The following is a 275,415-nucleotide window of genomic DNA, read 5'->3' on the forward strand; positions in this document are numbered from 1 at the left end:
TTTATACGTAGTTGCGATATCATATATGAACCAAATTTTGAGCTTTCCCTATACTGATAGTTTGCCTATTTGCCGCCAGGTTTGCTCAACGACAAAGTGAATGATAAGCTATTGTGAAATAAAATGGGATTGATGTTTTCAAAAAAATAATATTAGTTAACATTATAATGGGTTGTTCCATATCTTTAAAACCTTAATATATAGATAATGACCTTCGATTAAACACAAAGTTCGCAACAAATAAGACAGGCTCCTCTTTAATATGAAACCGAGGCTTCCGTCATGGCCGTGTCGAGTTGGTAAATAATCACACAAAAATATCTGTTTAGTATGGACGAAGAAGAAAGAAAAAGAAAATTGCAAGCGGGAAAAGAGAAGGTTTGTATTTTGGTTACAATGCAAACAAGTAGCATGGATATATGCACAGTCTTCATGGCCCTTGACTGCGTCGGTTCTTGGTGAAAATCCGGCGTCGCATTCCAAGCGCGCCAACTCGACTCGCTATCGTCACAAGAGGCGATCGAGAACGATATCCTTTAGAAAATTGCTAAAAAACTCAACAGTGTTGAAGATATGATGTTTCTTAATGAGAAATTCGGACTCAACGGGTGATCTTCGAACTCGAGTTTTACGCCATTAAAATCACATGAGCCGAGGCGGAATTTGAATAAATAGGATTTATTATCAGAATTGATTGATAATAAATCGTAGATAATGAATCGGAATAATGACCACTACACGAGATAAGTGAATGTTGAAGAGATTAGAACGTTGAACAGGTTGAAGGTTTACAAAGAAAAGGAAACCTGTATACCTTTGTATGTTTTATTATTGTTCTAGTTCATTCTTCCTTCTTCTAATAAAACTTCTAATCCACATTTTTAATTCATTATTCAAGTTGCGTGTGGTTTCAGTTATAAACTACTGTTTTTTTTACAGCTTGCAGCTTTTCAAAAGAGAAAAGCAAAAAAGAAAAAGAAGAGAAAAGATGTTGCAGAAGCAGATGGAGAAAGCGAATCTTCCACTGATCCTTGTGATCTCTCACTGTCAAGTGACCAGCATTCCTTTTCCTATGAAGATGTAGGTATTCAAGATCTTGGACAGTAATGTGTGGGTTTTTTATATGTTAGGCCCCATTCTCACAAACACTTTCAGTTTACATGGATTGACCTAATTCCACAGGGACTCTTGGTAAATGCAATCAGTTTAACAGATTCTCATACCTCCTCTGAAGTAAAACACAGAAAAGCTGGAGTTTATATGAGAATTTGGAAACAAGGGGAAACAAGAGGAAGTGTGTCATGCAATTAAGCTGATTGTGCTCAGTGAGAGTTTCCGTAGAGTAGAGTCAATTCACGTAGTAGGCTGTTGGTGTTTGTAGGAATGGGATCTAATAAAACTTACTCCAGGCATTGGTTGGTCGAAATGTTAAATTAAGTTGGAGGTGGGTGGGTGGGTGGAGTATGTTATCCCTCAGGAAAATCTCGTATGTGAAATGTTTTAAGGCTTACTCCAGACTTATTTAAAATGTTTTGTCTATCTGAGTTAAATTTGGGAGGAGGGAGACTATGAAATCCCTCAGTAAACCAACCACTTACTCTTTATTTCATTCTCCCCCTCAGGGGTAACATAGCGCTTATAAATGCTACCCAGAACATACGAGTAGGTTTTTACTCTCCTATTGCAACACGATCATTGTGATAAATGTCACATAGCAATTGCCATTTGATGATCCAGAATTGCATATTGAAATATTTATATTGGTATTGTTTCCACTGATACTTGAGTGGTATGAATTATTTATCAATATTGGGTGTTGTTCACTGATGTTTGAATTACCCAATCAAATGCCTGATAATATGAATGCAAGTCTTATTATAAAAGAATACAAATTACAGTGCATTCTCTTGTTTGCTTTATTTTACAGAGCGACCAAAGATCTATGACTAGTGGAGATGAACTTTCTGCAGCTGTAAGTGACAAGCCATTTTGTTTTCATTAATGTTCTTCTTTCGTAAGACAGTGGCAGCTAATTAGAAAGATAGGTATATTCTTATTTCAGTCAATTTTCATTATATCTTCTAGTCCCAAAGCAAACCCTTATACACATCATTTTAAGGCTCATACCCCATGAAACTAACATTCTAGCTAAATTGATACATCTCTGAGGGGACTCTTGCTGAATGCATTCAGATTTATAAACAGATTAACACGTCTCCTGTTGGTGTTCATTGGAATACAGAAAAGTTGCTGATTATACAAATACTTTGGAAACAAGAGGCGTGGTAAACTGATTACATTCAGCAAAAGGCCCTGTTGAGTTGGATGGATTTTCCTAGACTGATGTTGTCTATGGGAATAGAATACAATAAATTCGTTGGAAATTAGACCTTAGAATCAGCCATTGAGTTGTTGAGTAGAAAAAATTGCTTTATTGTTGATTGAAAATTACATTTGTTGCAAAAATACTACTCAGAATCCTTTTAATGAATTTCTAAAAAAAAAGTTACAAAATCTAATTATTTTTCACTCAAGGATGATGAAGTAGGGAGGGAATTTGAGGCTCAAGCTTCTGAACTGAGAAATGCTGCACTGCGGATAACAGAATTAGAAGAGACAGTTCTTGGGAAGCAGCTAGCCATAGACAGCTTGACCAAAGAAAATGAAGCACTGAAAGCTCAGGTAATTTTTTGAAGCACTGAAAGCTCAGGTAATTTTTTTTATTGATGATATTAGATATGTTGAACATTGTATTTCATGTAGTATATGGAGTAATTCTTACATTTTGCTGTGAAAGATAGTTGGACATAAAAGCTCAAACCACAGGCTAGTATCCAGGCTAGTCTTTAATCTTTAATGTTAGAGTATGTAGTTTCAGTTTGACCTGATGTGAACTTGCCTGTACTCTCTTCCACAGGTTCCAGAAGCTGTCGGTGCTTCAGCAGGTGCCAAAGAAGATGAATACAAGATAACAGTAGAGCAGTACAATCACAGGGTAGGATTACTGGCATCACTGGCATATAAAACTTAACACATATCATGAAATAATTAAAACAGAAATTGAGTAGTTATATTTATTTGTCCAGTTCAATACCTCTTTAGCTCAAAAGTTGTGTAATTTACCTTAATGTCTTTGAGCAGTACAATCACAGGGTATGGTTCCTTATGACACTCATGTTGGCATAAAACTTAACACACACCATTAAATAACTGAATTTGGACAAAGAGAATTTGAGTGGTGAATATCTTTGAGCAGTACATGGTATGATAACTGGGAATATTTCTGTTTCAACCAAATTAAAAAATATGTACTCTGTAAAATTTCATCACGATTAAGCAATTGATTTGTTCTTAAAATAAATTGTGACAATGCAAGAAACTGATTAAAAATATCAAGTAACATTCTGAAAGTCTGATACATATTATTATTATTTTTTTTTTTGGTGACTAGATACAAGAGTTCCAGGCAGCAATAGCTCACAGAGACGAGCTGATCTCTAAGCTTCACACAACTCTGCAGGCCAAGTCCCAGCAAGAGCAAGACTCGTCCCAAGGAGATTACTCCAACGAGACGTCCCAGTTAGCCAACCAAGTTCACGCACTTCAGAAACAACTTCAGGAGGTAATTTGTTTGAATAATAAACAATATTTTGATAACTTTCTTTTGCTATTGATTTTGAAAAGTATGCTGACAGTGAAACTGTCCTTATTTTTATTTTTATTTTTTTTTTCTGGTGTTCATGTGTCCAAGTATCCAGGATAGAAATTCTAAAGTAGGTAGTTCAGATTCTGCGAGTGTTGGCTTAGTAGCACTTTTACTAGATGTTTGAAGTTAGTAACACTGCGTTACGCTTTTGCTTTAATATATAAAATTTTCAAGAGGCAAGGTTCTTATTTCACATATATATATATATATATATATTTATATATATATATATGTTGTAGAAGCAATTTAATAAAAGCCTTACCTTTTGGAAAATTCCTGCTTTTCCCACATTTGTTGTGATACACGTTGTCCTCTTTTCATAATGGTAGTCAAAGGACTGACCCATGCTGATCTTTGTACATGTAGTGTTATTTCATATACTTTGTATTGAAGAGATTTAGCACCCTGGCATGTGTATTAAGCACTTGGATGTTCTCTGAACACAAGCAGTGAAAATATCCCCCTACATGTTCTTTCTGTAGCTTGACCTTTGATTTGTGTTTGTCTCCTGTTTTCTCAGGCTGATGAAGCCCTGAGGAATCAAAAAGGAGGATTTGAGCTCTCGTCCCAGGCATTACAGGAGGCTAAGAATCAGGTTCTGACTCTGCAGAAGGCGTTAAAAGAGAAGGAAGACGCCCTGTCGGAGCTAACTCAAAAGTTTTCTCAAGCCTCACAGGAGAATCTGATGTTGGGAGAGCAGGTGGAGGCTTTAAAGAAGAAAGAGAAGGATTCCAATGCTGTGGTGCGTCAGTTGATGACTGACGTCGAAGATATGCAGAAACAGGGCAAACGGTCAAGCAGTCGGCCAGACAGTCCCAGCATCTCTCAGACTGACCTCCAGCAGAAAATGGCTGAGATGGAGGAACAGCACGGGATGCAGATTACTCAGATTAAGGAGCAGTTGAGAGAACAACAGCGGGAGGAAAATGAGAAACTGAATCAGGAACTAAAGCAGCTGACTGAGCAGAACGAAACTCTAACGAAGCAGGCATCTGAGTGGCAGACTTGGTACCACAGCGTAGTGGAGCAGCTTGGCCATATACAGGAATATCCGAAACGGCTGAAATTATTGGAGGAGGAAAATTTGTCCTACAAGGCACAGGTTGACGAAGCCAACACAAAGCTTAAGGAGGCTTTGAAAGTTAGGGAAGATCTGAGCTGCAAGTTGCAAGAGTCAGAAAAAACTATAGAGAATCTATCGAAAACCCTGGAAAATGCAGGGACCCAAGTGGCAGGATACGAGCATAGACTTAAAGAGCAGGATGCAGAGATTCAAAGTCTTCAAGTAAACCACCAGCAAACAGTAGAGGAATTGAAGCACCAGCTTGCTCAAACTGAACATGAATTCAAACAAAATAAAGACTTACATGAAAGTGAAATGCAGCAAATGAAGCTAAAACTTTTGGAGCAAGAAAACCATCAGAAAGCTGGCATTGAAGCAAAAATTGTTAACAGTGTGGACACTTCTAAAGTTGAAGCATCTCTGCATGGTGGTGATGTTGAAAAAGAGTTGCAGAGTAAAATACAGGCTCTTACTGAGGACTTCGAGGCAAAGTTGCGTAGACAGGAGCAAAATCTAAATGAGGTTCATGAGATACACCTAGAAAGAGCTCGGGTCGAATGGGAGTATGACAACAAGAAGGAAAAAGAACAGTTCATGAAAGACCAGGAAATTCTTCTCAAACAGAAAATAGATGGCATTCGATCTGAAAGTGAGCGCAGGTAAGTCAGTTCAGCAAGAAAAAGATTGCTTGGTAATTGGAATGATCCCAAAAGAAACAGCTCATAAGTTAAAAATTTTTTTCTCCCTTTCCGAAAACTATATGTAATGATTTTAAGACTGTAAACAAACCTCTAAAGCAAGGATGACATTACCATTACTGCCAAAAATACCCCCAAGTTCAAAATAAATTTTACATTTCCAGTCATTATGGTAAAAAGAGGGTATTAAAGATTATTCATTTGCCTGACTGTAACCAAACAACAAATATAGCTAAGGATATAAAGACTTTAAACAAATATTTTAAACAAAGGTGATGGTCCCATTACTGCTAAAAATGCCCTTTTTACTCTAAATGATAAGATAATACTAGTATGTGCTTTCTTACAGCCAGGCAAGAATAGTTTTAGGCTTGAGTTTTTCTGCGGAATTGCAGAATTATGAATTTTTTACTTGACATTCAAGCATAGAAAACCCAAAAAATTTAGGTTATGAGTTTGATCACATGATAAATGTTCAGAGTTTTTTTTTTTAATATATATAAACATGACTCGTGTCTGGAGCTTACTTGGCGTGGTCTGTATTCCAGATTTGTCCAAGAGCTACAGAAGGCTCGCCTGGAGCTGGAGCGGGTTCAGACGGAGAAGCTGGAGCAGCAGCGACTAGCGTATCTCCAGCAGCAGTTGCACCAGACCACGGCGGGCTCCTGTGAAGTGGACCACCATGAGCTGGCCAAAGTGGTGGACAGGCTGCAGAAAGAAAATAGGGTAAGTGGTAGAGTTTTATGGTGGTGAGTGGCAAAAGATTTTTAAAATATAATAACGTCAGTTTTTAGGTGAGGTTGAGATTGCCAAAGTGGTAGACAGGCTAAATTAAGAAATTGGGTAAATGCTACAGTTTAATGGTAGTTAGTGGCAGAAATGAGAAAAAAAAAACAATTTGATGTTCTGTTTCAAAAAAAAAAAAAAAAAAGGACTTCAGTTTTTAAGTGGTAGGCAGGCTACAGAAAGAAAGCTAGGTGTTTGCCAGAGTGAAAAACTACTCTGGGGTAGCGCTAACACTTGCCAATTTAGCCAAATGCTAAAACTGACTGAAATTGGCTAAACAAAATGGGGTTGATATGACTTATTTTAGTCAAATTTAAACCATTTGGACAAAAAAGCAATGAAAAAGTGGTAATTTGGCTAAACGAAAAAAATTGTTTGCGCCACCCCAGGTACTCTGTTTTAGGGTGCTGAATGGCAGAATGGAATACATTTGGGGCCTGTTTTAGATTTAAGGAAGTTTGTTAAACTTGGATAGCTTACTATGTGCAGATAACTTTTTGCTATTATCTTAAGAGTTCAATTTTACCATTAAAAAAAAGAAAAAAATGGTCTGCAAGAAATGTGGTAAATATGAAAATTCTCAGACACAAGCCTAAAATTTTCCGTACCGTTAGCTTACGGCCAACCTGGTCGAAGGCCTTCATCAGACTGACGTGAGTAGTTGTTCACACTCACTGACCGCTAGATGGTATAGCGGCCAGGACCCTCTTATAAATGTCAGGTAGATCAACCCCCCCGTCCCTATTCATGGGTGGCTGGTGTCGGCTGATGTGGATAGCCTCTCGTATTTTTCGCGGGATGTCGGATGATTCAGATTCAAGAATCTTAGTTGAATTCCAATCTATACTGTGGCCGGTGTCTATTACATGTTCAGAAATGGCAGAGCTGGTATTGCCTACAGTCACTGATTTCCTGTGTTCACTCACCCTGATCTTCAACTGTCTACCTGTCTCACCAATGTAAAAGGAATTACAGTCATGGCAATTGATCCTGTATATTGTCCCACAACGGTGATCTTGGGGGGTTTTGTCCTTTGGTGCCACTAGGTGTTGTTTCAATGTGCACTGAGGTCTAAAAGCTGTGTTGACACTGTGCTTCTTGTAGATCCTGCACACTTTCTCTGAAATTCCTTTACAATAAGGGAGGATCACTAGCTGTTTTTTTCCGACTGTATCTGTTGGCTCACAGTTAGTTACTGCTGTCTTATCCTGGCGAAGTTTGGTCTTTAGAGCCCAAGGTGGGTAACCACACATCAAGAGAGCCTCATCTAGTGTCTTGTTCTCCAAGGTCTTGTCTTCCTCATTAGTCACGATCGTGTTGCACCTGTGTTTTAGAGTTCTTACTACCCCCAGTTTCTGATGTAATGGGTGGTGCGACTGGAAGTTTAGGTATTGGTTGGTATGAGTGGCCTTCCTGTAGACTTTCAGACTCAGGTGGCCGTCGTTTTCACGTGTGATCAATGAATCCAGGAAAGCAATAGAATTGTTTTCCTCTAGCTCTCTAGTGAACTTGATGTTACGGTCTTGGCTGTTGATAAAATCGGTGATAGCAGTTATGTGGTCTCTGTGGCAGATGGTGAACGTGTCGTCTACATATCTCAACCAAAGACGTGGAGGATTGGGCATGGATCCCAGTGCGGCTTCCTCAAAGTTCTCCATATACAGATTAGCCACGATCGGACTGATTGGACTGCCCATGGCTGCTCCATGTTTCTGTTTATGGAATTCACCCTTATAGATAAAATATGTGGTGTTCAATACAATGTCTAATAGCTCTGTGATGTCCTCTACTGATAGATTAGTACGTCCATTGAGGGTGGGATCTAGCGTAAGTCTGGAACTAATCACTTTAAGAGCATCATCCACCGGTACACTAGTAAAAAGTGCACTCACATCATATGAAACTAGTGCTTCATTTTCATATTTATCCAACAACCAAGCTAATGAACCTTTTTGCTCAAGAAATGTGGTAGCTACCCGTTGCACCATCTGCTTGGAGTTTTGAGGAATTTAAAATGCAGACATTTATATTCTTTTGTGTGACTTTTGTTTAGAATGATTTAGTTCAATTTGATAAGGGAAAATACACCCAATGAAATATGAACAGCCTAGATTTGCTCAGAAAAGAACTTTTTCAATTTTATGGTTTTACTTAACGTTAGGACTTGGCCGAGGCACGAGACGCTCTGCTAAGACAAGTAGACGAGGTCCACCACATACAGGAAGACCTGCAGGAAGAGGTGCTCACTTTATCCCAGCAGAGTCAGCATCTAGGGGAAGAGAATATGCAGGTATGTAGATAAAATGATGAAATTGTTCTAAAATCTTTACTGGGGTCATATTGGCATGCATGGACTTTGGCAGTAGAAAATTGCCAATTTTTTTGGGTAATTATTTGTTCTTTTTGCATTGATTTGGCATTTGTTTTATTTTGCTGAAATTTTGCTGAAATTAAAATGTGCCAATGTGACCCTAGCGCCATCTGTTGTGAAGTTTACTCGGTGTACTTAAAAGTCCCGTGTTGTGTACCAGCAAAGGAAACAGAATTAAGCTGGAGAGGTAAAACCCAGATAACAATAGGGGTGTGAACATGCCTGTTTTCCATTCAAAATAATGCTAGGTAAAGAACAGTTCAAAGCAAATTGCTATTTCATCAAAAATATTTTACTTTTATTATTATTATCAATCAATCAGTAATCAAATATGGTATCCAGTGTCAATCATGAGCTGTGGTGTAAAATTTCCATTCTTCAGTTAAAAAAAAGAAAAAAAAATCGCACCTGCCTTGTAGCCATTTTTGAAATAGTTGACCTGACTTGGTCATGGTAAAATAAGTCCACTTGAAAACCACCAGATGGCAGCATTGTGGTCATGTGACCCACTAGGGTCGGGAACTGGTCACATCAGGAGAAATGACCATCTTGAGTACAGTGACAAGGAGAGATTTATGATGGACAAAGTGCAAGCTAGACTCCTGGGCAAATATCATGCCACAAGGAGATGGGGTCAGGGAGAAAGTGTTTTTGAAGACTTTCCCATATTTTTGGCATAACTTTGCTTTTCAATCCATTAATAAAATGTACTCTGAATCAGACATTTAATATTGAATAGGAATTAAAAAAAAACTGATGGATTCAAGACATGTGTCTACTGGAGTTTTTAGTATATTGATATGTCATATCAGAACAGGGTTTGACCGAAGGATTGATGGCCCACAGGTGAAACAGTTAAGTTAAAGGGGGGGGGGGGGTTATATGGACCAGTACAGCCTGTGCCCACACCAAATTTATGTTAGCTACTCCTGCATTTATAACATGATAAAATGAAAAAATTCAATTTTCAGCTGACATTGACCATTTCTTTTCAACATTTTAAGATCATTTAATGATTTTTTTTCCTACCTTTTTGATGTACTTGTCTCTTAATTTGTCCACTTTCCTCAACAACATTTTTTTGAAGTGTTTATTTATTTATTTGTTTTTGTTTTTGGCATGTGCTCTTGCCATTTTGCATGCAAGATATTATGCATGAAAGTGTATTATAATTGCTTTTTTCAAAAGTATGAAATGGAATTTAACAGGTTATATGCTTCAGTTTTATGGGGGTATTTCTACCACCTTATTGTTATTGAAAGCTTTTGCATGGTTCTAGTCCATTTTTACTTGTATCATGAAATAACCTGCCACTTATTTATATATAACCAAAGTGTTTATCTTTCACATGCATCTTCACATTTTTTTGAGGGGCTATTCAGTATAACAAGAATACGTCATAATACTTTAGTTTCAGTGGCAGAAAGTGAAATAGATGTGGCAGGGGTGCAAAAAGAAATAATACACTTAGTCTCTAGATTCTGGTTTTCTTGTGATTGACCTTTTCTACCTTTTCTTTTCAGTTTTGGTGTTGGTTATGTGTAAGACTGTACTTTGTGTTCTTCCAGCTGTCTCAAGAAATAGAACGCTTTGGAATAGAAGCGAGCGTAGAGTCTGCCTCGGAACATGGCGTGGAAGAATGGCGGGTAAAATATAACTCCCTTATTGAAGAAAATGCTTATCTGCGTGCAAACCTGCAGAGGCAGGCCTCAAGAGACAGTAATGGTGACGACGGGCATGACTTGATCGATTTGAAAGTGAAATACGAAGCCTTGCTGTTGGAAAAGGAGAAACTTCAACAACGTTTGCAAGTTCAAGGTCATTCCAGGTCAAGGTCAGGTAGCCCTGCAAGCGTTGGTTCCCACAGTGAGGCTGTTGCAGCAGACTGGAATCATCGCTATGAAGAACTGCAACACCAGATGGAGCTGCAGTCACAGGAGTGGGAGACGCGGTGCCAACAGCTGCAGGAGGAGAACCAGGCCCTGGCAACCGAGATCGAAGTGCACAAAAACACTTACACTTTTGCTGAGAAGAACTTTGAGGATAATTACTCCAGACTGGAAGAGGAGAATAACCGTCTGCATCAACGATGTCGAGAGTTAGATGAGCGCATGGCTGGTGATGTCAGTTATGGTGGCTTTGCCGAGGAGGACGGCTTGCAGGGTGAATTGGAAGTACTGCGAAAACAGAATGTTCACCTGGAAGAGAGCATCATGAATCTTAGAAACACACTTGACCAAGAAAAGTGCGACATGGAACAGGAACTACTGACTGCAAATATGAAATATGAGAACTGTGCGCTGGAGAACGAGAGCCTTAAACAGGAAGTGAATAGCTTAAGAGCTACCAGCGGGTCTGTCGATGAGATCTCATCTTTACAGAAGTACATCATGGACTTGGAAAATAGGTTGCTGTTGGCCGAAAGAGAGAAATTGGACATAGAATCGCACCAGCAAAGCCAGCTGATGATTCAAGATGCATCTGGCAGTGGAGTAGATGCTGCTGCTGCAATACAGGAAAAGTTGCAGTATGAGGCACGGATGAGGGAGTTGACTGCTAACTGTGAGTGTTACAAGTCCAAGGTAGACGAGTTAGAAGACGAAGTTCTCGCCTCTAACATAAAATGTGATGAGTTGATCAGAGAACTGCAGGACACCAAGGAACAAATTGAGTCCGTGCAGGGTGTAGATATTTCTTTGAAAAATGAAATGGCTGAGATGCAAGAGAAATGGCTGCAAGTCTCGGAAAAGTTAGAAGCCACTGAGAAGGATCTGCAAGAAGAAAGGAACAAATATCAACAACTTGAAGAGGAACACCGGAAAAAACCCACAGAAAGCAATGCAATGGAGTCTGGTAACATTTCACAACAATTAGCAGAATTGAGAGAAATTAATTTGAAACTAGAGAAGGAAAAGGAAGACTTGGCAACTAAATTGAACCATGAGGTTAAAACTGTGGCTGTGTTGCGGGAGCAGCTCTCCACTGCAGATTCTGTTTCAGCCGAAGTCCAGGGCGTATTTGGGCAGCAGTTGTCTGAATTGCAGTCGCAGAAAGACGAACTTTCACGTAAATTGGAGGAACATAAGCTTAGAGACCAAAGAATGACAGAAATAATTAAGGAAAGGGATGCACTTGAGCAAAACTTACAGAAAGAGAAGCATGCTCTGGCTTTGAAACTGCAAGAAAAAGAGAACTTGGAGATTGAACTTTTACGGGAAAAGACGCATCTTGAGCAAAAGATCAGAGAGCAGCAACGTTTGGAAGAATTTATAGGCGAAAAAGATGTCTCAGAAAGAGAGCTTCTGGAGCAGAAACAACTTCTAGAGGGAGACTTGGTCAGAGTAGAACAGGAACTGAAAGAAAAGGAAAAGCTCCTGGCAAATGAAAAAGCTCAATTATTGAAGGAAATCCAACTTAAAGATGACACAGTCCAAAAATGGGAGTCAAAATATCACGAGTTAGAAAAGGTGACAGTCGCTAATGAGAAGGTTCTCAAATCCAATTTTTCTCAAGAACTTAAAGCAGTTCAGAGCGACCTGGAGGAGAAAAATCTGAAGACTCTGCAGGCAGTGAAGTTACAAGTCGAGATGGAATACAGGGAGGCCATGACAAGGCTGCGACAAGAACTCGCTGAGGACGCCGCGGCAAGAGAAGCCAAGCTGCTGCAAGAACATGTGGCTAAGCTGTCCTCCGTTGAAGCAAAGCATAGCAAAAAGGTGCGATGGTATAATCTGTAGTTTTTTTTTTTATATGATTATCTTTGAAATTTATATAATCATCTTGGTTGGAATTTTGTTTCAAACATATGGGAAATGCTTATGTGGTATTGTGTTTAGATATGTTCACACAAGAACTAACTTAATCTGAAAATAGACCAACTGATGTCACTGGATAACCAGATTACACAGTGTCTCACTCTTTGTGCTTCGTAAATATGTTGTTAAACAATCCTGCTGTATGATGATGTCAGCTAGTCTGTTTCTGGTCAATGTTAATCTCGATGTGAACATGTCTTGTGTTGGAACAAAGGGGAAGATATCTTCACATTTAACATTGCTTGGTGGTGGTGTTGGCTCACCCTAGCATACAGAATTTCAGTAACTGCTCGATATTGTGTCGTTTGGCTAGAAAATTTAAAAATGTTTCTCTTTGACCATTTTGAAACTTTTTGGCTCTATGAATTTGGCTTGGACGTGTTGCTGGAAGAAAATTGTGGAAGAGTAAGTTAAGATGGTGTAAGAAGTTATTACTGTGACTAGGCTGCCACTTGTATTACTAACTATGCTTAGTGTGTGAATGGCGCATTTTCACTCAAGTTGTGATGGCTTAACTTAAAAGGTGCTGTCTCAGCAGACCAAGTTATAAAGCTTTCTAATAGTAGGAAACCTGATAAACAGCATGTCCGAGATAGCCTTAAATGTGTTGCGTCATTTGAGACTTGAAAAATTTCTTAGAATTTGTGCGAGGTGGGATCAAATTTTTATTAATAAAGGTGAAACAATACAACATTGACACAAAAAAAATTAGTTAATTTCTGCAATTGTGCAATAGACTATAATTTGGCAGAAAGCAACCAGAAAAGAAAAATCTGTGGATAATTTTTGTCTTCCAAGTCTGCCATTAATCTTTATAGACATATAAAATCTGTGAAGTTTTGATAGTTTGAGCTATCTAGGATTAGCCCTGTAATAATGGTGGGTGGTGGGATAACAGAGGGACTAGGTAGCACATATTATGTTAAGCCATTACAATTTGCTGGAAATGCACCCGTTACCCGAGAGAGGTCACATACCGTCCCATAATCTCCCCCTTCATGATGTGCCTTAAAATTATAAAAAAAAAAAAATAATTGACCAATATTTGTTATTGATTTGGGTGAATGTTACACCAGGTTTGCCCTTATACTTTTATAGTTTATATTTTATTTTTTTTTTCAGTTTCAAGTTTTCATAAATATGTGAGATTTATCTTTATTGAAGACCATTTATATAATGAAAGTATGTTGAAAGATCTGAATTGTTTTGAGATTTTAGTGTCAGATATTTCAAGTGTGATATTAGAGTTTATATAGTTTAGAAAAATGTTTCGAAGTATGATATAGTGAAAAGTCTGTTATATTTAACCATCAATATTATATGTCCTATGAGTATTATAACCATATGATAGTGTTAAAGCTAGCATAAGAGATTAATAAAGCATTAGTCATTGTCTTTTCAAAGCATACAGTTCAGTAGATTTTTAGCATTGTACTTCAGGAAGTGAATAGAAATATGTCTATTTTAGGAGTTTCACATTTATATTTTAACACATAATCATGTGTCGTTGATTTGGACTCTTATTTAACATTTTGTTTATACAGTGATTGGGGGTAAAATTTGAAATGATCTTTTTTTGTTGATGTTTAGTATAATTCCCCAATAACACCAGCATAAAATCAAATAGAAACCATGGTCTCTGTATTATAAGTTTGATATGCTGTGGCCTTTGGTTTCTGTATGTAAATATCACAGAAGACAACAAAGAGGTGTTAAACTGATTATATATTTTTGTATAATGTAGTTAAGTGCAGGTCTGGGTCAGGAAAAGCGGTAGATGGTTGGAAAAAATTTTTCTTGTGAAGAAACTTGAAATTGTTTACGTTTTTCCCACAGTTGTTCACTGTTGGGAATTTTTGATCAATAGTACCAGTTTATCAGCCTATCATAACTCTTAACAATTAAGTCTTTTTAGAGGGACGCTCACTTGCAATAACCATAATTTTCCTTTTTGTGTAATCATGATTCTTGTTGGTTAAATTAAATAAATTTATGATGAGGATTGAAAATTAAAGACAAGATCTTACTTAAGTCCATTATTCTGGACACTTTATTTGTATGGGGTATTTTCTATTGTGAGACTTGATTAAATAATAATGAAATTATATCTGAATATGACATCGTTTCATTGGTGTTTTCATTCTATGCTTTTGTAATGACCCAGACCTTCACATCCCTGCACTATTTTATCGTTTTGCACTCGACTTCACACTGGTTTTAGTTGTGTTGTAGATTTATGACTAACTTTTTCTATATCTAATTTGTGTGGATTTTAACGTTAGATCTCTGTTTGGTTATATGTGTTGCACCATTCTTCACAGCAGCTTTTGTTGTACTTTTGATATGTTAACATTTGATGCTATTTTTATTGTGTGTTTAAACTAACCAAGTAATTATGTAATTCTCTCTCTCTCTTCTCTCTCTCTCTCACACACATACAAGTTATGTTCAGTTTTCACAATATTTAAGTTGAAGAAAATAGTCTGATGTCTGATATTACAAAAGCCCATATACTATTTTGCCTTATTCTAAGGTAGAAAGAAATCCTTAAACAAGTGGGTATCTTTTGAAGTTGGTTACTTAGTAGACTATCCACCGATGAGGTTTTTCTACCTGAGCACCTGCAGTAAGAGAAAATTCTGTAATGTCGCCTCATTAATTTGTTGCACAGCAGGATACCTCTACCTTATTCACCTTTCCAATATTGTGTTGACATGTCCTTGAAATGTGATCTATTATTTATTATCTGCAGGTAAAACCAAAACAGTTCCCCTTCCCCCTTTGTTCTCTGGAAAATTTAAGATATTTTTAAAGTTCATTTTCTTGGATTAGAGACAAAAAAAAAAACAGATTTTCGATCAGTAGATTTTCCTGTTGACTTAAACAGTTTTTTTTAATATTCTCATAGTTTTTACTTAAAATTTATGCGAGTCCTTGAGGAACAAACTACCAGTTCTTTGGATAGGATTTAGATAGTAGAAAACAAAACGCCTATTCCACGTCCCAAGTAATGAAGTGTATTTGGAAAATTCTGTTGAAAATCCCATCGCCACCACCACCCCCTTTATTTTACATGTTATTAATGAATTATTTAGAAATTGGCCACCTCTTATTGGCTATTTGTGACTGCACATAATATTCCTGAGAAAACATTTTATGGGTGGTGATAAAACCATTCAGAAATTTCTCCCCAGGTCTCTGCCTCCAATATATCCACTTTTATATGGTGATTGAATAATTTAAAAGTTGTGTTCCTTCCTGACCATTCCTTAAAATAGATATTTCTTATATCACAATTGAATTATTTAGGAAGTGTTCTGATTAATCCCCTCTGATTATATCATTCTACCATTGGAAGAAAGCAATAATAAGAATGGAGAAACAGCTTGGGTGGTGAATTATTTAGAGGGATTGTGAAGAGAAAATAATCTGAAGTTACTCTGAAAGGAAGAGCTGCTGGGACGGTGTGTAGGGTGTTGGAGTGTCTGGAAAAGGGGCTTGAGGCTTTTCTTTATATTTTAAAGATCTTTTCTTTAAAATACATTTGGACATTTGGCTCTACTGTATGGAGGTGCTTGATGAAAGAAGAGGATAAGGAGAGTGATTTTTAAATCTTCTCAAAATTTCATCTGAATTGATGATGTGCACATGAAGAAGTGTTGTACAACAAACATGGATGTGTAGCTGATGTTTGCTGAACCATTTTTCTTTTCGACGAATGTTCAACTTCCCCATCTGAAATCATTGTCAGTCTCATTGACTTTACTACTTTCTTTAGAATTTCTTGTCGAAAAAGAAAAAGAAACTTAGTCCAGTTGCTCCAACAGTTTTGATCGTCATTGACTGATCTGATATTGTGACTAAGGCAATAAGTTGATGAAGTCTGTGGGCTACATACCTATATAAAGAGCAGAATGTTTCAAATCAATTCTATGAAGTTAGTTGGCCCAGAGAGCCAGGATGGGATAGTGGTAGGGTGGCTGCCAGAAGGTATTCATCTCCAGTCAGCCAGGTCAAGGGTGAGTCCAGAATCACAGTTCAGGGGCAGAGTTGATGTTTTTGTTTGCAAATTGAGTTACTTTTGTTAATTGTTGTTTTATTTATTTGTTGTCAGATTTGTTAATGTGATTATAAACTTTAGGCAGGTTCTTGTAAAAAAGATTTTATTGACATTTCTATTGTGAAATGGTTAAGATTAGTCAATTTTCAAACACTGTGCCCAATTTTAGATTGTTTTACCAATACAACTGATGTAAAGGATTTATTGACTTAAACCAAAATTGTTGTTTGAATTGTGCCATCAAATACTTACTTAAGATATGAAACCATTATTAGCTTCTTCATTTTTAAATCACCATATTGTCGAGGCACTGAAAATATTTAAAAGTTGACCTGCATTGCATCAGGTGATAAGATGTTTGTGTTGTTTAGGTTGGAGTCCCTGAAGTTGATTCCATTTAGACTATATCGGATTGAAGTTAGTTCTTTGTTTAAATGAGTGTTCAGGTTCTTGTGTAAGATTATATAGTATTGTATATTTTGTATGAGTACATGAGTTATTTCTGGTGTTGATAAGATTCTTATATGAGATAATACAGTATTATATGTATGTTATATTTGTACATGAGGTATTTCTGGTGTTTTAGTTAGAGATCCTAAAGTTCATGAAATTGAGACTATTTCTCACTCAAGTTCAGCTGTTTTCTGTTATGTAATTACTTCTTAAAAATTCTATTTAAGATAATATATTTATTATATCTATACAAGTAGACGAGATATTTCTGATGTTTCAGTTGGAGGCCCTGAAGCAGCAGTATGAAGAGCAGTTGGAGAATGTTAAGATGCAACTGGAACAGCAGCGTCTTGAACAGCTGGGGACCGTGAAGGAGGTGCATGAGCGGCAACGAGAGCGAGAACTGTCTGAGCTGCAACAGAAGCATTCTGAGGTAGGCGTGGCAGACACAGTAAACAAGGACACAGTAAACAAAGACAGTAAAAAAGAGATAGGATTTGGATGTTGATATTGATATTGAAGGTGACATTCAGTAAGTCACTAGGTCAGCTCTGTCCAAGTAAAAAGACAAGAAATATAAAGATTAAAATCAGAAACAAATGCAATAGAAATGAATCATATTTTTTGTTTATTGAACAATGCATAGCTAATGAAACTTCATTGTTACAGTCGTCCTATTTCATAAATAAATTCTAATTTATGTCTTAAAGAAAAAAATATGGAGGGGGAAATACTGAGGCATAGCCCTTCAATAAATTGTGAGTAACACATGAGTGATCTTTAATTATAAACATTCTGTCTCTCTTGTCACTGCAGGAAATTGGTGCTATGGCGGGTCAGCTGGACGCCACTCATCAGGAGATCTTTGAGAAGATGAGGAGAAAGATGGAAGAGAACCACCAGCAGGATGTGGAAGAAATAAAGAAGGACCACCAGGTAGGATCACTGCCTTCACTGTAATACATATTTCTCTGAAATTTATATGTCACCTAGGGTGCTTTCCCAGAGATTTAGATCGATCTAAAGATTAAGATCGACCTAACTCCCTGGGGGTTCACGCTAAATTGCAGTCAGCCGAGCGGGCACCATAGTTAATTACCACCTTACAGCTTTTAGTAGGCGGGACAGGTGCTTAAGCCGGCCAATCTGACAGTAATCTAGTGAGACTCCCCACAGGGATAGATCGATCTAAAAATCTATGGAAATGGGGTGCTAGTGTTTAGCAGTATGTCAATAAGTCAGGTGACCAGTCCATCCAGGTCATTTATCCAGTGAAAGGTCTCAAGTTGAGACAGAAATATTGGTCAGTTGCTAATATAAGTTTCAGTATCAGAGTTATTCATATTTTATACTGCTGAAGTATTTGTTAAAGTACAACGCAGTTATTTATCTGCCCAAGATGCTTGAAACACTGCCATAGTATTTGTTAAAATACAATATACTTAATTGTCAAAGCTGCTCATATTATAACTCTCCCGTGTTATTTGTTGTAATGCAGTACACTTAATTGTCAAAGATTCTCATATTATAACACTGCTATGATAATTGTTTAAGTACAATATAGTTATCATAGATGCTCTTATTATAACCCTGCTGTAATATTTCCCCAGGCTGAGATGAAGCTCCAGCTGGAGGCCCTAAAGTTCACCACTGAGCAGATCTACAGCAGCCACCTGCAGCTGGTCAAGGCAGAGAAGGAGGCCGAGATGACCAGGGCACTGGACAGTCTGAGGGACACACTGACCAAAGAACACAAGGAACACATCAACAGCTTGCAGTCGTCATGGGAACAGAAGTTAGAGGAGATGGACAGGCAGCATCAGCAGGATCTGGCAGCTAAAATGGGTAATTTTTAAAGTCACTCCTGCATTGGTTGTGTTTCTCTTTCTTTTAGCCAAATGGATGATTTTTTCAGTTAATCAGTAATGAAAATATGTTTCTGTGTGTTTTGTTTCAGAGAAATTTGTCATTAATGTTTGAACAAAATGTGATTGTTGCATATATTTAGTGCTTAATATGCAAATGGTTATTTTTATTGTTATTTTATTTTATTTAAGCATCTTTAGAAGAGGAGTCAAAAGCAATGTTAGAAAGGCTGAATACCGAGCACCAGCAAGCCATGGAGGTAAGACACTGATGGGATGTTTTGTGGATTTATTGACTGTCACATTCCTGAATGATCTGAAATGCACACAAGCGCATGCACGTATACACACACAGACACCAAAATTCTAAATGTTGCTAAGCCTTACAGATACATTGCAAAAGTAAATTTCTCCAGTGTATAAGGAGCCAACTTTATTAAAGATACATACAAAGTCAATTTTTTGTCACAAAAACCAACCAAAAGCCAGCATATAGTTTCAAGTAGTATAACTAAGAGAATTACCAAAAGGCATTGTTTAATTTTACCCGAAAGTGATGTTTGAACAGATTTTTCTGCTGGCATTCTAAGCTGTATGTCAATGGGGCAGGAAAGTAGGTCACGGAAGTAGGTTAAATTTACAACCATAAATTTAAAGAAAGGAGCAGTCTAAAGGTATTTTATGGCTGATTGAGTGATCTATTCAGTTTATCCCTTGGCATGTCAAATTTATTTGAGTCATATTAGAACCTAGTAGAAGTGGTTTACATGTGTTACTGGGAATCCACGCTCCACCGATGCTCGGTTCGTATGTACCTTTAAAGTCTGTTGCTGGACTGTAGGTGATGCCGACTTCTTCAAGTACATTTTGAGACATATTTTACAGAACCTGAAATCAGAGTACCAGCAGGGCTACAGCAAGGAAGTGGAGCGGATGCAGCAACAGCAACTCCAGGACCGAGGCTCTGTGGAGGAGTACCAGGCAGACATGAACACATTACTACAAGAGAAGGAGATGCTGGTGAAACAAGCTGAAGGTATCTTCATTGTACAGAGGCACCCAGTTGCAAGAATGTGACTAAATACAAAATACTGATAACATAAATACTTGGGATTTATTCATATGGGCAGTTTTGATGTCCTAAAAGCTATTGCATTAAGAAAATTTGAATATCACTTTCATGCACAGTTATTTACCCATAGTTTAGCAGTTTGTCTACTAATTGCCCCCCCCCCCAAATTCTAAATTAGTTGAAAACTTTGGTGTCAGCAACCCCATACAAAGGTAAATGTGTACATTTTTCAACTATAAAACTGAAGCATATGCTAACATACATAATTAAAGAAAATATTGACAATAAACAAACATTTCCCTTTTAGAAATGAGGCAAAATCTCCAGAGAATCCACGAAGAAGAAATGTCTTCCCTCAAGAGTGCCATGGAGGCAGAGTACAACAAGCTGTGGGAGGCCAAGGAGGAGCTAGAGCGCCATCTGGTGACTAAAGAAGAAGAACATCAACAAAATATGATCCAGCTTCAGGCACAGCTACAGCAAGCCACAGGTGTGGACAAAACTTGATGTGATATAGAGTGGAAGTGGATTTGAATATACTATTTTAAATAATAAAACTCCATAATTTTGGTCTTTACTGTAGACAGTTTTGTTACTAAAAATGTGTGATGAATTTTATGTGTGTGTGTGTTTTTATGTATAAAGGTTAGTCTTATACTTATGTTTACTAAATTGTGTAAAACAAATAATTTTTGTCGGAATCTGTGATTGATTGAAAACATTTATTTCATCTATATTACAGAAGCAGTTAAAAAAGAAGAAGAGAAAGCCAAAGAAGAACTGATGGAGAACCACAATAAAGAAATGGCAGAGTTGAGAGCCTATTTTGAAAAGCATGTCAATGACATAGAGGCAGGCTATGTGGAAGAGATCACACAGGTCAAGTCAAAATATGAAGACAGCATTGCAGACCTCAAAAGTCAGTTGGAAGTCAAATCGCGCCCCAGCTCGGCAAGCATCGAACGTCAGGACTCGGCTGACAAATCCAGTGAGGCGGAGATCCGTTTGGCGCGGGAACGAGACTATTTCAAACAGAGCACTATGTTGACTGTGTTGTCTGATGTTGACAGCACTCCTCCCACCTCCCCACGTGGCGAGACCGAAGACCAAACCAAGGTCGCTGACCTCGAGAGACAAATTGAGCTCTTGAAGGAACAGCTAGACACTGAAAAGAGGACGCTCGAAAACCAACATATTTCTGAGATGGAAAATCTCAAATCTCAGTTTGAATTTAAAGCGGAATTGGACCTTAAAAATGCAAAGGATGAGGCAGAAGCGAAATATGCCAAAGAATTGGAGGCTGTTAACCTGCAGCATATACAGGCCCTGGAAGAAATGAAGGCTAAATACAGTGAAGACCTGACCAAAGAGGTGACGAAAATCAGACTGGAGGCTGTTGCTGAGGCAGAGAAACAGCTGCAGCAGGAGAAGGAAGACATCCAGTCTGAACTAGAGCACAATCACAAGGAATCTCTCGAGGCCTTGAGACAGGAATTGGAACACGAGAGAAAGGTGGAGGTCGAAACTCTGCAATCCGACTTTGCTGCGCAGCAGCTGGTGGAACTGAAACGGTGTCAGGCAGAAATGACGGAGAAGTTTGATAAAGAGAAGGAAGATCTTGTTGCTGAGCTTGATGAAAGGTTGAAAAATAAAATAAACGAGGGTGATGTAAAATTGAAGGAGGTTGTTGAGAAACTGGAAAAAGAACATAAAAATGAACTGGAACAGTTGTCTGCCAAGTATAGTCAGTTAGAAAAAGAATATGGTGAAACGGTGGAACAACTGAAGTCGGCACAAGATATGTTGAACTCTGAAAAGGTCTCAGTTGAGGAGCTTAACAAACAGCTGCAGGATGTACAGACTGAAATGAAAACCTTCAGAGAAGGTAAGTCTGGAATTCCATTTTGAAAATTCAAGGGTCACTGTTCTCAATAATGTTTAATTTATTTAACATTAAAAGTACAGTATTGGCACTATAATTAAAATGAAATATGGACTGTTCATATAATCCTAAAATAGTTTAATATGGCACACTTTTGTTTACATGTAGATGTTCATGTTAATACAGCGAATCACAAATGCTGGTGCTCATGTTATTATCAATTTTAATTAGCAGTCAAGAAGAGCAACTGTTTTGCCTGTATAATACTGTTAATGGTGAATTCATGCTTATCTACATGTTAGAAGAGAGAAAAATACACTTCAGTAAATCTGTGCATGACTTTCTCATAGTGAAATATAATACAACTGATAGTACACCTCAGTGACTGCCCAAACATATGGTAATCATTAATGACAGGATTTTTTCATTGGGCATAAATTATCAAATTTTCAGATACATTTATAATTTTATGATTACACAAATTATATTTCTTTATAGCATCTGTAGTCCAAGAGTAGCCTGCTTTTTAATTTTGTTTCTACCACAACAGGAATGTTCTAATTTTAAGAATTTACTATTTAGAAAAACAGTACCTGTAAAATTTACCATGTTACCCCATTGCAAACGATTAGTAATTACCATATTTAATACTTCTAGGAGTGGAGAAGGGTGAGTGTCCCGAGGTGGAGGAGAGGTTCCAGAGGGAGCTAGAGCTGACCAAGACCACGTTACAGCAGGAGTTTGACCAGCTGACCAGTACCTTACAGGCCCAGACAGCCAAGGAGCTGCAACAGGAACAGGTCTGCTTGTGAAATACAGTTTGATGTGTTGAGAATACTGATAAAACTGCAATCAGAACTTGTACTACTTAGACATAAAATGATGTTGCTGGTTTACTCACTTCACTTCTAAAATAAAAATTATAAGGCATGATTTGGGGTCTGCTGTTTTCTGGTAGTCTGTGTTCCTTTGGAGTCTCTTCAGCTGTGTCTTTAATTGTTCAGATATCATACATAACTCATACAGGAGTCAATTTTGGTTACTGTTTTGAAATGTTGATTTCAATAAGTACACCTTTTTATTTTGGTCTGCGCAAAATTGGCAGAATAATGCTGTGTTTTAAACCTGCTTGATGATGACTTTAATTTAAATGTCTCCAAAAATCACCATTCAGGCCAATATCTGCTATAAAATGGCCATAAATGTTTGTCTTCAAAATGACCATCTAATTACTGCTTGTTTTTATTTTGATAAAAATAGGAAAAATTCATGAGCCAGCATCAGAACATGATGGACCAGTTCATTCAGGAGAGGGAAAAAGAAGTGGAAGAAATCAAAGAACAACATTCCAGAGAACTGCAAGATACCAATGCAGACCACCAGAGGGTGCTGGAAGTTCTGAAATCTGAACACCAGATGGAGCTACAAAAGATGCAAGAGGAGCATGCTGCAGAGATTGGACAACTGAAAGAAAAGAAGTCAGAAAGGGATTCTGAAGAGGTTGATAGGTTACAGGAGTTGCAGGCCTTGAAAGAAGAGTTTGACCAGATGCAGAAGAAGCACAGTGACATTATTAGCACCCTGGAACAGCAGCACCTTGAGGCAATGGAACAGTTGAAAATCCAAATAAAAGTAAGAAAATTTTCATTGTGAGCATTTTGTGTAGCATCTATTACTGATACAACATTCAGACTTTTTGGTCTTAGAATTTAGAATTTATTGGTTAAAAATACTTTCTCAGTGAAACTGGCCCCTAATTCTCATATAAGTTGCTGTGAGTTCTAAATGGTTCCTATGTTTTCTCTGTTGCAGGAAGAGCTGATCTCAGACCACATGAAGAAGTTTGAAGAGATGACAGCAGAGTTAGAGCAGAGCCACCAGACTGAGGTGGATGAAGTGAGAGAGAAGTTAACACAGGAATATCAAGGCATGGACTACTATTAATGATATTTTATGACTGTAAAATTTTTACATGTATGTTTATTTGAAAATTACAGTATTGATGATAATGAGTTATGTTAGCAGTATTGCGCTTAGTGTGTTTAAATTAATTCAAGAAGGGCAGAGAGAGAGAGAGAGAGAGAGAGAGATAGAGAGTGAATTGCCACAGTCTTGTTTTTGCTGATAGTTACATTCATGGATTGCGAATATATAGCGAGCAAAATGCTTCCATATTTCAGAACGCATAGAAGAATTGACAGCTCAGCAGACAGAGCTACAGAGACAACATCAAGATGAGTTGAATGCACTCAGGGAACAGATTCAGCAGCACACAGCAGCCACTGGTAAATTAAAAACCATTAAAAATACTATGTAACTGAGTTGCAAATGCTTGTAGTCTTTGCAACAATGTTTCATAGCATTTCATTTCTATCCTTTTATGAACCAGATCATTGTAAAAAAAAAACCATATTTCAATTTAGTAAAAGTATGTTTGATGCTGAAAACATGAAGACCAAGAAAAATGGAACATGGATTTTAATTTAAAAATCATATTTGCATCTCTTAATTGCCGAACTTGAATATAGTCCAGCGTGTTTGAAGTTTTAATTTCATTGTGTTCTAGACCTGCAGCCAGAGGAGCAGGGTACTGTCAGGGAGGAGACAGAGCTGAAGGAGGCACACAGCAAACAGTTACAAGAAATGGAAGAGAAATACCAGAGTCAATTGGCAACGATGGAAGAGCAGTCAAGAACTCAGCTACAAGACAAGGAGGTAATGGGTGTAATGGAGAGAGGGACATTTGGCAGTAATCTCCCTTCTGTTTCATTTTCTTTTTTCCTACATCTTATTTTTTTACTCTTCAGCACCTCATTTTTCTCTTTGCAATATATTTGATAATAATGATAATAGTTAAATGTTCGGTCCTAATTCAGAGTGTAAATATTTTGTGTATGCACCATTGAGTTGAATAGACAATAATAATAATAATAATAATAATAATAATAATAATAATAATAATGACAACAGCTGCATTTTTTTATCAGTCTTGCTTTTGCCTTATGCAACTATAATAATTATTGTTATTGTTATAAATGTTATTGATAGTAATGTAGTTGTGAATTTTGGACTTGCTATCTTGTTTTATCATTGCTGTTAACAGGCAGAGGTGGAGGTCATGAAGGGTCAACATGAGGAAGAGATGGAGAAACTGAAACAGGAGTTTGAGTCCATACTGAAGGAAACCATCGATGAATTGAAAGCCGAAAAAGAAAAACAAAAGCAGGTACTGGCTGTGTATGATTGTAGCCCATTCATTAATCTAGATGAAATCAGTATTATAGTGCTCAAAATTGTGTGTAAATTTGTTTTAAGTTTTAAAGAACGGGTACTCAATAACATTGGGAGTAATGGGAATCAATATTGAAATGCATATATTCTAAATGTGTTCTGTTGGCAGTTGTGTATAATAAGATACAAGTAGACCCGGTGTAACATGAAAATATGACTCCCATGAAAATGTGACTCCCCAGTCAGATTTTCATTATGAAAATGTGACTCCCCAGTCAGATTTTCATCATGAAAATCTGACTCCCCCCATGAAAATTTGACTCCCCCTCCACAAAACTTCATACATCTTATTTCATTTGAGTATATGACTGTGATCTTGTAGTATGTAAAATGGATGATACGTTGGCACATTTTTTGTAGTTTGCAGTGAAAATTCAAATGAAAAAATAAAAAAGTAAAAATGAAAAGTAAAAATGAGCACATAATGAAAATCTGACTCCCCCATGAAAATTTGACTCCCCCATCATAAAACTTCATAAACCTTATTTTATTTTGGGTATATGTCTCTGATCTTGTAGTAAGTAAAATAGTTGATACATTGGCACATTTTTTGTAGCTTGCAGTGGAAATATTAATGAAAAAATAAGAAAATTAAAAAATTTGCACATAATGAAAATCTGACTCCTCCATGAAAATTTGACTCCCCCTCCACAAAACTTCATTAATCTTATTTTGAGTATATGACTGTGATCTTGTAGTATGTAAAAAGGAGGATAGATTGGCACATTATTTGTAGTTTGCAGGTGAAAAATTATGTGAAAAAAGTAAGAAAATTAAAAATGAGCAAATAATGAAAATCTGACTCCCCCATGAAAATATGACTGCCCCTCCACAAAACTTCATAAATCTTATTTTATTTTGAGTATGTGACTGTGATCTTGTAGTATGTGAAATGGAGGATACATTGGCGCTTTTTTGTAATTTGCAGGTGAAAATTTTCATGAAAAAATAACAAAATTAAAAATGCCCACTTAATCGCCTATTGTCTCCCCTATGAAAAAGTTATTTAATATTTGATGATCATTTCAACACCTTTTCTTTTAGGATACTTTATGAAAAATATATTGGAAATATTTAAAGGTTTGATGATAAAATAGTGAAAGCATGAAAAAGAAATCATGAAGATCTTTATTTTTACACCCATGAGATTTGGACTCCCATGGAGAAAAGGACCTATTTTATATTCAGTCACCATACCACTGTTTTCCACATAGTTTGCATAGAGATGGATATTTTGTCATTATTTGAAAGTTTGATGATGAAAATTTTGGTCAATATTTTTAAAACAAGTATCCATCTTTATTCTTGTAGGTTTTGCACTCCCATGTCAAAACACTACATTTTTAACACAAGAAATTGGCCCCATCGCCTTTTTATTTAATTCTTCTTATAAAGCATACCCAACAAAACACTTCCTTTTGTTTTCCCATTATTTTCCCCAAAGCTGGATGAAAGATGGGCTTAATTAAGCAAAAAGGATAATAAGTATGCATTCTTGCGCCCATAGGACTTTGACGACCCATCTTACAAATCAAATGTTTCATATTTAATATTTTTTCCTTTAATGCTACGACATATGAATAAGCTACCACCAAGCATGTCACAGTCCTATCACATTTGAAAGTTTGGTGAAAACTTTTGTCAAAATTGAGAATGTTTTCGAAAGGAGTTCATCTTACTACCTGTAGGATTACCTTGTCAAAATGTTTCATATTTCATTTTTAGCATTAGAAAATTTCAGTGCTCCTGGTCCTACCTGTGGCAGTACAAGAATGCAAATTTATTATCCATTTTTCATTTATTTTCACGCAGTATTTTACCATAAAACTTTTTAATATTTCCAATAAATTTTTTCATAAAGTATCATAAAAGAAAAGTTGTCAGAATGATCATCAAACATCAAATAAATAGCTTTTTATAGGGGAGCCATTGGGTGTTAGAAAACAAATCCTTAATTTTTATTTTCATGTGTTTTATTACTTTTTTCCCTCAATTTTTTAACCATGTGCACATTTTCAATTTTCTTATTTTTTCATTAAAATTTTCACTGCAAACTACAAAAAATGTGCCAATGCATCACCCATTTTCCATACTACAAGATCACAGTCATATACTCAAAATAAAATAAGATTTATGAAGTTTTGTGGAGGGGGAGTCATATTTTCATGGGGGAGTCAGATTTTCATTTTGTGCACATTTTAAATTTTTTCATTTTTTCATTAAAATTTTCACTGCAAACTACAAAAAATGTGCCAATGTATCAACCATTTTACATGCTACAAGATCACAGTCATATACTCAAAATAAAATAAGATTTATGAAGTTTTGTGGCGGGGGAGTCAAATTTTCATGGGGGAGTCAGATTTTCATTATGTGCACATTTTTAATTTTCTCATTTTTTCATTAAAATTTCACTGCAAACTACAAATAATGTGCTTATGTATCAACCATTTTACATGCTACAAGATCACAGTCATATACTCAAAATAAAATAAGATTTATGAAGTTTTGTGGAGGGGGAGTCAAATTTTCAGGGGGGAGTTAGATTTTCATTATGTGCTCATTTTTAATTTTCTTATTTGTTCATTAAAATTCTCACTGCAAACTACAAAAAATGTGCCAATGTATCAACCATTTTACATACTATAAGATCACAGTCATATGCTAAATTAATTAGAGATTAATGAATGTTTTTTTGTAGGGGAGTCAAATTTTCATAGGGGAACCACATTTTCATTATGTGCACATCTTTAATTTTTCTTTTTTTTTTTTGAAAATTTTCACCTGCAAACTACAAAAAAGTGCCAATGTATCATCCATTATGCATACTACAAAATCAAAGTCATTTACTCAAATAAAAAAAGATTAATGAATGTTTTTTTGGGGGGGAGTCAAAATTTCATAGGGGGAGTCAGATTTTCATTATGAAAATCTGACTGGGGAGTCAGATTTTCATAATGAAAATCTGACTGGGGAGTCACATTTTAGGGGAGTCAAATTTTCATGGTACACCGGTTTTCTTCTTGGCTGTTTTTGTCTGCCATTAAAGAATCCTTAATAGAAAATCCTTGAATATCAGCATGTAATTCATTGCTTATCAGAATCACTGAATGGCTATATTTTGGGGAATACTTTTATGTCAGATATTATTTCACCAGTGCATGAATATTGATTTTAAAGTTTAATTATTAATTGATTTTATTGTCCATACCAACACTTTATTCGTGGTTTAACATTATAAGGCATAGTCACATCAAAGTTGATGTTTTTATTTTGTTTACCTGAAATGATAGTTTTGTTTGTTTGTTACATTTGTGTGGTTGTACTTACACTTTAGACTGCTAGATATATAGTGAAAAATATTTGTCACCTTTGGTAAATGGTGTTAGCATAGAGTTTTTAGTTAATGGGCCATTCCTCAGTATTGTTCATCCTTTTAACAAATATTTTTGTCCAAACACTTCCACCTCTTCATCTAGTAGAAAGAACGCTATTTCCTCACTCTTTGATTGGTTTAGTGAGAACAGAATTGAAAGTGTTCCTGATAGGAATGACAACAGTAACTGTTGAATGGCCTTGATGTTATTTTTGAGGGGACTGTTTTTGCATGTGTTCTCATTGCTCACTCTAGGATAAAGCTTGTAACAAATTAAGTTGAATGCGGTAAATATAGTATTATAGATAAATGAAAAAGTTATTGGCATTTGGCTAGGATTTGATATGCTAGAGTGAGCCAGTATTCACCATGTTTGTCTCACAGTGGCACCCCTTATTTTGCATGGACTGTAGCAACAGCTTGGAGAGCTCAGAAAATCACTGCAGATGGATATGCAAAATTTGAAAGAGAACGTGGTCTCAATCAATATTAAGAAAGAAATGCAGTTACAGGAGGAATATGAAGAGAAAATGGACCATCTGCATCAAAGGCAAGAAGAAACCTTGACGCAAATGAAAGAAGAACATGCGAAGGAAATGGAGAGCAGACGACAGGAAGTTGAAGAACTGCAGAAAAAGATGGAGGAACTTCAGGAAGAGATGAATTTGGTATGATGCAGGGATGGGTATTTCCTCCTTATAAAGGATTTTCATTTAGTTGTTTATTTATTTGTTTGTTTGTTTGTTTATTTATTTACTTTAATAGCCAATTTTTTAGTGGGAGGAAAATATGAAATTTGCTGAAAAATCAAAAAGTGGATAAAATTCACAACATTCACAGTAGGGGAGATGTTTCTCTGTTTTTATCATCTTCATTTCCCAGCACTGGTTATTGAAAAAAAAAAATTGTCATTTCAGCAAATTTTTGTTTAGAATACGCTTATGCATGAAAATAATTTAGTGTAATGCTTTGCATGTTGTAAATGTCATTAGAAATGGGATTTTACAGATTTACAGTTTTAATAATTAGTCATTCTGAAAAACAGCATGGGCATAAAAACCAAACCCTTACCTTTAACTGACACTAACTCTCCTACCTGCGTTGTGAATGTTTTTTTTTTTTTTTTTTTTTCAAAAAATTGATTTTCATGCATCTCTCAAATCATTTTCAATGCCCCATCTAATGTTTTAGACCAGCCAAGAAAAAGCTGCCTTAGAAGAGCGTTTAAAAACTATAGGAGAAAGTCACGATGCAGTGTTGCGTAGAAGAGATCGTGAAGAAGAGGAAGGGGACAATTTGCTGTCGATGCTCAGGTCGGACTTGGACAGACTTAGTGCTGAAAGGTGATTTTCTAATAGTGCATTCCCTGTTTATGTTCTAACAGAAATAGCCTTAGTTCTAAGAGAAACAACCTCAGTTCTAAGAGCTGATTGTTACATCACTTGACAGAATTGAGAAAAATTCACAATTTCCCCCATTGAAAAGATTGAGTAATTACCATAATACAATACACTGGAATTCTTGCACATGAATTTCACTAATTTACTTCTGAAACCAGAGAAATTATAGAACTCTGATACCATTTGACCTGACTGGAATGTACTAGGTGTTTGTTAGTCAATACAAAAAAATTAATGAATTATCATTGATGCGAATCCCGCTTTATGCTACATATTATCCGAATGTGCATGTCCAGGATTGGTGGTACATACCCAGAGGCCATCTTCACCTCTCTTAATCCTCAAATTCCTCACATTTCAGAGACGCCATCCAAAAAACAAACGAAAGGCTCCTAAGTGTGTTGTCGGACACCGTGAAAACCACCCTGGCCACTGAAGACACCATCACCACCAAGATGACCAGTATGATGTCTGGGGAAAGCCCGAGTGGCGCCCTGAGTGGCGCCCAGGGTGGCGCCCAGGGGGGAGAACCACAGGGACCACGCCCCCTGTCTGGTGAAGACCCCAGCAGGAGGCGAGGGAGTGGTGTGGGAGCTGAGAGACCTGATGACAGTGACCTGGACAGGGGGGACGCTGTAGGAGAGGCTGGTGAGACTGAGAATTACCCCGAGAATATTTTTACAGAGAAAAAAGGTTTAAAGGGGCTGGATTTTGTTTAATTGTACACCAAGGCAGCTCTGTTCTTAGTATTTATTAAAAAGTAAGTGAATAAAACACTACAAAAATCTTAATGGTTCAAGGTAGTCCATTTCTGATCTGTCTTGTAAATTTCATCAAAATTCATCCATAACTTTTTTGATTGGGTAAAACACATTTGCCTTGATAGAAGAAGACAATACACAATTTGAGGTTTGTTTTATTGGGATCGATCATAATGTTAAACTGAATATCCTCACAGGTTCCGACTCTGAGCCCACGTTACTTGACACCAGCGCCATGACAGACGAAGGCTTTGAGCTGTCCCAGCACCAGATTACAGACAGCCTGTTTGTGGGACCAGAGCTGGAGCCAGAGGGAGAGGAGATGGTGGTTGGTAAGTCTGGAAAGAGATATTTGAAAAAGACATCTGACATAGACTAGAGATGAAAGTCTTTCAGATACATATACCTGGATGTTTTGATGTTCTATTTAATTGTGTTAAATTTATCCAGATATTTGGATCTTTGGGTGTCTTATTTATATCTGTCAGATTTATCCAGATTTTTTGGATATTTTGGTGTTGTATTTATATACAGCTGTGCTTCTTATTTAAAAGGTCCACTTTCATCTCTGAAAGACTAATATGCGCATCTTCTTTTAATATATAGGGTGACAGAAAAAAATTCTTCTTTGAGATAAAACTGAAAAAATTATAAATAAAACGGTACTCCTAACTTTTGCTACCCATCCATGTGGGTTCCTGAACCCAGTTCTAGAATCAAGGAAGCTATTGGATATCTTTGGCAACAAAAAAGTGGGAAAATACGACAGAAAAAAAAATAAATAATTGATATAACCATGTGAACTCCCAATCACCATCACTTCCAGAATCCTGCACCAGACTCCAGGCAGCAGTCGACCGCCTGCTCGCCATGTTGGAGCAGACGACACAGCAGCTCCATGAGGCTCACCTCACCAACCAGGAACTGGTCCAGTTGGTCCAAGAGCGTGCAGGAGACCAGGAGATAATGAGGAAGAGATGCGAGGAGACGAGCCAGATCCTGCAGGGAGAGATACAGGCCAAAGAGTACCTGGTGATTGAGCTAAATAAAGCAGAAGGTAAGCTGGCCTGTTCATGCACTAAGTCTCATTGAAAATTGTCCACTAAAAGATGTCCATGAATAATTAACACCCTTTTGGCTGTAAAAGTTCCACTCTAAAATCAAAATTTAAGTTCTTTGCCAAATTTCTCAAGCCAAATCAGCTACAGGGTGGCGGGGAGGTTAAAATGTGTAGTCTGGAAAAAGAACGCCCCTTTAAAGATAGCTGGCTTCATGCCTTAAATTTCATGTTAAATGAGCGAAAATTTATGCAGAATTTATACTGAAACTTTCAAGTGGTAACTTATCATGTCAGGTCCTTCTAACAACAGCTTAAAACTAAAGTTGTTTCCACTTCAATATTTTGTATAACCAATCATTATAATTTTAAATGCAGAACTCTGCTATGATATTCTTTAACGTTACTCAACATTGCAGGGTTGATTGAAGGCTACGAAGCAGAGAAACAACAAAGCAGCCAGCAGATCAGAGAGCTGGAGGAGAAGAAGGAGAGTTTGGTGATAGAGTTAGAAAGGACAAGGAATGAACTGAAGGGGTACAGAGAGACATACTCCGAGGTCCAGTCCCAGCAGGAAGAAATTGACCACCAGAGGGAGACACTGACTCAGAGCCTGGGGCATGAGGAACAGGGTACGCTAAGCATTTGTGTTTTTCAAATTTTGTCTTTGTGATGGCAGATCCAAGAGTGCCCCTATACTGGGGATCAGGAGCATGTGTGGTTTAATTAAATTGAGTTCTTGAGTTTGAAAATGAAATTGGCCTGGCTTTGCTTGAGAAGTCTGCCTGCAGAATTTGATACAAGAATCAGCTGTGAATAAAGCAATAATATATGAAAATTTGAATATAGTTTTATCAAAGCTGAACACGTGGCCCCCTGGATCTGCTTTTGTTGCCCCCATAGAAACTTTTCTCTAATGATTGCTTTTGCATTTGCCAATTGCCAAACAAAGTTTTTATGGCTTTGTGTGTTGTTATTTTTAGAAAAGACTAGCACTGAAGTGACATTATCTTACTAAGAATTGAAATTGATAATTTTTCCTATTATGTTTCTTCATTAATGGTTTTCAGTATAACAGAATGGTTATTTTCAAAATGGTTATTGATGTAAAATCATCAGAATGCCACATTCAGTCGGGTATTTTTGGCTTGTCAATGAGTAGGAAATGAAATGTAGCAGTTGTCCTTTTACGCTTTTAAGCATTTTGCTCAATGAAAGTCGGAGTGCTTTCAAACAAGCCAATCTTACATCTAAAGGACTTTTTAAAACACCAGAACAAACACGACTTAAGAATTACGTAGATGGAAGACATCCTTCTATTGCTATGTATATGGAAGAGAGTGCTCAGAAAGTTTTTGAATTTCTGTTGAAATATAAAATTCAGAAGAGAGGGGAAGGGTTTTCCTCCTTTTCACATTCTTTTTTTTCCATCCCCCAAGGTAAACTTAATATGTTTCACAGCGATTATATACAAGCTCAAATAATTTATACTTCATCAGATTAGTACTTGAGTTAAAACTACAAATATAAACTGGTATGCATGTCTTTTGCTTCCCTTTCTGCTTAGCTTGCTCTCAGTAATGTCAAAATGTTGTGCTCTGCTTTGTGCACGACTATGAATTAAATATAAAGTACTTCAATTGAGTTTACTCTTTTTTATGGACAGACAGTATCTGTCTGGACATAGCCATAACTTGTGTCGTGTCCTTTTTTTTTTTTTATTCTCAATCATATTCCATGCACTGCCATTTTCAAAATGGTTGTTCAACCTTTTATATGGTTTTAGTAGATATCACTGCTCCTGCCGGTTTTGTTATATATCTGTCCATTTGACAGCTTTGCTGCCTTGTTTTTATCAGTTTTCTGAAAAAAAGAAAAGAAGTGTAGCAACATTATATTTAAATTTTCTTTTCTCTCCTTTATATTTATTTCAGTTTCCATTAGTACATAATGATAGCATGAACTATATTTACTGTAACAAATGCAGCAAAAATGGCATGACATTTTGCCTGTAGTTCTTTTATTTGAAATCAGTTATAAGATACACTCAGATAAGTACTAACTTAAACTGGAACTAGTCTAAATTACATCATTGGGGGGGGGGGGGGGGGGAGGACAGATTGATGAATTTTTTTACTAGTAGTTATTTTTGTGATCTTGTCGTTTTGTGATGCTAGTAATATATTTTCCAGTTTAAGTTCGTGCATTTCTGAACCTTCTGTAAGCATTGTGGGGAGTCCTGTTATCCAGCGTACCCACAATGCTTTGTTCAAATATGGTGCCATTTGATAGTGTTTACTAAATTCCCATCTGTGAAAATAGTTTCATTGGATCTTAGTTTTGATAGTCAGAAAGATTTTTTCATTTATGCTAGATCCTGAAATTTGATTTACCTGTTGACTGTTTCGTCTGTTCAGACGAAACAGTCAACAGGTAAATCAAATTTCAGGATCTAGCATAAATGAAATCTTTCTGACTATAAATTCCCATCTGTTAACCTTTCATCTCACCATATATCTCTGCAGAAAAAAAAAAAAAAAACCTTTGGAATACTTTGAGCACATTCAGAACAGTGGACTAACAGATTTGCAGATGATATATGCCGACCCACTAAAAAGCTTGCTGCTTCACTCAGGTTTAGACTCTGAATAGATTTCCTGAGGGGATTATGCAGCAAGCTTTCAAGTGGTTCGACCATATTTGACCGGTGAATCTATTAGTCTCCTGTTCTGAATGTGGCTTTCAGAACAAAATTTTAAGGAATAGAAGTTGTAAACAATCTTACAGAGATGATAAAAATATAACAGAGGGAAAACACTATGGAATGACGCCCTACTTTTTGTGCATTGTGCTGCATTTTGACTTAGTTTTGTATTCCTTTCCTCTTTCACACTCCTGTCCTGTTGTTTGGCATGCAGAAGTTCTGGCCGTTCACTCTGACACCGCGTCACCCAGTGTAGGGGAAAACCTGCCTGTGCACCATCAAGGTTTGTTGAATTGTTCTCAGAGGCCTGTTTTGCAAAGAGTTTTTTTCTGTTTTGGATTTAGCTTAGACTGCTAAGATTAGATAGCCAGCTATGTGAGTTTGATTTTGTGATGTTGGTTCTAGAGCATTTGGGGAAAGGTTGGGACACTTTTAATGTAGTTAACAGCACTAAAGGGAAAAATCATTGCCAACAACAATTTGATTGAGGGGTTGGATTAAAAAAAAACAGAATTTTGGAACAGTCTTTGCCATTACTAGTCTTTGACTTGAGTCATTTTGTGAAGCAGGCCCCAGAATCTACAAAAACAGAAAACAGTCTTAAAACTCACTGAACAATGAAAAGCCTACTTTATGAAGTCATCATTAACATGTGAATTGTTCAGTATAAATATTGGCAGTAGGCTCATTCCCAATTTCATTGCAATATCTTTAAAATGGTTGAAGTGGTAAAACTTTGAAATTATCAGCATTTTTTTTTAGCCACCCAATATATATATTCATATACTTTATGCGGCCGCTAAGTGGGTTTTATAGAGGTGCATAAGAGCTTATTTAGCTAGTAGTTATCGCTAGTGCAGTCCAAAAGGCCTGAATTAGAAAAAGACCTTACTTGGGTATAAATTCTCTCTCAATAAAACCAGGTTTCAAAGTGCAAGGACTTGTAGGGATATAAATGTCATCTTTTTGAAAATTACCAATTCAGAGAATTTGAACTGCACTAGTGTAGGTTTTGGGTATATATTTTTGGTGTTTAATACTAATCCACAATATCTTTTCCATTAATACTGACTTTCATTCCAGCTATCTTCTCTTCTTAATTTGTTTTAAAATGTATTTAATCTGTGAATGAAAAAGAAATATTTAAGGGGTATTATTTTGAAAACAAGAAAAATTTATGGGTGTCCTTTGGCCATATTTAGAACAGTAGACTTACTAGTCAAATATGGCCGACCCACTTGAATACTTCCCCATGGGGAGTCTATTCAGTGTCTATCAGAGGACTAGATGGCAAGCTTTTTAGTGGTTCACTATATTTGACCTGAGGACTAGTTAGTTCACTGTTCTGAATGCGGCCTTTGACATTTTGTGGTTCTAAATAAAAGTGGGGAGATTTTTTATCATTCAGTTAATCCCATACTTAGGGTTTTGATGTGGTTTTGGTGTGGTGTGGATCTGATGAAAAACAAAGGGATTGTGGCTAAATGGTGTTTTATTTTTAGAGAAAAATCAAATTATGGTGGCTCAGGTGTATTTGTGTTGTAATATATAACCTCAGGGAAACTGCAATACCTCCAAATTTTGAAATCCCTTGTAAAGTAATCAGACTGATACGTATTATAATAATAATAATTATGTAGCCTGAGTTAAAGTTTGTTAAGTTTAAAAAGTCTGAAATAATAAGGTTGTCTTAGATGAGAGGAACTACTGTATGATGTCATGTGATGCTATATGTGACAAGCAAAGCTATGCCATATCATTACAGAGCTACTCAAGGAGAACGCTCGGCTGAGTCAAGAGAGGCGAGACCTGCTGAAGCATCATGGGAAGGAGAAGCAGGAGTACGAGGCGCACGTCCAGCAACTGGAGACAGCCATGGAGGAGGAGAGGCTGCGACTGGAGGACCTCCTGGAAGCCAAGAAACTGGAGATAGAAGACCTGACTAGACAGGTGGAGGCCATGGAGAAACAGATCAAGGCCAATAAACAGTTCATGGAGGTAAATATCAGGCCATATAAACGGATAAGGTGTCTATTAACACCACCTGCAGATCTTTTTTAGTCCATGAAACTGAATCACTTGCTAGTTTTTCAATGTCCATGTTATCTGTAGTACATTATGTAAGAGGGTAAGGGTGATTATGCTGTTTTAAAACATTATGTAATAGTGCATCAGAATTGGCCAAAACATTATTTGGTGCACTCTTTTCTGCGTCTGAATGTCTGAACATTTGTCAGCTTTACTGCATTGTTTCTTGTATGGTGTCTGTATATTTGTCAGCTTTACTGTCTAGCCAATAATTCATATTAAATTTAAAAAAGAAATACAGAGCATAGAAAATGGATAGACCAGGACAATAAGATGTAGGTCTAAGATCTATTTAATTCTGGCAATTTCTTATACTTTATATGTTACTGTGTTGTAGAGCCAGGCAGTGGAGAGAGAACAGGAGAGGGACGACTACCAGAGAGAGGTCCTCAAGCTGAAGGAGGCCTTGAAGGAGAAGGAGAAACACTTGACCACTGGACAGAGGCTGAAAAGAGAGGCAGGTTTATTATTTAATGATATAAATTAATAATAATCAAGTTTATTTGCAACTAACAGTAGTTGGATTGTACAATCATGGGAGGTGTATGTAAATACAGTGTGGCATAGTGCTGCATGTATAAGTAACAGTTTGATGCCTGGTCATTACATACTGGGACTGTCTTGCCTCCTAAGTTGTTTGCATATATTTCTTTGACATTTTGAGTTCAAGTCTTGCTATTTATTTTTCTTTCTGTAATTAAGGTACAACGTCAAACATGATTATCCCCTTTAAGTCAATATATTTCCACGTGTAAGTGTCAATAGGGTCAATTCAATTTCAATTGAAGTAATGTACTTAGCAGGCGGAGGTTTGGTAGTTTGGGAAGGGGGGTCAAATATTATTGCTGTCTTTATTATTATTATTATTATTATTATTATTATTATTATTATTATTCCCCCTGATCAGGTTGAGGAGTTGGAGGAGGCTCTCCAGGAGCGCAGTGAGACTCAGACAGAGGCCCGCCAGCAGCAAGACAAGCTCCAGAAGGACCTGGAGGAAAAAGACGTCAACGTTCAGGAACTGCGCTCCACCATTGACCATCTGGAGCGTGAACTGGAGGTCAAGGCCACTGCTGAACAGGAGGCGTTAGAGGTAAGTGAGGAGGAGGAGGAGGATGGAGATGGTGGGGTGGGTGGTGTTCATATTGCTTATTATAGAAATGAAAGGAGGAGAATGTAAAGAACACCTTTTAAGGCTATAGATTTCATGTCTGAAATTTAGAGAACAGAGAAAACAGAGGGCATCTTTTTCAGCATTTATTTTGTGTTTTCCAGCTCCTTAACAGACATAGGTTATTCATTTGCAACTGCCTATTAGAAAAATATTGCAGCTAACTTTTGGTGGTATCTTTATCTTTGCTGATTTAAAAGATGGTAATTTTTGTATATGAATTTATGCTATTCTCTATTAATTGCATTTTTCTAACACAGAGAGTGAATGGTCTTGAGGAGGAGCTCTCTGAGGCCCAGGCCGCCATTGAGAAGCTGACCCAGGAGTTGAAAACTCTGCCAGCAGAGGGCAGCAGTGAGCGGGTGGAGGACCTGGAGAACCAGCTAGAGATCAAGACAAGCTCAGAGCAGACTCTGAGGCAGCGGAAAGAAGAACTGGAGACAGAGTTGAAGAAACAGCGCCAGCTGGAACAGGTTTGTATAACTTTATTGGCAATCAACATATCCTTAGAATCATATCTTTTATTTGAGTAAAATAGGATGACAATATTAGGATAGAATGGCACTTACCTAGTACATTCTGTTAAAGACACTATAATAAAACGTTCAAAACCATGAAAATTTCAACTGGAAGTTAATACAGCCTAAGTAAAACCATTGAAAATAAATTGAAGATTAACTGCTACATGCGGAGTCATCTATTTTTTTTATTATTTTTACAAGTCTACAAACAGTACACTTGAGAAAGGGGTAAATGCTCTCTGTACAATTTTGAAAATAGTAAAAAAGACAAAGCAATCTCAACTAACACAATACTAATGAGAACTTCCTCCCACTCCTCTTTCTCCAGGAGCTGTGATAATGATAATAATGATAATAATAATAATAATGACGATAAAAAAATAATATTGTTTATACATTAATGACTGGATCTGTGGATCTGTTAGTCCACTGTTCTGAATGAAGCCTTAATACTTTGTCACATTCCTCTGTCTCCAGGAGCTGACCCATGACAAGGACGCCCTCCAGCAGCAGGTGTGTGACCAACTGGTCCAGATCTCCTCCCTCAAGTCTCAGCTAGAGGAGCAGAGGCACAGCGGCGTGGCTGACCCCGGGGTGGACAGGGTCCAGCTACTGACCACACAGCTGGAGGAGGGGCAGGATGCACTGGACGGGAAGAACAGACAGGTGGGTGGTAATGATGTGATGATGATAATAATGATGATGATAATGATAATAATGATAATACAAATAATAATCATAGAATGAAGGGAAGGAGGCACTGGCCGAGAAGAACAAACAATGATGATGTGGTGATGATAATAATAACAGGGGCGGATCCAGAGATATTTTCTGACAGTTTTGTAAGTTATCTTTGTTGAACCATCCTCCATTTTCGACTGTCTTCTGACAGAAAACGTTAGATGCCCATCAATGAAAACTTGAAATATCTGACCGTCTTCCAGACCCAGAAGACGGCTCAATCTGCCCCTCAATAATATTAATAATAATAATGGTAATAAAAATGATGCTTATACATAAATGACTGGATCTTTTCAATGAGCAAAAATTATCAAACTTTCATATATATGATTTTTATAAAAATTTACAATTTACTCTATTTGAAAACATTGAGTAATTACCTTAATAATAATAATAATAATAATAATAATAATAATATTAATGATAATAATAATAACTTCTTATGACACAAATTGAGTACAAATTGTTTCTATTTCAGTTGGAGGAGCTGGAGCAGGATCTGGGCAGTCTGAAGGTCCAGCTGGCTGACAGAGACGAGCAGATCAGTCTGTTGACAGCTCAGCTAGAGCTCACCAAGAATGAGATGGACCAGTCTTGTCTGGAGAAGGCGGAGAAGATGGAGGAGCTGGAGATGGAGAGAAGAAAGTTGATGGTGAGTGACTGGAGTAGTCCAGTCTTTTTTGGAATTTAAGAGGTAAAATGTGCTTTAACTAAGTGGACAGACTCAGAAAGGAGAGAAAAAAAAAGAAAAAGAGAAAAAAATAGTGCTACTCTCGGTGAGGTGTGTTATTGATATTGGTGACAGGGAGGCACAGAGTGCTCTAAAGGTAGCGTAAATATATAAGATAATAAAACTGACATCTGTATAAGAGGGTAAGAAGCAAGTAAGTTGAAAATGAGAGCTGATGGTGAGTGCCAGGAATAGTCCATTCTTGTTTGGAATTACAGAAGTGAAATGTTCTCAAAATAAATGGATGGACTCAGAAAGGGTAAAAGAATAAAAAGAAAGAAAGAAAAGAAAGAAAGAAAAAAATAGTGTAACTTTAGGTGAAGTGTGTTTTAACCCTTGGGTTACAGGAAAATGTACATCATGCTGTTAAATGTAGGATTTATATAGAAAATAAAAATATATATTACAACTGTATTAGAGGGTAAGAAGCACGGCCATCAGGAATAAAAGTTGTCTGTGCAGTAAATGTAGCATAAACAAGGCACTTAAGAGTTGTACATTCATGCAAGAGGGTAGTTTAAACAGCTAATCAGGAATGAAAGTTGTATTAAAGGGAAACATATAAAATAAGATAGTCAAGAGTGAAAGTTGCACATATGCTAGAGAGTAGCATGAGCATAGAATTTAAGAGTTGTGGGTTGCAGATTTAAAAAAAAAGTCAGTCAAGCTGCACATGTGTAATAGAGGGTAGTTAGAAGAGAGAACATTTTCAGTGAATGAAAAAATGTACTACTGGTTAGTATTGTGAAAATTGAAAGATGCAACAGTGGAAATGAAATAAGACAAGTCAAGAAGGCAGTATAAGCAGAGAGAGAGTATCAAGAGTGGAAGTTGTACTAGAGGGTATATCAAAAACAAGTGAGACAAGAGTGGAAGTTGTACTAGAGGGTATATCAAAAACAAGTGAGACAAGAGTGGAAGTTGTACTAGAGGGTATATCAAAAACAAGTGAGACAAGAGTGGAAGTTGTACTAGAGGGTATATCAAAAACAAGTGAGACAAGAGTGGAAGTTGTACTAGAGGGTATATCAAAAACAATTGAGACAAGAGTGAAAGTTGTAATAGTCTAGCAGGTAACAAATAAAACAAGATAGATGAAAGTAAAAAATGTAGATTTGTACTAAAGGTAAACATAAATTAATAGAAAATCAAAATAAAAAAATGAAAGTTATAGTAGAGTGAAATAAACAAATCAAGAGTGAAAGCTGTACAAGAGGGTATCACAAACAACAACAAAGAAAAGCATGTGTACTAATAAACAAAACAGGTGAAGGCTGCATGAAAAGAGGTCAAAGTTAACAAAAGCACCCAACAGGTAACTGTACACATTGCCTCCTTTCACTGAATGGAAACCCCAGCTGTAAGCCCCAGTCAGCGTAACACTATTGTTATTTCCACCTCTACTTCAGCGGTTATCAGATTGGAGCGAAGGATATAAGTTGTATTATGCACTGGTGTGAATGGTAGAGGGCCAGAGAGCAAAGGCAGGCCTAGGCTGGGATATTAAAATGTGATTTTTTATTTGTGTGTGTGTATGTGCTGGTATACAAGTACTAGTAGCAGGTGGTGGGATATATATACGAGGCAAGTACAAGCTACTGTGAATTCCTAATATTAAGGCACAGTTCAGGCACATCATTGATCTAGGTGATTGAGTAACTGTTGCATTTAGATATCAAACCATCAGTTTAGAGACCAAAACCATCCTACATTTGTATAATTTGTATTTCAAAAAATTCTGGCCATCTGTTATAATTCACATGAGATGGTCCAAATTTTAAATCTTAGATAAACCAAGGGGCACACAGTGGGCACGGAGACACAGTAAGGGAAATTGTTCATATTTACTAGAAGAGATAACTTGTGTCAACTGTATCACCTTAACAATGTGTACTTAATGTGATTAAGGCAAGGTGTGTATCCCTGGTAGTAAATACAGGCCTGTTATGGTATCTACAGTGTAGGTAGTCGTACTGTGAGTGTGTGTGTGTGTGTGGGGGGGGGGGGGGGGAGTGCAATTCAGATATCATATAAGTGAAATCTTTGAAAGAAAACCTTTGAAGCTTGTTGTTAGGGTCTCGTTCAAAACTGATTATAGAATTTGCTGTGGAAAGTAATCTTTCCACAATTCAAGCTGCAGTGTATTGTATTTGGAAATTGTTCACCTCGTAAAATATAATTCAAAATTATTGTGTCCTAACAGTTTTTGCTGCCATCCATTTTGGTCTTGACCAAAGAAATGGAATTCACAGCAGGTGGCAGCTTATTTTTCCTTAATAATATTATATCCACTGAAACTGTTGGATGACAAATCAAAAAATTAGACAGAGATCCTCAGTAGCATGTGTGTGTCATCACACATTGTCACTGGCCTTTCTACATGATACTTAACAGACTCTACTTGTTTTTTTCAGGCTGATATTGAGCGTCTGAGAGAGCAAGTGGACACCACCCCTATGCCCGAGTTTGCACAGGCCCTGCTGGCCGAGAAGAATGAAGAGATAGAACATCTGAACGCCCAGCTACAGCAGACACAGCAGATGGCAAGAGACAAACAGGTAAACCTCACCTGTGTATTGAAATTACAGGTGAAGCAAGATAATGGTGTCAGAGCATCTTGTCACGGTCTGTTGTGCGAGTCTGGTGTATAATGGTGAGGACATGAGTTATTCTTTATGTCAAAATGAATGAGGTGGACTCTTTACTTGCAGTTTTCTCATGTCCTACATTAGAAGACACTTAGCGGATATTTTCTATGATTTATGACCAGGAGTTAAGACATAATTTTATAATTATTGAAGCAAGCTGACGCTCAGGGGTGTGTGTGTCATAAAATTGCTCTTTTTTTTTTGTAGTGTATGTATATATCACAAATTAATGATTAGGGTTGTGGCTTAGTATATTATTTACTAAAATTGTTATAGATAATGAATTAAATACACCTGTAATTACGGTAATAATTGTAGCAGGCAGATGAGGCAAGCTACCTGACATACCTTCTCTGGTATAGAGCAGATGTCGCTACAGATAGAGAGTCTACAAGGAGAGCTGGAGAAACTGCTATTTGTAACTCAGAATAGAACTTAAAGGAGAAAACAACACAATTCTCATGTTATGCACACTGTCTTTATGATTTATGACCAAAAGTTAGGGCATAACTTTATAATAATATAATACTGTGAAGCAAGCTGACAGCCAGGGATAAGGCATAACTTTATAATAATATAATATTGTGAAGCAAGCTGACAGCCAGGGATGTGTATGTGCTGAAAGTGTTGCTGTTTTAATGTGTACACGTGTTACAAATCGATAAATCTGGTGTGGACTTTGATATATCATTGATTCAAAATTTTTATATAAATGAATATAATTATAATTATAACAATTGTAGCAGGCAGATGAGGCAAGCTACCTGACGGATCTTCTCCAGGAGAAGGAGTCCAGTATAGAGCAGATGTCGCTGCAGATAGAGAGCCTACAGGGAGAGCTGGAGAACCTGACTGATTTCCAGGTAATTCAGCACCACAGAGGTGACCTCTTGTGGTGTTTTCTGAACTATAGACTGCAGGCACAGAGCCAGTGATTTGAAAAGGGGGGGGGGGGGGGTGTTTTCTGAAAAAGTGGTCTTAACTACACAACCTTTGTGTACATTGATCAAATTTTTATTTGGGGTGATGCTTTTTCAAGCAAAAAAAAAAAGGTGGTGCATTTGAACCCCCATATCCCCCCCCTTTGGTGTTAACTTTTAGAGCAAATTTTTCTCACTTTTTCCCCAAGATAAATTGTTAGTAGTTTACATATTGCATATTTTGAACAAAGAGAAGGAAAAGGCTTATGTCTTGGGCCAATAGATTCTTTATTTTAGAATTAGCGAACATTTGACATCAACCAAAAGTAAAGTTGAAGGCTAATATGATTCATAGTTTTTGGGAATTTGTTACATATTCAATACAAATTGGACGATTGTCAAAGAACACTTCATCTTTGATGTTTAATGTAGAATGTAAATATTTAGTTTTGAAAATAATAAATTGAAATGCAATTATCGAACCTGATGTCACTCTCTTCTTGCATTTCAGAGCAAACTGCAGGAAGACTACGACACCGTTCAGACAATGTTGGAGGAGAAGCAGAAAGAGATCGAAAACCTCAGCAAAGAACTGGAGGAAGCAAGACCCATGGGAGCCACGCCTGAACTGCAGGTAGAGCAATGTGCATGGCCCTATAGTGTGAGTTCTCCCAGTGCTGGGTCACATGACCAGACCTGTTTCCTGTTGTGGGGAATTCTGGGAGTTGTTTTTGCCCTAGGATTCACTGTGTCAGGACTTTGACACCACTCCATATAGTTTAGTGTCATAGTGAAATTTTGGCCTCACAACCTTGACATTTTTTAAATAAATGATGAAATCAAGGGAAAGTTGGGCTAGCTTTATCTTATGTTGATAAAGACCTTTCAGTTTTGAACATTGAAATATTTTGTTTGAATGAACTCTACAATTCTGGATTTCTTCATATTAATTTTGATTCTTTATCTAAAACTTTCGATTCCCTTGTTACGTAAGACAAAGTTACCATGCACTATATACTCTTATTTATGTATCAATATTTTGAGAGGAGAGGGAAAAAAGGACAAATAACTTAGCCACATGAAAGTTAGATAGTTATAGGCCTAAATTAATTGACTGTAGAAACTCACTATGAAAGTGCATTCCTGGTAAAAAATGCATGTGGCAAGGATTTTATTGAGGAGTGAAGTTTCTTGTGAAAAAGTATCTATATTAATTGTTTATTTTAGTATTTATTATCTCAAAATAAACCACTATTTATTATTTTTACTGTTGCCTCGTCGTCAAAGTATTGTCGCAAGAACTTTACCAGCTGAAGGAGACTTTACAAATATAAAATACTGCACAAAGCGGATTTCTTATTTCATATTCTGATTTCTGATTTCAAATTATTTATTTTTGTGTGTCAAATGATTGAAAAGAGATTGAATCTTAAAGCATTTTCAAGAAATTTGCCCAGTTTGTGCACTTGTTATTTATTTATTTATTTATTTATTTATTTATTTACTTATTTATTTATTTATTTAATCGTTTAATGATATATTCTACTTATTTATTGCTAACTGTTTAATGCTATATGTCTCTGTCTTGGTAGCGGGTACAAATCCAACTCTACATGTTTTATTCTCTCTCTTTTCTCCTGGGGTAGCTGCAGTATGAACAACACATTATTGTCTTGGAGAAAGAGTTGAAAGAAAGACAAAATATAATAGATGAGAGAGAGGAAGAGCTGTATGTGTTGAATGAGCAATTAGAGGAGAAGGTAAAACGTAGTGCAGTTTGTCCTGTTGAAACTAACAGTGCTGTGGGATGTCTAACGTAGTGCTGTTTCCCAGCATGCAGTTGTGATTATTCAGGGGCCGATTTAGACAATCGTCTCATTTTTCTGAGAAAAGACAGTGAGAATTATCTTCAGTATCATTTTTATGTACAGGCACATCATTTATAAAATTACATAGATTTAATGTAATTTTTGCTATTAAAAATTATGTAATATTGCATCAAAATTGAAAAAATAATCTATTTTGTGCATCATTATTTTCTATTTTCCGTCTGTACATTTGACAGCTTTGCTGTCTTTTTATAATTTATGTCTAGTCAAATTTGACAAAGGCTATAAATTGAACACCCTGATTTTCAGAGTCTTATGGGCACTTGCCTTTGTAATCAGCATTCCATAGCATTCCCATTATAGCTGTAATGTATGCTGGATAGAGTCAATTTCCTGTCAGTATTCTGAACCTCAGGGTGATATTGTAAAACTGTCAGTGAGAAGTGAGAACTGTTGGCTCATATGGCTGGATCTGTCCCTGTTTTAGCTAGCTTGTCGCTTAGCTGAAGAACTGATGTCCTCCAATTGTTGATGGCTTTTGCCTCATGTGGCCTGCATGATGTGATATGATTTGCTGTGTTATAGTAATATCCCTTTATGTTTTCCTCATAGCTGTATTACCCATTGGAGGCCATTTTGAAAAAAAAAAACCTTGTGCTTTGAGCTGATAGTAATTTTGATTTTGTATTTTTTCAATTGTAAGTTTATTTCCATACAGATACTGATAAGTTTGCCATGAAGAAACTATCTGTGCATGTGTAAAATGGGCCCCTTATGTCTCCTTGTGTCTCCTGCCTTAAAATCAATTGATAAAGGAATTGATTTCTCATTTGCAAAAATATCTTTTATGAATATTTTACCATTCTCTAGCTGTACGTTCTTCAATTCTTGGTCATGTATCTTTCTTTTTCTCAAAAATTTGAACCATATTCCAGCATTGCAGATTTGTGGCTCTTTAATTTGAAATGGTGGAGTTAAACAGATTTAGGAGATACACTATCATGTTGCTGTAAATTAGTGACAGAATCGGTTGTAAATGCAGATTTTTGGAATTCAAAATTTTTAGCAAACCATGAGATATTCTTGAGTTCCTAAAACTGGTCTTTTTTCAGTAGAAAGATGGCATGGATACAGAAATGTGTCACATTAGGTTTTCATATGTGCCATTTTATCCTTCAGATTCTTCTGACATATACTAATGACCCAATTTTATTTTCAGTCATTTTGTCGTCTCATTTTGACAATTTATCTCGCTCTGCCGTACCTGGCAATTCAGCTGTCATAATTGTTCACCATGATAGTTTTAGGCTGTGGTTTTAGGTTATTTATGGTTATGGTCAAAACTTTAATATTATGGTTGTTGTCTTAGGATTTAATTAGTGGCTAAGGTTGTGGTATAAGGATTTAATTAGTGTTTATGGTCATGGTTTGTGGTCTTAGGTTGTTTCATGTTGGTCCATGTCACTATGGTGTGGTGTTTATTTCGTATTACTGTTACAGTAGTTGTGTTAATTGTTATGCTATTACTATTATGGTGATTTTTCAATGTATCCAATCTGAATTGCTTGTATTTCTTAAAACAATTTTTTTACAGTATTTGAGGAAAATGATTCCTAAATCCCGTAGTTGTAGAAATAAGAAAGCTCCATTTTCTCAATAGTGAAAAAAAAAGGTTGAATTTTTTTTTTTTTTTTTTTTTTTTTTGAATTTTTATAAACCCTTTTACCCAACCGTAAGGTGGGACGATAAAGGTTAATGGATTTGAAAATTGGAAAAAAAATTGGGTGTTTGAAACTTGAGAGAATTACCGTACTGGTGGTTATTATACTAACACATCAAGTGTTTGGTGGTTGAAGTGTGTGCTTGGTGTCACATTGTGAAGTGAAGTATAAGTATCATCGTTATGGTGTGTTCACATCAAGACTTGCTTAACCTTGGAAGATACTAACTGACTAATACAGAGTACAAGTTGTAACATTTTTGAGCTTGGATAGAACACGCCTTGTGACTTTTTGGTATAGGAGATGCAGGAGTTTTGTACATCACTTTCCATTTTCAACTTAAGTGAATGGAAATTTGAAGCCACTACCAACAAGCCTGAAACTGAAGGGTTTTTAAAGAGTAACCAATGGTGTCGGGATTTAGCAAACATATATATGGGTGATGGTGGTTCGTTACTAGTGATTTTTGTAGTGTTTGGTTTATAGGGGGCTTTGGAAGGAGAGAGTTGGCCTTTGACAAGGGAATTTGGGAGGTATAGGGAAATTTGGGGGGGGGGGCAGTCTATCCAGCCACCCTTTCATCCACAATTAACATCACAAAATAGGACTAGATCTGCACACATGCTTCAGAATAGAAAAAAATCGCCTCTAGCTCTTATTCTCGTCTCTGTCCCTTCCTTCTCTCTCCCTCCCTCCCACTCTCCATTTCCCTCTTTCTCTCTCCTCCCTCTCACCCACCCTCTCTCTCTCTCTCTCTCTCTCTCTCTCTCTCTCTCTCTCTCTCTCTCTCTCTCTCTCTCTCTCTCTCTCTCTCTCTCTCTCTCTCTCTCTCTCTCTCTCCACACAACAGTAAAGGATCAAAGGTAGAAGGGTGAACTGGGTGAAGGAAGGGGTGGCAAGACTCGTAACAGGTGTCAGTTATGGTGAAGGTAGGGTTTTGGTGACATGATGACAAAATTAATCAAGGACGGCCGTGGAATAAGAAAGCACTTCAGAACACAGTGAGTGTCTCGTTTTAGGATACAATATTTTTGCTTTATAACTGTGGCCATGGCCCATTTTCAAGGATATTTTGGTAGTATTTGTAGTTTATTTTACCTGAGAAAGGAAATTTTAAAGCTATTTTATGGTTGATTTGGTATAATAGTAGAGTGTAGAAATGCAGATAAAAGGTGCATTTTAACGTAGTGGTTTATTATAGGGAATGATATGTTGATACATTTTAACATCTTGGTGGTTACACAGTTCCATGGAAGTTGAAACATGGGAAATAAGTGTTAAACAGTATTGAATTGCTCTTAAACCATGGTTTGGGTAGAAAACAATAGGTCGGGCTCTGCTTATTTCTGTGTAGAGTCTTGGCACAGATTAGTACAGAGAACAGGCCAGGGCACACACTCTTGTTTTCTCCATAAAACTGTGATTTACGTCAGATAAAGCATTAGTGATGAAGCTTTACTGCAAATTGTGGAAATAATTGTCTCAACTTTCAACTTGCCAATTGTTTCCTCTATTTTTCATAAAGCTCTGCTACGCATGCTTTATCTTTTACATAGAATGCTTTTGCATGTTAGAAAAAACATGGACATATTTGCTGATAATCGTCCTGTGTAATAACCCCATTGGAACTGTTCACAATGGGACTAACTTAGACCAGAAATTGACCAATTGACTTCACCAATGGGTCTGGTTATTAGACACAAAAATGAAGTTTTTAGCTGCGGTGTGGATTCGCGTATAATCTGATCTTGTCAGTTAGTCTGATTCTGGTTTGATTTGGTCTTGATGTGAACTGGGCTTTTTTGTTTGGAACATTGTGAAATGCATCCTGTGGTTTTATTGTTTAACATTTAAATTTAAGTTTACTGTATTTTTTTTGCTAGTCTTTGCTTTTGTTTTTCCATTACGTTTTACTTTGTTTTGAAATGTTCTCTGTTTACTTGATTGTTATAATATTTTGAACTGCTTTTCAACATCTCTTTCAAGTTTATGTTTATAGGCTATCGAAAGTCAATTTTCTTGATCTGAATCAGTCTGATACTTGTATTTGATTTAATTTAAGTTTTAAATATCCAAATTTAGAATTAAAATGAATTCCAAAGCAAATACATCTTGACCTTTTATACACAATGCTAACATAGAGTGCATCGAATAGAGTTTTTATAAATAATTTCCTTCCCTGCTTTCATTGTAGTAAATGTACTTTTATACTGAAGTTCAACTGCTCTTTGTAATTCAGAATAAAAGTAAAAACAAGAAAATGGCATAATTCTCGCGTTACGCACACTGTTCCTGGTATTACACATAAATGAAACTTCTTGGAATTAAAACATTTTATCTTGACTGGATTTCATACAATGGCTACAAAAGTTATTGGAGAATAGTGAAAAAAAAAAAAAAAAAGAGTTTATCTGTGACTGTTTTCGACCAGCCAGCAGGCAGACTCTATTTTTTTAAATGAAATTTGAAAAATTTTGTGACAAACATTTGGAAATTTTAGATCATACAACATTCTACAGATTGCTGAAGATGTTAAATGCTGTAATACATATTCCCATTCCAAGAAGTCCTATTTTATTCTAGGTTAAAGACCTATGAAAAATTTAATCAACATGCTCTTTTTATAATGGTCATAATTGCAATTCTCCATTCCTGTATCTCCAGGAAGAAACCAAGAAGAGTATGGAAGATCTTCAGGGCAAGCTACAGCGTGCAACAGAAGAACTTGACAGGAAGAATGCAGAACTTCAACAAAGAGAACAAGATATAGAAGAGCTGCAGAAGAAGCTATCTGAGGCTGTCAGGGAAGAGGCAGTGGCACCTGGTCAGGTATGCTGTTTGAAAAAATTGCCCTTTTCACTTGATATGGTACACTTTTCTGTTTCTCACCATTTTGAGAGATTGATAACTTATCAGTGTGGCTATTAAGTAAGATACTCGTTTAAATAGATCCCCATTCATGACACAGCTAGTAGCCAGATTTATTAGTTTTGATTGGTTCAAACAGTTGGGAGTGAATATTGAAAGGGAGTGAAAAAACCTGTAGCAGAATTACATACTAGAACCAGTCAAAATGGCGCAAAACAGAAATGGTCCTTAAAGTGTGTTCATGACTGGTCTGACTTTTTGCAGAAATAGGTAGTGATGTCAACAAATGGACAGATCAAGCAATTAGAATGTCCTGTCATGTCTCTGGGTGTAAAATCTCATTTTACTCAGTCAAACTGTTTGGTATTTCTGATGGTTAAGTCGAGAAAGTTCACGATTTGAAATTTCAAAGGACAACTGAATTAGTTTCTGTTAGATTGATTAAAGATGTTGAAAAAATTTTTAGGGAAGATGTATTTCCTTCATGTTTGAGTCACTTGGACTTAAAAATTAAAAACTTATAATAATTATAGGATGAAGTTCAACAATCTGAAGCAGACTTGAAGCTGAAGGTCCAGCAGCTGGAGACTGAAAAAGATCAACTTCTTGCCCAGTGCCAAGACACACAAGACAAACTAAATAGAACTGTGTCAGATCTGGGAGAGAAAGGCCAGCACATCCAGCAGCTCCAAGCCGAGTTCCAAGAAACAAAGGACAAACTCATTGTAGAGCTAAAAGAAAACGAGGACCACATTCAACAACTCGTGTCACAAAACCAAGAGTCTAAAGACAACCTTGTTGCTGAGCTCGGAGAAAAAGAGCATCAAATTCAGGAGTACACAGCTCAGCTTGAAAAGGTGAAGAGTGAATTAGGCCTGTCGAAACAGGTGGTGGAGGATCTGAAAAGGAGCCACCAGAGGGAGCTGACATCTGCTGAGTCGAGGAGCAAAGAGGATATCCACAGCCTGCAGAAGAACCTTCTAGAAGCCAGAGCACAGCTGAGTGTCTACCAGGCGGGAGATGCAGGGACCACAGCAAGAACTATGGAACAGGTAAACAATTCTCACTATAATTGAGGCATGTTCAGACCAGTTCTAAATTAATCTAGAAGGAGACCTGACCAAATGATGTCACCATATGAGCAGAATTTGTCGTAACACTAATGTCACCATAACCACAGCACATTAAAAGTAATATACTAAGAATTGCATGAGTAATATTTTTAGATTTGAGAAGTTTGTCTGTTCATTTGGTTCTATTACAGAAGATTTATTGTACTAGCTTTGATGTTTTTCTATGGATTTGTTTGTTTGTTTTCAGCGTCTGAAGGAACTACGCCAAGAGCTGACATTGGAGCACGAGCAACAGTTAACTCACGTGAAGCTGGCAGCAGAAAAAGACACTGCTGTCAAGTTACAAGAATTAAAAGAGAAACTGGAAAGGGAAGTAGAGCAGTTACAAGAACAGCACCAGAGAGACTTGAAGAACGTTACCTCAGCGACACGTCAAGAGGTGGAGGAGGCACACGAGGACGAAATCCGTGAACTTCGCACTGAGCATGCTAGAGAGGTAGAACAGTTGCAGAAGATGCTGGGTAAGTTGGAGGACCATTTTAACCCAAATACACCTTGAACTGGTTAAATTGTTCAGTGAACAACTGTATAACTCTCTAAGCAGATTGATATCACAGCTACAGGTCTCTTTATATAATTTATGTGTCTTCAGACTGTATACTAAATTATATTTACTAGTGATACCTTGTTTATTCCATTTTATTGCCATTGTGTGCTATATTTATATTCATATTTGTACTATCAACATAGTAATATTCATATTTGTACGATCAACAAAAGTAAGCCAATTGTTAGAATGCTCAGTGACTGTATGCATACATAGCATATGTTTAATTGAATAGTATAAAAGTAAATATGTGATACCTATCAGTGATATGCATAATCTCCTCTGACTTTTTCAGCTCCAGATGCATCCGTGACGGAACTGGCAAGGCAGGTGGAGAAGGAGATTGAGAAAGGAGAACAGCTTGACCAAAATCTGCTGAGTCATCTTGAACAGCAACGACAGGCAGGTGTAGGGGGAGATGGCAGCACTGACACCAGCATGGTGGAATCCAGTCAAGAGGAGATACCTCCAAGACTAAGGGTAAGGTTCTGATTCATACACCCCCTCCGTAAGACATTTCTGCTGGTTTCGATTTTCATAAGTTACTGGAAATGATTTTGAAACTTATGTTTTTCATATTATATCTTGCAGGTATAAGATAAGATTTTACCAGAAGGATTCAAAACATGAAATCCCTTTAAAGCAGAAACATTTCTGAGACTTAGATGGCCCTTAGTCTATATTAATAAAGAGTATAAATAGACAGATTGCATAAAATATATTTAAACAGATGTTAAGAAAAAACTCTTTCAGAAGGTTTTTTTTTGGGGGGGGGGGCATTAAGAGATTTCAAACATTCATTAGAATAAAATAGTTTTCACTGTATTCATCTTGTGTTTCTCACTGTTCAGAGCCTGTTAACCAAACTCCATGGTGAGGGCATGGAGCTCCTGGCTCTGTCGGAGATCAACCCCCAGGGTCGTCACACACCACTGCAGGCGGACCTCAACACCCTGCGACTGGCATGGGAAAACGAGAGACAAAACCTGCTGTCTTCTATTCAGTCACTCAAAGATTTACTTGCTCAAACTCAAAGACCAGAATCACAAGCTGTAAGTAGCTTTATGCATTGATTTGAAAGTAAAACTACAGACAAACAAAATATTATTTTATTCAATGAGCAGCATTTTGCTCTATTTAATGTATAAAACTGATAGTTGTCTTTGTGATTTTGTGACTAAGATGAGGCAGATATGCTGAGGACTATTAAATTAAAACTGCCAGTCAGAATTGCTCTCAAATTTCCAACACATATGACATTTATCAAACATAAAGTATTTCAAGATATGTAATTGTCTGCTGGATGCAAATGTTCAAAAAAAAAAGAAAAAAATTAACTAATCACAATTTGCGATTAAGGTTTATAAATTGTAGAAAAAACCTTATACTGGATATCTTCACATTTACTGAAAATTTGGCATACCTTTATTTGATAAAACACTTTAATAAATTGATGTTATATTCCAGTCATCAGGAGCAGAGTCAGATTGGAGGGCCAGCCTTATCCAGGCCATCAACTTTGTCTTCAGTAAGGAGCGAGAGGGGTTGCTGGCCGAACTGAGGACATTCGTGGCCACGCACGGTGACCAGGGTCACTCAGAGATACAGCAAATGGAACAGAGGATTAAAGATGTGGTGAGTAGTTATACTCTGACCACGGGGTCTGCTAGTTGTCTGTTACAAAATTATTGTATCAGATCCTGTGGGATTTGCCATGATCAGTGGGAACGCGTTCCTTGCCAGACATAACCTTTCTATAAATCTGTAAAAATGAAAAATAGTATAAAGCAACTGCCAAAATTTCCATTAGACTGCTCAGATTAATAACTTTGAAAAATTCAAAATATTGACAGTTCAACCTTAAAATCTACTGATCACTTTAATACCTGAGACAAGTGTCTTAAATTGCAGACCTTGTTTATATATGTATTAAACTGCTTGTCATTTTCCAGGATGCTCGGCACAAGTCTGCCAATTCATTTTTGCCACTTCAAATTATCGGTAACTTGTCTTAGACAAGTTTCTGAAATTGCAAACCACGTTTGTGTGTGTATATATATATATATATATATGTGTGTGTGTGTGTGTGTATGTGAACGTGATATATAATAATTGAACATTTTATTTTGTCACTTCAAATCCACTGATAATTGTCTTTAATTGCAGTCCATGCTTATGTATGTAATACGTTAAGCATAATAATTAATTGCGATGTTCCAGGATGCTCGTCACAAGTCTGCCATGGACCAGATATTAAGCGCAGACAGGCAGTCCCTGCTGGCAGAGATACGAGACCTACAGGCACATGTCAGCATCATACGCCTGGGTCACCAGGAGGAGAAAGAGAGGCTGGCCGAGCAACTCCGCCATGCTGAGGGTCAGCTGACCAAGAGGGAGAGGCAGTTGAAGAGACAGCGTAGGTTTTATAGTCCTTTACCTACATAGTCGTGGGTTTTAAGATTCACTTCACAAATTAGACAGTGTTTGTTTGAAATACTTTACCTAAGCAGTCATAATTTTCTTTTTAAAATTGTCGAAATTCACTTCACAAAGTATCAGTTTTGCATCAGCGTTGCTGCAATTCATTTATTTATTCAAAGTATTCATAACAGTTTCAACTTTCTGAATTTATATAAGATTACAGTACTACTTATCTGCAGATAATCCTTTGTTCTGTTTATTTTTACAACTTGGATAAACACTCTAGTATGCTTTTGATAATTTCAGTGGAAATGTTGGAATACAAGCTGCAGCAGGAGAAGGTGATCTGCGACGACGTGCGCTCCAGCCTGGAGATGGAGAAGAACCGCACCCTGGAGCTGTCGGGACAGCTGAGCAGAGAGAAGAGTAACTGCGTGGATCTCCAACTAGAGCTGTCAGAGGCTCTGTCCCACCTCTCCAAGCTGAAAGATACGGTAGACAGTCAGCAGATCAAACACGCCTCTGTGCTGTAAGTATCTATATCCTGGCCTTATGTTGTGTTGTGTTGTGTTGTGTTGTGTTGTGTTGTGTTGATTGGTATTGTATTCTACAGGATTGTAATGCATGATTATAGTGACTTGTGTGGTCTTGCACATAAGACATTTTTATGTACAGACACAGATGTGTCTGTACATATAGCCATCATCTGCGTCTGTCGTCGCCGTCGTCGCCGTCGCCGTCGCCGTGCACTTTTACCGATAACACGATAAGTGGAAAACCATTTTGCCTTTTGATTTGAAACTTGCAGAACTGATGAATATTCATAATACGCAGGTCAAGTTCGAAAATCAGCATGATCGGGTCACTCTTAGGGAATTTATGCTGTTTTTTCACTTTTTTCAACATATATGCAGCACCGATAACACGATAAGTGGAAAACCATTGTACCTTTTGGCTTGAAACTTACAGTACTGATGAATATTCATAATACGCAGGTCGAGTTCGAAAATCAGCATGATCGGGTCACTTAAGTTATAGGGAATTTATGCTTTTTTTTTCACTTTTTTCAGCATATATGCAGCACCGATAACACGATAAGTGGAAAACCATTTGACCTTTTGGCTTGAAACTTACAGAACTGATGAATATACATAATACGCAGGTCAAGTTCGAAAATCAGCGTGATTGGGTCATTTTTAGTGAATTTAGGCTATTTTTTCTCTTTTTTCAGCATATATGCAGCACCGATAACACCATAAATGGAAAACCATTTGACCTTTTGGCTTGAAACCTACAGAACTGATGAATATTCATAATACGCAGGTCAAGTTTGAACATCAGCATGATTGGGTCATTTTTAGTGAATTTAGGCTATTTTTTCACTTTTTTTCAGCATCTTTGCAACACTGATAACACAATAAATGAAGAGCTGTTTTACCCTTTGGCTTGAAACTTACAGAACTGATAAATATTCATAATATGCAGGTCAAGTTCGAAAATCAGCACGATCGGGTCACTTATAGGGAATTTATGCTGTTTTTTTTCACTTTTTTTCAGTATATATGCAACACTGATAACACAATATAAGAAAAACAGATTGGCCAATTGTCATTATACTCACAGGAGGGGCCAATCTTACTAAAACCCAGGTTGAGTTTGAAAATCAGCATAATCAGTCCATTATTTTAAAAGGTAATGCTGTTTTTTCACATTTCCTCACATTCAATTCTTAGGCATGTTAACAGTCTCATTATTGAACTAATAAGATACGTAAATGTGTTTGTTTGGCATTTCCTGCATCTTTACAACATTGTTAGTTGATTTTGTAAAAATGATGGTAAACTTGTTATCATGTATTGTGTAATAAAGTGTCAAAAATGGAAATAAACTCATATCATTGCAGTTTGTCAGATGCATTCATCCACTATGTTCAGAATCTCAGAATGGAGGAAGTTGGGCATTTAAAACTGTTCTATTGATACTTTTCCCATCTCATCAATTTTCTTCATTGGTCATATAAAAATGGCAGTAAACTGTTTATTTTGTTTTATGTTTAAAAAGTGTTAAAAATGGAAATAAACCCATTTCAGAACAGTGCTGTATTGTTTACATTTTGGCATTTTCAATATGTGACTTTGAAGTTCCATGGGCCTGAAGGCTTTTGCTAGTCACATTTTCTGAATATCCGTGATACTAATATTTTATAATTAAAAATTGATGGTCATTATGCTGTAAAACATTATGTAATATTGCATGAAAATTTGAAGAAACCCCTGTTTTGGGCACTGCTCCCATGATGACCATTTAAGGAAAATCATGTCACTTACTGTTCTCAAACTTACAGGAAAGAAACATGGGACTAAAATACAGCTCCAGTAGGCAATGCAGTCTGTTTGGTAAATTTTTCTGGCAATTAAACAGTTTTTATGTGAAAATTTAATTTTTCACTTATTGGCATTTTCAAGGTGTGACTTTGAAGTTCCATGATCCTGAAGACCTTTGCTTGTCACATTTCCTGAATATCCGTGATACTAATATTTTATAATTAAAAATTGATGGTCATTATGCTGTAAAACATTATGTAATATTGCATGAAAATTTGAAGAAACCCCTATTTTGGGCACTGCTCCCATGATGACCATTTAAGGAAAATCATGTCACTTACTGTTCTCAAACTTACAGGAAAGAAACATGGGACTAAAATACAGCTCCAGTAGGCAATGCAGTCTGTTTGGTAAATTTTTCTGGCAATTAAACAGTTTTTATGTGAAAATTTAATTTTTCACTTATTGGCATTTTCAAGGTGTGACTTTGAAGTTCCATGATCCTGAAGACCTTTGCTTGTCACATTTCCTAAATATCCGTGATACTAATATTTTATAATTAAAAATCGATGGTCATTATGCTGTTAAACATTATGTAATGTTGCATCAAAATTTGAAGAAACCCCTATTTTGGGCACTGCTCCCATGATGACCATTTAACAAAAATCATGTCAATTACTGTTCTCAAACTTACAGGAAAGAAACATGGGTCTAAAATACAGCTTCAGTAGGCAATGCAGTCTGTTTGGTAAATTTTTCTGGCAATTAAACAGTTTTTTGTGAAAATTTAATTTTTCACATATTGGCATTTCCAAGGTGTGACTTAGAACCTCCACGGGCTTGAAGTCCCGTGCTAGTCACATTTTGTGAAAATCCATGACACTTATATTTTATTATTAAAAATCGATGGTCATTATGCTGTTAAGCATTTTGTAATGTTGCATCAAAATAGAAGAAAACACAATTTTTGGTGCTGCTGCCTTGATGACCATTATGGAAAAACCGTGTTACTTATGACTGTCAAACTTTCAAAAAAGAAACACAGGACTAAAATGCAGCTTGAGTTAGAAAAGCAGTCTAATTGGCTTCTTTTTCTGGAAGTTATACATTTTAGTGTTATATTCATTATCTTTTTTGGCATATTCATTGTGGGACTCGGAGCTCCCATGGACATGAAGCCAAATGGTAATCATATTTTCTACATGTCCATCCTATTTTTAGTCAATAAACAAAAATTGGTGATAATTATTCTCTAATTTATTATGTAATGTTACATCAAAATTGACAATCTTTTTGCACTGCTACTGCAAACATTATGAAAAGAAAACTGTGCTACTTATTATAATTTTAAACTTACAAGTACGATTTTTAGGATTGGCCTTCAGCTCATGAGAAAACCAGCTCTATTGGATTATCATGTTTATTGTATTTATGCATTTTTTGTGAAATTTTCATTTTTCTCATTCTGGCACTTTCTAAGTATAAACTTGAACTCTGATGGGCCTGAAGCCTTATGCTTTTACTTTCGTCTGTGTTACCTGTTGTGCATAAGTTGATGTTGACTGTGCAGTTAAACATAATGTATTATTGCATCAGGATTGGTAGTCTCCTATTTTGGGCATTATGGTTTTGTGCTTTTCTTAAGGTGTGACTTATGGGCCTGAAGACCTTTGAGTGGGTCAGTCTGTAAATTACCCTTGGGTATCACTAGATTAATTTCTGAGTTATAAAGTCATTTGCTTTAATAGGCCATTAAATGAGATTACGTAAAGCACACTTGTTGATATTTCCCTGTAAACTCCCAAAGGTAAAGCTCTTTGCTAGATTAATAATAAGGAAGCAGTGATAATTATGCAGGTAAATTTTGTTTAATATTGCAAATAAGTTTTAAATATATATATATATATATATATATATATATATATATATATATATATATATATATCAAACTGGAAGATTAAAAGTTTGAATAGCAGCTTCATTGGAATTATATTTACCTCAAGCTCTGCCAAGGAGGTTATATTTTCACCCCTGTTTGTCTGTCATCCACATAACACAAAAAGTTATGGACTGATTTTGCAGAAATTTTCAGGAACTGTCGGAAGTGGGCCAAAGAAGACAATGATTAATTTTTGGTGGTGGTCCGGATCAATAATCAATCAATTATCAATAATAATCAACAATTGCTGCCTTGGCAGAGGTCTGCACTCTCAAAGTACTTTTCTAGTTTTGTTGTTTTCCTCAAACACTTGCTCAAACACTTGCATTTTTTCTCAAACACTTGCATTTGTGACTTTTAGCCCCAGGCAGGCTCTCATCTGCCTGGGGCTCTGCACATTTTCTGTATTTCTATATAAGCAGTTGTATTGTTTTTTATGTCTTTAAACATTATGTAATATTATTTTATGCACTGTCATCATTTTTCAAATATTGAGACTTTCATAATGTGAATTTGAACTCTCATGGTCCTGAAACTGTAATCTTATTGAAGGGATGGATTGAGACCATCTTCTGGGTCTTCCGGAAGACAGTCAGGTTATTAAGTTTATATTGACTGGTATCTATTTTTTTCTGTTGGAAGACCATCAAAATGGAGGATGGATCAACATAGATACTTTGTAATACTGTCAGAAAATATCTCTGGGTCCGCTCCTGTTATTGACCATGTTACCTGTTGTGCAAGATTAAAATTCAGTGTTGACTGACAGTGCTATTATAAGCATTATTTATTATTGCATCAAAATTGACAAAATGACCTTTTTTGCATCTTTATTTTCTGTTTTTTGTCTGTACATTTGACAGCTTTGCTGCCTTGTTAAGACTACATCTCTGTGGAATTTAGGAAACTAGTTGTTCAGATGGAGAATATAATTTCTCTGAAACTTTTATACATATAAATATGTATCTGTATAAAGTTTAGAAAAAGCTTTGTCAGTTGTTTAGTTATTGGCTGAGATAAAATAATGACTTTTTGTTGTGAGCTAGTAATAATCAGGAGGCCTTTGGAGATTGGTCTCACTGAGTTAAATTAACCCCACCAAACTGGAAATTCACCTTTATATTTTCTAGCGCTTCTCTGGAAGAGGAGAAATCTCACAGCCGCCATTTGAAAGAAGAGCTTGAAAATGAGCGGTACAGCAAAAAACAGCTGAGTGACTCTTTGAACGAAGAAAGGAGACGGAGTCTCAATTCCAAGGAGAGAGAAACAAAGACCATAGAGGTAATGTAGAACAGAAGTGTTTATTAGAGGTATTCATATATTACATGCATATTAGGTTGTAAAAAAATATCAGTTAAAATGCAGAGTCATTCTCCTGAAAGTTTTAACTTAAAGGGATAATAACTCTTCGTTTTGGCCAAAAAATGAATTTTCCTGGAGCAAACAACAATTTTCCCGTACTTACCAATGGTTAATGAATCAATTTTTACATTCAAAGTTAGTTCCTGGTTTTTTTCTAAAAAGTTTGTTTTTTTCTTAAAATCTCTTAAGAGATTATAACTGAGTATAGCCATCAATGGAGGTCACGTGATCTGAAGACAAGCTCAGATATCAGAATAATAGCTATAACTGCTGTTTTTGTGGTAAAACAGAATATATTATATTTCTATGAGTTGTTCACAATGTTTTTTTTGTGAAATATAGATATCATACAAAGAGTTATTATCCCTTTAAAGACAGTCTCAGCGCGTTAAACCCTTAAAATAGCACGAAAATGAATTTTCCTGGAAATCTCACCAATTTCCCCATAATGACCAAGGTATATCCTATCCAAAACCGTTGAGAAAATGAACCTACCTAATACCGTTTTTAAGTTCCATTAAATAATAAAAGACGACTCGTCTTAAATACTCAGCTACCACCTCACAGTACGGCTTCAGAACGCGCAATTTCTCGCTAAGTCTCGCGGTTTACTATGAATGAAGTACTACGGCTGAGACCCGGATGTTACTATTTGGCGCCAAAACAGCAAACATGGCTCAGACGCGCGTCAAGTCTGAAGAGGAGAGCGACAAAAGGGGACGAAAGAAAATAGCCACTCCAGTTCGAAAGATACGAAAGAAAATTAGAGACAGACGAAGAAGCACTCAGACTGTGTATGTTGGGAGGGAGGTGGGGCGGTGGAGGACACTTAAAGCTGAGTTAGGACTCACATACGAGGCAATGGCGAAACTACTCCTCGACACGTGAGTATGCGCTTCACAGGTCTCAAGTGTGTCTGATTATCATATTATCCTGTTCACAATAAATGACAATATTTGTGCTCATACAAAGTTGGTTACGTGTATAAGAGCGTTTTGGGCTTTACGTTGTCTATTTTTGATCGGTACATGTACCGAAAAGATGGACAGGCGGCACTTACATGTCTGACAAGTTTCGCTGTGTAGTCGTGACGTCTATCTCATTCTGACTGAAGCCTGCTGTGATTGGTCGTAAGCGTGGGAAAATCGAGGTCGTGACCTTGAGCCGGAAGTACTTCTGGCTGTGCTCCGAAATCATGATAAATAGTTTTCGTTTTCTAATTCTTTATTCTAGTTGTCTTAACAGGACTTTTGTGACCCAGACTTATTAATATAATAATAAACAATCTCACAAAACACAAATCTGATCAAAGCTTTACATAGAACCTGCTTCTATACATTAATCTAACCCACTGAGACTGTCTTTAAAAGACTTGTCTTGCCTTGGCAGTAGAAGTCCTCTAGGTGGCAGCACAAACAAAACTTAGTTGGAACCACTTGCTACACCCCAGAATTGTCATAAAAGTCTTTAACCACCAGATGGTTGATGATCAGATTGAAACATCTGATGTCCAAACACCAAGTGGCAGCAGAATTATAGCCTAACTGCTGTTGTTCAACCACTAGATGGCAGCACAGGTATTACAAAGTTTTAAGCACTGATGATGCTGATGCTTCATTGTTACGTTTTAGCAACTTCAATATGAGCTTGATCAGGAGCGCGCCCTGCACACAGAGGTGAGGACGAGCTATGAGAAGGAAAAGCTGTGTGTGGAAAACATGCGCAGAGACCTTGAGCTGCAGGGTAACGAGGCCCGCAAGCTGGAGAACAAGTACAAGGTGAAGGTGGCGGAACTCATGACGGCCTTGGAGATGGAGAAGGCTAGGAATGAAGAATATAACACGTAGGTTATTTGCTCCACTCCATCATATCGCGTTTCTTTGATTATAATGGTGAAAAATGATGAAATATGTTGTTCAGTTTAATATTCAAGATATATATTCAAGACTTTATTTTGAAACAATTTTCTGAAAGCTGATAAATAAATTTAACAAGCCCAATTTTGTCTTTTACTTACTCTGTTTATATTTTAATGCATTTGTGTTTAATATTTATGTATTTGTATTATATTTTGTCATTATGTTTAAAATAATTATCCATTGGCAAGGCTGTTATATTGTGCTTTTTCACCAAATGCCTTCTTCGTTCAATTTAACTTTATATATGATGTCATACTCTGAAGTTCTGCAGTGATTTCTTTCACCTTTTTACTTGTGAAATAAAAATTTGAATAAGATAAACTCAAGACTCTATACATAACAAAATTGTTGTTGTAGTGCTCTACAAAGACAGCAAAGTGTCAGCAACCAGTTACAGACTGCACTGAGCGAGGAGCGGAGCAGCCTGAACGAGTCCGCGCTAAGAGAGAGGGCGCTTATAGCTGACCTGCAGGCCATGCTGGAGCTGGAGAAGAGTAAAGTTCTGGACATGCAGGCGGCCCTGGAGAGGGACAGGTATAAGGTACGTGGAGAGGACAAATAAGAAATAAAATGGGAATTGGAAGTCGACTTTCGAGTTGTATGCAGATTTATGTGAATGCCTAAGTGTGATGTTAAGCTGTGGAAGATTGCTCTTAAGGTAGTGTGATTTCCATCATTTGAGACATGTAGAAATCAATATTCAAAGAAATTTCGTAACAGTAATTATAAAAAATTCACAACAGTTATCATAAAGAGATTGTTGCCACAAATAATTATATAAGCAGTCAAGACTTTTTATAGTGATATCTCAAAAACATGCAGGCTGTTCTGGAGAGAGCCATATTCAAGATACATAGGCCACAAGGGCCAGGTTATTTGACATACTTCAAATACAGAGTTGGTCTATAAAATCTGAAATAATAACTATATAGAAAAATTATACTGCAATGAGGGAAATGTATGAAATTTGCTTTTTATTTATTTTTTATTTAAATTTATTCATTAATACCCTAGGTGACCAGTTTGAGTGCGAGCCTGGAGACCACTAAGACGGCAGCTGCAGAGGACATTGAGAGGGAGAGATCAGCCAGCAGACAGCTCAGGAAACAGATAGATACCCTACAGGTGTGTGTGTGTGTGTGTGTGTGTGTGCGCACACGTGCATACGTGCGTGCATATGTGTGTGTGAGAGAGAGAGAGAGAGAGAGAGAGAGAGAGAGAGATAAAAGTGTCAGTTTTGATTTCGTTTCATTCCTTTCATTCACATATTTTTCAGTTCTTTCGATGGAATGTCATAATGAACTTCAATATAGGGCTTATTTACTCAATTTATAAACGAAATTCATGAATTCTTAAAAGATGATCTTAAAGTTTTGAAAAGTCACATCAGAGAAAGAGTGTGAGTGAGTGAATATTGTTAATGCTGAAAACAAATTATTGAAATATTGAGGAGTTTGCAGTTTCTGAGTAGTTACTAAATTTTTTTAGCTCCAGAAGCAAGACCTTCAGAGACAGCTGGACTTTGAGCGGGAACGTTCCATCCAGCTCCAGTCTGAACACGACCGTGTCTTGGAGAACCTGCAAGCTGTCAAGGAGAAGGCGATGAAAAAGGACGAAGAACGAGATCTGGAAAGACAGCACGAAAGACAGAGACAGAGAGAAAGTGATAGAGAGAGAGAACAGGACAGGCAAAGACAGGTATGTCGTAATATACACATGGGCATGGTTTGGGTTATAGTGATTAAGATTTAGGAAGGGTTTAGGGGGGTAGGTCACAAAACAACCTGGAGAAGAAAGTTGAAAACTAAAACCAATACAGAGAGTTAATAAAACAAGTAACAAACATGAAATATGCCTGTGTGATGCAAGAAATTGTAATTTTTAAAGGTCTTTATATCATTGGATTGGCTTTCAGTTGTGAAAAAAAAATTATGATGTGATAGACAGCTATTACGACTGGACCAAAAATATAGTGCTTAACTTAACAGTTTAAAATAACCTCTCATTGAGTGTACCTAGTCTGCTTCATGCAGAGTAACAATGAAGTCCCCTCTTCCTGATTTCAGCACGAGACAGACGCCGAGGTCCAGCGTCTCCGGAGTCGTGTTAGTGACCTTGAGGGTCAGTTGTCTGAGAGTCAGCGTATTGAGCTCCAGACTGCCCAGGAGAGAGACCTGCAGAGGTTGAGGGCACTGTCCAGAGCCTCTGATGACCTGGTGGACCACATGGACAACTCTGTGGGAGGGGTGAGTTGATGAGTGATGGAAGTCTTCTGGGTGGTACTGGAGATTTGGGTGGTGTATTTGAAAATGCCCCCCTCCCCTCCCCCAAATCCCCTATGTTGCATTTTCAGGAGGTCCACTTTCATCTTAGTAAATACAGAGCATTAATATGTCATAATAAATGATAGTGGCAAAAGTGTTTTGGATTAATCCAGATATTTGGGTGTTGTAATTATGTCCACCATAATACATGTCATATTATGCATGAGCTAGTAAAATGTTCACACAATGTTAGTTTGACTAGACGTAAGAATATGAGGTTAAAGTGTCATCATATTTTTTGTTATATATAGTTGGACATTGCTATATAATGTAAGACACCTAGAGTTCACCCAAGCAGGGTATTTTGATCATTTATTCCGTAAGACCTCTTATTCCAATTGCTTGAAATTTTATTAAGGATGAAAGTACAGTCCAGAGTCCCCATGGAAGTCCTAAGAAAGATCAGCTGAACCTGTATAAGAAACAGCTGGAGAGTCTGCGGCAGAGGGTCCAGCTCCAGGTGATCAGGCTTAGAGAGGAGGTGGACAAACTGGGACGGTGAGTACTCCCAGAAATAACTTGGTACTCCTGGGAATAACCGTGTTAGCACTCCCAGGAAAAACTGATAGTACTCCTGGGAATAGCTTTGTTAATACTCCCAGAAATAATTGTTAGTAGTCCCAGAAATAACTGTTTGTACTCCAAGAAATAACTGAGTCTATTTTGAATATTTCTGCACTTGATTTAGACTGAACATTTTCGTTTTGTGCGCTCTACTGTGTTTTGACGGATTGACAATTTAGGGACCTGGCTATTGTTTAAGAGATACATGCTCAACATCACCATTTAACCAGATTGATTTTAATTAGACTGAACAGTTGGAAGCAGTTTATGAATTTCTAATATTCATATATCATAAACTGGTAAAATATTCATGTTTCTGATTAACAACCTCACTCCTGTACTATTTACAGTGAGAGTCAAGGCGTGGACAGGGGAGGCAGTGTGGAGGCCATGAAGAGGAGTGCTGCAGAGATGATTAATGAGCTAGGACAGATACAGACAGCTTTACTGCTAGACTCTCAGGTATAGTGTGGCTCTTCCCTCACAAAGAGAGGCATTCAGTAACTCGGCTCTTGTGCCATATTTAATGGGCACATTTCAGATGAAGAAAGCGAAGATGTGTACTAGTTACTCTCTGACTATTTTGTTCTATTCTGTACTATTTTAAGCATAAATATTATAATTGTTATGCATACTTAAAAAGACAAATTATCAAGACTCTCCTGCCACTAGATGGCACTTTCAGTCAACCGCCTTGTGCAATTAAAAGAAAATATTGAATATTCCATCTTTTTTTCAACTCTGCCAAGGGGGATGTGCCATCAAATATACAGTTCTCAGTAATTTACCTCTATAATTTACCCAAGTTGTGAACGTGACTCTTATGATACCTTCCAGCCTGGCAGTGTGCCAATCGGCTCTCCACCAGCTCACATCCTGAATGAGAGAATCCTCCGCCATAACTCTGAACTGACGGCATTCGTGTCCCGGCTGAGTCAGGAGAAGGCAGAGCTGAGGGACACACTGGCAAACCTGGAGGAGGAGATCTGGAGATATAGACAGAGAGAGGGGGCAGGCTCACAGGTAAGAGTTTTATTAAAGGTAAAATTTTTGGAGATACAGACAGAGAGAGAAAGGGGGGGGGGAGGGGCATGCTCACAGGTGAGAGACATGTTTAAGGTTTAATATCTGGAGATACAGACGGTGGGGGGGGGGGGGGGGGGGGGGGGGCAGGCAGGCTCACAGGTGAGAGAAAGATATATAAGGTATAATTCTTGGAGATACAGACAGAGAAAGGGGGCAGGCTCACAGGTGAGAGAGATGTTTCAGGTATATATGTTCTGCATTTGAAAATGTCCCAAAGTCACATTTTCTGTGTCTGCATATCGTGTAGAGCAACTTATCTTTGCCAAAAAAAAAAATAAATAAATAAATAAATAAATAAAAATAAATAAATAAATAAAAAATTGCCAAATATTTATCAGTTCTATTTCTCAAAAATAATATTGTTGATTTTAAGTCACAAAGATTGTTTATTTTAATTGGAATAAGAATTACTAGTGTTGAACACACATAATATTCAAATTATATAAAGTGCTCTTAGTTTATTAGTCGAATAAATTTGTTATTGTGAGTCTTTTAAAATTGTTACCGTTAGTCCTGTAAATTTGCTAGTACAAGTCCTGTAAAGTTAGAATTCTAAGTCTTGAATAAATATAATGCTCAAATTATGTGAAGTACTGAAAAATTTCTAGCGCGGGTATTTATACTATGAGGGACTTGTTGACATAAGTAATTAACCAACTGCAGCTGATATGAAGAACCTTATCTTGTTTCTGGGCAGTCAGTGGATTAGAAGATAAACTGCCATTTGATGGCAAATAGGTTTCAGCGCACAATGTAAAGTGGGTATAATACAATGAATAACCCAGGAGAAAGACTGTGAGCAAACGGGAATAAGAGGCAAGATTTACTGGTCAAAGAGATTTTAAATTTCAAACCATAATTAGGTTGGGTGTGATGAACAACAGGCAGCCACTATGGGTTCTTCAAAAGAGGAGTCCTACATTTTTTATTAGAATTTTTGACATTTTAACTCTGCTGCTCATTAGGACAAAATAATGTATATGACAGATTCGATGTTTCCTTGGATACAGGGCGGAGATCACAGAGAACGAAGGAGTTTGGACTCCGTGGAGAGTATCCTGGCCACGGAGAGAGCCAAATGGTCCCGCGAGAAGAGCTCCCTACAGATGGCGCTACGTGCTGCAGAGAAGGATTTGATCCGCAGCAAGTCGGAGGTGAACCAGCTCCAGTTCAGACTAGACAGACTGCAGAGTGGACAGATTGAAGATGGCGCCACTGATCCTGATGTCAGGGAAAAGGTACAGACTGTTGAGGAGAATGGTTTTAATGTAGATATGACAAGCAAACCAAGGCATTTCTCTCTCTCTCTCTCTCTCTCTCTCTCTCTCTCTCTCTCTCTCTCTCTGAAGAAGTTAATCCTGGAAATTGACTAGTAAGCTACATTGGGACTTCATTAATGTCCTTTGTTCAACAAAACAATAAAGTGAATCAATATCTGAATTAATGACATTGGTGAGAATGATTATAGAGACATGACATATGTGGCACATATATGTCGTTCTTACAGACAAGCTTTTAATTTGGCCTCTTTCGATAAATTATATTCCATTAATGAATTAATTATGTTTCTCTAGAATGAAGATAAGATATTGTATATAACTTTCAGATGCAGCGTCTGTATGGGAAATACCTGAGAGCCGAGAGTTTCAGGAAAGCCCTGGTCTACCAGAAGAAGTACCTGCTGCTGTTGGTGGGCGGGTTCAGAGATTGCGAGGAGGAGACGCTGGCCACAATAGCCAGGATGGGTGGTCATCCTCCTGCCCAAACCACAACGCTGACCAGCTCCCGTCACGGGCGAGCCTTGACCAAGTTCAGGAGTGCCGTCAGGCTGGTTATAGCCGTCTGCAGGTGCAGTAGTAACTCTCAGACTTTGAACACCTCATTTTGTTGTTTTAAATTTCCTATTTTAATTAGTTTTTTTTTTTTAAATTTAATTTGTACTTAACCCTTGGAGTTTGCAAATATGGTGATTACATACACGTTTTGAACACCTTATTTACTTGATTTATTCTGTATATCTTGCGGAATATGTACATTGTCCTAGCAGTCAATCAGTATGATAATTATTCAGGTCTTGAAGTCTTCATTCACCTGATTTTCTGTTATTTTTGTACTTGTGTATTCCTGCCAGTTGCATTTTTTTTCCATAATAAAAAAACTCATATCTTATTTATTATTTTTTTCACATCATCTATACTCAAATGTTTTCATGTTTCAGATGAGTTATTTAAGACATGCTCTTTTCATTTTGCAGATGGAAATTTTTGCTATATAAACATTTTGTGTTGCAGGTTAAAATTTTTAGTTAGAAAATGGAAGCGAGCTACAAAGGTGGGGTCTCCAGTGGTGACAGGAACTATTCCTAATGGTAAGTGAGAAATACTGGTTGAGATTTCAGAGTAAAGGTTGATTGACAACTGAACTTAATTTAAACCTCAATTGATTCAGATGATGATTTATAACTTTTGTTTACACACATTTTAATGCTGAAATGTAATCACTTGCATTTATATTGTGGATATATAGTTAAATAAATATATAGATTGAAACCTACAGTTCATTTGATTAATTAATAATTCAGTATTGATAATAGCCATAAAACTTATTCTGCAGGTAGAGGATATATGCCGACAGCAAACAGCTACACCCCACCCCCTGACTACAGCCCACCTACTTCAAGGTCACACCAAGGTCACAGCCCACCCACCTCAAGGTCGCATCCAGGGTACACTCAGCCCACCTCCAGGCTGTACACAGGGACCACCCCACCCACCAAGGACTCTAGTCTCAGTCGGTTTTCTCCCGTGTCAGAATTGATGACGAGTCCTGGCAGTGCAGGGCCACGCAGGTAAGACTAAGAAATTAGACTTGTGATTCCTAAAAATTGACAATGATACTCTAGGACTGACATTTGATACTCTGATATTAAAAGAAATAAAGATATAAACACTGATTTTGTAATTCTTGTATTGACATAGTTTTTTGATACTCTGGTACTAACTCGATATATTCTGATGAAAATATTTTAAACAGCTTTTAGAAAAGAATGGCATCACTGTGCCGCAGCCCTTTTTCCCAATAGAGAAGACAGGGATAAGTGCAAAAGCCATTTTCATCCTCTCCAATCCCTAGATGATGCTATTATTTGCATTATTTTTCCACCAAGTTTTTATTTATTTGATATTGATGTTATTTTCCAGGCAAATCCTGACAGCCCTGGACCCCCCACTGGAGCCCTCCCCCCCTCCCCCACCCACAGCCGAGGCCACGCCCACCTCCTCCCTGCCAGATGACCTGTCCCTCCATGATGACTATATCCAGAGACTGGAGAACTTACAACACAGGCTGGCGCGAGGTGAGGACGCCTTTTATAGACCTTTTTCATCTTTTCCGGAAATGGAAATTGCATTGTGGGTAGGGGAGCCCAGCTACGTCGAAACACTTAGAGCGGTGCTAAAAACCATGGCTGGGTTTACGTGCTTTTTGTCCCGCTGCTACAATAACAGTAAGCGAGATCGACACATGAGGTTTAATAAGTTCCCAACAAACCCGTTAGAATGAAAAATATGGTAGAAAGAAAGGAAAATATAGCAGGTTTGGATCAAAAGCAGGGGACCACGTTTGCGCTGAACACTTCGAAGGCGGGAAGAAAAACTATAATATTAGGAGATCAACGGTGCTTTAATAAAAAACAGAAATGCTTAGTTAATCAACGGATATAACGAACTATCGGCAATTAGAACTCGGGGGTAAACAATGTGAGAAAAAAAAACATTATAAAGATCTGAAGAAAAAATTGAAGAATAGGCCGGCCGGCCCTAAAAATAAAGAAAATACTTCAAGCATGAGATTATGGAAAAAGAAAGTAAAAGCTGTGAAGTTTTACACGGGGATTCTACTTACAAAAAAATCAAGAATTTTCACGACTTTTTGTGTAACAACAAAGAGGTTTGAAAAGTTTTGTATGTAATATCCTTTTTGTGTGTGTTTTATTGATAAGTGATCATTTTAAATGTAGTAAGCCTATCACAGGTTTTAGTCTCTCATAACGCTTTGTAGGGTGGGTTCTATTTTTTTAACGTGAGACGTTAATAAAATTTTTATTATTATGTATCCAGTCCCGTATACGTATTACTGATTTGTACAAACTGGGCTCATATTATCAAGATCAACAGAGACATACGAAGAAGAAATTACATCGGCTCTTGTTGAACGCGTTATCGGCAAAATAAAAAGTTATTTATTTCTGAACTCAATGATAAGAGAATTGGAAAATTCAATGGGCATATATTTCCAAAAAAAATGCAGAAAAGCCTTTCTGTAAGCTACACGTACATAATACATGTATGGTAAAGACAAAATGGATAATAAAAATAATCGTATTTGTAAAGTAATACAAATATGCTTAGTATTAAAGTAGGCCTACGTATATTTAACTGTCTTAGATAGTTGAAAAGTATGAAATGTGTGGAAAACACTTTATTTGAATGATTTTATTGTCTTTGATTGAAAACCCTGAAAATACGCACGAAAACATTTAAAAATCAAATAATTTGGCCTCTTGCTATAATTTTGTTTTTACCTGACGGTTTTGTTTCAGTTTGACAAAATTTTCATACTTGTCAGACCGAAAGTCTGACATTTTTACCTGTCGTAAATTTTGTACATATACTAGAGTAAGACACGGTAAACTTTGATTATCTTCTGGGAAAGACTCGAATATTCCTGTCTCACCTATTTAACAGTTAAAATTAGAAGGTTTTAATTACAGGGGAAAGGTCGTAGTTGTGGCCGCCCCCCTTACCGAACAATTGAACAAGTAACACCTGATGCCTTATCAGGTACCAAACGATTTAATCAGTTCACCGACGGACGATCTGCGTGTCAGTTTTACCTGTATACACAGTATACAGGTACGAGTCAAACAATGCAGGGAATCTTTTCATTTTATCACTTCAAAAATCTCTTAAGACATCCTTCAAACAAGACATAAAAATCGTAAAGAATTGACACTGCCGGTAAATGAGGTGATATCGCCACTGCTTGCATATATACATGTAATATTGTGAAGACGTAGGCCTACGCACCTGTCCACACTCTTGAAAGCTGTGTACGAGTCTACTGGCCATTTTGATTTTATATATAAAAAAATAACGAGTCTCTTTCGCATATCTTTATTATCGGAAGCATTTAAAAGAACTCTGAAGCGTTAGTTCGTCAACTCTGAAGCGTTAGTTCGTCATCACTATTGAAAGTGCAGCCAAGGCTCGGACGCTTAAGTGAAGTCTAGTTGTACAGCGCATCGTATTTAAACTGAGAAAGAAAACATTTAATTGCTAGATTCTCCGTCCAAATAGCTGTTTCTTGCCTACAGTTTACGCATTTCTGTGCTTCAGCCACCTTTTTAGTTTGACAGAAAGCAATGCACGCTTCATACGGCCTTTTTATATGCGCACCTTGTACATCATTTACACCTAGCATTGCCATGCTGGAAACAGCAGTGTACCACCATGACCCCTGTGGCGCGCGGTTCCTGTCATGCGCACTTCGTATTTCCGCAAAAGATGAAAAAGGTCTATATCGATGGTTTTTATTACTTGTTTAGGATTTAGAACATTGTATTAATATTGAGGCCACATTCAGAGCAGTAGCTAGTCCGGGGATCAAATATGGCGATGCCCACTACAAAGCTTGCCATCTAACCCACTAATAGACACTGAATATATTGGACCCTTGGACTAGTGAGTGCTCTGTTCTGAATGTAATAGTCTCTCTGCCTCTCACACGCCTCCCAGTTGAATGGTAGCAAGATTCAGTTACTGTGCCCCTGCAGAGACGATGTGTGGGGAGGCGTATGAGAGGCGAAGAGACCATTACAGGATTAAGCGGTCTTCCTTTCATGTGGGGTCTGCCATATTTGATCTTTGGATCAGTTGATACTTGGATCTTCTATCCTGAATGGCCCCTTATAGATATATAATTAAATGTAAAATATGTGCTGTTGGGTTTATGTGCTATGAATGACAAATAATTGGAATCCTTTCCGTTTTTGTTTACTTCAGGAACTCAGGGATACAGAAGTCGGAACACATTCCAGAGGAGGTAACACATCACCCTCAGTGATGGACTACAACCAAATGATTCCAGCAAGAGAAATTCACTGGCAGAAACAGGGATTTTTATTAAAGGAGAGGAGCAGGAGACAGTGACATAGGGTTAGATTATTTCTGCCATACCTCAGACCTATCTATAGGCAAAAAAAAAAGAAAATTGGGAGATATCTTCCACCTTGGACTCTTTTTGAAAACTGATACTCGGGCTTTACAAGTTCCATTGTCTCCAATAGTTTATGTGGAACAGAGAAAGAGACAAAAGCTATTTTTAAAGAATCTGATTTCATGTTTTCTTTCAAAGCAGCTGAGGAATATATTTTCTCATTTTGTGAAATATTTTAAACAGACTTTATTCCAATATTGGTGCTTGTCATATTTATTGTACATTATAAAGATGTCTTTGTATTTATTTATATATGAGCGGTCATTTTAGAAGGGCAAAGGAAAAATGATCTTGTGGAATGGAAGCAAGTAAGCAATTGATAATTATCATTTTATCATTCAAGCAGATAGCTTATAACATCATAAAATTGAACTTACATAGGAAGATGATACGGAGGTAAGTAAAAACTATCTTCAGGATTTTTTTGAAGACAGAACTTTAGTGACATTTAAGCTGATGTTACACTGAAAACTAGTGAATTGATTTAGGAAATCTATGTAGAATTATCCCTGATACAGATATAGACAACAGACTGGTAGAGTACGCAGCAAGTGGTACAACAAAGTTGATTGCAATTGTATATAGCAAAGTCTTAGGTTTAGGTTAATATTGCTGCAGCCATTAACTGTTCTGCAATGCATGTTAAACATGTATTGTCATTACTGTATTAAAGAGTGTGAATTACTAGACTAACTGAAGTCCATTCAGCAGATTTTTTGTTATTAGCCAAATAATAAGCTTTGCCAAATCTGTAAAAGATGTGAAATTCGGCAATAAATTTATAGATGCTAATGTAAACCTAGGGTAAGCCAGGGCTTCTAAGTGCTGAAGTATTAGTACTGTAGCAAAGAGGACATGTACTTGTAGAGGGGCATTCTCGGTGTTGTAAATTATCGATAGAACATTACATTACAGTGTATTAAGTTTACTTGTATAAAGTGAAAACGGCAGCTTGAATTACCCTTTTCATTCCCATTTTGTTGGTATGAGTGGAACTGTAGATTTGTTATCTTTGAGGACCCAATATGTCCAACATGGATAATTGCCAGAGCTTTGTATTAAGTTTTAGATTATTATAACAGCCTAAAATGCTTTAAGATTGGGTTTTGAAATAAATTCTGATTGGAGTTTCAACATAGCAAATACCAGGTTTCATGCAAAGTTCCAGCTAGAGTTCATCCTCTGCCACATACCAGTCAATACGATTGTTTAATCTCAGTTTCATCTGTGTCATATAGAAATTGAAAGTAAGCAATTTTTGTTTGACATCATCATACATAGCTGTACCTTGTAGGTTTTGAGCATAGATCTCGTAAACGGGCTTTTTTTTTGTTTCAGAACAGCTGAGCCTGTAGTGTCTATGCATACAGCAAGCTTATTGTGGTCAGAAAAGCCATTCCTTGTGAGAATTTGTTATATTAATTTTTATATTAGTTCTTGAAATATATTTAATATACCGTCTCACAATTATCTTGAGTCCATCCATTGAGCTTTTCTATATATTGTGATGCACAATCAGTCTGTGATTTTGCTGTAGATGTGCAGATGTTTTTATCATTCTTTTTGTCTCCTATAAATGCAGCAAGAGTTCATTTCATTGTTGAATTGAAAATAAAATTGCCATTACTGTCAACTGTTTAATATTGTTATAGCCATCAGTTGTTGAATGATGTAGTAAGTGAAGCACATCTTATTACTGCGAGTGCTTTGAATACTGGGCATGCCACATTGATTCTTGGGAATTTAAGCAGCTCAGGCAATATAAGATGCATGCAAGAGAAATTGTTATGAAGAGGTTTTAGGTTAAGCACATATCAAATTCCTTGTAAAATGGAAAGTGCTAGTGCGATTTGAATTATTATTCAATGCAAACTGCTGTTCCCATTCTGATAAGGTGGCAATATTAAGTAGAACACGGTAAAATACATATACAGCTTTTTAATTTCAAAGTCATATTAGCTTACTTAGAAAGAGTCCTCATTTCTGTTCCTAATCATAGTGTTAGCTTACCAAGTCTTCTCAATAAAACTCCCCACCATTCGATTTAAGAGTTTGTAAATTATTGTATTGTTTATGTACTTTGAATATAGTTGATGCATTGTTTACTGCTTTGAGATGTCGTTTTAAGGAACAATTAAATGTAAAATTGCAAAGTGCTATTCAGAATGAATAAATTTAAGTTGTCAATACAATTTATAGGCATTAGGTAGTTTTAAGAATCGTGTTGCTTACAGCTCCAAAGGGGTTCCAAAATTTGAAGTTTAAAAATTATTTTCATGTACTGATGCAGTTTATGAGCTGCCACTTATAATCTACTTATCAATTTTTCTTACCTTTGATGAAAAGAAAACAGTCTTTTTCAGGCATTTTTAATTTAAACTTTTATTTCTCCTCCCCCAAGTCTGTATTGTAAAAGCAACTGATAAAACAAACCATGGTACAAACTATTTGTTGCTTTAAAATATTCCTCACTGTAATGTACAATACTGGCTATATTGAAATAAATAAATGCTAATAAAGAAAAAACACGCCTGAAAAAAAAACATCTTGAATGCGTTCACATGATGACATACTACAATAATTCAGTTGTACAAGTCTTTTCAGATCTCCATAAGTTTTAATATCCATCTGCAGGCACAACAAAGTGTATCCAATCACACCAAGCCGCTAGTATACCTAGACTTAATAATAAGAGCACTGGAATTAACACAGCTGGTGGTTCAAATATTTGCCATTGCACTTTTCAAATTGAGATTAGTGTTCCATCTAAATCACTGGCGGAGAAAATATTGCACATGCACTGTAATTGACCTGAAAGTTTTTCATGAATTTCAATTTGGTATCCAATTCCTATCTTAATATACAAATGATATGAAGGATTATGCAAGTAAGATTCTCACTGATATTTTGAATATGTGAATAGTTGATATAACATTAATGGTATATGATTTACAGATGAATCAATTTCCCCTCTAATAACCTGCCTTGGTTAACCCTGTCAAATTGATATTGTGTTGTAATTTTCAAATTTTTCAGCACCAATTTTGTTTATGTGATGAAACAACCAAAATTAATTAAATATTCCTCTCTTCTGGGTAATACACTAAGAATTAATTAATAAATTGAACGTTAATTAATAAATAAATGAATGATAAGGACTGATTTCAAGTGCGAAGAGAAATTATCTTTAGCTGTATGTCTTATTTTTGCGTGGTTGTCTCCCTGTGTTGTCGCAGACACTTGGTGGTACAAAACTTGTAGTCAGAGTATTCAAAGGGCACCTTTCCTGTCAGATCTCCTCCACACTGCCAGCACCGACTGGAAAATTTCAAATAATAATAATAATAATAATAATAATAATAATAATGAGTAAAATAAAAGTTGAAAAATAATTTCAAATCTACATATTCCTAACAGCAAATTTTGATTACCTATAGTGAAACCTGCACATAAAAGACTCCTACAACTACATCTATATTACTCAGAATACATTCTTTTCAATTCACATTGTGTTTTAAAGCATGGAATAATTTTTCAGTCCTGTGATTCAATTCCCCATATCCCCACCAACCATGCATTTCACTCTTGTAGCCCCCGTAGTAAAATCACAAGCCAATCAGTGCTGTGTGTATGTTGTGCATACTGGTGTGTTTGTATCTGTTACCTTAGCACTGGTCTTTCACCACTGGTGTCCTGCACCTGCTGTACAAACCTCCTTTCTGCTGCCAGAGCTCTCTGTGGAGCAGAAATAGAGTTATTATAAATTATTATTATAAATTTTCATCGTTATTATTCTCAACTATCATACACCACTTATTTCAACATTTCATTTTTTTCCCCCAAGATGTGGTTTTTACTATCCTACAAAAATATACTTCCAGATGTGAGCCCAGACACCATTTCAGAACTTTTAAAACAACTTTTTTTAGGAATAAGTGAGAAATTTAAACAGTGGTTTTGGGAAATATAAATAATCTACTTTATCTGTATTCAGTGGCAAAAACCATAAATACTACCATCATAAATATCAAGTAAAATTTCAGACTTGAATCTTCCTTTCTTTTTTTTTTTTTTAAATAAAATCTTGTCTCACCTTTTCTCTGTCACTTAACTGTAGAAATCTCTTCTTCTCTGCCTCTTCAGCCTGTTGCTGTGTCTGTGCTGCTTTCACATCCTTAAATACCAAATTACTATCATTGTTATCATTTAAAATATTTCATAATTTATTTTTATTATATTGGTTCAAGAAGTGGGGGTGAAAGAAAATTCCAATATTTTGAACTTTCCTTGATAATTGTGAATATTAGTTTTAATTTCCTCTTTCATTTTTTCTAAACGTTTCGTCCAAAACTTTAATTTCCTCTTTCATTTTTTCTAGACTTTTTGTCCAAAACTTAAGTTCGTCCAAAACTTAACTCTTAAGTGGGTGTACTAAAAATACCTTTAATCTTTCTCTCTTTGCTTTCTTCTGTGCTTTCCTCCTCTCTGCTTCTCTTGCTTTCTTCTCTGCCTCCATCTCAGTAGTGAGAGGTCCAGGGATCTATAGCAGGGAACAAGATGCACTCAAATTTATTTACTTTTAGGTTTTTTGGCTAGTACGATTAAATGTAACATGTATACATATCTTTGGTTTATGTACAAGGATCAACATAACATACTCCCCAGATTGAGTTTATATATAAATTTTCTTTAATATTACATAATAAAGATACATATCTTAGAATATGCCGCAAGACAGGATATTAAACTATTTACTTTTATATAATTTATTATTTGACTAAGAATACACCAAACAGGATATTATTTTATTTACTTTACATTATTATTTGACTGAGAATACACCAAACATTTTTCAAATAATAAAAAGGTGAGTCAGACAAGGGACCTTTAATCTTCCCCTTACCTGTGCTAATGCATAGTCATATCTTTCAGGAAATTTGGCCAAAAATCTTCTGAACTCATTTCTCACTTCTTTCTGTGAGGACACATTGTATGGCAATTGTCCCTTGCTATTTCTGGAAATATATAATTTAATACAATAGTGAATTTATGGGAAAATTTATCCCAGTAAAATTATTTGAGGTACTACATTGACAACTAGTCTCAATATACCAACAGCATAGATTTTTTTTTTCAATCATAAAAGCACCTGAATTCAAATACTCTTTCAAGTTATTACTTTTGGTCAACCCCTCTCAGCTCAACCCATCTCACCTAATTATGCTTAGTTCACTATTGGCAAAAAAAATGGAATCCCTATGTTGCCACACCCTTATTCAATGAAATTAACTTAAGACTACAGCTAACAGAATTATGGTGAGTTTGTTATAATCATATGGACAGACAAGTTAGTATGGGCTACAATAAGTTGAAAATGGACTTGTACTGGTCACAGTTGTCCATCCTACTTACTTTACAGAGGGGTCAGCCCCAGCCTCCAGCAGTAGAGATATCACAGCGCAATGACCGCTCCTGGCTGCTACGTGAAGGAATGTCTCCTGCTGAGCACCCACTAATGTGTTCAGTACTGACGCAAGTGGCTCATCAGTGGTTTTGATTTCTTCTCCCACAATACAATCCTGCAAATGCGTTTCTTTCTCAGCACTGTTGTTAAGATCTTCCTTCATTAAAGAAGGCTGTGATTCCTGTGCTTTGTCCTCTGCTTCCCCCTCAACGGAACAATCTTTTGAGGGAGTTTCCATGGTGACAGTCTTCCCAGAATTCTCCTGGGTTAAAAATGGCTGCCCTGCTTCTAATTTTGAAAAAATGCCAGGCAGCTTTTCACTGTCCCCCATCTTGCATGCCGTGTACAGGGTGTCCTTTATCTCGGAGAATGGATCAACTTCCAAAAGGAAACAAAGAACAAAGTCAATGAGAGCTTTGTGGAATCTGTGGTTCCCAATATCAGCCCAAACAATATAACATAAAATAGAACTTTAAACATACCAATAAATTGCCAATTCAGACAAAATACAAGACTTTCTTCAACTCCATTTTATTCTTACTAATACTGGAATTATGATTTTTGGCTTCATAATGTTAAGTCTTTTGTGTTAATTACACAGTAGTAGCTCTCAAAACATACCACTACATATGGAACACTAAGATTTAACACTTAATGTGAAAAGGGCATTATACATGCTCTATGTGAAGTGTTTGTCAGTAAAAATCTTTACACACCTTGTGCATGTGGGGAAGATTTCACTGCCTCTTCATTTTTCTCTTTCTTCTTCTTTGCTCTCCTAGGTTTTCTAGTTGCTTGAAACTCCTTCAGATCTCCAGTGGTGAGTGTCTCTTCTACTAGACTCATAGGGCCTGTGGAAAATACAGGTATCATATTTCCGTTACATGTGTCCTATTATATCAATTTAACATGTAAATCATTATGATAGCACTAAGCGGCAGAATAAATAAAATATTGAGTCAAATTATTTTGGGTTAATAAAAGGGTGCTGGTGCAACTTAAAATTTTTTCAAGTTAATCTGTAATGAAGATTAAAAACTCACAAAAACTTCTGTGTGAATGTGTGTTTGTGTGAATTGTATATACGTATGCTTGACAAAAATTTTTCTGCATGTATGCATGCATTTGGTTATGTGGCATCACAGTGTGTGCATGCACAGATATACATATTAGTTTGTGCATGTACAGATAAACATGTGCATGTGCTTATATGCATGGGACGATTTTAAAATGTCACATACCTTCATCCTCAGAAGACGACGACAACAGATCTTCATCAGGGTCTCTCTGCCTCTGTTTTTGCTTCCTCTGCTTCCCTTCTCTGTTCTTCTTCAATGGTGAGCTTCCAGCATACCTTGGTAACTCTGAGCTATCAGCATTGGGTGTGGTCTCCTCTTTGCTTTCATTTGATTTAGCCTGTGGCTTCTGGGGAACATATTGGAGTATGTCTTCTACTTGTCCTGAAAGAACACATCTTAAATTCAATTTTATTAGATGGAGTTCATCACAATCAACAATATTTGTATTAGTCTAAAAGGTATTTTAGTTTTTTTTAGCAAGAGTATCTACTCACATTTTTCAAGTGTTTCTAAATCAGCTGATTGTGCGTTTTATATTTTTTAAAAATTAAGCATTTGAACTATTCACATAAACACATTTGAGGTGATAGGCCCAATTTTCTTGGCAGCTATTCATAATAACCTTTATTTCTGCAAAAATAAAACATTAATTATTAGAAATATAAATAAATTAATTATTAGAAATACAAATAAATTTTGCTTAAAGTCTAGTCGATCAGAGTACTCACCGTAAGTAGTAATACAAGCCAGCAGGTGATATACCCGCTGAAGTTCTTTAAATGTTGGCCTTCTCGTCGCAAAGGGAATAAAGCTGATCCTGGGATCATTTCGCCTAAATGGAGCAGACTTTCCTCCAAAGAAAATCATTCTATTATTACCAGGGGCCCGTAAAAATATCTTGCTGCACTCTTTCAACTGGTTATCCCATGTTGCAATCAGTGACTGGATGTCCTGGGTGAGGGCAGCTATGTTGTAGCGCCTGAGCGTGGCGCCTGCTGACTTGGGTGCATTACCTTGTGCGTCTCGCGTATCCTGAGCTGTGCCACGTTTGGCGCGGACAGTGTAGCGATGGAAAGTTTTGTGAGCTACCACTTTGCCTCTGCAATAAGAGTTTTTTATTATTAACATCTGCTTAGTATATGCAAATATGTTTGTGCAAAGGTGTGTATTGCCAATTTGGTGTATGTTTAAGTGCACCTGTGAGTACAGTTATTCTGAGAGTCACAAAACCCTTATGTTATAACATGGCACCTGGATAATATATTTACAGAACAGGTGCTAAACATATTGACACATATAGTTTCTAAGGGCGTGTTCCCAGTGAAAATTCCTTCATGTCTAAGCACCTGTGTTGTAAATCTATTATCACCCCCTGAGGAAGCGTGTCATTCAGATAATTTTATTGCAGGGGTCTCTGCGGAGTTGGTTCAATCTACAAAGAGCAATAGCTTTATTAGGAATCCACTCTTACTCATTGAAAATGGCCCCAGCAAAGTGGCCGCCCCCTGTCATAAACATTGCCCACATCTTCTGATCTCTCAGTTTCAGTGCAGAAGGAACGTACTCTGAGCTGCTGGCCACAGGAGCCTGAAACACCATGAATATGTATATATTTGCGTCAAAGTTGAAGTGTAAATTAAGGTGAATCTTAGGCTTCAAATTGACAAATATTCTGTTTGCTCAAGTGAGATATTGGTCGCACTTTTTGTTTCGGCTGGGATTATCATGATTCTCTGCTGCAATGAATTTTAATACATAAATAAATAAACAAAGTATCCAACTTTTCTTTTAAATTTTTTTGACCTGAGATCTTCTATTCCAAGTATGAAAATGACTTCAGACCTACCTGCTTTCCATGAAGCACACATCTGTACAAAGACAGCAGCTCCTGATTAGCATTCTGGAAGAAAACCTTTGGATGTCTCCTGTCTTGAATATCATCCTCTGTTTCAGCTACAGACTCTTCAGATTTTGGAGGCAGAGATATGGAGATATCCTCATCTGAGGAGTCGCCACTCGAAGCTGATAAGCTGGAAATGTCTCCTATTGGTTCAGTGAAAGAAAATACATTTAATTACACAGAGAGGGTGTGAACTTACATATTAGCCCATAATGTACTTGAGTTATCACCAGAATTTATTTACAAAATCAAAGAAAGTTCTTTGAATCAGAATAAAAAATGATGTTCTGACTAATTTTTACACTTTCCATCTATGAAAAACTCTAACATGATGTTTTCGATCAACTACCAATTAACACAATTACATACTAGAAACCAACTCGAACTTTATGAGTAAAAGAAAATTTCCAAAAACTGATCTGCTAATTGGATCAGACTAAACATCATAGAACAACAACAACAAAACAAATAAATAGAATGAGTTTATTTTTGTGTGAAAGACATATGAAACCAATTCCTACCAGTTATTTCCTCAAAGGTGTCCTCTGTAATAGCAGGCAAGTCTTTCAGTCTCTGTTTTAAGTTAAACCTGTGCCAGTCACTTTTGTAGTGTTCTTTCTGTAATAAAGTAAAAAATAAATAAATAAATAAATACAATAACAGAGAAGGAAATCTACAATAGAATACAATGTCAAAGAAATATGACCTCATATTGCCCCAAGACAAACTAACTCCATTTTTTATCAAAGTGTCACAAGGGCACACAAAAATAAAAATATCATTAATCAGAATACCTTTAATAATTAACTTTTTTGTGTTTTGACTGACAGTGTATAAGATTAAATGGGTCTAGTATTAAGTTATACCTGTTCAGATCTCCCTGCAAATGTGACCGAGCACATTGAACACTGCATTTTCTCAGAGACTGTGAAAACATTGTCAACATTAACGTCTGCATCATCTGGAATCCAAAAATGGATATTCATGATACTTAAAAATCAGTACAGCCAAAAATATGTTATACTATTTCAAGGAGAAAAATTATTTTTCCTTTAAGGATATAACTGTAAGATGTTTTATAAAGCTTAGTTTTAAATACAATTAAGTCAATTGATTGCAAGGGTGTCTGTATCCCACTCTCTGGTTCCATCCTCTGTCATTTTCAGTGGGCATGCTATTAAGAGGTGAGTTTTGAGATATTTCTTGCCTTGCTTCAACTTCCCTTTATTATTTCAAGATACTTGTATACGTACATCAGCACGTTATTAATACTGTATGTATACCATGGAATGCCCCACATACAAATATGAAAATTTTCTTCTTAAAGTACCCATTCTTTCCATTTGTGAAATACAAGTCAGTGATGTACTTCTTCACCAATCACTGATATTAGAAAAGGATTTTCAGCATGTTGTGCAACACATACCTTGTGTATTTTCCCCCTGTTCTTGTAAGTAGAATTCACCCTGCGTTCCAGCCAATCTAAGTCCTTCCAGCAGGACTTCAATCTTGGTCTGGTCCCATAGGTTAACACCGCAAGGCACTCCAGCTTCCTGAAGTGTACAATAAAATATTTAATTGTAGGGGCATACTATTCTGATTTATATCACATTCATTGAAGACAAAAGCTATATATCATGTTTTATATTTTGAAAATGCACATATGTACGATAAATGTGCAAGCAATCATTAACTAGAATATGCAACATAGGGCAATATGACCCTATTTTCTCGCGTATGACTATTTCCTGTGTTTACTTGCGACAGGACGTGTTTTTCTACTGTAGTGTATTGGACTGTGTTGCCCTGAGTTGCACATTTTAGTAGGATATGTCCCATCCACATTTTTTCATTAATAAATAAATTTTTGCCAATTTCTACCCATTTTCAGTGAATTCCCCGATCATATTTTAAACTTGCTTATAACCCTTCAAAATTTATAAATGTATTAATACAATATATAATTTCGACTACTTGACCATTAAATTTGTGCCCTACTCCCACAGAAAGATATCTGAACAGCATTTACCTGCACCGCAACGTGTTTCCCCAAAAAGTTTTTCATGGTGAAATTGTAGATTTACACATAAAACAAAATCAAAATAACCTAGCATCTGCGTAGCATGCAATCTTGTTATATACCTTATCGCAAATAAGAGTTGCACCACATCCTTGAAACATAGTGAGTCACATCAATTAACGTTAATCTTTACAAATTACAAGACGGTCAACATTAAAGAACGGATTTTGCTTAAATATAGGACTCTCTAAGGATTGGTATCTTTTTTTAAAAAAACAATAAAGTTATCTATATGAATATACAAAAGCCTTTTCTAGAAAATAAATGCCAGCAGTTAAACCACTTACCATCGTCAGGGCGCATCCATGACAAGTGCCAGGATGTAAAGTCGACTGCAAGTGAAAGGTTGGAACTGTTGAAGAGAGAATATGTTGATGAATTTCGATAATGTTGATTTGAAACAAACCAGATTTATATAAATATTACATTTTTATTTGCTCATGATTAACTTAAAGATCTTTTCTCGATCAAATAAAACATATGAGTAACCAGACACTGTCCCATTTCGGTCTACGGTCTCAAACACGCGATTATTCACATCAGCTGATGTCGTTCGATGAGAATCAACAAATCACCGGTGGCGATTGAAAAATGTAAACAAAGAAATGACCGGGGTGTTTAAAAACCTGCTAAGACGGGGCCTCTTCCAGGGAAGGTTCCAGACAGCAAGGTGATTTGTTAAAAAGTGTTGTTTTATTTTTCAATTTAAGTTTCTAAATTTAGCTAGCTAGTAATGTGAGTTTAATTTGCTTTTAAAATCGTCCTGTTGCAGACAGAAAGTGATTTGGGATGTTCCAACAATTTAAATGGGTTTTTAACAATGAGAATATCCCTTTCAGCATAATTTAACTGAAACATTGGACTTAACTCACACTGTACTATAAGTTAAATAAATATTAATACAAAAATGAATGGACATCACCTGTAAAGCCATACTCTTCATGTAATATTTTCACCACCTCTTTTCTAAGGTCTTTTTGTTATCTCTCTTTTCTAAGGTCTTTTTGTCATCTGGTATTTCAGCATGTCACAAATAACAGCAGGTCTAGACGCCACCCAAGTACAGCTCCTCCAGGAAGAGTGTATCCTCATAGATGACAATGACAAAAATATAGGTACTGCCAGCAAGAAAGACTGCCATCTACTAGAAAACATTAATAAAGGTGAGTGAAATTTGGGATCTGTATAAGCTTCACATTATTTGAGAAGCATTGGTAAGGGCTTAAACTGAGGTAAAATTCTCTACAGTTTGTAAATTGATAGCAGTATAGGCTTGAAATCCTGCAATATAAGCCAACAAGAAAGGGTACAATATCAATCTGAAAATATAAATTTAAGTGAATTGAATCAAAGATCATTATAAATACTTATAATTGGTGATAATATGACAGTTCTTACAAATACAAAAAATTAATGTCATTCACTTGGAATATTACAAGTGAAGAATTAACATTTATACAGCATATGCTATGGATTGCAATGTCTCATATATTGTATTAGAGTTTTTAACAGAAAAATTTTAATTTACAATAGGCATGCTACACAGGGCTTTCAGTGTATTCTTGTTCAACAGCAGTGGGCAACTTCTCTTACAGCAGAGGTCTGATGAGAAAATCACATTCCCAAGTAGGTAAACATGTAAACATAAATTGGAATATATACTAGTAAAGTAATATGTTGTATGCAAAAAATCACATATCAAGTTGGTCAAAATACTAGTTATCAAGAAATGAAATATTTTCTCTTGATATGGGTTTTTAGTTAGCTGCATGCATGACTTGTAGAAAAAGTACAGGGATGAGATTTTTCTGACTAATGGCAGATTTATTACTTTTTGGGTGATGTTGGTACTTACAACAGTAATGAGATTTTTCTGCCTATAATCTCATCCCTAGGCCTGTATGTGTCAGTGAATCTGCTTATAATGGCAATTAAATTAACAACATTTTCCCCCCAAGCTGTTGAAACAAATTTCTCATGTTTAAGAGGAATGCAATCATTTCAGGTCATTTCACAAACAGCTGCTGCAGCCACCCTCTGAACATTCCCGGTGAGACAGACGAGACCAGGGCATTGGGAGTAAAGAGGGCAGCACAGAGGAAGCTACAGCACGAGCTGGGCATACCACCACATCAGGTAAGATCTGACTGAAGAATGCTTGTAAGCAGATGGTTTCTATGGGTTCAATAGAAAATTGCCTTTTTGGCAGGAAAATGCCTGCTCTGAAGCAAAATTTGAACTCTGAAGGTTCTGTGCCATTTGATTTCTGAGGTTGGTTCTAGTAGGGGGTAAAAAGGACCCACTTTTTAACCCCCCCTCCTTGAGCCTGTCATGTTCACATCTGCACCTCTTATCACAAACTGAACTTAAACTGAACTGAACTAAATGTTTCAGTATTTGACCTGCATTTATGTAATATGTTTCGGGTTCCAGTGGAGGAGTTTCAGTATTTGACCCACATTCATGTAATATATTTCATGTTCCAGTGGAAGAGTTTCAGTATTTGACCCACATTCTTGTAATATATTTCATGTTCCAGTGGAAGAGTTTCAGTATTTGACCCACATTCATGTAATATGTTTCATGTTCCAGTGGAAGAGTTTCAGTATTTGACCCACATTCATGTAATATGTTTCATGTTCCAGTGCAAGAGTTTCAGTATTTGACCCACATTCATGTAATATGTTTCATGTTCCAGTGGAAGAGTTTCAGTATTTGACCCACATTCATGTAATATGTTTCATGTTCCAGTGGAAGAGTTTCAGTATTTGACCCACATTCATGTAATATGTTTCATGTTCCAGTGGAAGAGTTTCAGTATTTGACCCACATTTATGTAATATGTTTCAGGTTCCAGTGGAAGAGTTTCAGTACTTGACCCGCATTCATTACCAATCTGGAAATGTACCGAAGGACGGCAAGTGGGGCGAACATGAAATAGACTACATCCTTTTTATCCAGGCTGACGTGGATGTGGAACCCAATCAAAATGAAGTCAAAAGTTACAGATATGTGAATAAAGAACAGTTGAAAAGCTTTTTAGGTAAGGTTTAGGTCCATTAGTGACTTAAAAATTAGTTGTCTTTTTTTAGTTTTTTTTTTTTAAATTCATAAGTATATTATGTTACTTGAATCTAAAATGTATTTAAGAGTTTACTTTTTTTAATCAGTGTCAGAAAGTATTATATCAGTGCATTGGTAACTTGAACTTGGTGGTGTTTGAAAGTTACGATTATAGTTGATTTGCTGGAGAACTCAGTGCATCAGAATTTCCCATGTCCACCAAATAACTAACCACCAATCTAACACCTTTTAATCCTTGATCTTCCAGCTGGTGCTGAGAAAGAAGGGCATCTCATTACACCATGGTTCAAGCTGATTGTGGACAACTTTTTGTACAAGTGGTGGGACAACCTTACTGATCTTAGTATCTTCAAAGACCACAGCCATATTCACAGAATGATCTGAGAAAACAATTGACATTTATTAAGGTCTTTCACACAATAATTGGGATACTTGGAGCACAAAGGAAGGACAGAAACCGGTGCATTGTCATTTGCGCAGTATCCTTTATCGGAATTGGGTCTATCTAGCCATATTCAGAGAGAGTGATTTTAGAAAATTTTAATTCATTGGGTGACTCAGGACCAAGAAGTGGTTCAGGCCCGTTACCATTGACCCCCTGAATTAAGAATGTGAGAAATATGAGAAAATGATTTATTTCATAAATTATAAACATTTCGTGATTTGTGAAATATGCAGAGTCAGCTTTTAGATATTTTTATTCTTACAGTTACATAGTAACAGAGATTTCTGGAAGGATTTCTGACATATTTGGGGAGCCAAAAATATCATTAGCCCTGGTGGACCCCTGGACCCCACGCCATGTTTTCTGACTTTTTCACTAAATGACAGTCTCATCCCTATAGAAGGATGACATTTTGTTGTATACTGAATATGCATTTTGCCTTGAATATATACTGACAGTCAATAAAAATGCATCATTTATTTATCAAATAATATTTTAAGTTCCTTTAGCACATTAAGAAAATAAGTTTTCGTGTGAAATATGAATTAGTGGTCAGCCCACTCTCTTATAACCAAACAAGTGCATTTGTACTTGTTTATATGGTTGGAATCAATTCTTGGTAAAAAAAAGTACAAGAAAGTTTTCTGATGCGTTTTCATTGACTGTCAGCATACATATCTCAGCTGTGGTATGAAATATCTCTATAATGATACAACAGCTACCCCCTACCCAGGTCTTCACATTAAGGCCAACTGGACAGGAGAACCAGTAAAAACCTCTAGAATTTTACCATGACTTTTTAAATAAAATATATAATGTAAATTGCTTTTATACCAATTTTATGATGGTTTGTTATGGATTATGATGAGAAAAAGGATCCCTCAGAAGATGCTCCTAGCAGAATCTATGTTTTAACATTAAAATGGATTAAGCAAAGCCGTGTGTCCCAAAGAGTCTCAAGACTGGATTACTTTGCTTTTTCAGTCTTAGACAAAATTAAAATTACGCCAACTGCCTAATTCTTTTCTCAGAGTAATGACTTACATAAATATGAGACATTTTCTGTAAATCACTGCCAAAACCCTTTTACACAGATATTGCATAGTTGCCCGAGTTGAGCTGTTCTGGTTATGCCAAAAACTTCATCATTTTATGTAAAAGCAGGGGCAGATCTTCCAGAAGATGGTCAGATTTTTAAGTTTACATTGACGGGTATCTAATGTTTTCTGTCAGAAGACGGTCAAAACGGAGGATGGACCAACAAAGATAATTTGGAAGACTGTCAGAAAATATCTCTGGATTGGCCCCTGTAAAAGGACTCGGGTCTTGATTGCATCAAACAATATGTGTTGCATATACCTTTATTAACTGATTAAATCATGTTTGAAAATAAAGTATAACTATAACAAAATACAAAATTATACAGTTATATGTAAACAATTAGACAATGGAATGTTATGAATATTTATTTGCACTTCATTTAGAATTTATTTGAGCATTTTACCACATCCTAAGAATTCCCCTGCCCTTTTGGTACACAGAAAAAGCCACCTCCATTATAATGTAACATAACCATTATGATGTGATATATCTCTGATAGCATTTAACATTAATCACCTATAATTCAATATTGATCAATAATCATGGCAGCTTCCCATACCTCCATATGAAATTCCACAAAATAATAATTATGTCACTGAATGCCTTTCAAAGTTATATCACTATAAATTAATCATACGATTTTAGATGGCACTGAAGAAAATTCCTTTCTACAAGACCCCAAATGAAAGTCAATCTAAAAATAAATTACCATTACTACAGTGTTAATGTCTTTCCCCCAAAAAAATCTTTGGAGGAACTGTGATTTGATTTTTTTGTTTACTGGACAGCAAGCTCTCCAGTAAACAAAGGAATTTAACATCTAGTCATCTAGCTGCAAAAAGGCCTAGGGCACATTCACAACCAAGTTGATCCGTGGTCTAACTAGTCTACTGATCAAATATGGCGCAACCCACTTAAAAGCATGGCAGGATTTAATTGCCCAGCCCCTGCTGGGACGCCACGCATGGGAGGCTGGAATCCATTGTCAAGTGCACGCCATATTTGATCCACAGACTAGTTAGTCAGTGGATCAACTTGGTTGTGAATGTGGCCCTAGTCTACTGCTAAGTAGGTGTGTCACCCCAGGTTGGGCAAGGTGTCTTTTCCCAGGTTTTTGGCATCTTGTATGGCTTTCCAGTAGAGTTTCTCTTCCACCCCCTCCCAATGTTTGGAGCCTATGGTATTCATGTATCTACAAAAGATAAATAAAAAATTCCTTCAAATATTAATTTATTAAATTCAAATAATAAATGGATAAAATTATAATAATGAGAAGGAGAGTAGAGCAGTGATGAACAGTGAAGTTTTCCAAATGTGAAACAATCCAATTACGTTAACTTCAATGTGTAAAATATTTCAACTTACATAAGTGATACTTATTTTAAAACTGTTTTCAAGGAATTAAATATCCATTTCCTTGCTGTTTTTCACATTATCTGTAAATGTTGTGGTTCAAAATTTTGATATGGCAAAAATATCTAACTTCTAGTGTGCGCTTCCCTAAAAGATTGTTTTCTAAGAAAGAGTCAAGATACAGTAATAAATAGATAGAAAATGAATTTTTTTACCTGGTACAAGATATGTTGTAGCTATTTCATTTCTGTTTTGTTTTGTGGAGGGAGGGGTCCTTGTGTAATTTAATTATCATTATTATTAAGTCCTTTCAAACAGACTTTTGAATATTTGATTTATTTGGTCAAAGTTAGCTTTGTTGTGTTACCTTCCAGTGATTAGGGACCAAAAAGGTAAATGATATATTTACAGTGACAGAAGAACGTTCACAAAAAGTGAAGTTACATGTTATTATACTCAAATGTTTCTTACTGACCAGAAGCTTTCTGAATTTTCTTCCAGTACTTAGCCACCTCAACACCTTCCCAGTGTTTATTATTCAAAGGTTTCATAAACCTGAAATTAAATTAGTACCAGTTACTGTACTAGCTTACAGTATAAGCAAGGGGAGGGGGGTTGGGCACATTCACACCCTGAACTAACTGAAGACAATACTGACTAAATTACATCATCAGTCAACCAGTCTGCTTTTTACGTGAATCTGAGGTTTGAGGAATGTTTGATATCTGTCTTGTTTGTCCCTATGTTATCTGGTTGACAGGTGGCATAAGTTAGTCTTGATGTGAACACACCTCCACTGAGATGGAATGTTTCACAAAATAAATGAGTATATAAAATAATAAAAATATAATAAAATATATATAAAAATAAAAGACATTTAAAAAAACAATGAAATTTAACTCAGAATTATAAGGTTTTCTGGGAGATTCAAAAAGCCCTAAAAGTGGTCCAAACTTTCGGACCAAAAAAAAAATGAAGTCAAGACTTAATTACCAAGGTAACATGGCCACAAGGGCACATCTTACCCTATCAGAAGCAGTGTAACATCACTCTCAAAGAAATCATGGTCAACTAACCCAGGGAACTGACTTAAGTTTTTTCTTTTCATTTTTTTTTTTTTTTTTGTGAAACTGGGGCCAGGGCAGTAAACTTAAAGCCTCTCCTACCTCTCCATAACCTCCTCCATGACTTTCCTCTCCCCATCTGTCACTCCATTCCAGTATACTTCAAGGTTCTTCTGAAGGTTAACCAAACTAAAGGAAAAACACAAATTGGAGTTAATGATAATAATTAATTATTGTTTACATACACATCAATTAATAAATTGAGTATAGTCAAAATACAGCAATTATATACAATGCAATGACCATGCACCCAATAATGACAAATATACAAAACATCACGTAACAATATATACAATTTAATAAGAATGTGGTTTAGCCATCCAACTTGTATACCAGTTTGGGCCATGAACATTCTTGTCCACTGGTCAGTTAGACAACTGTGGGTCTCAGATAAATATATATTAGTAAACAACAAAATTAACTAGCCAAATATGTTTTCTTAAGACTCGACTATGAAGTAAAACAGCTGCTTAAATTTGCTTATATAAGCTTGTATCATAGTAGACAAGTTACATTGTAAACTGGATGTCCGATAATATTTCAGTAAGACATGTATATACAGAAACTAACCTGGCAGTGCTGAACATGGTAGAGTGGGGTTCTGGCTGTTCTAAAGCAAACTGCATGGCAAGTTTAGAAATGTCCACATTTTGTTCCTGGAATATTAAAAAAATACTACCATGAAGAACAAACAAGCAATTTAAATTTATTTCAATCATACTTAGGTCTTTGTCTAATATTATTATAATAAGTGGCACTGTGCCCAATGAAGGCTTGCACAACAGAAGAAACTAAGACCTGTAGTCACATATTTGGCAGTGAAACATATTGTCCCTTTGCTAGCTTTCAGGGTCTCATACAGCAGCTGGGTGTATCCTCCTCAGGGGGACAAGAACATCTATGATTAATCTGTGTCAGGATCAAATATTTCCATACATCTAATGTAAACTGCACTGAGGTCTCATTCCCATAATTATACGCCATGGCCATCAGTCTACATAGATCAATCCAACTCTGCAGATACTCTGAGTGCAAACAGCTTAAAGGTACATACGAACCGAGCATCGGTGGAGCGTGGATTCCCATTAACACATGTAAACCACTTCTACTAGTTTCTTATACGACTCAAATAAATTCACCATGTCAAGGGATAAACTGAATAGATCACTCGATCAGCCATAAAAGAGCTTGAGATTGCTCCTTTCTTTAAATTTTTGGTTGTAAATTTAACCTACTTCCCTGACCTACTTTTCTGCCCCATTGACATACAGCATAGAATGCTAGCAGCAAAATCCATTCAAACATCATTTTGCGGTAAAATTAAACAATGCCTTTTGGTAATTCTCTTAGTTATACTACTTGAAACTATATGCTGGCATTTGGCTTGTTTTTGTGACAAAAAATTGACTTTGTATGCATCTTTAACTGAATGACATGCCTCCTCTTGTTTCCAACTTATTCACATACTAGTAATCACCAGCTCTTAAGTACAGTATTCTACTCAATGCCAGGAGAAGGTGTGTCAAGGAGACAGGAAAAAGAGGAATGCACTCAGCAAGAGTCCCCTAAGAGTGCATTCAGAGCAGCTGACTAACAGATACGTGGAACGACAAAGGCAACCAACTAAAAAGCTTGCTGATTAATTATCAATAAGACACTGAATAGATTCAAAACAAGCATTTGGGTCAGCCATATTTGATCCGAGGATTTGTTAATTACGAATGAGCTCATAGAGTTGGATTGATCTACATACGCTGATGATGTCTCTGGGAAAGAGTCCAGAGTCACATGTAAAGAGCTGAACTTGACTTTTTTTTCACCCGTAACAAAAACCCTTACCTGACAATACCTCGCAGCTTCTGCACATTTCTCCCGTATCTCCTGTGTGGCTGGGTGCCAGTCTGCTGGACCTCTGTGAGTTAACAGACCCATGCCTATTGGGGAGCCATTGAGTATACCAACACCATGCTCCTAATAACAGAAACACAATGTCAAACTACTGAAAAAGGATGTTTTTATGTCTAAAAATAGTAATAATTGGTCAATTAGGATTTAAATATTTGAGGTACAGACATTTTGACTAAAAATGGAATTTTTTTCAATGTTTTATCAAGGTTTAACTTAAAAAGATAAGCAGAAAGGTAAAAAAATTCATTGAGAAATAAAATACATTTACTTTGGGAAGTTAAATGAGAGTACATTTGTGGCCCTTGCACTCATTTTTTCTTGGAACCATCTCCGTTAGTCATCATAAACTAAATACACATGCATGTGCTAACCTTCAGATAAGGATAGTACTCCCTGAGACTAGTGTCATTCATGGCACACCTGCAGTAAGTGAGAATGGTGTCTATCTTCACTGTACTTCTCTCCAGAACTGTTCTGCAATACGGGATACAAATTTAGTATCTGAGGTATTACATATTGCTCCACATATATACAGCAAATTAAAATGAATATCTAGCACAGAACACACATACTAGTATCCACCCCAAACCACATCCATATTGTCCCACAAGCTACCGGGGTAGGATCCTATACTTCTATCTGGGTCACAGACTGATTTTCACTAAATATTCACAAAATTTAATACATATCTGGCTTATCCAAGACACAAATTTCCTGTCAAAAATTGCACAAATAGAGGGTATACCAGTATGATCCCTACCTGAAGTTTTCCAGTGGATAACCTGTGATTCCAATATGCCTGACTTTACCCATGTCTTTGCACTTCTGGAGAGCTGGCAGTGTCTCGTTGATGATGACGTCAAGACTGGGGGCAAACTCCATGTCATGTACCTATAGCAAACACGATACAGATACATGTACAGTCACGCGATGTTGAGCAGAGCATGTGTCATTGCTTATATTCTGATCAATTTTCAGGCCTTAAAAACGGATTAGGCTTTTACCAACACTACCCACAGATCTTTTAGCACTAACACCCATATTAACTACATACCCCAGAAATTAACCAGCACTACCGGAGCAGATGGATGTTAGTGCTAGGCATCACTTTGATGGTGCTAAATAATTGTATGACATTGTTGAATAATTTGTGGTTTTATTAAAATACATATACCCTCTACCTGGGCCAGATGGAATTTTTCATGAGATATTCAGAGATATGTCTTTAGATAAACAGTCAGTCAATTGGTTCTCTGAGACCCTGTGGTGAAATCTCAAGGATAGTTACATGGCTGGTAATTGTTTGCATAATTAACCTGCTAGGTACTATTATCTTTATGTGAATATGACTAGAGTTCACAAGCATTTTAATGTGAACAATACTACATATACCTGTATTACATCTATATATTCCAGCCCCAGTCTTTGTAAGCTTTCATCCACGCTTCTCATGGTTCTCTCAGCAGAGAAATCAAACATCTTGGTGGCCTCTGGGAGATAGCGTCCTACCTTGGTGGCCACGTAGTAGGCCTGGCGTGGAATGGACTTCAGAGCCTGAATGTATAATATAATATGTTCTTGCGGGAAAATGTGATTCTGTATTTTTTTTATTGTATTTTAGTTTCTTAGGGATCATTCCCACTGAAACTATCTATCTACGTAGATCGATCCAACTCTGTGGGCACTCTCACTGAATGCAATCAGATTAACACGCCCCTTTCTGTTTCCAGTGTACTCATATAGTCACCAGCTTTTCTGTAATTTTGCTCAATGCCAGAGGGAGACATGTTAACCTGTTAAACTGATTGCATTCAGTAAGAGTCCCTGTGGAATTAGTTTGATTGACTGATAGTTTCTTTAGGAAGGTAATAACTAATTTAAGCAAATCACCTCAGAAGGAGTAGGTGTTTGGAAGACTCTGGCTAAGTGCAATCAGCTGAAATAAATGACATGCCTCCTCCTGTTTCCAGCCTAGCCATATTCATATAATCACCAGCTCTTCTGTATGCTACTTAATGCCAGAAGGTGGCGTGTCATTCACTTAAGCTGATTGCACTCAGCAAGAGTCCCTGCAGAGTTGGGTCAATCCACCTAGACCAATGGTGTCTATGGAAATGGGGCCTTTGACTTTTTGTGGTTTAAGTTAGACCAGTTGTGAACACGACATTTATCCTCACCTGTCCCAGTACAGTCTCAGCTTTCCCGTGTCCGTACCATGGGGCACAGTCCAAATAATTGATTCCCGACTTCAGGGCTACTTTCAGCACCTCATGGCTCTCTTTGTCATCTGTCTGACGGAAAACACTACCAAATGCGGAAGTGCCTACAAAGAAGAAAATATACATAATAGTAATTACTATACCTAACATTGTTCAATTGCCAATTATTTAAGATGCTTAACTTTTGTTTTCAGCATGCATGTGAAAGCTACTACCTAAATCTGTTAAAATGAACAAAATGACAAAAAAAAAAAAAAAATAAATAAATAAAATAAAAAAATTAAGAAAGTTATAAACATTCAAATGGGTCTGCATAGCCACCATATATAATTTGGTTAAGCATATACTAGTATACAGTCTGATTTTGTAGTTATTGAAAAGTTTGGAAGATGTGCATGTTTCAAATCAAGTTATAATTAGACAAAAGATCAAAGTGAATATAAATAAACAGTAAATAAATAAATAAATACATTAAGGCAAACTTAATGAGAGCTAATTAGCTTCCTCAATTTATACCTAAGCTGAGCCGTGACACATGCATGTCAGTACTTCCCAGCTGTACATACTGCATCTTCTTCACCAAATCCACATCATGGAAGCCCTCTACATAGGTCACTGGCAAGCTCATCTTCTCTTACTACTGCTGCATGGATTAACTAGTACACACACTATGCTGTGGCCTGCAAAATAAATAAGGGTGATTTAATATTTACAGAACAGGCTGCAAGCACTTTCCAAGGACATATCTTGCAGTTCCATTGATTCCTTGCATTGTGTACGTGTGGCATTGTGTGCAAATGTCATTATCACATAAATTCTGTTGTAAGTTACTTATATATATATATTTCTTTTCTTTGCGCATCCTTACCTTCAATGGGACAGCATCCACTATAGCCGGTGGAGATAAAGCCGGAGGCACGTTGAATAATCGTGTTTAATCTTTGAAAATTTAGGTCAGGATTTATACGTACCTCTTCACGTGAACAGGGACGAGCATTGTTGTAGTTGGGATCAAGTGTCAAACGAGGGTATCAGGAAGTAACAGCACAACAGCGATGATTGCGGTAGTTGTGACTGAAATCGAAATGTAAGTGTGGTAGTTGCGCTTCGAGTGCTCGGCTGTAGTGATTTTCTGCTGAACTGTCGTCATATAACGGCGTGGTTGGAGCATCGCCTAACAAACAGTGAAGTTATAGGGGGAAAGAAGCTTATATATACTTTATATTGATAGAGATAGTTAATCGAGAATTCGGAAGGAAAAATGCCGACAATAAAAGAAGAAGACGCAGACAGTGGGCTAGATCTTACAGGCAGTGCACCGAATGTCGGCTCCCAAGAATCGGAACCAAAGAAAGATGACGACACGGTTACTAAAAGCCCCGAGAAAAAGACTCTTGCTAGACCTCAGGATGTCGAAGCAGACGATGACGACGAGGAATTAGATGAGACTTTGACAGAAAGACTAATCGGTCTGACTGAAATGTTTCCAGAAAGTGTGCGTAATGGAGTTGGATGGATTCTGGAGAATTCCTGGGACGGAGTTAAGTCCGCGTACGGATTCAGCAGAAAAGCTTTGTGGATCGGCATGGTGACTGTTCTGATAACTGTCGTACCAGCGCAGTTAGAGTTGGAAAGGATGAACATGGCGAATCAACAAAAGCAGCAGGAGCGACAGATGTTGCTGGGCCCCCACGCCGCCTTTTCAAGCAGCAATGTCCCTCAAAATGCGATGCCAATGATGGCAATGCCTGGCGGACCTCCTCCGCCTCAGTGAACAAATATTTCACATTCAGAAGATGTAGTAACAAATACAGTTTAGACAGAAAAAACATTTGCACCTATTTAATATTTTGATTATTGATGATTTGACCAGCAAGTGTTGTTTGAAATGAGTTTCCTTACTTTCCTTCAGCACTTCTCTTAGTTAGGACAGTATTTCTTTGGCAAAAATATCCAAGAAAAAGATGTTGTATACATGGTAAACTTTCAGTTGTGTCATGGACATCAGTTCAGAGACAGGAGACTAAAGATGGAGAACAACAGTCATTTCACAATTGTTTGAATTGTCAGTGACACAACAAGTATTCAAGATTGAAACACCAGGCCTCAAGTTTCTGTAATTATGTCAGACTGTCATTTCGAGAAAGCTTTGCTCTTCAATATCACCATTTCATGAGAGTGAATTTTGCCATTAGTTTCGGGAGACAAGTCACTAAGATACTTTTGACAGTCATGTTAAAAATGTCCAGTTTAACTCAACTCTAATTCGGCCCGGATGGAAGATATTCAGATGGATTCACCTATATTTTTGGACCACGTTTTTTGCAGTTTTCTGGTAGTAGGAACTTGTTCCAAAGCATATGTTCATAATTTTTGGAAATCCATTTGTTCTTTTTCTTTTTCCAAATTTCTCTAGATTAATTGAAAAGGGTATCTTAATAAAATCTTTAAAAATTGATTTTTTAGTTTTATCATTATTTGCAGTAAGAAGGCAATTCCAGCATCATTACTTGACTTTATGAATTTTATGTAGACTTATAATGTTTGGATGCAAAACTCCTTATTTTTTAAGAACATTAAAATTAAAAATCATGGGAAAACAATTAACAAGAAGCACCATATGTTTATTGCACATTAAGCAAACCAGATGTAAGTTACAAAAATAAAGCTGACTGCATAACAAGATATTGACAAAAGGACAGATTAACGAAAGTCTTTGATTGTCGAGCAATTCAAATAGAACTTCACATGTCACTGATAATCATGCTTTCGGTCCTCAAGCACCCCGATTTAAAAAATTTGCTAGACAATGACCTCTGCTACCAGTATTCTAATAGCAATAAAAAGGTGTGGTTTTGTGTAAATGCATCTTGTAACACTGACTACATCGGTTAAACCGTAAGAACATTTTTCCAACCAGAATCTATTTCACTAAGTACGTGTAATTAGACATTGTGACCTAATACTTTGTGTTATATCAGTAAATGCATGACAAGTTTACCATTCATTATGATAATAATATTCAGGCACTGGCTCATTTCATAAGGAAAATATTACATAGTCCTTGCTTAAAAGAAATTCATATAACAAACAATGACACATATATTTACTTTAAAAAATAAATTTTTTTAAAAAGTACGAAGCATTCAATAAAATATACAATAACTTACTCGACTAGTTGTACATCATCTTACATTCGTTACATGCAATTCAAATACAAATGCACTGCACATATTGTATGTAACTATTCTACTGGATATTTTAAATATTTCTACTTTCATAATTCCTATGATTGTCCTGCATGCCCCGAGTATCAGAGTCTATTAGACACCAGAATTTCATATCAGCATATCTTAGTGTTGCCAGCAGTATTCGGATTCTCGGGGTATTCACTGCTCTAAGTAGAGGAACTACCAGGATGTTGGATGAATATTGGCCTCTTACTATGACCATAGGTTGGTTAAGTGTAAAACTCATTTTCAATATGCAACTATCGTTCCATGTACATTGCTCCAACTGACTGGGGACTCTTGCTGAATGCAATCAGATTACCAGATCAACACGCCTCATCATCTGCTTTTCTGTATTCTACTCAATGCCAGGAGGATGGGCGTTTATCTCTTAGCTTGACTGCATTCAGCATGAGTCCCCATCGGATCGATCTAGGCAGAACAGGTTTTATTGGGAATGAGACCCTAAGCATATGTCCCTACCACCCCTACCACCCCAACCCCATTCCTACACTCTTCATGCTTCAAATTGTTTATATAATACTACCATGCAAGACGTGTAAATTAATGGACCCTAGAAAATCTAATTTATACCTTTAATTCAAAGATCCTGGGTGTTGACCTTTTAGTTTTCACATGCAAAAAATTTTGTGGTTCTTTGGTTTTGAACTCTCTGACTTAAATACTGTATACATGTAAGTAATTGCACAATTTATTTACAGAGAAAGCATTACCTGTTTCTCCTCCTCTGACCCCACCCATTCAACATTATTGCAATGCTCCTCTTTTAACCCACCCCTACCCCACCCCCTACTCAACCAAATATTTGACATTAGCACGTTGAGTTTTCAAATTTAATACATGTACATTTATAGGCTGCAAAAGACTTAAGTATACAGTGTAGTATCACACTTTGCATGGCCATGCATGAAAGACTATCACATCAAAGTGACAGTACATGAGCTTTATTCTTAGACCCAATATTCCCATAACTAGATTGATCTAGTGGGAACAGTCCATCTCTGAGGGGATTCTCGCTAGATTGCACTCATCTTAAGCAGCTCTGATGTCTGGCACTCCTACTGAAGCTGTTCAAGGGTAATTAAATATCTTTTAGCAGCTGCAGTAGGCATGCCATGCAGACTGCTAAGCCACTTTAGCTAAGTGCAATTTAGCAAGAATTTCTTCGGAGATGGACCGATCCTGCTAGATCGATCTAGGTATGAGAATGGGGTCTTAGTCCATGAGCTTGTTTACTTTTAAATCCAAGCACCTGTTCTTGGAAGTTTATCAATACTCTTAGCAGTTGTCATGGTTACGCTGACCTTCTTGATATGTCAATATTAACATGAAAGCATGCGGCATAGAGATAAATGAAAACTGTGTCAAGGAAAGCAAACTCTCAGCAAACATGATTGACACTGCTTTACTGACCAATCACAACAGGTTTAACTTAAAACGTCAGCAAACAGATGAAGGATACCACTTCACTGACCAATCACAACAGGTTTAACTTAAACCCCAATTTTTTCTAAATATTCATCACACATACAGTTCAAAATGGAATCTACAAAGAGACATCCATCATATCTTAAAATCTTAAACCTCGTTTGGAAGAGTTTGAAGCAGTCAAGCTATCTGGTACCGTAAACAGGTCTAAGTTGAACCCAATGTGAACAGCTCCCATGCATTACTGGGCAAATTTGTGTGCCTGGACTGTTTACTTCCAGAGAATTAACTCTGACTCCACACAATTTTGGAAAAGATCTGTCAGCTCGCTGGACTTTTCTGGCTTATAATCTTGAAGAAATTCCTCCACACCCTCGATACATTCGTCCTGCAGTTGTTGCAGAAGTGACAGCCTGGACTCGAGATCTTTCGCGCTTTTCTTCAGACCTGACGCATGTGACGCGTACAATTTGTGGGCGCGGTCCACCGTCTCTTGGAAGCGTGGAGACTGGCGGGCAGGGTCCTTGTCACCATAGTCGGGGGATTTGGTCAACTCCCCAAGCTGAAATCACAAGTTTGGTAATACATGCATGTCATGTTTTTTAGTTAAAGGATCTCTCTAATGCCATTATTTTGTTTTTTAAAAGATTTTACCATTTTTTTAGTACCAAGAATATTACACTAATTACACTACATTGTTGCCAATGCACTTACAAACTATAAGAATCATCATCAGATTTTGCTACAAATAATTTTTTTTGGGAAAAAATTATTTCATCGATTTTTTTTCTGTAAGCTATATTTGGAGGGTCCAGAGAAGATTTTTTTATATTTGTTTAACAAATATCAGGATTTCTGGATCAATTTGGAAGCTTTTTATCTCTCTACCAGAACACCTTCACCTACCTTGATGTCTGGGCAGAATACAAAAGGCTTGAAGAAGGATTTGTCTGGGAATGGGGTGGCTGTGAACCAGTGGGTGCAGGGTATTGTGGCGCCCGGTGGTGTGAGAACGGACACCATACTGCCCGCTGTGATGATCTTCTCTCTCACAGCACAGATACCACTGTCCTCGTCTTTCAGCACTTGAAACATACTACTCAGGGAAAAGTTACCTGAAATGAAAAGTCAAAGTCAAACGTAGATCCATGTGGTGTATAGCTTACAGTGTATATGCTGGTCCCCACAAAACCAAGTATCAGGTCAGGAGAGTATTTGAAAGGGAAAAAAAAACATAAAATGACAGACAGTCCATTAAGACAATTAAATTTTAACCAAGTCTTGCAAAGATCATAAAAAAAATTTTTAAAAATTTCATAGCCTTAAATGTATAATTTAATTGCACATATCCTGTAATTAAGATATATACCTCCCTCTGCATATTTCTCCATCAATTCCTTCCCACATGTCAAGCGGCGCTGCGGCTCAGCAATGGGAGGTAGAGGGATGGTAGGCGGGATAGCATAGGCCTTGGCGAAGTCGAAGGGTCCATCTTCAGGTTTCCAGTAGCCATTTTTCTCAGCGTGTTCTTTGAGTCCTGCAGACATGGCATCTATCTCTGTGCCTATGGTCAACAGGTTGGAGATATTGTGGACACCACCTGTGAAACAACAGGAACCAAGTTTGCAACTGAGTTAAGCATGAATAACCTTTCAACCCTTATCACAATTTACATCTCGTAGTCAGGAAGTGGGACGTATTTTTTCATGAGATTGTGTCATATAACCTCCACAGCTTACCATATAGAGGCTCTGTACATGTGCTAGACAGATAAGCTGAAAAGAACTAGAGGATTAAAAATTGCTGTCTATGGGAGCAATCACATCAAGAAGAGCTGAAGTTTAATAAGGCCGCAACCTAAATATGGCGGACCTACATGAAAGGGAAACTGCTTAATCCTGTAATGGTCTCTTTGCTCACACACAGCTCCCCAGGCATCGCCCCTCGACCTGTCGAATTGAGCCAAGATTTAATTAGTGTGCCCCTGCAGGGGAGGCGTGTGAGAGGCAGAGAGACCATTAATGGATTAAGCAGTCTTCCTTTCATGTCGGTCTGCCATATAAGGTTACGGCCTTACTAGACCTCGGCTCTTCTCGATGTAAATGCTCCCTGTGGTGATCAGCTCTGCACCTTTAGATTCTTGTACATAAGTGCATACATCCATGAAACTTCCATGTGCAAATACATTTATGTAATAATATATATACTCACTGGTCACTTTCTTTGCTGCCCACAGCTGACCAGCCGTCTCCAGCACCCAGGCCTCTGTGCGGTCAACTATCAGGAAGCTGTTGTGATAGGTAAAGTTCTGGTGGTCAGGGTCCTCGAAGCACATTCCCCCTTGACCATACTGCTCCAGTAGCCCACTGACCACCTTCATGGCAGCCTCTGCATTGGCTGCCCTCTCTAGTCCCAGTCTGGAAGATTAAATGAGAATTCATGTTGGAAATGCTATGCTTTTGTTCTCCCACCCTTTACCCAGCTCACTGTTTATTATAATCATAATAGTTATCAGACAACTCAAAGAGAAGAATAATACTTTGTAGATACGGCAGTCCTAACTTTAAGACAAATGCAGCTTAAATCCCTAACAGAAATTTCCTATAGGGTCCTACAGGAAGTCATGATTGGCTGAAAACCCTATAGCATCCTACAGGACATACTGGAGGTGTATGTCCTACAATGTAGATAGGAATACTATTGAACTTCCTATAGTTTTCCGTGAGCCCAAAGATTCCTGTAGGATTAACATGGAGTCCAATAGAGTCCTATAGAGGTCCTATAGGCAGTATAGGGAATTTTTTGTTAGGGATGGCCCTTTTCATACTGAACATGATACATGTACTTCAGTGCCACTGGCTGTACTGCACTTTGAGAGCATGGACAATTTTATAGTCTAGCTGACCTCTCAGAGCTAGAGTACAGACTGTATCACTTAAGTATACCAGTCAAAGTGAAAAGGACAGTCTGGTTGTGATCAAGCTAGGTCAAAGGGATAATAACTCTTCGTATGAGATCTATATTTTAAAATAAAAACATTGCTGTAAACAACTTATAGAAGTATAACATATTCTGTTTCACCACAAAAACGGCAGATATAGCTATTGTTCTGATATCTGAGCTGGTCTTTAGACCACGTGACCTCCATAGATGGCTATACATTACTCTGTTAAAATCTCTTAAGAGATTATCACAAAAAACAAACAAACTTTTTACAAAAAAAAAAAAAAAAAAAAAAAAAAAAAAAAAAAAAAAAAAAAAAAACAGGGACTAACTTTGAATGTAGAAATGGATTCATTAACCATTGTTAAGTATGGAAAAATTGTTGTTTACTCGAGGAAAATTAGTTTTTTGGCCAAAACGAAGAGTTATTATCCCTTTAAATTTCACCTGACAAGATCCATCCCTAGCAATCTCTCTGTTGAGTCATCTGGTCCTTGCAACTTGGTGAACACTGCCTCATTCCCAATACAGACGCCATGTTCATTGGCGCCCATCTCAGCGCCCCACATCCAGGCTGGCTTACTGAGGGCCACGGCATGGGTGTGAGCAACTTGGTCTATTTCTATGTACGTGCACTGGAAATATTCAATTTTGTCTATTATCTTCAAACTTACAGAATGTTAAGATTTTTCTTTAAATTCCAATACAATTAAAGGTACTGGTATGGCAGCTACAGATATATCTAAATATTTTTCAACTTCCATTTACTTAAAACCAAAAAATTTAGTAATAGAAGCAAAAGATGCTATTCATTCCAGTCTAGAAAATCAAAATTTATTGGAGTCACACACACACACACACATTCAGAGAGAGAAGTTTACCTTCAGCTTGGTTCCTTCAGCATGGTCAGCAGCAGGGCAGTAAATGAATTCCTGGACTTCACTCCTGGGGCGGTCAGAATTCTTCCCATAAATGATCAACCCATCCCTAGTGGCTGGTGGCAAGGCAACAAAGGAATCACAAGACAAACTGGCCAGATCTTCTGCCATTCCTAGAATAATACCAGATATTCTACCCAATTATGAATAGCCAGGCCATGTTATAATATTCAATTACTGATGGTTCTGCACATGGCCAAACTCTGTAACCCATTACAAGATATCCAGTTCCCAATAGTCGGGTAGAAACCTCTTAGTTTTTTTAAAACCAATGCTTTTCCACCATCTTACACATTACAGGCCTGTAGCCAGCAATTTCAAAAGGGGGGTTCTTTTTCTGAAAAAGTGGACATTTTTCCATAAAAACTTTATGTACCTAGGTCAAATTTTACCCAGAGTGGACCTTTTCCCAGCAAAAGGGGCGGTTCTTTCGAACCCCCCGAACCCCCCCTGGCTACGGGCCTGCATTATCTAGAATTTATATGAGCAGATACATTGGGATCTATACCTGAATTACCATTTCTGTGGCATTTTAACGAGTTGGTATTTGCAATATCATGAAATATTGGTGGAAATACAACTCACCATTTCCTAATGGATTGCATGTTATTTTTCACAATCTGGGCCTTTTCTTCTGGCCATTCAGGTGGAAGCACTGAGCATATGATGCATATTAATTGCTTTAAAAGTGGCCAATTTATCCACTGCTGAAGATGTCATAAGAATCATATCTAATTTTGCTCCTTTAGCCAACACTGAAAAAGGGGGAGGGGCTTGGGCCACTAACTAAACAAAACAAATTGCAAATTCAGCCTTTATCCCTCACTACAAAGGAGAAAAAAATGATCAAAGGCCAAAGGTCATAAAGATTTCTGAAAGATGTGCCATTAGCAGTATGGTTTCCAAGTATTTTGTTACTATGGAGGAGGGTGAAAAAGGGGGTGGAACTCTTGGAAGCAGGCTTGTTCTGCCATCACACTAATTATAGACCTGTATGTACAGGGCCCAGATAGCAAGAAGACGTTGGGCCAACGTTGGCACGGTTGGCATTTGGTTGGCATTGGCCCGGGCGGATCCAGATCTTTTCTGACAGTCTTCCAAATTATCTTTGTTGATCCATCTTCCATTTTTGACTGTCTTCCGACAGAAAACATTACTTGGCTGACAATGTAAACTTGAAAATCTAACTGTCTTCCAGAAGACCCAGAAGACGGTCTAAATCCGCCCCTGCTGTACGTACTGAGTATCAATATTGCATGTACCTACAACATATATACCCACGTACTGTATTTGACTAATGTGAATTCAAGCAATGTAATCTGTATTGGTATTCAACTCCCATACTTCCTTCACAGGAAATTACTTCTATGCTCCTAATAATGTATACTCTTCTACAACCAGACGCAATTAACATCTAGATCTGATTCAGCAAAAGCACGTACGTGTGGGCGTATGTGGTTGACACAAAAACATTCCTCAATATATAATATTGATATCAACTTGAAGTAATTTGTAATTGTTGACACCCAATAATCACCTGATGTGTGTCAGAAAAACAAACAATGGCTGATAGTGATACTTCTCATTGCAGGCCAAAAATGCAGAAAGGCTAGAAAGGCTAAAAATTAGGGCACCCAATTTTTTTTACCCCCAATCTGTGCAAGTCAGCTAGACCTTATCATTACTGTTAGATTTAACTATTTTCCCATAGAACGTTTTAATGAGGATATTATCATAATTCAGAACAAATGTAGGCGTGCATATGGGCGACTGACAGCCAGTAGTGGGAATAGAAAAATTTCACCAGCAACCGGGTCATATATCACTTTCACTTTCTATGCGTGAAGCAGGGATGTAAGTTACAATGTTCGCATTTTTTCATTTTTAAAATAAAGAACGAATACGTCTCTTAATCTCACCAAATTGCTACTCACCTGCGATCTTATGACGTAATGCTGTGCTATAAATTGTCTGCAAGAATTTCTACCCACAAACAGCTAGAACTATTTCCGGGGTCTCTTGACAGCTCATGCCGACCTTTTTACATTAACCTAATTACTGGTATCACTGCGCATGCCCGAGCTTTGTCTGTCTGTGCGTCCTTTCAGCTGGTGTTGAAACGTGAGGGTCACTCGTAGCACAGGGTTCTCAGAAGTTCAAAAGTATGGCCCTCTTTCGTGTTGTTGCGAGACGATTTGGTGCGCATTCAAAGGTAGGCGATTGAGATGAAAATGCGAATGAAAATCGTGTGGATGTTGGATTGTAATGCCGCCTGTGGGAGCTACAAAGTTTTGAATGTCTTGTACTTGTTGACACCTATATTTTACCTTGGCTGTCGCCGGCCGGTTTTCCGCGACTTTCCGGTTGACTGTTTTTGTAAGATTTTGAAAGTGACATCCCCCACTACTGTTATAGAGTGAAGGAGACATGTTATTTTCCGTATCTGCCTGCATATTCGGCCTTTTTATCTCTTAGTTTTTATTGATTTTTATCTCAAACCCCAGACTAATTTGGACCCAGTCAAGGTCAAAACCACAATTTGTCATAATGGCATTATTTATGCGTTCGCATTGCCATGGAAAATTGTCAGATATGGATGAAATTCTCTATGCACTACTTATTTTTCATTTTAAGGGCTCTTTAAAAATTTAGAGAGAATGTTGTTGGAAGAGTTTTATTTGCTCTGTATCTGTAGCTCTATATGTATGACTTTGATGGTGCAGAGTCCAAAACTGGTGCTATTTCAGGGGTACAAGCTTTTAGCACCCCTTTTTTGCCTTAAAGGTATAATTGTCAGTAGATAATAAATTCACTACCTCAGTATAAGGACTATTTTTTTTTCAAATAGAAAATGTGATGAGCAATTTTATTATATTTTGCAGCAATTTCTCCCTAGTTCCTCATTTGCATCAAGACAGTTCCATGACTCCACAGTAAGTATACTAACTTTTCGTTTAATTTTTTATTTGAAAAAAGATATAAATTCATACATTTATAATGTGACGCATTTCAGTCAGTTTTAATTTTGCAGGGTCTGAAAACTTTCGGCATTATTATTGTATTTTTTACCTATCTATTATTACAACTATGAAATGTGTTTATTCTATTAAAGCAATAATAACTCTTCCTTTGAGATTCAAAATTCCGCAAGAAATACATTGTAAACAACGCCTGGAAATATATTCTATTGCATTTTCCCACTAAAACGACTGTTATTGTAGTAAATCTAAAATCTGTGCTTGTCACTTGGGCTTTCGATGCCTTTCTTCACGGTCGACAAGTGCATCCGTTGCCAATGACGTTTAGGTGTCACGCGGATTCTCGCGTTCATTCGAGACCAAAATAACATGGCGGGAAACCCTCAGACGTAAGTTGCGAGTTTTTGTACAGTGCGTTGGATAACGAAAAGCCCAGAATTGCACACATTGTAGATATAAATACATTTTGAGCAAAAAGACGAATATATCTTATGAATCTTATAATATTGTTATATAGTGTTGTTGTTGTTGTCTGCTTTTCCCGCGGTTTTAAGTAGGTCACCAGAAACTATGGCTCGATACGAGAGGGCTCCGTCAGTTAAAATCTCTTAAGAGATTTTAACAAAAAACCGTATGTTTAGGAAAAAAACCCTGGATTAACTTTGAATGCAGGAATGGGGTCGTTGACCATTGGTAAGTACGGGAAAATTGCCATTTTTTCCAGGAAAATCGTATTTTTGGCCAAAACGAAGAGTTATTATGACTTTAATGTCAGTTTGTGACTGACTAGATGTTGAAGCACTTGTCCATGATAATATGAATGTGAATAGGACAATTTTAAAAATAATATAAGCCATCTTTTGCAAAGAACACCCTACAGGGCTCAATTTCTTGTTCTTCTTTTCAGTTGCAAATGTAAATGTTGTGAAATACTTTCTAATCACATTGGCTATCAAATGATGGCTTTACCTGAACTGGCACATGGTTTACTTGTGATTTCTGATCTCATATAATTGAACTGCATAATGCATATGTCCCAGTTCTTGTCTAGAATTTCGCTAGACTCAAGTTAAGCTGTCTGCAAAGTTTAAGTGACCTGGTTACCTGTGTGTAGTCATTACCTTAACAATTACCATAACAAAACAGACTGTAATATAAGTGTCGTGTCATATGTCACGTGCCAGGGGGAAATAATCTGAAGAGACGAAAATTACATACAAATCAGTAGAACTACTCAATATTATATACATGTGACTGTATACATATGACAGAGATATATGACCCTGTCAGCATCTGTTATGTCTCTGCGTCTCTAAATGTACAGTAAGATATATGAATGTATTTGTATTGCATGTCAGAAAGTGAAAGAGGAAACCTACTCTCTGCTAGGCGACTTTTCTGTATTTTTGAAAAAAAAATACATTTGAAATATTTCTTCATCAATTTATGTTGGGTTTGGTGGCTATTTATTTACTAGTAGCTCAAAAAACATACAGCCTAGGTCAAAGTGCATTGTATTATATATGTTGCATGTTCCCAGGTATTCTTTTACTTGTGTAGTTTTCATCTAAATGAGGAAAGATATAACTCTTTGGTGTGCTTGGAAGAAGATCCGTGAAGAAATAAAAATGCTGGAACTTTTATTTAATGATTGAAATGTTAACAGGTTATTTAAGTTGAACTTATCCTAGTCAATGAATAAGACTTAATTTATCTTTCCTTGTCAGACTCTGTATTCTAATGGACAAACTGTAAGTATGAAAGGCAGTTTTGTCTTTTTTAATTACTTCAGTTGGATGGTAGCTGGCTTAATTGTATTCTTTATTCAGCACTTTCCATATCTGCCTAGATTCACTAACACTATGGAAAATGCACTTAGTTTATTTTTTGGGGTAATCTCTCTTTTGATATTCATCAGTAACCCTGTTTCATGATTGACATGGTGCGTCCCACTGGTGCTTATATAATGTGAAAATACAGGATTCCCGCTGGCTTATCATGGTTATCATTGACATTATCAGATACTGCTCACATTACTAAATCGATAAAGGGTGTCTATTGGTAAATATGCTTGGGCGTGAGAACAAGATGGTAAAACTAAACCAAGCCCCTTATAATTGTTAGATTGAAGATTTACTAATTCCCCCAGGCCTGTGTCCTTAGTAATTACTAACGCATTTTAAAAGCCCATTTTTATGACATTGTTTTGTTTTTACAGATTTTTCACATAAGATACTAGACCCCAACGTGGTCTCATATTGTAAAAAAAAAAAAATGGTGGTGTTTATTAAATTTTATTTTTGGAAATCTTCCTAATCATTTATGTCAGGATTCTGTGGCTTGCATTTACAATATTTTTCAACCACTCACTTGAGTGGCTTTGACCAATTTATCTTGGTACAAATAAACATTGAAAAATGCAAACCATTCTAAAAGGTTCCTTCTGTTTGGCAACAAAATGTATTGAAGACATGGATGAAGTGCGAAATATGAATATAATAATGAAAGCGATAATAATAATTAGAAGAGTTTATTTAGCTTAAAAGAATATAATATCATAGTAATGGTATCTTACGACAAATGATATCCTTGATAGTGTGGATATTAAGGGGAAAAAAAACATGTTTCTATGGATTGACTAAGGCGATGAGCGCTTCAAATTGGGAGGTGTACTTGCCCCTTTTAGTTTCAAAATTGTGATCACTGGTTGTCATTTTGACACTTTTTATTTTGATAAGATGTTAGGGATTTTTGACCTTATGTTACTCGTTTATATATTTTTTATGAGTTGTAGGTTCTCATTTTATTATTATGTTTTCTGTTTATTTTTTCCAAAAATATTCTTTCCAAATTTTAAATTAATTTCAGATTTTAAATTTGAGTATTCTTGCAGGTTGGCAGCACTAGATGCTTGCACTATCTAGTCTGTGCTGTATGCTCCAGCTTTTTGGCAATATTGATGTTGTACAGTTGCCTTTAACCAGAAACCTTTAAAGGTTTTTACTTAGTCCAATTCTTCTTATACAATTTTGTTTGCAGGAAATTTCTAAAGCTTCACACTTAACTACTTCAACAGTGTGTTTCCCTAATTATGTCCTTCACTCCTAGTGTCCAATTACAATGTTTTATGTGGGCTTGCTCTGATGGCATTTTGTTTGTATCGACTAAAGTATTTTTTGCCCCCCCCCCCTTCCAGTCCCAATCAAAAACATTCCCAGAACCAACCCCTCACTACCATGTGATATTTGATACACCATTTCATCAAACATCCTCATGTATCAGAGGGGTGATGGTGTTCTTTGTGATGCAGGGGCACTTTACACTGAAAACATTGCTTGCTTGGCTTTTTTGCTTCACTTTTTCTGTAGGTTTTTATTTCATTTAGTGACCCAATATTTATATTGGTAATACCTACATTCAGGAGGATTTAATAGGTATAACCATTATACCTTGCTGTATCAAAAGACTATTCACATGTTAAATTGTTTGTGTTACCTAAAATATTATCACTATATATCATAACCTGGATGATATTGTGTTTTTAATACTCTCGTTACTAAATTACCCAAAATGTCTGTTTTTCAGAACCTAAAGGAGATTCTGGCAGAAATTATCTCTTCAGAACAAGTGCGTGTGTCAGATTTCAGGAAGGCTCATGGTGGTTCAGTCATTGGACAGGTGACTGTAGATCAGGTAAGCACAGGTTTGAGATTTTTACACTCAAAGATAGTGCTATTTTGGGCCTATGAAAATATTAAAAAAGGCTTATTTTAGAAATGCAAAAGTATTTAGTTTGTCACTTGCCCATCTTGGGATTCAAAATATGGATTCCCTTAATTATATATTTCAATGCGAATGTTTTTTTTTTTTTCTTTTTTTTGTCAAAAAATTTGAATTATTTGTCCTTTTCACTCAGGCCTATGGCGGCATGAGAGGCATTAAGGGCATGGTGTACGAGACGTCGGTTTTGGACCCCGAGGAAGGGATCCGTTTCCGTGGCTACAGTATCCCAGAATGCCAAGAACTGCTCCCCAAGATCCCAGGCGGGGAGGAACCGCTACCAGAGGGGATCTTCTGGCTGTTGCTTACTGGAAAGATTCCAAACAAGCACCAGGTGGAGCACCTCTCCAGGGTGGGTACAGCTACAATTTTTCAAATTGAAAACTATTTATTTATTTATTTATTTATTTATTTTCTTAATTTTTCAGTATAGTGATGTTTAATGAATCACAAATTCTTGAACAGTTTTAAATCACCTTTTCAGATATCACCAACAAAATAGTGTAAGTAGTATTATTTTGTCTAAATGCAGTGATGCTTCAGTTGATATTGAATAATATATGATATTGAATCCTTCTTTGTTTTATCACTTTTAGAAAATTTGTAGGCCCAAGGTTTTTTTTATATGATACTTGTCTGAGAATTTTTGCCTATGTAAGATAAGAATGTTTGCATATATTTAGTATGGGTTATAGGGTAAGGTGGAGTGGCCACGTGTTGTTAATATATTTATTTATTTTTTCCTATCTGTGTGTTGTAGGAATGGGCTGAGAGAGCCGACATCCCCTCCCACGTAGTGACCATGTTGAACAACTTCCCCAGCACTCTGCACCCCATGGCACAGTTCAGTGCTGCCATCACCGCTCTCAGCAGCGAGAGCAAGTTTGCTAAGGCTTACTCTGACGGTGTTCATAAGGCAAAATACTGGGAGGTAGGTCCTCTTGTAGAATATATATTAGCATAGACTAGATTTTTTGGTGAGGAACAAAAAGTGTTGGTTGTAAGTCTCTAGTGGCAATATTTGAAAAAGATGAGCTTGCATTGTCAAGTCCTGGCAAAACAAAAGTCATTGGACGAGAATTTAAAAAAGATGTTTTATAAATTTAGCAACATTCAAAACTGTTTATAGATCACATAATTACCACAAATGAATGCCAAGTATTTTTGAGCTAAGGCTTTTTGTCCAGTGCAGTTTTCACTTAAATTTGGCCTCACTTTTCTATTTCAGTATGCATACGAAGATGCCATGGACCTAATCGCCAAACTGCCCACCGTGGCCGCCATGATCTACAGAAACCTGTATCGCGAGGGGACAAATGTTGGTGCCATTGATCCCAACAATGACTGGTCTGGCAACTTTGCCTCCATGCTAGGATATGATGATCCATACTTCACAGAACTCCTGAGATTATACCTATGTATTCACAGGTAAGGGGCACCTGTATTTCTGGGAATATGATGACCCTTATTTCACAGAACTCCTGAGATTATACCTATGTATTCACAGGTAAAGGGCAGCTGTATTACTGGGATGCCATGCTATTCTTCAATAACAAAGAATTTTTTTTGATTTTAAACGTATACATGTAGTATCTGAACTATTTGAGATGTCCCCGAAGACTAACTATACACCAAAGTTCTTAGATGGTAGACCGAATTGTCTCTTTTTAAATCTTTAGTCAAGAATAACTGACAGTTTTTTGTCACCTTCCCTTATGGCCATGAAAGACTTCTTTCCTAGTATACTTTGTTGATTCTTGCTGAAGTGTCTTGTGATATTAAACTTTGTGTTCCCAGTAATAAAGAAGTCCACCTTGTAGGCAGCGACCTCTAGAATCTCCTGATTTAATTCCCTGTCTTTCTGTGTTTCCAGTGACCATGAAGGTGGCAATGTCAGTGCTCACACAGTCCACCTTGTAGGCAGCGCCCTCTCGGACCCCTACCTCTCCTTTGCCGCAGGAATGAACGGCCTCGCGGGACCCCTACACGGACTTGCCAATCAGGTCAGTTTAACGTTCGTCTCTTGTGACCAGCGGGCAGTTCACAAATGGAAAAAAAACTTACAGGGCTCATTCCCAAATGAAACTATCATTCTACATAGATCAGTCTAACTTCTTGGGGACTCTTGCTGTATGCAGTCAGAATGACATATTAACACACCTTCTCTTGGCGTTGAGTAGAATACAGAAAAGATGGTGATTGTATGAGTACTTTGGAAATAAGAGGAGGCACTTTATATATATATATATACTAGATATATTGTTTGCCTTTGTCCCCAGTTTTGTGATTAACTTCAGTTTATTTGATCCTTTCAGGAGGTGTTAGTGTGGTTAGAGAGGTGCCAAGAGGCTCTGGGTGGAGATCTTACAGATGATAATGTCAAAAACTTTATCTGGAACACACTCAAATCAGGACAGGTGAGGAGTTGTAACAATAAATGAATAATAATGATTATATATTACATTATAGATTAAGTTGATTTTCACTAACAATCCTACTGACTTCTTGTAATGCTTTTTGTTTTTCCGGTCTGAAAAGAGAGCCAAAGAGAAAATCTAATTCTCTCAAAGAGAAAATCTTATTTAACTCAAAGAGAAAATATAATTCTCTCAAGACTGATTTCTAATCACATTGATGATAGCTGACTTTGGGTTGTAATTACTTTGAAGTAGGATAGTGAACTGATCTGAGACTGCTTTGGGAGCAGTTGGCTTTCTGAGTTTAGCAGGCTGAACTAAGCGAACCAACTGACTTTTTCTAAAGAACTGGTCTTCAAGAGTAATTATTTCTTAAAGAACCTAATTAACCATGCCCATAAAGCAAACCACTTTGCACGGGTCGCTACATTTCAGGTTGTTCCGGGCTACGGCCACGCCGTGCTGAGAAAGACTGACCCCAGGTATCAGTGTCAGCGTGAGTTTGCCCTGAAGCACCTGCCAGATGACCCTCTGTTCCAAGTGGTCAGCCAGCTCTACAAGCTGGTGCCAGACATCCTCCTGGAGCAGGGCAAGGCCAAGAACCCCTGGCCCAACGTGGATGCTCACAGTGGAGTCCTGTTGCAGGTAAACTGACACCTCCAAAAACATTTTTTGGGGGATCGTGGAATTCTGCCTTTTTTTAATTCAACTCTTATGGTTTTCAATGCATTGCTGATGGTTTCTGATTCTCGCATGATAAATGGTCTGAAGTCTTGCTGCAGGTAACTGACACTATTTTAAATTTTTCTTGTCCACTGACAAACGAAAGCTTTTTTCTGTGGGATCACAGAATTCAGCATTTTAAATGCAGTTATAATGATTTTTAATTCAGGCCTGGTCTGCATTTTTAAATTAAAATTTTTAATGATTTTTAATTTAATTCTGATGATCCCATGAAAAGTGATCAGAGTTGAATGTAGTGTCAGAAAACTCCTTAAGTCTTTTTTTATGGAGTTACCCAGTTTGTTTTTTCTACCACCCTCCAAACACTTTTTTCCCCACATATTTTAAAGAGGCAAAAACGTATTTTGTTTTGTATTTCAGCATTATGGCATGACAGAGATGAACTACTACACAGTGTTGTTTGGTGTGTCCAGAGCTCTGGGAACTCTGGCTTCTCTGGTGTGGGACCGCGCTTTAGGACTTCCACTCGAAAGACCAAAGTCCATGAGCACCGACGGCCTGATGCAGCTGGTCGGAGTTAGCTCCTCCGATTAGAAAATGGGTCGTCTGGATTATTAGTTAATTAATTAATTAACGAGTTCCTCTCTGCTGCAAATTCATAGAAAAGACACAATGCAAACTGGTCTGAAAAGAATGGATTACATAACATGACTGCAATTGTAGAAATTTTTAACTTAAATCTTCTTTGTGGGTTCCTGTATTGTTTTTGTTTGTGGAATATGAATTGGATGGCAAATTTATGTTTGACTGCATGCTGCAATGCTGAATGACAACAGAAGAAAATTGATCCTGTTTCTATTCCAATTAAAAAAAGGTAGTTTTCCTATTAATGAAAAGACCCGAAATTTTGTACCATATATTTGAAAATTAGATTCAACTGTTATATATAATGCCTTCCTGTGGAAACAGTTCCTGTAAACAGTTTATGACAGTTGTGGCAGTGTTCCTTGTAATTTATTTGTTGTCCTTTGTGATTTGAGTTGTTTAGACTGTGATGAAACCGTTTGTTTGTTGATTTGCACCCAAGACATCCTGTTGAGCCATATTTTCTTTAGTACAGCACACTCAACTCTGTTTACTTAGTGGATAACTTCACACAAGAACTTGAGCCAAACCTTAGTATACTCACTGTCAGGCATTTTGGTTTTTCTAAATGCATAGAAAGAAGCATTTTTAGGCCAGAAAAGTGGTTGGTTTTATGGTTTACTATTAATTTACCCAAGATTCACGTATAATAATCTTTTTTGATCTAAAAGAAGACCAAAATGTTTCAGTTACTCATCCTTGTGATAATATTCCCAGAAAATACTGTCTTTCATTTCACGATGGTCTCCTTGGTGTTTTCCCACGTTTGTTTTGATCTTTCTGAACCGATATTAAACTAGAACACGTCATTGCACAGAAAATGTCGATGTATTGGAACCATGCTCTGTTTGTGAATTGCTGAACATTCGTCCTTTTTTTAGCAGAAAGCATAAGCACGACAACCGCTCTTTATGACTTTGTGGAACAAAAGTACTTTTTTTGTAAGAGAAAATAAAAATGTGAAGTAACTACAGCAAACTCGCATTAGAAGTATATGTGATACAGTCTGGCATATTGCAGGTTTTCTTTGCTATATTATATTCGTAAGAGATTGGCGCTCTTCAGTTATCGGTCATGTAAGCATTTTGTCGCTGAGAGGCACTTCATATTCAACATGTAAGTTTTAAGCTGTTGACATTTGCTGTAATATTCTTAAAATGAGCTCATATTACAAAAAAATTGATATTTAGACAAAATAAACGGATTGAGCCATTGTTTATCACTCTTAATTTATTGTTACACTGCAATGCCGTGAACCCAGTAGGAGGGGGGGGGGGGGGTCATTAAAATCATTTTAAAACCTAACCTGCGTCCGTCCTTTACGTCTTGATCTTCGCTACTTTTTGACTTTGACAGTTCAATACAGTATTCAAGACACGGTTTGTTTTACGCTCTATAATTTAACTCTTATACGCGACCAGCTAAAGAAACGCTATCCCGACCTCGTTTATGGATCTTTTACATTTTGTTTTCATTTTATTACTTGTCATTATTTGTGTTATTCATTTAGCGCAATTAATATATGGCTTTTTATTAAATAAATATTATTTATCAAGAAAGCGCTTTAAAGAATGCTCCATAATTTCACCACTTTTAACATTGGTGCCTTCCCTTCCCAGCTGCATCTCTGCAACCCCCACCGTTCCCTACCGGAACATTCATACGGGTATTTTTAATATTTATCAACATGAGGCAGTTGTGAAAGTTGAAAAAAAAAAAACACGTCGAAAAACGCATTGGCAAACAGCTATATAGTAAACGCGGTTAATACTTTATTCACTTGCCAAATTTTTTACAAAGTTACAATATACACTGCACACTTTGGTTTAACCAAATATCTCTCAAAAGTCTACCAAAAATAGAAAATGCAATGTTTCCTCAAGAGTAAGCCCAATGAAACCGTCGTTCTACGTAGATGGATCCAACTCAGCTGGGCTTCTCGCTGAATGCAATCAGATTAACACGCCTCCTGGCGTCGAGAAGAATTCAGATAAGCTGGTGATGATACACCCTCTACCAGGGCGACAGATTGATTTTTTTCACAAGATATTCACATATATATCTTTAGATAAATACAGTCATTTGGTTCTCTGTCAAAAAGGCATTTGGAAAATTCGCCTATAATTTTTACCTTCTTGAAAGAGGGTAGTGATTCTACGAGAACCTTGAAAACAAAACGGGGCGTGCAACAATAGTCTCATTGGGTATGAGCCCTTAGTCAGCGCATTTAGTCAAAGCAGCATGCTTGAACTTTCCTTCTGTGCGCGCACTTGCACCAGAACGGCAGCAGAAGGCAGCACCAAGTGCACCCGGACCGTCCGTCCTCTGTCGCTCTTGACTCTTCCACCTCCAGTTTGCTTGGCGCTGCAGCCAGTAGAAAGTCTTCCTCTCTATACTGAGCGAAAGAATTCGTTTGCATTTTATCCAAGACTTGAATCAATCGCCCTGCTTCGTTTTCTGATGCTCCGTCCCTTGCCGAGTAATTATCGATAAAAATAAATCTGCCGTTGAACTTGTCTCTCACAACGCTGAACAGAGGGAGAGGTTGTTCATCAATGTAGTCGTCCGCGTTCTTCACATGTTTGCCCAGCGTGCTCAACCTGTCATTGTTTTTCGTTTGTAAATCGGCATGGGTGACTACGAGCACGGCGAAATCGTAGAATTTTGGACCGAAATAAAGGACGCAATCTTGTAGGAACTCTTCATCAAGCTCGTCAAATCTATGGCCATACCTGATCGTCCACAGAAAGGCATCCACGTCGCCTGTGGCAATCTGAAAGCAGCGCCGCAACTCCGTCCTTGCTTTGTGAATGCCGACCTTCCTCGATGGAAGATTCGGTACGTCAAAAACTTGGATTTTCCTACCCGACACTTTCCCGTGCTTCATTTGGCAGATATTGGAAAATCGCATAGTGTCCGAGGTCTCAAATGCTCTGTCATTGCAGAGCAACGTGTTCCCTGTGGCGCTTTTACCAGAGCCATCTCTGCCAACCACTAGAACTGTCAAGGGGCTGCCCTGCAGTAAGAAGTTGAGATAAAGAATTTTGAATAAAGAAATGCTGCTACAAGGGGCTTGTGCTCATCCTTCCCTCATTTTTCACTTCAGTGGTTTTTGCATGCATACAATGCGATCAGTACTCCATTTTGTCCCGATCCATCTTAAAAAGTTGAGAATCGTACATTTGTTTTTTATAATCGTTTTTATACGCACTGAACAAATAGACATATCTGCTTAAAACTACGGTAATGTGCCAAGCATTTCGACGGGCCCAGTCAATCCGACCCAAAAAATTATATTATAAAATTAATTTTTCTGGGCTCAAACATTTAGTCCATACGTCAAAATCATGCGACAGAATTTTTTTCTTGTTCCGATTGTTCGACCACATCGTCGGCAAGACTCGGTAAATTTTCAAGCCAGTGAAATAGATGCTGCATGTCTCGGCCCTTTGTCAATTGTTGTCCTTTCAATAGCTTTTGTCAATGAGGAAGAAACAATTATTTGAAGATCTAATATGGAAGCGAGACGTACCTGTCATTTCCTTTGTCCCCGATGGCAAAAATAGTGCTTATAGACATACAAATTGTGCTAATTTAGCAGACTTGCCCTCGCTGACTGATTCGTCACGCCTGTAACTGGGGGAGGGGGGATGTCTGTTCTGGATGAAACCAAATGTCGACAGTGGGTAGGATGTGTAGTAAACATCTTCATATAGACCATACATAGCGTATGCTAGCAATAAAAATTTTGGGAATAATAAGCAATTTGTTTTCAAGTTTGATTGAAAAATATTTGCAGGGGAAACGTTCTTGAAGTCAGTGCCGCGAGATCCTACATTTACTACAGTCGACTGAAAGATCAGTGAGATCGACCGCCTAGACTTCTTGGCGCCAAATACCACGCGCTGTCAAAATCTGACGAACGCGTGTAGCTATTCACCGACATGGATAACTGTTTTGTCAACAATAAAAATGACGTCTTCCTTATTAGAAAAAAACAGTAACTTAAATGGCGGTGAAAAGCGGAGCTTCACAGAGAGTTCCACTGGGTATTTACGTTACCTGTGAGTCACTTTTTATTTCCCCAGATGCATGAAACGTTGATATTATTTAGCGTAATCCGTGAAGAACTCCATTCCTGTGACCCCCCTCCCCCACAATGGGACCGTCTTCATTAACATGTGGTTTGCGCTAGGTATGCTGGAGCAGACCAGTCTCTCATTTCCAGGCCTTCCCAACTACCAGACTCGGCACCTACGGATCCAGAGTAAACCGGCATATCAGACCACACTACCCGTTTTCAAGGTGTGTGTCAGATCGCATTACAGAGTATCAGCTACCACACCGATTTTGCCTGGTGCACGATGTGATAGCAATGATCCTAAGCGGGGTTGGAAAGTAGTGCATCTCATCTATATTCATGCGCTGCTGCAATTTTCCCTGTTTATGCTAAAAATCTGACAATACCGCAATTTTAAATATAAAATTTAGGTTCGAACATAGCCAATGATGTTTTGTAAATAAGAACTTGCAAACTTATATATTAATTTAGAAAAACAGACCTAAATTTGATAGCGGAAGCATATTCTGTCGGGGGTGGAATATTTTCATGACTAGCGGGATGGACGTGATCAGGGGTAATCCTAGAGAAGGGTGAGAAACGTCCATTGTTCTCGTCAGCGAGGCTGGCTTTTTTCAGGGTATGTACGCACAGACAGAAAACTAAGTATTGTGGGAACGTTACTAATGAAGCCACTGGTAGTACTAGTAGATATCAGCCTGTAGTCTTGAACAAGCGCCTCGATGACGAGTGAACAGTTGTCAAAAAGAAAAGACCCAGGTGTGGTAGTTCAACTACTGTTCATGCGTGCCGCAACGACCAAACCAAATTGCTCCTCAAGGTCACAAAACAATATCCGGTACTGACGGCTAGGCTCGTCTTAATCATACAAGTAGCGCGTTTCCACCCCCGACAAGATTGAAGGAGTCGTCTGTCGCCATGCAATGTTGTTGTATTCATACGACTCCTACTTGACGAAAACGAGGCGCGATACCAGGATGACAGGTAGGCTTACAAAATTTGTGATGGGGTATGATACTCTGTAATGCGATCTGACACACACCTTGAAAACGGGTAGTGTGGTTTGATATACCGGTTTATTCTGGATCCGTAGGTGCCGAGTCTGGTAGTTGGGAAGGCCTGATTTCTGCGTTTGCTCAATTCTCACGTCAAATTATTAATGCATCTGTTTTGTGTAAATTATGGCAATTAAATGCTTATTTTACGTTCGGGTTGTATCAGTTGGGTTTTTAATATGCACCGTGGCTTGTGCACAGCGAGTGTATATGTGTAAGAAAATCGGAAGAGTGCCAACAAGATGTCTATCGGCACAGGTAGGCTCCGTAGATTGCCTTTTCAATATGTTTTAATATGACATGATTTTTAAATTAAATACTGAAAAGTAATTTAAAGTGACACTGAATTCCGTTTGAGTACCACTTGGTATTCTTTGATAGGGGCGATTGAATTTTCTTCGGAAATGCGTACGTCTACGCCAAGCAAGCCTTGCGAGTTGAAAACAACTGATCTCAGACTGGTAAAAAATATCTCAATTTGGTTGATTTCAGTTGACATATTAAAATTCAAATAGAGCGTAGGTAGATCACATAACTGGTTTAAGTCAACAGTCAACTAAAGCTACCGGTTTCAAATATAAGTGACCGGGCATTGTTTATAACACCTGTCTCCGGGGGAAAAAGCGTCCCACTTGTAAAGCGCGTCATGAAAGTGATCGTCGGTGAGGGAAATAAATAGATAGAAATTATGAACTGTCGCCTGTTTGAATCTCAAGTTATGTTAGCACATATTGTACACAGCAAAATAAAATTTTAAAAGGAGGATAAAACGTGCTTGAAACACGTGTTAGGTGAAAATTGCGGCTTATCTTGCGTTACACTTCCGGTAAAATGCAATAGTTCCGGTAAGATGGACGTTTTGGCAGATGCTCCTAACAATCCGACGATATCAAAGATTTCCATTGCTATATTTTAATCAATTCGACCAAACTGACATTTCCATGAAATTAATTAATTAATCTTGGTCGAATTGTTTGGCATATTACCGTACTTCTTTCAATTTGATAAATTGACGCAAATATTGCAGTAGTCCTTTTTTAAAAATGTAGTCAGAAAATCGTACATGTCAAAGAGCAATTATCAAGATGGATCTACCTCATTCGGTACAAATCACCTTTGCAGAATCTCAAATACAATATTGAGACAACAGAGATCACACGTTTCCCTGAGGTGGGCGTACCACTGTGACAGGAATGGTAGTCCGCTAGGAACCGTTGTCCGTTCCCCATTACTTTGTACAGGTGACATTCGTCCCATATAATAACCCTAATACTCCAACTAACGGTTAAACCCTAACCTGTACTATTTAATGAGACCTGGACTTCCATTCCTAGGACTACTATTCCTGTCACACCGGGTTAGGTCGGCCCAAGTTAAGTGGAAACACGACATTATAATCACAGCACGCACCTTTTCTGGGAACTCATCCTCTTGGTCAATGCTCTCACGAGACATGGCGCGTGCTATCTGGAATACAGTAAAATGAGAGATTTCGTGCTCAGAGCGTTTATAGCAAATACTTTAATATCTGAACTTCAGAAAGTAAAGGCCTGATTACTACCCCTGAGAAATATTCCCTCTGCAACATTGTTTCCCGTAATCTTACTACCTAATGCTTTGTGAAGCACTTACGTAGAATTGCAATAATAATAATATATTAAATGCAAGCTAAACGTTATCAATATTGTACAGGTATGATGGATTTTTTTTGAGTTCATTAATGTTGTAAAAGATGTGCAATACTTTCCATAAGAATGAAAACCGCTATGTTACAGAAAATGACAATCTGGCATTAGCTTAAAGGCATGGAGTCGAGGCAAAGTGAGTTAAGACATACATTTTGCACTATCTGTGACACTCTTCTCTCATCGAAATATTTCAAAAGGTCAATTTAATTAGCTATGATATTTCACTTCATTGACAGAATTTCACTAAATTGATTGAATTTGAGCGACAAAGCTTTCTGATTACGAATATGGGTGTACCTGGTCACGTGCAAAGATGGCCGCCTCCATAGCATTATGTTAAGGCTTTTCTCATAAATTATCCACACTTTTGCGATTCATAAAAAAAATATGATTCGGAGTCAATATTTATTCCCCGTATCTGCAGCTATGATAAGAACAAAATTAAAACAGTAAATCTGTGAAGGCAGTAACTCCATGACTGTCATGGACCGTAAAATTATGTGATTACCTTTAAATGTCTTATTTTTCTACCTCCTGTTTTCTAATACTTGTATATGTAAGAACGAATAGCACACGATCGAAGGGAAATATTAAAACCTCGTCGACATATCATTAACATGTCGCATATGAACACACTGACAATGTTAATTTTTGCCAAGAAGAATGTAGAAAGTTATGATTCTTTAAAATGATAGTGCGGTAACCAAAATATACAGTCTCTCTCTCTCTCTCTCTCTCTCTCTCTCTCCATCCTAAAGAACGGAGCCATCTTAATACGGGAGCCAACACCAACAATGGCGCGGAATTGAGAATATTGACAAATTTTCCTTCACTTACCTCGTTCAAGTCTACCTCTCCAGCGTTATCCTCTCAACGTAAACTATGTTTTCACTCGCATGGCTCGGCGTATCTTAATTAAAAACTGGATGTTAGTAATATTTCATATTCTCTTGAAGGAGGCTGTCTTATCTCTATGTACACAGCACTTGCGTATGCCGAAATGCTGAGGGTTGCAGCTGTAAATCTTCAAAATTTTGCTGCCATTTATTTTTCTGCCATGGGGCATATGCTCACGTAAAGTTTACGAAAGGACTGGAAACCAATGAGCAATTTTAAATATAAAATAGAGGTAGGTGTTTTAAACAACATTTGAAGACATGGATATATGATGCTTTAGTTAATGTGAAGCAACTAAATAAAATGTTTTCCTGTAACGCCGCCATTAATAATGACTTTGATAATGACGTAGGCAGAATTTTCAGCAATATAATTAACATTATGTTCAGAGAACAGAAGGACGGGACAAGGGTTGTAGAAACCTGTGAAAATCTTCCAAATATTCAAGAATACTGTATTACAAAATGAACGTAGATAAGTTATTTCAACATTTGGCAGAGAATTTGACACAATGGAATCTACACAAGCTTATCGTAGAGCTTGGTTTTCCCATGGACCACGCCACCATTGTGTGCGAGCAACGCGACCCGCGGCGCGCCATGGCACAGAAACTGAAAGACTGGTGGAAGGAACAGGAAGACACGGACGCTGCCTTTGACAATCTTACTGCAGCGTTGCGGCGAGTGGGGCAAGCCGATCTGGCAGACGATGCTCAAAGTAGGTCACGCTACTGACACATCTTGTTTGCTAAATTGGTTTCTTTTGTAAGATGAAAAAAATGCCATCAGTTTTGTTCAAAATAGATATACGGCGGTGCCCATTTTATATTAACTACTTATTCCTATAAAAGCTTGCCAAACTGTCTGAGACAAAAAAGCAACTTATCCACAGAAGGCCTTGCACTAAATTGATCTTGGCTGCGAAAAACACTAATTGTTTTAGCAGCATTTGAAGTTTTCAGAAGAAATATATCCTCATTTCTTGTTCTTTCTTATTTTTTGTGTGTGGGAAGAATGCAAAGAAAAATCTCAGTCCCAGGAAAAACGTCTTCCAACGGTGGTGTCAAAGGGAGGACCACAAGGCGCATCACCCTCACCGAGTCAATCTTCTGCCAAGGTAAATTCAGAGTATTAAATTTCAGAACTAGCAGAAAGGACAAATTATTTAATATAATAATTTAAATTATTTAATATAATTTGTCCATGCTTAAAGTCGGTCTAACATAGACACAAAAGGCGCGACGAATCAGAAACCGTTCTAATGACGTAATCAGGTTGCTTAACATGAGATTTATCATATTTTATGGCAAATTTTCTCTTGGTTCAAAGACAAGTCAAGCTATTTTTTCGTGCAGTAAGAAGTACTTTTTGGCGTTCTCTCCAATTTTTGGTACTTGCGGCTACAACTGTAGCGACAATTTTAGCTTAATTAAAAAGAAAAGCTCGATTTTAACCACATTTTTTCAGTTGTGATGAAGCCTTTCTTTAACGACAGTATATTATACAGAATTTTAATTGTTATAATTTATTCCTTTTAAGATACTGTGCACAAATGTTCAAAGGCACACTGCGTCCTTTTCTGAAAGCTGTTTTTTCATGCCTCCAGAAATCGGAAGGGATGTTCTGTTCTTATATACCGGACAAAAATATGCCACCAAGTGATGACGTAATATATGTTCATTTTTTTTTTTTTTTTGAAAAAAAATTCAGAACAGTTATAGTGCAATAACTCTCTGTGAACTTGCTAGAAGTTAATCTCTAAGTACTGGAATATTTGAGGACCTAAGTTAAATTCAACAATATCCAAAAATGTTGACATAGTTCTCAATATATAGACTTAGAGCCATTCTTTCATGTTGGACTCAGACACTGTTTCATTTTGCTTATGACAGTAACGAAATGAAATTTAGAACTTTCTAAACTAATCTTGATTATCGTACTATTCTCAGTGGTTTTGGATAGATTTGTTTTTGTGATAAAGAAAAAGCTGATAAAATTACAAGGCAAAATACATCATCATTATTATTATTATTATTATTATTATTATTATTATTATTATTATTATTATACCAAGGTCAAATGAGCATTGTATGTGTTGAATCTTCAAAATCTCCAAAATCCCCCAAAGCATGATCAAGTTTAGCTCGGAATGCCACAAATGTCTCACAAATATGTCACTCCAAAGTATGTCGATGGAACAATATGTTTCAGAAAATTAGGCTTAGGGTCAAGAAATTTCAATATCTAAGCGATTTGGGGTTAACAAAATCCAGGATGGTTATATCCTTAGCAATACTATACTGAAATATTTAATCTTCAAAATCTCCAAAATCCCCCAAAGCACGATCAGGTTTAGCTCGGAACCATGTTGATTTGCCAGTAACAAATCCGTGCACCTGATTTAGAGATCTCATTTATTATTCCAATGCTCGTTTTGTAGGAGATCGATCATTCTTATTGAACCAACCGAAAAGCTTTGAGCTTGTTTTCCCGGTAGAAAACTACAGAGCGCTGTTGTGGTTCACGATTGCTGCAATCGTATCTTATAGAAATACCTTTGATATTAAGATATCTAATGGAAATGTGAAACAAGAAGATATGTATAAATACATTATATGAAGTTTTGTTTGCACAGAAACAACATAAATAGATTTGTTTGAAGATATCTAACCCCCAAAAAAGCGGGTTCATATTTGTCAGTCTGTAATTGAATAATGAAGAGTGAATGTTTTTAAATCACACTGTTGTCTTTTAAGACATTGCTTGAGTGTAAACAGATGCGTTTTCTAACAAAGGCGAAATAAAGCAATACTCAAGTGGCAATAGGTGTGAAAACAGGTTTTCTTTCATGGGCTAACCAACTTAGGCCTACCTGGAACATTTTCTTGCAATTTGAGTTCACGTCTTCAAACCAGGTTTAGTTGCCCTAAGATGAGTTTTTTTTTTTAATGCACAGAATGCCAAGTCGTATATTAAAGCCACAGATATCTCACTCTAAAATATGTCAACGGAACAAGATGTTTCAGAAGATTAGGCTTGGAGTCAAGGTATTTTAATATCTAAGCGATTTGGGGTTAACGAAATCCAGAATGATTATATCATTCGCAATATAGGCCTATATATCTATTATTTTAAAATCACATTTTGATACCTCATATTTAATTGACTCACATAAACGGTTATTTACACAGGTACAGAACGAGCTGAAATTGGTTCTGATCGGCAAAACTGGCCACGGCAAGAGCGCTACAGGCTGCACTCTGCTGGATGACCTTGGACTATTTAGGGTGTCAGAACTCGGGGAGAGCGAAACATCTGTGTGCATTCGTAAGGTTAGGAAGGTGAATGGTAGGAAAATTTCAGTTACGGACACTCCAGGTCTGTTTGACACAAGGCGTCCCCAGGAAACCACGTTTCGCGAGCTGTCTCGCTGTCTGCTTCTGGAACCAACTGGCTTTGATGCCATATTGGTTGTGTGGAAGTACGGAACTCGTTTGACAGAGGAGGAAAGCGACTCTTTGAAGCTTATCAAACTGATCGTTGGCCCCAAAGTTTTTGACTACGTGATCGTGGTGATTTCTCATGGGGACGAATTTCAGGATAATAACGATAGGCGGCAGGCCACAGGACAAGCCTTGATGACAGAGGCGGAATATATAGAGAGGCAGCCTATGGCCTTCATGACGTTTGTCACTCAGGATATCAAGAACAGGTACGTCTTCCTTGACAACAGCATCCGGTCTCGTTCTCGTGCTGAAAAGCGGGCAGAACTTTTAGATTTGATTGATAAACTCGTGGTGACCAACAACGGTGCTAGGTACAGGGATGAGTTTTATAGCGCCGCCTCCGAGGTTCTGGAAGAGATGATTCATCACGGCGATGTCTCCGAGGGGCTGGAGAAATTGTACGATCAACTGCCCGCGGATCGAAAGAGAGACATCGAATCAAAGCTGTCTGGAAGAGTACGCGCTATCATACAGCGTCGTGGTGGAAGCAGAAAGGCGTGCTTCCCCGGTAATTCTACAGTTCTAACACCTGCGATGAAACGGAAGCCCATGAGGGATTTAAAGGTGGGGGACTCTGTACTCGTGACAACACGGACAGGTCAAATGAGATTCGAACCCGTTTTTACGTTTGGTCACGCGTGCTCTGACCACGTGGCGAACTATGTCATGCTGACCACAGAAACCGGGGCTCAAATCACCCTAGCGCCTGGTCACTATGTCCACGTGTGTAGCGAACGCGGAACTGTCCACCTTGTATCAGCCCGACGTGTCACTCTGGGGGCCATGCTGTTAATTTATGTTTCTGACAACACGCCCTGCCTGCGAGCAGATATAATTATTGACATCCAGTGCGTTCAGCGGACCGGTCAGTTCAACCCGCACACGCCCAGCGGTACCCTTGTAGTGGACAACGTGCTGGCCTCGTGCTACACAGACACCGTGCCACGGACACTGGTCAAGCTGACACCAGCTTGGACATTGTACAGATTGAGCCCAAGTCTTCTGAAAGTGCTTTATAAGAGAAAACAGCGTAAAGCTCTAACGTGGTCTGAGAATTAGTTATAACAGAAATGTAACCGTTTTTTTTTTTGTGTGACGTGTGTGTGTGCTTCCCGAAGAACCTGAGTTTTAACAGAGCTTTAATATAATGGGCATAGAATGAGTCCATAGCATGTCATGTAGTCCCGTATCTTCTACTAATTAGGTCTGTGCAAAAGTGCTGCAATACGTTATTTATAATGCACTGAGACCTGTAACCAGCAATTTCTAAGATGGAATTTTTTCCTGAAAAATTGGTCTTTTTTACACTCTTTGTTGAGCCAGCTTTAAAAATGACATTGAAGCTAGATCAAATTTTGATTCAGCGCGGACAAATTTCTGTCAAAAAGGCGATTCTTTCGAACATGGCATCATTATAATACGTTTTGTGAAGACATTTCCCCATTAAATGCGGGCCAAGAAGACCGAGAACTCATTCTCAGCAGTATGAGATTTGATTCTAACACTGGAGCTTTAGCGGAACAAGGTTAATCAAGTTTTATCGACTTTAGACGCTGGAAGTTGATTATAAGATACCCGGAGGACGGTTGTACATGTGGCCTGACTGTATTGCGAGAAGTTATCACACCGACCCTGCTCCCAGCACGTTTAAGTTAGATCAGATATTGTCTGATTGACGTAATCTGCCGAGCAAAATTGGTGTCTTCATCCGATTCAAAATGGCCATCATGTTATCTGAACGTCTGATGACGTCATACATACTTGTTCCGTTCTAAGATTGTCTGGTTGTGTGTACGGACGCAGAAAAGTGGCTGTGGAAAATCACTTCTCCTGAATTCTTGTAGTGCCAGTGGATAATAGATTGAAAAAGCATTGAGCATTTTTCAAGATAATTACAATCGATACAGAGAGATACTTTTTTCTCGTCAATTACACTTCTTAGATATGACGTCGACTCAAGAGCTCTAAATTAAATGAGGATACTACTATTATCTTTACTGATTTCTTAAAATTTCAATATATTCATGTTTCACATATTTCAAAAGGTCTGTCTTGGATTTCTGTTGCCGACAATCAGATACAGCTGTATCTGAAAAAAAATCGAATTTATTCCAAAAGATTAGCCACCTTAAATATGAGCTAGGGCGTGTTTGGAACTTAATTTCCTAACAAACACCATTATGTAGTCCCCAATTCAAAAAGTCGCCATTAGAAGTTTGAAAGTCTATGGACGGATTTGCCCCAGCTACACTGTGATATACTCAGCATAGAACCCCATCCCCACCCCTTTTTGTTCCATTTTCTGTCTGTGGGTGTCTGAGGTCTAGAAAGGGAAATATCTCACTGTACAGGGTGAGCAACTTTATCACGGAATCTGTAAAAGACACAGTTGTTAATTGTTGTCAGATAATGCTAAATGCAACGGGTTTTGTTAGAAGCTCCATACTTCTTCGTGCCTTATCGCAACTGACTTTATTTTATAATTCAAAACGTCAAGCAAACGAGCTTTCGATGTACAAGAGTAAATATATAACACTGTCTATCCCGAAATTTATCATCGTCTTTATCATTTCAATCTTTTCATAGTAAAAGACCTTTGAATACTTCAAACAAGTAGTGAGAAAATTGTTTTGCTATCTGCTATGACTTTACGGCACAATTACTTTCAATATGCGGAAAACACTACAATAAACGAACTCTTTGATCAACCCATGCACTAGTTCGAACATGATTCAAGTAGTCTGGAAGTCGTCGATCAATAAGCGTATAATGAAAGGAAAACAGATATATATCTCTTTGCCAGAAAACCCAAGTGCAGAATACGGCAACACGATAAAACGAGTTCACAGCAAGATCAACTTAAAGCGGGAGTATGTTAAATGACGTCATCACTCCAGGAGATTGGTTAACGTGGGATTTTAGAGTGGCAGAAGCGATGTGGTTCCCAACATAATTTAGTCATTCATATACGTCATTTTTGTCTTTTCCGTTTTAAGTTAGATCTGCTGGGAACACAACTCTAGTCTACAGTATCATCTAGTTTCTTGATATGCTGCGGAATGAAAAATATTGACAACGTCTCGGGGGTCTAACTCTAAATCATTTAGAATGGGCAGCTTTATACTTCAATTTAGATTGCCAGCTCCCAGGCAAGTAGTCTGATTTTCTGCCTTAATGCATCGAGATGCTGCTCAGAGGAAACTGATCTTATAAACTTATCCACAGGGGTTACAATATAATGTCTTTATTTGCTTATCTGGGCGAACAGACCAATTTATAGAATATCATCTCGGATTTAAGAGCTCTGAAAATGTTGCCAAGGTAGTACGGACCGATATATGATTCTGTTATTGGCATCTGTTGTACCAACGGGATTACTTTAAATATAAAACATGCAACTCTTTCTGTGGAACAACGACTCACTTGCTAGCACTTCTAAAATGTTTTTAAATCACTAAGTACCACAAGAATCTTTTATGTTTCCACGTACTTTGATTTCTTTGAATAGATAGTAAACTGGAATCGCTTATTGTTTGAAAATTCAAAGAAACTTTTTTAATTTGTAATTTTTAACACATTATGAAGGATACAGCGTTACAACAGGACTGTAGTAAGAAGACCATTCTAAAAACTCTAATATTTATTCAAACACTCAAAAAATATTGCCTTGTCTATTTTGAATATAATTTTTGTATGTTCATTTTTAAAACCATCACATATTAACAAAAAAAGCTGAAAAAATGTTCATATAAAATATACATCGCGTATGAAGTCAAATAGAAATCAGAAATCTTACAATAGTTATTCCTGTGAACACAAGAAACAATTTGGTGAGCTGCCACAATTTTTTGTTCAAATTTGACTTTATCACGTCCCAGGAACATGATTATACACGTTACCTATAGTTGTATGGCTTTGGCGCAATCTCAAACATTACACGCAACAAAATTTCGCCTTAACATTTTCAATAAGTTATTCTGACCTTAATGTGGTTATAACAATATACGTGCGACTTTACCCTGCATTATCGGCTAGCATTTCTATAATTCTTCAACCCCTCTTAAAAATCTACCAAAATATGTATGCTGCATGTTACAAACCGTGTAAAAACAACCTATGTTCATTTTACCATCTTTTTACAGTATTCTTTTGTATTTTATGGAGACAAAAATCACACGGGTTTCATTATTAAAACAAAACACACTTCTTTTCTGGGTTCATGGCGGACTTAGCAGGACAGTTGAAGGCCTGAGCAAACTCTGGTACATGCGCCAGATAACTGTTCACCCTGCAATGAAATGGTAAGAATCGGTAAGATTCGGGAATGTTCTCAATATTGCTTCTAAGGCAAAATTGTTAAGGCAAAATTGTTACATACATATAAAATACATCCTAACTTATGTCCCAAATAACTCAAAACCACGGATATTGATGATAGGAAAACACTAAACTTAAGTGTTTGGCGCACCTTAGTGAATTCTGAACCTTAAATCTAACATACGTCATGGCCCGATGTTTGCCGAATGGCAAGAACAAGGGAAAGATTTTTGCGCATGCTTCACGCAGATTCTGAGGAAATGATTTTCCAGGCAAAAAGTTATACATTAACAAAAAGGAGTTAAAGTCAGTTTGTTCACTTGAGTAGTTCAACTTAAATTACTGGTAAGAGGGGGTATATAGAACTTTTAAGAGGGAACTCACTTGAAACAGAAGTACAAAAAAGGAATCTGTCACATATTAGAATTTTTTGTTCCCTAACAAACTAAGAGACAATACAAATGCACTTGCGCAAATGTTTTATCCCTGTGGTGTGAGTTAACCGTTCGATTACAGCTGTTTTAATGATTGTGGTATTACCTAAAGTCCTCCGGATAAAACCCATTTATCGCATTGGCATATCCAGCGGTAGGCCTTCTGTTGAAACACTGCAGCTAAAATTGTGAAAAAATAACACTTGAAAATACATCCTAAGCCTACTTTGCATGAACGTACTGTTTATCACAATTCTTAACCCAAACACATAAAAACAACGGGAACTGAAATTTAGAAATTGGCAGAATATCACCAAAAGCAAAATGGGCAATCCAAAAACAAATTGGTCTTTTAAAATATTACGTATTTTCTTACGTTTAAGGTAATTTTTACAACGATCGATATACTTTGGCGATACTGTCAGTGCCGATTACAAAATAAATACGCTACAAGTTTTACTCCCTGCAAAAAGTTCTCTACAAGGGCACTTCCTGTTGTATAAATGAAATTAAAAAACGGCCATGTCCAGCGCGTCTATTGAGTGTACCGATACAGTCTGTTTCCGGTCTGTGTGAAAATAGCCTGGGTATATATAATGCACTTTCAATACACAAAGAAACAAATACCAACAAAATAAAAACATAACAAACTTGGGCCCCATTCTCATAAGCACCATCGGTCTACGCAGATCGATCCAACTCTGCAGGGACTGTCGCTGATTGCAATCAGCTTCACTGTATAATACGCCTTCTCCTAGTTTAAGTAGAATACTGAAAAGCCGGTGATTATGTGAATACGTTGAAAACAAGAAGAGGTATGTCATGCAAGTAAGCTGATTTCAGTCAGAATTGGATTGGTCTTCGTACACCAATAGTGTCTATGGGAATGAGGTCTTAGACTGCATTCCCACTGATTTAGATCGATCCACCTGGATCGAGCTAACTCCCTGGGGGTTCACGCTGAATTACGTGTGGGATAATACACTGTCACCCGAGCGATATATGCCATAACACCTCGAGCGTGAGCGAGAGGTGTTCATGGCATATATCGCGAGAGGGTGACAGTGTATTATTTGACATAGGCCCCTACATACCGAGAAAAAATACAGTCATTTCATCCTAAAACACCCCTAAAACCGAATAAAGTGACCCTATATCACGCTCTAGAGATGTTTTACGGAATAAACTCGTCCACGTGCGCTGGTCACCTCCCGCCAAATTCTTACATAATGTCTGACCAATTTAGTCAATTTTTTGCCAAATACTTGTCGTGGACGTTCAACTGGCTTGAGAAGTATATAATCATCCGTCGACACTGACCATGCACGTCTCAGCTGAGCCACACCTAGCTGGGACCGTTGCGGAAACAAGGCCCCGAGGCAAAACCTCTACTTTTTAGTGACATCTCTGATAAAAAAAGAGCGTCGGACCGGAATATAGTCAAACTAAATTTTCACAAGTGCAAAGGAGAAAGAAATTTACTTTTTGGTGAAATTTCTGACAACGAGGCAGTTTCGGAATATATTCAAAATCGACGGATGTTTATTACAAGTTCACGGGAGTAATAATTCTAGTTTTTTATTGTCATTTCTGACGACGAGGCGGTTACGGAATATAGTCAAAATCAAACGGATGTGTTAATTTCAAGTCCACAGGAGTAATAATTCTACGTTTTGGAATATACATGTGCTGGTTTTCAGGGCATTCATGTGCTACATGTAATTACAAGATCAAAGGGGGAATTCAATTGATTTTTACCGATATAAAGAGGAAGAATGAACAGCTTAAAAACAAAAGGTAAATAACACAACCCTCGTTTAAGAGTTACAGATTTACAAATAATTAGTATGCACGTATGGCTTAAATGTAAACTAATTCCCCTTTTCAAACCATACCCATATGATATGACTTAATGTAATAAAATGATAAATAATAATTGTTAAACGTGAAAAGTTTATGCTAATTTTTTAAGAGCGTGAGAGATTTTAGATTTGTCTACTGGTAGTTATATAACGCAAGCAACGTCACTATTCTCTTGATGCCAAGAAGGTCACATGATCACTCTGTCTTTGGCTTTCAGCATTTAAGAGACCTCGACTGATTTAACCAAGATGTAGTCGTGTAATAAAGGGAACCGGAGAAGACTGATTGTGCCCGGAAGTGACGTGTAGTGGTGTTAGAAGCGAATCTGAGTGGTCATTTTAACCTGGAGGTGAACGGGAGAGAAGACGTGTAGTCGGAGGAAAAAGAAGTTTTCTAAACAACATGGTAAGATAACTCTCTTTTTTTACGCATTTTGGGCAGAGAATACTTATAGAAATAATAAATGCATGATATGAAAACGTGACACGGAACTTGAAGGTGAAAAATCGTGCTTAATTTGCGGTCAACTTGTTTTGAAATACATGCTGCATCGACCGCCAACGCGACAAAGAGCGTAAAGGGAAAATAATTCCCGGGAGTCTATAAATCGCTGTCATGTGGAAATTTGGCATTAACATAATCTGATATGTCCATATCTAATTATTTTTTTGTGTTTTATGGTATGGGCTGCAATTATAACGATGTTATAGAGATCTTGAAGGACCTTGTGAAAACCTAGACTACATCGAGGTTAAATCCGAGTTTTCCGAGAGACGCTATGCAGAAATGTCGAGTGAAGCGAGACATTTTTGGGTAGCGGCTCGAGGTTGCCCTCGATCTTCTCTGAAGCTTGGCTCTAATGGACAGGCTTCAGTGATCATCATATCGCCACGGTCATACAACATCTCTAGGTATGTATGGAAGTTAATTACCCCCTGACAGGTTTTAGTAGGCGGGACAGACATTTAAGCCGGCTAAGCTGACAGTAATCTAGTGAGACTCCCCACGGGGATAGATCGATCTAAAGTCTGTGGGAATGCAGTCTTATATTGCATCTACCTGAGCAAAGGCGATAAAAAAGGCTTGGTCATTGCTTCTGCCGAGACCAGGCACTTGCTTCTCTGCGGTGTTATCTCCAACCCAATTCTTGTACGCCTAAACACAACACTGATATACATTAAACAACGAAATAAATAAATCACTTATTTGACCAACGAATAAATAATCTACATCAATGGAAAATGGAAAAATAGATAGCCCATATTACAAAATGTCCATCATTACATCATTTCTTAAACATAGATGAGTCTCAGGTAAGCTAATAAATTGCTGTGAAAATAGTTCCATTGGATCTCAGTTTTGATAGTCAGAAAGTTTTCATTTATGAGGATCAGATATGTGGGTCTATCATAAATGAAAACTTTCTGACTAAGTAATAGATTGCTGGAACACTGGCTAACACCAGGCCCGTAGCCCGGGGGGGGGGGGGGGGGTCGGGGGGTTCAAAAGAAACCTCCCCCCCCCTTTTTTGCTGGAAAAAGGTCCACTCTGGGTAAAATTTGACCTAGATACATGGGGATTATATGGTTAAAGGTCCACTTTTTCAGAAAAAGACCCCCCTTTGAAATTGCTGGCTACGGGCCTGCTAACACTTACGTAGTATGCCGTTCTCACGCCGCCACTAGACGCCATGCTCCGTACAGCCAAGGTTTCTCCGTTCACGGGGACTGATTTCTGAAGTATTTTAAAAAGATTTTATGAAAATATATGTATATCTGATAAATACAAGTAATTCAAAACGTAAATAGGTTAATATAAAGCGCTGATGAAGATGAGAAAGCTAAATAGTGTAAAGTCTTTACATTCAGCAGAACGGTCCATTGAATTGCTTTTGAATATGGAGTAAAAATAACGGTCTATTTAAAATCAGTTTTTCAGTTAGTTTCCTCACCACGCTGTTATCTTCTGGCAAAATAAAGCTGACAGTTTTCCCCGTGTAGTAGTCGATAATACACTGTTTTTTCTGCAAGTAGTTCCCATAAGTCGCATTGCTCCACCACTCCTGTAGGCTGCCGTCTTTCCCGGTGGATAGGCCTGAAAATAATGTGGTTCAATAGTTTTGATGATTGACTTAAGTGAAAAAATGTGTAGCCGATGACTTCAGTAAAAGCACAAGCAAAACAAAGGCGTCGAGGAGTACAATAGCAACTTAAAAGCATGCAGTGAGCGTAAGACCCAGCAGTTATGGTAAATTGATGTCCCTGAAAATTGGAACGATTTTATTGAAAACGCCAGCGTATTTTGAGAAAAAAACTACGATCTTTCAACCTACTTTCGAGTTTTAAGTTTCAAATTCTTAGTACCTCTCGTATAGTAATAGAGATGGAAACTGGTAAATTACTGGATCATTCTAAAAAAATTAAACGAAAAAAAATTTTCTCATTATGCCTATAAGTGATATCTCGAAAAAAATCCACAAATCCTTTTTTTTTTTTGCTTCTTTTTAGTAAAAAAACATATTCATATCTAAGGTCTTTCAGCGGTCTCACTTTAAAAAGAAGTCAACATGGCAGTAACTACAGAAGGCCTATTACCATACTCGTCAATGGCATGTAGCAGGTTGTGTGCGATAAGAGACCCCAAGCCGCCATATTTGCTGTGCATAGGCATTGGGTACGTATACACAGGGAACTGGAACATTCCCGCGGGGACAATGATCTCATTCCACGGGTTGAAAAACCTCACTACAGCCTGGTAAAGGGTTATGTCGTCGCTCTCCGTCTTTTGTCGGCCTTGGGTCAGGTACTTGGTCCAGGTAGCTTTCTCGAAGGCGTTCACGCTCAGAATGTTGCCGATGAAGTCGGACACGTTCACTTTCAGCTGGAAAGAAGAAAAACCGGGAAGTATGAAATCAACGTGACAAGACAATGCCGACACAGATTCGTATAAAAAAACATTCAGAAATAATGGAACTTTTGGGGAATGTTAAAATCTGAGTGTTTCTAGTCTCTAAGCATTTTGGACTTAAGCGTCAAATACAAGTTATACAACATTGGTCAAAAAGGTTGTCCCACTCCCAATTCCATGTACATGTGGTGGGACAACCTTTTTGACCAATGTTGTATAAGCTTTAATCTGTCACATTTTATTGTGTCCCTGTCGCATTAAAAAGTTTAACATCAAATAGGCAGCACATTTGCAGTCCCTCTAGACACGGCAGGCGACAACCCTACACAGAGTCATTCCTCTGTTCAAGAATATACGCTTGCAAATCTGGAGGCACACAAGCTTCAAAATGAGAACACATCAATACACCCTTCAAAATTTGTTGGAAACCATCATCCACTACATTTTAATCCCTTACCTCTAAAACATCCTTTGCCGCGCGGATATCATTGGTGTCTTTTCAATCAAATTATCGAAAATATATGTCACATGTACTTACCGCGTCGTACTTACGGTCCATGAAAAAGTGGTCCACCGCGCTCGGGTCGTAGGCTATTTTATCTACAATGGCAGCCATCTAAAGACAAACACAAGAGTACATCTGTAACAAATTTAAAGCCTCAAGTAAAGGTGTTGTAGCGTTACTTAAAGTATATATCACCCCCGCCCGCCCCCCACCCCAACAAGGACTCAAATTATTCTGGTCGGATAATAAACCATGAAAAAATTTACTCGACTTTAAAGTAGGTAGTTTAACAGTAATATTGTGATCTTTAAATGTGCTTTGTACGAGCATTAAAGAAAATAATAATGATAAAAACAATAAGCGTCTATAACATTGTTTAAAACAATTGCAATAAACTATAAAATGCAAGTATATGCCCACCTTTTCTCTGGCAAATTTCTTGGTGGGTTCGTCCATCCATGTCACCTCTTGTAGTCGACTCACTATCGTCTGCTTCAAGTTGGAGACGATGGCTTCCACCTGAAAAGAAGACAATTTGAATTATATTATATATTTGTTCGTGGGTCTGTTTCTGAATGGAATTGAAGCCAAATTTGGTGAGGGTCGAATTGATTGATCACTTTAAATAAGCCTACAATTGACCAGTTATTATTTTTTTTTGAGAAGGATATATGAACAATTACACAACTGATCCGTATACAAAGTAGTGAACGCTCGGCCAACTTCGGTTGACGTCGTATTCAGAATCGAGTTACTGAATCGCCCGAACTGTACCGAATGGAGTGAACACTTAAAAAGTGCCAAGTTACCCTATCCTTCTTGTTGTCCGTGAAATGATCCTGAACAAACAGGGCACCAAGAGCGTCCCCCATTTTTTCTGTCATGTAGCCAAAACAGAGCATAGATATGGGGTAATTGGTCCTCTGCCCCGATCTGGCCTTTCTAAATGTCCTAGTGGCGTGAATATACTCAGATGATAGATCCTCGGTGTATGTCCGCATAAGTTGCCAGTGAAGGTAGTTGTTCAACACCCTAAAGGAAAACATAACCATCAAATGTACCGGTATATAACATGTCTTTTTCCTTTTTTGCGTGTTTCAATATGAAATGCTATATAGTAGAGTATATAGGTTTCGCATCGGGGTACTATTATCTCTCACTATTCTTTTTAATCCCCTCAGGATTGTGCACTATAATGAAATTAAATATTATGTAAAATTCTCTCTGTGGCTCTAGAGGAGGGTACTAAAAGAGTATTTTTTCACCACAAAGATCTAACCTACGCGGTGAAGGCTAGGATCCAACATCTTATGTCTGTGTGTATGTTCTCTGTGTAGGATGGGGCATTTAGGGGATCGGATATGCTGCATATAATGGGTGATATGATCGCAATCAAACGCCACAACCTGGCGAGGACTTTAACCCAAGAAACCCCTGTCTTAAACAATCACATATTGTTTCCAGTCTTAAATTTCTGTTGCATTGCATTTATACGTTAAACCTTGTCATGCCAGTTTCAATATTCTACTTTGGAAATATTATCTTCTTTTCGCCACCACATGATTAATGTAATTATTAAACAGAGCGAAAAAACGTTCCTTTTTTTAAACTTTCTTCAGACTTTTTCCAGGCTTATGTCATAGAAAACGTATACGTGACTTGGTAAAACAAACCTGTCTCTAGAATTAGGGTCCATGTCGGCTAGCATAGTGCTCATTCGGCGTAAATAATTCAACTCCAGAAGGACAACGTTGGTATCACTAGTAACTGTCGTACCAAACATGTACTGAAATAATCTCAACCAGTCGATCTGAAGTAATAATAATAACAATAAAAATAATAAGAATTAGGTTAATATTTCTAATAGAGTATCGAAAGTTACCAAATATTTGGTTATAGAAAAATTGCGGCTGACATAAAACTGGATGCTGTATGCACATGCCAATCACTGTGTCCCCTTTGACACTTTAAACATTAAAACGATGGGACGACTGTAACTATGACATTATGGCAGTAATCGCATTTCACTGAATAAATGAACAATGAACAATTTCTTATTTTGAAATGTTATTCCGGCCATTTTTTAAAATCGTGTATTTGAAAATGACAGTTTAACCAGTGGTTTGTTTTCAACCATAAACTTTTCATTTGCTAAGATATCTTGACATGGCTTAGTTCAAAACCCATTTTATCCAAGATAACTTAAAATTTTAAAAACGCACAAAACAACATACAATTATAGTGGCATTGCAACATGGCATTTGAAAGAGTCGCCCATTCATTGGGAACTCATCGGCCAAATCCGTCGTATACGGAAAAAGACGACGATTGCCGAGTGCTTACCTGGCCCGCTATCTTATTCAGGTTGGATATTGTCTTCCTATTATCCATGTGATATGGATTTTTGTTAGCTCCCGTTCTCCTGGACACCTATTTAGAATGAAAATAAGATTATATTTTCGAAAAGTAGATATTATAAACCCAGTAATAGTCAGGCCATATTCTTTCATATCGCTAAGACAATGGCTTCATTCCGTTACAGTATCAACCCTGCTGTTGGGGGTTTCTTCAAACACCTATCTTGAGAATAATTTGCATGTTTATTCATTGTTGATATTATAAAGTTGATAAGGGTTCAACGCAATTTGGTTCATTCTTTGAAATCAGCAGTAAATACTCATTGCTTTGATATTCTACTAGTACTAGAAAAGACAGAATCAACGAGATACTAAATAATGTACAATCGCCACCATCATATCAGCAATAATACCTACATAGAAGAATAAATAATAATAGAAAAGTCTCACGTTTGCCAACTGCATCTCAAACTGGTAGACATCGGCAACGAACTGTTCGATACTCCTGTTTACATTGCCGTTATTGGGGTCCATTCCATTGTCTCGTACCAGTAATCTGGCCGTCTGTCGCATGTAGTCTCTGTATGCAGCCTGGACCTAGTCAGCGATGAAGTTGACCAAAACTTTATATTCTTTAATATGCTATCAAAAGAGCAGGGTATGTTTGATAAAAATACTGTAAATGAATAGGGAGCCAGAATGAGGCATTGGGCTTATGTCGGGCACAAGACGGGACTTACTACAGGGTCTTAATAAAGGTTATTCAATTCAACATCCGAAATCCGACTTATAATCTTCTTTCTCCAAAACGAATGTGATTGGAGGGGCCTTCTAACTTGTGTTCACTCTCACACTATTAAATTGAGAGAAAAAAATGTAGCTGTTTAAAGGGCACCATACTAGCGGTTTTCGAGGTAATGAATGACTATTATCTGTACTAAGGAAAATGGCGGACGAGTTCGGCGTACCAGACGAACAAAAACAGATCCGACGATGACGGTTTCTTGAAGAAATCTGAGTCAGCTTTACAAAAAATGAACGGGACGGTGTAGCCAAGAGCCTTTCATATAGGTGGACTTTATTTGAGGGTGATTTTATGTTTCTATTCCTGTTTTTTTTTTTTTTTTTTTTTTTTTTTTTTTTTTTTTTTTTTTTTTAATTTAGAACACGCGCAATCGAAAGCGTTATACTTACCATCCGGGCCCATGTACCTGTCCAAAAGTATATCCCAGGTCTCCCGTTATTCATTAAACCCATTCCATTCTGATCAATCTGAAGAAGAAAATTTCCTCCCCTCAAAACGCTGTTAATTTATTCATGGCTGTAAAAAACATCTTTGTTTCATAGAAAGTTTGGAGTGGTCTAGTTTCTGAAATTCAAAAGAATCGTCTATTACGGCTGCGGTTGTAGTTAATTTCTTACTTATTTTATCAAAATCACGAGGACCTGGCGTACTTAGTATCAGGAAAATGCACGTCACGTGTCACGGGCTTCTTGTCAACAAAAAGTAGACGACGTTTACCGTCAAAACTGCTGCTGAGATGAAAAGAGTTCACATAGAATAATCGAATTATGAGTAATACGGGCTCAAAATATGCTACGTGAAATCATCATCCGGTGTCTATCAAGCTTCATTGAATAGTGAGAAAAAAAATAGATGTTAGATGCGATTGATACCCGGTGTGGTCATAGATGGGCGTCATTTATGCTCAAACAAGGACTTCATACAAATCAGTTAAAAAAAAGATAAGACAGGTGATTCTTTTGTTTTCAAAGTTTTTTTGCGTTGATCACCTTCATGACTTTATTTTTCCAAGCTTAAGACATGTAAACATAATTAAAGTAGGGTTAAATATTGATATTCGAGGTCACTCAAAGACATTAAATGGCGGGAGGTGGCAAATATTTCAACCAGGGAAATAAGAAAGCATTAACATACAGCTAGTGCCGTGTTAACGGTAAATGTGAAGTTGGCAATGATCTCTGAGGAGAAAAACTTAAAAAAAAATAATGACACCAACTCTTCAGTTTTGTCTTCGAAAGAGCAATTTCGGGCACAATTTAAAAAAAGTAATTTTAGTCAAAATTGTTCTTATTTTTCTTTAAACACTGAAAATTTTAGCAAATTTAACTCAGAATAATCATGGCATATCCTTCATGCACTACAAGGTTTCAATCGTAAGTAATTTCTTAGTTTTTGTAAAACGGCTCTAATAGCCACATTTTCCTGGTTTACTACTGGTGCTAATTTATCATCAATGTAAGAAGGCTAAGATTTTCAGTCTTAAGACGAAGACCAACTTTCGACAAACTTATTACATTATTTTATTTAAGGCCTAAACTCATACCTCGATAACTCCCTTTTTGGTCCTTGACGTGTCCATTATGTCCGACTCCACTTTGATCGAAAACAACGCATTTGCCCAGAAGTCCACATGAATTTTCTCCAGTGCTGACTGAAAGTTCCAGTTTTGCATAGAGTTATCGAAAACGTACCAGGGTCCCAGCTGCCTGCCGTTGTCGTTGTTGTTGATCATGTTAATAAGCGGCGTCCCTTTGAGTCTCTCCGTGTTGTACTGAGAGGTGCAAGACTTGTAAAAATCCTTAACTTTTCTCTCGTAGGACCAGTCAACATTCCGCTGTATGGGACTGAACAAAATGCGCATGATTTTCCTCTGGTTGAATAAATACGCGTCCTGAATGACAGTTCTTTCGGTAGAACTAGCCCCGATTTGCATGAACTTCGGGTAGTTACCGCAGGCGAAGGTGTGGAAGTCGGTGCATGGGTCCACGCTCGCGTTCATCAGCCGTATCATGTTGGACGCCTCCCTTAGGCATCCTTTGGTAACGCACTGCTCCGGGGGCGGGCTCTGGGACGCTCGAACACCCAAGAGCACAATCATCAGTATGGTCAGAAAGATGAAGACGGCGCCCAGAACGCCCAAAATTACCTCGTTTTTATTGCACGTATTCCCTCCTGCATAGTTCTTCCCAAAATTACTACTAGGAATAACCTTTTCTATGTCTTCGACCTCTCCATTTACGCTCCCCTTTTCCATTTTTCTATTTAAATAAATAAATATATATTTAGACCTCAAGATCCGCTCATCGGGCAGTGTTTTCGCATCTGTCAGTAAGGCACAGGGTACATTACATATAGTATATATACTAGTATATATGCGTTAATGTAGATCAACTTAGGGGCGTTAATAAGGACGGCTTGGTGACAGACACGGGGTTAGGAGGGTTATCTCTGTAGTATTGGTATACACCGTTTGTACTCCAAAACCGACCCGATATAAGACCTAGAATATGCCCTCGACTTCAATCACGCACCTGGAGTTAGAGAGTTAACTGGAGACGCATCTTAAGCATCAAGATAACGGTGGATTCTCACAAATATTTCTGATACGTTCTAAATGGAGTACAGGCGGGATAAGTGGTCACAATCCAGAAAAAGATAACGCTGGCGAGGGGGGCATTAACATGAGCGTAGTTGTACATTGAGCGAGTTATTATCTTAATATAGGCCCTATCAAGTATCATTTAGTCAAAAGAAGTGGACTGGGACACTTGGCCTTTTCGATTCCCATGCTAAAGACAGAAGTGTATGTGTGTGTGTGTGTTTGCGGGCACGGATATTATTTCACACACACACACTTCAAACGACAACAAAATTTTAATTGTGTTTTCTAAATCAAATTTTCTTTTTGCTAAATAAATACGCATCAAATTTCTTTAAATGCACATACAGATTTTCTCCGAACCATGAATTGTCATCAATACAATTTCAAACTATACACTGCTTTTTATGTCATCATAAAATAACCATAGCTAGGCCTATTATTGATAAAATTGATAAAAAATGATACTTGGGTTAAACTGCACACTTAAACCAACGGGAAGACGTGGAGGAGTTATCCAGTCATTTAAACCACTATAAATATTGATAACAGATAGATACAAATTACATTATCATGACATAAAACAGCACTTCTCTAAGAATTACAGTGTATGCCCGTTTCGTTTGAAAGGAACGAAACACGAGAAATACACTACATGAGCAAGAGGGCCCTTCTGCCGGTGTAATGTAACCAGGCCCGTAGGCAGCAATTTCAATAGGGGGGTTCGTTTTCTGAAAAAGTGGACCTTTTCCCATAAAAACTTCATGTACCTAGATCGAATTTTACCCAGAGTGGACCTTTTCCCAGCAAAAGGGGCGGTTCTTTCGAACCCCCCGAACCCCCCCCCCCCCCCCCGGCTACGGGCCTGGAAACTGAGGGTCTGTGTAACAGAAAAAGTCCGCCCTCCACATGGTTATAATGGTTAGGGTTAGCCTGACCAAAGTGGGATAAAATCTAAGGCGAGAATCACCTGTACAAATGAATGGGAAGCGGACTCTCCGTTATGGGGGTCTCACTGTCACGTTACACCGGTGTGACAGGAATGGTAGTCCTAGCAATAGAAGTCCAGGGTCCCATATGATTAGTACAGGTTAAGGTTAGTTGGAGTATTGGGGTTGGTACAAAGCATACATGTCACCTGTACATGTACAAAGTAGTGGGGAACGAACTATGGATCTTAGCGGACTACCATTCCTATTACACCTAGCCCTGGAGGTGGACCCTTATAAGCATTATCTTGATACTTATTTACGCCGAAACTTACTAGGAAATAAACACAACAACACGTATAACAGGTCAAAGGTAATTTTTATTATATATACATATATAAATATATAATGGAAGATGAAACTGCTCTAGTTAATTCAGTATGATTACTATATATTCATAAATTGGAATGCAAGACATAAATGCTGAATGTCACCCATATTCCTCAAAGGATAATAACAATTGTAAAATAAAGCCTGTGTTTGATTTCGTTCAAAAATGTTTCCAAACTATTACAATATTTATCAATATCTTAAAAAGTTTGGCATTGGAACAATTAATATCAATAAAGATTTAAATCTGGACGGAGAATGTTTTCAGTAATGTTCTTAAAAAGGACGGATAATGATACCACTCACGGTATGAGATGAAGGTAGACTACAACGCGCAAAACGATGCTGATGTCGAGTGTATTATACAAAAGCGAACTATAAAAGCAAAAAAATACATCAGAAACAAACAAACTAAACAGAAAAAAAATCCATTTGTACTCGCCCTTCTCTACCACACTCACACTGCTTCTGAGTATTATGCAGTTAAAAAGGGTTGCACTCAGCCGCTTTACTTTTCTCCCAATACAGTAAAATATCAAATGGTTTCTTGAAATCACAGAGCTACACTGCATTGGTGTAATTAACTTAAAAAATATGCAAATTCAGTAGAATCACAATCACAAAATATAATTCTGAGCAATTCTAAAATTGGAAAATACAAAGTTTCCAATATGGCAGTCAAAACCAAGATGGTTACATTTCTAGCGATGACCTTCACCAACATAATGGTACATGTATGTGCATAAATGGCATAAAATATTAAGTTGTGCATCAACTTTGTCTTAGAAATTCTAAATGAAACAAAAATAACCAGACAATAACATTAGCACACTACATGATGCATATTTCTATAATACATATAAAAGGATTGGATGACATCATAGAAGGTACAACATATGAAGACATAGGGAGGCCATGAACTTAGCCTAACTAAGCCATGTCCTAATTCAGCTAACACACCCATTTCCAATAAAATAATATCATATAGAATATCAAAATTATCAGAATAAAGTCATGGTGTTTTTCTTGGTTGGTTGGCTCAGTATTCAAGAAGATGATGTCATAGAACAAAATGGAAGCCAGAGAGAAAACTGAGACTTTTAGGAGGGTAGGGCACCTGTTGTCTGCAGCCTTATAAACATTTAGATATTCAAGTCTTTGAAAGCATGCAGAATTAATTTCTTTGTACCCGTTCAGTATTTAGACTGTTAAACATTAAAACTGACTATACTTACACATGTAGGTGATATTTACATGTCAGAAAGTGAAACATAACATGAAGAATAAAGCTATACACATATAGTTGAGAGTGCATAACATGACAATGACCAAATTTACACTAGTTTGATAAAAATAATACTCTGTGTTAGAAAAATAATTTCATAAGCTTAACATTTACAAGAGGGACCCGAGTAGAGACCCCTATCATTGTGCGATAAAATTTCAAGGATTTATAAATGAAATAAAAGAAAAATTATACAAATAATGAAGAGATCCATTTTTACCATAAATACTCATAAAGGAAACAAATTCCGAATATGGATACATGAAGAGGCAACAACAAAACGGCACACATCTAGTGAATGAAATCCAAATTATAAATTGCACAAGCAATAATACTAGATAGATGTTTGTTAGAGATAGTGGTTTCACACCTTAAAAGATGAAATCAGCTCTTGACTCTAGGTTACCACTAGCTATAACGTCCAATGCTGCTACTCTGTATCAAATTAATTATGGCAAGTACATACATTATGCATTAGAGGATCCACGGTGCAGAAATTATACAAGGATTGAGAAAAAAATGTCTTTTTCTATCCACCACTTGCTTTCTTCCACCAAAATCCAGCATCTTTTGGTTTTATGCTTAATCAGCTACAAAGACAATGCTGCATCGTGTCTACTGCACTCGCCACTGCAGGACAGCCATATCCCTGCCTCCAGTAGAGAAGAGTCCACTATCATCTGTGAGGAAGCGTGTGGCCGTGACGTGGCTGCTGTGCCCTCCGTACACATGGCTTCCAGACTAGAAAACAAACAACACCAACTTAATTGCACCCCTCTATAATGATTTCATAAAAAGATATGATAAAAATTTTTATACAAAAATTTTTCATAAAAATTGACACAGAATTTACAAACATTTACACACCAGTAAATTTGCCATCTGCAAAAACTAACTGCAACTTGCCACATTTGCCATTGAGATGTTATCAAGATAATTCATTTTCATAATCATTGGTATAATGATATATTCTGGATTAAGTTCTGTGAACAAGTTGGTTAACTATACCTTCTTCTGGTTAGCTGGATACTTGAACAAGTTGACCTTCCCGTCATCATCCCCACTGGCACAGATGGCCCGCCTGGTGGCCCTGGAGCAGCCATTGACGTCTGTGCCATCTGCATCCTCTGGCCACAATCCTAATAAATGCATAAATTAATTAGTATTCTGGAATTTTGTACCTAAAACTGTCTAAAATATTCAATATCTCTGAATTTGAACCACTTTTTCAAAACAGTTTTGAACACCATATTGTAGACATTAAACTAAAACAAATCCTTCATAGATCATACAACAGTAGTGTCTTCAAGCATTGTAAGAACATTAAAGAACATCTTGCTAATGAGGAACAGTAAAAAGTGTGTCTTATTAAGCTTACCCAGAGTGTTGAAGGGCAGTGTACAGTACTGTGGGTAATTAAGCTTACCCAGAGTGTTAAAGGACAGTGTACTGTGTGTAATTAAGCTTACCCAGAGTGTTAAAGGACAGTGTACAGTACTGTGTGAAACTAAGCTTACCCAGAGTGTTAAAGGACAGTGTACAGTACTGTGTGAAACTAAGCTTACCCAGAGTGTTAAAGGACAGTGTACAGTACTGTGTGAAACTAAGCTTACCCAGAGTGTTAAAGGACAGTGTACAGTACTGTGTGAAACTAAGCTTACCCAGAGTGTTAAAGGACAGTGTACAGTACTGTGTGAAACTAAGCTTACCCAGAGTGTTAAAGGACAGTGTGCAGTACTGTGTGTAACTAAGCTTACCCAGAGTGTTAAAGGACAGTGTACAGTACTGTGTGAAACTAAGCTTACCCAGAGTGTTAAAGGACAGTGTACAGTACTGTGTGTAACTAAGCTTACCCAGAGTGTTAAAGGACAGTGTACAGTACTGTGTGAAACTAAGCTTACCCAGAGTGTTAAAGGACAGTGTACAGTACTGTGTGTAACTAAGCTTACCCAGAGTGTTAAAGGACAGTGTACAGTACTGGGTGAAACTAAGCATACCCAGAGTGTTAAAGGACAGTGTACAGTACTGTGTGAAACTAAGCTTACCCAGAGTGTTAAAGGACAGTGTACAGTACTGTGTGAAACTAAGCTTACCCAGAGTGTTAAAGGACAGTGTACAGTACTGTGTGAAACTAAGCTTACCCAGAGTGTTAAAGGACAGTGTACAGTACTGTGTGTAATTAAGCTTACCCAGAGTATTGAAGGACAGTGTACATTACTGTGTGTAATTAAGCTTACCCAGAGTGTTACAGGACAGTATACAGTACTGTGTGTAATTAAGCTTACCCAGAGTATTGAAGGACAGTGTACAGTACTGTGTGTAATTAAGCTTACCCAGAGTATTGAAGGACAGTGTACAGTACTGTGTGTAATTAAGCTTACCCAGAGTATTGAAGGACAGTCTACAGTACTGTGTGTAATTAAGCTTACCCAGAGTGTTAAAGGACAGTGTACAGTACTGTGTGAAACTAAGCTTACCTAGAGTGTTAAAGGACAGTGTACAGTACTGTGCGTAATTAAGCTTACCCAGAGTGTTAAAGGACAGTGTACAGTACTGTGCGTAATTAAGCTTACCCAGAGTGTTAAAGGACAGTGTACAGTACTGTGTGAAACTAAGCTTACCTAGAGTGTTAAAGGACAGTGTACAGTACTGTGCGTAATTAAGCTTACCTAGAGTGTTAAAGGACAGTGTACAGTACTGTGCGTAATTAAGCTTACCCAGAGTGTTAAAGGACAGTGTACAGTACTGGGTGGCCCACTCCACATCTCTCATGTGCTGTGCTGAGGGTATCTGGTCCCCTGTAGAGGCATCCCCTGGAAGGTAGTACAAAAACTGGTTATAGGGATTCTATCTAGGATTTTTTTTTCCAAACTGAATTTTCTTTGAGAAAATAATGCAATTCTACCACTCTTTAATCATTGCTGAACACGTCCCTGTGTTTGGGTTATGATGTTTTATGGGATTTCTAAATAAATAACATAGTTCTTAATATCTGACCACATGTTTACACCTTTAACAGCCTGATATCACCACTATGAATTCAACTGTCTTTACAACTTTAGGACATTATGATATCTTTTATCTAATCATTCATTTATCTGATCATCTGTTTAAGTATTCATTCACTCTCTAAGTCACATTTTGTACAATTTCAAAGCAGGAGAAGGGTGGGTCTTTTTAATGAAAATATATGGACCTCTGTTTCCCAGTACTTACAGTATAGGAGTTCATAATCTCCAGAGTTGGTCTGTATGTACTGTCCATCCATTGACCAGTCCAAGTGAGTGATACAGCTACTGTGACCCTGGCAAATAGAATTTATACACTGAAGTTGTTTATTTTATAAAATCTTTTGTTTTCTGAGTCACTTGGGTGACTGTTTTTAAGTAGGCTTTACAGAAGTTTCAAAAACGTCTTACATGCTCCCTTTGAGAATGGAATAACTATGTTTGCTCAAACACACACTTAGTACAAAAACTAATTAATAAAAGGCAAACTGCTGGAAAAAACTCCATATACTTAGTACAGATTTGGGTGGCAATCTAATATTTTTCAGCTTTGTTGTATTTTTTAAAACCAGGAAAAGGGATCTGAATTTTGATTACTATTACTGACGATGGGACAAAGTGATCTTAATGCATTATATGTAGTACATATGATCAAGGATCTTTTAAGTATTTCAATTTTGGGCAATCCATCTATCACTCCTACAAATAATCAAGTAAATCCACAAGACCTACCGTGCATCTTCCAATTCTATCAAACTGGTGTCCACTGTCAGTGACATTGTACAGATACACAGAGTTGTCTCTGGAGCCGACAGCGAGGCGGGAACCATCTGAGAAAAGACAATCATTTTCATGTAGGCCAGTACAATATTACGGCCAAATATGGGAAGAGAATTGGCCTTTTAAGCTGAATACACATTATGCTGTTTGTACTTCCAATTTAGACCAAAAGCACCAATAGACAAAGAACTGGAAGTAAGATCAACAACTTTCTAAAAGAAAAAAGATTTTTAAGCCAGCACAAGAGAGAATATACTGGTAAAGTCAACTAACTTTTGATTAATATATTGTTTAGCAATACAAAATGCAAAATATTTGAAAAAATAATCATTTGTCAGGGCATCACTGACTTTTATTAATACAAAAGCATAATTAAGCTTCAACAATAAAATTAATCAGTGGCCTATCAAAACTTACCAGGAGAGAATTCCACACACTCTATCTGCTCCTTGCCATCTGTGTCCTCAAAGATGACCTGTCCATTCTGCAGCAGGTCCAGGACCAGCCATTTGGCATCCCTGGTCCCGATGACCGCCACCTCGCCATCAGGGTGGATACAGGCACTGTGGGCCTCCTCCTGGAAATACACAATATGTACAGTAATTGCTCATAAATTCACAGAAAAAAAATAATGCCAAAAATTAAATATAAAAATTTAATAGCTGTTTCACTAATATTTTGATCTACGGTGATTAATTTGACATCAGTACATCAGTAAATAAAAAGCAAATAAAACATACCAATTAAATTAATTCTAAAATTCCCTTTTAAAATACAAAAAAAAAAAAAAAAAACCCAAAAAAACAAAATATTAGGATAATATATCTGCTGTATCAATATACCTGTAGTTGTTTGCTCCAGAGGAGTGCATGAGTCTGTGGATCCCACATGTACACGTGCTTGTCGTAGGCGCATGTCAGGATTTGCCCATTGTGAGGATGGACAGCTATGCCCCACAGCTCATCAGAGTGGCCCTGCAGGATGAAATGGAAAAAAAAATCAAAGTCAAAATGTTAAATAATTTGGTAATCCAATACAAATTCATTACTGATCCAATACTGGCCAGTGAGTTTTAAGATGAGTATAGTATATTATCTGAGAAAAAAATAAAAACTGGTTCAAATATGTATAGTTGGGTTCTAATTTTTTGCTGAGTCTAAATATTTTACTTTTTAAAGGTTGCCTTTAAATCTATAAAAAGGATCATGAATAAAACTAAGATATGTTTATCAACACGGCCAGCTTCATTCAAAATAAAAGAATCACCATCAAAAGCACAGTCATGATATTGATTTTGATATCTGTAATTTTCCAATATGTTGGCTTTATAAACCTAAATATAATTTTTACATAATGAATTATCAATCTGAAAAAAGAAAAATATACATCAAATGTCTAAAATGTCCCTGAAATATTCCAATCAAGCTGTACAGAGAAAAAGAGGATTCATGCATTTATTTTAGTGTGTGTGTGTGTTTGCTCACACCAATCACTATCTGCTGTATTTATTTTCCCTTAATTAAAAATATAGTTTTTTTTTATTCAAAAAACAGAAACATATTAAAAAATTTAAGAATGCTGCATTACATTTCTCGCATCATGTGATATCTCAATAACTGAGACAATATGACCAAAAAATATTACAATTCCTAGAAATCATAAAATACTTATAGGCAAAATGTATAAGCTATTATGCATAATTTGGCCATATACAATGCCCTTCACCTTCATGCAAATACACGTACCTGGTAGCACATTTTTACCTCTGTCTACCTGACATATTTAAATATTTTATACAGACATAAATATAAATATCTGTATAAAATACAAGGCATGCAATACATAATTACAAGACTAGATAGGTTTACAAGAAGAGAGCGATTCCCCTTTCCATACTCCAAAATGGCAAGTAGCCTTTTATGCTATCTTGCATATCTTCTATGAAAACATTTACACAGTAGAGAATAACCAAGAAGAATGACATGCATCAGCTCAAGAGGTCATAGATATCATTGTTTGTGTCTATCATATATATTGCTGCTCACAATATGTACATCACAAATTTTACGTTTTAAAATATTGTCTTCTCCTTGGACCTGACCCAAGATGTAATCAATGCAGATCATACTAAAACTGAAAATGAAGACGCCACTTAGTGGTTGAGTTTTTATATGTTTTAGCTGGTCAGGCACTTAAAGCAGTCAAAACTGAACTAAATGCTCAAATTGTCTGTTATAAGGTCTTGATTTCGTAAACTGTTTTTTTTTTTTTTTATTTTTATTTCTTAGGAGATATATGCATGTTTAAACCATTGGCAAGCAGCATAAACTTATGGCTATATTTCTAGATCTACAGAAGAAAGAATTAAAGTAACACATTTCACCTGTGTGACCATGACTACCACATCACTGGGTGAATCCTTTGGATCCAAAATAACAAATACAAAATACAAAATATAAGCTACTAGAATAAATGAAAATGTAAAACTGTAAAAAAATTTGAAAAAAAATAAATAAACACACTGATTACCTGTGTCACTAAATTGAGATGCTTAACCACAATTTCCTTTAAAACAAAACATTAAATAACGTAAAACCTTTAAAGGCACTGTTTACACCAAACACTTCAACTTGTTCAATATACAAGTACATATATACACATATGTATCACCCTTCCTATAATTACAAAATATATTCAACAAAATAACACATGATGACATTGTATTCCTGAATCAGCCAGTAAATATAATAAAATGTACCATGTTAATGCCCTTCATTAAATCATTACCCCCTGTCTATGGGAAAGTATTGCATAACAAAACCATTTACTAGTACTCACTTCACAAATCATAAATATAAATAAACACCAACTGTACACAAAATTACCTTTTATTTTAACATTAATTACTACTTAGTTTTGATTTGTTATAATTTTGACATTTCTTATTCCACCATTTTAATCAGACTAAGGCTGCATTCACAACCAAAGTTAATCCGAAGACTAACAGATCCGTGGATCAAATATGGCTGACCCACTTAAAAACTTGCTCCAAAATCCATGCAGGGAAGCTATTCAGTGTCTTTTAGGGGATTATGCTGCGACCTTTCAAGTGGGACAGCCATATTTGAACTGCAGATCTATCTGTTAGTCCATAGATCAACTGGTTGTGAATGGGGGCTAAGTCATATTCCATGACATATGAAATTATGTGAATATTTAACAGAGACAAAGGGGTGGGGGACTGCCTGTGGAACTGCCCTTTAAAAATTTCACCAAATGAGTGCATCCTTACCTGTGTGAGAGGGTCAAACTTGGCCAACTGCCCCAGGGTACCTTGGACAATGGCGTTCTCTGTGGTGCCAATGAAAATGGAACCTTCGGGCCCTGGCTCCAATATCCTGACTGGTCCAAAATCTTCTGGAACCTACACATAAAAGAAAGAAAAATATGAACATTTTGAACACATTTCTTTCTTAAGTGATGGTCATGATTTTCTAAAATTTCTTTAAAAATTATTTGATTTTACAATTAGTAAACATTTTACAATAATTGCCTCTCTCACATTTGACCATGTTTTCCAGACTGAAAGATTAAAACCTGTATAACTTTGTTTAAATTTGTTTAAACTGTCTGTCTTGAGAGCTGGGTCTGGGTTGAAAAGTTGAAATATGTCAAATTTTCTATAAACTGTGGTCAACTACAGTTTTGATGACTGGACCTTGATGGACTGAAAAATTCCTTAGACCTAAAACAAATCTCAGCTTGGTTAGGAGGCGCTACACAACCCTTACGTCCACCCAGCATAATTTATACCTGTGTTTCCAAGTCTTGCTTGTTGTACTCTGCGTCCCACTGCCATATCTTGCCATCTTTCCCACCTCCAGAGACAAAAGAACCATCTGGGAGGCGCGCCAGACCAAACACTGGTCCCTCATGGGCATCGTGTATGGCCTTGATAACTTTTCTGTCTTCTGGAATAGAGAATGTTCACAAAATAAGTCACATAAAACATTTTGTCAATACCCTTGGAATAAAAATTTAATTAAAAAGTCAGCTAGTTCTGTAATAAAAGCAGCTCCGCAGCAAGGGAAAAAGGTCCCTTCTGGGTAAAATTTTATCTAGGTACATGAAGATTTCATGGTAAATGGTGTGCTTCATCAAAATAAGAACCCCCTCTTAAAATTACTGGCTACGGGCCTGAAAGAAATATACATAAAAGGAAAGCTTTGATTTAATGGAGTTGTACTAGTATATAATCCATCATACCTTTAGACCAGACAAAAATATTTCCTTCTGTGTCTCCAGTGACAACATCTCCATTCTCGGCAAAAGTCAGGCAGACGACAAATGCAGGGCGCTCATTATCCTGAAAAGAACATGACCATGATTAGCAGAATTGACTGAGACAGACAAATAATTCCAACAGTATATACTCCATTTAAGAAGATAATAATTAACAACAACAGAGTCGTGTAATTAATGAAAATTAATTTGAAAAAAAAAAAAAAAAATTACAAGGACTTTGTTCTGTGGTCTAGAGGGTACAGAAAACAGTATTAATAATATGAAACACATGAATATAACTGTAGTGTGTCATGCTACATCATGTCCTGTCATGCCATATCATGCCACATCGTGTCATGTCATGTCATGTCATGTCATGTTGCCATGAAGTATATAGTAATATTATGTTACGCTGTAACTTGTGTCCATACCTCAAAGAGTCCCATTTTCTTGTCTGCCTGTCCGTCTTCTATCTCAAAGAAGAGCACCTGCTGCTTGCCACAGGCCACCACTGTGTTCTCCATGGGGTGGAACTCCACTTCACAGATAGGATCAGGACAACTCTGAAAGTTATATCACAATATTGTGGCATTACAGATAGGATCTGGACAACTGAAAGTTATATCAGAATATTGTGGCATAACAGATGGGATCTGGACAACTCTGACAGTTATATCACAATATTGTGGCATTACAGATAGGATCAGGACAACTGAAATTTATATCACAACATTGCAGTGTGTTACAGTGTGTCATCACATACTGACATATTTGCTCCTCCTGCATATTAATTAATTAAATTAAGTGTTGTGAAATTGTATAACTTCTCTGAAATAAATAAATATTACTTCTAATAGCATCTTTGAGAAGCATTCATTGACATAATGATAAAAACTCATGATAGTTCACACTGCTGGTGGATCCATAATTTTACTAACTAATATACTACAGGGGGGCAAGAACTTAATGCCGAACTTTAATAACTATGTTTACTGTAAAAAAAAGTATGGAAACTGAGAAACGGGTTTGGGTGAGAGTCACATGCACTCTGTGATGACAACTATAATTTGAGAAAAGCTTTGTGAAACTGACCCCATGAGAGCTGGACGACTGACCACTTTCGTGTGTGTGTATGTGTGTTTGTTATGCATGCGTGCGCATGTGAACATGCATGCATACAAGTTACCTTTTGCTGCAGCAGCTTCTTCTCATTCTTCCAGTCGTAAAGCAGCAGGGTGTGGTCGTTGTCATCATCAAACGCAGCCAGCAGCTCGCCACCATCCTGAAATTATACACACATTTTATCTACAGCTGCTGTAATTATTCTCAAATTTCAAACACATAACTTACCTCATTTTGAATATGTACAATATTTTACTTGCTGACTTAAAATCAAGTTTTATTCCATACATTTCTTTTTTTCACACTGACACTTGGAACTAAAACACTCACAAATCTCGAAAATGCCACACAGGCGACGGCAATCTCAAAGTCCTTCAGTCCAATCACATGCAGTGTCTCCAGAGTGTCCGAGCTCCAGATTCGGACATGCGGCTGACCCTGCTTCTCAGCGTGTCCCTCCACCTGGCCTGTCACTATGGTCACTTGGTCAGGATGGACAGCAAGACTGAACAAAGAAAAGAGTGATCATCACAGAGTTAAAACTTTTTTTTTCTTTTTTTGGATCTGATATTCAAAAGGAAATATTGAAAACAAATGGCAGATGCAGGTACATGGTATCTCAATTAGCTGAAAATGACACATCATTTGGACAGTTACTACTATTCATTTGTTGTTGTGTTTTGTTGCTAAGCACTTCATTCTGTGTTACATCATTTAAGATGTTAATTTCATATAAACACATGACATTGACCATGGTCAGCAAAAGGTGTATTTAACAAAATTTGCTGAAAAAAAATTTAAGTTCCTTAAATAAGGAACATTGAAAGCTAATATAGAAAGAAGAGTTGTCAACTGTAAGATGTAAAGAGAGATTTTCATATTTTGACTCTACAAAATTGCCAACCCTGAGAAAGATGTTGTTTCTTGTGATCCCATCCAATAAAAAAATCTTGAACCCTTTTTAATTTTCACATATCTCTAGGTCCACTCACCACTTGATATCATCTGTATGGTCCAGGTAGTGGCGCTGGGTCTTGGTTTGGACATTGTACAGTACGGCCACTGCCGCCATGTGGTATACCAGCTCTCCTGATGGCAGGTAAAACATGTTAGACCTGCAGTCCTTGCCGCGATAGCCATACCTGATAGCCAGTCAAGGAATGTGCTACTGTGTCATTTTGGACAGACAGAGAATGGAGGTGAAAAAGATGTTGGATAATCATAATGAAATGTTTTTATTTAGTCAGCTTGTAAGCAATGGAACCAGCAGGCCAGTGTTTATGTTCCTCTCTCTCTCTCTCTCTCTCTCTCTCTCTCTCTCTCTCTCTCTCTCTCTCTCTCTGTGACATACACAAACAAAAAACAAACACACTTTCTCTCCATAGCACATTATAACTAGCATGACCACAATCACACATCACCAGCTTCCAAATCTTTTAAAAAGGAAAACCCAGGAAAACAGAACATGAAATCAAAACAATGGTGATTTAATATACAAAAACTTAAAAAAATACAACACAAAACAAACAGTGAATTCTCTGTCAGTCAAGGATACACCCACTCCAGTTTCAAGGTCTCCTCTGGTGCAGGAAGCACCTGATCCAGCTCGTAGTTGTCACAGTTTGTGGGAGCATGCAGTGAGATGGGCCGACCACGGATGTAGAATCTAAGCATTCCAGTCTCTGAAAGCAGGCAAAGGGGCAAATATATGATGCTTGTGTGTGTTACTTATAATGATAACTTTATTTAGATATAATGATTAAGACTCAACTACATGACATAAAGACTTCTCAAATTTGTAGCACTTTGGGTGGAATTCTCACAGTGTGTAGCAATATGGTCTTTCGAAGTTCCATGCACCTAATCTCAAACCCCATCTTCTTCAACTATTATTATTATTATTATTATTATTATTATTATTATTATCAGCAGCATGTACCTGGGTTGAATGTGACAGCTCCATTCTTGCTCTTCTTGTCTTTTGCTGCCCTCTTGTGGGAAACTGGCTTTGTTGGAATGGCTGCCTCGTTCTCTTTCTCTTTCCTTTCTTTCTTTTGTTTGTGTCTGGTACGATACCTAGAAAAGAGAATTGAATTAAGCAAAGTTAACATTATCTTTCATCTAAACAAAGCTGTGCTTTAGTCTTACTTTCAAATTGCAGTCTCCACGGCTCCATAAAAATTAAAGCTGGTATAAAAAGTTATTTGTGGGCATTTTTTTTTAAATAAAACTATGGGTTAATGTAAATTGCTCTCTTAATGCTTGTGATGCAGGAAATGATACATTTTTAAACCTGGACAAAAAGTATCTGGCTAAACACATCCTAGATATATTAGAAAAATATCAATAAATAAAATGACTTTTTTCTAAATAATGAGAATAAAATAAATAAAATAAAATTAGTTGACAATTTAACTAACTTTTAACTGAAATGCCAAATTATGCCATCAGATAACCCCCAGATTATGCAGTGGCCCCAAATTCCCATGACTTTCTTAAAGCCATCATTAATTATAATAAGCTCAAGGCCATTTGGTAACATCAGTCAGTCAACTGATACTTTATTAATTGCACATGTTCCGCACATGTCTCCAATACTGGACAACATGTAATATTCATGGTCCAAGATTGGGTTCCCACAACAGGAGAACAGCTGAGATGATCATGATCTCAGACAAACAATTTTGTTTGCTTATCACCAAGTGTCTATTATTATTATGGGTCGATTTGTTTATCGCAAGGTGTATATTGTATGCATGTTTATAACAGTGTGTGTGTGACATGTGTGTGCTGGCACTAGTGTGTGTGTGTTTGTGTGTGTGTGTGTGCTGGCACTAGTGTGTGAGAGTGTGCGTGTGTGTGTGTGTGTGTGTGCTGGCACTAGCGTGTGTGTGTGTGTGTGTGTGTGTGTGTGTGTGTGTGTGTGTGTGTGTGTGCTGGCACTAGCGAGTGTGTGTGTGTGTGTGTGTGTGCGCGCGCGCTGGCACTAGCGTGTGTGTGTGTGTGTGCTGGCACTAGTGTGTGAGTGTGTGTGTGTGTGTGTGTGTGTGTTTGCCCACCTCTGCATGTAAAAACACGTTTTAATCACCAGGAATATATTTGTTTACAGGTGTGGACTTGTTTACATCTATACTGGGTCAGTATATTGCCAGGTGTGTGTTAGAAACTGTGACACCAGGTGATTGCGGAAAACACATGTGCGGGCGGAGGCGTGTGTCATCCTCGGGACACCGATCAATCACCACCGCAACCAATACTACTTCACTGAATAAAACATTCTTGGTAATGCACCATTGCTCGCCGTGTGCCCCAACTGGCATCAATCATACGACAGCCAGTAATTCAATATACATAAGACAAACACAGTATGTATCATATATCAATGACAACAGCATCTATCTAACTTTAAGATAAAATATGGTGTCATGCGTGGAATATTGAATTTGTCCATCTGTTATCTCAAAGATGACTAAATCATGTGGCATCATATAATGGATTGGTTACATCTGTAAGTAAACAACTCGGGAATGGATTTCTAGAAACAAACCTATGTGTGTTAAGGTCCCCATGCAATGTAAAAAATAAATGAATGAAAATCAAACAGATTTAAATATATTTATGTACAAGCTACAACTAAATGGTTTAGTACATGTCTTGCAAATGATCTTATCTTTTTTGTCTGAACTCAGTTATTTTTTTAGCCATCTGATATATATAGTTTGACCAGAAGAAAAAGTAGAATGTATATCTTAAAGCACTATCCTAGCTAAATGTCAAGAAACCAAAAAGCTGTTCCCAGTTTTAGATAACTTCAACTCACTCGTCCTCGCTCTTCTTGCCATCTTCTGAGCCGCTCGTGGAATTCATGCCATCTTTTTTGGATCTGGCTTTGATTGGGGGTAGCTTTCTGTGGAGAGGAAATGAAACATAAGACTGGGTTCCCATACTTAAATTGATCCATCTGGATCGACCTAACTCCCTGGGGGTTCATGCTAAATTGCTATCAGCTCAAGAGCCTTAAACGTCTGTCACGCCTACCGAATCAGCTAAAGGTAAAGATAATAACCCCCTAACAGTTTTACTAGGCGTGACAGGGCTCCCCAAGGAGATAGATTGATCCAAATATCTGTGGGAATGGTCTCAAAAGGTACTGTAATGACTGCAAACCATACTGTATTGTTACTTAATTTTGTAACCTGGGTTTCAGAGTCAAAAGGCAGCATATCTCTATAGCCAGTACTAAAACACTACTTGTCTGCAGTACTGTGAAACTCAGGGGGATATAGACTGATATGAAAGACATCATATATCTCTCTCCTACAACATAAGCTGACACACACACACATACACACACATCATGAACAGAACCCAAACACTTACTGGTGTTGGCTGTTCTCTATTTTAGTTGACAGGTTCAAAGGAGGCCTTATTTGTCCATAATTTTCTTGCTTTACAACCTTCTCATTTCCCACGGCATCTTACAACAGAAGCTGACATACACACATACGCGCATGCGCACGCACACACACACACACACACACACCATGAACAGAACCAAAAACTTACTGGTGTTTGGTGTTCTCTACTTTAGTCGACAGGTTCAAAGGAGGCGGTCTTTGTCCATAATTTCCGTGTTTTACGACCTTCTCAACTCCCACAGCCACGTATTTCTGCCCGTTTTCCAGCATGCGGGGATCTTTTACCTCCTCATACGTGTCCACAGCATACAGACTATAATACATATAATATACATTGTATATATACATATAGTGCATTATAATGAAATAACAACTTCATACAAGTTTTAAGTTTCTGGGCTAGGTCATTCATAAAGAGTTATTCTTATGATTAAATTTACCTCACTTGTGAAATAACACAAAACGTTTGATTGCTTTCTTCAAAATAAAATTTTCATAGTGTTATTTGGAAACAATTTTTTTCACTCAAACAAAAATTATGCATACTAGTAATAATAAAAAAAAAAAAGATCTAAAATGGCTGCCAAATAAAAAAATGGAGACTGACCAATCAGCATTAATAAGGTGAGGGAGTCACCTACCATTCATTAATGATGTTGAAATAATTGAATTATCAACAACCTATAAAATGTGTTTAAAAAATATTACCTAGATTCATGTAATAATGGTAATACTTCACAAATAATTAAATGACCTGTTGCACCAGAATAAATCAATTTTCAAACTTGTTTTCCTTATATGTATCTTTTAATAAGAATTAAATAAAATCAAGTCACATACTGCCTTATGGCTGCTGCTGTCGAGAGGCGGACATGCTCTGCCAGCGCATCTAGTACTCTGCCCATAGTCGGCAGATTGCTCATCTGGAGCAGCACATTACTTTCCTCGCTGAATTTACCATTGGGGTACACACTGAGGAATGAAAAAATATACATAGAAAAATATACACAGCAAAAGATGGACTTATCACATTGGAATGAACAAGGGCAGGGAGTATGTCAAAATTGCTTTAAAATTCGGCAAAGCATGGGATCATTCACAATGAAACTATCATTCTACATCTATCGTTCCAACTCCATGGATGGGGACTCTCAATGAATGTAATCAGATAAGCAATTTAACTCCTACTGTCCTAGTCTTTTTTCCAACATACAATGCTTGTATAATCACCAGCTTTTCTGTATTCTACTCAGCGCCAGGAGGAGGCACATTTATCGGCTAATCTGACTGCATTCAGCTAGAGTCCCCTTGTTGGATCAATCTACGTAGAGTGACAGTTTTATTGGGAGTGAGCCCTCTGCCTTAAATTACCCAACTTTAAATTAAATTCCTTTAAATTACCCAAAGTTACCCAACCACGAGCTTTAACTGACCACCACTTACAAGATACGACAAGTTGCCCTGGAAATCTTCCTTGCTCTGCCTGACACAATAAGCCTCTTGTTGTGATACACAGGGGGAAGCACCTGTAAGACAGGAAAATAAATGAGTCAGCATAGGTACACAACACACACACAATAACCTTTCATACTGTTGAGATGTCAGTCTATGACCCCGTTCCCCATACCTTGATCGATTGAACAAGATCAAACTACCTCTGCTTAAGCAGCTTAGATGTCTAACACACCTACCTAAGCTGCTAAACGATAGTAATCACCCCCTAACAGCTTCAGTAGCTGCTTAAACTGAGTGCAATTTAGTGAGAAACATGGGGATGGGTGGATCCTGCTAGATCGATCTAGGAATGGGGTCTATTTCATCTTCATTTCTATCACAGAATCCCTGCCATCAGAAACTATACCCTTTCAAGCAATGCCAAAAGAACTTGTGTACAAAAAGGCTATACTACAAGCAAAGATCTACATTATGCAGTATTAACAATCACAGATAAAATACATAATATAATTACAGTTTACATTTCATCTAAGAACTCAATAATTATGACAGAAGGTAACATTTATAAGCTTTTAGTTAGGCGGCTAAGCTAAAAAATTGTGCAAAAGTTGATAAAAGCATGAAACTTTCCACGATGAATGACCATTGGGTGTTTGTCAATTTTGGATCGGGGGGCAACTCCAAAATTCACAAGTACCCGGATGAGCAGCTTTCTTAAAATATGCTGACTCAGCATTTTATGTACATCCAGAATTCACGTAAACGAGCACTACCGGCGTTAATTATGATAACATGAATAAATTTGAGAAACGTACACTAACTGTAAACATCTATCACAACAATGATGACGTCATGATGACGTCACTGGGAGATATTGCACAATACAAAATGACAAATATCCACTCATTCGCATATGCCAAATAGTCGAACCCTGCTATGATATTTCCTGTAAACGTTCATTACAGAAATGCATCCTTGAGGGCTAGATAGGTTGAGTTGGCTTGGTTTCTACTTCCGAGACTTTGAGCATTTTCAATATGGCCGTCAATTTTTAGAGAAAATAGAAAAACAACCAAGAGTTGACAGATATAATTTATTTGTGGCTATTTTGAACACAATTCCCGTCATAAGAACACAGTAGGATAAATGACTGCATACTAGCATGTTTCTGTTATTGAAAAATCAAAATGGCCGCCAACGCATACAGCAGAGGATGAAGTATAGCAGTATAGTCAGTCTATAACGTGCATAATTATTCTAATTAAAACTTTTTATGCCTTCGATTTTTCTGTTCATTTAGATTTTTAATTAGCCATGATCCTTACCTATCATTATCAGCTTGTTTGACACTCAAAAATAAAAGGAATGAAATGAAAAAAAGAAAGAATAATTTTCAATGGAGGGGGGTATAAATAAAAATATCTGAAAAATAGTATTAAAATATTTCAAAAATCAATTACCGACTTATTTTGGCAATTTCCTTTTGTTGGGAGTCTGAACTGCTAGAGCACGTTTTAATGCAAAATAAACATTCAGTAGTCAGTTGTTACCATCTCAATCATGTGAATAAATTTTGCTCTTGCAGGGTTAGACATTAGCATATTTCACTCAGTTGCGAATGAACGCATCCTAACCACCGGGTCTCCCGCTGACGATCTTCCACTAATGAGGCCCTTGAACAAATATTCAAATTGCCTTCTCTTTTTGCTCGGATCAATAACTATCTCCCGCTGACGATCTTCTGCTGACAAAGTCCCTAAAACAAATTTGAAAATTACCTTCTCGTCTCGCTCGGATCGCTACCGATATTCCGCTGACGATATGAAAATTGCCTCTTCATCTCGTTTGGATCGCCAAAGTCTAAATGACATTTGCTACGGATGACGTACAATGAACTCGTACACGTTTTCCGTGGGATTTTTTATGACATCGTAAGTGGCTACGGGCAGCGGCAATTACCTCTACAGTACATGCTTGTGCCGTGTATTGTCGCTAAAGCCTATAGATCCCAACTACATTTTGGACGCACGTTATTTAGGTTCCTTGCATCCTGCTAGGACGTAGCTAGAGTGCACGTAGCAGCTAGATCATGTCGAAAAGTTTCTACGTGCTGTTTGCGCCCTCCAAAAGTCGCAAGATGGACGTGCTCCTCACGCACGAACTCCCACGTTTTGCCCATTTTTTTTTTTTTTTTTTTTTTTTGGCCGTAGACCACACGTAGCAGCCCGTACGTTCGGTTGGGACCTAGGCTTTATATGAGCTTAAGCCTGGGTCCCAACTCCACGCACGATTTTCAGGACGTACGGTATTTTAGGTTCCTCTCGTCTGGCTGGGCCGTAGCTAGATCGCAGGGAAGAAATCAAGTAACTGGTGATTGTCATTAGTGCGTAAGAAGAAAGTGCGTGGACAGTACCTGAGAAGCTCAGCCTCCGCGTGTCAGAAGTATCTCTGCGCCCGACGGGCTTTAGCACGTGTCCCGCATCGTGCACTACGTACGTTATGCGTACAAGGAGTACAGGCAACGCAAGGGTAACGCAAGTAGACGTAGGGCAGCCTTGGTTGTTGCTCGGCCTTTGCACGGGAATCTTACGTGTTGAGATGTTTTGGGGGAGGTATAAAAACAGGTGCATGTTTAAGAAGGTCATTATATCCGCAGCAGTGTTCAAAGATGGTGAGCCCAATCATACTTTGCTTGTCCCCAATCCCCCTCTCCCCTCTTGCTCTTTGCTGTCTTTTTAGGCTTTTTTACAACTTAACATCAATTTTTCGGTCGTAGACCAGACGTAGAAGCCCGTATGTTGGATTGGGACCCAGACTAAAGGATATCTTATTGTAGGGAAAATTCGCTTTGTCGGGTGAAAGTGATCATACCGAGTCCGTTCAGTCTCAGTGCAGTTGCAGCACGCCTTCCGTGTGGCTTTTCTTGGAGATAGACACGATGTCGGGACATATTCCTAGGATTTTTCGCTCTCATGTGGTTAGAATAAAGAAGCACAACTTCAAATTTGTGAATTTGGTGGCTATTTTGCTATTTCTATTAAATTGACTTGCAGATTATGGGAAAGAAAGCCCTAATAAACACCATCTCTGTATTTGTTTACATGCAAATAGACTAAAAAATGAATAATCTTCACGCACTGTATATAGTTTGATGTAAATTGCTATGAATACTTATCTAATTTTGCGTAAAAATTGGCAGAACGTTGGGTAACGAAAAGTGCCAATGTCCCAGAAGTTAGTAAAGCCAAGCTAAGTTGACTTTTCTGACCAAAAAAGGGGCATTTCTTTTTCAAACAATTACAGAAAACAACATAGTATTGTTCAACTATGGGACCAATTAGATTGGTAACCTGACTACTTGGAGGGCTTACGCCCTCACCACACATAAGTTGAATATTAAACAAGCAGATAATGGTAGTGTAGGATAAAAGCTAACGAAAAATTGCGATGAACGGAAAAATCAAAGAAGAAGATGCCATTAATTAGACTGATGATACTAGAAATATGCTAATTTTGCCGATTTACTTTACCCTCTGCCTCTACCCTATGTTTTGGCGGCCATTTTGTTTTTTATCAGTAACAACGACGTGCTAGGATGTAGTCTTGTGCCCTACTGTGTTCTTCCGACATGAAACACATTCACAACAGCCACAAATAAAGTACATCCGTCGACTTCTGGTTGTTTTTCTGTTTTTCCTCAAAAATTGACGGCCATATTGAAAATGCTCAATGTCTCGGAAGTTGCAATCAAGCTAATTTTACCTTTCTAACCCTAAAGGATGCACTTCTGTAATAAAAAATTACGGAAAAAACATTACAGAGTTCGACTATTGTTTCTCCTGTTGGAGAAAATGGATATTTGTCATTCTAAATTGTGCAATATCACCCAGTGACGTCATCGTGACGTCATCATTGCTCTCATAGATGTGCACAGTGAGCGTACGTTTTTTAAATCTATTTATGATATCATAATTAGTACTGCTAGTGCTCGTTTTGATGAAATCTAAATGTACATAAAATGCTGAGTCAGCATATTTAAGAAAGCGTATCATCCGGGTACTTGTGAATTTTGGAGTTGCCCCCCGATCCAAAATTGACAAACACCTAAGGGTCATTCATCGTGGAAAGTTTCATGCTTTTATCAACTTTTGCACAATTCTTGATATAATTTGGACTTAACCGCCTGACTATTTCTACAAATTTGTTAAAAAATATTTTTTTAAAACGAAATCTGAAAATTTATAAACATTTTGAGAATCTTATGATCTATGCAAATTTTACATGAATCCTACAACACAGCACAAAAATAATAATGACAAAACAAAAACAAAAAAGACCACAACAGACTTGACATGGAAAATAACATAAAAAAGCAGTAGATTTTTTTAAACATGCAATAAAGAGGTGGAAAAAATTCTTAGAGAGATGCAATACACTTAGAACTAAAAAAATAAATAAAGGTACATATTTTGGAATCACATCAACATAATCTATTTAATCAAACACCAAAATCAGTATTTCTAAAGAAAATGTAAGAAGTCTCAAAACTTTTCAACTCAAATTTATTACTACTCAGGCCCCTTTTTTTTAAATAAAGCTTCAATTTTTTTTACCAAACACCAAATTCAACATATCTCTAGAAAATGTAAGTTTCAAAACTTTTCCTGTCAAAATCACTACTCAGGCCAGTTTTTTCTTTTTCTTTCTTTCTTTCCTTCTTCTTCTTTTTTTTTTTTTTGGTGGGGGGGGGGGGGGGGGAGGTGTACGAATTCCAACTTCTTCATCCCATAAGAAAGAAAACAATACCAGAATCAACCCAGCAAGTCATCCCCATAAACCTATCAGTAACTTGCAAGTGGTATTCTTTAATATTTTATTCTATATTGGCATATAGGCAATCTGCTGACAGGGGTCGTCATTACTCTAACATGAGGCATTGTTTCCCAGGAGAAATAAGGACTGCTGGGGAGGCTGAGCCTGCTATATTATTCACCTGTACTCCATAACTGATTTCCAATATTAATACACTACGGGACTGGGGGGGATTGATCCGTTTGGTAAATACCATCGCTCTTTTCCAGATGTAATGTACTGGGGAGTATTTTACATCATTCTCTACTATGAGCCCTTTCAACAGGTACTTAGCATGCCACTTTTTCTTCATATGCAAATAATAAAGGCATTCTTTTTACACAGGTGCAGAGGCTGTTTCAACATCACTATTCAGAACTGAGGGACTCTTTTTTTCTGCTTTACTAAGATGTTGACATTTATAATAATTGTTGCATTTGTGCCAAATGAATAAGGGGCTCTCATAGAGGCCACCGCCAAGCCCATAAATTGTGCTACTAGTATATACAAATTGATATAATACACGATTTGCACTAGTGAGTGTCAATATTGTTGGCAAAATTTATACTACTTATGCTTATTATTGACATACTTTCTGAACAGCAACCCATCACAAATTAAACAATCTCATTCCCATACAACAGGTGGTTGCTAGGAGTCAAAGGGGGCAGATTAAGAAATAAGAAGAATACAGAAGGTATCTATTAATTTCTCTTGCTCAGAGATGCCCAAAGAGATATAAACATAAATGTAGGCAATATCTGTGGCCAATGTTACATGTGTATCTGTTACCATGGTAATCAGTTGCCACAGCAACACAGTCAATAATCTTAATACTTGCTTAACATGACATGAGCGTGACTCTCTTTTGGTTGTCACAATGCTTGTTAATAATTTATTCCAAGACCAGCAATATCTAGTTCCACAGCTGAGAATCAATACAAGATCAACATAACTGTGCGGCTGTACTTCTTGGAAATTTTCAGACATGAGATTTACCAGGAAAGAAGAGATAATGCTTCTGCAGTTTACAAATAGGATACATATTCAATTTAGAAATTTATCTTTTGAAGAATTTAGGCCATTTCCCCTAACTCCTAATAAGTATACAGAAAATGCCTCTTACATTTCAGATAAGATAAAACAAGCTTTGAAAAATTTTACATTATGCAACAACATGAAAAAAAAAATTAAATAAGCAATTCATAAATATGAGCATGGCAAAATGCTAAATTCCTTATGACAAAATTCAATAAGTTCGAACTTTTCTATATCCCAATGAATACTAAATATACAGCTAAAAACAATATTTTCAACAGGCTTATAATAAATACTCCCAGCTCAAATTTTCATTTCGATAATGTATAATATTCTTTTAAGTGTCAAAATTATTGAAACTTCGAAGTTTATATTCATGCTTCTCTAGGGTCACTGCACATTTATTTAACATGAAAGACTGCTTTGATACAAAAGAAATCATAGCAATGAACACTCTCTTTTTTTCAGCTGTGATACTGATATTCAAGCCTACCCAAACTTCAAAACCAAGTTAACCGGTTACAGGTAATGAATCAAATATATTGCATTCACATAAAAAAATTCTAAAAGAAAAAATTCAAAACCAGATTCACAGATGAAAAATGAAGGCGCTGTGACTTTTTTCTCAGTCATAAGATGTTTAGACATAAATATTTTTTCATGCATTTTCACCGACAACAAAAAATGACAACAAAATAAATTAGAATTATACTTTTCAGGCTGAAATAGTGATCACACTTAATGCATGCATAATGAAATGAAAAATGAATACTGAACCTCTCCGTCTTCTAAACTTGAAAGCTAAAAAGGTATGATTATGTATGTAACCAGTCAAACTACATCAGAACGATTTTAAATCTTAAATTTCATTCCCTTTTACACTGATTTGTATCTATCAATCAAGTTGAAAAAAGAAAAACAATCTTTCACTCTTTTAGGTAAGCTAGGTAAGGTTTTTTTTTTGGTAATTTAATCAGCCATCATTTAATTGGACTTTTTTTTTTGTATCAAAATGAAAATCTACTGGTCAGATTATAGGCATTGGACTTTCAATTTCAAACTTGCACTTAACCCTGTTCTTATCTTTCCAATTGAAATTAAATTACCATGTTACCTTCATAAACTTATACATTATACAAAAAATACTAAACCATTGCAAAGTTTTTATTCAAAATTGTACATGGTGTAAATCTTTATCTTACCCCATATTATTTTTTTCAATTGCGCATGATATGACAATTCTTTTATAACTTTTACTCAGCTATGCAAAGAGTTTAAAAACCTGGTAACTATTAAAAATGTTATATAGTATCTGAATGTTATATTAATAATATCCTCAAAAAGTCCTTAGCTCCTTACATTAAAAAGGTTTTTGGAAAACATATATATAATGACAGAGTAATACTTTACTTTGTCACAATCTCAGTCAATAAGTTTAAAAAACTGGATAATAATCAATGTTTTGATATACTTTTCACTTTTCAAGCTTTATATATGTAATACTTATCGTTTTTCATTAACAGTAACTGATATAAATATCTTAACGAAAGTACATAAATTTTTAAACTGAATACTCACCAATCCATTTTTGTTTTTGTCATCCCTTCTTGGGCTTATAATCTTACCATACCTAAAAGAAGAAACATATAAATGGTGGTGATAAAACCTTGTCTAATACTAAAGGGACTGATTGTCATGAAAAAATAAATTTCTGTACTAGTTTCAACTCTAAATGTAAGTTGCAATACAGTAACAGTAATAATGGCACAGCACTACTGTAAAATTACTCGGAGAATATGTAGAGTATAGTATATAAGTGACAGTATGTGCCACTGCCATGAAATTTTTATTTCTATGTCCTTTTCGAAAATGATCTGAACGAATTTTAATTTCAAAAGGTAGTTTTAGATGGAACTTTCAGCTACCATCTGAGGCTAATATACATGTATGTATTTATTTATTTGTACCGGTGTTGGTCTTAAAATGGGAGACAGAGACACTTATAATACGCAACTCACTGTAAACCCAGCTGCAATTTTCCAGTTGTGATCGCAATGTACTCCTCTTGTCCCTTCAACTCTTCTAAATCTGCGACTTTTTCTCCGCCTATCGTCGCAATCCGTCGCACAGGGACTGGTGTTTTTAGAGCTTTGGAACAAGCCTCCAGAAAAGTCTCAAAGTCTTTTATGTTTCTTCTGTTTACCACGACAGTTCGTCCATTTGTGGCGTCCCCGTTCTTGTATACTTTAACCCTCTTTGCCTGTATCGGCACGTAACCCGTGGCCATTGTGACAACTCAGTATTTCACAGATAAAGCAATCTTCACAAACTTTAAAGAGTGTCTTTTGACGTTGACAGCATTTATGTGTTCTCCATGTTTAACCCAAGGATGTGACGTCACGACTTGGACCAGTGGCTTCTGGGAAAATAATATTGTACGGTCTTTTAGCATAATTTATTTATTTATCATTATCACTAAAATATATCAATTGTGACTACTATATTATTAAAAAACACTATACAATGGCAAATTTAACATTTTATTTAAATGATTTTTTAAATCTTAGTTGCTATTTAAATGGTAAATATATGCCGTATAGAATAAATCATCATACTATTAAGACCCGTTACTCTTTCACCTATCGCTCCATGGTCACAGGTAAACAATAACATCAGATCGATGTAAAGGTGAAGCAAAACTCTTATTTACCCGTAAATTGTGAAAGCATTGTTAATTATAAACGACCCTACATTCAGAAATACTTCAGATAATTAGGAAACTAACAAATTATCGATCACCCTACAAATAAAGACAAGTTAAACAAGGACACGCAGTGCACATTAATTTGTCAATGTCATAAGTCGCCCATTTCCATCTCATCTTGCTTCACTGCGCGTTTTGTGCAATTTACAATAACTTCACCTGGTACATTCATTATCCTGAAAAGGTATTGACTGCGATAAAGACCTGTGTGCGAGGCTCTAAATTAAGGCATCTTTACGTTATAGATTAGATCTAAGCCTACTGATAAAATGAAGTCGCGCTCACTCCATAATAATAAACTTAGTTCTACAGATATAATAATCATGTTTCAATTGGCAATAAAAATGGGACGGTGAAGTGGTGGGAATTAGATAAAGTTCATTTATTTTTAAATTATTGTTTTTCTTTTTATAAAGAGCTTATAAAATATGTGGGTATTACCTCCGGGCCAATATTTCTGTGACTGTCAGTCACCATCATCAGGAATATTGGAGGTAATACCTACATAGTTTATAAGGAAGGCTGGACTTTTTGTAGTTACTTTTAAAACAATAACTCATTATTTTTTATCATTAATAAAAATATATTTAGTGCCATTTGAGTTTACTTAAAAATAAAAAAAACAAGTTTGATTTCATAGATATTAGCTACTGAGTAGATCACTTGTTAATAAATGTTTTTAATACATGCAAAATAATGAAGGTAGACTATCGTATACCCAGCTTACACGTCCAGAACGTTTTTAAAACAGGGTTATATATCGGTTAGACCATCAACAAGTGTTAAGAGAACGTTATTCTAACGCTCTTTACTGCCACTGTCATCATCATTGATCCGAGGAACCTTGTCAGCAAGTTCTATTAAAGGGATAATAACTCTTCGTATGAGGTCTATTTTTCACAATAAAAACATTGTGAATAACTCACAGAAATATAATATATTCTGTGTTTTGACAAAAACAGCAGTTATAGCTATTATTCTGATATCTGAGCTTGTCTTCAGACCATGTGACCTCAATTGATGGCTATACTCTGTTATAATCTCTTAAGAGATTTTAACAAAAAACCAAACTTTTTAGAAAAAAAACAGGGACTAACTTTGAATGTGAAAATGGATTCATTAACCATTGGTTAGTATGGGAAAATTGTTGTTTACTCCAGGAAAATTCATTTTTTGGCCAAAACGAAGAGTTATTATCCCTTTAACGTATATAAATTTTGATGAAAATTTACAAATGATACATTTTTGTTAATTTTGGCACAAGCACATGAACAAAGGATATCATATTTTGCATCACTACAATTTGCACAACTTTAATCATCACATCTAGTATTAAAACGTTTTTTACAATGTCATAAAAGTAAAAAGATATATTTACCAATATAGCAAGCAGGAGACGCGCCATACGCTGTCGGTATAACGTTGGGCATACGCTGTTTTAACTACGCCCAGTGGCTGATTACAAACTGGGGTTGGGGTTAGTCGGTGACGAGAGCGATGAGGATTTTAGAACCCTCCGGGAGTCGGTACCTACCCGAAATTACCGACATGCTGAAAAGCTTAAAAAAGCCTATAAAAATGGACTTCAATTATGTAATAAGATTTATCAAAATGATGAAAAAAGTGTTTTCAAGTAATCTTGCTATTTGATTGGCATTTGTGATGATTGAATGGATTGTTTTAACTTCATTTTAGAAAATTCATTCTAATATATTGCTAACACAGGAGTAGTGAAAATGTTTAGCAATAAATTCTTGAATGAAGCAATAAAGTGGAACAGTACGCCTCGGTCATCTGATAGACAAATTGGGGGAGTCCATTCAATTGGAGGGGTATGGTGGAGAAAATCCACTCAGTCTGAGGCATGTTAGGTGGGACGACTCAAATAAAAGGGTGTAAATGTTATGTGGGGCGATTCCAATCCATTAGAGGGGTGACAGGTGGGGCGAGTCCATTGCATAAAAGGGGTCGCAGGTGGGGCGAGACCATTGCATAAAAGGGGTCGCAGGTGGGGCGAGACCATTGCATAAAAGGGGTGACGGGTGGGGTGAGTCCATTGCATTAGAGGGGTGACAGGTGGGGCGGGCCCATTGCATTAGAGGGGTGGCAGGTGGGGTAGGTCCATTGCATAAAAGGGGTGACAGGTGGGGCGGGTTCATTGCATTAGAGGGGTGACAGGTGGGGCGAGACCACTGCATTAGAGGGGTGACAGGTAGGACAGGTCCATTGCATTAGAAGGGGTGCCGGGTTCGGCGAGTCCACTGCATTAGTGGGATGACAGGTGGGATGAGTTCATTGCATAAGAAGGGGTGACAGGTCGGGGGAGACTTGTAATTATTCCATATTGGTTCAGAGAACAGGAACTGAAGAAATTGTTTTACCCCGAGAAATCAATTTTTTGGTCAATTTCAGCTGTATCCATTTAAAAAACCGACTTGATTTAAGCTACATCAGAATCATCCCACCCCTTCATTATCATGTTCAAATGTCAAATTAAGTATTAATACTAAGAATAGGCCCCCAAATTAAAACAATTCACGATAGTAAAAGCCAAAACTATATCTAAAAGAATTAGTTGCATATGCTATAGAACAAAAATCTCATGTGAATTTTTTAAAAACTAGGATTGTAAATTTATATAAATTAGAACTATAAAATGTAGGTTGTTGGAAACCATTTTAGATATTTTTATTTCAGTGCGCTAAAACAGCTTGGAGGGTTTATTTAGAAAATACTGGTCATTTTACAACTATTTAAAATTTAGGTACCACAGAAAACCGTCAACCACAAAAACATTGACATTATTTACAGATCAGATTGAATTTGAAAGTCCTCAAACATTAAAAATAACTCATTTTCCATAATTACTATTATTTTTATCATAATAATTTCATAACAAAGTGAAAAGTAAAACGTCAAATTAAAAATGTTTTTATTGAGTTTTCATATAATAAATGTCCGAAGGAGCGTGGGTTCCTGTGTGTGAAGCAAAGGCTAGACTTCATAGGTTGCTTTCAGGATGATGTGCAGAATCTCGTTGAGCTCCTGAAAGGATAAAATAATGTTTACAACTTTGAACTAAACAGACAGGCTTTCTACATTCTAATAATGCATGTAATATCACAGGGCAGAGGGCACATATAAAATGGAATGGCGTGCAAGTTTATTAACTAGTCTGATGTTCAGGTTCAACTACTAGCACAAAACCAAAACTATGTTCTGGAATTAGTTAATGATACAACTATTTGAGGTCTCTTGTTAAAAAAGTAACATTGATAGCACAACCCGTTTCATTTGCAGAGTGGGCGAGGTTACTGCTACGACCGTTTATATATCCCTCTTGATATTAAATGTTATAACACGGGTTGTAGTACATGTTGACGCATTTCAGAGAAAGAGATCATTTACAAATTCTCTTCGAAAATTATAACAAAAAGGGCCTACATTGCACATATATAATAAGTTTTCATACAGTGAACCGTGTAATGGATGAACAACACACGGCACAATGGAGACGACAAGCTGTGTAAAATTTGTATCTGTCAGTCATTGTGCAATGAGCACCCGAAATCCTTAGATCAGAAGCTCAGAATGGTGTCAAGCATCATCCAATTAATTAATTTGGGTGGTAGTACTCACATTTAAACACACACTACATTTTAAATTAGATCAAAATATTCAGAATTAATTGTCAAGGCCGGGGCACACAAAATGTTCAAACAGAGGGTTACAAAGTGCAGAGGATTTCAAGCAAACTTAGATTATCACCAAAAGTCAGATGAATGCGCCGTTTATCCTGAACATTTGGAGTCCCAGTGCACTGTAGGCAATAATTTCTACCACTCTGAGTGACATACAAGTGACAATGGAAATATATTAAAATGATTTATGTCATAAATATTTGTCGTAAATATTTTTCTCATTCTTCTGCGCCTTTAGTATTTAATGGCTGTGGTTTATGAAGAAATAGTGATACTCACAAACATACATTTGCTTCCACGCCTTATAAAGCTCGACCTTCTGACTGCTCCACACATACTGTTGCATCTACACCCGACTCTGTCTAACTGCCAAGTGAGCATTCGGGAAGACAGCTCGCACTACGACTTGTTGTTATGCAAATAACAACAGGTATAGCTATATTTAGGTGAGAGGTTGTTACTAAAACTGTTCACGAATGTTCAATAAACCCGGTGGTGATACCTTCATATGCTCAAAGTCGTGCAAATATTCGATGTCACATACAATACTCTACAAGGCCAAAAGTGTCTAACTGGGCCTACTACACATGTAGCCCACCTGTTGAAAGGGGGGGGGGGGGTCCAGAACGACAAACCTCTGATGCGAAGCCGACCATCGCCCCCTTGGCGTGGTTTTGGGGCCTGCTTAAGGGCTCTGAAATTTTTTTGTGTTCTGGAGAGCAAACAGTGCCCTTTGGTACGTTTTAGAACTATGATTTAGCTTGTCAAAATTCTACTTTCAAGAGAGGAATATTGGTGTGATATATTGATGTGATATATTTTTCAGAAACCGAAGGAGGGTCGGGACCCCCCCCCCCGGTCCCCCCCTCTAAATCCGCCACTGTTGTCAGGAAGCGAGTATGATGTCTAACGTCTAAGAAAATGTCTAGGATGTTCATTTTGAATAACTCAGTGAAAAGCTTGCGGCTATTTTCGCGGTGTCGACGATTTTTTTTAAAAAATTGAAGAAACATTCTTTGTTTCTTTTGGGAGCAGGACGGTATTTTTAGTTGTTTTTGTAATATTTTAGCCATGAAATAATCTTAAATTCAGTAACATCCATGATTAACTAGACGATAATTGCGACAGGGCACAGTTTTAAAGATGTTTAACACGAAACACGGCAAAATTGCATTCTCTTTTAAATATGCATAACCATCGTTTACCAGGCATTGTGAAAAATGTACTTGATATTGAGGGAAAAATATTCCAGTAAAAAAAACTTGCATTTTGCAATGTCCCTTTAATCGCAGTCTATTTTTGTTTGAATTAATAACGTGAGAATATTATCCAAATTGGGTTAACTTTCGTTACCAAAATCTTCGTTACTGAATACGAAAATTCCCCATACTGGCAAGGCATGAATTTTTAATTTTCCACGCTTTACACAAAAAGCTAGATATATCACTTTCTATCACCATAGTCTTAGGTAAAGTAGCATTCTGGAATATATCTTGCACTACATTTTTCTCTTTTGTTTTCTTCCAGTGGACATATACACTGAGAATGAATGTTCGCGATAGATTGACAGAAGTCTTCCTGGCTACTTAATGTGCTTTATTCCTTAAAGTTATTGCAATAATAATAATAATAATAATAATAATAATAATAATAATAATGACGACGACTATGATGATGACGACGACGACAACAATAAATAAATAAATAAAATGACCGGTTTGTTATTTTCTACACATTTAATCTAAAACCTTCAGGATACAGGTATCAAAACCGTATTTATGTACAAGGCGTCTGTATGCAATGAAACGTCTTTATTCTTAAAGCCAGACAAGTAAACTTTTTGGACAAAGTGCTTTCCAAAGAACCAGACAGGCCTGTCTTTATACATAGATTAATCAATTGCAACTGAAAAATAACTGGTAGCGTAAATACAGTACGCTATTTTAACAAATTAAAGCATTACTTGAAAGACATGATATAATTGCAATTATAGGAGGAATGTTGCTTTATGTTTTCAAGGGCATGTTTGAAGAAACGGGAGTGTACACCTTCTTATAACTGCATTTTTCATTGCTAATAAGAAGTCCCTACTACTTTTTATACTATTTCAGAGACCTCCGTGATATTAGGGTGTAGCACTACTTTTTATACAACTATTCGTTTTTCGAGTGCTGCCTTTTTCACTGGTCTCACTCACCATCGATTAAACTTTTAATTAACTGGTTCAAATGGCACTTTTTGCTTGATCTTCTTTACTAGTCTTGTGCTGTAAACCATGCGCTATTGTACCGGTACTAGTATAAATAAAGATGCGTCCACAATGAAACTTCCTTGCAATGAAGGTCGATCGAACTCCGCTGCCGCTGGGAACTCTCGCTGAATGCAACCATATTGATTGAAGGACACGCCCCCTCTTGTTTCCAACATACTCGAATAATCGCAAGCTTTTCTTTATTCTACTCAACCCCAGAAAGGCGGTGTTGTGATCTTTAATTCTGATTGCATTCAGCGAGAGTCCCAGCGGAGTTGGATCGATCTACCTGAAGTACAATAGTTTCATTGTAAATGCACCCCAAAGCATCTCATACATGTTATACATACTATAACCAATTATTTAATCGCAACCTTCTGTGTACAGTTTTTTATTATAACATAATAAGGTCTATTATTTAAACTTTGAAGATTTGAAATGCATTACCAAAAATTTCACCTCAAAACTGGCTCTAATCATAAGTACACCAGAATTTCAACATTACGCTTTAGTGAAAACGATTTTCCAAATAACGGTTAGTACGTGTTGTTAATTCTAATATAACATTGTTGCCATAAGCTAGCGCGTACTAGAAAATGTGTGAAATGTATTTACATCAATAAGAACCATTCACAAGAAAGAAACTCAATAACTCGATCTCTTTACCATTTCTTGACTCCTATTTTGTCGATAATGACGCCGGTACCGACCTAACCCTAAAATGAATGGATTGTACCATGCGTATCTACTTTATTCTTATTTGAAGGTCGTATTGTAGAGGAAATAAAACGGCGACAACTACGACAGAGGCAAATGTCACAATCAGAAACAACCGGTCCAAGATGACAGCATAAAGTTGCCATTCCAAGTGAATCTTTAGCTTCTCTCGCTTTTTCTCGCTCTCGTATGACAGAGTCCTCCTGGCGCCTTTGATTTGCGCCAGAATAGCATTCAGAGTCAGGCGGCTGTGCAACTTGCCATCGTTTTTTATCAATGAATCGTTATCCGTGTTGGACTCGCCTGTAACTGGAATATCCAAAACATCCATTGATATGTCCTGAAATTGTAATGATCGGACGGTTAAAATAGAAGAATAAAAAAAAAACCTTGCAAAGTAAATGTTTTTAAAATATCGTTTTGCCTTCGAAATAATAATAATAATAATAATAAATTAAACTAGGAATACATTTATCTATCTATCTAAAAATAACATCCTCAGTGAAAAATTTACATCAGAGTGGAAATGAAAATTAACGGTGTGCATAAACTGAAAGGTAATATGCAACTTAATTAAACACAAAGGAAAAAAAATTAAAACTATACTCTGCAATAAAGCATACTAAATCAAAAATCGATGCCAACTGGTTATTACGTTTTTCTCTTCATCTGCACTAGTATCAAATATTTTCTTCGCCTCTTTTCCGAAGCCAAGTACTCTTCCAATGCAGCCCACTACCAGATGGCGCTTGCAGTACGTCAGTGAGTGCCCTGATCCTTGTTCTAGATATGCTCCATAGGACCAACATGAGAGGACAACAGACAGAACGATGCGGCAAATCACGGACACAAAGAATTGAGCTGAAATTGAAATGTGCCATTGCATTAGATGTGACTGGAAAAGGTTTTACCGAACGATGCGGCATATCACAGACACAAAGAACTGAGCTGAAATTGAAATGTGCGATTGCTTTAGATGTGACTGAAATAGCTGTATGTTAGATTGGTTGTGTCTTGTGTGAATTAATATTTGGTAGAGTAAGCTAGAGTTGTGTTGGTTGTGATGGAAATGATTGCACATCTAGTTGTATTAGTTGTGACTGATACTGTGTAACGTTGCATTAAGTGTCATGGAAGGGGTATTCACTGGCTAAATTAGCTCCGTTAAACTGGGAAGATTACTTGGTGTAAACATGTACATACATTTTATAATTATACCAGCAAAATATTGAGAGAGACTATCTACATACATGTGCATCTTATAATTTCACCAGCAAAGTTTTGAAGAGAGATAGAGAGAGAGAGAGAGATGCTTGTGTCGTACCTATGACTGGTACTTCGTTACTCCCTGTGACACCCATAGGAACAATGTCTTTGCTGTACACAGTAAACACAAAGAACCCAACTAACTGAATCAATGCGAATGTAATCCTCTGAGGGCTACTAACAGGAAGCAAAAACACACACAGTGGCAACAAGGTGAAAACGATAAACGGGAAAATCACTGTGTACCAATACGTCACAGACCGGCGTGCAAACCGGAAGGTGAAAGTTGACTTGACGTAGACGCGGTTCAAAAACGGCGTTGAGGCACTTTGTGATGACAGTGACGTCACTTCCCATTCGATGTTCGGAATCATGTCTGCAGCCGAGCTAGAAGTTTGAACTACGGGGCGGGGTTGGGCTGTGATGGCGACAGGGAAGGATAAGACCGTTATGTTGCAGTCCTGGTAATCAAAAGGAAAGAAATACAGGTCCGTCTGGCATGGAACGTCCACCGGTCGCCCCGGAGTGGTCCAAGTTATTAATCCCGTTGAGTCAATGGAAATACTGTCGTCTGCCGTCTGTTTTGCTATTTCTTTGTAATGCTGAAAGCTGGTAGATGAATGTATTTGTTAGTAATGTAAATAAATAAACAAATAAATAAATTTATAAACATCTTTTATGCAATTATCCAACATAGATTTTAATGAAGAAGTTGGACCATGTTTTATCCCATTATGCCTACTTTTTGACATCTGACCATGGGCCTTAATTTGAGTAAATGTGTTTTTGACTTTAACTTAACCCGAAAAGTGTCTAAAACCAGTATTCTGCAAATAATTTTGACTATGGGACTCGACTTAGTGTACCTAAAAAATCTCGTTGAAATAACACTAAAGCCAGAAATCAGTTCCTGTCAAACCCCGTGAACGGCCCTTTGTAATTTTTATACCATTCACGCCTGCTTTTAAAAGTTACCTTTCTAGGTAGCGGACCTCTGGGGTCCAAACGTCGTTTGGCTGAACATGTATTGTGTTCACACCGCCATATTGCTGACGGTTCCATTGGAGCCGCTCATCTAACCAACTCTAGAAAAAAGAGAGTTTTGGGGATGATAAGGAGCCAAAGAGGCGTGGCTCGTGTTAACATATAAAAATGCGTTTTTTTTTCTTCTTACCGTATTTCTTACTTGTGTTCTGTAAAAATGAAAAAAAAGAAGAAAAAACGTTAATTAAATCTTTAGGTTAAAGGGTGGTCAAAAGTTGGGGTAGGGTTCTGTGGTACTAGTGCACGTACTGCTGAATTTAGACTTAATTTGTTAGAAAATACTTACAGTCTGAATCAAAATATCCATTCCAAGCGCGGTGTGATCAATATTCTGTAATCATGATTAAAATTAGAAAAAAAATTGAGTCAGACTTCAGTGTAATATTACGAAATACGTTTCATACGATGCCCCATAAGCACCACGCTAATCGACGCTAAGGGGTGCATGCAGGCCATCGTAGTTCCAATTCTTATGCTTTACTAACAACTAAAACGGAAATAATATAAAGTATAGTAGGCTATGACCAAATAAGTCGGGGACCTCCTTGTGGGCCCCCACTTATCGTAATCCTCAGTTGAAACTATAACACTCGTGAAGTCGACGTTAGATTATTTATATTTAGTGTATATAGAAAGACGACATACTATTTTGAATCACTCATTTATACAGTCAAAAAAGCATGAAGTTAAGTGTAAATGGGTGATTCAACAAATAATAATAATAGTAATAGTAATACACTCACAATATGTCTCAATCTTTGCACGATTATTCTGATAGTACTCTTGTTTGAAGTAAAATGTTCTGCAGACGGTGGCTGTAATTGTTGGTAATCCTGAAATATCGCCTTTATTATCTCAGCCTCGTAATTGGTTGTTGGTTCCTCCGTGGTTGTCATTGCGTTAGATGTGACATTTGCACTGGTTGTTCCCGCAGTCGACATTGTGCTATTGGGTGTGCCAGTGGTATTGGTAACTTCAGAGGAGATTGCGGTAGGAGTGACGGGTGAAAGTGTGGTCTGCGAGGCGATTGTGTCCGGTGTGACAGAAGAGTTTGTCAGCATTGTGCTGGTGGACGCTTCCACGCTTGTTGAATTGGGATCCAAAACATTTTTCACCGTCGAAGAATATGTTGGGGAAACCGCGGGCGTTGTTGACGAGGAAACATTCGCCGCTCCAGTTGCTGATGGCGGTGTTGTGGTAATCTCTTGCACAGCGGGAGGTGACGTTAAATTTTGCTCAGTAGAGGGCGTTTGGGTAGTCACATTTTGAGCTTGAATATCTGAAAAAAAAATAAAGAAAATAGAGATTTAATGTACTGAGATCTACACCAAAAGTCATTAAAAGGCCTTGGACCCACCTCCGGGCAGTATCCAGAGAGAGAAAAGAGGCACTTGAATATAAGAGGGAGAAAGGTAGGCTACGGCAGAAAGACAAATGTTTAGTTGAAATTTGTAGAGATGAATGAACGAACGTTTTCAATAACGGATCAGGCCGGGGGACGGATCGACGGGCGAACAGACAGACAAACAAATATAGAGAAAGTGCGCTTTTTCGACTGTGCACTTCCTCCAGAGACAAAAAACACGACGAGTGGAATTTAACTGAACAATTCAAGAATTCCACGTAACGTAAAGTGCATGTGCTACGTGTCAATCCCAGAGCACCGCCACATGACCTTCTACTAGTATTAAAGTTTATTTTAATTTTTTTGTTCATTATTAATTGTTTTTGCGCCTGAAGATAAGTCAATCAGATCTTTGGGTCATTGAATTAATCCTCTTCTTAATCTTTATCTTCTAATAGATTGCAAACCGAGGCCAGTAGAGCCTTCTGCAGGTTCTCTTACTCGGAGGTTCATGATAAGTAACTGATGTAGATCCGTGTAACAGAGGCTGCCCTCCATTAGATTCATATAGGTTTAAGTTATCGTGACGTAAGCGGATGATAATGATAATTATAATAATTAATTGTCATATGTATACATAAAAGTATAAAATGGAAATTAATATGTTCCGTCGATAAAATAAAATACAATAGAATGATTAAAATCCATTTTGTTCATACGAAAATACATTTACGTACTGCCGATGGCATAAGGATCTACAGCTGGTCTTACCTGTACATATCAATATATCACACCAAAGGGTCTCTGACACCGGACCATTTTTGAAAAATATTTGGTTTGTTTTGTGTGCTTAACAACTTGAATGTTATATTGAAACCGTTGTTTTTTTTTTTACGTGATCGTGTGTCATTTTTACCTGGCTGCTCCAGCACCATAGCGGCACGCCTAGGACATTGACCTATAACGCGAGTGTATGAGGAGGTTAATGGCAAAACTGGACAGGTAGCCCTATTAAATTCTGATTTTATCAGTGCTGTCATTCCGCTTAGAAGTTCAATTCACCTTGAAAGCGGTTGTCTTCGTGAATTGTGCCAATCTGATATGATCTTGTTTAGAAGTAGAAATGATAACAATATTGAAAAAAACCTTTGCCAGTTGTAGTTCACGATATCTGGCCATGGTCCGTTGTTATCGATCTTCCTTTGACCTTGAAACTCCTTGAAAAGCGTTTGCTTTTTGCCTTATTAAAGAATATCAAATCATTATTAATTAGAGAGTGTTTTAAAAAGGGGAATGCTTTCTATCCCATATGCACATTAATATTCTCTAGATTAAAACCAGCAATTTCAGCCAAATGTATTGGTGTAGATATGCTAGTATAGGTGTTTTAAAATATGGTACCACTTAAGAGCAGTACTTTATCAACTAAACTATCACAGTTCATCATTGCCCGTTTTCATGCTTAACGTACATTAAATGACAGTGACCGCCCAGCTTTGGATTTCCCCGGTTGAAATTGACAAACAGTTATTGTTCTTTTACTCGACGACCTGGTTTTATAAGTCTTTTTAATTCATTCCTTTTTAATTATTCTCATTTGTCGTCCTCGGGAAATGATTTGATTTTTGTAGACCTGACAGTGCACAGTAATATGGGCTATTCGTCACTGTCAGGCTAACGCACGCACGTGCGTGCGAGCGTGTGTGTGAAATTTTGATAAATCTCAGGGTGTGTATTTTCTATTTATTTTGGTCAATATTTTGTTAAAATTTTGGAGCAAATCCAGGGCTCTTCCTTTCTATTTTTCTTGCCTGCACTGCACATCGTTGAATAGGTTTAATCGGGAGAGCGATAAAAAAGACAGCATTGTAAACGTTTTCCGTTATACTTTAGGCCTTCAAATTACTCGTATATATCATTTTTATCTGTACAACAACGAGTACCTACTTTGACAGGCTTTATCTATCCGCCGTATCTTTTGAAATTAGCTTCCAAATCATCTGCGTAAATACACTTGAACAGACGATTTTCAAAAGTTTTACATGAAGAGTGTCAAGGGGCTATTGTGGCGGAACAAAGCTGAGTATACTAGTATTGTGTTCAGAATACACCGTATTTTGTTCCATATTATCATATGACCTCAGGTTTCTTGTGGTGCCAGAATATCGCACTATTAGGCGACCGATCAGGATAAATAGTAACAGCAACGAATATCAGTTACCATTCAGAATTTTTTTGTGGCAAACAAAGTCTTTTATCTACGCGAAACATAAGAATGTCTTCTCTCCTTTTTTCACAGGGGGTGGGTATTTTAGGTGTTGGTTGAGCCGAGATATCTTAGGTGTTAGATTTGGATGATGAGAATAGGATGACTCGGTCCTAGAACCTTCAAATTTCCCGCAATTGTCCGCAGTGACACCTGGTGGACAGTGCTATGACCAATGACAGAAGGCTTGACTCACTCAGAATTATTTTACAACGTAAATGGGTTAAACTTCTGTGGGAAAACTTTTCTTATAGCATCCTATGAAACCTCAAGTTTTTGTTAGAATCCTATTTTGCTTAAAGAGAGCTTTGGGTTGCAAATATGCAGGCGAGAATAATTGGAGCAGTGGGGTGCACGTTAGAATAAAATCTGTGAATAAGAGAGATGGGGCGTATCTAGTGCTTTCTCAGGTGTAATATTACCATTTTAACATGATTCGGTCCAGGGGATTCGAGTGCGGCAAAGCATTTGTTATCATTGTTCAGTATTATACGGTGGAATTATCATGACCTGGCCCATTCGCATCTCTCTCTCTCTCCCCCTCTCTCTCTTTCTCCTTTTCTTGATGATTTTCCTTTTCAAGAGAGAGGTATACTTGCTGTATTTCTAATAGAGCCAGCAATCATGCAGGTGCAGGGCTCTTTGTGTGTGTGTGTGTGTGTGTGTGTGTGTGTGTGTGTGTGTGTAAGAGAGAGAGAGAGAGAGGAGTAGGAGGACGCGAGTTTTGAGCATCCATAAATCAAGAAAGAGTCAGCTTGCTTAGCTAAAACAATAAATTCTTACAAGACACATTAGCTGAGATAAAAAATATCCTGTTCAAACAAAAACCAATGGTGCAGTCTCAGTCTACTGGTAGGCAAACCAAACTGTTATACCTTTCATGTACGTCTTGAGCCATGTCCCCATACAAACGAGCCCAAAGATTACGCTTAGATCACCATGGGGAGCCAATCTTATCCCGAATTTTCCCACCCATGTGGTCACTTTGGGTGTGCTATTTGAACGGCTACCTACCACGATGAGCTGATCGTAACAATACAGCCAGTTCAGATGGAACATATCAAGAAAGGTTGCGCCAGTTTTAGTGGTATACTGGGCCTTATTTGTATAATCTAAAGGCCCCACCTACCAGTACACACGAACGCTCTGTCGTTTTAAAATGTGAATATATTAAACCAGGCCCGTAGCCAGCAATTTGAAAGGGGGGGGGGTTCTTTTTCTGAAAAAGTGGACCTTTTACCATATAATCCCCATGTACCTAGGTCAAATTTTACACAGAGTGGACCTTTTTCCAGCAAAAAGGGGGGTTCTTTTGACCCCCCCCCCCGAACCCCCCCTGGCTACGGGCCTGTAAACAAATGTATTTTCGTACATGTAACCCCTAGAGTAGAATCATAACCTTAAACTGAACCTTAAAGTGAGAACATTCCGTTTGGCTCCGAAGGCTGCATGAAAAATTTTAATAAATAAATAAATAAATAAATAAATAAATAAATAAATAAATAAATAAATAAATAAATAAAATATAGAGTTGCTAATGGGGTTTAGCCACCATTCTGTCTTCAAGGAAGAGAAAACAAACTAACCACATACGTTAATGAAGAAATTAACTGTCCAATTTCATAAAGATTAATACCTTGTAAATTATTCGCCTTTTGCGTGTGCTAAAACATTTACAATTAGTGACTTCTGCTTGAATAAACGATGAGGCACTCACCTACGTGCAACACAGCCAAGATAAGAATATATAGGGTTCTTTCCCACGTTGTTCTCAACATCTTTCAAACCCTTGGGATGTGGCTTGGACGACGTTCTTTTAAGTGCCCTAAACCTTATTGGCCTAAGATGGCGTATTCTTCACCGGTAGGGTACGTTTATGCTGAAACTTATAAATCCAAGACAAACGGCGTTGGGTTACAAGAAATAAATAACGCTTGTGTATATATCCTTGTAAATTCCTCTGCAGTTCAAGGATGCGGGTCCAGCGTATATTATGTCTGTTATATCGCTCGTTTGCTAACCTTGCAGAAAATCTTGCATAAAAACTTGAATATTATTGAATATTGTGCAGCCTTGTGAATCGGTTCCGTACACAAGCGATGTCAACTGAAATAATTGTTTTTTTTTTTCTTTTTGGTGTCAGAAACAATGTGTAATTTGAGTGTACATTTTCAGCAAAAATGCGGCATGTATTATCCACCGAAATAACTTGCAAGAGAACGCAGACACTCCCCTTACCTTGAGCACTCCCACAGTCTTCGCCACGCCGTCTTTCTGTACCTACCGGCTAAGGACGCTAATCAGTCACCGTCCAGCGTGAAATGTAATAAAATATCCCACACCTGTCCTTTCACTAACACCAGGACTTGTATAAATAAGGCAGAAATATTTGCATCACCGTTCAAGCGAGATGAAAAATACGAAGGCGCTTTCACAAACAAGAAGACCCCAGCACAATATTAATGTCAGTATTGCGGTCGGTTGCCTGTGTTGTGTGCGACATAGTTAACCAGATCGCGGAACGTCCTCTATATTATAGAGAGTTAATCTTGGTGCAAATTTCACGCACGTTAACCGCGTAAATGAAGCTCGTATATTTTATTAAACACTGCCTTGGTAAACTACCGAGGGCTTAATCACTATCTTCGTGTGACCATTAACGAAGGCTGACACAGGGCGAGTTAATAGGATTCGCTTAGCTCGTTCATCAGTATAAATAGCAAAACCTGAAGTTTATGCTACTGTTGCAGAATCCCCTCTCACAGGCATTTAAGTCTTTCCGTGTGCAAGCGCACGCGCACACACACACACGCACGTGTGCGCGCGAGGGCACACATACAGACAAACACGCACACTCACACGCGCGCATGCATATACACGCACATGTACACAGATATACCCTTCAATGAGAGGTCACAATACACCACAGACTGTAAGCGACCGGTTAGTTTATGCATTATTGTGGTGATTCGTCCAAGACCCATATATATATATATATATATATATATATATATATATATATATATATATATATATATATATATATATAGCAGTAGTATACGGCGTATGCATTTAAAGTCCATTTGCAGCGACAAATAGCACTATGCTGTAAAAACTCATATTGTGGTTATTTTGAACCTTTCTCACCGGGCACTTCACCAACTCGATGTCAGTTACAAGGACGGCGGGCCGGACGGCGATGGGATTAGATGGTTAGACATCGTTTTCACGGTCAACTGACAGAGTGCATAATAAGTTATCACTGTGTGTTTAGACTTAGGGCTCATTACCAATGAAACTATCGTTCTACGTAGATCAATCCAACTCTGCTGGACTCTCGCTGAATGCAATCAGATTCACAGATTAACACGTCTCCTCTACTGAGTCCTAGCGTCAGAAAAGCTGGTGATTACACGAGAACTGGTACAATGGAAACAAGGGGAAGTATGTTAATCTGCTAATCTGATTGCATTCAGCGAACCTGCAGGGTTGGATCGATCTAAGTAGAACGATATTTTCACTGGGAATGAGCCCTAAGTCTAAACACACAGTGATAATCGTTAAATGATTCGTGTAATTGAAACAGTGACGGGAAATTAATAGCGTTCCTTGCAACCGTTTAATATTCCAGCTGTTTTTATTTGTGGAGTGTCACAATTTAGTGTGCAGACGATTTACATGTAAACACGTGACGCGGTGGCTTTCGTCTTGTACATGAACTTGTACTCTTTTTTAATTGGACTCATAGTTAGGTATCTAAATTCTATTAAATTGCAAGGGATTAAAGCTGGAATTCTAATATATAGCATCCTAAACCATTAAGATTTAACTGACTTTTTTATTTGCACATTCATTTAATGACATAAATATATATTTTGAATAATGGGTAATTTTGACATTGTTTTTAATTTATAATATCCATCTGGACTGGCTATACAGAAAAACCCACTACCCTCTTATATTTTATGTTCCAATATAATTAAAAATTAACCTTTGAATATGTTGAATGAGAAAACATCATACGGCAATCTGTGCTAAAAATTCCATTTATAAATTTATACACACCTAAAAAGAAAATAAAAGCCTACAAATTCAAAGAAAAAGAGTGCTTTTTTAAACGCATAAACGTAATTTGTAAAAGTACTGAGGACGTTGATTGCTTTTTCTACCAATAAGAATCCCCACATATGCACATCATTAACGCTGAATTTCCTACAGAAAAAAACCCGAACCGGTTCCGAAGTCAAATTGTGAATTGCGATTATTCATTTAACTATGTCAAAAGTTGTCAAGTTATTTTCTTGTAAGATGAACTTCGTTAAAAGCTGGAACAATATCAGCTTTCATATCATATTTAAAACCACATACTTCAAAATCCAAATTATGAACGTATACTAATGACGTAATAAGTGTTTTGAAAGAAATTCCTTTACCACAACCAGACATACCCTGTAATTACTATGTCTTGTACTCCGACCGCCCTGGAAAAACTTGTTGTTGTTAGTTTTAAACAGTTTTTATGGCCTATTGACAACATTGTTAAATAATAAGTGTAAATTATGGCGATATATATAAAATTCAATTCAAAACATAACTGATTATGATAATAAACGTATGGAACGTTTGAATTCCTCAGTGGCGACAAATACTGATTGGACGTTTTGCAATACCACGACACCTTCCGTAGATAGTGACTTCTCTTTGGGAAAGTCCATGTGCTCCATTTCAAATGTATGCTTAAATACTAGTATTGTTAACATCACTGTTAAGGCAATCATTACCCATCGAAGGCTTCGCTTAAACCAGCGCGAACGGTGCAAGTACCTCAGCTCGTTAGTCTAAGTGTGCGCCGGCCTGTAGATGAATAAATCTCCTAATGAGTTTCACCTTATGAGGCTAATGTTTTCAGCTTGTTGTTTTACCCCATACCCTCACTTCAAAGTCTCAAGTTTGTTATTACGAAAATACTACGGCACAGTTCAAATAGCTTCAAGCCACGGATGCATTACAAATTGAATCCCTCGTACGATTCACACATATGACGTCGGGAAAATGTTTATATGCGTTTCGCGTTAAAGATTAATATTTTCACTGCTGAATGGTTTAACCTTATGATATTGCCTACACCAACACCAACATATCAGAGCGCGGATATTTCCGGCACTTCAGCGAGTCAGAGCATCTTGAAATAACGGGGCCACTCTGCCTATCCTTAGAACGCTCCAATGACTGTATCACATGAAAACATATCACAAATACGCAATTTCCACTTCTCTGAACATTCCTAAATGTAGTTCTTCATGGTGAAGAAATATGAGCATTGCATTTGAGATATGATGGTATTCTCCTCATGACCTTAAGTGGGCTTGCTCATACTCATAATGGTAACAGCTTATATTCCTCCTCGTTTTGAAATCCTATACAGTAAAGTATATCTTGTTATACTCTCATTATAAGACAATATCAGTTTTTCGAATTTTGTGAATAAGATAAGTGCGATTCAAGATATACAGTTTATTTTTTTATCTAACATTCGTCAAAGTCGTCAGCTGTTTTTCTGGACTGACTTTCCTATCTGAAGTCAGCTGGTCAAGAGTGAATCTTCTTTTTCTTTATCTTGTAACATTTTGCAGACCGCTGCAGATTCCATTTGGACCGAACCTTTTTTTAATTCTCTGGTTTCATTGATATTGTTATGACACCCCCGCACAAAAGATAATGAATTATGCCTTAATAAACGAATGAAACAGTTGATTAATCGAATGCGTAAAATTCGCAGAGTACGCGTAAATGAGAGTTTATGGCCGCCTTGGATATTTGTTGGTGTAGCACCAACGAAATGGATATGTCATCACAGCACTTTCTATACATCTCCACCAGATTCTTTCTCAGCTTCAATTGTCATAGAAAACATTTGTAACACAACCCTGGTCGTCACAATCAAGAGCACCGCCAGCACCACGATGAGTATAATCAGTCTGATTTGTTGAAATTCATCTAATTCCAGTCCATAATCCGCTACGTCCGTTGTGACGTCATCAGTGACGTTCAGTCCCTCACCGGATTTAGAATTTGTGACGTTTAATGTGGAGTTGACGTAGTCTGACCACCATGTGACGTCATCTGCGGAACCGTTTCCTTTAGTTACAGTCGCTGGTAGACTTAAAACTCCCATTTTGTTAATATTTCTTCACCGATTTCGGCAGGATTATGGATAAAAGGTCAACAACACTTAAGTTGATTGCACTGTTTGTCCTCAGAACAGGGTAGACTGAAACTTGATATGATTCGATCTCCTTTTCATATACATATTATGTTTTAAAATAAGTTAATCTGTCTGTAATAAAATAATCCATGGATGAATTGGCATTTGGACCAATTCCATAACATCACTTCCCGGAGCGTTGCTTAACAATGCTTTCACTGAAAGACGATGGGTTTTCCACGAATTGCCATTAACATAAAAGGCAGACTAGTCACGTTGCTTGGGATCCAGACTCTCAGACGTTCGATGAAGGACAAACAAGCAATTTGAAAAGCGTCTGTCCCCCACGAGGTGCAGCAGGCGCTTCCTCATGTGGTGTAAAATACTCAGCTGCTATAAATATGCGGGGAAATAAGAAATATAAACCGTGTTCTTCAATTAAGAGTCTAACAGGTGTAGTATTCCTTTCCTCGTGAAGCTGAGCGTGGGTTTTACATGAATCAGATCTGAACGCTGTTGTCGTAGTTCAGAAAACTTGTCGAACTTGCGCAATGGTTCCGCATCCTTGGAAAGGAGTATCTTAGGCAATGTTTTGCAGTTTAAGTGCCACAGCGGAAATGTTGAAATAAATGATATATAAAGTACGTCACAGTATAGTGCATTTCACTTGGAATTTACGCTCTTTAAGATTAGAGCAGTCTTTCAAAGATGTCCGGAAATTGCTCACCGATTCCCGATTATTTTGCATGAGTACAAGTGTGAACCATCACTATCATTTTTAAGTGTTCCACTTTCGTTCACTCTGCGTGGAAATCTATTTTTTTCGTATTCTTTCTGGTCTTCTCTGAAGTTTTCTGTCTGTGTTCTGATATGCCTACGCGTGTTTTGTGTTATTCATAAATGCCTCTTGTAGACCACAGGGGCGAATGTAGACGCGATAACAAACCCCACCACGTGCGTAATTCAATAAACTGACGCACGTGGCTAATCTTACTTAACCGAAGTAAGACAGTGCCAACATTTCAAGAACCTGTTGATGGCTCTGATGCTTGGGATTGCTCTCCGCGCGAAAATTTCGTTTTGGTTGCCACTTTGAGCTAAACTCATAATGATAGCACGCGTGTAATTCCGAGAGTGAGGCTGCCAGAGGGAGAGTGAGCAGGTAGCTGTTTGCTTTCAATCAAGGTTTGCCCTTCCTTGACATTTTAAGAAATCTGAACCAACCTTCTCATATGAGATATAACAAGGTGTGTTGCACTTTCTGCACTTTCTTTTTTTTTTTTCTCAGTGAAAGATGTTGGGTAACCCAAGAGAAAAAATTGCCACTTTTCTTGCAGACGATGGGCTAGGCCTACGTACTATTTGTCCTAGTGACGAATTTTAGAGCAGTTATTTAATTTTGTCTCAACCTCTGATTAAGCTGATTTTCACGTTAAGAAACAAGGGTACATTTTCTACGCCCTCAGTATGATCAAAAATGTATTACATGATTGATGACAGGTCTAAACAGCGGGGATGCATGGAAGAATAAAGAGTTTTGCACCAGACGGCGTCAATTTGAGAAGACGCGACAATGCATGCTGGGAAGGGCGGACGCAGAAACTTTGGTGCTTAATGAACGCCTTTATAAATTTCTGACAGCGACTTTACACATCTTGAATTTGGACACAGTTGGAATCAAACCGCAAACGGGAACGCAGTAAACTTTACGTTTAAAACCGATGGTAATTACCATGCCAAACATTATGTCATACTCTTTGCCTCCTTCCTACACACGTACAAGTAGCCTATATGTAGGCCTACCCTCCTAATGGCAGATGAAAAAAAAACTGGTACCATTACTGCCAAAACATGTCTTTTTTTAAACAATTGGTAGAATAAACAAATACAAAACACAAAAAATTAACTTGAAAAATAAAAAACCTCTTGTGTGCGCCACCATTTGACGTCTTTTTGTGGAACATTCAGCAGAATTTCTTTTAATAGTACAGACTGTTAGGTGAAATTTGAAAAATTATATTTTGATAAATTTGATAAACAGTGTTGTATTTTGATCCACAGAGCGACCACCTGTTTATTATTGTTCATGTTAATTTTCCTTTATTTTTTAGCAGGTGGCTTAAGGTTGAGTCTGTAACAGGTTTTATATCATGCTGTCAGTTCCAGGTCCGTGACTGTGTGCACACATCGAAATATATCGCAGCTCTAAATGATTTAACTTAATTTACGTCTGAAAAATTCTGAATATGCTTAAAGGGATAACACCTGTTCGTTTTGGCCAAAATATGAATTTTCCCGGAGTAAACAACAATTTTCCCATACTTACCAATGGTCAATGAATCAATTTCTTCATTCAAAGTTAGTCCCTGTTTTTTTCTAAAAAGTTTGTTCTTTTTTAATAATCTCTTAAGAGATTATAATAGAGTATAGCCATCTGTGGAGGTCACGTGGTCCGATGACAAACTCAGATATCAGAATAATAGCTATAACTGCCGTTTTTGAGGTAAAACAGAATATATTATATTTCTATGAGTTGCTTATAATGTTTTTATTGTGAAATATAGATCTCATACGAAGAGTTATTATCCCTTTAATTTATGGCATTTCACACGAAAACGGTAGCCAATAAAGCCAACTAATGTAAAGGCCAACCTTTATTGTATTTTCCTGTTGCAACCTGTGAAAGGGAAGCAGTCTATTTTGTTCCGTATTACATTGCCGTGTTAGACGTTATTTGTTGTGCAGTGGCGGAATGGTCCCCTCTTGAAATTAGAATTTTGACTAGCTGAATTATAGTTCTAAACCGTACCAAATGGCACCGTTCGCCCTCTAAAATACCATTTTTGGGGGTGCCTGGGGGTGCGGGAGGGCGGCTTTGCATCCGCGGACCCCTTTTCAAATAATCCTGGATCCGCCCCTGAGATATATCTCTTATTTTTATTTGATCTTTTTAATCACAATCATCATGATACCCCACCTAATTACGCCACTGTTTATGATAAGTAAATAAAATAAAGTAGAATAAAATAAAATAAGGGAGCAAGAAAATATCTTATGCGGTAGCCTCCAGCTGCACATATGTGCACGTGTTTATTGTCATAATGGAGAGAGCACGCATACTGAAAGTAAAGTTCGTCAGTATTTAGTTGAAGGTTATGATATCATTCTCCCTAAAATGCTGAATTTCTCACTTTCTGATGAAATACTATTGAAAGGTAATATTAAATACACCAATATATGCAATTTTACCTCCTATTTTCCACTAAAAAAGGGTATCTTTACGTCTTATTCCTTTGTCCGTATATGACACCTGGTTACTGTCCTTTCCTGACCTGGTGGCCTGACATAGCACGTCCACATGCATGAGCCAGCGCTGTCTCACGAAAGGTGAATGTTGTGGCCTTTCGTGTCTGCACCTTGATCGACTGTTTACTACCGCTCATAATGCGGCTTTTCTAAAGTCTGTATTCATGTTTGAACACCGGTAAGTTCTCCATTAAGGCTAACGATTTTATTGTGTTTTGTACTTTCTGAAATGTAGGACTTCTCTTTCGAAAGTTGGACTTCAATGAATGATGACAGTGCATCATGAGTTCATGCACATCTACTGTAGTTTAGTGCCAGGTATGCCCCCCTTTGTTCTTGGAATATAAACTGTTGTCTGTTAATGCATTATTGGACCAGAACATACGTTTATTATTATGGAATGCAGTTCTTTTTGTTTATTTGAAATTCTAAGTAGTGTAATCACAATCTCCAGTGTTGTTTTCACGATTGCAATGATTTCCGCAATTTTAGTGCTTTTTCCTTTTATTAATAATAATAATAAGTTTATTGAGCACTAAATGATGTGAATACATTTGCAGGCTCTCTAGACTACAATATTTACACAATATATATGTATATACAATTATGTATGTTTACATATGTAGTATGTTAAATTATACATGTGATAATGCAAATTATGCTATAATATTAATTAATTAATTAAGCTACTCACAGCATTATTGACAATAAGTGGCTGTGATATACTAGATTTCAGGTGAACTATGTATTTTAACAGCAGTCTTTACAAATTCTGCTATTACTTTGAGACTTTTATGAGAATATTGACAATATCTGATCACTGTCATCTAGACCCACTACACTGATTTTCAGTAGTTCATCATGCATTCGTTGCATTTATTGAAGGGGATGTATTTGGATAGTGCTTGAAATTCAGTTTATAAACTCATTAGGGATATGCAGACCGCTGCAATGTTTGGAGTTGCATGTTTGTGTGCAGGCCATGTGTGTGTGTGTGTGTGTGTGTGTGTGTGTGTGTGTGTGTGTGTGTGTGTGTGTGTTTTGGTGTGTGTGTGTGTGTGGGGGTAATTAGGGATTGCCTGATGGGCCTTTTGAAATTATACTACATCACATGTACAGATATTTCAACTTGTACACATCGATGTATACTGTATGGTGATTCATGTTATTTAAATCCATGCTGGTACTTCTTTGCAGGTTCTAAAAAATAACACAATGAGCCTGAAACTAGACCTTTTGTGGTCCCCAAACAGGGAGGAAGAGTTTGTAACATTTGGCCAGGAGCTGACTCTATTTCAAGTGGTCAAAACAGATAGCAGTCTTGGTTCTGCACAAGGTAAAGAAATAATAATATATCAGTCACAACTAAAGCTTAGTCTGCTAAAAAATTAGCCTGTTGATTCTTTAAGAAACATGGCAAAAACATTCTGGCCCTCGCACTGACAAGTGAAGTGTAAATAAAACCAAATATCTTGTAAATTATGATTATATTCACTTCATGAATTTGCAGATTTCAAAGGTTTGAAAATCCACTGATGGACAATTAATGAACAAATAAAATTTTACTGGTCTGGTTTCACTTTTGCTGGCACTGCTTATCAACTGCTATATGACTTTTATTTTAATTATAAGACTTGGATTAAAATTTATTCTAAAGCAGAGACATTGTTATGAACAATGGAGTATAAGTTGTCTCGTTTGAAACGTTTGTTGTTATTGTTATTTAAATGTTACATGTAAATATAACCCAGTTTCAATAGATTTTCAATGAATGAAAAAAGAAAAAAAAGAAGATGGATGTCACATAACTTTTCTTATTTTGTGCATTCTTTTATAATGCTTGATATATTTCATAAATACAGTGTTTCTTTGCAGGAATGTCACACACAGTCAAATGTAACATGCAATTTAGCTGTAAAATTTGATGAAGCATATTAAAAATGGATTTGATATGTAGTCAACATACAATGAATTCACATGCTAGAACTAATTATTAAGTTTCAGGTGCTACTAGAATCTCTGACAGCACTCTTGCCATCCCACTGTCTGTGAACTCTGAAATACAGTATGTAAAGGTGGGTAATCTGATTGCATTCAGCGAGAGTGCCCACGGGGATGGATCAATCTACGTAGAATGATAGTTTCCTTGGAAATGAGTTCTTTAGACTTATGATAAATGTGTTTTAATGGTACCCATATGTGGAATATGATTATGTTACAGTTGTTGTTACAGTTGTCAATGTCTACTTGTATTTGTTTTAATTTTGTGTCTTACTCTTTCATTATCACAAGGCTTAAATTCGTGAGTCCATGTTGTAGTAGTCATGCTAATGAAATTTGCAAAAAAAAAAAAAAAAAAAAAAAAAAAAGAAAAAAAACTTAAACCAAAAGGGAAAAAAGTAAGGCCTGTAATTTGGTGTCTGTGTTTCATGAAGAAGTTCAAATAATTAGTCTAAACAGACAATAGGGAAAATCAATTTGCAAATGAATTTTAAAGAACAGCAACAACAGTAATGAAATCACAAATTGATAAATAAAAAAGTTGAGGATTTCTGACTTTTTTGATGGTATTGATGCTTACAATAGTAATTAATTTTTTTTGACTATCAGCTGATTTCCCAATTTTTGGGAGTCAAAAAAGTCTCATCCCTGTAAAATGAAAGAATAAAATAAACAGTAATAAATGAAGAAAGAAAACCCCTGTCATCCTCTGTCTGTGTTTCAGTGTGTGGCCTGGTACCCAGGACATGACCCTCACCAGCTGATAGCCGTTGGTCAAGCTAATGGACGGATTATACTGGTCAGGTAGGTAATGGACACGTATATTATGGTTATGACTCAATCTCTTCAATGGGGAATAATTATCTGTCTTTCACATACATGGTTTTGGAGTTATTTAAAATAATATTCTGTATAGCATTTTGATGCATTCACAGTACATTATTGAACCAAAGGGTAGCCAGCTTTTCAGTATTGTTGCTATCACTCAGTAGGAATGTTCTTATCACGAGGAATTATGGCTTAAAATTTTACAGTGTTTGTGAAATTCACAGTTTCCCCCATTAAACTGGAAAGATCGAGTCATTACCACATTCTAGTCAGGTATGTTCTTGGTAAAAAGTTTTTATTGTTTTTCTTAATATATCTAATTAGCTTGGGGTAATGAATAAGTAGATTCACTCCTAGTACACCATTGTTTCATTAAAGGTTTATTATAACTTACTTAGTAATCCTGATGATGAAAGTATTAAGCCATCAGCAATCCTTTAATCTCCTTTTCAGTTTTGGTCAAGGAGGAAACAAGGATCCTAATGACTTAGTTGGCAAAGAATTTGGTAAGTATATAAAGATACATGCCACTGTGTAATATATATATCAAATTAAGTGTGACTAAAAGGTTTATAGGATCTTACTAATTGTTTTTGATAATCAATATAAGCAAAATTTCCCACTTAAGTCCTCATCTTCCATTATTGTGGTATAAATCGGTAACACCAGGCAAATTAAATTTTTTTCAAAGGCCCAAGGCATGCACGGCAGTGTAATTCTCTGGTGTGGAATACCCATGATAACAATCTGGTAAGTCTTTGTGAGGCATGGCCATATTTAAAAATATCAAAATATGATAATTAATATATCAAAATATGATAATTAATGTGATTACTTAAAAAAAACAATCCATTTTCCACTAAGAATTTTTCATATTTTTTCGGTGGACAAATGAATCAAATTTTGATAGACACAATTATCAGTTTGGTTTAAATCTGTGAGCTGTTAAGCTTAGAAAGATGTGCAGAATATATATTGAGTATGAGGATGTATAAAACAACTTTGAGTTAGAAGTTGCAAAGAAATAGCGTTAATTAGAGAAGGGTGATTATAAGGAAATAATTCCAAAATTGTATTGAGAGAATGATAATTTATTCATCATAACTATCCATTCTCCTCATTTTTTACCCCACAGCTGGCCCAAGGACTGGATAAATATCGTCAGGATGCTTCTCTGTTAGTGTGGGACGTGAATGCCAAGCCAGCATATGGTTCTTCCTATGACTCTACTGCCACTCCAGATAGTAAGAGAGGGTCCACCTTTTATGTGGATACCACCCCATCTATAAGACCTGTGGCAGAAATAGGTATGTTGTACCAGTACTGCATTGGTTTACTGTATTTCAAGTATGGGTCTATTTCATTCTTGGTATGGTACACTGTGAATATGAAAAATTTCATTAACATCTTTGAATTTTTGCAATTAACCAAACTTGATGTGAATGTGGAATCATAAAATTCTTTTATTTCTGTTTTAAATGTGAATGTAGATAAAAAAAAATCTTTAAATTTCTGTTACCAATGTCACTAAATGTAAATATAGAAAAATGAAAATTTTTTTAAAAGAAAATTAAAATTTCAGTAATTATCTTTACTAGATATAATTTGTAAAAATAATTTTTGATTTCAGGTGCTGCTGAGAGTGTATACTCTCTGTGTTGGTCAATAAATCAGCCCAAAATTCTGCTGACAGGGATGAACAAATACCTCAGAGTGTATGACATAAGGGGTGAGTGCTTATCTTCCAAATATTTTTTTTACAATAATAGCTTGTATTTAGTGGCTTGTTAATCTGTTAAACTCAATCCATTCAGGAGGAGTCCCCAGAGAGTTGGATAAGTATCAGTATATGGAGACCGTACCTTTTAATGGTAATTAGCCTTAAGACTAAATTTAATATTGTGATTGATTTTTAAACCAGCAATTTTGAGATGATTGGAAAACTCTTATTTTTTAATTTCTTCAGAGAGCACCCACCCACAGAATGCGGCTCTGACTAAGAATGTGTTTGGACTTTGTGTGGATCCGCACAGTGCTGACAGAGTGGCGTCTTTCTCAGAGGTATGGTACTCTGGATAAAAGTTTTTTAAGTAAATTTTTTGACAAAAGAGAGAGGCTAAAAATGGCAGTGAGGCACATAATTTACAGGTTCATTTTTATTTTGGGGGAAAAAGATTTTAGAATATTTCAATGAGAAGAGATTTACCAGTTTGGTATGTGTATTAAACATGGGAAGTTTTACAAGCACAAGGACTTAAAAATTTATATTTCTTAAGATGGCTGCTATCAAGGGTAAGGGACAAGTTAAATTTCACTTTGACCTTCATTTTACATATTATGTTGTGTGAAGTTCGATTAAACAAGTCTTTTATTGCCAGCTTTCAAAAAACAATGTACAGTTGGTGATTTAATTGATCGTTGATGAATTTTCACATATCATTTTAGGGTCAAATTTCTGTTTGGGATTTGAGAAACTTTGACAAACCAGTGTTGACGTTTACAGAGAATAGACAGATTATGAAGCTGTCTTGGTGCTCCACAAGGTGAGTAGTTCCCTATAGATATTGTAGTAGAAGTAATAGTAGAATTTTATTATTACCGTATGTGTATACATTTGATATTGCAAGGCAATGTAAGCAGAACATGCATACAGGAATTTATCATTTGAAATTGAAGCCAAACTTAATATAGAATAATTGCACTTATCTTCAAATCATTATGTATAGAAAAAAAAGTGATACTGTCAGTATTGTTCACAAAGTATGATCTTTCTCATTGGTATCTTTCTCATTGGTATGCTTCATTCGCTGTGATTAATTTGTCCATTTTCACAATTTAAGGTCAGGCTTACTGACCAGTCTGATGCGTGATTGGCCAGTGGTCAAACTTTACGACATCCAGCACACGACAGGGGGCAGCGATGAGATGGAACCCGTGATCATTGAGAGGTTCATACAACGTGAGGCACAGTTCTAGTTCTAGTCAGGCGATTTAGTATGGGATTTTTATAAAATTAAGATTTTAATTTCTTTCTTTTTATTTCTGTTGTGAACCAAACTAGATGTGAACGTAGTGTAGTGTCTAGTGAAGCTGCCTTGTCATTTATTACATTCATTAAGTAAAAGGTGATGGTTTGGTTAAATTACAAAAAAAGAAAAGAACAAAATCTCACATTGTGTTGGAGTGATCCAGGAAATAAATTTCATAATTAAAATTTGTTTTATTTTCGTATCACATTCAGTATTTAATAGCAACATTTCAGTATTTTTCCTCGACATAAAGTTTCAGACTTCTTTTGTTTTTAAAAGTAACAGAAATTGGGTTTCATCTCGTTTATACTTACAAGTATATTATATTATACTTATAATTTCAACAGCTGGTCAGCATGGGGTGGGGTCATTTACCTGGCACCCCACCCAGGAGAACAGAATGCTGACCATCTCCTCAGATGGCCAGATCAGGGATGTGACAGTCTTTGAGAGGATTGCTTTGGTGAGTATGGGGTGCAGGTGCAAGCGAGCAGCAAGACGAGGAAATTTGCAGTGTAACGAGATGGATTTTTGGGGGTGAAGGGTTAATCTTTAAGTTTGCTTTTATTATTAGAAATTCATGAGATCCACTACTTGACTTGTGGAGATTTTTGTACCTTGTTGGAAATCTGTATAATTACAGTAATATACACACACTGGACAAAAGAAGTGTCACCCCTACTGAGCCAATACTATGGGGGAGATAAATGACTGTGGAATGATATGCTCCTGGTATCATTTTATTAACATCAAATTTCACAAAAAATCACAAAATGAGAACAAAATATACATTATACCAAAATATGCAGTTTCAAGTCCAAAATTAGTACTTAGTGGCATAGCCACGTGACCTAATAATAGGTGCCAGTCTACGAAGCAAGGATTCATATAATTGTCTGTTGTGTTCAGGGCTTATGCTGGCCCAAGCATGAAACACTGAATATAACAGAGTTTCTCTGCTGGTTAGACGGGCATTTGTCCAAAGTTTTGACATATCATTCCACACATTTTCTATTATGTTTGCATCCGGAGTCTGGGCAGGCCACATCACCCTGCGAATGTCCTGTTGGTCAAACCAATCATCAACTTCTCTGGTCCTGTGACAAGGAACATTGTCATCCTGGTGAACAAATGGATAAATCCTGTCACCAAACATGTTAGTAATAGATGGTAGCAAGCCTGACTCCAAAACATCGATATATTTCTAGTGATTCATGTTTTCATCAACCACAATCAATTCGCCCACGCCATGGATGCTGATGCAGCCCCACACCATGATAAATATGCTGCTCCGGATTCGAAAATTCAGTGCATGTGGTTCAAATGCTTTACCAGCAGTTCGCCAGCATCGTACCCGTCTGTCATCAGAGGTCAGACCAAAGCGACACTCATCAGAAAAAAATATATATAGGACCAATTGTCATGGACTGTCCAGTTCCAGATCCTGTTGACCCTAGTTCACTCTACGTTGCCTGTTTTGTAACGATATAAGAGGTTTCAGTCTTGCTACCCTGCTGTACACTCTCTGAGCATGTAACCGACGCCTAGCAATTTTCACAGACACATTCTTATGTGTGAAATTTTTCCACTGTGTTGTCAACTGACAAGCAGTGTCGAACTTTGACAACCTGGACATCAAAATCAGTCGTCGGTCTTCACGGCCAGTAGTTTTTCTTGGACGACCCATCAGAGGCAATTTGTCTCTTGATCCAGTGTTTCTATACCGAGACCAGACCCTTTGCACGGTTCTGACTAAAAAATTCAAATGTATCGATATACTGACATTGCTTATATTCCGCCTCTTCAGGTTAATAACTTGCATCTATAACCGTTAGATAATTGCCTGTATCTTGCCATATTGGAGGAAGACAGGAATAACATTTGCTGTACATGTACAAGACCAACAATACAATCCCATGGTACAGCGGTTTTATACTCATTAGTCACATTATAAGTAGACCAGGCATTATAATTACCCAACATCTGCCTACTTTTATTACTCTGAGTTAGGGGGTGACACTTCTTTTGTCCAGTGTGTGTATGTATATTGCATGTCTTTGTATTATCCAAAATTTTGAATATTTTTGATAGTTTTTGTCTTCATGTATATATGCATTGTTGCCCAGAAAAATAAGATAATGCTTCCAGTAGTGAAATAACATGATTATGATTTGTGGTTATTAAATATTAAATATGGTCCCACGGTAAACAACATCTGTAGGCATGTGGAAAAAATGTTGGTGTGCAGCAGAGCCTGTGCCTCCCTCCCTTCCTCTCACTTAAGAGTTCAAATATTGAATTTTTTAATACGAAATGTTTTGTGCATTTTTTAGGCCTGGTCGCCCAGTCAGATGTTAGCGTGGTCCTGTGGGAAGAAGCTGATACAGTGCAGTAGAGTACAGGTCCCCCCAGGAGAGGAGGATGTGGCTGAGAAAATGAAATACAGGGCAATGCGAGGGTATGGTCTCCAGGTAGGCATAATGACCTGTTATAAAAAGTGTGATCTCTTTTTAAACATCTTGACTAGATGAAATGAATGTGGTTGAGAAAATGAAATGCGGGGTATGAACTTCAGGTGAAGGATAACCTATTAGAAAAAAATAATAAATTGTAAACAAATCCATTGTAAATGCCATGGTTGTATAAAGCTATCAGATATACTTTCTTCTTACATCTTGGTAACAACTGATATTGAATAAAAATGAAAAACTTGCTTGTTAAGTTTCAAGTATCACATGAGATTTATTCAATAATTTGAGAAGAACTTCTTCTAATGTTATATTTTTAGACAGAACAGGTATGGCAGAACACTGAACTTGTGGGAAATGATAGACAGCTGAAAAGTATGTGGAGCTGGATAGATAATATCCTTTGAATGTGGCGAGTTCTTTTCTAGTATTTTACCATCAGTTGTACTGTCCCAAAGGAAGTGATTTTAATAAATATGAGAACATGAAAAGAAGTGTTTTTGCAGGTAAAATGTTATTAAAAAATAACAGTAACAACGAAAGATCTTTAAATTAAAATTATTTTCAAGAATTTGTAAAAATATTTTTCTGAGGTTGACATATTTGCCTTGATCAACAGCAGTTAATTAGAATGGTCAAAGAATTGAGAAAATTGAGTTTTTTAAAAATTTTTTTTCAGGCTGTAACTTATCTGATTTTACAAGTTTATAGAAATTAATGCTTATTATGATGAAATAGGTTGATAAACAATTTCCTTAACAATGATCACCAGTCAGGAGTCTATGGCAAGAAGGGAAACTGAAGACAATGATTAAGAACGCTCCAAAATATTACGGCATCAAGTCTATCCTCCGTGGCGAGGTGAGCCAAAATGGAGTCACCAATTTCAGCGAATACAGCTATGCACCATGGGAAGGTGTAGATGGTAAAAATCGTCTGCAGCCCAAGCTATACAAAAGTGATGAAAGGTACGTTTGTTGATGTCATTGTTTTGTTTGAAGTTTGGATGAAATAAATTATATGTCAAGATTTGTGCTGTTTAATATCATGGGATTGTGATTCATTTAAGTTGTATAATGAATCTTGGTAAAATTTGCTTTTTTGTCAGTCAGACAAAAAGTTATTGACTGTAAAACTTAATGATACAGTACATTGACTATTGTAAGGATTTTTAAATTTTTTTCTCCTTTTTTCAGTTAATGTTGTGTTACCAATGTTATTTGCTTTAACAACATTTCAGCAAAAGCAGAGGAAAAAAAAGAAGTTTCTAATTTTCAAATATTTTTTTTTCATTCTAGGAAAAAATGCCTACAGCTATGTTGTTGGGACTTTGACAGTGAAGCAGAGTTAAATACAGTAATAGACAGGTAAGTCTATGTTTTTTTTTGTTTGTTTACGAAGGATATAATGCTGACTACCTGAATCTTTCTAGGGACTCTCATCTGCAAACACGGCTTTCACTTCTTGTGTTTTATATGGCATTTTACTGGAATGGAGTCCCTCTTCATATCAAAGTGAATGAATTAAATTTGATTCATCCAGCTATATCATACTGAGATAACGAGAAAATTAAAATTTGGATCTCTATTTCAGTGTAAAGATTCAGATTAGATTCAGTATTAGATTTGATTTTTTTTCTCATTATCTCAGAAGTTCCTCTTCAGTACAGAATGTTTTATTTTGATAGTTCACATTCTGTATTTTAACTGTATAGATTAGAGTCTGATGGAGAATATGAGAGAGCAGCACTGGTGGCTTTGTTCAACTTAAAGATCAAGAGAGCACTAGATGTGTTAAACAAGGGGGCCTCTGGAACAGGTAGGTTTTGTCACAGATTTTGTGATTAGTTTATTATAAAAAATTTCATTTATTTTGTCATAAAATTTTGGAAGCATTATAAAGATCATAAGAGGATGAAAGCTTGAAGGTATCTAAAACTTTTTATGCAAAAAATCGAAAATCAAATATTGCACAAAGGCTAACAGAGGGCTCATCAAGAACAAGTTGAATTGCAGCATAAAAGATCAGTGCATTAAATTTAACTGAACCACTTGCTGCATAATTCCCCTATAGACACTTAATAGATTATTCGCAAGGATTATGCAGTTATTTTTCAAGCAGGTCAGCCATATTTGATCCATGGATCTGTTAGTCTGCAGATTAACAATAATAACTCTTTGTTTCGGCCAAAAAATGAATTTTCCTGGAGTAAACAACAATTTTCCCATACTTACCAATGGTTAATGAATCCATTTTTACATTCAAAGTTAGTCCCTGGTTTTTTTCTAAAAAGTTTGGTTTTTTGTTAAAATCTCTTAAGAGATTTTAACAGAGTATAGCCATCAATGGAGGTCACGTGGTCTAAAGACAAGTTCAGATATCAGAATAAAAGCTATAACTGCTGTTTTTGTGGTAAAACAGAATAAATTATATTTCTATGAGTTATTCACAAGGTTTTTATTGTGAAATATAGATCTCATACCAAGAGTTATTATCCCTTTAAGTTGTGAATGCAGCAATATTTATTTAATAATTTTTACCGAATTTCAGGTGGTGATGTCAACCTAAGCATTGTTGCCATGGCACTGAGTGGGTTCTCAGATGACAAAAACACACTGTGGCGCGACATGTGGAGTAACGCCCTGTCCACGTCACTGAAAAACGCAAATCTTCGTTCCATGTTTGCTTTCTTAACCAGCGGGATGGAGAACTTTGACGCTGTACTTAATGAAGAGGACATGTGCGTCCAGGATAGAGTAGCCTTTGCCTGCATGTACCTTTGTGATAGCAAGGTAGGGTATTCTAACACTGTGGTCAAGTATTCAATAATTTTTTTAAAAAGTTGACGATCCAAGAAAATGAGACCTCTATAGAAGATTTGATGGAAAAAAATTTGAGGCAGTTAGTTAAGATTTTTGATAAAAGACAAGAACAATTGTACTCAACAGGTGTCTTATAAGCCTGAAGGGCTGGGTGTTCAAAACACAAGACAGGTAAATAAATAAATGATGATATTCTAATACTCGATCAAGTGGAATATTCCAGTACTGCTGTTTTTATCTGAGTGCATGGGATTATGCCTGATTTCAGAATGTTCAGACTTCATTTTGATAAATTTTTTCGTATGTTCAAAATGCGATGAGAAATTGCAAGCTAGATTTTCAGAATTTTCAGTTTTTTTTAACTTTCACCAATGTGAATATATTTTAGTATCAGAAAATGGAATTTTTTCAGGCACTTCAAAATGCAATATTCTAGGTACTACAAGATGCAATATTACAATTCTGTTTTCAAATTTGTATATTATAAGACATACTTGTGCTTTAAAATGCGATTTTTCAGTTCTGTTGTCAAAATGGAATGTTTGAGGTACTTCAAAATAGAATATTTCAGCACTGTTGTCAAATGACACTTTTATAGGTAGTTTGAAATGAAAGATTCCAGTTTTTCAGAATGTCATACCTGAATGATTTTGACTGCCTCTGAGATTAAAATCATCACAATCCTCTCTATGTTTTACTCGTTTTAATGAGGAAAATTACTTCTTTTATTTGCAAATCATTTTATTATGGCACTTTGCCTGAAATAACAAAAGACATGTACATGTATTTTTAATTTCTGTCCAGCTAATGGAATACATCGACACACTGACAGCTGAAATGATCAATGGGGGAGTTTTAGAGGGAATTCTACTTACAGGTGAGTATAATGGGACAAGACTATCAAAAACACAGGTGTGTAATAGAGGCACCTGCATTACAGATCCACTGTTTTCCAGACCTTTGTTTGAGTGGAGTTCTTTTATTGTATAACAATTAAATATTAGAAAAATGTAGGTCTATGGATTTTTTAAAAGTAAATGTAAGCACAGATCCGTCATTATTGAAGTATAATTTGAAAAGAAAGCATTGTTGAAAGGTTTTGATAACACTCGCATGACTCAAGATAAAGGTGGGATTTTAACAACTTACCATGTCTCCTCTTTACAAATTTTTCCTTTCTTGTGAACAGGTTTTGGTATTTAAAAGAATTAATGTACATTTCTTATGTACAATTCCTCTTTTCCTGTTCTTACAAAGGTGAAATGATTTTTAAATCATTAATATATCTTAAAAGATCTTATATATTATTTAGTATATTTTAATTGACTCAATAAAGACAAGATACAGATAACTTATAAATAGTGATTCCTCATTTGATTTTCATATTTTGTATCCAGGTTTCGGCAGAGATGGAGTGGACCTCCTCCAGAAGTATGTGGACAACACGGGGGATGTCCAGACGGCCTCGCTGGCCGTGGTCCAAGCTCTGCCGGGAGAGATAAGCAAAGATGTCAGGGTGCAGACGTGGATTGAGAGGTGAGAATTGAGAAGTCAAGATCAGTAATAGTGTAGTAATTCTTCACCAATGTTGGCTGTTTGATATTGATGTGATTTAAAGGAAAATAAATGCATAAAATCATTGATATAGTAATTGTGATAAAAATGGTAGCAATTTTGATTAAAAGCAATTTTATATTTGTTTGTCAACTGTAAATTGAGAGATGTTCTCAATGCGGTGCAACATCAAATGATGCATCTTGCTCTTACTTGTCATAAATGTAGCCAAAAAGTAAAAAAAACAGACCTGCTAAGTCAAGATATATTTGTTTCTCAACTAAAAAATAATAGGACATTCTTAACCAAATGACAGTGTTCAAACAATCTTTTTCTTTCTGAAATTGCTGATATTTTATTTGATATTTCTCCTTTAGTAAAAGTAAAAAAAGACCTGTTAAGTCAAGATATATTTGTTTCTCAACTAAAAAAAAAAGACATTTTTAACCAAATGACAATGTTTAAACAATCTATTTTTTTCTGAAATTGTTGATATTTTATTTGATATTTCTCCTTCAGTTATCGCAGTCTGTTGGACAGATGGGGAATGTGGTATCAAAGGTAAGCAGACGACAATTGTTATGAAAAGTGTCAAACACTGTAACATAAACCTAGCTCATCATTTAAAGACCAATTTTCTCATTTAAATGGACGAAGGTCATTGTACAAATTTAAAGACTTATTTTTTCAGTCTTCTAGTTAAAACCAATTCTTGTACGTCCTTTTATTTTTGAGTTGAGTATAGATGATACTTCCAAGGTAAATTTTTTTTAAAATTAAACATTTTGGTTCCAGAATAAAAGAAGGACGACTGTTTTGCCTTCTAAGTGCTTAAAATGTTAATTATCATTTATACCTTGTATAAACATTACTGAGAACTGAACAGACTATTAATAATGAAAATCCTGCAAATTCCAGGGCGGAGTTTGATGTGCGCAGAGCGTCATGTGATGCCAGCATACGACCTCCAACCCAGGTCTTCGCCAGCTGTAACTTTTGTGGGAAGTCCATCTCATCCTCGGCCAACAGAAGAAATCAGTTTCTGTCTTATGGAGGAGGGCCTGCAGCTAACAAACCTAAGGTACATGTGGCCAATTTATGAGTTTGATCAGAACTTTTTTTTTTAACAACAAGTAATCTAATCTGTATGCTAAAAAATACCTATTCGATGTAACTATGTAGTCAGCTACAGGTCCTTTTGTCTTTGTAACAGTTGTCAAATGTTAGAAGATCTAATGTTAGTTTCAGAGAGTTTGTGAAAATCATATCTCTCTCCCTCACACCCACCCTTGCTCTGTTTTTCTTTCTCACACAAACACTCTCTTTCAAACACACACACACACACACACACACACACACACACACACACACACACACGTGCACTCATTCTCTCTCTCTTGCATATATTACAATAAACAAGCCATAGAACTATTTACTCTAGGTAACTGCCTGCCCAGGCTGTAGAAAACCCTTACCAAGGTGTGCACTGTGCTTAATACACATGGGGACAAGCTCAGGGACAGCCACCTTTAGACACAAGTCAGAAAGGACAGGTGATTATAAGTGCATCAATCTTTCTTACTATAAATGATTCGGATTTAAGAATTTGTATGATTTTGTTGAAATGATGAGTATTTCGAATGGATTGCTAAAAGAATTGAATAAATAGAATGGTTTTATATTCATGATTAGATATATGGAATTGCATACAAATTTTGAATTTATAAATTGCTGAAATTGGACAGAAAATGGGTTTTTATTGACAGATCATGATTTATGTTTTAAGATGAAATTGCTGTTGTTCAGAAATTATACAGAAAGTGTTTTGTGTTGCAGGTTCACACCACAGTAACAGTAACATGATTTTAGCTCCTTTTTCTGATTGGTTCACCTGGTGCCAGAGTTGTCGTCATGGCGGCCATTCCCAGCACATAGCTGATTGGTTTAGGTAAGAATGGATTTCCTCTATTTTCTAGATCTTTTTTTGGTTTAGGTAAGAAGGGGCTTTTTTGGTGTGAGATAAGTTACATGTAGTTTCCTCTGTGAAGCTGATGTAAATGGGATGATTATGTTTTTTGGCCTCACATTGCTCGTATTTGTACTGTTAGAGTAACAGTTATACGATATCCTTGTCAGAGTACAATTACAGTATTTCACATTTGAAAGTTTACAGGGTGGGTGGGAGAGAAAATGGTAATCAATTTTTACCCTTCCTTTTCAATATCCTTTATTTGTACATTCATGGTGGTTTCATTCATTTGTGTGTATTAATTGCATGGTAGAATGGTGTAGTGTAGTGTAGTGTATTGCATTGCATTGCATTGTTTCAGTATTGCATTGTATTATTCCAGAGACCACAGTGAGTGCCCAGTGACAGGCTGTACATGTAAATGTATGACACTAGACTCTATGTACCAGGCAGTTCACTCTGAGGAACATGGAGCTACATAGAAATAACCCAGTGTGCAAAGACAGGCCAAGTATGGGAGAGAGAGTGAGGGGTGGGGTTGGTCCTACACCCATGCCCCTAATGTAGAGGAGTCTAAGAGCTGCCAGTGACTATGACAGTTCACTGTGTAAACATAGCCCTAGCCCATTGTACCTAGGGACTGCCCATGCTGTGCCCCCTGCGACTGATTCAGAGGCAAAAGTTGCTTTTGCAATCCAGCCATGACAACCAGCTTTTAACTATAAACTTGCTGTCTCTGATGACTTATAATGAGAGCCAGTAAATCCAAAGCGTGTTTCTACTTTAAGACAGATATCTAAAAGCCATAAACTACACTTCCATACATTAAGGAACTTTCAGGGAAGGGCTTACAGCTTACTGGACCAACCTGTCCAGTTGACGTGTAGGCTAGTGGCTCCATCTAGGAGTGTGATACTCTTCAGGGAATAGTGGCTCCATCTAGAGTTATGATGCTCTCCAGGGAATGGTAACTCCCAAAATGTCAAAGACATGCACCAGAATAATGAAGTCAATGTAGTTATCACTGTGCCATTTGCTAAATTATTCTGAAACTTTTAAGTTGAGCTTGAGCAAATAACAACGACCAGTTGTTTAGTAATTGGTTAAGAAAAATATAATCTTATGTAATTTATAAAGCAGTGAGATAAAAAAATTAATGCATTCCTTTCATAAGCTCCAATATTAAGGATATTGAGTAATTGTTGTTATCTTGTTTATTGTTATCTCCGAAGGGATAACTTAATTTACCGAAAAGAATTTTATTTGAAGATACACAACATACATTGTTATAATTAGAACCAAAGGAAGGTCGATTCATTTGCATCAAAATGTTGTTTTTTAATCGATTTGTATTTACGACATTAATCATATCTTCAAAACTGTTGGACATTTTTATTATAAGATAAATCATTTGAGTTGTTGAAAGTTGATTCTGCATAAGAGGAAAATTAATGCAAAGTATTTCTTCATGTTTTGGTCTAAAAATTTCCCTTGTATGCCTTTAGATTTGAAATTAAACAAGATTTACCTGTAACATTGATACTTGGTTAAAAAAGTAATCAAACTTCCATGTGAATGACGAAGGTAGGAGTGTGCCATAACTAAATGAATGGAAATTAATGTTCAGCAATCTGACTGTTATTTAATAATTAACCGTAAAAACAACAAACTTATCAGTGTATATTGATATTATTCAGTGCAGTTTGTAAAGGATACTCTAAAAGGGATTATCTATTTATCACAAGTCAACTTTATGCAAATTTCTCCATAACTTGGAGAGTTAAATTTCCCAATTCTTCAGAAAAAAAAAAGATTTTATACAAGTAGTGCTTCTCATATAGAAACAGTTCAGACAGAAGGAGTAAAACAATCCAGTTTAAGTTATTTTTTATTTCTGAGATACGAAACTGTAAAAGATTTTAATGGGAAACAAAGATTATTGGTGTAATCTCTGTGTCACTGTCAGAAAAGATCACTTAACAATTCATTTCATTTCGAGAGAACAGTTTCATTAGCTCTGTATGTATAAATTCAAATTGTTTTTCTTTTTATCAAGAGCTTGTAAAATATGTGGGTATTACCTCCAATATTTCTGTAGCTGTCAGTCACCATCATCAGGGAGTAAATGACTAGGGTCATTTCACCTGGAATGATTAGGGGCAATTGACCTGGATTTCATTCCCACATATTTTACAAGCTCTTGATAAAAAGAAAAACAATAATTTGAATCGTTTCATTTCATTTTTATTATTTAGCACAGCATCTTTCAAAACATCTGTAAGATGTAACACCCGACTATTTTAGAAGTAATAAATATCATCATATATGTACATAAGAAACAAGTCGAGAATCACTTGTACCGAATTAAATACAAATACCATGAATGATGGTAAATGAGTACCTTGTAAGGGAATGACAGATTCTATACTTCAACGTCTAAGAATTTCCTTTAACAACAAACAAAAAAGTACATGGGTCAATCCATAGGAAAAAAAGGAAATATTCCAGTCACCTCGATATTCAGTAATACTTGTTACTGAAACCCCAAGTTAAATGAATGAGAATTTCAAATGGGGCTGACATACAGTTAAGAAATTCCAGACAACCATGGTTTTAGCCTTGCCATTCTTGTTCACTTTACAGCATAGACATCTTAACAGGTGCTCACAGCACTTCAAGGTGTGTTACTTTAGACACAGATGTCACTGCTGAGGTCAGAGGGTCTGGTATTGTATGAATGGGCAAATTGGGTGTGTGGATAAAGATTTCTCTGGTTTGGGGTAAGGTACATGAACTGCATGAATATACCAATTAGACTGAACACTAATATTCATAATCTCCAGATTATTCCACGCTACAATTAGTGTGTATCCATCCAACTGGCAATGTCCTATTTTTGTCACATTAGTTTCAGATGTATGTATACCAGTTCCCCTGTATGCAATTCTTGTAACCTGAAATTCAGGGTCCCGTAACTCGAAAGCATCGCCCACTGCAAATAGCTATATCACATAGAGGCTACAGTGTATTATATGGGGCGGGTATGGGCAAGTTATGGAATCAAGACACTTGCGCTCGGTCGCAAGGCGTGATGCTTTTGAGTTACAGGGCCCAGTTGCCTCACCAACCAGTGGTGTCCATTACACATAATTTTTACAATGATGTCCTGAAAAACTCTAGTCTTCCTGCCATGTCCTTAATTTTCTCCACTGAAAGATCCATTATTTTTTCAATCATCCTCAGTCTGTTCCATTTGACGGGTAAAATGCTTTGTAAGCATTGTCATTAAAATATATGCAATATTGTCATATTTTGGCAGGAATTAACTTCCAACAGTTTTTTTTTTGTCTTTTCTTTTTATTCCATTGGCTCCAGGGGTCCCCCTTGGATGTAATGATCCTTCAAACTGTGGGATAATTTTATGGCTTTGTTATATGTCTCCATATCTGAAATAATTTTCAAAATGATTCTTTATGGAAAAATTGTAAAAAGAAAAAACTGCAAAAGATGCTTTTTATCAAAGTTTTTAGTGAAATGGGGGGCCAGACCATCCAGGTCAATTAACAAGTGAAAGGTTGCAGCTTCAGTAGGCATGACAAACATTTCAGCTGCTTAAGTTGTTTGCAATTTAGCAAGAATCCCCTTGGAGATAGATCGATCCACAGTTAGTACAAAAGGGTCTGGGAATGGTCCCTTATTCTCTTACCAAATGACTGTGTGACCTCAGGAGTAAAGGGGACATAGTTTTGACAGTTGATGTTGTTCCTGTTATCCACCACGCCATGCACTTCCACAAGAAGGCTGGTTAGATCTTCACTGAGCTGGAAAAGGAAAATGAATATTGTATGAACCAAAACTGTCCATTCACTTACTGTGGTTGTGTGAAAAGACCTTACTTGGTCTACCTACATTATATTTAGATGTTATCTTGAGCAGTATGTCTATCAGGTATTGTATACACTTACCTGTTGATACATGCTTTATCTTTAGTGTTAAAAAACAATACTTAATGCGGGGAAAAAGACCCCCACTCAACAAAAAATAATTAATCTAAATATAAATAAAAACATACAAATGAAAAAGGCTTATAAACATAAAAGTGCCACCCTACTCACTGGTTCATTCAGAATGATGTGAACAGACTGTCCATCACTACTCTCCATTTGGAATGATGTGCCATTATTGTCAATCTGAAATAAAATGTAATTCTTCACAGTGTCTGCTGCTTTTACATTGGAGAGGGATCTTTTCAATCACTGATATTGGGCAGTTTTGTTTTGTTTGACAATGTATATAAACAGGAAACATAAAATTAGTGTGCTAGAAACACTGAGTCTGGTAAAAACTTCAGCTTACAGCCTTCTTAAAACAAAATGACATTCTGATCATCTCAGTCTATTTTCTTACATTATGTTTTCTTACGTTCTACCATTATTGAAGAAAAAAACACGTTATTAAGAAAGGCCTTGAATAAGTTTGTATCTGAAACGTGCTGCCTCTGCAAAAGTGTCATTGATAATACATGAGCAATTTCTTCGTTTTAGTCCGACATCTTTCTGTATTTTTCATCATGATAAATTTATAATCATAATGTGAACCGTCTCACCTCTTTCACGACACCCATAAGAGCGACATTATCTCCTTGGAAGGTGTGCAACATGGAAGCATTCACGCGGTGGCGAATATCTTGGCTACTCATTTTATCAGTGCAGTGTTGATGGCTATTTTTTCCGCGAAATTCGCAGGTGGCGGGTGATAGAATGCGCATGCGTGCAATCCCACAATGCACATCTCTGGCTATGTCCGGTAAAGGTAAACAATCAAAAGAAAAGGGAAACTGTTGAAAGATAACGATGTTTTCTGTTGGCTAAGTTAATGACATTTCATCTTAAACATGACTTAGACAAGAGAATGGTTTCATTTTTATAACATATGTATTTTAACACTATCAGGAAATGTTTATCTTCGTATTTGTCATCATGTTTGACGTTAGTGTTACTGTCTAAGTGATGACAGTGACAGCATTACACCTGCCATATGAGTCATACATTTGCGACATACGCTTTGTCATCATTCAACAAAGTTTTCTTTATTTCTCTGTTATATGTACACGTCAGACTATGACTCCATGCGGGTGAAAGTCCTTGCTTGGGGTATTAGGAAATCAGTTTTGTGATAAAGTCAGAGCCCATAAAATTTATCATCCACACGTCCCAGAGGTATTGTAATGTGCTGTTGACAGTTCTAGAGAAAATTGAGCAAAGTTGATCCAGCAGCTTAAGTGAATATTGATTGTTGAAGGACTTTTTTCTACTTTCTTTCACTCTTTCACCTTTTGTTTTCAAGTAACCTGAATTTTTTGATCCATGTGTTGGCAGACCAATGAGCACCATGTACATGCACCCGTGTCTTCATTGGAATAGGGGGTGAACTTAAGGCCTGAGGTATTTTGCTGTTGACCAAAGGTCTTGAATATCTTATTTGGTGAACAGAAATCAAAAGGTAAGTACAAGTTTACAAAGAACTGAACATGCCATTGAAAAAGAAAGTGACATACATGTATTTGTACTGTACAGATACAGTTTGCTCTATGTGGGTTAAAGTGAACTGTTTTTCATAGTATGTTACTGAATACCAGTACCATGATATCAAATACCTAGTTGCCCGTTTGTTAAAGTAATTTTTATAAAAAAAATCAAGGTGTACTCAAAGCTGATAATGAGAAATTCAATATATTGTATATGAGAAGTACTAGTATAACAGTATACTGGGTATGTGCTTCCCGTGTTTCTTTTATTATTCAACTTATACAGTAATCCAGTTGGGTTTTTGTTTGCAATCAAGTTTCTAGGTAAAGCATCTTGTATATGGGTATTACTTTCAGTATAGACACCATGTTTGCCAACCTGTTTGGTAAGGGGAAGAAGAACAAGTCCCCAGCCAGTAACTCGCAGTTCCACGTGGCCAGGGTTGAGGATAAAGAGGAGGACGGGTTCTTATTGGTTGGAGAAACAGCTGTGGAGAGGACCACGGTTCACGCGGGTCAGCTCAGTCAGCAGAATTTACCACCTTCATATAGTCACTGTGCTTATGTAAGATATTATGTATATTATATTTATTTGCCACTGGGTCCAAGTTCACATACATGAGAACTTGAATTGGTAGTGGGTCAAAATTTAAAACAGAAAATTCTGGCCTATTTCAATTTGAAATGAATCTTTAGTAGCCCACTTAAGTGAGGTACAAAATATTGGTCTAAAACTTTGGCCTTTTTTTGCTTTCTATATGCGTGGTCAAATTTTCCAACTGAATGAACAATAAACTAAATGAAAGTAGTAAAGGAAGTATTGAAAATACATTTCATATCAACTGAGAAACATTTAAATGTGCTCTTTATTTATTTATTTATTTTCCTTGCAAGCTTGGAATTAACATATTTGTAGGTAAAATAATCAAAGTGGACAGTGTGTACATGTACAGAACCCTGCTCAAATAGAGACAATCATACAAAGTTAATTTTTTTTCTTTTTTTAACACCAGGGTGTTTCCCAGCAGTCCCAGGTCAACCCTCCAAATTACAGCTGTGTCCAAGCTCACATGCAGCAGACGGGAGATTCCGTCCCCTCGCCACACTACTCACAGTACAACAATCAGCCAATGAGAACCTCTGTTACAGATTTCTCAAACTCGGCAGAATTTTCTGAGGTTGTGACCCCAAACACGGCCTCTGTATTGTCTGGGGTGCCTTTTCAATTGGCATATGGACTGGAAGTGGCTCTAAACACAGACAATCAAACACAGAGTCAGTTTTCAAGGATACAGTCACAGCCCGACTGGAGTCAATATGACTATGATTTTTCTTTGGAGAGAGGGGTGGTGAGGGAAGCATGGCAGAGTTGTGAATGATCTGAGACTAGTTATTAAAGGGCACTTTTCTGATGTAATTATCAGGGGCGGATTTAGGCCCTCTTCTGGGTCTTCCGGAAGATGGTCAGATTTTCAAGTTTACATTGACAGGTATCTAATTTTTCATATGTCGGAAGACGGTCAAAATGGAGGATGGATCAACAAAGGTAATTTGGAAGAATGTCAGAAAATACATGTAGCTCTGTATCCGCCCTTGATTATCGTTACTTGTTCATCGATCCAACTGCGGGGGACTCTCTCTCTTGTTTCCAACATACTTAGTCACAAGCTTCTCTGTATTCTACTCAGTGACAATGTCAAGGGGAGGTGTGTTATATCACTTTATCTGATTACATTCAGCTAGAGTCATATTTTTTTCGTTGGAAAGGAGCCCTAAGACAGAACACTGGTGCAGTTTTAGAACTTAAAATGGGTAGGGGTTAGTAACACTGACTTAGCTCTATGAAAAGGTGATACAGGCATCTTGTAGCTCTTTGTCAGGGCTCCCATTGTGATCACTCTCCGGCAAGGCCCTGACTGGATCCTCATTCAGATCGCCCTTTGGGACCTCCCCTTCCCTGCCATCCCAGCTTGGGCCATTCATTACCATAAGCAGTGCTTCATTATCCATGACCAGAATGACCAAAAAAGTATAATGCTGTAGTAAAACTGGGCAGAAATTTACCGGGTAACTCATAGTAGACATATATTATGAGACTGGTCATTAGGGAGTATCTTCCCCATTGTCACACCCTTTAATGTTACTTGCCCCTTATAATACATATCCTCTCTCAGGGCTGTAGCCAGCAATTTCATGGGGGGGGGGGAGGGGGGGTTGTTCTGAAAAAGTGGACCTTTTACCATGAAACCTTCATGTACTTTAACTTAGATTTTTTGCCAACAGTGTACCTTTACCCCGGTAAAAACAGCAGTTAGGATGACCCGACCCCCGTTGCTATTGGCCTGTCTCTTTATGTCCCAATATTAGTTTATTCATAACAATTTTTACTTTCTTTATTTTAAATTATAACAAAAAATCAGTGGCAAAAGGTAAAAAAAAAAGGAAAATATGTCACACTGGCGAATATAATACTGTGGAATGAGCCATTACTTTGAACAGGGATGTTTAGAAGAGTAAAAGAAAGGAGCATGAGTTTGTAACAAATTAATGATTGAAAACTTAAACAGATGTTGGCACACTGACCAGTTGTATGTGTATTCTGTATGAACTGTGGGCAAACTTTACCTAGGTAAAACAAACATATCAGGGGCAGATTGAGGCTGTCTTCTGGGTCTTCCAGAAGATGCATCAGATTTTTCAAGTTTACATTATTGGGTATCTAATTTTTTTCTGTTGGAAGATGGTCAAAAATGGAGGATCAATCAACAAAGATAAGTTGGAAGTCTGTGAAAAAATATTTCTGGATCCATCCCTGCATATCTCTTGATCCTCATGCCAACATTTTATGTGACAGTGAACAAAAGATTTTGTGCTAGTTAAAAGGTGCCAACTTTTTTTTCCTGTGATATATCTTTTGCCTTTATATGATGTCAGAGAGAAGTTGATTGATTAAGATCTGATTCAGATCATGCAATGTATGTACCGGTAATGTGCTAAGTGTCAAGAGGTTAAAATTATCAAGCTATTATATGATAGTATTTATCTTATGACGAATGAGAGTTAATGAATAACTGATAAGTCTGTAATGATACATGCCATCTTATTTCAATGACACATGGAAGAATGCTTCTTGATTCAACTGATGTAGTATTACTTCTACAGTGACAAATTTAATTTCGCCACATAAAATGAGTGTTGATATGTAACTTTTAACTTTGTATAGATTGTATCTTTAGGTGGTGTTTAATGAGTTATTTACACCACTTCATATCTAAACATTTACTTGTTTATCCCACCTGGTGTATTTATTAATTTGTTTTGATGAATATCAGGAAAACAAGTATTAGTTATGATAGGTAAAATGTACCAACATCATAGCTATAAAAATAAAATGTATGAATCAGTAAACAAAATTATAAAAAATGTATCATCAGGGAGTGACCAGGAGAGTTAATTCTTATTTCAGGTGTTTTTTTTTCCAAGTATTGATTGTTAAATTTTTCTGTATACAATGGCATTCTTGTGTTGCTGTAGGCTTCCATCATTATTTTATGATTATTATACATATCAATTAGTATTCAGTTTCTTGTGTGCAATATATCAGTATTTCTTTTGTATATTTTAATGTGCTATTTGCTGCATCAAGTGTAAGTTGAGATTCAATCCAGAATTAAGTATAAAACACCATATCATTATACCAATCAAATTTTTGGTGAATGTAAAATACATATTGATATATTCTCATATGTTATGTTATTATTCACAGTTTTTTCCCTTGATGCTTTGTTGACTGATGCAAGTATCATTTATAAAGAGTAAATGTTATAAAAGTCAAATAAATTGTTTAAAAATTTTTGTTTTTAATCAGCACTTGATTAATTAGACTGTACACAGTAGTGACTGTAATTTTAGTTCAAATTTAGAAAAAATGATAACATTTGGTGTCCATATATTAAATTCAAATCAATTTTAAGTCTGTTTTCTAAAATACTTCTTATTTCTTGAACAGGATGGAGAAAATACTCCTCAAAATTCTAATGTTCATTTCATATTAATTTCAAATTCTCAAGGTACATAAACTTTCAGAAATACTAGCAAAAAGACATTAAAATAAGATTTGTTAAATATTCCTTTGTTGTTCAGTTATATGAATTAAGTATAACTAATATCATTTGAATTTTATAATGGGCAAAAATGACCATACTTTCGGATACATAATTTTATAGTTATACTAAAAAATATTGTTAAATGGCATTTGTGGTGCTTTTAGTGCACTGAGTATAACTATGGATAACCCAGCTTTTTATGTACAGACACGTTCCTGTACATATAGCTGTCATTTGGATCTGTTGTCTCCAGGGCTGGACACCGTTTTACCATTTCTCTTCAAACTTATGGAACTGTTGAATATTTATTTAAGAAACATTAAATGTGTTTATTTACATTTAGAGTCTCATTCAACTAGAATGTGAATTTCTGTGGACGTTTGATTCCTGCTTACAAACGCACACACTTAAACAATATGCTAAGCTACCGATTGCAGCAGAGAAGATCATTTCTGTTCCCCTCCAGATGGCGCTATAGTACGGTTTGCTTTGTCAAACTTGACAAAAACTGCTCAGATTGCAGCATGCAGTAGACCATATAAGGATAGCCAGTGACCTACATAATGCCGTTTTACTTCAAGGTGTGAAAGGGTCTGAGATTTCTTTTAATTAATTTAATCTAGTGAATTCTGAAACATGCTGGAAACAAAAACTTATTGTGCATTACTATTTTAGTACATTTTTAATCAAAATTTGTCTGGCAAATTATGGTAATTGATAAATAGCAAGGGTGGTCACCTAGCTCTTCCTGCCTCCTACCCCCATGGATTATTTGAAACCTGAACTCTAGGAGGAGATATCACTTCTTCAGTTTTGAGTGACCAGGGTGTGGATGCCAGGCGGCCAGGATACCAAGTATATGGATATTTCAGTTTTAATCGATTCAACTAAACGTTCTAAGGCAAACGTTTTAGGTATTTTTCTAAAACTTATCTTTGATGTATTTAATTTTTTTACGCCTGCGCGTTGAGCATTGGGTTATGCCATCCACAAATAATTTCCCCGCGTGTTATTTTGTCCTCCATGACTAATTTATTTCATCAAGTACCTCGTGTCAGTGAAATAGCAGTTTTGCCTTATGTTAACTACGGAATTGTAAACTACAACGATAGAATTAGTAGTGGACGTAAAGTCAAACATGAAAAATAGTCAAGATGGGGAAAATTCTGTGGAATGGCTCTTCTAGAATTTTTGCTGTTGAAATGTAATGAGTGGTTTTTAATTAAACTATGTCATAATTATAGTGCAGCAAAATAGTCACATTTGAAAATTGAAGGTTAAGTGATACTTTCATTTCTAATTTTGGCATGATTTCCCAAATAATACCATAATATGTATTAATATTCCGACTCATTGAAGTATGTAAGCAGCCATATTAGAGGCATAGGGGGCGAATTGCTAGCCAATTTATAAGTAATGCTTGAACTAAAGTTTGATATTTCTCATTTAAGACTAAAGAAATATAATGTCAATATCACGTCGTCTAATCAAAACGCTCTGTCCAAAGCAATTTACAATGATTTTTACCGCCGAATTTTGAAGCCTTTTGTAAAAGAATCAAATCGCAGCATATTTAACACTGTGTATTCATTAGTAACAAGATTTGTTTTATTTTCCCAAAGAATAAAACTGCCCCTTGTGCTTTAAACGTCTTTTACTATAATGATGAGTCTTAGTTTGCTTTCGTGACATTTATAGAACTATTTATGCTATGCTTTAGCAAGGCTGCAAGTTGTGGCTTGACGTTTATTTTAATGGAAATATAATGCTAAAATACGGAATACTTGTTTTTTTTTAGTCCAGGAAATCTCGCAAATGAAGCTCCAATTGACATTTTCACCAAAAGACGAAAAAAAGGAACCTTGAAAACTTTGTTCACGTTATTTTGACGTATGGTGATTTATACAAGGTAGAACTTATCCACGTTCTTAAAATTGCTTTGAAGAGAAATAAATCAATCTGAAGCAGTCTTATGTTATTGATATTACAAATGATACATAATCAGTTCAATCCATCTCTGAAAAATTGTTTAATGCTTAGTTTTCAAATTTTTTCACTCGGAACTTGGCATATGCAATTTTTAACTCTTTTCGAACTCCTGGAATTAAATTCTTAAGGCAAAATTAAAATCTGGAGATTACAGCAATTTTCCCTTCAATTTTACTTAAAAAAGGAAAACGACGATCTGAACACCCCATTTGGGCTTACAAATTCCTGTCATTCATGTGACCACGCGTGAAATTCGTAAGTCTTTATCTCATCTTATCTTTATCTCAGCGAGGGTAACTCAAAATCTAGTGGCTTAAATCTCGTATCTGTATAATCTTTTAAAGCTTGAAAACTTGCTGTTTTAATTGCTGTGTGAAAAGTGTCATTTGTTCGGACCACAACTGGTCATTTTGTTTGAGTTGTGTGGTTTGTTAAGTTCACACATTTAAGCCAAATTCTCGAAAATTACATTCAGTTGCATACTTTTTTTTCTAATCCAAGTCTACCTGTAAAACTGTACGTACGGTACATATAAAACGACTTTTGTTATTTATCTCTTGTCTGGATTGTAATCCTACTATCACCGATTTTCTAAAGTTTAAGTGAAGAGTGTATGTCATTTTTTGTAATTACATGTATTTGTTAATTATGATTATGGCATTAATTTGTTGACCAAAATTTCACTTTTGCATAAAGATGGAAGGAAAAGTCATATGTGACCCAGTTTCCCATTTTCAAAACTTTGCTGCTTAAAACAATTCTATCTCAGCAGTATCTTCAGTATATCGAACAGCAGATGCGGAAATGATGTATATGTTCTCGTAATGCAGAACATTTATGCTCGGAAAGTAACAAACCATTTGTTACAAGTTTTTGGACTTCAAAATATAAGTGCAAAGTGGTCTAAGTATACAGTATATCATGATTTGTCCTTCCATTTTGCTTAGGTTTGATAATTACAAATGTTGCAATTGCTAATTTGCTTTTATTCAATTATCGATGTTTGTATAGGAATTTTTCACATTTCGCATTTGAACGTATCAATTGCTGTTCAATGTTAAATATTTATTTCACAAACAATAACTGTTGGAATTTTATATCGTATTGAATGTAGGAAAAGCTTTATCCTGGAAATTTTTCACAGGACCTTATGGTTATAATAATAAAAAAACAATGGCAGATACATGGTATTTTAAAAGGATGTCATATTTTGAAATGCTTAGCAATTAGGAGTGTTTTGTGACTTTTTGAGTTATATGATATCAGAGCGAGTATTTTCCGTTTTTTTCCTGCGGCGATTTAAGTGTGATACAGCTACCAGATCTGCCGTAGTTTTTGTTAAAAAGGAAATGATTAAAAAAAAAATGATTGTCATTTTTATCTGAAATAATTTGTTTTATTTTATAACAAGATCAAACATTAGTCAAGTATTTCGTTAGATTATTATTTATCTAATCAGACTTGAGCGAGTCTTTATGCAGATATCAATATTTTTGTTTTTCACATCTGAATGTTCAAAATTTCTTGTGATTAAAATATTTTAACATGTGGATGATTGAAGATATGAGAATACCCCAATGGCAGTTTATTTTGCTCCAAATAAAATATTTTACAATTAGATGCAAAATGGTTTAGCGTTTTTATTGGCTCGGCGGAACTCTAAGGGTGGGGGTTCGATTCGGGTACCAAGCCTGTCTTTCTCAATCACCCCTTGCCCCCCTCTCCCCCTCCAAATAATTATAATAAAATAAAATATATAAGATTTAATTACAGAAGGGCTTTAATTAGAACGCTCATGTGTACGTACATTTGAGGCACTTTTGTCACTTTAGAAATTTCAAACCAAAAGAAGTATTAAAGTTTACATAAACTTTGGTAGAATATTGAATTTGCTAATTAGAGGAACAAAATATTTTGAAATTTTAGGTGATAATTCCGTAAAATTCTTAAATGTCCAAACTGTGTGGACTTTAGCGTAAGAGATGAAATAACAAATACTATAATTTAATTTTAAAAAAATGTTTGAGCAAAATTGACAAAAGTTAACGGTTTAAAATTTCAGTGAATCCTTTAAGAATTCTTATTACCTCCCGAAAATTGGGCTTTGCGACAGCTCAAGTGATTTTGAACATTTGGAACGCAAAAGGCTATTATTGATATCAGTCCTACAGTAACATTCAAATGGGCAAACGATATCTTAACAATATCTTAAGTTCTTTTCCCATTTTTAGTTTATAGACGCTTCTGTATTGTAATACAAATCCTAAGCAGCATTTTTAAATGTTAAATGTTTAAATGATCCCAATCCTGGGATTTTCGTACAGTGCCTTCAGTTGCCAACGCTATGCACAGTTTTCTTATTATATAAGCAACAAAGATTTCCATTCTACTACTGCAATATTAAATTAATTTTTATTTCGGATGACAATCTTGACCCCACCCCATGGTTTAACTTTTTTCAGAAAACAGATATATTCGATCCCCGCCCATCACTGGAAACACTGAGAACCAGAGGAAGTTTATTCACAACCAAAGCGCCATATTCGTTATAGTACATGTGGACAATTCTGCAGTAACGTGGACACATTTTGGTGGTTACCTAATTTTGGTATTTCTAAGACGCATATACATGTACGTTTTACTGACAGAAATAATCTTTTTTTGATAAACATTTCTTTCTCTTTTTCGACTGAACTCGCAATAAATGTTATTCACATTTTTGTATATGATTTTTATGTAAAGTAATTGCAATGTCTTTCCTTCCCAGGAATCAACACCATTTAAAATGAATAAGAGTACGTACATCTTCAAGTTCACATCGAGGTGTCAAGTTGCAGATTTGCCCACACATATTTTCATTGACAAATAGAAAACATTTCTCTTCTTGGATATTAATATTTGATAATTTTAAAACAATCCGTTTATCATTTTTAGACAGACATTATTTCTGTTAAATTAGAAATTCAAATCTAACGTTTCAGGTTTGGAAAGGGTCGCTTATCGACTCCGACCCAAAAGTATACATAAATTACCCTTATAACACTATGATCAGAGAGAACAATGTACTACGACATAGTAAGATAAATTAACCAAAAGAAACAAACCAGCATCATGCAGGGCGGGCGCTTAGTATGGATATAATTTCTATGAGAAGTTTCATTAATGAAAAGCTTATTATATTCGACTTTTAATTTGATATACATGTACCTTTGGTACATCTTAATTACGGCTGAATTGCGATGGTGAATTTAGTGCTTCGGTGAGGAATTCCATTGTTTGCTCTACATGTAGTTTGCAATGACACCGTTTAGCACTTTTTACTGGTACGAAGAAAAGTGAGTGCTAGAATCTCCTTATCGGATGTAATGATGATGGTATTTTCATTAGGGTGAGACTAAAATAAAATTTTTTTAATATTGATTATGTCAGTGGGCTAAAGAAGTAAAGCAAGCCGTTCATTTTTAGCTTGAAACATTCTTGTGCTGAAAACTGCTGGTATGAGTAAGATTTTCAGCGTCATAAATTTATCTCTCATGTTATTCAGAGCATAGGACGCATTATGTGGAAGTGTGATAACTGCGCCCACCAGTATTTTCTGCCATCCTCTTTTTATTGAAACTTATTGCTTCGACCTGTATATAAAGCTTTTTTAGTTGAACAACGTCAAACTGTATTTATTAAAACTGAAAAGACGAACATAAAATCATAAGAACATGAAAGCTGTCGATATTTTGTTTTCCGTTGGCTTGGCCATTCACTACTTTAACTCATCCCCCCCCCCCCCCCCCCCCGTACCCAGAAAAACGTTTAACCAATGAAACGAGCCAAAACGAAGCAAAAATTTCAGCCTCCCGTATTATGGCAGAAAATCAGCTGTTATTATAAAACCCGTGCGTCGCGCATCTAGCACATTGTGTTTTCCCATCTTTTCATCTCTCTAACGCAATCATCGTCTCGCAATCCACATCAGCTGTATTGTTATTCAAATTAGACGAACCCCAGGTGATAGGTAGTCAGGAGATCGTGATGGAGGACACAGATTCCGAAACGTGGTGGTGATTCTCGTGGATAATATATGGTATATTCAAAGCTGCTTGCTTGAAATGGACACAACAACTGGTAAGTGAAACATGCATGTTGCTTTTGTCAATATTGTAACGGATACTGGAAAGTCAACTTCTTGTGAGAAGGACATATTCAAAGTGTACCCTCATGTCAGTTGAGCTCGAGATGATTATGTAATCACCACATTACAAGGGTTGGGGAGTTGGGGGCAGTTTACCTGGCCCCCGTAACTCGAAAGCATCGCGCATTGCGACCAAGCGCAAGCGTCTCTATTCCATAACTCCCCCCTACTCGCCCCATATAATACATTGTAGCCTCTATGTGATATCGCTATTCGCAGTGCGCGATACTTTCGAGCTCAGGAGCCCTGGTGGGCAAGTCGAGAAATGTCTACATAAAATACCCGACTATCTTTGCATTTCGTACATATTGTGAGGGTTTACTGTATGCTCTTGTAATACTTAAAATGTTTGGCGACATCAAATAAAAATTAAAAAGTACTTATGTTATATTTCTTTTTATTCTAGTCGCCAATGCCCGCAGGAGACAAGGATGCGCAGGAGAAGTGACAGCGCTTCTGTCGCACCATCTGCTATCAACATCACCATGTTAGACTGGGTTCCCATGCTTAGATCGATCCATGCGGATCGACCTAAACCCCTGGGGGTCCATGCTAAATTGCTTAAATTGTTAAATCAGCTTAAAAGGCTTAAATGTTCGTCACGCCTACCAAATCAGCCAGAGGGGTAATTTACTTTCCTGTACGCTCGGCCAAGTCGATAGCAGATAGCAATTTAGTGAGACTCCCCATGGAGATAGATCGATCCAAATATATGTAAGAATGGTCCATTAGACGAACAATACACGCATGTGGGATGAAACTGAAATGCAACCGGCGTGAAGTTCAAAATTTTACTTACTTTTTTTTGGTTTTGTGGGGGTGACCTATTTTTATGTGTATGGAGAAAATTTTATATGTATAGCAATTCTTATCATGTATGAATTATAATGCCTGCTCGATTCCTACCTTTGTAACATCAGAACGTTGGAATAGCACACTCATTTATTAATTTTTTGTATTTAGGCCCACAAAACAGTGACGATTAATTCGATAAAAGTTCTGAGATTTCAAAGCATGTTTGATGGTATGAAAATCTGTATTCTAGACATAAATTGTTTTGCGCCCTGTTACATAGGTATTTCTTTTATGAAATAATAGGTCTTTCTGCCCGAGTTAAAAAAATCGGGTCCTAATTATAATTATCACAGCACCTTAGATAATATTGAATTCATATATGTGATACAGAACATGATTGTAACAGACAACTTTTTTTATTAATTTTTGACTGGGTTCCCATACCTAGATCGATCCATCTGAATCGACCTAACTCACTGGAGGGTTCGTGCTTAATTGTTATCAGCTTAAGAACTCAAATGTCTGTCACGCCTACCGAATCAGCTCTTGCACACTTAGCCTCGCCTAGCAATTTAGTTAGATTCCCCATGGAGATAGAACGATCCAAATATCTGTGGGAATGGTCCCTTTGATCAACTCTGGCCAGCTAAAGAAGCATTTTGCACGTGTCTATCTGCCAATTCTGGAATTGTGAATGTGCAGCAATCGGAACTCAAAGTGCAGTGCCATTTTGACACTATTGAAGTGCAAAACAATACCCAGTTTTAACGAGTGTGCACATTTAGAAATATACTGAAATTATTTGAATGGTGGAGGCAAATGTATTAATCAAGCAAAAATTTGAACGATGTCACATTACCCTTCGATGCATGGTAATTGAATGACGTAATAAACTCGAAATCATTCAGGCATATGAAAAAACTGTGCATGCGAAATTCGAGCTATAGAGGTCAAGAAGGTGATATCGCTCCCTCACGGTAATGCCCGCATTATGAAGCAGTGTATAATATTTTTGTTAAATGTGGGGAAACCACACCCAACATTCAATGTACGTAGTTACAAACATATATTAATATGTATTTGATGTTTTTTAATAGAGAAGCCCAAAGCCATTGTGTTGGTCACATTTGTTTAAAATGCCTTTCAGAAAAGGCAGTTATCGATTAACTTAATCAATTGAATACGTAAGAAAACTTTGAAAATGAGCGACATGTTTTGAGCACCATATGCTAAAGATTGTATTGTAGTCTACATTTAGTACCGTCTCAATGAAGTCACGTGCAATTGTCTAAAAGATACATTTTCTTCAGTACGTACTGGTCGTAGACTGTAAAAAATATCATGGTAAGACTTAGTTTTTGTGCCACATTAAAATTCTAAATCTGATATCAGTTGGTATCAGGTCAATTGTTAGCATAGGTTAGCATGCCTCTCTGTAGCAGATGTAATGTTGTAATTCTGATATTGAATCATTCATATGTTCATAAATAAAATAAATAAATCTAAACAACCTGGGGTAATATTTCAGTAGTTTTTTTTCACATTTCACTCTTCAATGGATGTATATATAAAATTCGAATAAAAGATCAAAGAAAAAAGTTTTATCGGTTTAATTTTTGTTGGACTCGATCTTCTTCTCTTATACCTCCTCCTCTTGTCCTTTTAAAAGTCGGAAGTGTTACCGACTTCGCTAATCGGCCAGGGAGAAATCGCACCGTTCAAATGAAACCTTCATAGAAAACTCCTTGGACCACTTTTTTTCTACAAAATGAGAACTCTGTAGGACTCGATCCTGTCATCTTCTGGTTCCCAGTCTGACACGTTACCGGTTCGTCTATTCCCCCAACCACCCACCCTAAACTTTCGATCTTCCCTTTATAGTTACTGATGACGTAGGCCAAACCATTGGCATGTTTCAATAGTAACTAAGTACAAAATGAATCGGTATGGTATTTACAGATTTCAAAGTGAAAAATACGCAAGGAAAAAAATAGCTGTTTTTTTAAGTAATCGCTTTAAAACATTTTTTTCGATATTAAAGCAAGTACATGTAATTTAGTAAAATAGTAATATCTTAATTTTACAAAGTGTTCCTAAAGTTTTTAATCTCCAAACCGAGAAGTTCAGGAATTATGTTTATTGTTAAATTGATGAATATCATCGCTGAAAATTTGGCCCCAGATTTTCTCGCGCGTTTCAGGTGACACTGGATAACATTTTAATTAAAACTGAGGTCCCAGAGTAAATAATGGATAAAAAAATGCTACACGAACATTAGGGCTTCGTAACTCGAAAGCATCGTGTATTGCGACCGAGCGCAAGCACCTAGATTCCATAATTCGCCCATACTTGCCCCATATAAATACATTGAAGCCTTTATGTGATATCGCTATTTGCAATAGACAATGCTTTCGAGTTACGGAGCCCTGTACTTTTCTCAGTTTTCGGTCTTACATGATATCGGCACCTCCGGTAAAGGTATCGTTAACATATAAGACCGAAAACTGAGGTAACATCAGTACATGTGCCACAACAGATAAAGAAAACTAGGAAAAAGAGGTGAAACTTACAACCGTTTATTCACATTACAATAAAAAAGTACTTGCAACAATATCCGAAAAGTATTTATTTATTTTATGATATAAATTTATACTCATTTTAATATTTGTTAATAAGAAAAGAAAAACTAAAACAAATTTTTGGAATGCTTTCAAAAAAAATTGCCAACTTGAATGAATTTGGTAATATATTAACAAAGCCTACAAGAATGGCGATTTCACTTACGTGAACATCAAAATTAGACACTGTTTCTAGTTTTTTAGTTGACACAGGTCGTAAATATCTTGAATATGTCCTTAATCCTTTCGTAGTCTTATCTCACTGTCACCCACCAGTCTAATGCTACGTATATAATATTCCACCAGTAATCATTATCCATAACTCCTGTGTCAATTTCAAGGGTAGAAGATTTGTTCCCATGCACTTGAAATGAGCAGCATTATTTTCCACAGAAGCCACGTGGTCTTTTGTCCTCTCTTTTCGCCAACAATTATCATCGTGGTCCTTTGCAATATTCCAAGCCGACTGACACAAATAAACAACGAAAATGTCCACAACATTCACATCTTCCACGCCAGTAAAAAATGACATTTATCTTTAGAAGTAGCAATTTCTTCACCGCCTGCATCGGGGTCTCGCTGCCTATACTATGAAGTCGCCGACTGGTCAATTCTCTGGCATCCTTGACAACTTGTCGCCCTTTCTTGTCAATATGTAGGTCACTCGACAAAAATGTGAACACATCTTGCGTAATATATGCATACGTCTCACCCCTCTCCCTCATTCATTTTTTTTGCCTTATGATATAGTACCCTCGAATACTGTATGAAATCTACAATGGTTTTAAAAATGTACTAATACAATAGCAAATATTACTCAGAATGATAATGTAGAGACTCGAATGATTGATTATTTCATATAACCATTAACATCAAATATTACTCGAATTTGATAATAAAGATACTTAAATGATTAACTATTTCAAATCACCCATATGTTAATCTGTACCATTTTTTTAAATCTAATGAAAACTGAAAGGAAAAGTACCAATATACATGTATAGCCTACTTTCACAATTGTCATCAACCCCATTTACAAACCCAGAGGAAATTAGTGGTATAAACTTGAACAAGGCAGCAAAGCTGTCAAACGTACAGACAAAATCAGAAAATAAAAATGCAGAAAATGGTTCATTTTGTCAATTTTGATGCAATAATAAATCATGCCTTCAATAGCACAGTCAATCAACACTGAATTTTAATCATGCCAATTTCTCTACATATAGATAAATAGTACTTCTACGAGACGTCTCCTAGTAATTAAAAATAGATTTATATTGTCTCTGTTATACGGGTTAGAAACCCTATTTTAGGCATGCTTGTTTTCTTTACCTTGTGTTTCATTAATTTATTAATATTTTACATTAAACTAGAAAAGAACTCCGAGAACGCAGACCTACGCCAAGGCAGCAGAGTCGCCACCTAATGCCTTTCACCCCTAAATTTTCATTCAATAATGATTTATTTTTTTATTTTGAATAATTGATTATTGATTGATTAATGATCCGGATCACCACCAAAAACTAATCATCAGTTCCTTGGCCAACTTCTAGGGCTTACAGGCAGAGTCTTACCTTACCAGTTTAAAAAAAAAACGAACTGCGGCCCTGATAATGGGTAACTTAGACTTGCATTGAAAGCTGTGTAAATATCGATATCAAGCTAGAGTGGTACATAAGTACGAGCGCTAAAATAGACAAGCGCGACGATTTTAACATTAACTCAGCCGGATTAACTCGTATCAATATAATCATTGTCCAGTGTTTGCCTATAATGACAAAAAAAAAAGATAATAAAAAAATAAAAATAAATAAATAAATAAAAAAAAAAAAAATAATAAAATAATAAATAAAAAACGCTATCTCTCACACTTTATTTTGTCGTTGGCAGTCCTTCATCACAAAAAATACGAACTGTTTCACACCAAACTTTTTCTTACAGGACCCACAAGATTGAATGGGAGACTACTAGCAACCATGGATGTCGGCACACAGACAGATGACTGTAAGTGTTAAATTATTGTCCCTTTTCAATTTTAAAAGCATGTGCACATTTTTCCTATCTCTCCCCCTTTCATTTTTTCATTTTCATTTTCTGTTTCTGTTTCACTGACTGTGTGTGCTTGTCTGTCTGTCTGTCTGTCTGTCAGTCCGTCTGATTGTGGTATTGGCTCACTCTTAAAATACACTTTATCAATTGTAATGCAATTGAAGTATGTCAGCACTGTTCTCCATTATTTACTGAGTCACGTCAGTTTCAGAGAATTCTGGACATGGGGGTCAGACTGAACAAGCAGTCCACTCAAGTAATTGTACCAGAGGCCGGACACCCTGTGGCCCGTGTGGCCCCACTAACCAGTGTGACCAAGTATGACCATAGTCTGGACACGGATGGCAACACCAGGAAGATAAATAGAGCACCTGCTTTCTGTTATTTCCTATAGCGAACTAGGCTATTATATACTCACAGCTTCTTAACACTGCATATTGCAATTATAAAACAAAGTTAATGTAGACAAATTTATTATTCTTAATTATTATCTAACAATCTCTAAGCTATTCTGAATTATAGCTGCTATTAAAAAGTGATTCATGCATCACTGTTTTTGACGTATACCAAACTGTTGATAAAATGTCGGTCATACTGTTGATATAAGCAACAATGTTTTGGAACTGCGTGATTCTTTCGTCAAATTTCTCTAGGAAAATTTGCAAGGGCTGCACTTTTAGATTAAAAGAATTTCTTCCGTAGTACGGGACGTCGCCCTAGGACCTAGTATTTAAAATTAGCTTACTATTGTCTCTGTTATATGGGTTAGAAAGTCGAAAGAATACCAGCATAGAAAATGTAACTTAGTTGCTTTTTCTAAATAAAGTTTGATATTCTAGTACTGCTAATTCCAAATTTGTCCAAAAGCTGTCGGTAACCCAAGTGCCATTTTAGGAATGCTTGTTTTCTTTACCTTGTGTTTCATTAATAATATTTTACATTAAACTAGAAAAGAACTCCGAGAGCGCAGACCTACGCCAAGGCAGCAGAGTCGCCACCTAATGCCTTTCACCCCTAAATTTTCATTCAATAATGATTTATTTTTTTATTTTGAATAATTGGTTATTGGTTGATTAATGATCCGGACCACCACCAAAAACTAATCATCAGTTCCTTGGCCAACTTCTAACAGTTCCGGAAAATTTCATCAAAATCGGTCCTTCACTTTTTCTGTAATGTTGCTAACAGACAGACAGATAGACAGACAGATAAACAGACAATCTAACGGAACCAAAAACATAACCTCCTTGGCGGAGGTAATTAATTTTTTTTTCTTTGGGGGGGTAGCTTATTTGTCATGTTTAGTAGCTACTGGCATTTGTAAGAAAATACCACTTTTCTTTTGGCATTTTTCCATTTTAATCTTTTAAGTTCTTGCTCAGCACCGAACCCTAGACCTCTATAACAGAACGCTATGTACTTTCTTCATTGAAAATGACGTATTCGTAAATCCTAATATGGTACTGAAATGGTCATACATGTACAGGGGCGGATCCAGCATTTTTTGAAGGGGGGGGGGGGGGGGGTCTGCGGATGCAAAGCAAACCAGCATCATTCAGGGCGGACGCTTAGGATGGATTTAATTTTTTACGAGAAGTTTCATTAGTAAAAATTTATTCGACTTTTAATATGATTTACTGTTTGGAACAGAATGCTACTACCCAAAGCAAACATAACACTTCGCACTTCGTCCCTGTAAATTAACGAGCAGACAAACGTCGGCATAGGAGGCAATCTTGGCATGGGTGACGGGCTGTATGTGTCGAACACGAAACATGTCACCGAATAGGACGCTTCTGGTATCTTCGTAAACGGTACATAGAGTCACTGGAATTAAAGGAAAAAATTCACATTCATGAAATAATATCTAAAGATCTGACAAAGCAGTACATGTTCATTATGTACAGTAATTCGTATCAAAATTTGTTGCGTTATAGTTAACAAATCGCAATTAAGCTTTGAAATTATATAAATATATACAGTGTACATATTCAAATTGACACCGAAATAGATATATATCTCGCTTTAATGATAGCATTTGTCTAGGAACGAGTGCACAGAAGATTGTTGATGTTTGACACCAAATCGAACAGTAACCACTTTTTTGTTTGTAAGATTCCTTGATATTTTGCCAATCGATATTTTTTAAATTTTATAATTTTCCTTGCAATAAATCCGAAAATGAATACCATACATGGCGTTACGGTGGATAGATTTGCAAAGCATGGGAATCAGGAGCGCCATAAGACGTGGGGGGTTTACAAGATTATTCAAGTCTTAGCCACATTCAGAATAATATACATATAAAAAATAAAAAGGTTACGCAAAAATGAGTGTACTTGAAGTGACTTTTCATAATCACTTAAATTAACTCTGGATTTCGGTTTTTTAGTGCTGACACTAACAGAGGCGGAGCTAGGATTATTGGAAGGGGGCTGGGGGTCCGTGGTTGCCAAGCCGACCCCCTCCCCCAACACTTGGCGTGGGGTTCTGGGACCTATAGGCGAACGGTGCCATTTGGTACGGTTTAGAACTTTCATTGTTTTTATCTGCTTCTACCTGTGTTTTTTTACTAACTGGTACATGTACGTAGGTGTGCGTGTGCAGGGCCGTAGCCTCCTGGGGGGCAGGGGGGGGGGCAGCTGCCCCCCCCCCTGGGATATGAGGTGCAAAAAAATAATCGCAATTTCTGACTTCCAATTGAGCAATAAATAACAGTTAAAATGCAACAGAATGCAGTATTATACATAGTTTTAAAAAAATTCCACACCGTGGGAGGGGGACCTCCCACACCCTCCCCCCTCGGGGGCTCTGCCCCCTCGTGTCCGCTTACTGCACCCCCTGGCATTTTGCTCAGGCTACAGCCCTGGTGTGTGTGTGTGCACGGGTGCGCGTGTGTGTTTGATAATGTGCACGGATGTGCTTGAAAGGGAGGGGGGCAAAAGGTTTAAAATTCAGTGGGTCGTTTCACAAGTAACATATACGTATGTGGACGGATGTGTCGGTAAGGTAAATAACTCAAACAACGAGCTTCTAAAGTATCGACCGAGTGTTGGAACGTATAGAAAAAGCATGTCCATGCAAACGAAGCGCACTATCAGTTGTAGTAACGTATTTTAAAGCTCATATGTCAATGTCTGTAGTGGACATGGGTTTAGTTTTAGCTCCGCCTGCTATTGCCTACTTTGTATATATTCACGCCCTGCTCATTGAGTGGGTAGTTTTTGATCAGTCTCTGTAGATAATAAACGTGTAGTTTTTCAACTCTCGTTTTCTCTCTGAACCGCATATCGACACCGAGCGCAAACGTCTGCTTTCCATAACTAGCCCCATACTGGCCCCATACAATACTTTGTAGCCTGTATGAGATATCGCTATTCGCAAATTACGCTATGCTTTCAAGGTTAAGCGTTAAGCGTCGTCGAGAATCGATAGGGGATTCCCCTTTAAGAAGATGTGTAAAACGTATGAAAGGGCCTACTGGTAGGGGAAAAACCACCAAAATATTTCCCATTGACGACCATACTAAGAAATGCCTCCAAAAATGCATGAATAAAAGTATTCTGTGAAACATTTCCCACCCCCATGGACAGCAGACACACTGACATCACTCCCAATGGCAAAAAAATGTACTGTCATCAGCCTTTCTTGCTTACCGGCATCACTTGAACACGTGCACCCCTCTGTTTGTAAACAAACCACTGCACCACTCACAGTCAGTAGCCCCTTCCGCCAGAGGTCTCACGACTGCACCGCACATGTGCCTGGTCCTGAAAAAAAAAACTGGCAGTAGTTTACACCCTAGTCTGCTAGTTGATACCAAAATTAACCCTAGCAACACACAAGAAATGCCAGGAAAAAAATGGAAAAAAGCACTCATTTTTTCTCACTGAACTACATTCGTAATAACAGGCGCTGATAGGTTGATTTAGTGGGTTTCTGCCCTGGTAGAGTCTAACCTAACCAGTTGTTCGGGTGGATAGGTCCCTTGGTGTGTGTGTGTGTGTGTGTGAGAGTGGAATAGGTGTAGAAAAGAATGAGATCCAATGGACAAAGGTACATTGTATAGAAGAACGTCCATTGAAACGTGACTGCCGTATGTAGTGTAACTGGAATTGGCAAAGAATGCTTGGAAAAGCCCCGAACACCGGCACCCATCCGTTTTTAAACTCGCCTCAACGCAAGAAGTATATGAACTGTGACCCTGAAGGATTAACTTCATTAGACAAACAATGTACATTTTTACGACAGAAACGGTATCACTGAGTAAATAACATGGCAGATGGACAAGCAGCAAGCGCCGTTGGAAATGGTATGTATAATTAATCATTTATAACAATATTAGAAATTAGTAAGAAAACATATATATATATATATATATATATATATATATATATGAGAGAGAGAGATTTATTATAAATATATTACTTTTTCAGAGAATGCTAGAAGCTCAGGAATCATCGCATACAGAGATGTTGGTACAGATATGACCAGCACTGGAGGTAGAAATGGTCACATATTTTTTAAACCGTATACATTTATTCATTGTCCAGTGTTTGCCTATCATGATAAAACAACACTAGCTCTCACATTATCTTTTGTCTTCGGCAGTCATTCATCACAAAAAATAAGAACTTTTTCACACCGTTGTATTATACTTACAGGACCCACAAGACTTAATGGAAGACTACTAGCAACCATGGATGTCGGCACACAGACAGATCAGTGTAAGTGTTAAATTATTGTCCCTTTTCCATTTTAAAAGAATGTGCACACTGTCCCTATCTCTCCCCCTTTCATTTTTTTATTTTCAGTTTAAGTTTCACTGACTGTCTGTCTGCTTGTCTGTCTGTCTGTCTGTCAGTCCGTCTGATTGTGGTGTTGGCTCACTGTTAAAATACACTTTATCAATTGTAATGCAATTGAAGTATGACAGCACTGTTGTCCATTACTCATTGAGTCACGTCAGTTTCAGAGAATTCTGGACATGGGGGTCAGACTGAACAAGCAGTCCACTCAAGTAATTGTACCAGAGGCCGGACACCCTGTGGCCCGTGTGGCCCCACTAACCAGTGTGATCAAGTGTGATCACTGTCTGGACACGGATAACAACACCAGGAACATAAATAGAACACTTGCTGTCTGTAATTTGCCATAGCGAACAACGCAATTATATAGTAACAGCTTCTAAACACTGCATATTGTAATTACAACACAAAGTTAATTTAATTTATTATTATAAATTATCATCTAACAATCTTAGGTTTTCAGAATTATAGCTGCTATTGGAAAATGATACGTGAATGATTGTTTTTGGCGTATACCAAATTGTTGATAAAATTTCGGTCATACTGTTGATATAAGCAACTTCATGTTTTGGCAGTGCGTGATTCTTTCGTCTAATTTCTTTAAGAAAATTTGCAAGGGCCATATATTTAGATAAATAGTATTTCTAGACGTCTCTTAGTAATTGAAAAATTGCTTAATATTGACTTTGTTATATGGGCTAGAAAATTGAAGGAATACCAGCATAGAAAAATAAAGTTTGATATTCTAGTACTGCTCATGCCAAATTTGTCCAAAAGCTGTCAGTAACCCAAGTGCCATTTTTAGGCATTTTTGTTTTCTTTTACTTATGTTTCATTAATTTATTAGTATTTTACATTAAAGTAGAAAAACACTCCGAGAGCGAAGACTTCCACCGTATTCGTAAACACTAATGGTACTGAAATGGTTATACATGTTGTACAGGGACGGATCCAGCATTTTTTGAAAGGGGGGGGGGGGGTCTGCGGATGCTAAGCAAACCAGCATCATGCAGGGCGGACGCTTGGTATGGATTTAATTTCTACGAGAAGTTCCATAAATTAAAAAAGCTTATTTTATTCGACTTTTAATATGATATACTGTTTGGAGCAGAATGCTACTACCCAAAGCAAACATAACACTTCGTACTAAACGTCGTCCCTGCAAATTAACAAGCAGACAAACGTCGGATAGGAGGCAATCTTGGCGTGGGTGTGGGGCTGTATGTGTCGAACACCAAACGTGTCACTGAGTAAGACGCTTCTGGAATCTTCGTAAACGGTACATAGAGTCACTGGAAATAAAGGAATAAATTCACATCCATAACATAATGTCTAAAGACGTTAGGTTATAATTAACAAATCGCAATTAAGCTTTGAAATTATACAAATATATACAGTGTACATATTAAAATTGACACCGCAATAGATATCGCGCTTAAATGATAGCATTTGTCTAGGAACGAGTGCACAGAAGGTTGTTGATGTTTGACACCAAATCGAATAGTAAACACTTTTTTGGTTGTAAGATGCCTGGCTAATTAGCCTAATCGATATTTTTTAAATTTATAATAAACCTTGCAAGAAATCCCAAAATGAAAACCATACAAGGCGACATAAGACGTGAAGGGTTTACAAGATTATCCAAGTCTTTGGAAAAATCAGAATAAGACACATATAAAAAGGGAAAGGGTTAATCAGAAAAGAGTGTACTTGAAATGACTTTCCCTAACCACTTAAAGGAATGCTGGAATGCTGGACCCTTATTGAACTCGGTATTATGTGAGAGATATAACTATTCTCAATGTACGCTGTGTTTTCAAGTTGATGCGTTAATAGATGGCAATAATGTTTGAGGTGTAGCAAAACATATCCTAAACCAAGTAGTAATGATCAATAGGTCGATTTTGTTTGCGTAGGAAATAAACTTTTTGTAATACGTTTTGTTCTGAATGGAAGCCCCGACCCAAAAACCCAAAAACCCAACGAACCGTACGTAGCCCTGATCAGGATAAAGGATAAACTCAAGAGAGAGAGAGAGAGAGAGAGAGAGAGAGAGAGAGAGAGATTAATTATACATATAATACATAATTTCTTTTCCAGAGAATCCTAGACGCTCGGGAATTATCGCATACAGAGATGTTGGTACAGATGTACTGATACAGTGTTTGCCTATCATGATAAAAACAACACTTGCTCTCACATTTACTTCTGTCGTCGGCAGTCATTCATCACAAAAAATACAAAAATTTTCACACCCTTATATCCTACTTACAGGACCCACAAGACTGAATGGATTAATATAGCTTTAATATTGTTATATGGGTTAGAAAACTGGAAGAATACCAGCATAGAAAATGTAACTTAATTGCTTTTTAATAAATAAGGTTTGATATTCTAGTACTGTTCATGCCAAATTTGTCCAAAAGCTGTCAGTAACCCGAGTGCCATTTTAAGACATTTTTGTTTGCTTTAATTTATTTTTCATTCATTCATTAATATTTTACATTACATTTTACTTTTGGGGGTGGGTTGGGGTGGTAGCTTATTTGTCATGTTTAGTAGCTACTGGCTTTTGTAAGAAAATACCACCTTTCTTTGGGCATTTTTCCATTTTAATCTTTTAAGTCATCTTGCTCAGCACCGAACCCTAGACCTCCATAATAGAACGCTATATGCTGTTTACATTGAAAATGACCTATCCGTAAACACTAATATGGTACTGAAATGGGCATACGTGCACAGGGGCGGATCCAGCAGTTTTGAAGGGGGGGGGGGGGAGGGGGGGGGGGCGTGGATGCGAAGTCTCTACTTTCAATTTTCAATTTATTAAACCTTTGAGCCCTACGGCTCATCAGAAAACTTTCAGAAGACTTATTCCCTACTGAAAATTGGACTTTGGGACAGCTCAAGTGATTTTGAAAACATGGAATGCAAAAGGCTATGACTTATGTAATTCCTACATAAATATTTTAATAGACGAATGATAGCTAAATGAAGTTCATTTCACGTTTTTTGTTTTTCGACACTTCTGTTTTGTAATATAAGTCCTAAACGACTTACACGATAAATGTTATTCAAAGTTTCTTATATGCATTTTACGTAATGCGGTTGCAATGTCTTTCCTTAAAAGAAGTCAACATTTAAAATGAATAAGAGTATATCTTCAAGTGCGCAGCTGCAGAATTGGTCACACATAAATTTCATTGACAAATAAAATAATAATAATAAAAAAACATTTATTTCCTCGGAAATTAATATATGATATATTTAAAAGAATCCCTTTATCATTTTTATGCAGACATTATTTCTGTTAAATTAGAAATTCAACTCTAACGTTTCAGGTTCGGAAAGGGGCGGTTATCGACCCCGACCCTAGAGTATACATAGATTATCCTTATAACACTATGAACAGATAGAACAGAGTACAACGACATAGTAATATACAATTACCAAATGAAGCAAACCAGCAACATGCAGGGCGGACGCTTAGTTTGGACTTAATTTCTATGAGAAATTTCATGAATAAAAGGCTAATTTCATTCGACTTTTAATTTGATATACGTTTAGGAGTAGAATGTTACAACCAAAGACAAACATAATATTCCGTAGTAAATGTCGTCCCTGCAAATTAACGAGCAGACAAGCGTCGGCATAGGAGGCAATCTTGGCATGGGTGCAGGGCTGTATGTGTCGAACACGAAACGTGTCTCCGAGTAGGACGCTTCTGGTATCTTCGTAAATGGTACACAGAATCACTGGAATTAAAGGGAAAAATTCACACCCATGAAATAATGTCTAAAGATCTGATAAAGCAGTACATGTTCATTATGTACAGCAATTCGTATCAATATCCGTTGGGTTATAATTAACAAATCGCAATTAAGCTTTAAAATTATACAAATATATACAGTGTACATATTCAAATTGAACCCTCCTTGAAAGCCAATGGCATCAGAAATTAACAGAACGGTGCCCAAAAAAGCACTGAGGGACAGCTAGGAGAAAGTATCCTTCACTTGAGTTAGATGTCCCCATGGTCATTATGTCTAGAGTGTACCACACACAACAAAAATAAATAAATGAAAATACAAACGCATTTTCAAAATCGTATACTTGATATTGCATGGCTGGGCACATATATAGGCCTAAGCTTTAATAGGTCGAATGAACGGACTGGGTGGGGGGATTGTGATAGACCATGATAGAAAAGTTTTCCATTCAATCTTAGGTACAGCGTAACCGTAAGGTTATTGATGTTTCTTACTTTCTTTCTACTTCTTGGAACATAGATGGACACTTTTAAAGGAAAACGTTTAGGTTTCACACGTTTATTGAATTGTCTTGAATGTTACATCCATAGGTAATTTTCCATAAGTAAACTCGACGGAATCAATATTTAAACTGTCTTTGCACGAATTTTAAAGAATTGGTCTTTATTCGGGAGGGGGGGGGGGCGACAGAACCCCCGCTTTTGCCTGGAAAAGGCCCCCTCTGGGTTAAATTTTATCTGGGGCATGAAGTTTCATGGTAAAAGGTCCACTTTTTCAGAACAAGAACGCCCTCCCCCCTCCCCTTTGAAATTGCAGGCTATGGGCCTGCTAAACCGTCAAAAAACAAAAGGAATAGGCATACTAGTTAAATATTGGAATTTTGTATGTTTAGTCATTGAGGAAGGACATTTGTGAAGATTGGTTACTCATTTTTAAATTCGGCATGCCTGTTTTTAAATGAAAGTGGCCTTTGCTTAAGACCTCATTCCCACAGATTTGAGATCGATTTATCCCTGTGGGGAGTCTCACTAGATAGCTGTCAGCTTAGCCGGCTAAAACTGTAAGGGGTGTACGTAGGTGTGCGTGTGTGTGTGCACGGTGCGCGTGTGTGTTCTAGAATGCGCACGGATATGCTTGAGAGGGAGAGGGGCAAAAGGCTAAAATTCACTCATGTCACAAGTAACATATAGGGGCCTACATATGTGGCGAATGTTTCGGTGAGATTAATAGCTCAAATAAAATTGCTCATAGGTAGCAAAAAAACTTGCAAAAGTTGTAAATTTTTTAAAAATTCAATTTACTTTTAATTTTTATTCATTTTTGAATCTAGTAATATTTAGATTTAATTACAAATTAAACGGGAAAATGCAAGTTGTAGCCTACTGGCAGCATATTTATTTTATCTAAATCTACCTTTGTTTTACACTGCATTATAATTGCATAAATGTTTGCCATATTTTTCAGTCTATTTTAAAAGTAGATATCTGATAATAATGTATCTTTTCATATAGATAAATAAAACAATGTTAACATATGCTTAAATATGCTAAAAAAAAAAAAAAAACTTCACGTCACACCCGGACTCGGACTATCATAACTTCTTGGTTACACCGAAGCTGTTTTGGCTGCCGTACAACTTGTCTTGACCCTTTTATAACCGTGCATGTTAGGGGCACACAAGCCATATAACATGTCCCAGCCTACCCGAGTAACCATATAGGCCTACTGCCTGCCTGGGCCGAATCTCCCCAAACAACCAATAGACTTGCAGATTCTATGCAAGTAATAACTAAGCTTCCAAAGTAGGCCTATCAACCGAGTCGCTCGGTGAATTTTATCTAGGGACATGCAGTTTCATGGTAGAAAGTCCACTTTTACAGAGCCACTCGGTGAATCACGCTATGCTTTCAAGGTTAAGCGTTAAGCGTCGTCGAGAATCGATAGGGGATTCCCCTTTAAGATGGGTAAAATCGCATACCGGTAGAGTCTAACCTAACCAGTTGTTCGGGGTGTGTGGGTGTGTGGATAGGTCGGTTAGTGGGTGTGTGTGAGAGAGTGGAATAGGTGTAGAAAAGAATGAGATCCAATCGACAAAGGTACATTGTACAGAAGAACGTCCATTGAAACGTGACTGCCGTATGTAGTGTAACTGGAACTGGCAAAGAACGCTTGGAAAAGCCCCGAACCCCACATCCGTTGTAAACTCGCCTCAACGTAACAAGAATATGAGCCGTGGCCCTGAAAATATAAACTTGATTAGACAAACAACGTATATTAATCTGAAAAGTACTACGGTACTAGCGGGGCATAACATGGCAGATGGACAAGCAGCAAGCGCCGTTGTAAATGGTATGTATTATTTTTTATAACAATATTAGAAATGAGTAAAAAACAAGTAGAGAGAGAAAGAGAGAGAGAGAGAGAGAGAGAGAGAGATTATAAATTTTAAAAATTAATCTTTTCCAGAGAATCCTACACGCTCGGGAATCATCGCATACAGGGATGTGGGTACAGATATGACCAGGACTGGAGGTAGATATGGGGCAGTGGTCACATATTTTTATTTTAAACCGTATACATTTATTCATTGTCCAGTGTTTGCCTATCATGATAAAACATCACTAGCTCTCACATTATTTTTTGTCGTCGGTAGTCCTTCATCACAAAAAAAGAAAAAGAAAAAACTTTTTTACACCGTTGTATTATACTTACAGGACCCGCAAGACTTTAATAGAAAACTGATAGCTACCATGGATGTCGGCACACAGACAGATGACTGTAATTAGTGTTTAATTATTGTCCCTTTTCAATTTTAAAAGAATGTGCACACTTTCCCTTTTTCCCCACCTTTCGTTTTTTCATTTTCAGTCTCATTTTCACTGACTGTTTGTCTGCTTGTCTATCTGTCTGTCTGTCTGTCAGTCCGTCTGATTGTGGTGTTGGCTCACTGTTAAAATACACTTTATCAATTGTAATGCAATTGAAGTATGACAGCACTGTTGTCCATTACTCATTGAGTCACGTCAGTTTCAGAGAATTCTGGACATGGGGGTCAGACTGAACAAGCAGTCCACTCAAGTAATTGTACCAGAGGCCGAACACCCTGTGGCCCGTGTGGCCCCACTTACCAGTGTGATCAAGTGTGACCATAGTCTGGACACGGATGACAACACCAGGAAGATAAATAGAACACTTGCTGTCTGTAATTTGCCATAGCGAACAACGCAATTATATAGTAACAGCTTCTAAACACTGCATATTGTAATTACAACACAAAGTTAATTTAATTTATTATTATAAATTATCATCTAACAATCTTAGGTATTCTGAATTATAGCTGCTATTGGAAAATGATACGTGAATCATTGTTTTTGGCGTATACCAAATTGTTGATAAAATTTCGGTCATACTGTTGATATAAGCAACTTTATGTTTTGGCAGTGCGTGATTCTTTCGTCTAATTTCTTTAAGAAAATTTGCAAGGGCCACATATTTAGATAAATAGTATTTCTAGACGTCTCCTAGTAATTGAAAAATTGCTTAATATTGTCTTTGTTATATGGGCTAGAAAATTGAAGGAATACCAGCATAGAAAATGTAACTTAATTGCTTTTTATAAATAAAGTTTGATATTCTAGAATTGCTCATGCCAAATTTGTCCAAAAGCTGTCAGTAACCCAAGTGCCATTTTTAGGCATTTTTGTTTTCTTTAACTTATGTTTCATTAATTTATTAATATTTTACATAAAACTAGAAATGGTACTGAAATGGTCATACATGTACAGAGGCGGCCGGATCCAGCATTTTTTGAAGGGGGGGGGGGTCTGCGGATGCGAAGCAATCAAGCATCATGCAGGGCGGACGCTTAGTATGGATTTAATTTCTACGAGAAGTTTCATAAATTAAAAAACCTTATTTTATTCGACTTTTAATATGATATACTGTTTGGAGCAGAATGCTACTACCCAAAGCAAACATAACACTTCGTACTAAACGTCGTCCCTGCAAATTAACAAGCAGACAAACGTCGGATAGGAGGCAATCTTGGCGTGGGTGTGGGGCTGTATGTGTCGAACACGAAACGTGTCTCCGAGTAAGACGCTTCTGGAATCTTCGTAAACGGTACATAGAGTCACTGGAAATAAAGGAATAAATTCACATCCATAACATAATGTCTAAAGACGTTAGGTTATAATTAACAAATCGCAATTAAGCTTTGAAATTATACAAATATATACAGTGTACATATTAAAATTGACACCGCAATAGATATCGCGCTTAAATGATAGCATTTGTCTAGGAACGAGTGCACAGAAGATTGTTGATGTTTGACACCAAATCGAACAGTAACCACTTTTTTGTTTGTAAGATTCCTGGCTATTTTGCTAATCGATATTTTTTAATTTTATAATTATCCTTGCAAGAAATCCAAAAATAAACACCATACATGGTAAATTGTGGGAAATTAGTGTTACCAGCTGTGTATTGAAAACATAACTTTTCTTAAGCAGCTTTTATTTATTTGGACTTTTCCTTTTATTCGCCCACTCGCACCGACTTTGGGTACCCCAGAGGATGTTGTCCATAAAAATAATAAATTTTCCCCAACCACCAAAAAGAATGCTGGCTCCCTATTAAATTTTCTGTTGTGAGCGAGCTATAGCGATTCTCAAATGACGCTATGTTTGCAGGTGCATGCGTTTATTGAATGCGTCCAAGAATGAACAGGGGATGACCCAAAACCTAACCAAGTTGTACGGATCAATAGATTATCCGTAACCCCGTTGCACCGATCAAGAGGACGCTTTTCTTTGCGTAAGGAGTATATTGTGGTGTATATGTGGTATGCTGAATGGCTTTTGTTCCTTATCCGAAACTCACAAGTAACGAACATAAAGGCCCCGAACCCCAGGTCCTACCCGTTGTAAACGCGTGTAAACAAAACATCCCCAGATATGCACTGCATGACGTCACGCCTAGCCCACTGCGCATGCGTGCATTTTTAATGAGTTGCTAGATTGCCATAGGAAAATGAATGGGTTCGCGATTCGTGGGTAATTCGTGAGAATTGACAAACTAACGGCCTGATGCCGATAGACAGCAACGCTGTGCTATGCTTCAAGCAACTCCTGACCAAATATCGCTAGGGTTTTTAAAAAAATTCTGTTGTACACACGTACTAAGAAGTTTGCCGTATATTGCCCAGACTACCCTCAGCAAAACGCAAATATTTTCAGTAATAGTGATTTTAGACGGTAGATTCACTCAGAAACAAAGGGAAATTAATTCGTTGCCGATAGCACCAGCTGATAGCAGTAACATACAGAGTCTGATTAAAAAATTTCATGGCAATTGAAGATTTTTCACCACTGTACAATGGAGTCCAAAAAGAGCACTTGGCACAAATGTAAAACTGCCCAGTGCAAGGCCAAGAACTCAATCAGTATTTTCAATCATATTATCAGATTCTACATAAATTGACCGACCATATCACTACTCAGTATTTAACTAATCTCTTAATCCAAAATTCCTATCATCGTTTAATAATTATGCAAAATTCTTCTTTCAGATTGCCATTTATTTAATTTTTTAATGCTGCAGCTGTTCCAAAATAATCTTGTAGTAAACGAAAAATGCAAATAAGAAGTGGAAGACCAATTTTACCCAAGTATTCAATTATTTGAATATAAAAAGAATAAGATCACGATTTAAAAAATTTAAATAATCTTTCATGAACTCTTTCATGAATAACATATTAAACAAAAATGAAAGTTATAAATCAGTGGTAATGGCTTATTCTGGAATATATGACCTCTGTACATCATCAGTACCTGACTTGATACAGTATAGTTACTACTTGGATACAGAGTTAGATTTAATAATGTAACAATAAGAAAAATATATATTATAATAATAAACTTCTCTGCACATATCAGACGCTTGTTACCATGAACTAACACTACTTGACAATGGGCTGAGCACTTATCACAGATTCTTGTGCTGTGATTGGTTAGTTGAGTCACGTGAAGCCCTACTGTGGCGCCCTCGCGTATCGCGTAAATGCTGCACATTTCTGGCCATGAAACGAAACGAAACGTAGCCCTAAGCAGGATGAAGTTGAGAGAGAGAGAGAGAGAGAGAGAGAGATTAATTATACATATAATACATAATATCTTTTCCAGAGAATCCTAGACGCTCGGGAATCATCGCATACAGAGATGTTGGTACAGATATGACCAGGACTGGAGGTAGAAATGGTCACATATTTTTTAAACCGTATACATTTATTCATTGTCCAGTGTTTGCCTATCATGATAAAACAACACTAGCTCTCACATTAACTTCTGCCGTTGGCAGTCATTCATCACAAAAAATACAAACTTTTTCACACCGTTGTACTATACTTACAGGACCCACAAGACTGAATGGCAGACTACTAGCAACAATCGATGTCGGCACACAGACAGATGACTGTAAGTATTAAATAATTGTCACTTTTCAATTTTAAAAGAATGTGCACACTGTCCCTATCTCTCTCCCCTTTCATTTTTTCATTTTCAGTTTCTTTTTCACTGACTGTCTGTCTGCTTGTCTGTCTGTCAGTCCGTCTGATTGTGGTGTTGGCTCACTGTTAAAATACACTTTATCAATTGTAATGCAATTGAAGTATGACAGCACTGTTGTCCATTACTCATTGAGTCACGTCAGTTTCAGAGAATACTGGACATGGGGGTCAGACTGAACAAGCAGTCCACTCAAGTGATTGTACCAGAGGCCGGACACCCTGTGGCCCGTGTGGCCCCACTAACCAGTGTGATCAAGTGTGATTACAGTCTGGACAAGGATAACAACACCAGGAAGATAAATAGAACACTTGCTGTCTGTAATTTGCCATAGCGAACAACGCAATTATATAGTAACAGCTTCTAAACACTGCATATTGTAATTACAACACAAAGTTAATTTAATTTATTATTATAAATTATCATCTAACAATCTTAGGTATTCAGAATTATAGCTGCTATTGGAAATTGATACGTGAATCATTGTTTTTGGCGTATACCAAATTGTTGATAAAATTTCGGTCATACTGTTGATATAAGCAACTTTATGTTTTGGCAGTGCGTGATTCTTTCGTCTAATTTCTTTAAGAAAATTTGCAAGGGCCACATATTTAGATAAATAGTATTTCTAGACGTCTCTTAGTAATTGAAAAATTGCTTAATATTGACTTTGTTATATGGGGCTAGAAAATTGAAGGAATACCAGCATAGAAAATGTAACTTAATTGCTTTTTATAAATAAAGTTTGATATTCTAGTATTGCTCATGCCAAATTTGTCCAAAAGCTGTCAGTAACCCAAGTGCCATTTTTAGGCATTTTTGTTTTCTTTAACTTATGTTTCATTAATTTATTAATATTTTACATAAAACTAGAAATGGCACTGAAATGGTCATACATGTACAGAGGCGGATCCAGCATTTTTTGAAGGGGGGGGGGGGGTCTGCGGATGCGAAGCAATCAAGCATCATGCAGGGCGGACGCTTAGTATGGATTTAATTTCTACGAGAAGTTTCATAAATTAAAAAACCTTATTTTATTCGACTTTTAATATGATATACTGTTTGGAGCAGAATGCTACTACCCAAAGCAAACATAACACTTCGTACTAAACGTCGTCCCTGCAAATTAACAAGCAGACAAACGTCGGATAGGAGGCAATCTTGGCGTGGGTGTGGGGCTGTATGTGTCGAACACGAAACGTGTCTCCGAGTAAGACGCTTCTGGAATCTTCGTAAACGGTACATAGAGTCACTGGAAATAAAGGAATAAATTCACATCCATAACATAATGTCTAAAGACGTTAGGTTATAATTAACAAATCGCAATTAAGCTTTGAAATTATACAAATATATACAGTGTACATATTAAAATTGACACCGCAATAGATATCGCGCTTAAATGATAGCATTTGTCTAGGAACGAGTGCACAGAAGATTGTTGATGTTTGACACCAAATCGAACAGTAACCACTTTTTTGTTTGTAAGATTCCTGGCTATTTTGCTAATCGATATTTTTTAATTTTATAATTATCCTTGCAAGAAATCCAAAAATAAACACCATACATGGTAAATTGTGGGAAATTAGTGTTACCAGCTGTGTATTGAAAACATAACTTTTCTTAAGCAGCTTTTATTTATTTGGACTTTTCCTTTTATTCGCCCACTCGCACCGACTTTGGGTACCCCAGAGGATGTTGTCCATAAAAATAATAAATTTTCCCCAACCACCAAAAAGAATGCTGGCTCCCTATTAAATTTTCTGTTGTGAGCGAGCTATAGCGATTCTCAAATGACGCTATGTTTGCAGGTGCATGCGTTTATTGAATGCGTCCAAGAATGAACAGGGGATGACCCAAAACCTAACCAAGTTGTACGGATCAATAGATTATCCGTAACCCCGTTGCACCGATCAAGAGGACGCTTTTCTTTGCGTAAGGAGTATATTGTGGTGTATATGTGGTATGCTGAATGGCTTTTGTTCCTTATCCGAAACTCACAAGTAACGAACATAAAGGCCCCGAACCCCAGGTCCTACCCGTTGTAAACGCGTGTAAACAAAACATCCCCAGATATGCACTGCATGACGTCACGCCTAGCCCACTGCGCATGCGTGCATTTTTAATGAGTTGCTAGATTGCCATAGGAAAATGAATGGGTTCGCGATTCGTGGGTAATTCGTGAGAATTGACAAACTAACGGCCTGATGCCGATAGACAGCAACGCTGTGCTATGCTTCAAGCAACTCCTGACCAAATATCGCTAGGGTTTTTAAAAAAATTCTGTTGTACACACGTACTAAGAAGTTTGCCGTATATTGCCCAGACTACCCTCAGCAAAACGCAAATATTTTCAGTAATAGTGATTTTAGACGGTAGATTCACTCAGAAACAAAGGGATATTAATTCGTTGCCGATAGCACCAGCTGATAGCAGTAACATACAGAGTCTGATTAAAAAATTTCATGGCAATTGAAGATTTTTCACCACTGTACAATGGAGTCCAAAAAGAGCACTTGGCACAAATGTAAAACTGCCCAGTGCAAGGCCAAGAACTCAATCAGTATTTTCAATCATATTATCAGATTCTACATAAATTGACCGACCATATCACTACTCAGTATTTAACTAATCTCTTAATCCAAAATTCCTATCATCGTTTAATAATTATGCAAAATTCTTCTTTCAGATTGCCATTTATTTAATTTTTTAATGCTGCAGCTGTTCCAAAATAATCTTGTAGTAAACGAAAAATGCAAATAAGAAGTGGAAGACCAATTTTACCCAAGTATTCAATTATTTGAATATAAAAAGAATAAGATCACGATTTAAAAAATTTAAATAATCTTTCATGAACTCTTTCATGAATAACATATTAAACAAAAATGAAAGTTATAAATCAGTGGTAATGGCTTATTCTGGAATATATGACCTCTGTACATCATCAGTACCTGACTTGATACAGTATAGTTACTATTTGGATACAGAGTTAGATTTAATAATGTAACAATAAGAAAAATATATATTATAATAATAAACTTCTCTGCACATATCAGACGCTTGTTACCATGAACTAACACTACTTGACAATGGGCTGAGCACTTATCACAGATTCTTGTGCTGTGATTGGTTAGTTGAGTCACGTGAAGCCCTACTGTGGCGCCCTCGCGTATCGCGTAAATGCTGCACATTTCTGGCCATGAAACGAAACGAAACGTAGCCCTAAGCAGGATGAAGTTGAGAGAGAGAGAGAGAGAGAGAGAGAGATTAATTATACATATAATACATAATATCTTTTCCAGAGAATCCTAGACGCTCGGGAATCATCGCATACAGAGATGTTGGTACAGATATGACCAGGACTGGAGGTAGAAATGGTCACATATTTTTTAAACCGTATACATTTATTCATTGTCCAGTGTTTGCCTATCATGATAAAACAACACTAGCTCTCACATTAACTTCTGCCGTTGGCAGTCATTCATCACAAAAAATACAAACTTTTTCACACCGTTGTACTATACTTACAGGACCCACAAGACTGAATGGCAGACTACTAGCAACAATCGATGTCGGCACACAGACAGATGACTGTAAGTATTAAATAATTGTCACTTTTCAATTTTAAAAGAATGTGCACACTGTCCCTATCTCTCTCCCCTTTCATTTTTTCATTTTCAGTTTCTTTTTCACTGACTGTCTGTCTGCTTGTCTGTCTGTCAGTCCGTCTGATTGTGGTGTTGGCTCACTGTTAAAATACACTTTATCAATTGTAATGCAATTGAAGTATGACAGCACTGTTGTCCATTACTCATTGAGTCACGTCAGTTTCAGAGAATACTGGACATGGGGGTCAGACTGAACAAGCAGTCCACTCAAGTGATTGTACCAGAGGCCGGACACCCTGTGGCCCGTGTGGCCCCACTAACCAGTGTGATCAAGTGTGATTACAGTCTGGACAAGGATAACAACACCAGGAAGATAAATAGAACACTTGCTGTCTGTAATTTGCCATAGCGAACAACGCAATTATATAGTAACAGCTTCTAAACACTGCATATTGTAATTACAACACAAAGTTAATTTAATTTATTATTATAAATTATCATCTAACAATCTTAGGTATTCAGAATTATAGCTGCTATTGGAAATTGATACGTGAATCATTGTTTTTGGCGTATACCAAATTGTTGATAAAATTTCGGTCATACTGTTGATATAAGCAACTTTATGTTTTGGCAGTGCGTGATTCTTTCGTCTAATTTCTTTAAGAAAATTTGCAAGGGCCACATATTTAGATAAATAGTATTTCTAGACGTCTCTTAGTAATTGAAAAATTGCTTAATATTGACTTTGTTATATGGGGCTAGAAAATTGAAGGAATACCAGCATAGAAAATGTAACTTAATTGCTTTTTATAAATAAAGTTTGATATTCTAGTATTGCTCATGCCAAATTTGTCCAAAAGCTGTCAGTAACCCAAGTGCCATTTTTAGGCATTTTTGTTTTCTTTAACTTATGTTTCATTAATTTATTAATATTTTACATAAAACTAGAAATGGCACTGAAATGGTCATACATGTACAGAGGCGGATCCAGCATTTTTTGAAGGGGGGGGGGGGGGGGTCTGCGGATGCGAAGCAATCAAGCATCATGCAGGGCGGACGCTTAGTATGGATTTAATTTCTACGAGAAGTTTCGTAAATTAAAAAACCTTATTTTATTCGACTTTTAATATGATATACTGTTTGGAGCAGAATGCTACTACCCAAAGCAAACATAACACTTCGTACTAAACGTCGTCCCTGCAAATTAACAAGCAGACAAACGTCGGATAGGAGGCAATCTTGGCGTGGGTGTGGGGCTGTATGTGTCGAACACGAAACGTGTCTCCGAGTAAGACGCTTCTGGAATCTTCGTAAACGGTACATAGAGTCACTGGAAATAAAGGAATAAATTCACATCCATAACATAATGTCTAAAGACGTTAGGTTATAATTAACAAATCGCAATTAAGCTTTGAAATTATACAAATATATACAGTGTACATATTAAAATTGACACCGCAATAGATATCGCGCTTAAATGATAGCATTGTCTAGGAACGAGTGCACAGAAGATTGTTGATGTTTGACACCAAATCGAACAGTAACCACTTTTTTGTTTGTAAGATTCCTGGCTATTTTGCTAATCGATATTTTTTAATTTTATAATTATCCTTGCAAGAAATCCAAAAATAAACACCATACATGGTAAATTGTGGGAAATTAGTGTTACCAGCTGTGTATTGAAAACATAACTTTTCTTAAGCAGCTTTTATTTATTTGGACTTTTCCTTTTATTCGCCCACTCGCACCGACTTTGGGTACCCCAGAGGATGTTGTCCATAAAAATAATAAATTTTCCCCAACCACCAAAAAGAATGCTGGCTCCCTATTAAATTTTCTGTTGTGAGCGAGCTATAGCGATTCTCAAATGACGCTATGTTTGCAGGTGCATGCGTTTATTGAATGCGTCCAAGAATGAACAGGGGATGACCCAAAACCTAACCAAGTTGTACGGATCAATAGATTATCCGTAACCCCGTTGCACCGATCAAGAGGACGCTTTTCTTTGCGTAAGGAGTATATTGTGGTGTATATGTGGTATGCTGAATGGCTTTTGTTCCTTATCCGAAACTCACAAGTAACGAACATAAAGGCCCCGAACCCCAGGTCCTACCCGTTGTAAACGCGTGTAAACAAAAAAACGAAACGAAACGTAGCCCTAAGCAGGATGAAGTTGAGAGAGAGAGAGAGAGAGAGAGAGATTAATTATACATTAATATATCTTTTCCAGAGAATCCTAGACGCTCGGGAATCATCGCATACAGAGATGTTGGTACAGATATGACCAGCACTGGAGGTAGAAATGGTCACATATTTTTTTAAACCGTATACATTTATTCATTGTCCAGTGTTTGCCTATCATGATAAAACAACACTAGCTCTCACATTATCTTTTGTCGTTGGCAGTCATTCATCACAAAAAATACAAACTTTTTCACACCGTTGTATTATACTTACAGGGCCCACAAGACTGAATGGAAGACTACTAGCAACCATGGATGTCGGCACACAGACAGATGAATGTAAGTATTAAATAATTGTCACTTTTCAATTTTAAAAGAATGTGCACACTGTCCCTATCCCCCCCCCTTTCATTTTTTCATTTTCAGTTTCTTTTTCACTGACTGTCTGTCTGCTTGTCTGTCTGTCAGTCCGTCTGATTGTGGTGTTGGCTCACTGTTAAAATACACTTTATCAATTGTAATGCAATTGAAGTATGACAGCACTGTTGTCCATTACTCATTGAGTCACGTCAGTTTCAGAGAATACTGGACATGGGGGTCAGACTGAACAAGCAGTCCACTCAAGTGATTGTACCAGAGGCCGGACACCCTGTGGCCCGTGTGGCCCCACTAACCAGTGTGATCAAGTGTGATTACAGTCTGGACAAGGATAACAACACCAGGAAGATAAATAGAACACTTGCTGTCTGTAATTTGCCATAGCGAACAACGCAATTATATAGTAACAGCTTCTAAACACTGCATATTGTAATTACAACACAAAGTTAATTTAATTTATTATTATAAATTATCATCTAACAATCTTAGGTATTCAGAATTATAGCTGCTATTGGAAATTGATACGTGAATCATTGTTTTTGGCGTATACCAAATTGTTGATAAAATTTCGGTCATACTGTTGATATAAGCAACTTTATGTTTTGGCAGTGCGTGATTCTTTCGTCTAATTTCTTTAAGAAAATTTGCAAGGGCCACATATTTAGATAAATAGTATTTCTAGACGTCTCTTAGTAATTGAAAAATTGCTTAATATTGACTTTGTTATATGGGGCTAGAAAATTGAAGGAATACCAGCATAGAAAATGTAACTTAATTGCTTTTTATAAATAAAGTTTGATATTCTAGTATTGCTCATGCCAAATTTGTCCAAAAGCTGTCAGTAACCCAAGTGCCATTTTTAGGCATTTTTGTTTTCTTTAACTTATGTTTCATTAATTTATTAATATTTTACATAAAACTAGAAATGGTACTGAAATGGTCATACATGTACAGAGGCGGATCCAGCATTTTTTGAAGGGGGGGGGGGGGGGGGGGGTCTGCGGATGCGAAACAATCAAGCATCATGCAGGGCGGACGCTTAGTATGGATTTAATTTCTACGAGAAGTTTCATAAATTAAAAAACCTTATTTTATTCGACTTTTAATATGATATACTGTTTGGAGCAGAATGCTACTACCCAAAGCAAACATAACACTTCGTACTAAACGTCGTCCCTGCAAATTAACAAGCAGACAAACGTCGGATAGGAGGCAATCTTGGAGTGGGTGTGGGGCTGTATGTGTCGAACACGAAACGTGTCTCCGAGTAAGACGCTTCTGGAATCTTCGTAAACGGTACATAGAGTCACTGGAAATAAAGGAATAAATTCACATCCATAACATAATGTCTAAAGACGTTAGGTTATAATTAACAAATCGCAATTAAGCTTTGAAATTATACAAATATATACAGTGTACATATTAAAATTGACACCGCAATAGATATCGCGCTTAAATGATAGCATTGTCTAGGAACGAGTGCACAGAAGATTGTTGATGTTTGACACCAAATCGAACAGTAACCACTTTTTTGTTTGTAAGATTCCTGGCTATTTTGCTAATCGATATTTTTTAATTTTATAATTATCCTTGCAAGAAATCCAAAAATAAACACCATACATGGTAAATTGTGGGAAATTAGTGTTACCAGCTGTGTATTGAAAACATAACTTTTCTTAAGCAGCTTTTATTTATTTGGACTTTTCCTTTTATTCGCCCACTCGCACCGACTTTGGGTACCCCAGAGGATGTTGTCCATAAAAATAATAAATTTTCCCCAACCACCAAAAAGAATGCTGGCTCCCTATTAAATTTTCTGTTGTGAGCGAGCTATAGCGATTCTCAAATGACGCTATGTTTGCAGGTGCATGCGTTTATTGAATGCGTCCAAGAATGAACAGGGGATGACCCAAAACCTAACCAAGTTGTACGGATCAATAGATTATCCGTAACCCCGTTGCACCGATCAAGAGGACGCTTTTCTTTGCGTAAGGAGTATATTGTGGTGTATATGTGGTATGCTGAATGGCTTTTGTTCCTTATCCGAAACTCACAAGTAACGAACATAAAGGCCCCGAACCCCAGGTCCTACCCGTTGTAAACGCGTGTAAACAAAAAAACGAAACGAAACGTAGCCCTAAGCAGGATGAAGTTGAGAGAGAGAGAGAGAGAGAGAGAGATTAATTATACATTAATATATCTTTTCCAGAGAATCCTAGACGCTCGGGAATCATCGCATACAGAGATGTTGGTACAGATATGACCAGCACTGGAGGTAGAAATGGTCACATATTTTTTAAACCGTATACATTTATTCATTGTCCAGTGTTTGCCTATCATGATAAAACAACACTAGCTCTCACATTAACTTCTGCCGTTGGCAGTCATTCATCACAAAAAATACAAACTTTTTCACACCGTTGTACTATACTTACAGGACCCACAAGACTGAATGGCAGACTACTAGCAACAATCGATGTCGGCACACAGACAGATGACTGTAAGTATTAAATAATTGTCACTTTTCAATTTTAAAAGAATGTGCACACTGTCCCTATCTCTCTCCCCTTTCATTTTTTCATTTTCAGTTTCTTTTTCACTGACTGTCTGTCTGCTTGTCTGTCTGTCAGTCCGTCTGATTGTGGTGTTGGCTCACTGTTAAAATACACTTTATCAATTGTAATGCAATTGAAGTATGACAGCACTGTTGTCCATTACTCATTGAGTCACGTCAGTTTCAGAGAATACTGGACATGGGGGTCAGACTGAACAAGCAGTCCACTCAAGTGATTGTACCAGAGGCCGGACACCCTGTGGCCCGTGTGGCCCCACTAACCAGTGTGATCAAGTGTGATTACAGTCTGGACAAGGATAACAACACCAGGAAGATAAATAGAACACTTGCTGTCTGTAATTTGCCATAGCGAACAACGCAATTATATAGTAACAGCTTCTAAACACTGCATATTGTAATTACAACACAAAGTTAATTTAATTTATTATTATAAATTATCATCTAACAATCTTAGGTATTCAGAATTATAGCTGCTATTGGAAATTGATACGTGAATCATTGTTTTTGGCGTATACCAAATTGTTGATAAAATTTCGGTCATACTGTTGATATAAGCAACTTTATGTTTTGGCAGTGCGTGATTCTTTCGTCTAATTTCTTTAAGAAAATTTGCAAGGGCCACATATTTAGATAAATAGTATTTCTAGACGTCTCTTAGTAATTGAAAAATTGCTTAATATTGACTTTGTTATATGGGGCTAGAAAATTGAAGGAATACCAGCATAGAAAATGTAACTTAATTGTTTTTTATAAATAAAGTTTGATATTCTAGTATTGTTCATGCCAAATTTGTCCAAAAGCTGTCAGTAACCCAAGTGCCATTTTTAGGCATTTTTGTTTTCTTTAACTTATGTTTCATTAATTTATTAATATTTTACATAAAACTAGAAATGGTACTGAAATGGTCATACATGTACAGAGGCGGATCCAGCATTTTTTGAAGGGGGGGGGGGGGGGGGGGTCTGCGGATGCGAAGCAATCAAGCATCATGCAGGGCGGACGCTTAGTATGGATTTAATTTCTACGAAAAGTTTCATAAATTAAAAAACCTTATTTTATTCGACTTTTAATATGATATACTGTTTGGAGCAGAATGCTACTACCCAAAGCAAACATAACACTTCGTACTAAACGTCGTCCCTGCAAATTAACAAGCAGACAAACGTCGGATAGGAGGCAATCTTGGCGTGGGTGTGGGGCTGTATGTGTCGAACACGAAACGTGTCTCCGAGTAAGACGCTTCTGGAATCTTCGTAAACGGTACATAGAGTCACTGGAAATAAAGGAATAAATTCACATCCATAAAATAATGTCTAAAGACGTTGGGTTATAATTAACAAATCGCAATTAAGCTTTGAAATTATACAAATATATACAGTGTAGGGGAGACCGGGGCACGTTCGGCCCCCGGGCACGTTTGGCTTTCACTCGTATTTTCCACAATTAACACTTTTGGTCCAGCAGCGACCCCTTTACGTGTCACTTGATCTATTTAGCGGGTCCTACAAAAATAAGGCTTCTGTGGTGCACTCCGTTCGGAAGATATGATTGAAAAACATATTTTTCACGGGTTAAATTTTTTACGGGTTTTTTTAATTTGGGTCTACTTTAGCATTAATTAGTTGACTTACTGTCACCAATGCATTATAATATAAGAGCATATAGAAAGCCAATTTAAATGAGGTATGGCACCACACTGTCGTCTTCTTAATTATGTTGCTATGGTAACATACATTCGGAATGCAGGCTTGGGGCAAGTTCGGCACCTCAAGGTGGGGCACATTCGGCCCCTGGGTTGTGTACGTTCGGCCTGGGGCCGAACGTGCCCCGTGGCTTTGGCGAAAGACGATCTAAAGATTATTATTTTTAAGCCCAAAAAGTTTGTTATATGCTAACATTTCAGCGCCATTAATGGGGTTAAAACTTAAGCTTGTATCTTCACATTTTAATTGTCGCGTTTTTTCAACCACGCATGAAGCCTTTAATGCAAATATTTAATACATGTACATATCATTAACTTATATTTTCCAGAGAAACACTATGGCATCTGGCCGGAAATATTAACATTGTTTAAAGATCACTGGAGTTGTTATCTAGTTTTTTTTAAAATATTTCCTTAACGTGACATTATTTCAAACAAATTGTGTATGTTATTATGTTCTTTGTGATTAAAGTTGATGTTTTGCGTTTGAATGCTTTGTTGGGTTTCAAATATTAGAAAGTTTTCCCGTTGGATTAAATGTGGGGTTTCAAAACTGACGTAGGTTGGTTCCTTCATGTTCTGTAATTGATATACATGAGAAGTACAAAGACCTATGCATTAAAAAATAGAAGTTCAATATATGTAGTTCCAGGACAAACGTACCAAACAAACAATTTCAATTAGGCCTACATATCTTTCTAAAACCTAACTATATTACTTATTTCAAGTATATCGTCACTGTTTAGCACCAAAACACCTATTTTTAAGGTATTCATGTGAAATGGAAATAAAAGAAATCGGTAGGAAAGTATTTGAATTTGCAGGCCGAACGTGCTCCATCGAGAGGCCGAACGTGCCCCAGGCCGGGGCACGTTCGGCCACGTGTTGGAAATTTATTTCATGTTAAATTTCTTAAAAACGCAAGGTCTTCTTTACATTTGACCAATGTATAAAAAAAGGAAATTTAGCAGTCTATCTACTCAAAACACCTCATTGAGATTCGTCGTCAAACAGCTGAACTACAACCGATCAAAGGAAAAGGGGCCGAACGTGCCCCGGTCTCCCATACATATTCAAATTGACACCGCAATAGATATCGCGCTCAAATGATAGCATTTGTCTAGGAACGAGTGCACAGAAGATTGTTGATGTTTGACACCAAATCGAACAGTAACCACTTTTTTGTTTGTAAGATTCCTGGCTATTTTGCTAATCGATATTTTTTAATTTTATAATTATCCTTGCAAGAAATCCAAAAATAAACACCATACATGGCGTTACGGTGGATAGATTTGCAAAGCATGGGAATCAGGAGCGACATAAGACGTGGAGGGTTTACAAGAGTATCCAAGTCTTTGGCAAATTCAGAATAAGACACATATAAAAAGGGAAAAGGTTACGCAGAAATGAGTGTACTTGAAATGACTTTTTATAACCACTTAAAAGAAAGCTGGAATGCTGGCGCCTTATAGTACTCTGTAGCATGTGCGAGATATCGCTATTCTCAATTTACGCTATGCTTTCAAGGTCGTCTAGAATCGACGCATGTACGGGTCGTTAGGTCGCTTTGTGTGGTATGTGTATGTTGACTGGCTTTTGTCGGCAACCGAAGCTAAAAAAAGTATTGAATGGAAAAGCCCCGAACCCCAGCCCCTATCCGTTGTAAACTCGGCTCAACGTAAGAAGAATACGAAACGTGGCCCTGATCAGGATAAACTTGTGAGTGAGTGAGTGAGTGAGTGAGAGAGAGAGAGGAGAGAGAGAGAGATGACCAGTACTGGAGGTAGGAAGGGGGCTGTGGTCACATATTTTGTTTAAAAAACGCAAAAAATTATATTATTGTCCAGTGTTTGCCTATCGTGGTAAAACAACACTTGCTCTCACATTTACTTCTGTCGTCGGCAGTCATTCATCACAAAAAATACAAAAATTTTCACACCCTTATATCATACTTACAGGACCCACAAGACTGAATGGATTAATATAGCTTTAATATTGTCTCTCTTCTATGGGTTAGAAAACTGAAAGAATACCAGCATAGAAAATGTAACTTAATTGCTTTTTAATAAACAAAGTTTGATATTCTAGTACTGTTCATGCCAAATTTGTCCAAAAGCTGTCAGTAACCCAAGTGCCATTTTAAGGCATTTTTGTTTGCTTTAATTTATTTTTCATTCATTCACTAATATTTTACATTAAATTTTACTTTTGGGGTGGGTTGGGGTGGTAGCTTATTTGTCATGTTTAGTAGCTACTGGCTTTTGTAAGAAAATACCACCTTTCTTTGGGCATTTTTCCATTTTAATCTTTTAAGTCATCTTGCTCAGCACCGAACCCTAGACCTCCATAATAGAACGCTATATGCTGTCTACATTGAAAATGACGTATCCGTAAACACTAATGGTACTGAAATGGGCATACATGCACAGGGGCGGATCCAGCAGTTTTGAAGGGGGGGAGGGGGGCGTGGATGCGAAGTCTTTACTTTCAATTTTCAATTTATTAAACCTTTGAGCCCTACGGCTCATCAGAAAACTTTCAGAAGACTTATTCCCTACTGAAAATTGGACTTTGGGACAGCTCAAGTGATTTTGAAAACATGGAATGCAAAAGGCTATGACTTACGTAATTCCTACATAAATATTTTAATAGACGAATGATAGCTAATTGAAGTTCATTTCACGTTTTTTGTTTTTGACACTTCTGTTTTGTTATTTAAGTACAAACGACATACACGATAAATGTTATTCAAAGTTTGCTAAATGCATTTTACGTAATGCGGTTGAAGTCGACATTTAAAATGAATAAGAGTATATCTTGAAGTGCACAGTTGCAGAATTGGTCACACATAAATTTCATTGACAAATAAAATAATAATAATAATAATAATAATAAAACATTTCTTTCCTCGGAAATTAATATATGATAGATTTAAAAGAATCCCTTTATCATTTTTATGCAGACATTATTTCTGTTAAATTAGAAATTCAAATCTAACGTTTCAGGTTCGGAAAGGGGCGGTTAAACCCCCTTTACACTGGACGGCGTCCTTTCTGCGTCCTTTCTGCGACCATGAAACTGGCCAGGACGCCGTCGGACGCTCAAAGAACGCACAGTGATCGCCAAGGTCGCACAAAGAACGTTCAAGCATCGCCGAGGACGCCATGGACGCCGCGAAGATTTGAGCATGTTCAAAACAATCGCAGAGAGAACGCGATGGAGGATGGTCGCTCAATGGACGCAGAAAGGACGCACAAGCATCGCCGTGGTCGCAGAGAGGACGCACAAGCATCGCCGCGGTCGTAGAAAGGAGGCACAAGCATCGCTTTGGTTGCAGAATGAAAACTCAAAGATCGTCCAGTGTTCGGCACGTAAAACATTTTTTTTTTCACTCTCAAACGGGGCCGTGCTGAGGTATTTTTCACCAGACAGGAATTCTAAGGGCAACAGTGGTCTCATATCAGCCTCCGATTGTTTTTTCCCCTAAAATTCATGAAATGATCCTTTTTTTTTTTTTTTTTTTTTTTTTGAGGTTATTATAAAACGAATATTTTGCCTTTTTTTCAAGATGCATTAATTGCCAGAACTTTTTGCAGAATGCGTCATTTGAAAACGGATTCAAATATTCTATGCTGTGTCAGTCACACTTTTTCGTTTTCGGCGCCTGTCCATCCTTCTTATAAGGATAACAATTAGCATCTGGCTGATTATCAGTCCTTGCATCAATATAGTTTAAAGCCATTTATTTGTTTTGTGTGCTGGAAATGTTCTTTATTGGATAACCTGGTTAGAACCGATGAAAAAATATGACTTAGAATATAGAGGACGCCCAAACAACGCTCATCGGTCAAGCAGGATGCAGAATGATCGTAGAATAGACGCCACTGATCGCCGATGAAGGTACAGAGAACGCAGCAAGAATGCTTAATGGTCGCTCTAACATCGCAATGGACGCCTTGGGTTGCACAGGGGACGTACAGTGGAGGCAGGCAGGTTGCTCGCAGTTTTACAGGTAAAATCAAGATTCGGTCGTTCAAAGGACGCACAAGGGACGCAGACGCCTTTACACTGAGACACGATTTAATTGCTTTGGCGACCGTTGAGCGTCCTGACCACGTTTTTGAACGCAGAAGGGACGCAGAAAGGACGCCGTCCAGTGTAAAGGAGCCCTTATCAACCCCGACCCTAGAGTATACATATAGATTACCCTTATAACACTATGAACAGATAGAACAGAGTACAACGACATAGTAATATACAATTACCAAAAGAAGTAAACCAGCATCATGCAGGGCGGACGCTTAGTATGGATTTAATTTCTACGAGAAGTTTCATAAATAAAAAGCTTATTTTATTCGACTTTTAATTTGATATACGTTTTGGAGTAGAACGTGACAACCAAAAGAAAACAAAACATTCCGTACTAAACGTCGTCCCTGCAAATTAACGAGCAGACAAACGTCAGGAGGCGATCTTGGCATGGGTGACGGGCTCTATGTGTCGAACACGAAACGTGTCTCCGAGTAGGACGCTTCTGGTGTCTTCGTAATCGGTACACAGAGTCACTGGAATTAAAGGAAAAAATCACAAGATGCTGCTGCCGGTTTCAGTGCCATCTTTTTGGTCTACATGTGGCAGTAGCAGAAACATAGCATGGGACGTCCTTCTTCTCCATCTTCTACTGACCTTGGTTCTATCTGAGCACCTCTCACCAAAACGCTCACCTGATTTACATATATAATGATGAAGAGGTCACCTACTCTCCGTGCGGACGCTTCGGTTTGAATTATAGTCTGGTTTGTGAGAAAGCACAATAAATCTTCCTCTCGAAAAGAGGATTGATGGTTGATAAAGTCATAATGACACACACACAACAACAAAAATAAATAAATAAATAAATAAATAAATAAATAAATAAAACGCATTTTCAAAGTCAACATACTTGATATTGCCTGACTGGACATAACAAGCCTTCATAGATTGAGAACGAACTAGGGCGGGATAAATTGTGATAGAGAAGTCTGGATTTTCATTCAATCTTAGGGAACAGCGTAACCGTAGGTTATTGATGTGTCTTTCTTTCTTTCTGCTTCTTGAAACATAGATGGACACTTTTAAAGGAACGCGTTTAAGTTTCACAAGTTTGAATTGTTTTTTATGTTACATACACGTGTAATTTTCCATTAGTAAACTCTGCAGAGTTAACATTTTAACTGTCTATTCACGAATAAAAGACATTAAAACTGTGCAAAATAATTTAAAGGATTGGTGTCTATTTGTTCTATATCAGCAACTATTATTTTTTGGCAGAAAAGGTAGATATGGGGCGACAGATTCCCGCTTTTGCCTGGAAAAGGTTTACTCTGATTAAAATTTTATCTAGGGTCATCAAGGTCCATTTCTTTCAGAAAAAGAACCCCCGCCCCCCAGCCAAAAGACAAAGAGACAATAATTTAAATGTGGTATTTTGTATGTTTTGTCATTAAGAAAAGAACGTTTGTGCAAATTTGGCAGTGCAGATTTGTGGGAATTCTGTATTTTTCCCCAGACTACTATTGCTTACTCATTTTTAATTTCGGCATGCCTGTTTTCAAATAAAGGTGGCATTTGCTTCTACTTGTTAGGAATGCGACTTTTGCTACAGATAATAGATATCACACTTAAATGATAGTATTTATCTGGGAACGAGTGCACAGAGGACACCCTGAGCTTCAGAGCTAACTTGACACTAACCTTTTCACTGTAGCCTATCTCCATCGTGTCAAGTAACCTCTGACGAAAATAGTTTGACCTAGTTTAAATAAGCCAATCGAATCCATGTTTCAAAATTTTTCACCAAAGTTTGGTGAAAACGCTGATTGGTTGATCGTCAATCGGCAATCCTCGGCTTATTCCGCAAGCTCCATACTAACAACATAGTTATTGGCGAGTGCGGAGACATCCGAGTAGTTCCGAGTGCATAACCGTACACAAAGAAAGCAATGGAGTATATCGGAATTGAAACCAGAGCAGTTTGATGCCCTGCATCATTATCTACTGAGGGATGATGTATTTTGCGTGCTGCCCACAGGTTACGGCAAGTCCCTGATATTCAGCCTTATCTTTGATTGGTCCGGATTTGAACAAAGCGCGCTTTGACTCGTTCGCGTTCATTGGCTAGATCGTTCAATGAGTCATTGAGTGCGGGCTTTAAATTTGATTGGCGGGCGGCGGGAGCACTCGAATCTGGTCAGAGGTTACTTGACACGATGGAGAATAGGCTACAGTGAAAAGGTTAGTGTCAAGTTAGCTCTGAAGCTCAGGGTGACAGAGGATAATTATAATGAATAACTTATACATGTAAGTCTGTAATGACCCGCGCGACCTTATTACAATAACAAATGAAAAAAAAAATGTTTATTGATAGTAGTAATAGTTCAACAAGGCAGCAAAGCTGTCAAATGTACAGACAAAAAACAGAAAAAAAAAGATGCAAAATAGGTCATTATGTCAATTTTGATGCAATAATAAATGCTTATAATAGCACAGTCAGTCAACACTGATTTTTAATCATGCACAACAGGTAACATGGTCAATAACAGGAGCAGATTCAGAGATATTTTCTGACAGTATTCCAAAGTATCTTTGTTGATCCATCCTCCATTTTGATAGTCTTCCAACAGAAACCCGTTAATATAAACTGTAAAATCTGACTGTCTTCCAGGAGACCCAGAAGATGGTCTTAATCCACCCTTTCAATAAGATTACAATGTCAGGACCATGAGAGTTAAAATTCCCATGATGAAAGTCCCTATATATGAAAAATGATGACAGTGCATAAAATAATATTACATCGTGTTTAAAGACATAAATACCAATACAGCTGCTTATGTGGAAATACTGAAAATGTGCACAGCCTCAGGTGGATGGGAGTTAAAAATCACATCTTAAAAATGCCAGTGTTGGAGAAAAAATTAAATAGAAACAACAAAAATATAATTCTAATGAAGCTGTTATTCACTGCTTCCTTATTATGGACACTATGTTATCTAGCAGAGAGCTTAACAGGGAAATATCAACAAGTGTGCTTTATGAAATTTCAATTAATGGCTACTTAATTAGGTAAATGAGTTTAAAGCACTGAAATTAGCCTTGTGAATACCCAAGGGGAATTAACAGACTGACCACACAAATTTGTCTATCAAAGGTCTTCAGGCCCATAAGTCACACCTTAAGAAAAGCAGAAAACAATAATGCACAAAAACAGGAGACTGCCCAATTCTGATGCAATAATACATTATGTTTAACTGCACAGTCAACATAAAATTTTAATTATGCACAACAGGTAATGCTGATGAAAGTAAAAGCATAAGGCTCCAGGCCCATCAGAGTTCAAGTTTTCAATTAGAAAGTGCCAGAATGAGAAAAATGAAAATTTCACAAAAAATGCATAAATTTAATAAAAATGATGACCCAATTGACCTGGCTTTCTAATTTGAACTGCATGCCAATCCTAAAAATCGTACTTATAAGTTAAATATAATAATAAGTAACAGTTTTCTTTTCATAATGTTTGCAGTAGCAGTGCAAAAAGATTATTGTCAATTTTGATGTAACATTACATAATAAATTATAGAATAATTATCACCAATTTTTGATTATTGACTATAAATAGCATGGACATGTAGAAAATTTGATTACCATTAGGCTTCATGTCCATGGGAGCTCTGAGTCCCACAATGAATATGCCAAAAAGATAATGAATATTTCATTAAGTGTATAACTTCCAGAAAAAGAAGCCAATTAGACTGCTTTTCCAACTCGGGCTGCATTTTAGTCCTGTGTTTCTTTTTTGAAAGTTTGACAGTAATAAGTAACACCGTTTTCCCATAATGGTCATCATGGCAGCAGCACCAAATATTGTGTTTTCTTCTATTTTGATGCAACATTACATAATGCTTAACAGCATAATGACCATCAATTTTAAATGATAAAATATACGTGTCATGGATTTTCAGAAAATGTGACTAGCAAGGGTCTTCAAGCCCGTGGAGGTTCTAAGTCGCACCTTGAAAATGTCAATAAGTGAAAAATTTTCACAAAAAACTGTTAAATTGCCAGAAAAATTTACCAAACAGACTGCATTGCCTACTGAGGCTGTATGTTAGACCCATGTTTCTTTCTTGTAAGTTTGAGAACAGCAAGTGACATGTTTTCCCTTAAATGGTCATCATAGGAGCAGTGCCCTAAATAGGGGTTTCTTCAAATTTTGATGCAACGTTACATAATGTTTAACAGCATAATAACCATCAAATGTTATTAATAAAATATTAGTAACATGGACATTCAGAAAACATGACAAGCAAAGGTCTTCAGGCCCATGGAACTTCAAAGTCACATCTTGAAAATGCCAAAATGTAAACAAGACAGCACTGTCCTGAAATGGGTTTATTTCCATTTTTAACACTTTTTTAACATAAAACAAAATAAACATTTTACTGCCATTTTTATATGACCAACTAAGAAAATTGATGAGATGGGAAAAGTATCAATAGAACAGTGTTAAATGTCCAATTTCCTCCATTCTGAGATTCTGAACATAGTGGATGATTGAATCTGACAAACTGCAATGATATGAGTTTATTTCCATTTTTGACACTTTATTACACAATACATGATAACAAGTTTACCATGTTTTTTTACATAATCAACTAACAATGTTGTAAAGATGCAGGAAATATCAAACAAACACTTTTACGCATCTAATTAGTTCAATAATGAGACTGTTAACATGCCTAATAATTGAATCTGAGGAAATGTGAAAAAACACTATAACTTCTAAAATAATGGCCCGATTATGCTGATTTTCGAACTCAACCTGCAATTTAGTAAGATTGACCACTCCTGTGAATAGAATGCCAATTGGCCAATCCGTTTTTCTTATATTGTGTTATCAGTGTTGCATTTATATTGAAAAGTGAAAAAACAGCATAAATTCCCTAAAAATGGCCCAATCATGCTGATTTTCGAACTTGACCTGCATATAAAGAATTTTCATCAGTTCTGTAAGTTTCAAGCCAAAAGGTAAAATGGTTTTCCACTTACTGTGTTATCGGTGCTGCATATATGCTGAAAAAGTGAAAAAAACAGCATAAATTCCCTAAAAATGGCCCAATCATGCCGATTTTCGAACTTGACCTGCATATTATGAATATTCATCAGTTCTGTAAGTTTCAAGTCAAAAGGTACAATGGTTTTCCACTTATCGTGTTATCGGTGCTGCATATATGTTGAAAAAAGTGAAAAAACAGCATAAATTCCCTAAGAGTGACCCGATCATGCTGATTTTCGAACTTGACCTGCGTATTATGAATATTCATCAGTTCTGCAAGTTTCAAATCAAAAGGCAAAATGGTTTTCCACTTATCGTGTTATCGGTAAAAGTGCACGGCGACGGCGACGGCAACGACGGCGACGACAGACGCAGATGATGGCTATATGTACAGACACATCTGTGTCTGTACATAATAATGACAAATTTAATTTTGCCACACAGAGGGAGTGCCGATTTGTAACTTTTAGTATATATATATGTAGCCGTATGAATGTATTTTCTTCACTCGTGTTCGTCTTTTGTTTTGTCACGTGGGCGTCATCTTACTTTCTCATTCCCATTGGTCATCTTTCCCGCCTTTCGTCGCTTATAAATATCGTCGCCGCCTTTTTCTGTCATTCTTCTTTGCTCATCGCTCTTTATATTATCATTATTATTATTATGCTTATTATATATTAAGATTATAGCTATTAATAACATTATTATGATGATCGCACATTCTTCTTTGCTCATCGCTCTTTATATATTTACAGCAAGATGGTATGGAATAAATAAGAACATGGACATTCTCTTATTATGTCCATGATAAGAACAAAGAAAAGTAGACTTTGTTGTGAACCGTTGCATATATATATATATTCTTACATTGTATTATTTGCAATTTATTTCCCTATGTGCTTTATTGACTGAATAGAACAAGCACAAGCATCGATTGTAAAGAGTAAATGATATAAAAGTCAAATATATTGTTTAAAACATCTGTTATTTACCAGCACTTGATTAATTAGACTGTATACATAAGTGGTCTTAATATAGTTTAAAATAGAAAATACAGACATTTGATGTGCATATACTTAATACAATTCAATATGAAGTAGGTATTTTCGAAAATACTGCTCCTTTCTGGAGCCAGAGAGAAACGAGACTCCTAAAAATTCTAATATTTAGTTCATATTAATTCAAAATTCTCAAGGAACATTAACTTTTAAAAATACTTGCAAAATGTTATAAAAATAAGTTTGTTAAATATAAATTTGTTGTTCAGTTCTGATACTACCCAGTATAATTAATATTTTAATATCTCAAACTTAAATCAGAAAATTTACCAGAAAAAAAACTGATAAAATACTTAATGCTGATCATTTTCTATTCTCTGTGATAAACTCAAGCCTTTGAAACATTGCACTACATTTTTTCAAAACTCAACTTTGATACTTCCAATAACTAGAATAATGTCTTTAAAATAACCGAAAGAGCAGAGTTTAGATCTTGAAGTCGATTGATAAAAATGCATGTCCATTTTTTCCTGTCTATAACAGTGATCAATTATCAATATTTTTAAAAACCTAATCAATGTTTTTTCATTTCTTAAGTGATAATTTTAGACTTGCACAAATGGATATTGAACTAAACTTTTGAAAAATAAAACTTTAAAAATCAAAATAGTCCATAATGCAAAATGAATACCATTAAATGCCCATATATAGAAAGTACATATAAGTGGAGCTATTATATGTTATAGTTAGTTTAATACTATACCTCTACCCTGTGGCGTTTATTCTGTATATATGAGAGTATGAGAATTTTTTTCCACTTTTATCCAAATATCATTAAACTGTCCATAATTAAATCTTCTGTGATTAATCTTAGGCTACTGGATGCTGTCTGTAAACATTTTAATTATTGACTGCTTTATTACTGTATAATACTAAGAGATATAAACTGATGATAGCAAATTGAGCACGTTTGGCAGTATAAACCAAATACTGAATGCCTTAAAAATTAAAAAAAAAAGCTCTTAAAGTCATCATCCTGAGTTGGTTATATTAGTACCTCATCCTTTTCCCCATGTTTCTTCACCTATCAATCACTTGAGGTAAGCAGTAAATATTGCTTGATAAAAGGCGCAAAAGCAGTCTTTAAGTGGCAGTAACAAACATTGCTTGTGAAGTCTGTGATATATAAAACTTAGCTTCTGGCGTGAGGCAATTTACCCATACACTTTGGTCATGGACCAGTTACGTAAGAAATAAGGATTTCCATTGATACTAAATGCTCCTGTTGGACTTCTGGAAATTTTGGCAGTTGCAATTATTTTTTTACCATTATCTAAAATTATAAACTTTCATCTTTGAAATCAGAGATATCAATTCCGATTTGTAGTAGTAGATTTGCGGCCTTAACCACCCAGTGACCAGAGGGCTGAAATGTTTAAGGTCTTTTCTTCTCTTGGATTACGATAAAATTGTTATGAATTATTCAAATCCTCAGCTACAGTTAAATGAAATAAATGGTTAATTGTTTTTTTTTAACTATTTTTTTCAACAAAGTGTGTGTGAATGAGGATTTTAAGTCCCTTTCATTTCAGTGAACTGGTACAGATTTCAATTATACTGAATCACAGTAGGAAGACTAAAACAAGGCAGCAAAGCTGTCAAATGTACAGACAAAAAACAGAAAAAAAAAAGATGCAAAATAGGTCATTTTGTCAATTTTGATGCAATAATAAATAATGCTTATAATAGCACAGTCAGTCAACACTGATTTTTAATCATGCACAACAGGTAAAATGGTCAATAACAGGAGCAGATCAAGAGATATTTTCTGACAGTATTCCAAGGTATCTTTGTGGATCCATCCTCCATTTTGATGGTCTTCCAACAGAAACCCGTTAATATAAACTTTAAAGTCTGACTGTCTTCCAGGAGACCCGGAAGATGGTCTCAATCCACCCCTTCAATAAGATTACAGTTTCAGGACCATGAGAGTTAAAATTCACATGATGAAAGTCCCAATATATGAAAAATGATGACAGTGCATAAAATAATATTACAGTGTGTTTAAAGAAATAAATACCAATACAACTGCTTATGTGGAAATACTGAAAATGTGCAGAGCCTCAGGTGGATGGGAGTTAAAAGTCACATCTTAAAAATGCCAGTGTTGGAGAAAAAATTTAAAAGAAAACAACAGAAATATAATCCCAATGAAGCTGCTATTCCCTGCTTCCTTATTATGGACACTATGTTATCTAGCAGAGAGCTTAACCTTTGGGAGTTTACAGGGAAATATCAACAAGTGTGCTTTACGAAATTTCATTTAATGGACAATTAATTAGGCAAATGAGTTTATAACACTGAACTTAGCCTAGTGAATACCCAAAGGGAATTTACAGACTGACCACACAAATTTGTCATCAAAGGTCTTCAGGCCCATAAGTCACACCTTAAGAAAAGCAGAAAACAATAATGCACAAAAACAGGAGACTGCCAATTCTGATGCAATAATACATTATGTTTAACTGCACAGTCAACATCAAATTTTAATTATGCACAACAGGTAACACTGATGAAAGTAAAAGCATAAGGCTTCAGGCCCATCAGAGTTCAAGTTTACAATAAGAAAGTGCCAGAATGAGAAAAATGAAAATTTCAAAAATGCATAAATTTAATAAAAATACAGAAAATGCACAGCACTTCTGGTGGATGGGAGTATAAAATCACATCTTGAAGATGCTAGTGTTTGAAAAATAATTTTAAAAAATTTTTAAATAAAACGTAAAAAATTCCAATAAAGCTGCTATTCAAACTTTTAATCTAGCTGTATTAACTTGATATTAATAACCCCACCAAGTTTGAGAAAAATAAAGCACTGTTATGCATCTATAGCATGTTGGCATAACACATTCTTTTTGTTGTAAATTATTTGCAATGTTAAACACCATTTATCTGCACAATTATCACCAAATCCTAATTTTGTGACACAGTTAAGAGAGCTAAACCTATGGGACTTTACAGGGAAATATCAAGGAGTGTTTTATGTAATCTCATTTAATGGCCAATTGAAAATTAATGAGTAGGCAAGTGACTTTATAGACCTTAATTTAATTAGGGATCACCCAAGGGACAATTTTAAAGACTGCTATCCATACAGTACCATCATATAGCACAAAGGTGTTGCATACATGCTGAAAAAAGTGAAAAAACAGCATTACTTCCCTAAAAATGACCCGATCATGCTGATTTTCAAACCTGACCTGCGTATTATGAATATTCATTAATTCTGCAAGTTTCAAACCAAAAGGTTAAATGGTTTTCCACTTATCATGTTATCAGTGTTGCATATATGCTGAAAAAAGTGAAAAACAGCATAACTTCCCTAAAAATGACCCAATCATACTGATTTTCAAACTTGACCTGCATATTATAAATATTCATCAGTTCTGCAAGTTTCAAACCAAAAGGTTAAATGGTTTTCCACTTATCGTGTTAGCGGTGCTGCATATATGCTGATAAAAGTGAAAAAACAGCATAACTACCCTAAAAATGACCCGATCATGCTGATTTTCGAACTTGACCTGGGTAATATGAATATTCATAAGTTCTGCAAGTTTCAAGCCAAAAGGTAAAATGATTTTTCACTTATCATGTTATCAGTGTTGCATATATGGTGAAAAAAGTGAAAAACAGCATAACTTCCCTAAAAAATGACCCGATCATGCTGATTTTCGAACTTGACCTGCGTATTATGAATATTCATCAGTTTTGTAAGTTTCAAGGGAAAAGGTAAAATGGTTTTCCACTTATCGTGTTATCGGTGCTGCATATATGCTGAAACAAGACAGCACTGTTCTGCAATGGGTTTATTTCCATTTTTAAAACACTTTTTTAACATAAAAAAAATAAACAGTTTTCTACCATTTGTATATGATCAACTAAGAAAATTGATGAGATGGGAAAAATATCAATAGAATAGTGTTAAATGTCCAATTTCCTCCATTCTGAGATAATGAATATAGTAGATGATTGAATCTGACAAACTGCAATGATATTTGTTTATTTCCATTTTTGACACTTTATAACATAATACACAATAACAAGTTTACCATCATTTTTACATAATCAACTAACAATGTTATTAAGATGCAGGAAATGTCAAACAAACACTTTTACGTATCTTATTAGTTCAATAATGAGACTGTTAACATGCCTAACAATTGAATCTGAGGAAATAAGAAAAAACAGCATAACTTCTAAAAGAATGGCCCGATTATGCTGATTTTGGAACTCAACCTGCGTTTTAGTTAGTTTGACTACTCCTGTGAGTATAATGACAATTGGCCTATCTGTTTTTCTTATATTGTGTTATTAGCGTTGCATATATGTTGAAAGAAGTGAAAAAACAGCATAACTTCCCTAAAAATGGCCCGATCATGATTTTCGAACTTTACCTGCGTATTATGAATATTCATCAGTTCTGTAAGTTTCAAGCCAAAAGGTAAAATGGTTTTCCATTTATGGTGTTATCGGTGCTGCATATATGCTGAAAAAAGAGAAAAAATAGCCTAAATTCACTAAAAATGACCCAATCACGCTGATTTTCGAACTTGACCTGCGTATTATAAATATTCATCAGATCTGTAAGTTTCAAGCCAAAAAGTAAAATGGTTTTCCACTTATTGTGTTATCGGTGCTGTATATATGCTGAAAAAAGTGAAAAAACAGCATAAATTCCCTATAAGTGACCCGATCATGCTGATTTTCGAACTTGACCTGCGTATTATGAATATTCATCAGTTCTGTAAGTTTCAAGCCAAAAGGTAAAATGGTTTTCCACTTATCGTGTTATCGGTGCTGCATATATGCTGAAAAAAGTGAAAAAACAGCATAAATTCCTTATAAGTGACCCGATCATGCTGATTTTCGAACTTGACCTGCGTATTATGAATATTCATCAGTTCCGTAAGTTTCAAGCCAAAAGAAAAAACAGTTTTCCACTTATCGTGTTATCGGTAAAAGTGCACGGCGACGGCGACGGCGGCGGCGACGGCGACGACAGACGCAGATGATGGCTATATGTACAGACACATCTGTGTCTGTACATAAAAACTCTTAAAAGTATTACAACAATTTTGATTAATTTAAAAGGACCATATTCAGAGACAACGCTCCATTTGAGACCATTCCATCTTCAAATTATTGGACATCTCCCAACAATATGATGACCCAAAGGACAGTCATAACACTTAAACTGTGTACTGAATTTTTAAGTAACAATATCTAGGATTAACAAAAAAAACCATTATTTCTGGCTCTGTCACTCTTCATCTTCTGCGTTAAGATCGAAGTTCAATCTTGTTGTTGCCCGTTCCGAGTCCAGCTCGTAGCTTGTTGGTTGGAGGAATTTAGGACAGCACTGAAAAATAAAATAGTCATTTATGTCAATTCTGTAAAATATGTACTAACTGTAGTTGTATAATATATGATTAGGTTTCAATTATAGATAAGCATACGTCTTTAATGTCTTATAATATTTTAAAGGTTATAGCCTTTACGTAAAAATGTTCTAGAAGCAATTGAGGAAAAAAATCCTCCATGATGTTGATTGGTACAGGTTGGACATTAAGAAGGACGGCATAAATTCAAAAATAGAAATAAATCTGAAGTTAATAACATTTACAATTATCTTGTTTGATCCGTCATTGAGTTTTTTTAATATAAAGAAGATGAGGATCCAGATGCATGATTAAAGCCACCTTTACTCTTTAAAACCAATCTCACCTGTACATTCAACAACTGTTTCAATCCTAATATCACCAGACAAAACCACACCTGTGGAGAGAAAGATGTCATTGACTGAAATGACATAATTATCAAAACACGTATACCTATACCTTTACAGGGAAAAGGCATCACTGAAAGTGCATGTCAAAACTGATAATTATATAAGAAACTGCTTGTATCTTTATTATGTCAATATTTCACATTTCACATACAAATGGCTGGCACAATTTTGTAGCCTATAGGTTGTTCACAGATATCCTTTCACTTAATCTTTAAAGGAATCAGACCGTTTTCACTATGTTATATTTTATCATCATAATATCAAATGATTATATTATAAATTGCTATTGAATTATTAAATGTATTTTGGGCATCTTCTGTTCTCATTACATTTATATTTCATAGGTGTTTTCAGGCATTTGATGAGTATTGAATATTCAATTAATGGACATATATATGCCTCTCTCTCTCTCTCTCTCTCTCTCTCTCTCTCTCACACACACACACACACACACACACACACTTTAAACTTACCAAATATCCTACGAACCCCATGTATATGAATATCCCCACTGCAATGGCCAGATATATGGCCCAGTGGTTGGGAAGTTCAGATATATAGGAAGACACAAAAAACAGGTTGATACAGATTACCAGGAGGGCTAATAGAGCTGTGAACACTTGCATTGGCCTGAAACAGAAAAAGAAGGAAATATTTTTCATTTAAATAATTAAGAAATGCTTAAATTTAATATGTACTTTCTAACTCTAAATGTTAAACAACATTTAATATACTAAGATTAAAATTAAAATCAAATCAATGGTAACATTATAGTGAACGGCATTCAATGAAATAATTAAGAAATGCTTTAATTTAGGTACTTTTTAGCTTTAAATGTTGAACAACATTTAATAATTTAAGATTAAATTAATATCAAATTCACAGTTACAATATAGTGAACAGCAGAGGCTATGAACCGAAATTGCCCACCTTCCATTTTTAAATTCACCCATCACGGCATCCGAGCTGGTGAATGTGAGGATTGGAATGAGAGCAAAAGGGAGCTGCAGACTCATCAGAACGTTGAGGAAGTCGTTCATCCCTGTCAATTGCTCGATACCCTCGAATGCTGCCAGGAGCACTGTGGGAAGAATGGCTATGGACCGCGTCAGCAGAACCCGCTGCCAGCGTTTCCATTTCAGATTTAGAAAACCCTGCAATCGAGAGTGCAGGTAAATTATCATAGATAAAAGTTGACCTTTAAATCATAATTACATTCATCCGTACACATCATAAACACCCTTACTATGAGAAAGCTTTTCATGTAATTAAGAAACAAAATTATGAACAAATGTAAATTGGCTTTGTGATAGAGAAACTTGACATAGGACTATTTTTTAATAAATCCATACTATTACACATACAAAACATTTAAACAGTCATATTGAATTTTAAATTAATGGGAAATTGGTTTTTATTAAAAATAGAGTCTAATTCCCCATTAATTTTTTTAAGAGTACAATTATATCTGCCTGCCTGTCTGTCTGTCTGTCTGTCTTTCTGTTTGTCTATCAATTATAAGCCAGTACCAGCTGTGACTTACCTCCATGGCAAACTGCCCGGCATACGTCCCCGTCATTGTAGAAGACTGTCCCGCAGCCAAAATTCCCACAGCCCAAATATACATGGCTGCTGGTCCAAATGTACAGCCAAGAAATACACCCTGGAATGCAACAGTAGAGAATAAGTGAAAATATCTTAGCGTGAAATATTCATATGAAAGTAGAGGAAGTCCCCTATATGTAAAAAACCTGAATTTTATCTGTTTTGAATCTTTAAAATTACAACTTTGATAGAATAACACTGCTTAACTTGGACTAGCTCAGAACAAATGTAAAATACTTACTCCTCTGTATATGTCAACCTCTGGATAACTTGTCTAAAAAAAATTTAACATATTAATATTTTTTATCTTTGGTGATTCCTCACAAATAAGTTTTTTCTCTCAAAATAAAGAGTCTAGATAAGAAGGACATTGGGCAGATTGCTTTACATGTTAATATTTAATGTTCAAATGAGTCTCACTTAACACTTGCTTAATCAATAAATTCATAACAAATCATGCTATAATTTTCAGAACAAACCAATAGGACACTATCATTACTGTTATTGAAAGCCAGTGTTATATAGGAATAAACTGAAATTGAGCCGATTTACAATAAAACTTACATTGCTACTAGTATTGAACACGTGGGAGTGGGGGTTGTCATGAGCAATGCAACCTTGGTACTGGAAATTTGAAAAGAGATATTTCTGTTAATATGAAAATAATGCAGATATCAACATATGCAATCATCAACTTGATCTGATTTTAAAATCTTTCTATTGTCATATACAGCCTCAATCATTTGTCTTCTTGAAATCAATGTTAACTTTCAGTCACAGTAACTGCCGACAACCAGACAGCAAAGATATGCGTACATCAGTAGGTTTACGAAGATTTACAAAACTTGTGAATATATTCTCTATCCAGATTTGGGGTAAAAAACTTAAACTTTCCTTTATTCAACTAAAACTATATAATAAAGTAAGCACTAGGTTAAAAATCTCCTTTGCCAGAGTAAGCCTATACACAAAACATTTCTTCTTAAATAACTTACAATGTCTTGAGCAGTCCTTCCATAAAAACCCTCAGCAAACACTGATGTCACAAACACATTGATGAGGAAAGAAACGAAGAGGGCCACCCCTGCTTCTATGAAATAGTACATGTTGGCCTCCCGGACATTTTCTCTCTTTGACCTATCTATATCTCTAGACTGAAAATGAAATGGACACTCTCAATCCTTTTAAATAGTACATCATGTTTTCTATCAGGGTCATTTGAATTCTGTTATACAGTTGTAATAATATAAATATTTATAATTACATTATATCATAATAAATGCATGTATATCTTTCAGCTCTTACGGAGCATAACCACAGCTTCTGTTATGTATTCGGTCAAAAACATAGCATACCAGCAAATCATATTTTTCAACAATATTCCATTTTGAATCAAAAATCAGAATTTGACTTCTTGTCTGACAAAATGAATCAGTGGCATCTATCAAAGTGTTCGTATCTGCATATAACTGCAGTACACCTGTACACAATGACATACATGTGCATGTACACGTCACCATTTGTGTGCACGCACCTTCGTGCATTTTATACGGAGCACAACAATCTCTTTCTTACCTTGACCAGAGCCGAGTGTAGGTATATATTATGTGGCATAATAATGGCGCCCACAATGCCCACTCCCTGTAGTATCTGCTTGGTACCACATCCCTCACAGTTTGGGTAGAACATCCCTTTTAATACCTGGACCTGGTCTGGGGCAACCACCACGTACTGAGGAAACAAAAAAGATCACTACTTGAGGAACAGAGAGGAGATACCACCTCCGGGCATTGTACCACCAGCTGGAGTAAGTGCTTTTGTATGGAAAACCACTGAGAGCTTGTCAAGCACAAAACTGGACTTGGTGTCCCCTTCACGCAGACCAGGGTACTAAGGATAAAGATTATTCTATTCTTTATCTCTACATTTTATCTTTTTATTTATAATTTAAACAAGTACTTACAGAGATGAGCCAGATGAAAAGTTTGTAGCACCGAAAAAAAAAAAAAAAATTGCAAAATTTGATTTCCCCAAACTCACCTCATATCCAAAACTAACCGCCATGATTAGAATAAGGAAACCAAAGAACACCTCCAGTTTCCGCAGGCCATATTTGTCCAGAAGGAGGAAAGTAAAAGTGTCCACTATGGTTATTAACACTCCTGCCCATAATTTTATACTGAAACAAAATTTTTAAACACCATCATTATAGATCATCACCCATAAACCAGTCTATTGTAAGGTACCATACCATAGCATGTAAGTTAACTTAGTATTTTGCAACTCCAAGTACAACAATTAATATAGGGATGGAATTATATTAACAAGGCAGCAAAGCTGTCAAATGTACAGACAAAAAACAGAAAATAAAGATGCAAAAAAGGTCATTTTGTCAATTTTGATGCAATAATAAATAATGCTTATAATAGCACTGTCAGTCAACACTGAATTTTAATCTTGCACAACAGGTAACATGGTCAATAACAGGAGCGGACCCAGAGATATTTTCTGACAGTATTACAAAGTATCTATGTTGATCCATCCTCCATTTTGATGGTCTTCCAACAGAAAAAAATAGATACCAGTCAATATAAACTTAATAACCTGACTGTCTTCCGGAAGACCCAGAAGATGGTCTCAATCCACCCCTTCAATAAGATTACAGTTTCAGGACCATGAGAGTTCAAATTCACATTATGAAAGTCTCAATATTTGAAAAATGATGACAGTGCATAAAATAATATTACATAATGTTTAAAGACATAAAAAACAATACAACTGCTTATGTAGAAATACAGAAAATGTGCAGAGCCCCAGGCAGATGAGAGCCTGCCTGGGGCTAAAAGTCACAAATGCAAGTGTTTGAGAAAAAATTATAAAGAAAAACAACAAAACTAGAAAAGCACTTTGAGAGTGCAGACCTCTGCCAAGGCAGCAATTGTTGATTATTATTGATAATTGATTGATTATTGATCCGGACCACCACCAAAAATTAATCATTGTCCTCTTTGGCCCACTTCCGACAGTTCCTGAAAATTTCTGCAAAATCAGTCCATAACTTTTTGTGTTATGTGGATGACAGACAAACAGGGGTGAAAATATAACCTCCTTGGCAGAGCTTGAGGTAAATATAATTCCAATGAAGCTGCTATTCAAACTTTTAATCTTCCAGTTTGATATATATATATATATATATATATATATATATATATATATATATATATATATATATATATTTAAAACTTATTTGCAATATTAAACAAAATTTACCTGCATAATTATCACTGCTTCCTTATTATTAATCTAGCAAAGAGCTTTACCTTTGGGAGTTTACAGGGAAATATCAACAAGTGTGCTTTACGTAATCTCATTTAATGGCCTATAAAGCAAATGACTTTATAACTCTGAAATTAATCTAGTGATACCCAAGGGTAATTTACAGACTGACCCACTCAAAGGTCTTCAGGCCCATAAGTCACACCTTAAGAAAAGCACAAAACCATAATGCCCAAAATAGGAGAATACCAATCCTGATGCAATAATACAGTATGTTTAACTGCACAGTCAACATCAACTTATGCACAACAGGTAACACAGACGAAAGTAAAAGCATAAGGCTTCAGGCCCATCAGAGTTCAAGTTTATACTTAGAAAGTGCCAGATTGAGAAAAATGAAAATTTCACAAAAAATGCATAAATACAATAAACATGATAATCCAATAGAGCTGGTTTTCTCATGAGCTGAAGGCCAATCCTAAAAATCGTACTTGTAAGTTTAAAATTATAATAAGTAGCACAGTTTTCTTTTCATAATGTTTGCAGTAGCAGTGCGAAAAGATTGTCAATTTTGATGTAACATTACATAATAAATTAGAGAATAATTATCATCAATTTTTGTTTATTGACTATAAATAGGATGGACATGTAGAAAATATGATTACCATTTGGCTTCATGTGTTTTCTTCTATTTTGATGCAACATTACATAATGCTTAACAGCATAATGACCATCGATTTTTAATAATAAAATATAAGTGTCATGGATTTTCACAAAATGTGACTAGCACGGGCCTTCAAGCCCGTGGAGGTTCTAAGTCGCACCTTGGAAATGTCAATATGTGAAAAATTAAATTTTCACAAAAAACTGTTTAATTGCCAGAAAAATTTACCAAACAGACTGCATTGCCTACTGAAGCTGTATTTTAGACCCATGTTTCTTTCCTGTAAGTTTGAGAACAGTAATTGACATGATTTTTGTTAAATGGTCATCATGGGAGCAGTGCCCAAAATAGGGGTTTCTTCAAATTTTGATGCAACATTACATAATGTTTAACAGCATAATGACCATCAATTTTTAATTATAAAATATTAGTATCACGGATATTCAGGAAATGTGACAAGCAAAGGTCGTCAGGATCATGGAACTTCAAAGTCACACCTTGAAAATGCCAATAAGTGAAAAATTAAATTTTCACAAAAAACTGTTTAATTGCCAGAAAAATTTACCAAACAGACTGCATTGCCTACTGGAGCTGTATTTTAGTCCCATGTTTCTTTCCTGTAAGTTTGAGAACAGTAAGTGACATGATTTTCCTTAAATGGTCATCTTGGGAGCAGTGCCCAAAATAGGGGTTTCTTCAAATTTTCATGCAATATTACATAATGTTTTACAGCATAATGACCATCAATTTTTAATTATAAAATATTAGTATCATGGTTATTCAGAAAATGTGACTAGCAAAAGCCTTCAGGCCCATGGAACTTCAAAGTCACATATTGAAAATGCCAAAATGTAAACAATACAGCACTGTTCTGAAATGGGTTTATTTCCATTTTTAACACTTTTTAAACATAAAACAAAATAAACAGTTTACTGCCATTTTTATATGACCAATGAAGAAAATTGATGAGATGGGAAAAGTATCAATGGAACAGTTTTAAATGCCCAACTTCCTCCATTCTGAGATTCTGAACATAGTGGATGAATGCATCTGACAAACTGCAATGATATGAGTTTATTTCCATTTTTGACACTTTATTACACAATACATGATAACAAGTTTACCATCATTTTTACAAAATCAACTAACAATGTTGTAAAGATGCAGGAAATGCCAAACAAACACATTTACGTATCTTATTAGTTCAATAATGAGACTGTTAACATGCCTAAGAATTGAATGTGAGGAAATGTGAAAAAACAGCATTACCTTTTAAAATAATGGACTGATTATGCTGATTTTCAAACTCAACCTGCGTTTTAGTAAGATTGGCCCCTCCTGTGAGTATAATGACAATTGGCCAATCTGTTTTTCTTATATTGTGTTATCAGTGTTGCATATATACTGAAAAAAGTGAAAAAAAAACAGCATAAATTCCCTATAAGTGACCCGATCGTGCTGATTTTCAAACTTGACCTGCGTATTATGAATATTTATCAGTTCTGTAAGTTTCAAGCCAAAGGGTAAAACAGCTCTTCATTTATTGTGTTATCAGTGTTGCAAAAATGCTGAAAAAAAGTGAAAAAATAGCCTAAATTCACTAAAAATGACCCAATCATGCTGATTTTCGAACTTGACCTGCGTATTATGAATATTCATCAGTTCTGTAGGTTTCAAGCCAAAAGGTCAAATGGTTTTCCATTTATGGTGTTATCGGTGCTGCATATATGCTGAAAAAAGAGAAAAAATAGCCTAAATTCACTAAAAATGACCCAATCACGCTGATTTTCGAACTTGACCTGCGTATTATGAATATTCATCAGTTCTGTAAGTTTCAAGCTAAAAGGTAAAATGGTTTTCCACTTATCGTGTTATCGGTGCTGCATATATGCTGAAAAAAGTGAAAAAACAGCATAAATTCCCTATAAGTGACCCGATCATGCTGATTTTCGAACTCGACCTGCGTATTATGAATATTCATCGGTACTGTAAGTTTCAAATCAAAAGGCAAAATGGTTTTCCACTTATCGTGTTATCGGTAAAAGTGCACGGCGACGGCGACGACGGCGACAGCGACGACGGCGACGGCGACGACAGACGCAGATGATGGCTATATGTACAGACACATCTGTGTCTGTACATAAAAATGGATGAATATTTTTTATTAATTAAAGGGATAATAACTCTTTGTATGAGATCTATATTTCACAATAAAAAACATTGTGAATAACTCATAGAAATATAATACATTCTTTTTTACCACAAAAACGGCAGTTATAGTTATTATTCTGATATCTGAGCTTGTCTTTAGACCATGTGACCTCCATTGATGGCTATACTCTGTTAAAATCTCTTAAGAGATTAGGAGATAAAATCTCTTACAAAAACCAAATTTTTTAGAAAAAAAAACCAGGGACTAACTCTGAATGTTATTGGTAAGTATGGGAAAATTGTTGTTTACTCCAGGAAAATTCATTTTTTGGCCGAAACAAAGAGTTATTATCCCTTTAAGCACAATCTAATGCTTACACTCCATTAGAAAGTAGATATATTGCAATTGCTGTCCCTATTACTTCTTGCATGTCAGATCCTACAACAAAATAGGAATGAATAAATGAAGCCTATCCCAATTCACAAAGACATTAAAATACTAAAAGGTAAATTAAAATGCCAAATCCTTTGATATGTTAGTGTACCAAATATTCATTTAAAAACAAAAGAAAGCAATCAAATGAAGAAAATCTTACTATTAACCCTGCACTTCTTAACAAATTAACCAAAAAAATTAATTAACAATATTAAAAATTTAAATTCAAATCAAAACCAAATCACCAATGAGTAGCAGAGATCACTAGCTGCAAACAAACCTCCATGGAAAGGATGAAGTCGTACTAATACAGTATACTTAAAGGGGAGGTCAGTTTCATCAATCTCGATAAAGACACCGTCACATCTAGCATATAGCACTAATGTATGAGAAAAATTAACCATATGCAGACAAATGCAAGGAGTTTGTTAGACTTGCTTTGATCTTGAGTATGCAGGCAAATGTTAATACATGTTCACACACCTGAAGGGAGATCAAACGTTTTCTGCATGTTCAAAAGCAATTTCATATGCTGCTTATATCTTCATTTTGATAGGTTGAAACACAGTGACTTCATACACTCAAAGTTGTGCCTATAATTGAAGTCACATACTATAAGTAATCATGTGCATCTCCTTATTCTAGATGTGACAGAGCCTAAACTCGGGGGTTATACTGAAAGTGAAAGTCAGCTTCCAAATCTGTTTCTCTGTAACTCAGGGTGCCTGCACCTACCTATAATGGCAATCTCCACCATGACCCACAGGATCACCCTGGGGATCTTAGGGTACTGCCTGTTACATACTTCTGCCAGGTGCATTCCCGACACCACCCCCAGTCTGGCCGCCAGCCTCTGTAGCAGCAGGCCCAGGATTGTGGCCCCTAGGAGCACCCATAATAACTGGAATAGTGGTTAAATTAGCTGTTATGCAACCCAAAATCCCAAAGATATGTTAATGAGGCTGTTCAGAATCACTAAGATTTATGGTTACATAAAATTATGGAAATGTATGAAAATTTGCTCAAAATATTCATAAGATTTTTTTTTTTGCATTATGGCAGACTAACGTGTCCTCACACAAGTTTTTTTCTTGTGGTTTTAGATTCATTAACTGATCAAGGTGATGCATGTTCCAGCAGTTAAATATGTTCAGAATAAATAACTTCTTTTAAGCAGATACACACCTTAAACTGTGCCTTGGCCCCTGACTGCAAATCTGACTCAATATTACCAGGGTCTAAGTAAGCAATACTCACCTTAAACTGTGCCTTGGCCCCTGACTGCAAATCTGACTCAATGTTGCCAGGGTCGTAAGCAATACTCACCTTAAACTGTGCCTTGGCCCCCGACTGCAGGTCAGACTCAATATTACCAGGGTCTAAGTAAGCAATACTCACCTTAAACTGTGCCTTGGCCCCTGACTGCAGGTCTGACTCAATATTGCCAGGGTCTAAGTAAGCAATACTCACCTTAAACTGTGCCTTGGCCCCTGACTGCAGATCAGACTCAATATTGCCAGGGTCTAAGTAAGCAATACTCACCTTAAACTGTGCCTTGGCCCCTGACTGCAGGTCTGACTCAATATTGCCAGGGTCTAAGTAAGCAATACTCACCTTAAACTGTGCCTTGGCCCCTGACTGCAGGTCTGACTCAATATTGCCAGGGTCTAAGTAAGCAATACTCATCAACCACCCGGGACCTGTAAATGCCCACAGCTTCCTGAAGCTGAACTTGTACTGGAGGAAAGAAAAGTTACACTTAAATGTTTAAAAATCAGGAATACAGCACTGATAACATTAATAGTGTAGACAGCATATAGTGTAGATATCAACATACCTGCATTTTATTATGGTGATTTGTAAATTGCAGTTTATCCTTTTTGACACTGGACTCACTTTGTTTTTAGGTATTCAATGCTTTACTTCAAATCTGTAATTTACCAGTTTTTACCAATACTGAGGTTAATGCAATGTTGTCTGGACAACTCTTATTGTCTGACCACTAGATGTACTACTATATTACAGAGTTGACAGAACTCATCTAAGACACTGATACTTATTTATTAATGA

General features: G+C 36.7%; 17 protein-coding genes and 2 long non-coding RNA genes across 30 annotated transcripts in view; 9 read left to right on the forward strand and 10 right to left on the reverse strand.

The window, feature by feature from the left end:
• Window positions 1-243: 243 nt before the first annotated feature.
• Window positions 244-51,769, forward strand: LOC106160218 (uncharacterized). Its single transcript, XM_087014062.1, has 44 exons — window positions 244-378; window positions 940-1,080; window positions 1,928-1,972; window positions 2,536-2,682; window positions 2,918-2,995; window positions 3,452-3,622; window positions 4,227-5,428; window positions 6,016-6,193; window positions 8,415-8,543; window positions 10,193-12,340; window positions 17,233-17,385; window positions 17,769-17,888; window positions 18,563-18,797; window positions 19,010-19,077; window positions 19,703-19,853; window positions 20,197-20,379; window positions 20,632-21,774; window positions 22,429-22,571; window positions 23,032-23,403; window positions 23,584-23,698; window positions 23,952-24,056; window positions 24,338-24,486; window positions 24,875-24,997; window positions 28,852-29,106; window positions 29,630-29,781; window positions 30,200-30,486; window positions 30,797-30,931; window positions 31,426-31,656; window positions 32,076-32,288; window positions 34,575-34,643; window positions 36,126-36,358; window positions 36,786-36,905; window positions 37,356-37,541; window positions 37,880-38,092; window positions 38,618-38,806; window positions 39,360-39,533; window positions 42,026-42,169; window positions 43,003-43,122; window positions 43,691-43,813; window positions 44,826-44,939; window positions 49,394-49,558; window positions 50,131-50,649; window positions 50,918-51,191; window positions 51,573-51,769. Exons 1-44 carry the CDS (start codon window positions 331-333, stop codon window positions 51,767-51,769), a joined length of 11,460 nt encoding a protein of 3,819 aa, XP_086870188.1. The 5' UTR covers window positions 244-330.
• A 364-nt stretch (window positions 51,770-52,133) lies between these two features.
• LOC106165430 (uncharacterized) lies at window positions 52,134-73,684 on the forward strand. The gene is made up of 19 exons (XM_087013221.1): window positions 52,134-52,329; window positions 52,745-52,912; window positions 53,498-53,693; window positions 54,005-54,227; window positions 59,092-59,242; window positions 60,955-61,166; window positions 61,600-61,783; window positions 62,257-62,367; window positions 62,731-62,940; window positions 63,309-63,488; window positions 63,925-64,064; window positions 64,481-64,592; window positions 64,968-65,153; window positions 66,227-66,454; window positions 66,823-67,064; window positions 67,508-67,584; window positions 67,830-68,064; window positions 68,417-68,571; window positions 71,279-73,684. Exons 1-19 carry the CDS (start codon window positions 52,159-52,161, stop codon window positions 71,320-71,322), a joined length of 3,225 nt encoding a protein of 1,074 aa, XP_086869347.1. The 5' UTR covers window positions 52,134-52,158; the 3' UTR covers window positions 71,323-73,684.
• A 174-nt stretch (window positions 73,685-73,858) lies between these two features.
• Window positions 73,859-82,404, reverse strand: LOC106165449 (tRNA endonuclease ANKZF1-like). 2 transcript variants are annotated; one of them, XM_087013223.1, is made up of 15 exons: window positions 82,303-82,404; window positions 81,362-81,488; window positions 80,802-80,896; window positions 80,457-80,553; window positions 79,882-80,078; window positions 79,507-79,622; window positions 78,764-79,134; window positions 78,198-78,416; window positions 77,673-77,807; window positions 76,905-77,334; window positions 76,396-76,507; window positions 75,934-76,032; window positions 75,586-75,666; window positions 75,157-75,227; window positions 73,859-74,810 (listed from the first exon to the last, which is right to left on the reverse strand). In XM_087013223.1, exons 1-15 carry the CDS (start codon window positions 82,303-82,305, stop codon window positions 74,693-74,695), a joined length of 2,271 nt encoding a protein of 756 aa, XP_086869349.1. In that variant the 5' UTR covers window positions 82,306-82,404; the 3' UTR covers window positions 73,859-74,692. The 2 variants fall into 2 exon arrangements, with proteins under 2 accessions (XP_086869349.1, XP_086869348.1); XM_087013222.1 differs by lacking the exon at window positions 82,303-82,404 and adding an exon at window positions 81,965-82,121.
• Window positions 82,405-82,496: 92 nt separating this feature from the next.
• LOC106165451 (isopentenyl-diphosphate Delta-isomerase 1-like) lies at window positions 82,497-86,381 on the forward strand. The gene is made up of 6 exons (XM_013543658.3): window positions 82,497-82,685; window positions 83,039-83,178; window positions 83,549-83,641; window positions 84,021-84,151; window positions 84,866-85,058; window positions 85,347-86,381. Exons 1-6 carry the CDS (start codon window positions 82,621-82,623, stop codon window positions 85,481-85,483), a joined length of 759 nt encoding a protein of 252 aa, XP_013399112.1. The 5' UTR covers window positions 82,497-82,620; the 3' UTR covers window positions 85,484-86,381.
• On the reverse strand, window positions 85,345-94,330 carry LOC106165444 (uncharacterized). 3 transcript variants are annotated; one of them, XM_087013229.1, is made up of 11 exons: window positions 94,118-94,281; window positions 93,766-93,929; window positions 93,208-93,353; window positions 92,423-92,584; window positions 91,791-91,921; window positions 91,402-91,504; window positions 90,962-91,093; window positions 89,693-89,778; window positions 89,165-89,251; window positions 88,474-88,553; window positions 85,345-87,837 (listed from the first exon to the last, which is right to left on the reverse strand). In XM_087013229.1, exons 2-11 carry the CDS (start codon window positions 93,875-93,877, stop codon window positions 87,830-87,832), a joined length of 1,047 nt encoding a protein of 348 aa, XP_086869355.1. In that variant the 5' UTR covers window positions 93,878-93,929; window positions 94,118-94,281; the 3' UTR covers window positions 85,345-87,829. The 3 variants fall into 3 exon arrangements, with proteins under 3 accessions (XP_086869355.1, XP_086869354.1, XP_086869353.1); XM_087013228.1 differs by lacking the exon at window positions 88,474-88,553 and having other exon boundaries at window positions 94,221-94,330; XM_087013227.1 differs by lacking the exon at window positions 88,474-88,553.
• Window positions 94,331-94,361: 31 nt separating this feature from the next.
• On the forward strand, window positions 94,362-95,707 carry LOC106165445 (mitochondrial import receptor subunit TOM22 homolog). Its single transcript, XM_087013233.1, has one exon. It carries the CDS (start codon window positions 94,511-94,513, stop codon window positions 95,021-95,023), a length of 513 nt encoding a protein of 170 aa, XP_086869359.1. The 5' UTR covers window positions 94,362-94,510; the 3' UTR covers window positions 95,024-95,707.
• Window positions 95,708-95,852: 145 nt separating this feature from the next.
• LOC106165439 (secernin-2) lies at window positions 95,853-103,868 on the reverse strand. Its single transcript, XM_013543643.2, has 7 exons — window positions 103,744-103,868; window positions 101,753-101,922; window positions 101,319-101,506; window positions 100,140-100,345; window positions 99,298-99,528; window positions 98,835-99,043; window positions 95,853-98,490 (listed from the first exon to the last, which is right to left on the reverse strand). Exons 2-7 carry the CDS (start codon window positions 101,918-101,920, stop codon window positions 98,200-98,202), a joined length of 1,293 nt encoding a protein of 430 aa, XP_013399097.2. The 5' UTR covers window positions 101,921-101,922; window positions 103,744-103,868; the 3' UTR covers window positions 95,853-98,199.
• A 12-nt stretch (window positions 103,869-103,880) lies between these two features.
• On the forward strand, window positions 103,881-113,530 carry LOC106165438 (citrate synthase, mitochondrial). 2 transcript variants are annotated; one of them, XM_087013225.1, is made up of 11 exons: window positions 103,881-104,021; window positions 104,692-104,742; window positions 106,515-106,538; window positions 108,373-108,480; window positions 108,704-108,919; window positions 109,328-109,498; window positions 109,796-109,995; window positions 110,441-110,570; window positions 110,883-110,984; window positions 111,420-111,629; window positions 112,089-113,530. In XM_087013225.1, the coding sequence occupies exons 1-11, from the start codon at window positions 103,974-103,976 to the stop codon at window positions 112,260-112,262; spliced, it is 1,434 nt and encodes a 477-aa protein (XP_086869351.1). In that variant the 5' UTR covers window positions 103,881-103,973; the 3' UTR covers window positions 112,263-113,530. The 2 variants fall into 2 exon arrangements, with proteins under 2 accessions (XP_086869351.1, XP_086869352.1); XM_087013226.1 differs by lacking the exon at window positions 106,515-106,538.
• A 535-nt stretch (window positions 113,531-114,065) lies between these two features.
• LOC106165429 (uncharacterized) lies at window positions 114,066-120,107 on the reverse strand. Of its 3 annotated transcripts, XM_024075160.2 has the most exons (3): window positions 119,975-120,107; window positions 118,860-118,916; window positions 114,066-115,329 (listed from the first exon to the last, which is right to left on the reverse strand). In XM_024075160.2, exons 2-3 carry the CDS (start codon window positions 118,902-118,904, stop codon window positions 114,541-114,543), a joined length of 834 nt encoding a protein of 277 aa, XP_023930928.1. In that variant the 5' UTR covers window positions 118,905-118,916; window positions 119,975-120,107; the 3' UTR covers window positions 114,066-114,540. The 3 variants fall into 3 exon arrangements, with proteins under 3 accessions (XP_023930928.1, XP_086869356.1, XP_086869357.1); XM_087013230.1 differs by lacking the exon at window positions 119,975-120,107 and having other exon boundaries at window positions 118,860-119,010; XM_087013231.1 differs by lacking the exons at window positions 118,860-118,916; window positions 119,975-120,107 and adding an exon at window positions 115,846-116,151.
• Window positions 119,984-127,111, forward strand: LOC147761760 (uncharacterized). Its single transcript, XM_087013224.1, has 3 exons — window positions 119,984-120,751; window positions 121,047-121,150; window positions 123,225-127,111. The coding sequence occupies exons 1-3, from the start codon at window positions 120,499-120,501 to the stop codon at window positions 124,596-124,598; spliced, it is 1,731 nt and encodes a 576-aa protein (XP_086869350.1). The 5' UTR covers window positions 119,984-120,498; the 3' UTR covers window positions 124,599-127,111.
• Window positions 127,112-127,156: 45 nt separating this feature from the next.
• LOC106165418 (endothelin-converting enzyme 1) lies at window positions 127,157-139,096 on the reverse strand. Its single transcript, XM_013543621.3, has 14 exons — window positions 138,271-139,096; window positions 137,117-137,194; window positions 136,373-136,519; window positions 135,909-135,995; window positions 135,239-135,375; window positions 134,375-134,597; window positions 133,986-134,084; window positions 133,599-133,676; window positions 132,748-133,033; window positions 132,105-132,247; window positions 131,810-131,887; window positions 131,213-131,308; window positions 128,397-128,470; window positions 127,157-127,827 (listed from the first exon to the last, which is right to left on the reverse strand). Exons 1-14 carry the CDS (start codon window positions 138,979-138,981, stop codon window positions 127,728-127,730), a joined length of 2,337 nt encoding a protein of 778 aa, XP_013399075.2. The 5' UTR covers window positions 138,982-139,096; the 3' UTR covers window positions 127,157-127,727.
• Window positions 139,097-140,615: 1,519 nt separating this feature from the next.
• LOC106165452 (echinoderm microtubule-associated protein-like 2) lies at window positions 140,616-165,299 on the reverse strand. The gene is made up of 22 exons (XM_087014064.1): window positions 164,905-165,299; window positions 164,465-164,516; window positions 156,986-157,068; window positions 156,383-156,514; window positions 155,691-155,855; window positions 154,945-155,031; window positions 153,064-153,200; window positions 152,680-152,806; window positions 152,117-152,266; window positions 151,455-151,629; window positions 151,189-151,284; window positions 150,434-150,565; window positions 149,985-150,084; window positions 149,532-149,689; window positions 149,011-149,142; window positions 146,561-146,692; window positions 146,136-146,295; window positions 145,671-145,768; window positions 145,147-145,234; window positions 144,648-144,743; window positions 142,939-143,069; window positions 140,616-142,671 (listed from the first exon to the last, which is right to left on the reverse strand). Exons 1-22 carry the CDS (start codon window positions 165,171-165,173, stop codon window positions 142,546-142,548), a joined length of 2,826 nt encoding a protein of 941 aa, XP_086870190.1. The 5' UTR covers window positions 165,174-165,299; the 3' UTR covers window positions 140,616-142,545.
• A 3,266-nt stretch (window positions 165,300-168,565) lies between these two features.
• LOC147761761 (uncharacterized) lies at window positions 168,566-169,956 on the reverse strand. The gene is made up of 2 exons (XR_015334638.1): window positions 169,631-169,956; window positions 168,566-168,695 (listed from the first exon to the last, which is right to left on the reverse strand). It is a non-coding gene; the product is annotated as an uncharacterized LOC147761761 (long non-coding RNA).
• A 980-nt stretch (window positions 169,957-170,936) lies between these two features.
• Window positions 170,937-180,762, reverse strand: LOC106165431 (neuronal acetylcholine receptor subunit alpha-5). Its single transcript, XM_013543635.2, has 7 exons — window positions 179,958-180,762; window positions 175,373-175,908; window positions 174,916-174,960; window positions 174,561-174,670; window positions 173,644-174,194; window positions 172,975-173,180; window positions 170,937-172,659 (listed from the first exon to the last, which is right to left on the reverse strand). Exons 1-7 carry the CDS (start codon window positions 180,016-180,018, stop codon window positions 172,348-172,350), a joined length of 1,821 nt encoding a protein of 606 aa, XP_013399089.2. The 5' UTR covers window positions 180,019-180,762; the 3' UTR covers window positions 170,937-172,347.
• A 7,024-nt stretch (window positions 180,763-187,786) lies between these two features.
• Window positions 187,787-203,804, forward strand: LOC106165440 (GATOR2 complex protein MIOS-like). Of its 2 annotated transcripts, none has more exons than XM_013543645.2 (25): window positions 187,787-187,929; window positions 188,949-189,087; window positions 189,750-189,826; window positions 190,477-190,556; window positions 191,034-191,086; window positions 191,272-191,330; window positions 191,716-191,887; window positions 192,211-192,309; window positions 192,547-192,641; window positions 193,026-193,123; window positions 193,421-193,539; window positions 193,957-194,072; window positions 195,943-196,080; window positions 196,398-196,473; window positions 196,847-197,045; window positions 197,376-197,444; window positions 197,792-197,895; window positions 198,628-198,869; window positions 199,704-199,776; window positions 200,297-200,435; window positions 200,973-201,014; window positions 201,372-201,534; window positions 201,895-202,006; window positions 202,290-202,401; window positions 202,805-203,804. In XM_013543645.2, exons 2-25 carry the CDS (start codon window positions 188,967-188,969, stop codon window positions 202,902-202,904), a joined length of 2,658 nt encoding a protein of 885 aa, XP_013399099.2. In that variant the 5' UTR covers window positions 187,787-187,929; window positions 188,949-188,966; the 3' UTR covers window positions 202,905-203,804. The 2 variants fall into 2 exon arrangements, with proteins under 2 accessions (XP_013399099.2, XP_086869136.1); XM_087013010.1 differs by having other exon boundaries at window positions 189,756-189,826.
• Window positions 203,805-204,292: 488 nt separating this feature from the next.
• On the reverse strand, window positions 204,293-207,213 carry LOC106165443 (replication protein A 14 kDa subunit-like). Its single transcript, XM_013543650.2, has 4 exons — window positions 207,029-207,213; window positions 206,538-206,612; window positions 206,129-206,243; window positions 204,293-205,868 (listed from the first exon to the last, which is right to left on the reverse strand). The coding sequence occupies exons 1-4, from the start codon at window positions 207,188-207,190 to the stop codon at window positions 205,780-205,782; spliced, it is 441 nt and encodes a 146-aa protein (XP_013399104.1). The 5' UTR covers window positions 207,191-207,213; the 3' UTR covers window positions 204,293-205,779.
• On the forward strand, window positions 207,210-211,802 carry LOC106165441 (uncharacterized). Of its 5 annotated transcripts, none has more exons than XM_087013012.1 (4): window positions 207,210-207,234; window positions 207,769-207,924; window positions 208,267-208,514; window positions 208,963-211,802. In XM_087013012.1, the coding sequence occupies exons 3-4, from the start codon at window positions 208,290-208,292 to the stop codon at window positions 209,326-209,328; spliced, it is 591 nt and encodes a 196-aa protein (XP_086869138.1). In that variant the 5' UTR covers window positions 207,210-207,234; window positions 207,769-207,924; window positions 208,267-208,289; the 3' UTR covers window positions 209,329-211,802. The 5 variants fall into 5 exon arrangements, with proteins under 5 accessions (XP_086869138.1, XP_086869139.1, XP_086869137.1 ...); XM_087013013.1 differs by having other exon boundaries at window positions 207,212-207,234; window positions 208,307-208,514; XM_087013011.1 differs by having other exon boundaries at window positions 207,216-207,293.
• A 6,093-nt stretch (window positions 211,803-217,895) lies between these two features.
• LOC147761762 (uncharacterized) lies at window positions 217,896-220,540 on the forward strand. Its single transcript, XR_015334866.1, has 2 exons — window positions 217,896-218,163; window positions 218,637-220,540. It is a non-coding gene; the product is annotated as an uncharacterized LOC147761762 (long non-coding RNA).
• Window positions 220,541-264,685: 44,145 nt separating this feature from the next.
• Window positions 264,686-275,415, reverse strand: part of LOC106165454 (natural resistance-associated macrophage protein 2) — a 19,307-nt gene continuing 8,577 nt past the window's right edge. Inside the window, exons 5-17 of the mRNA XM_087014065.1 lie at window positions 274,960-275,082; window positions 274,081-274,246; window positions 273,288-273,348; window positions 268,859-268,997; window positions 268,394-268,549; window positions 267,814-267,972; window positions 267,383-267,442; window positions 267,060-267,092; window positions 266,757-266,876; window positions 266,144-266,367; window positions 265,687-265,843; window positions 265,150-265,200; window positions 264,686-264,784 (exon numbers count right to left, since the gene is read on the reverse strand). Of these exons, the coding sequence (XP_086870191.1) occupies window positions 264,686-264,784; window positions 265,150-265,200; window positions 265,687-265,843; window positions 266,144-266,367; window positions 266,757-266,876; window positions 267,060-267,092; window positions 267,383-267,442; window positions 267,814-267,972; window positions 268,394-268,549; window positions 268,859-268,997; window positions 273,288-273,348; window positions 274,081-274,246; window positions 274,960-275,082 (1,548 nt within the window). The remainder of the gene's footprint in view (window positions 264,785-265,149; window positions 265,201-265,686; window positions 265,844-266,143; window positions 266,368-266,756; window positions 266,877-267,059; window positions 267,093-267,382; window positions 267,443-267,813; window positions 267,973-268,393; window positions 268,550-268,858; window positions 268,998-273,287; window positions 273,349-274,080; window positions 274,247-274,959; window positions 275,083-275,415) is intronic.

The sequence above is a fragment of the Lingula anatina genome, chromosome 5 (assembly GCF_051362555.1).
Source record: "Lingula anatina isolate TDL-2025a chromosome 5, LinAna3.0, whole genome shotgun sequence".
NCBI lineage: Eukaryota > Metazoa > Brachiopoda > Lingulata > Lingulida > Lingulidae > Lingula > Lingula anatina.

What these genes read in the sequence shown, in the direction of transcription:
- LOC106160218 (XM_087014062.1), top strand. Translation starts at nt 331, where the DNA reads ATGGACGAAGAAGAAAGAAAAAGAAAATTGCAAGCGGGAAAAGAGAAG. An exon ending in GTTAACACAGGAATATCAAG is followed by an intron (nt 23,699 to 23,951) that starts GCATGGACTACT and finishes TCCATATTTCAG; the next exon opens with AACGCATAGAAGAATTGACA. An exon ending in GGGAGAGGAGATGGTGGTTG is followed by an intron (nt 30,932 to 31,425) that starts GTAAGTCTGGAA and finishes CATCACTTCCAG; the next exon opens with AATCCTGCACCAGACTCCAG.
- LOC106165430 (XM_087013221.1), top strand. Translation starts at nt 52,159, where the DNA reads ATGGAGCTCCTGGCTCTGTCGGAGATCAACCCCCAGGGTCGTCACACA. An exon ending in GAGAGGGGGCAGGCTCACAG is followed by an intron (nt 65,154 to 66,226) that starts GTAAGAGTTTTA and finishes CCTTGGATACAG; the next exon opens with GGCGGAGATCACAGAGAACG. An exon ending in ACAACACAGGCTGGCGCGAG is followed by an intron (nt 68,572 to 71,278) that starts GTGAGGACGCCT and finishes TGTTTACTTCAG; the next exon opens with GAACTCAGGGATACAGAAGT.
- LOC106165449 (XM_087013222.1), bottom strand. Translation starts at nt 82,000, where the DNA reads ATGAAAAACTTTTTGGGGAAACACGTTGCGGTGCAG. An exon ending in ATCTTCCCCACATGCACAAG is followed by an intron (nt 77,335 to 77,672) that starts GTGTGTAAAGAT and finishes TCCTTTTGGAAG; the next exon opens with TTGATCCATTCTCCGAGATA. An exon ending in AGTTAAGTGACAGAGAAAAG is followed by an intron (nt 75,228 to 75,585) that starts GTGAGACAAGAT and finishes TCTGCTCCACAG; the next exon opens with AGAGCTCTGGCAGCAGAAAG.
- LOC106165451 (XM_013543658.3), top strand. Translation starts at nt 82,621, where the DNA reads ATGACCGGGGTGTTTAAAAACCTGCTAAGACGGGGCCTCTTCCAGGGA. An exon ending in GGAAGGTTCCAGACAGCAAG is followed by an intron (nt 82,686 to 83,038) that starts GTGATTTGTTAA and finishes CTGGTATTTCAG; the next exon opens with CATGTCACAAATAACAGCAG. An exon ending in ACAGTTGAAAAGCTTTTTAG is followed by an intron (nt 85,059 to 85,346) that starts GTAAGGTTTAGG and finishes TTGATCTTCCAG; the next exon opens with CTGGTGCTGAGAAAGAAGGG.
- LOC106165444 (XM_087013228.1), bottom strand. Translation starts at nt 93,877, where the DNA reads ATGAGCTTGCCAGTGACCTATGTAGAGGGCTTCCATGATGTGGATTTG. An exon ending in AAGCTGCGAGGTATTGTCAG is followed by an intron (nt 89,779 to 90,961) that starts GTAAGGGTTTTT and finishes TTAATATTCCAG; the next exon opens with GAACAAAATGTGGACATTTC. An exon ending in ACCATGTTCAGCACTGCCAG is followed by an intron (nt 89,252 to 89,692) that starts GTTAGTTTCTGT and finishes TTTTTCCTTTAG; the next exon opens with TTTGGTTAACCTTCAGAAGA.
- LOC106165445 (XM_087013233.1), top strand. Translation starts at nt 94,511, where the DNA reads ATGCCGACAATAAAAGAAGAAGACGCAGACAGTGGGCTAGATCTTACA.
- LOC106165439 (XM_013543643.2), bottom strand. Translation starts at nt 101,920, where the DNA reads ATGGCAGAAGATCTGGCCAGTTTGTCTTGTGATTCCTTTGTTGCCTTG. An exon ending in GGCAGCAAAGAAAGTGACCA is followed by an intron (nt 99,529 to 100,139) that starts GTGAGTATATAT and finishes GTTGTTTCACAG; the next exon opens with GTGGTGTCCACAATATCTCC. An exon ending in TATTCTGCCCAGACATCAAG is followed by an intron (nt 98,491 to 98,834) that starts GTAGGTGAAGGT and finishes TTGTGATTTCAG; the next exon opens with CTTGGGGAGTTGACCAAATC.
- LOC106165438 (XM_087013225.1), top strand. Translation starts at nt 103,974, where the DNA reads ATGGCCCTCTTTCGTGTTGTTGCGAGACGATTTGGTGCGCATTCAAAG. An exon ending in TGTATTCTAATGGACAAACT is followed by an intron (nt 106,539 to 108,372) that starts GTAAGTATGAAA and finishes TCTGTTTTTCAG; the next exon opens with AACCTAAAGGAGATTCTGGC. An exon ending in GACAGGTGACTGTAGATCAG is followed by an intron (nt 108,481 to 108,703) that starts GTAAGCACAGGT and finishes CTTTTCACTCAG; the next exon opens with GCCTATGGCGGCATGAGAGG.
- LOC106165429 (XM_024075160.2), bottom strand. Translation starts at nt 118,904, where the DNA reads ATGTCTCGTGAGAGCATTGACCAAGAGGATGAGTTCCCAGAAAAG. An exon ending in AGGATGAGTTCCCAGAAAAG is followed by an intron (nt 115,330 to 118,859) that starts GTGCGTGCTGTG and finishes TTCTTACTGCAG; the next exon opens with GGCAGCCCCTTGACAGTTCT.
- LOC147761760 (XM_087013224.1), top strand. Translation starts at nt 120,499, where the DNA reads ATGAACGTAGATAAGTTATTTCAACATTTGGCAGAGAATTTGACACAA. An exon ending in TCTGGCAGACGATGCTCAAA is followed by an intron (nt 120,752 to 121,046) that starts GTAGGTCACGCT and finishes GTGTGTGGGAAG; the next exon opens with AATGCAAAGAAAAATCTCAG. An exon ending in CGAGTCAATCTTCTGCCAAG is followed by an intron (nt 121,151 to 123,224) that starts GTAAATTCAGAG and finishes TTATTTACACAG; the next exon opens with GTACAGAACGAGCTGAAATT.
- LOC106165418 (XM_013543621.3), bottom strand. Translation starts at nt 138,981, where the DNA reads ATGGAAAAGGGGAGCGTAAATGGAGAGGTCGAAGACATAGAAAAGGTT. An exon ending in CAGGTACATGGGCCCGGATG is followed by an intron (nt 136,520 to 137,116) that starts GTAAGTATAACG and finishes ATCGCTGACTAG; the next exon opens with GTCCAGGCTGCATACAGAGA. An exon ending in TTTTTATCGCCTTTGCTCAG is followed by an intron (nt 128,471 to 131,212) that starts GTAGATGCAATA and finishes TCACAATTTTAG; the next exon opens with CTGCAGTGTTTCAACAGAAG.
- LOC106165452 (XM_087014064.1), bottom strand. Translation starts at nt 165,173, where the DNA reads ATGGCCACGGGTTACGTGCCGATACAGGCAAAGAGGGTTAAAGTATAC. An exon ending in AGCTGTCACATTCAACCCAG is followed by an intron (nt 152,807 to 153,063) that starts GTACATGCTGCT and finishes GCCTGCTTTCAG; the next exon opens with AGACTGGAATGCTTAGATTC. An exon ending in AGCAAGACTTGGAAACACAG is followed by an intron (nt 149,143 to 149,531) that starts GTATAAATTATG and finishes TTTTATGTGTAG; the next exon opens with GTTCCAGAAGATTTTGGACC.
- LOC106165431 (XM_013543635.2), bottom strand. Translation starts at nt 180,018, where the DNA reads ATGTTGAGAACAACGTGGGAAAGAACCCTATATATTCTTATCTTGGCT. An exon ending in GAGGTCCGCTACCTAGAAAG is followed by an intron (nt 174,195 to 174,560) that starts GTAACTTTTAAA and finishes TTCATCTACCAG; the next exon opens with CTTTCAGCATTACAAAGAAA. An exon ending in GTGCAGATGAAGAGAAAAAC is followed by an intron (nt 172,660 to 172,974) that starts GTAATAACCAGT and finishes TTACAATTTCAG; the next exon opens with GACATATCAATGGATGTTTT.
- LOC106165440 (XM_013543645.2), top strand. Translation starts at nt 188,967, where the DNA reads ATGAGCCTGAAACTAGACCTTTTGTGGTCCCCAAACAGGGAGGAAGAG. An exon ending in GGACGGATTATACTGGTCAG is followed by an intron (nt 190,557 to 191,033) that starts GTAGGTAATGGA and finishes TCTCCTTTTCAG; the next exon opens with TTTTGGTCAAGGAGGAAACA. An exon ending in AAGACCTGTGGCAGAAATAG is followed by an intron (nt 191,888 to 192,210) that starts GTATGTTGTACC and finishes TTTTGATTTCAG; the next exon opens with GTGCTGCTGAGAGTGTATAC.
- LOC106165443 (XM_013543650.2), bottom strand. Translation starts at nt 207,190, where the DNA reads ATGCGCATTCTATCACCCGCCACCTGCGAATTTCGCGGAAAAAATAGC. An exon ending in TTATGGGTGTCGTGAAAGAG is followed by an intron (nt 206,613 to 207,028) that starts GTGAGACGGTTC and finishes ATTTTATTTCAG; the next exon opens with ATTGACAATAATGGCACATC. An exon ending in ACATCATTCTGAATGAACCA is followed by an intron (nt 206,244 to 206,537) that starts GTGAGTAGGGTG and finishes TTCCTTTTCCAG; the next exon opens with CTCAGTGAAGATCTAACCAG.
- LOC106165441 (XM_087013012.1), top strand. Translation starts at nt 208,290, where the DNA reads ATGGGTATTACTTTCAGTATAGACACCATGTTTGCCAACCTGTTTGGT. An exon ending in CATATAGTCACTGTGCTTAT is followed by an intron (nt 208,515 to 208,962) that starts GTAAGATATTAT and finishes TTTTAACACCAG; the next exon opens with GGTGTTTCCCAGCAGTCCCA.